Below are 243,793 nucleotides of genomic sequence, written 5' to 3' on the forward strand. Positions count from 1 at the left end.
CGCAGAGATATATAAGAAAAAAATATTGCAATCTTTTCTAGTTTGCTTCTACAATGTTTTTGTTTTTATTTCTTAGCTTCCAAGACACCAATCAGATTCTTATTCATTTTCCAACAAAACAATAATTCTGTGAGCCGATAATAACTGGTAGTTGGACCTTATTGATGGAACAGTTTTTGATTTATTATAATAAACTTACCTGGACTGTAAAAATATAATGATGTATGGACTGTAACGATGAAAAGATACGCAAGGCAGTATTTGGCTGCCACACTGGTGGCTTTTTATGAGGCTGTTTAAAGGGTGTCTTGAGGATAACTAACTAATAATCGAATTACTAACTATTACTACTACCCTGGTTATTGTTTTGGCTACTTTATGTGCATAAAGGAACAGGAAAGGTAAACAACAAATACATACTTTTCTGATGCGGTATTTATTATGTTCTTGTATTCTTTTAAATAAATATTCACTTTAAAAACCAATATCATTGGTAAGTGATGGAAGTCCATCCTTTTACCCTTCATAGTGTGAATTTGAAAATATGTATTCTGGGAAGAATTGTGAGTAAATCCACTGCACTATTTTTATCCCCAACTGTCCCTTTTGTTTTTTCCTATCTCTGTTTTTGTTGTATGAGGTCATTCCCCCTGTCTCCCCTAATCCCTTGTGGTGGTCATCTTTCTGTCCCAGGGTTAATTTCTAATCCACCCATGGTCCTCTGCCGTAGCTGCTAAAACCCTCCATCTGTCCCTGTCCACATATAAAAACAACCCATTGCCCCTCGTTACAAAACTCTCGTAATTCACTGAGGCTCTCTTCTCATTGAAAGCCGATGTGTGCTTGTCTTTCATCCTTATCTACAGTGAATCCATCCTAGCCTCACCATAAGGTAAAAAATTATTTTGTTTCTTTCTTTTTAAACAACTCCATATGAGTAGTTGACATGTCTTGTGGTGACAACCTGCATCTATATTTCATCAAAAAAATATTTTATATAGTACTTTGCTAAAAATGGGGATTAAATTGTGATTAAAAATGGTAAGTATGTATAGGATCTAAGATACATGCTAACCTTTATACATTCATGTAAATGAAACCCTTAAAACTAGATGTTAATAAAACGAAAGTCCATGGATATGTTATTCATCAAGCAGAACTGTTTGTTCTTTCTGGCTTGATAAGCTCTCATTGTTAACTGAGTTGGAAAAAGTACATGACTTCCACTGTATATTCAGTAAATTCAACTCATTAGCTACGATATCTCAAAACTGGAGGTCTACTTGTTATCTTCAGTTCATGTGTGCAGTTATAACAGTGCTATTTGTAAATGTGCATCTGTTAAATGTGATTCAGTTTTGAGTTGGGACCTAATTCTTGTAATTAAATGACTTTGGGCAAAATATTATGCACACCGAATCTATACAATATATGTGCACTGAATCTATTAGAAATGTCTATAGTTTGACAAAGAAGGTCATACCTGAATACTTTTTTCAGGCATACTTGTGTCTCGTTCAATTGCATATTGAATAGAGTGCTAACACTCTCGTTACTATTAATAAAATTCACTCTTAGAGCAAAAAAAATTCGTTGTGACTCATATAATCTCCCCATGCATCCTTAGCTTAAATTAACCCTTCAGAATTACATGGTTAATTCTTCTACAACCTCTCATGACATTACACATCCTCGAAACCCTCTCTTTGCCTGACGCTTTTCCATCCTATTGTCTCAAAATGACTCTTTACTCTGCTCCTTTTATGCACTTGAGGCATCTGGAGAAAGAGCATCCACCGTTTGTAATTTGATCTATTCATTTGTCAATGGTTTCTTGCAGAATTTTGGTAGACTCATGTCCTTTAGATGCTGAGGATCTCATTAGCACAGTAAGAGCAGGGAAAACTGTTGAAAGGACACTGGTTTTATATGGGGAAAGCCTTTGGAGATAGTAAAGTATAAGAAGGGTGGTGACAGCTATCCACCTCATAAAATTTCTTGGGTGATGACATAGCAACCATACAATTTATTTAAATAACAGAGATAGATTTGAATGACACTGATAAGACAGGCTATGGCATGCCAGCATTAGGCACAGGAGGTGAAATCGCTCAGCAAAAGGTTAATGATACCAATGACTATTTTCTCACTCTGTAATCAAACATTGTATGATAGTCATTAACTGCCAGTTCCTAAAATCAAATACTGGATTCCCATTTTAAGAAATCAAGTGCAGGTACTTAACAACACAAGTCATTTGAAACCACCAGTGATTTACACCATCTTTATTTAAAATATCCTTGTTCTTGCTTGTGCATATCGCAGTTATACAGACTCTCTTATTCACTTATCAGTTACATAGTTAAAGTAAGTACCTCTTGATCTTGGATAGACAAAAAATGAGAGAAGACCATGTCTGAAACAATAGAAAATTGCAAGATTAATGGAAGAACGGAACCAAAGCAAGTGTCAGAAATTCTATCTCTCTCTGTGTTTTTTGTCTATGCATTCCCACCTGTTCGCACCCCATCAGTCTTCTTATGAAGCATTCAGAGGGGTGTCAGCAAGCTGTAACAATGGAACAATTTAGATCTGTTGCTACTTGGGTCTTAACTTGTCACTCTCTCCTGCTCTCTCATCCCCACTCTAAACATATTAAAGGGGTAGTTCACCGAAAATGTAACACTCAGTCATAATTTACTCACCATAATGTTGATCCAAACCTGAATATTTTTCTTTCTTTGGAACACAACCGAACAATGATTGGTAGAATGTTAGATGCAGTCATCAGTGTTGGGTGTAACCTGATTACAAAGAATTAAGCTGATTTAATATTACATTTTTCAGTCAAAGGTAGCGTAACACATTAAACACATTAAATCAAATTTGTGTAATTCAATTACACTTACTGCCACTCATTAAAGTTAATTGCTTTAAGACCATTTCTTGGGTTACACATTCAATAATTGTATTTATGTAGAATATATTTAAAACATGATTCATGTTCATATGTTTGTCTGTTTGCGTTTTTGTGGCCGCTGAAGACTCACTAACGAGTTATTATAAGGGAGAAATGCGAGGTGCTGAATGTATGACTCGCATGTGACAACGAACAAGGAGGAAATATAGACATTATTTTTTAATTTGTTGAGTGGAAAAACAAAAACTTTTCTGTGAAAAGTGCTTTAGAAAGTACCTTAAAAGTGTTAAGGCAAATTAGTAATACAATGACTACTTCCATGAAGTAATGAGTGTTATCTGATTACAATTTTGGAGAAGTAATTAGTCAATTGAAGTGGATTACTTTTTTGAGCAATTTACCCAACACTCATTGTCTCTTTTGTCCATACAAAGTGAATGGTGTCTGAGGCTGTCAGTTTCTAATAAAAATGTTCCTAAATATCATCTTTGGTGTTCCACGAAATAAAAGTCACACATTTTTGGAACAACATGAGGATGAGGAAATGATGATGGAATTTGTATTTTTGAGTGAACTCTCACTTTAATAATTGCTATTAAGATAAAGGGTTGTGTTCTTTTATGTTTCTTTGAACTTATAAACATCACTCTCTCTCTCTTTTGTTCTCTTTTCTAGTTTCATCATGTCTGATGTAGAGGAGGAATATGAGTTAGTAACGTATTTTCATTTATTAACATTAACTTTTGAGCTTAAAATATCACATTAAAGGGCACATGCATCACTCCTGTCTGCTCATTGTTTTAGTTTTTTTTCTTCCTTTTGTCTGTCTTAACTGTCTGTTAGGGAACAAGCAGAGGGTGAGTAGACATCCATTTGAATTGTTCTGTGATTTCTGTCACTTACGTGCATATATATATATATATATATTCTTGACTTGTATTTGCCCCAGCCAAAAAAAGCTTCAGCTTTAGTGATTATCAATAAAGCCTTGCCAATTACACCAAAATGACTTTGAATGCACTATATGAATGCTGAGATTTGATTGGTTTTACAGAGCCATGCATGGCCCTGGTTGGGTGCTTTGGCTTACTGTTACCCTGGCTTTTCCTGGGAGGGTTATTATTACATACTGATCTCATGTTTCTATTAGCTTACATCCCTAACAAATGGTGTACACATGCATAATCCTGGGCTCCTTTCCAATTCCTTATAATCCTTTCCAACATTTCATTGTCTCTCTGGCTCATTCAATTTTATATTCTTTTGAAACATGGCATGCAATTTAAAATGGTAAAAGAAAAAAAATGGAAAAGATATCAACTGTATCCTCCCTTATTCCATTATACTGTCATAATTTTTTTGTGCATTTGTGAAAGCAGAGGAGCAAGAGGCAGCAGAGGATGCTGGATCAGGTAAAAAGTCTCACAAGAGGGTTCAAAGTGTAAAATATCATAATGCAGCAATTCATAGCTCATAATTCTTCAAAAACAGCATTAGTCCAATAAACAGGACAAAATATGTACACTACTGAAAGAACTTTAAATAAATACACAAAGGTCTGCATGTGATAAAGCATGATTAATGAGGAGAACTATGGTAAATGCCCAAGTTGTAAAACGCCTTAAACAATCATCTGTAATGGATTGATTTGTTGTTTGAATTGATTTTTTAACTTACAATTATATTGTAATTATCTTCTCCCTCTTCCAATATGATGTTTTCTTGCTGGACCTAAATTACAGAGCAGCAGGAGTATACAGACTATCAAGGTACTTTGTTATAATTTGTTTGTAATACTTGATTTTATTGCATTCCATGTACATCATTCACAGTAGTACCATATTTGTTTTTTGACAAGAATGACAATGAGGCTGTGAGTGATAGACTTACAGTGTCTTCAGTGGGTTGTACTATTGTTTAAAGAGTTTTGGATTGTTCCGCTGACTAAACATTGAGAAAAAAATTAAATGGCACTGCTGTGAACATACAGTAAATGTACGTTCGTCACATTTACAAATGTTTGGCTGTACACTGTATAAGAAAGACTTTGAAAAAAACAAATCATTTCCCTAAAAGATATAAAAGGTCAGTAGTGACTGGGTGGTGTGGCCACACATACATAATGGCCACACCCATTACTCATTTCCCTCTTTTGTTAATGTGTTCCTGTATTCTTTCACTTTCATTATATTCATCAGAGGAGACTCAGGAAGAAGGTGAGGGTAGGCGGAAATACTTTAGATAAAGCATTTCCTTTAAAGAGGCTCTATTATGCTTTTGGGGATTTTAACTTTCATTTAGTGTGTAATATAGCTGTAGCATGTAAAAGGTCTGCAAAGTTACAAAGCACAAAGTCCATGCCAAAGGCAGTTACACACTCCCACAGGAAATACTGCCCGTTAACTGCCTGAAACACCTGTTTGCAGTCCAGCCATTACTTCTGTGACATAGATAGGTCACTATGTAACACATTTGCATAATGCCCACCTAAGGGCTACTTTAAGCTGAAACTCAGTTATGGTAAGGGGCATTACATTTCCAACACACGCTCTAAGCGGTTCACCAATCACAACAGACTGGGCCAGCTGACCAATCAGAGCAGACTTGGATTTTCGGAAAGGGGGGCTTTAAAAAGACAGGAGTTTCAGACAGAGGGTGCTGCAGCAATTTACAGTATGAGAAAAACATTAAATGCTTAAATGTGAACATTAAAGCATGTAAACCTATTCTAGTAGACCCCCAAAATTGAATTATGAACTTGTAAATGAGCATAATATGGGCTCTTTAAATCTTGACCTTGATCCCTGAATTTTGTATACCATTAATTGCACTGTCCCATCCTCTACTCATCACCTGACATACTTGATTTTCTTTGTGAGGCATGGCAAATAGAACTATTGTTGACTAGAGCATTAATTACAGAACTTTGCCACTGTTTTGTGTGAAACAGAAATGTTTTTTGATTACATGTTTTTAACAGGCATGTAATTAACCCTTTAGTGGTGTTTACCCAGACAGCTTTTTTTTTCTTCATTCATATGTGCTATGTTTGTGCTGATTTGTGCCGCAAAAATTAATGTTTGTGCTGGTTTGGTGTTTGAGATATTAAGCATTCTTATTTGGGCTATGTGACGTCACTCTCCACCCCATCTTGCTCAAATCGATCTGGTCGTTTGTGCACGGTTTGTGCCATTCAAACAAGCATTGTAACTATTTCCCTTCCTTAGATATGACAAAAAAAAAATTTGGGAAAGGTGACGCTAGTCATACATTTATCTCATCTCGTCCAATGCACTAATTTTCTGACTTGTTCGATTGTGCTCGCTTGGTGCAGGTTTCTTAACGTTGCTGTCATATTTTTTTTTATTTTTATTGAAAGTTTGATCATTGGAAGTAACGTCAAGCTTCAAATCCAAATCACATATGCCCTGTATAATGTGAGTTCGGTAAAGTTAATTTTATATTTGACATTCGTTTGACATTGATGTCACAAATGATGAGAATGAAACAGTTCTTATTTGTCAGCAAATTAAAAAGCATTATTTATGAATTTGTAGTGTCAGCTACTGTATATGCATTGTAAAGTTCAGATTCTAGGCTTTAAAATAACACCTATTTTGTCTAGATCAAGAAAGTGGTTATTCATTTATTATGCAATTATTATTATTATTTCTGCAGGGAGTGCCCCCCTGTTTAATGGACAATACTTTTGGTAAACATTTAATTAGTTATATGCATTGTCCCTTCAGATTCTGTTTTTGGATGAATACCCAAATTAGCCTTAAGGCCTATTCAAATCAGCTGTTTTTTTGCTATGAAAATATGTTTGTCAAGACATTAAAATAAAACAATAAAGATCTACAATCTCCAGTTCAATACATCATACAACAATAATCCATCTTTTTTTTTTTTGGAAGCTAATTATTTATTTAGTTAAATAATTACTTTTTTGATAAAACACTACTTGCCAAATAAATTCATAAATGGACATTAAACATTGATCTGAACTTTGTGCTGAAATTATTTTATAAGCATGCTTGTAGACATCGCACAGTGATCACAAACATGGCTCGTAATATGCGGATAAGCGGTATGAAATGTGGATGTGCGATTGTTACTCAGAAATATCAGACCACTAGATGGCGCCATTGACCAATCTAAATCAAGTATTCCAGAGAGCCGTGTAATCATTAATTTGAACAATTTATTCAGGAATATGACTTTATTCTTCAAGAGGTGAACATTTTATTTTAAATTGTTGTGGTGTTAGCTGTTCTCCCAGTCTGGTCTGATTTTTGGCACTTGACAGCTTGGCAGGCTAGGAGGCCAGCTGCTTGACCAGCTAAACACCAGCTTGAACAGGCTGGGAGACCAGCTAAAACCAGCAAACCAACATAGGCTGGTTTAAGGAATGTTCCTGGTTCAATACAAGTTAAGCTCAGTTGACAGTTTTTATTAAATAATGTTGATTACCACAAAAAATATTTTAGATTTGTCACACGTATTTTGTATAAATTTTGCAATGTAAAAATTGCGGTTACAGTGAAGCACTTATAACGGAAGTGAACTGGGCCAGAACATAAACGTTAAAAATACACATTGTTTCAAAATGATAGCCACAAGATGAAAATATTATACTTGTTACCATGATTTTAGTGTCATATAGTTGCTTATTAACCTTATCTGTGTAAAGTTGTACCCATTATTACAACTTCGTTGCTGGTAAACCTGTAAATGATTTTTTTTAACACTAAATGTAGAACTGAGATTTTTTTTATGGCTATACTTGTGCAACAATGTTGATTTAAATGTTTAGGGACTGGTCTCATTTAGTTGTATTGTAGCAACTTACTGTAACTCAGATTTTCTTTTAAATAAATGAGGGACGATTCAAAAATATTTTCTGTGGTAATTAACATTATGCCACAAATGCTATTTAAGATTAGATTAGATTAGATTCAACTTAATACAAAATGCAAGAACAGAGCCAATGAAATGCAGTTAGCATCTAACCAGAAGTGCAAAGAGCAATATGTATGTATGTATGTATATATATATATATACTGTATATATATATATATATATATATATATATATATATATATATATATATATATATATATATATATATATATATATATATATGTGAGTATATACAATATGTTTTTTTGAGTGCAAAGTTATGAGGTGGAGAAGCAGAGACCAGCTCAATGTAAATGTCTATGAATACAGTACAAGGTACAAATGAAGAAGAATAAAACTGAAGGTGCATTGTACAGAATAAAGAATAAATATTTAAATATGTAAATATTTTTATATGGCTGGTGACCATAACAGTGCAAGCGGCATCAAGAGGTAGAAGTTATGTGCAAAGAATCATGCAAGGGAATGTGCAAAAAAGTTAAAAAAAATAAATAAGTAGTCCGAGTGGGATGTAGTGTTCTGCTCCTGAGTTTAGAGTTCATTTGGCTGACAGCTGAGGGAAAAAAACTGTTCCTGAGTCTGCTGGTGCAACAGCGAATACTCCTAGACCGTCTCCCAGATGGGAGAGGAGTAAACAGACCGTGGTTGGGGTGAGAGGTGTCTTTGATAATGCTTCACACCCTCCTTAGGCAGCGTTTGTTGTGAATGTCTTTGATGGAGGGTAGCTGAACACCAGTGATGTATCAGGCAGTTTTCACCACCTGCTGGAGTGCCTTCTGATCTGAGACAGTGCAGTTGCCATACCACACTGTGATGCAGTTTGTTAGGATGCTTTCAATAGTGCAGTGGCAAAAGTTCAGCAGGATGTGGGGGGACAGGTGAGCTTTCCTTAGCTTCCTAAGGAAGTAAAGGCGCTGTTGAGCCTTTTTGATCAGAGTGGAGGTGTTTCCTGGTGTAGGTCCAGGAAAGGTCCTCAGAGATATGGACACCCAGGAACTTGAAGCTTGTCACACGCTCCACTTCGTCCCCATCAATGTAGATGGGAGTGTGTTTTTGGCCCTTCCTAGTTCGCCTAGTTTTGTCCAAGTGAGTCAGGGCGGGGTGAAGAGCTGAGGCGTTAGCATCCTCAGTTGAGCTGTTGGGTTTGTAGGCAAACTGATATGGGTCCAATGTTGGGGGCAGGCATGTTTTCAGGTGGGAGAGGACCAGCCTCTCAAAACACTTTGCTATGATGGGAGTAAGAGTAACGGGGCTGAAGTCGTTGAGGGCCACTGCAGCAGCATGTTTTGGTACTGGTACAATGGTGGCTGTTTTAAAGCAGGTGGGGACAATGGCCTGCTCCAAGGAGAGGTTGAAAATATTGGTGAAGACGTCAGCCAGCTGTCCTGCGCAGCAGATTTATGTGTATACACTCTGTTCAGGGTGGAGCACACTTCACTGGAGGGAAATGTGAGTGGCAGATCATCAGGTGGGAGCTCAACTTTTATGGGTGGTTCATGTGTTTCCATGATCAAAGCAAGCATAAAAGGTGTTCAGTTCGTCTGGGAGGGTGGCATTACTGGTTGGAGGGGTGCTGTTTTCTGGTTTGTCAGGGCATGGATGCCTGTCCACATATGTCAGGGGTCATGGTTAAAAGAGCTTAACTTGTCTTGAACGTATTTTTTTCATCAGAGTCCCCTTGTGTCATTTACCTGCATCAGATTTAGTGTAAACAGGCCTTAAATGTTTGCTCAAATCCACCTTTCCCAGCTAACATTGTGCCATTAACCACTGACATGCTTTTTACAGAAGGTTATACCACTAAATAACTACAATAAATAACTAACTTAAATAAAATACTTTGAAATTCCCCCATCATGGCTGAGAGTTATTGAAATGATCTACAATGGTGTCCTTGGTCCCATGCTGCTTCAGAGGGACCGGCCCTATTCAAAAAGCTGATTGTTCTACAAAGAAAGAGGCAGACTGAAATCAAATTATATTTGCCAGATATTGGAGAAATGTGAAAAGATAAAAGTTACCAAAAATACTGCCATATTGTGCATTTGTTTGTGAACTGGATGTGGTGCATGATCATAATTTACAAGTCTCCTTTTTCTCCTTTTCTGTGCTGCTTTTATTACACAGAGGAGGAAAGACCCCGTCCCAAGTAAATATTCAGACACTATTTTTAACTTGCTTACATCTGTTGATCATTAATTCAACAGACACACTCTAGATTCTCATAGTTATCTTCAAGCAATTATTCCCCAAATTCCCTTGCTCCTTGTTTATAATTCTCTCTCACTCAGACCCATGGTTCCACAACTTGCCCCTCCAAAGATCCCAGAGGGTGACCGAGTAGATTTTGATGTAAGTACCAATTATCTTGTTTAATTGTGCAACAAGTTGAGAGTCGAATTATAGAAGCCTGAGTCAGGGTCTAGTACATAAACATGTTGAGCTGTGCCCTTTTACCCAAACACAAAGTCAAATCTGGCTTATGTTGACATTCCATAGGTAGGTAGGTAGACAGACAGACAGATAGATAGATAGATAGATAGATAGATAGATAGATAGATAGATAGATAGATAGATAGATAGATAGATAGATAGATAGATAGATAGATAGATAGATAGATAGATAGATAGATAGATAGATAGATAGATAGATAGATAGATAGATAGATAGATAGATAGATAATCTATATCATGAACATTTTCTCTCTCAGGATATTCACCGCAAAAGGATGGAGAAGGACTTCCTAGAATTACAGACTTTAATTGATGTCCACTTTGAGCAGAGGAAGAAAGAAGAGGAAGAACTGATTGGACTAAAAGAGAGGATTGTAAGCATCTTTTTTGTGTTTTTGACAGCTTAACTCATTCCCAGCCTTGATCTCTTCATTCAATTTCTCCTTTTTTATCACTTCTTTTTTACACACATTTCTCATTGCTATCTGTTAACTTTCTCCACATATCCGTAATTCATACTTTCTCTGTCTTTGTTTCCTCACATACAGGAAAGGCGGCGGGCAGAAAGAGCAGAGCAACAGCGTGTTAGAGCAGAGAAAGAACGGGATAGGCAGACAAGGATTGCGGTAAATTAGGAATTAAACTTTAAACATTAATGCTAGTACATAAATGCTCAGAATACTCTACTGAGTACTGATAAAATCCACCAAGATATGATTTACACAGTTTCATTTTCCGTATTCTATCTCAGGAAGAGCGTCAGAGAAAGGAGGATGAGGAGGCTAAGAAGAGAGCAGAAGATGATGCCAAGAAAAAGAAGGTTTTGTCCAATATGGGGGCCAACTTTGGTGGCTTTTTAGCTAAGGTATGAGCAAGGTATCTGTAAACGTGTTTTTATCATATGTAGACTTACATATTTTTTGGTGTATACTGAATGTGTGTTTGGGTGTGCTTGCGTTATAGGCAGAGCAGAAAAGGGGCAAGCGCTTGACTGGACGAGAAATCAAGAGAAAGACTCTTGCAGAGAGGCGCTCTCCCCTAGGCATCGAAAACATGCGAGAGGATGGATTGAGGTGAACACACACAAACACGTGCATGTTATTATAACAAATATACTATATGGATGTCTGCATCTTTTTCTTCTATAGGCAGATGCTTGTTTTTGTAATAATAAGCTTGCTGATGTAAGATTTGTTTCTTAAATTTCCATAAATAAATCTGTCTATTGATACAGATTGTGCCAAGCTCTTCCCATTTTGCATGAATAGGCATCTGTCCACACTGAATTTTGGCTGTATTGTCCTTTTACTCTCACAAACAGGCAGCGAGCTCAGGAGATGTGGAACTGGGTTTACCAGCTGGAGTCAGATAAATTTGACCTCTTGGATCAAATGAAGAGACAGAAGTATGAGGTGTGATGCGTTGATTCTTTCATAGAAAAAAGAAGTTTGGGGAAAGAAGGCACTGGCAACCAGGGGTGTAAAGTAACGAATTACAAATACCCACATTACTGTAATTAACTACTTTTTCCCAAGAATTATACTTTAAAAATGTCATACTTTTACTTTTACTTGAGTACATTTTAAGTGCTGTAACTGTACTTTTACTGCGCTATATTCCCACCATCTGTGTTCGCTACTTCCCTGTCCTGATTTTATTTTTATCTATCAACATGATTGGCTAGGAGCTAACATCTCTTGACTCCCATCCAATCAAATAAATAACTGCTGCTGCAGATTTGGCACCCTCTGTTATGGATGCCTCAAGCACAGTAGAACATGCTTCACAGTTGCACAGTTGAACATAACCGGCCGCACCTGAAAGGGCTTTTCGCAATGAAAAAGGCCAATTGCTTGATCGTGTCATGTGAGTTTAACTTGCTCAAGCCCGATATCAGCATTAATCCTGCCTCTAATTTGAAGAAACATATTGAGGTAAATTTCATATTTCTGCTTACTAGATTCTGTGTGTCTATAACGTAGCCTGTAATTTAACTAACTATCACTGAGATTATTGGGCTGCTGTGAGAGATTAATGTTACGTTATCAAAAGGGCTGGGCAATAAAATGATCTAGATGTTTATCGGAAAAAAGAGAGAGGTCCTCGATCAAAATCTTTAGTAGTTTTATATATTTAGCTTATGTTTTCAATCTAGAACAGGGGTGTTTATTACATCAATTGCGACAGCACCACTGGTTGGTTGATCTAAATGAAATATAAAAGATTTACTTTTTATTTCCTGATGTCTGTAGCTGTGTACTGTTTGATTGACAGGCGGCTAATGTTTGAGTGCTAACGTGCCTAAATTATCAAATACACTTTATAATTCCACCAATGCCTGTCTTGATGAGGATTTAATGTAAAGGCAGTCGTTTATGTCTAAAGTTAATTTAAACAGTGGGATAAAAAGCATATTTGCATCAAAATGTTGGACTTGACATGTACACGGAACCGAATTGAGCACTGTCTAGTGGGCTATGTCATATAAAGGCTATTAATCAAACAACAATAACAAGGAAACGAGAAAACCACTCACTAGTTTTGGCCGAATAACTTGAGTAGCTTTAACAGTATTAATGTAATAGAATAAAACAGTGATATTTTTAAGAATATATATTTTTTTATATATATAATACTGACCACTGATGTAGAGAGTGTGTTAATTGGTACAATAATTTACCAGGAAAGTAGAGATGATAAAATAATTTATAATTATGCTTAGCTTTTATAAAGATCAACATTTGCAGAGCAATACCTATGCAGAAACTTCCACCAGTCACAAACTTCAGAAAATTGTGCATCATGCATTAGAATGAGAACAACTATTTCTGGGCTTAAAAGATACAAGAACTAAATCAATGTGGAACATTGTATCTTTAAAGGATGACAATGTGGCCCCCCATGTGCTACTTAAAGAAATAATTCACACAATAATGAAAATTCTCTTTATTATTTACTCACCATCATGCCATCTCATGACTCTCTTTCAGCAGAACACAAATTAAGATTTTTAGAAGAATATTTCAGCTCTGTAGGTCCATTCAATGCAAGTGAAGGGGTGCCAACATTTGGACACTCCAAGTGATCCTGCTTATTTAGCATTTTTTTGCATTCCTTGCATTGTTTAAACATGTTTTATGCACAACAATAATGCTCTGTCGGCATTAAGGGAAATTTAGACCCTACACATAAACTGATTTTAATGTAATTGTTTCATACATTATGATTTAAAATGGTGATCAGTGTATGAAATTAACTTTAAACTTTTAATTTCTGTTATCATGTCTCCCTCTTATTTTTTGGAATCAGATTCATGTAGTGTTTATCATAGATAAGTGATGTATTTTAAAAGTTGGCATACAGTGTTCGTTATAATGGGGCATAGGTTTTGCAAGTCGGTCCTCAATACTCACTACTCATGAGTACTTTTAAAAGAGCTACTCTTTTACTCTTACTTGAGTAGTTTTTAGGACAGCTACATTTACTCTACTTAAGCTACATTTTTTGGGAAGTAACAGTACTTCTACTTGAGAATGTTTTTTCTGTACTCTTTCCACCCCTGCTGGCAACAGATGAAAGATACTATGCCAGATACTTTGTCAGTTAACTCAAGCAAGTACTAATCTTTGTGTTAATATGGGCAGGAGAAAGACAGAGAGAGTAAAATAAGTGAAAGTGTGAAAGCAAGAGGGGAAAGAAAATGTCTCAGTTAACTAAACTTTGGTTCTTCTCAACAGATTGTTGTTCTGCTGAACAGGATTTCTCATGCTCAAAAGTTGTAAGTCACTCAAACCCATTCTCAAATTAATATTTCTTGAACCAATATTACTGGGTACAATATTACCCATTATTAAGCATGTTGTCATAAAGTAATTTTTTTTACATTGTGTATTACCTATCCTGATGTTTTATCTCTTACAGTAAAAAAGGCCATGGTAAAGCAAAGTTTGGAGGTCGCTGGAAATAGAAAAAATGGACAAAGGGAAATAGAACAAAAAAGGAACAAGACAGGATCAACTATAATTCAGTTCCACAGGCTCTGGAAAATAATACTGTTGCAAAAGAATAATATTTCTGGATGCATTCATAATAAAGAAAAAATACCCTCTCAGATATGAATCTGAACCTTTACTTATATAGCAATGACACAAGTGGTGTGACTAAACAGATTCACTCACAAACAGAAGAGGAATGTATATAGAGGAAATTATAATGAGAGTTGTGTCCAAGAAACACCTTTTCCTTGATTCATAGTGTTTGGAACAAGGCCAGAGAATTCTGTTTATCCTGCCTCACACATTAAACAACAAGAATCATTTCCTTGTACCCTCCTAAATATTTTTTGGTCTGTGTATTACGACAGTTTTGTTCTCAGGTGTGCTGCAGTAAACAGCTGTGGAATGTTATCCATGTCAATGAGTCAAGTCAAGTCAAGTCTTTATATTTGTATGGTGCTTTTTACAATACACATAATTTCATAGCAGATTTACAGAAGGTTATGCATTAATGTCTTAAACCCCCAGTGAGCAAGCCAAAAGTATGGTGACTATTGCAAGGAAAAAACTCCATAGGTTGTAAGTTAGAGGTGAGTGGAAAAAGACTGAGATAAACTAGACTCCGCTGGTGGAACCTATCCTCTTTTGGCTTTACAATAAATGTACACATGCCAATAGTACAGTGGTGATAAAGGAACACCGTAAGGAAAAAGTGCTTTTTTTTCTGGTTACAAAGTGTAATATTGGTGGAGCAAAATAATTTGTGGGAAAATATATAATAACAGATGGTTGGTTTGATTTTTTTAAGCTGGCCAGGGGGCCTTTTTCACCACTGTTGGGGTAAAAGTCAAACACATTTGAGGTAAACAGCACCCATGATGATTTATAATGATATATTGTGTAGCTATAGGGGCAATAGTTATAGAACCAGATTTGACAATAAATTAGAATACGTTTGAGGCAGTATGATGCTTTTTTGAGTAACAAATTTAGATAATGCTTATTCAAAATAAACACTTCAGAATAGGGTTAAACACTTCCTGTTAATTTCAATCACATTTGGCATTTCCTAGCATCTAAAGTACTCTATTAGCAAATTAACCTCCATTGTGATTGGATCAGTCAATGTGAGTCCACTGAAAATTTTTCATAACAAATCTATTCGCTCCACTTAAGAAAAACAATGTGTTTAATAGGGCCCTTTAGCACCTGCAACAGAGGGCTTTTTACCCCAAATACCATCCTTTCACTTTTTGGACAAATCAAGTCAAGTCATTTTTATTTGTATAGCGCTTTTAACAACACACATTGTTTCACAGCACTTTTACAAAAAATCATGCATTACCAGAAAATTAACCTGTAATATCTATATAGTCTTTTTATTGAGGACAGTTATTGAAAAACTTTTGAGTGAATCACCTTGAACAAAACTGACTTCATGCAATGACCTCGTGGATCAAGAAAATGTTGCTGCATAGTGACAAACAGGTGTTTAGGAAAGTGCTGTGGTTGTTTTTGATGCTATTTTAGTGTTTTGGGAGAAAATCTAATAAAATGTGCTTTTTACCTTGGGGGCCTTTAGCCCTGTTGTACCTTATTATTATAGTGTAACACAAGTCATGTATTGAATAGATTACATGATTTAAAATTTCCATTTAGGACAGTAAGGCAATGTGTACTGTAATAATTAAATTAGATTGGTTAGTTCATTCTTCAGTGAACCGAAAAGTTTAAACTGTCATGTACATTCATTATGAAGCCTTCAGTGCATGGAGTGCAGAAGTGAGAGTAGAAAAGTAAGAACAGGATGTGTGTGGGAGGATTTATCAATCAGTGTTATCTCTTTACCTCTCCCAAGCAAAACGTTATTGTGCAATATAGCCCCAGCAAATGTGTTTCAATAGTCTAATTCTTAAAAAGTGTCAAATATTTTAGACTGAAATTCACCCAGGTGGCTGTCAGCGCATTTCAGCTACTAGTAAGAATTAGTAAGAATGGGTTATGGCATGGTAACACTGCGCCTCCTACTGGTGAATGGTAGAGACTTGATGGCATTCACCCAAAAATAAAAAATATATCTAATTTTCGCACCCTCATACCATCCCAGATGTGTATGACTTTCTTTCATTTGCTGAACACAAACAAAAAGAATATTTCAGCTCTTTAGGTCCATACAATACAAGTGAATGGGTACCCAATTTAGTACATAAAGGCAGTTTAAAATTAATCCACAAGACTCCAGTGATTAAATCCATGACTTGTGATATGATAAGTGTGGGTGAGAAACAGATCAATATTTAAGTCCTTTTTTTTCATAAATGTTCCCCCCTGCCCAGTGGCGATATGCACAAAGAATGTATATCGCCAAAAACAAAAAGAAGAAAAAGAAAAGAGTGTGAAAGTGGAGATTGATCGTATAAAATTACTTAAATATTGATCTGTTTCTCACCCACACTTATCTTATTGCTTCTGAAGACATGTATTTAACCACTGGAGTCATATAGATTTTATACTGACTTAATTTGCTTTTGGAGCTTAACATTTTTAGTACTCATTCACTTGCATTTTATGGACCTGCAAATTTGAAATATTCTTCAAAAAATATTCATTTGTGCTCAGCAGAAGAAATAAAGTCATACACATCTGGGATGGCATGTAATTGAGTAAATGATGGGAGAATTAACATTTTTTTGTGAACTAAATACCTGATTAAACGTTCCTGGTGTGAGAACAATTATGCAAATGTAGTGGTTTTCAAACTTTTTGATGCCTAGGAACACCCAGTGATGATCCCTTTAAGAGGGACCCCCTTCCTAAAATATATAGGCAACATTATATTTTCATGTATAATCCCATTTATACTGTGTGAGAAAAATAGTAAGCATGATATTATAAATACAATATGCTGTTTACAGAATTAAATAAATGGATTTTACTATGTCTTTGGGTAACACTTTAGAAAAAGGTTCCATTTGTTATCATTAGTTAATGCATTAAATGGGATGAATGAATGAACAATATTTTAACATAATTTATTAATCTTGGTCAGTGGTGTAGCCAAAGGTGGCTGGGGTGGAACATTACAGATTATTCTATGACTTCAATTATATATTTATAAAACAGTAAATAAAAAAAATGCCTCAATTCTTATTTCTGAAAGTGTATAATAAATGTTTGAATGTGCTGCCTCTCTGTTGTTGATGGAAAATTTGTTCTATCCATTTTTATTGAGGCCCACCCAGAAGGAATGTCCTGGCTCCGTCGTTGATCTTGGTTAATGTTAATTGATAAAAACAGAACTGTTCTGCGTTAGATCATGTTAGTTATTATTGCATAAACTTTTAATTTAAAATACGAATTATTACATTTTGAAATGAACATTAACCAAGATTAACGTACTTGTAGACTGTAGAAAACAGAATGAAAAAAAGAATTTCAGTCCTGCAAAAAAGTTGCATTTGCATTTTTCTGCATGCTCTAGAATACCCAGTTTAAATATTTCAGATATAGTACTAGCTTCTTGCAGAAGTATTTAGAGTGAGAATCCCAAATTCACTGCCTCATCATAGGGAAATATTCGAGTATATTATCATTGTTGATTACAATAAGAAGAGTCTAATGAAAGAAATCTATATTAAATGTTCCTGATTTGCCAAATTACTATTCTAAAGCCAAATCTTATGACAATATTCTAGAAATACACTCAGCTTTAGTTGCATAAGCACTCACAGAAGTCATTATCAGGCCCGCTGTCAGGGGGAGTCAAAGGCCCAAGGCCCAGGGGGGCCCATGCAAAGGTCTATGGTTGACCCTTAATGGGATCAAGTATAATTACTTACTGACTTATATCACTGAAAATAGAGTGTACAGTGCATCCGGAAAGTATTCCCAACGCTTCACTTTTTCCACATTTAGTTATGTTATAGCCTTATTCCAAAATTGGATTCAATTCATGATTTTCCTCAAAATTCTACAAACAATACCCCATAATGACAACATGAAAGAAGTTTGTTTGAAATCTTTGCAAATAAAAAAATAAAAAAATGAAAATAAAATCACATGTACATAAGTATTCAAAGCCTTTGCTCTATACTTTGTTGAAGCCCCTTTGACACCATTTACAGCCTCAAATCTTTTTGTGTATGATGCTACAAGCTTGGCACACTTAGTTTTGGGCAGTTTCTCCCATTCTTCTTTGCAGGACCTCTCAAGCTCCATCAGGTTGGATGGGGAGCGTCAGTGCACAGCCATTTTCAGATCTCTCCGGAGATGTTCACTCGGGTTCAAGTCTGGGCTGTGGCTGGGCCACTCAAGGACATTCACAGAGTTGTCCCGTAGCCACTCCTTTGTTATCTTGGCTGTGTGCTTAGGGTCGTTTGTCCTGTTGGAAGAGGAACCTTCACCCCAGTCTGAGGTCCAGAGCGCTCTGGAGCAGGTTTTCATCAAGGATGTCTCTGTACATTGCTGCATTCATCTTTCCCTCGATCCTGACTAGTCTCCCAGTTCCTGCCGCTGAAAATCATCCTCACAGCATGATGCTTCAACCACCATGCTTCACTGTAGGGATGGTATTGGCCAGGTGATGAGCGGTGCCTGGTTTCCTCCAGGAATGAAGCTTGCCATTCAGGCCAATTTTTGTTTCTCATGGTCTGAGAGTCCTTCAGGTGCTTTTTGGCAACTCCAGACAGGCTGTCATGTGCTTTTTACAGAGGAGTGGCTTCCGTCTGGCCACTCTTCCATACAGGCCTGATTGGTGGAGTGCTGCAGAGGTGGTTGTTCTTCTGGAAGGTTCTCCTCTCTCCACAGAGAAACGCTGGAGCTATGTCAGAGTGACCATCGGGTTCTTGGTCACCTCCCTGACTAAGGCCCTTCTCCCCCGATCGCACAGTTTGTCCGGGCGGCCAGCTCTAGGAAGAGTCCTGGTGGTTCCAAACTTCATTCCAAACTTCAGGCCACTGTACTCATTGGGACCTTCAGTGCTGCAGACATTTTTCTGTAGGCTACCCTTCCCCAGATCTGTGCCTCGATACAATCCTGTCTCTGAGGTGTACAGACAATTCCTTGGACTTCATGGCTTGGTTTGTGCTCTGACATGCACTGTTAACTGTGGGACCATATATAGACAGAAGTGTGCCTTTACAAATAATGTCCAATCAACTGAATTTACCACAGGTGTACTCCAATCAAGTTGTAGAAACATCTCAAGGATGATCTTTTTTGGTTTTTTATTTTTAATAAATTTGCAAAGATTTCAAACAAACTTCTTTCATGTTGTCATTATGGGGTATTGTTTGTAGAATTTTGAGGAAAATAATGAATTTAATAAATTTTAGAATAAGGCTGTAACATAACAAAATGTGGAAAAAGTGAAGCGCTGTGAATACTTTCCGGATGCATTGTATATGTATTTACATGATAAATACATTAACTGTTATCATTAAAACACATTTCAACCTGTTAACAGATTCTGATACTCGATCCCCCCGCTGTTATTGTGTAAATGGTGCGGTCGAAACACCTGCCCAATCAGATTTTTTTCAGAACTTTTCTAAATTCCTAATCAGTTTCATAAAGACAGAATCTGCTACATTTACACATCATCATACAAACTTGGCTAGATAAAATACATCTTTAAATTGCGCCTTCCTCATGTTGCATCTGACTGTCACTCAATTTTAAAGGCGACATGCAGGTGTCACGAGCGCTGCGCATCACGAGCACATCAGAAGACCAGCACGAGCGCAACATACAGACATATCCGAGCGAGCCTGAACCTTTATTTCCGCTGTCTGGGATTAATCAATGTTGATGGCTACCCAGTCTGTAAAGTTTGCTGCAAACATTATCGGCTCAGGCGGGAAAAACTTCAAACCTTAAGCACAATCTCCGTGAGCACCATCCCTCGGAATTTGCGGAGATGAATGCATGTGGAAATACAGTAGAAAGGATTATGAATTATAGCCCGTTTCATAAAAACACAAGATTCAATGTAGTTTTACATGATTTGTAATGACAAGTTAAGCTAAAGTTATGTTTATGCTTTCTGTCACATTCACAAATGCACTACGGATTTAAAACCTCGTTCAAAATTCGATGTGCCAAGTGCAGCACAACAGCAGGCCAATGTGTTTGATAATATTATAATAATATGTTTTATTTGTAAAACATTGTACTAAATAGGGTCTACAAAACGCATGGCTTTTGCTGTTCAGGAAATTGACATTGACAATATGGATGCAAGAAATTGACAGTGAAACTGTGGCAGAAATGGTCAGTATTGGACAAAATGCCAATAAATAAACTGCATATGAATAATATATTTTCAGTAGGTTTTGTAAAATTGAACTAAATCACAAATGCAACAAATTACTGAATGCATACAAATGCATATCTGAAGTGTTAACCTGGGCAATAATCATTACAAATTATTACAATTCAATTTAATAAATAATAAAATAAAAAATATTTTATTAACTGACTACTGTACATGTTTCTTTTTCTTTTTCTTTACCTTGTCGGATTATGAGAGTGTCCTGATGTTCAAGATCAAAAGTTAAGGATTAAAGTTGAAGAAATCCAAAATAAAGTTTTGAAAATGTAAAGAATTGGTTTTAACTGAAATATTTATCTGTGTTTTATCAGAAATAGCCTATTTTATAACAAAATATTGAACTGCTTTTAATATGATCAATGCACCTAAATATCGTGAAACCGTAATACCGCGTGGTCATTTTTGTGACGTTATCATACTGTTACACCCCTATTAGGCAGCAAAGACGGTGACAGGTCCACCTGCACTTGACCCACATGTGCACAGTTTGATTGACATCAAACACAACCCCTTGATGACAGACTTCCCTGCTTTCTTCACAGCCATTGGATAAAATTATTTTATTGACATTTTAGATTTGTTTCCAGTGAGATATTGAGTTTATATAGTGACTATGCTGTTGTAAACATTTCTGTTGTATAAGTATAAAATAGTATTTATATATATATATATATATATATATATATATATATATATATATATATATATATTTAGCAATTATTTAGTAAAAAAACTGTATCCAGGTTTGCAATGAGCATGTACAAGCACTCCACAGCACTCATGTTATCATTCTCTTTCTCAAATGCTGTCATTTTGGCATACTACTCGTTGTTTTACCCTTTCTTAACAAATTTATTTTACAATCTCAGCAGTTTGTATGTTCTTTCATATTTCCTTCCCCAATCTTTCTCTCTGCATGACTTTGCCTCTGTGTCCTTTCTGGTGTCCTTCATCCCCTCCACACCCCCACCCTTCCCTGGCTTTAATTCCCTGCTCACATGTATGGCTTAGTCTAGCACTGCACTTGGAGCATGGCCACAAACAGCACAAGATTAATCCTGGATTCCCCCCTTGCATCTGAACAACTCTAAATGCTATTGAACTGAACTGGACAGTAGTCATCTTCACTCCCAGAGAATAGTGACTGCTATAATATTGAATCCTTTTCCAATACATTGTAGAGCAATCTTTACCAACAATTTATTTACAGTGTTTACCTAAGGAGAAGAGGTTTACCTAATGCACCTAAATGTATGTTTTATGTACTGTTTATGCCTATTTGTGTGATGTAAATACATCTTAAATCTGTGATAATGTATCCAGTGCAAAGTTATTATCATAAACTAAAACTAAATGTAAAGAAACATTTTCGTAAAATGAAATACAAATAAAAATCAACATAGTTGGAAAAACTGAAATTAAATAAAACTAAAATAGTATGGTTCTGAAAAAAAAAACTTAAAACATATTTAGTTTTCATTTTTGTTGTGATACTTTCTTGTTTAAAACTTTAAACCCACTATCACCTTAACATGAAGATGCCACTAGGCGAGGACAGCACTAGCAGATGGTATATTGCCCTCATTACAGTAGCAAAGACAGAGCGGGACCTCACTACAGTTCACTGGCTGCCTGTTCAAGCTAGAATTTATTTAAAAATGTTATTGTTTGTTTACAAATTATTACACAACCAAGCTCCCAGATACTTGTCTGACTTATTACATCCTTACAATCCACCTAGAAGTCTGAGATCCTGTGATCAATATCTCCTCGATGTCCCACGCATCAAGGCTAAAGTGTAGAGGAGGGAGAGCCTTTTCTGTTGTGGGTCCTATTTTATGGAATAGTTTCCGTATCAGTATCAGATTTTCACCTTCATTATCTGTTTTTAAATCTTCTCTTAAAACTCATCTCTTTTCACTGGCTTTTAATAGTATGTAATGTCCTGGTCTTAAATTGTTGTGTGTTTTTATAATTTTGTATTGTACAGCACTTTGGTCTTTAAATGTGCTATATAAATAAAAGAACTTGAACTTAAACTACATCATGGAGAGAAGCAAAGCAGGTAGAAACCTATGGAGTTAGAATTGTTTCTAATTTAGAGACAAATGGAAAGATATTCACAAATAGAAAGTTGGTTCACAAATAAATGTAAGGAGTTTCACAAAAATTAAATGTTTTTTAACTCAAACACAACTCTGTCCAGCATTCATTTGTGAATTGCATGCATTTATTTGTGGATCATTTGCTGCACAGAACGGGGGCTACACAAATCAAAAGGTGCCATTCACAAATGTCCCATTAAGAGCGCGGAGATTTAAGCAGAGGTGTCTTTACTACAGCACAATCCCCATTGTACCATCCAGCAGCTTTGAGCACTTGCCTCACCTGCTCCAAAACTCAGTGGTTCCAGCTCCAATACAGGACACCTTTTAAAATGTGTAATATGAGATTCTTTGTTTTTCTGTTATGTCAGATTTCTTTTTATTTACAATGTCATGTCTTGAAATGAAAGTGCAATTTAAATAACCCATAACATTGTCTTTGGGTTGACTTACTTAAAAATAAAAATTCTGTAATTTACTCACCCTCACCTTTTCTTTTTTAAACCTGTATTATTTAGTTTCTTCTGTAGATCTCACGAGCCGGTCTCAAACTCTGGTCTCTGGTGAGGGAGTGGTACTGACTATCCACTGAGCCACAGAGCAGGGTAGTTTAGGAAGTGGAATTAATCTGGAAGCTTTGGAAAATCTGTCTATAATGACAAATATGGTGGTATTACCATGGGATGACGGGAGGCCTGCGATGAAGTCCATGGAGAGATGAGACCAGGGGCGTCGAGGGATAGGAAGTGGAAACAGAAGACCCTGAGGGGCACGGTGAGAAGCCTTGCTCTGGTTGCATGTTTTGCAGGCCTTAACAAACATCTCTGTGTAATCTCTAATCATAGGCCATCAGAACCACCTTTGGAGAAACTCGAGGGTGCGACCATAACCCAGGTGACAGGTGAAAGGAGATGCATGAGCCCACTGGAGAACTTGAGAGCAGACAGAGTGGGGAACGAACAGACAGCCAGGAGGGCTATTGCCTGGATCAGATTCTCGGACTTGAGCCTGTCTGACCATATCCACAATCTTCCACCGCACCGGGGCCACAATCCTGTTACTGGGGATGATGGATCTTTCAGAATCTTCTCGGACAGAAGAGGCATAGACTCGAGACAGGGCATCCGGCTTGAGATTCTTTGACACTGGGCGGTAAGTAAGTGTAAACTCAAAGCGGTTAAAAAGAGTGACCACCTGGCCTGATGGGGATTCAGACGCTTAGCTTTTTGTATGTACTCAAGATTCTTGTGGTCCGTAAGAACTTCAAAAGGATGAGTAGAACCCTCGAGCCAATGTCTCCACTCCTCCAGTGCCAGTTTTACTGCCAAGAGTTCCTGGTCCCCCACATCATAATTCATTTCGGCTGATGTAAGGCGATGGGAGAAAAAAGCACATGGGTGAAGCCGCTCATCCTTCCCTCTTTGAGAAAGCACAGCTCCCACTCCTATATCTGAGGCATCCACCTCCACGACGAATGGAACTTCAGGGTCAGGCAGAGAGAGAATGGGTGTTGAAGAGATGCTTGAGCTTGGTGAAGGCGGCCTCGGCTTCTGGGGTCCACTGGAAACGAGTGTGGCTTGCCTAGGTGAGTGCTGAGAGAGGTGACGCCACAGAGCTGAAATTCTTGATGAATTTCCTATAAAAATTGGCAGAGGCTGGGGTGGGCCACTCTGACATAGCCTTAACCTTGTTGGGATCCATGAGCATATGGCCGGGTTCAACTACGAATCCCAAGAATTGCACCTTAGTGGCGTGGAACTCACATTTTTCTGGCTTGACATACAAATGATTCTCTAGGAGGCATTTGAGCACTAGTCGAACATGCTCAATGTGTTCTTGCAGAAAACTTGAGTAGATCAGGATATCATCCAGATAGACAAACACGAAGATGTTGAGCATATCCTGGAGAGCATCATTAATCAAAGCCTGGAACACTGCTGGAGCATTGGTCAGGCCGAAGTGCATCACTTGATATTCATAGTGACCGGTGGGTGTGTTGAATGCCGTCTTCCACTCGTCGCCTTGCCGGATGTGCACGAGATGGTAAGCGTTGGGCAAATCAAGCTTGGTGAAGACGGATGCTCCCTGCAACAACTCGAACGCTGTTCCCAGCAGTGATAAGGGTACCGGTTTCTGATGGTGATGCAGTTTAATCCACGGTAGTCAATACAGGGCCGGAGACCCCCATCCTTCTTCCCCACAAAGAAAAAAACGGCTCCTGCAGGTGATGTGGACTGGATGAAACCAGCAGCAAGGGCATCCTTGATGTACTCATCCATAGCTGCACGCTTGGGAGCTGACAGGGAGAAAATCCAGCCTCTGGGGACAGGTCCCAGGAAACAAGTTAATAGCGCAGTCATATGTGCGGTGAGGTGGCAGTGTTGTGGCTCTATACCTACTAAATACCAGCTTAAGTTGATGTACACACTGGGGACTCGGGAGAGGTCAATGGACTCTGGGAACTCGGGAGGTAAGAAAGGAGAGTCAGAGTGTAAACAGGTGGTTTGACAAGTTGGGCCCCATTGAATAAGGGATCCAGTTGTCCAATCAAACTGTGGATTATGCAGTTGCAGCCAGGGTTAACCAAGAATGAGTGGAAATTCAAGGGACTGGATGAGATGAAAAGTCAAATTCTCTTGGTGATGATCTACTGAGAGAGAAAGAGGCTCTGTGGCCTGGGTGACACCTTCCACGCCTAGGGGTCTTCCATCCAAGGCTGTACCTGCAACGGGCGCAGGTAGGAGTCCAGACGGGATTCCACGTTTGTTGGCCCAAGCGGTATCCATAACATTTCCCGCTGCTCCCGAGTCCACAGTGACTGTGGGAGTTCCACTTGAGGGTAGCGTGTAGAAAAAGACCAGAGTTAAATGATAGGGAGGTGAGTGCATCTCCCATTACAGTCCTCCCTGACCTGCACGGTGTCGCGCGTTTCCCTGTAGATTAGGACAAGTCACTCGGAAGTGGTCGGTTCTGCCGCAGTACAAGCAGCAGTGCTCCCGCATGCGTCGACCTCGTTCTCTTGGGGTGATCCGGGCTCTGCCTACCTGCATAGGCTCAGGGGGTTCTTGGTCAGAGGGCGAGTCAAGGGTAGGGGTTTGATAGATGGGTCTAGCTGACCTGCGGTTGAGTGCCATCTCTCGAAGATGATTATCCAGACGAATGGACAGCTCGATGAGGGTCTCAAGATTCACGGCTGGTTCTCGTGTAGCGAGCTCATCCAAGATCTCATCTGAGAGCCCAGACGAAGAGCTGGCCATCAGAGCCTCCTTGTTCCAGCCACTCTCTGCAGCTATGGTACAGAACTGGATGGCATACTCGCCATACTACGTTGTCCCTGGCACAGAGAGAGAAGACGTCTGGAGGACTCCCGATTGGTGAGGGGGTGATGAATAGTCAGCCAAAACTCATCTTTGAAAGTCTGGAAACTAGCACAGCAGGGGCTCTGCACCTCCCATACAGCAGTGGCCCAGTCCAGGGCAGTACCAGAGAGCAGAGTGATCACATAAGCAATCTTGGAGCAATCAGCGGGGAAACTGGAGGGTTGAAGATCAAAAGTTAAGGAACACTGTGTTAAGAAGCCTCTACATGCACTCGGCTGCCGGACATTGACTGACGGAGGAGGAACAGGGGCAGAAGGAGCAGGCACTGCCAGCCTCTCAAAGACCTGCTTCAGAGCAGGGAGAATCTCAGCCAACAACTCTGAATGTTTGGCCAGCAGTTCCTCTTGATCCAAGATCCGTTTCTCATGTCTCTGCACACTGGCTTCGAGCTGGCTGGAGTACTCGGAAGTGCTGGTTGTCTCTGGATCCATGTTGACTTGGTTTTCCTGTCATGAGCCGGTCTCTGGTAAGGGAGTGGTACTGACTATCCACTGAGCCACAGAGCAGTAGGTTGGGCCCAGAAGGAAGACAAACACAGCACGTAAGATGAGTCCAAAGGTTTAATAATAAAAAGGTAATGTTCCAAAAGAGTCAACTTGGCACAAGGGAAAAAACTTAGAATACAAATCTTCTGAATCCAATGAAGAACAAAACAAAATCCAAAACAAAACTCATTAAGTCCAGCAAGGGAAAAAGCTTAGAACCCACAACTCATAGTTACAGGGCAGTCTAAGAGAGCAACACAAGAATGTCAGTGGTTTGTGATTGGAACAACATGAATATGAGTACAAATGATGACTCATCTCATTTGACAAAATGTTTTTTGTAAGTTAGTTGACAAATCTTTTATTGAGTTCTATCGAGGCATTTTGAGGTAAACAGGTTTTAAAGAATGTCTGGTTTTTTAACACTTTAAAGCAAGTCTGTTGGCTAAAAGGCAGGTTGTCATGCATGTAACCATAAAAAAACAATACATTTGAGTACATGTACACTACCAATCAAAAGTTTTGAAACAACTGATATGTTTCCCATAATCTTAAAAATCTTTTTATCTGAAGGTGTATGCATAAATATTTGAAATTAGTTTTGTAGACTAAAATATAATTGTGCCTGTGACACCCTTGACGTATAGTCACAGGTATATTTATTTTTATGCATGTGAATATTTCATTTTCATTATGCATGTAACTATTTGGTTGTCATGGTATTGCCTACCATTATACACCTGTACTGGACTGATGAGATGTAGTTTGCTAAGTGAACAGTAGGGGCTGTGCTGTGCATTAATTGTGAGATTACTGCGAGCCGCACCGAAAAGACTGTCATTACGAGCGCGGCTCCGGTGATGTTAAGAGCACAACTTTGTCTGTCTTCCATTTCTATCTCATAGGTGGGTGAAACTTCTGTTAACACAATGTCAAAAGCGAGCATAATGTGAAGTGTATTTATCATTTGAGAAAGGGGATGTACATTTTGACACCGAATTAATATGATTTATGATGATGTTTTATTGTTACATCGATGCCTCATGCGGGAACATGTCGTAGAATGCCCGGGTGTTGCATCATATAACTTTAAAGTTTATCTAAAGGCTCCAGAATTCTGTAATCTGACACATGCTATATTTGTTATATTTACAATCCTAAACAGTGATTCCTACTTCAGTAATTTGATAAGATGTGATTTCGGTTTTGCACTAATACCCAAAGTTCTTAAGACTGATTACTTTGTTCTGTGAATATTACTGTAAATGGGTTTAGAATGTGTTCACAATATTCAGTTGGTGACTTTAAGTGTTTACATTGCATTATTTGGTTGCCAGCTCAAAGTATTTAGTTCTATGGACACTATATATTACATTGATACATTTTTCATACAGCATTGAGAGACTGTAATGTAGTACGATGTGAGTTGTTGGAATTTTAGAAATTCTAAATGTGTGAATATATACACTAACATACTTCAACGAAGACGTTATGTGACACATGTGGTTTAGTGACATGACTAAGTATAATGTGTAGACTTAAAGAATGTTTATTGCTGAGAGAAGAAACATTAACAATGTTGAAATGACATAAAATATGAAAATATAAAATGATGAAAATAAAGTAATTACGAGCGCGACTCCGGTGATGTTAACAGCACAACTTTGTCTGTCTTCCATTTCTATCTCATAGAAAACTTTTACTGCAGCACCGCCAGTCAGACGGCAGGCGTGCTACAGATTTTGGGGGCTCGTTCCGGGATCTGGCGACATCTGATGGGCGACAGATCCTTCACAACTGAACCAGGACACCACTGAGTGATGGGCGGATGTCCCGAGGACCACGATAGGCAGCTTAACAGAGACAGTAGATCGAGGCACGACGTCAAAAACGTTTCCTGGCCCTGAAGATAAGCACTGCATTGTGGTACCGGCTGAAAGAGAGTGAATACTTCTCTATCACCAGAACTGTTGGCAGGATGGATCCCAGTGAAAGAAAAGCAACAGTTTGGGAAATCAAGAAGAAGCTCCATCAACTCACCCTTGATGAGTTGACTACCCTGGTGGATCGCCTGGAGCCAGCCGCATGTCCAGGGAAGCACAGGTTGGATATGGATGATGAGGAGCGTTGCTTTGAGTACATTGTTGATTACATGTCGAGTGATTCACTTTTTGAATTAGAAGATGAAGGGTTTTCTCAGCTGTTACTGTTGAAAGATAATGTTGACGAGATGATTCAGAAACGTAATGTAAAACCTGTCTTACAAGACACTGAGTTACCTGCACCACCACAACACACTTTGACACAACCCACACTTACCACTGACACCCAGACACAACAAACAGAATATCATCAGATGGTAGACCATTATGAAGAACTAGGACGTAAATTAGCACAATACAAGGTAAATGCTAATCCAAGTAGATTAGGATCCTCCACAACACGCCATAGTTTACCTCTGAGTGTAGCCGATCAACCCAACAGTGAAAAAGGGGAAAGTATGATCTCCCTTCGTGATCTTCAGTTACTTCCATTCCAATATAGAGAATTCAAGATTCAGGGGGGGGCAGATTAGCGACAGCATATCAGACATAAATTACACAAACCTGACTAGGCAGATAGACGAGGGGCTAGCAGCAAATCATAGTGAGAACGACATCATCAGAGGGGTGTTAAGAGTCATCAAGCCGGGAAACTTCAAAGATATGTTAGTGAATAAAGACGGACTAACAATCCCTGAGTTAAAGAGCTTCCTCCAGTCACACCTGAATGAAAGAAGTAGTACTGAGCTATTTCAAGAGTTGATGTGTGGAAAGCAGAACGACAAGGAAACTCCACAACAGTTGTACAGAAACTCTGTACAGACTGATTGGATTGAAACAAAAGCTCATTTTTCTGTCTAAACAAGCTGTAGCAGACCTAGAGTATGACGAACAGACAATTCAAAATGTATTTTTGAGAACAGTTTACCAAGGCATGGGCCCAAAATTCAACCTGTTACGCACTGAATTAAAACCCCTGCTTACCAACCGGTTGGTGACAGATGAGGCACTCCTGCGCCAAGTAACACAGATAGCTAGTGATGAAAATGAGAGACAACGTCGTTTAGGACAGAGCTCACGTCAAATAGCTCCAAGTGCCCTCAGTGCCCAATGTGAGTCTAGCCGAGACAAGGGAGTAGATCACACTCATCAAAATGACCAGACTGAGACAATTCGTCACCTGAGCGCACAAATTGAAACTCTTACTAAGACTGTTGAAACATTTGCAAGGGTAAAGACAACTGAAAGTCAGTTTAGAGCTAACGATGCTCAGCTGCAGCGGAAGCAACGAAGACGGGTATGCTCTAAATGCAGTAGTACAGGTAACATATCCTGCAGCCATTGTTTCGTATGCAGTGAGGAAGGACATCGTGCTGCAAACTGCTTAAGGAAAGAAAAGACGTCGAGAAACGACCCAAGGCCACTGACGGTGGGGCGGGCGGTAACTGAACAGACACAGTCCCAGTTAAATGAGAAGGTATGTCGGTCTAGTAGATCAGCAGGCTTTTACCCAGAATATCGTCCCTGTGACCGAGTAGCTCAACTCATTGGGAAGAAAGCTGTCCTGAAGTGCCATATTAATGGATTTTCAGTAAATGCTCTGTTGGATACAGGAGCACAAGTTAGCATCATAGATCATCACTGGAAAACCAGATACTTACCAGAACAAACCTTACGACCGCTGTCAGAGATCGTTGGCGGGAGCAATTTCAAGGTCTCAGCTGTCAATGGAGATCCACTACCATTTGAGGGATGGGTAGAACTAACAGTGAACTTACCAGGGAATGACGATCCAAGTTTAACCATCCAAGTGCCTTTCCTTGTAGGGAAAATGCCACTAGAGAGGCCATTACTGGGGTTCAATGTCGTTGAAGAGTTAATAAGGGGCAAGGCAAATCCAGAAAGAGGTTTAGGTGCATTCGTAGATCTTCTAAAGTCATCCCTAGACCTTGAAGATGAACAGGCCGAAGCGATGGTGAGTTTCATCCAAGAAGGGCCCCTTACGTACCATGAGACGATTGTCACAGTTGGTCCGCAAGATGTAATCGTGCCCCCTGGCCAAGTGACTCATGTAAAGTGTAAGGTTCCACAGGTCTTAGACTACTCAGAGCCAGTAGTACTGTTTGAGTCCAGCGATGAGAATGTACCACTGACACAACTAGAGATTGGAGAAGGGCTGATGAGGATTGAAGGGAAAGACTTACCTTATGTGAAAGTTCCTTTGGGTAATCCTACCGCATATGAAGTCACCATACGGAGACGAGAAGATCAGCAGAAAACAGTGAGAGACATGCTTTATGAGGAGTCTAATGCCTTCACCCGTGGAGACGGTGACATAGGGTGTATTCCAAGTCTACAGATGACGATCAGCCTGAAAGACAACATTCTGGTTCAAAGAGCGTACGCATCCATTCCAAAACCATTGTACAAAGAGGTGAAGGAGTACGTTCAGGACTTATTAGCACGGGGATGGGTTGTCAAATCAAAATCCTCATATGCAGGCCCAGTTGTGTGTGTTAGAAAAAAAGACGGCACCCTGAGGTTGTGTATCGACTACAGGTTGTTGAATCAGAAAACGGTCGCAGATCGACACCCACTTCCTCGAATTCAGGATCTATTAGACACTCTGGGTGGCTACAGATGGTTCTCAATCCTAGATCAGGGAAAGGCCTACCACCAGGGATTTATGGCAGAAGGATCACGCCCTATTCAGGACCCTGAATGGAGTCCTGAATAGGGCCCCAGTAGGGGACTCCATAGTGATGCTGGGTGACTTCAATGCACACGTGGGAAATGACAGGGACACCTGGAAAGGCGTGATTGGGAGGAACGGCCTCCCTGATCTGAACTCAAGTGGATGTTTGTTATTAGATTTCTGTGCTAGTCATGGATTATCTATAACAAACACCATGTTCGAACATAAGGATGCTCATAAGTGTACGTGGTACCAGAGCACCCTAGGCCGAAGGTCGATGATCGATTTTGTAATCGTGTCGTCGGATCTGAGGCCATATGTTTTGGACACTCGGGTAAAGAGAGGGGCAGAGCTGTCAACCGATCACCATCTGGTGGTGAGTTGGGTCAGGGGTGGGGAAAGACTCTGGACAGACCTGGGAAGCCCAAGCGAGTAGTGCTGGGTGAACTGGGAACGTTTGGAGGAGGTCCCTGTCCGTGAGATCTTCAACTCACACCTCCGGCGGAGCTTTTCAGGCATCCCTGCGGAGGTTGGGGACATTGAACCGGAGTGGGCAATGTTCAAAGCTTCCATTGCCGAAGCCGCGGTGGAGAGCTGCGGCCTCAAGGTTTTAGGTGCCGCAAGGGGTGGTAACCCTCGAACACCGTGGTGGACACTGGTGGTCAGGGAAGCCGTCCGACTGAAGAAAGAGGCCTTCTGGGATTTGTTGTCCCGGAGGTCTCCGGAGGCAGTTGCAAGGTACCGACAGGCCCGAAGGGCCGTGAGGGAGGCAAAGCAGTGGGTGTGGGAAAAGTTCGGAGAAGCCATGGAGAAGGACTTTCGGTCCGCACCAAAGTGCTTCTGGAAAACCGTCCGCCACCTTAGGAGGGGAAGCGGGGAACCATTCAAGCTGTATACAGCAAAGATGGGACGCTGTTGACCTCAACCGAGGAGGTTATTGGGCGTGGAAGGAACACTTTGAAGAACTCCTAAATCCCAACACGCCCTCTATGGTAGAGGCAGAGCCGGAGGATGATGGGGGATCAGATTCTATTTCCCTGGGGAGGTCACTGAGGTAGTCAAACAACTCCGCAGTGGCAAAGCCCCGAGGATTGATGAGATCCGACCAGAAATGCTGAAAGCTCTGGATGTGGAGGGGTGTCATGGATGACACGCCTCTTCAACATTGCGTGGAAATCTGGGACAGTGCCTAAGGAGTGGCAGAGCGGGGTGGTGGTTCCCCTCTTCAAAAGGGGGATCAGAGAGTGTGTGCCAACTACAGGGGTATCACACTTCTCAGCCTCCCTGGTAAAGTTTACTCCAAGGTGCTGGAGAGGAGGGTTCGGCCGATTGTCGAACCTCAGATTGAAGAGGAACAATGCGGTTTTCGGTCCTGGCCGTGGAGCAGCCGGACCAGATCTTTACTCTGCAAGGATCCTGGAGGGGGCCTGGGAGTATGCCCATCCGGTCTACATGTGTTTTGTGGATCTGGAGAAGGCGTATGACCGGGTCCCCGGGAGAGACTGTGGGAGGTGCTGCTGGAGTACGGGGTGGGGGGTCCTTCTTAGGGCGATCCAATCCCTGTACGTCCAAAGCGAGGGCTGTGTCCGGGTCCTCGGCACAAACTCGAGTTCATTCCATGTGGGGGTTGGTCTCCGCCAAGGCTGCGCTTTGTCACCAATCCTGTTTGTGATATTCATGGACAGGATATCGAGGCGTAGTCGGGGTGGGGAAGGTGTGCTTGGTTCGGTGGGCTGGGGATCTCATCGCTGCTTTTTGCAGATGATGTTGTCTTCATGTCATCATCGGTCCGTGACCTTCAGCTCTCACTGGATAAGCTGGCAGTCGAGTGTGAAGCAGCTGGGATGAGGATTAGCACCTCTAAATCTGAGGCCATGGTTCTCAGCAGGAAACCGATGGAGTGCGTACTCCAGGTAGGGAATGAGGTTTTGCCCCAAGTGAAGGAGTTCAAGTACATCGGGGTCTTGTTCACGAGTGAGGGGACAATGGAGCGGGAGGTTGGCCGGAGAATCGGGGCAGCAGGGGCGGTATTGCACTCAGCTCTATCGCACCGTTGTCACGAAAAGAGAGCTGAGCCGAAGGCAAAGCTCTCGATCTACCGGTCAATTTTTGTTCCTACCCTCACCTATGGTCATGAAGGTTGGGTCATGACCGAAAGAACTAGGTCAGCGAGTACAAGCGGCTGAAATGGGCTTCCTCAGAAGGGTGGCGGGCTTCTCCCTTAGAGATAGGGTGAGGAGCTCAGTCATCCGTGAGGAGCTCGGAGTAGAGCAGCTGCTCCTTTGCGTTGAAAGGAGTCAGTTGAGGTGGTTTGGGCATCTGGTAAGGATGCCCCTGGCCGCCTCCCTAGGGAGGTGTTTCAGGCACGTCCAGCTGGGAGGAGGCCTCGGGAAGACCCAGGACTAGGTGGAGAGATTACATCTCCACACTGGCCTGGGAGCGCTCAGGGTCAGCCCAGTCAGAGCTGGTTAATGTGGCTCGGGATAGGGAAGTTTGGGGCCCCCTGCTGGAGCAGCTGCCCCCGCGACCCGACTTCGGATAAGCGGTTGAAGATGGATGGATGGATGGATGGATGGATCACGCCATCTCACTGCATTCACGACTCCCTGGGGACTGTACGAATGGGTGCGCATACCTTTCGGACTTGCAAACGCACCAGCGGCATTCCAGAGAAGTATGGAGGGAATGCTTGACTCACTAAGAGATGAACTGTGTATTCCTTATCTTGATGACATACTCTGTTATGGTAAAACATTCAGTGACCATGTCCAGGGATTAAGAAGAGTCCTCAGAGCACTGCAAGACCATGGCGTTAAACTGAGGCCAGAGAAATGTGAATTTTTCAAGAAAGAAGTTAGATATGTAGGGAGACTAGTCTCAGAGAATGGTGTTCGCATAGACCCTAAAGATCTGGAGGCAGTCTGGTCTCTGAAAGAGAAGAAACCGAGTACGATTGGAGAGCTGCGACGACTACTGGGATTTCTCAGTTATTACCGCACCTTCATTCAGGACTTTTCACGAATTGCAAAGCCTTTGTATGAACTCCTTCAGTCTAAAGGATTAGTAACTGCTGTGGAACAGACCAAGTCCTGTAAAACTGGGAAAAGGGGAACACAATTACATCACGTGTTAAAGTAGAGTGGACGAGTGTACACCAGGTGGTGTTGGAGAGAATCATTGAAGCCTTAACTAGTCCCCCAGTTCTAGCTTACCCCAACTTTGAACTCCCATTCATACTACATACCGATGCGTCGGAACAAGGACTTGGAGCTGTGCTCTACCAGAAGCAAGAGGGTAGACTTAGAGTAATAGGTTATGGTTCCAGAACATTAACACCTGCTGAGAGGAACTACAGGCTCCACTCTGGAAAACTTGAGTTCTTAGCACTCAAATGGGCTGTCTGTGAGAAGTTTCGTGATTACTTGTTCTACGCAACCTCCTTTACAGTGTTAACTGACAATAACCCATTGACGTATGTCCTAAGTACGGCCAGGCTTAACGCTGTGGGACACAGATGGGTAGGGGAGTTGGCAGACTTCAAGTTCAATATACGCTACAGGCCAGGCAAAGTGAACGCCGATGCAGATGTGCTCTCTCGCTGTCCCTTGAATATTAACAAGTATGTGACAGGATGTACCGAAATACTGACTGAGGAAGTAGTCCGAGCCACATGGGAAGGAAGTCGAGTCAATCAAGAGAATGATGTCGCCTGGGTTGCCACTCTAAATGCCCGTCAATGGATGAGGGACATCAGCTTAAGGAGCCCATAACATTTGATCGCAAAGAGTTGCGAACAGCACAGAGAGAAGATCCAGTCATTGGTGATTTAGTCAAGTTGAAGTAGAGTGATAAGGAGCTGACACCCGAATTGAGAAAAGCTGCTAAAGGGGAGACCAAGAGACTGCTATACGAGTGGGGAAAATTGGACCTCCAAGAAGGGCTGCTCTATCGAAAAACGAATCACAGATGTCAACTTCTCCTTCCTGCCAAATTTAAACGGCAGGAGACAATTGAGACAATTGCACAATGACATGGGCCATGTGGGAACAGAGCGAGTTCTAGACTTAGTAAGAAACAGATTTTATTGGCCATTCATGAAAAAGGAGATCAAGCATTATGTCACTAAACAGTGCCAGTGCATCAAGCAAAAGAAACCAGTAGTGCGTGTCAAGGCACCAATGGGAAATCTCACGTCAAGCTGTCCATTTGATCTTGTGTCAATCGACTACCTGCATCTAGAACGAAGTCGTGGAGGATACGAATACATTCTAGTGCTGGTGGACCACTTCACCAGATTTGCGCAGGCATATCCGACGAGAGACAAGTCTGGAAGAACAGCTGCTGAGAGGATATTTAATGACTACATCCCAAGGTTTGGATACCCTTACAAACTTCATCACGATCAAGGGCGTGAGTTCGAGAATCAGCTTTTTGCAACCCTGCAGCAGTTGACAGGTGTCAGGAACTCAAGAACAACACCATATCACCCTCAAGCAAATCCTGCTGAGCGCTTTAATCGAACACTACTACAAATGTTGAGGACGTTAGAAGATAAGGAAAAGGATAGGTGGAAAGACCATCTCTCGAAAGTGGTGCATGCATATAACTGCACTAAGCACGAGGCAACAGGGTTCTCTCCATTCTTCCTCTTGTATGGACGTCACCCTAGATTGCTGGTTGATTTGTTGTTCGGACTGAAGTCTGGGGATGATCACTACTCACCACGAGATTATGCAGAGAAATGGGCACAACGGATGGCTGCAGCATACAAACTAGCCTCTGACACCAGCAAACAAGTGAGTGAACGGAATAAGAAGTACTACGACCAGTATCTACGAGGTGTTGTACTACAGCCAGGAGACCGTGTTCTGGTACGGAACTTAGGAGAGCGAGGAGGACCAGGCAAGTTAAGATCATACTGGGAAAGAACAGTGCACGTGGTGAAGGAAAGGTTGGGAGATGGTCCAGTTTACAAAGTGTATCCTGAGTCCAGTGAAAGTCAGAATCCAGCAGTGATACGTACCTTGCATCGAAACCTGCTTCACAGAGTCAAAAGAGACCGATAGAGAGCTGGAAGACACAGAACCTGTTGAGGGAGAAAGACATGCGTTTAGTCAAGTGAAAGAATGTTCGGGGACTGGATTTGTGAGAAAATCCAGCAGAGAAAGAAAGCCAACGAAGGTCTTTTCTTACCCCACATTGGGTCAACCCAATTATGAGCGACCCACTGAAATAAGTACTGCTCAGGTGATGCCAATTCAGAGACTGCCGTATTATCCATATGGGGTACAGGGGCCAGTATATTTAACCTGCGCTTATGCCCAACCTACACTGCATTACCAGATGGGGTCTTACCCGACATTGTTACCCTATTCTGCTGGTTATGGATACTAATGAGTTAGTACATTCTAGAGTACACACATATACAGACATTGGAAAAGATAGAGGATATATATACTTACCTTTACATAATGCACATTTACACACAAATCTTGAGACTTGTCAAAATCTGAAGAGGGTAATGGTTAAAGGAGTCAAAGTAACAATTGGGTCGGGAGCCATTTATTTTTGTCGGGGAGAGTGTGACACATTTGACGTATAGTCACAGGTATATTTATTTTTATGCATGTGAATATTTCATTTTCATTATGCATGTAACTATTTGGTTGTCATGGTATTGCCTACCATTATACACCTGTACTGGACTGATGAGATGTAGTTCGCTAAGTGAACAGTAGGGGCTGTGCTGTGCATTAATTGTGAGATTACTGCGAGCCGCACTGAAAAGACTGTCATTACGAGCGCGGCTCCGGTGATGTTAAGAGCACAACTTTGTCTGTCTTCCATTTCTATCTCATAGGTGGGTGAAACTTGTTACTGTTAACACAATGTCAAAAGCGAGCATAATGTGAAGTGTATTTATCATTTGAGAAAGGGGATGTACATTTTGACACCGAATTAATATGATTTATGATGATGATGTTTTATTGTTACATCGATGCCTCATGCGGGAACATGTCGTAGCATGCCCGGGTGTTGCATCATATAACTTTAAAGTTTATCTAAAGGCTCCAGAATTCTGTAATCTGACACATGCTATATTTGTTATATTTAAAATCCTAAACAGTGATTCCTACTTCAGTAATTTGATAAGATGTGATTTCGGTTTTGCACTAATAACCAAAGTTCTTAAGACTGATTACTTTGTTCTGTGAATATTACTGTAAATGGGTTTAGAATGTGTTCACAATATTCAGTTGGTGAATTTAAGTGTTTACATTGAATTATTGGTTGCCAGCTCAAAGTATTTAGTTCTATGGACACTATATATTACATTGATACATTTTTCATACAGCATTGAGAGACTGTAATGTAGTACGATGTGAGTTGTTGGAATTTTAGAAATTCTAAATGTGTGAATATATACACTAACATACTTCAACGAAGACGTTATGTGACACATGTGGTTTAGTGACATGACTAAGTATAATGTGTAGACTTAAAGAATGTTTATTGCTGAGAGAAGAAACATTAACAATGTTGAAATTACATAAAATATGAAAATATAAAATGATGCAAATAAAGTCATTACGAGCGCGGCTCCGGTGATGTTAACAGCACAACTTTGTCTGTCTTCCATTTCTATCTCATAGAAAACTTTTACTGCAGCACCGCCAGTCAAACGGCGGGCGTGCTACATGCCACCATATAAATTTAATTTAATTATAAAACTAAAATTTTATTTAAAAAATTTTTTTTGAAATTGATGACTTGGACCAAATAATAAAGGAAAGCAGCCAATAAATGCCCAATATAGATGGGAACTCCTTCAATACTGTTTAAAAAGCATCCCAGGGTGATACATCAAGAAACTGGTGGAGAAAATGTCAATAGGCAAAGGGTGACTACTTTGAAGATGCTAAAATATAACAGTTTTGATTTATTTTGGATTTAGTTTAGTCACAACATAATTCCCATATTTCCATTTATGTTATCATTTTGACTTTACTATTATTCTAAAATGTGAAGAAAAAAAAATTATAATAAAGAATGAGTAAATGTTTCTAAACTTTTGACCGGTAGTGTATATACATACACAAACACTGGGATTGAACATTACAACTGGAGTGTTTGCATTTTGCTTGAGTTTGTTGTACATGAACATCCTCATTGCCACCGTGCCACATCATTGTGTTGTATCAGTTGTCTGGGATGGATACTCAGGATATGAGCATTCTGCACAAATGATTGAAAAACAACAACAACAAAAAACAGTTACACTTTAAATATAAGTCCATTACTGTATAGAATAGAACATGTTACACAAACAAGATTGAGGCATGGAGCTTTTTGATGTCTTACCACCAGTAATATAAAAGTCCCACAACTGTTTCCATCTTTTTGTGATGTGGAGGAGAGAGCACCAGCTCTCCAGAATCCTTGCAACTTTTTATTATTATTATTATTATATTGCACAGCCCATATACTTCCTGAGTAAATAAGAGAAACACACATTGTTTTACAGGGTTAACATTTTATTTCTTGTTATTAACATTGGACTGGTCTGCCATAACACTAAGTGCTAAAAATATAAATCCTTTAAATATTACTTATTTATACAGTGCATCTGGAAAGTATTCACAGCGCTTCACTTTTTCCACATTTTGTTATGTTACAGCCTTATTCCAAAATGGATTCAATTCATTATTTTCCTCAACATTCTACAAACAATACCCCATAATGACAATGTGAAAGAAGTTTGCTTGAAATCTTTGCAAATTTATAAAAATTAAAAAACGAAGAAAAAAATAAATAAATCACATGTACATAAGTATTCACAGCCTTTGCTCAATACTTTGTTGAAGCACCTTTGGCACCAATTACAGCCTCAAGCCTTTTTGTGTATGATGCTACAAGCTTGGCACAACTATTTTTGGGCAGTTTCTCCCATTCTTCTTTGCAGGACCTCTCAAGCTCCATCAGGTTGGATGGGGAGGGTCGGTGCACAGCCATTTTCAGATCTCTCCGGAGATGTTCACTCGGGTTCAAGTCTGGGCTCTAGGCTGGGCTACTCAAGGACACTCACAGAGTTTTCCAGTAGCCACTCCTTTGTTATCTTGGCTGTGTCCTTAAGGTCATTGTCCTGTTGGAAGATGAACCTTCACCCCAGTCTGAGGTCCAGAGTGCTCTGGAGCAGGTTTTCATCAAGGATGTCTCTGTACATTGCTGCATTCATCTTTCCCTCGATCCTGACTAGTCTCCCAGTTCCTGCCGCTGAAAAACATCCCCACAGCATGATGCTGCCACCACCATGCTTCACTGTAAGGATGATATATATATATATATATATATATATATATATATATATATATATATATATATATATATATATATATATATATATATATATATATATATATATATTAACATAACTTGAAACCAAATTAATGCCATAGCAGATCTTGTACACTCTGTAATATAGGGTATTCATTTATAGTTTGTGCTCCTAAGATAATCGTTTGGTTACGTATGTAACCTCCGTTCCCCGAGGGAGGGACTGTGTCGGAGAAGCCCACTGCACACGGCACCCCACCCGGACCGGGAGGCGTCGGTTGTGACCAGGACGCGTCGGGACACCTGCTGCAGGGGCACTCCTGCCCATAAAAAGCAGAGGTCTGTCCAGGGTCGGAGTGTTTTGAGGCAGGCGGGGGTGATCCTTACCTGATGCGTGCCGTGGTGCCATGCTTGTCTCGGGACTGGAGTCTGGAGCCAGTGCTGGAGTGGTCTCATATGCATCAACCCCAGCGGCGCAACCGCCGCGGAGGACGCCATATGCCCCAGGAGCCTCTGGAAAAGTTTTAGAGGGACCACTGTGCCTGGCTTGAAGGAAGCGAGGCAGTCCAGCACCGACTAAGCACGCTCGCTCGTGAGACGTGCTGTCATTGAGACTGAGTCTAACTCCAACCCGAGAAAAGAGATGCTCTGAACCGGAGTGAGCTTGCTCTTTTCACAGTTGACCTGAAGCCCCAAGCGGCTGAGGTGCCGGAGCACCTGGTCTCTGTGTGTGCATAGTAACTCTCGAGAGTGTGCTAGGATGAGCCAGTCGTCGAGGTAGTTGAGAATGCGGATGCCGGCTACTCGTAGCAGGGCAAGGGCCGCTTCTGCGACTTTCATGAAGACGCGAGGGACAGAGACAGGCGGAAGGGAGGACTTTGTACTGAAATGCCTGGCCGTCGAACGCGAACCGTAAGAAGGGTCGGTGTCGTGGCAGAATTGAGACGTGGAAGTACGCGTCCTTCAGGTCCACCGCTGCGAACCAATCTAGATGCTGAACGCCAGCCAGAATATTTCTCTGCGTAAGCATTTTGAACGGGAGTTTTAACAAGGCCCGATTGAAAACTCGCAAGTCCAGGATTGGTCGTAAGCCGCCTTTCTTGGGTACAATGAAGTAAGGGCTGTAGAAACCCTTCCTCATTTCGGTTGGAGGGACGGGCTCTACCGCGCTCTTGGCTAAGAGGGTCGCGATTTCCATGCGCAGGGAACTGGCGTGCTCGCCGTGTACTGCGGAAAGCCGGACGCTCCTGAAGGGGGCGGAGCCGGGCAAACTGAATTGGCGTGATCGAAGTCGAATGGTCCGTGCAGCCAGCGTGATGCGTTGGGAAGCTGAAAGCCACGCTTCCCAGCTCTGGCGCTTAGGGGCACCAAAGGGACGAAGTATTTTGGACGTACCGGGCGGGCCTCGCGAGCGGGCGGAACAGGTAATGCAGCATCGGGCGGCTTCGCTGCGGCCTGAGGCTGAGGTGCTGAGAATAGACTCAAAGCACTTACCTTGCTCCGCGCACCGCAGGGGCGGGTTCTTGACTGAGGAGGAGGTCTGATGTTGGCGCCCTCTGGACTCGCCTGAACCGGCCGGCCGGGGACAGTCGTGGGCAGGCGGAAGGCGGATCGCCGGCCCGTGTACCGGACTGTTGTGATCTGAAAGCACATTGCCGTGAAAACGGCATTTGCGGCCAGGTGACCCAGAGGAAAAGGAAATAGCTCTTTTATTGAGAATGTGGGTACCACAGCCCCGTCAGGGGTGTGGCAAATGAAAAACAAAGGATTCTCCTCCCGCCCTCCACCGGGGACGGAGCGGTCTTACCACCTCCGAGCTAACGCCTTCGGCTCTGGGTCGGCTGTCTCAGGAACGCTTGGGAGCCTTCCGGTCCTGGAGGGGTTCGTGAGACAGGGGCGGCGCCGCCTGCGGAGTGCTCGACGCTGGGGCTGAGAGCTGGGCCCGGTTGAGGCGGAGCAGGAGCTGGTTTCTCGCAGGGGACGCCCTCGGCGGGCAGACGGGCAGGGCCCATAGCGGCAGGTCTGCGGCGGGGCATGATGTGCTTAAATGGCCTCTGTCTGCTTCTTCACCGCGGAGAACTGTTGGGCGAAGTCCTCGACGGTGTCACCGAAAAGGCCAATCTGGGAGACAGGTGCGCCCAGGAAGCGGTTTTTGTCAGCCTCACGCATCTCGACCAGGTTGAGCCAAAGATGGCGTTCCTGGACCACTAGGGTGGCCATCGCCTGTCCGAAGTGCCTGCGCTGTGGCCTTCGCCGCTCTCAGGGCGAGGTCGGTCGCTGAGCGCAGTTCCTGCAGCACATCAGGATCAGGTCCACCCCGTGCATGTTTCTGAGAGCTTTGGCCTGGTGGACTTGCAGGAGGGCCATCGCATGCAGGGCGGAGGCAGCGCGTCCAGCCGTAGTGTAGGCCTTCGCGTTAAGCGAGGATGTTGTCCTACAGGGCTTGGATGGGAGTACGGGCGACCCCGCCAGGAAGTAGGGCTACCGGGCATAGATGGTGCGCAACTGCCCTATCGACCTGGGGAATCGCATCGTACTCGTGGCGCTCCGCCGTCGAGGGTGGAGAGAGTGGAGCGGGTGGCACCTAGACGAGCGGAGAGCGGGGCTCTCCACGTAGACGCCAGCTCATCATGCACCTCCGGGAAGAAAGGGACCGGGGATGCGAGGCCGCGAACGGCGCTGCCCCCAGGAACCAATCATCCAACCGAGAAGGCTGTGGGGAGGATGGAGGGTTCCAGTCCAACCCCACGCTCAAGGCGGCCCGGCAAGCATGTCGGACATCTGAGCATCGGCCTCAGCCTGGGCCTGCTGGCCCGAGGCGGCAGTCCAGGGAGTCCTCGGCATCAGACACCGCGACTCTCCGATGCAGCGGCGAGCTCATCTGCTTCGGACTCGGGAGGATAGACAGCCAGGCCGTGAGGCGAGCCGCTATCGCCGCGAAGCATGGACGGAGACCAGCGAGCATGTCGGGAACGGGAGGTTCGAGGGGGTTACTGAAACTGCACCCGCTGCCGCCTCAAATCGCCCTCAGCGCCAACCGCACCGCCCTCAATCCCGCCGGAAGAAGGAGCAATGCGGGTGCAGCTGGGGTGGCTTGCTTTCTGTTGAAAGCAAGCCACGACCGCTAACGTGGTCATGGTCATGTTCTCGCAGTGAGAACATGAACCATCCACAAACGCCGCCTCGGTGTGATCGCGCCCAAACACACGAGACAGCGCCTGTGGCCGTCTGAAGCGGAGAGCACTCTACCGCGATCCAGGAACGACACAGGGGCGGAAAGGCATCTTGAAAAGACGCTGCCCTTAAAAGGACGCTCAACGCTGCTGTGTTTGCTCTTTTAGAGAAAATTACTCTTTTAGTAAAAACTCTTTTAATACACAGTGTGTGTGTGTATGTGTCTGCGCTGTCGAGCGCTCAGGGGCAACAATGCACGCCGTGCACTGAGAAGGAGAAAGCCGCTGTTGTGCGCCGTCAAGATCCAACAGCATGCAGATCGTCAGAGGAAAACAGGAACGTTTAAGTGGTGTGTAACTCGCAGCAAACTGCAGACAGACCATCGGCTCCAAAGAAATTTTCTGAATGAACTCCCGTATTTGCCCCGCTTAAATACCCGTATGTCCGGGGGCGGGGTATGCAAATACTGACTGCCAACTCCCATTGGCCCTTTTCAATAGATCAGAGGTGAATATCGGCGCTCAAGAGAGACCCCTAGTGTCGCTTCTCCGACACAACGTGGAGAGAGCGACAGAAGGGGAACTAATATTATAAATTTTTTGTATCTGTACTACTGATCTTTTGTAGTGTCGAGTAGTGTGTCTGTTTGGATCTGCCAAGTAACTTTAAGAGTAAAGGTTATAATGACACACATACATTTCCATTAAGTAGCTAGGAGTTTCGGTCAAAAAACTTTATTAAATTATAATTCATATAAAAACTCATATAATCAGCCAGGTTAGCTATAAAGCTAATGATCAGGACACTCTACAAATGGGCAATTTCCAGCTGTCGACATTTAACAAAGCACATGTTTATAACTGAGAGAAAATTATACAAACCTTAAGTATGTCAGCATTCGGCCAGGGTTTTTCTGGTTTTGGCCACTAGAGGCCCCCACCATGCCTTTTGTCTGATCCAGTTATTATTTGCACCTGTGCCTCGTTTCCCTTGTATGTATTTAAACCCTTATTTTTCCTTAGTTCTTTGCTCTGTGTTTGAATGTTAGCACCCAGCCTCAGTGAAGCTGTGAACGTTTGTGGCTCCAGTTGGATTCTCTTGTGGTACTCTGTTTTGGTACTAATTTATTTTTTGGATTATCTTTTGAGGCCTTTTTTCTGCTGTACCTTCTTACCTTGTAGATTTACCTTTTGACTTGGTGTATTACCTTTTTTCCTGGAATGACTTTTGATGTTGTGAATTTATATTTTTTGCATGAAGATCTTTACTGTTTACATTATTAAAACGACGTCTCCAGTACTGCTGTGTCTGCCTCATCTTCTGGGTTCTGCCGACCACTAGTGGCTCAGTTTGCTAAGTGACTGGTTCTCACACCGGAGACCTGGGTTTGAGACTGGGTCCTGACAGAAACACAGAGCCAAGATGGCAGTCAGTCCCCAGGAGCTTTTTGCCATGCTGTCCCAACACGAGGGGACTATCCAACGTCACGAGGCTGCTCTGGCTCAGCAAGAGGCCTTGATGGTTAGACATTCTCAACTCCTGTCGGAGATGCTGACTTCCATAAAGCAGATATCTGATCGACTTCCACCAGCAACTGCTCCCGCCCCAGTACCTAATATTCAAGTGCCCATAGCAGTTAACCCCCTGGCTGAACCTCGTCTTCCGCCTCCCCAACGGTTTTCAGGTGATCCGGGTGCTTGTAAGGGTTTCCTTACCCAATGTTCTCTCTCCTTCGAGCTGCAACCCTCGTCATTTCCCACCGACCAGTCCAAGATCGCATACATCACCCTGCTGTCGGAAAAGGCCCTGGCCTGGGCCACTGCTGTGTGGGATGCCCAAAGTCCCTGCTGTGCCAGCTACTCTGCCTTTACTGAGGAATTCAAGCGAGTATTCCAAGGTCCTACCAGCGGTCCTGACTCTCCGCCAAGGTCAACGCAGTGTGACGGACTATGCCATCCATTTCCGCACGGTAGCAGCAATGAGTGGCTGGAACGAAGAGGCGCTCAAGATGTGCTTTCTGAAGGGTCTCTCTGACGCCATCCAAGACGAACTGGCCACTCAGGAACCACCAGACGATCTCGAGTCCCTGATCAAGTTGGCCTCACGTATAGACCAGCGCCTGAGAGAAAGAGAACTCAACCGAAGACCTCTCACCCTAGCTCCTATCGGTCCCGGCTCCGAGTCCCCACCTTTATCCCCGCTGGCTCCACTGGAATCCATGCAGATTGGACGCATCTCCCAGGCTGAAAGAGACTGCCGGATGAGGGAGCGACGCTATCTATATTGCGGCAAACCGGGCCATTTCCGCTCCGTGTGTCTCGGGCTCCAGGGAAACGCACTGTCCTGTTGCCACTGTCGTCCTTCATCGTTTGGGTCGAGTATGCGCACAACACCTTGCGCTCCTCCTCCACTGGTTTGTCCCTGCACGAGAGTCAGTTTGGCTATGCCCCCACCCCCATTGTTCCCTGACCAGGAGGTAGAAGTCGGAGTGCCTTCAGCCCTGAAGTTCATCAGACGCTGTCGGCTTACGTGGAGGAAGGCCCGTCGCAATCTTCTACGTTCCTCACAACGGTACCAAGCCACTAGAGGCCCCCATCATGCCTTTTGTCTGATCCAGTTATTATTTGCACCTGTGCCTCGTTTCCCTTGTATGTATTTAAACCCTTATTTTTCCTTAGTTCTTTGCTCTGTGTTTGAATGTTAGCACCCAGCCTCAGTGAAGCTGTGAACGTTTGTGGCTCCAGTTGGATTCTCTTGTGGTACTCTGTTTTGGTACTAATTTATCTTTTGAGGCCTTTTTTCTGCTGTACCTTCTTACCTTGTGGATTTACCTTTTGACTTGGTGTATTACCTTTTTACCTGGAATGACTCCACGTTGTGGATTTATATTTTTTTGCCTGAAGATCTTTACTTTTTACATCATTAAAACAACGTCTCAGTACTGCTGTGTCTGCCTCATTTTCTGGGTTCTGCCAACCACTAGTGGCTCAGTTTGCTAAATGACTGTTTCTCACACCGGAGACCCGGGTTCGAGACCGGGTCCTGACAAAGTATTCCTCTGATGACATCCATTTCTTTAAAGGTTTGTGGCCTTGGAGCTTATCTGTAAGTGCTTGATTCCATGCTCATAAGAGCACTGTGACTCGGTCCTGCCCTGATAGTAAAACAAAGTGTGATTGGTTGAAGACATGCTACGGTTGGTCAGAGTAATGTGGCCATTATCTGATTGGCTTGAGTAGACGATGGGTGGAGCCCACCTATTTGTGGATTGCCAGCAGTTCTGGTGCTTAAAATATATTTGTAAATATTTTTTTTATTTGCAAATCTACTTTTATTTATTTGTGAATTCACTTTATTTTTGTGAAACTCCTAACATATATTTGTAAATCTCATTCTTTTCATTTGTGAATTAATTTCATTTTGGTGAAACTCCTTAAATTTATTTGTGAATCTCTTTCCATTTATATCTGGTTACCATGACAACGACTCACGCTCTCTGTCATCATCCAACGCAAATTAGAAAATAATTAAAAATTAAAAAGACTATTCAAAACTATTTCTTAGATCCACACGAAAATGGAATTGAAATGTTTTTCTGTCATTGTAAAAGTTAACTTTGGCAAACAGGGTTAAATAATAGATTGCAGGTCATATGCATACAGCTGTATTTTAAAAAAAATAGATAAATAGTACAAGCACTTAAATGTGGAATTGTATTTTAACTTTTAAGTTCCAATGTGGCACATTTTGTGTAAAAATGTGCATCTGACAAGAAATTTCAAGTACTGAAAAGTCATATAATTACTATAAGCAATATGACATTATATGGATAGAATATGCTATATGGAATTTGTACATTTTACAAATAGCTAAAATGTGGTTAAAGGGTAACTAAACCCTAAACCAACTTTTTTTAGTTAATGATCTGTAAGCATGGGGCTTTATTAGTACTGGTCATTGATTCAAGTAATTTTTTTGACATTTGTGTATAAAGTGTTTTAATTCTACAATATATGGTGTAAAAACGTCTGAGTGCTGCCCTCTTCAGGTTGAACGGTGGCTACTGCAGTTGAATTTTCCTATTGGCTGTTGCGGTACTTCGTGACGTAGCGGTGACAGCTGACGTAAGCAGGTTCCAGCTCACCACGCCAGATTCATGTACATGTCGCTGCGACGTGTGAGGAATAATAATAACATAGAGTCTGACAGCAGCTGTCAATTAATCCGTCACTACGAGTCTCAGGTGCCCCCGCCCGCCCCGCTCAGCCCCGCACTCGGTTCGTTCCCTCTATCCCGCCGGGGTCTGCCCACTTTTCCTGCATTTTCAAATATTTCTAGTGGGTGGAGTCAGACTCTGAGCAGGTGTTTAGTTACCCTTTAAAATAGTATAAAATATATATATAATAAAATAATATTTCACATACTAAAATATGTTATTTTGAATTTAGCAACATATTTTAATACAATATATATATATATATATCCCCCAGGTTTCCCAATTTGAGACCTTCAAAATCTGATCACCTTATAGAAAACATGCTAACCGTGTCTGGGACTTCAATTATGATACATTTAAAACTTTATTGGAATGACTGTTCATTGTGTTGCCAATGCATGATGTTAAAACAAAGAGAACAGAAAGAATCTAATATCCAGTCATTTATTGTCTTTCTTTCTTTCTTTCTCTCTCTCTCTCTCTCTCTCTCTCACACACACTCTCTCTCTCTCTCTCACTCTCTCACAAATGCCTTTTTTCCCCATTCTAAATGTATCACTTGATATAAAAACTAAAACTAAATTAAAACTAAATGGAATGAAAAACTAAAATTAAACTATCAAATATTTAAAAACTAACACTAAACTAAAATGAACACAAAACTAACAAACAAAATGAAAACAACTAAATTGGAGTGAAAATGTTTAAACTAAATAGAAACAAAAACGTATTTAAATTAGTTTTTAAATTAAAACGAATAGAAATTTAAACTATTATAACATTGATCCAGTGGTTGCATTTATAGTCATCTTGATTCACAGAAAGACAAGGCAAATCAGGACAGTTGTCATGCAATTATAGTCAAATACAAACATCCAATACAAAAAAAAAAAATCATCATCCAGACATTTAAATAAGAAACAAAATCCAGATGAACGTAATATACATAACACATAAAAAAAAGTTATTACTCAGAAACAAAAATTTTAAGAAATGTAATGTCTAAAAATATCTACAAAAAAATAATCCTTAGTGAAACACAGATTAGAGTAAGTGGTAGATTTAAATGGTATGTTGCCAAAAGTGATATTGTAGATGTTCAGTTACAAATGTTGATTTGTGTATGTCTAATTAGAGTGATGCAAATACCATCCAATGAATACAGTTAAATACTGATTGCAGGTATGTTTTAAAATAAGCTACAGATAAGAAATATCTGTATTTTCAAAGCTTTTATTTGAGGGGTGGAGAAGCACAGGTATTTAGCGAATGGGTGCCTTAAGGGCAGCATCTACTTCCTCTTCTGGCTGAAGGGTGTGCCACTGTGCCACAGGACGTCTGGGATTGCCCAGCATGTCTGACCAATGGCGGAGACCCACCCCACTTGCACCAAACCCGATCCAGCACTTCCCAATCGGATCATTGCTCCCCAGTTTGTCGTAATCATAGACAGTGACCAGCACCTGGATCTTCTACAGAGACACAGAGGAACAGAGAAAAATGGGTTAATACACACTTAATCCACTTGTTCTTTCTCATTATACTCTTAAATGATAGACAACCATGACAGTAGATTTATTACAGATTGTGACAGGGTGGAGCCGGGTCGCTCATCAAGCCTCAGAGAGGGATAAAGGCCTGCAGTGGTACAGAGAGAGAGATTTCCGGCACCAGTGTAAAGGTATTAATGGAAAGGAGGCGGCGAGAACCAAATTGACAATATAAATAAGATTTTAATAAGGAAGATAAACAAAAAGACAAACACACAAAGGTGTCGGACAGCTGCCCGAAAATATCTCTCTCTGTCTCACTGCAGTCTCCAGTCGGCCTTTAGCCCTCTCTGAGGATTGATTAGCCTGATTAGGGGCCGGGTGTGTAGCATCATGACCAGGCCCCACCCTCCGCCCTGTCACACAGATGCAAATAGGTAACTCGTCACAGACATGTTTCAAATTGTCATGATATCAGATGTACCTGTATCTGGGCGAAGGGAATTTCAAAGCTGAAGCTCTCATTAAAGTAGGGGTTTAGTGTGTTCTGCTTAACGGTTGTCTTCTTCTTCTTAATACGCTTCCCATTGTGTTGCAACACTATTTTCACAAATGGATCTTAGAGAGAACATCAAAAAAAGGGAAAAGAAAAAGAGAGTAAGAGAAAAATGGCTTTGTTTTATGGATAAAGACAGTAAATGGAGCCACATTTGATATAGCATAACTGGATAGTGATTCACAATATGGCAAAAGGTATGTGAACACCCAAACACCACACCCATATGTACATGTTGAGCTTTTAATTTCAAAACCATTCCCATTAAAAGGGAGTTGGTCCTCCTTGACAGCTTCCATCGGGATTTGCTTCCATTCAGACAAAACAGCACCGGTGAGGTTATGCACGGATGCTGAACGATCATAGACAGCATTCCAATTCATCCCAAAGGTGTCCAACATGATTCAGGTCTGGGTTTTATATAGGCTTCTTTGTAGGATCTCACTTTGTGCACAGGGCATTGTCATGCTGGAATAGAAAATGTACACCCCAAACTGTTGCCACAAAATTTGAAGCTCACAATTCCCTAGAATGTCAATGAGTATTGCAGCATGAACAATTGTTTTCACTGGAATTAAGAGGCTTAACCAAACCTGATATGAATTAGAAGGGGTGTCCTCATACTTCTGGCTACATTGTGTATATTTGATTGCAATATGTAAGTTAGTATTACAGGAGGGAAAAGTCAACATGTAAGACAAGATATTTGACTAATGATAGTCCACACACCTGATAAACCACCTACATCCATCTTTTTGAGGTTCTTGGCTTCCATGATACAGACGGTGAGCTTCCCTGAGGTGGGCACATAGCGCAGGGAGATACAGATGTCACCAAGGTTTTCTTGCTGTTGGGGAGGAAGCGAAGAGTATATTGTTAAAAAAAACATAACAATTCACTATGGTGTTTAACCCTCTGGGCACTGAGGGTGTTTTGGCCCCTGGAGAAGTTTTGACATGCCTTTACATTTGTGCTTTTATACAGTTGCTTTAAAACACATTAATGGCTAAAGTCCGATAACACTGTATTCAGCACAAACTGGGCTACAATAATATCTGAGCAACATGTGTGTACATGTTTATATTTTTGAGAAAATAAAGTTTATGCATGGTTTTTGAAAAAACTAAATATTTAAGTCATTGAAATAAAGCCATATAACACATACTAAACATTTGTCCACAAGACTTTTGAGAACTGGATCTTGTAGCCTAGAGTTTTTGCTACAAAATGATGTGAAAACCACCCTGATCACTCATTCATACAAAACAATATAGTAATTGAACTTTTGTAAGACACTTTTAGTGTTAGAAAGGTCATATGCGAGGAGGCGTGAATTAATCTGAATATTGATGTGATTCACACCTGAGGAGACAAAAGACCCCTCCCCTGGGCCTATCAATGAGGAATGTGACAGAAAGAGAATGAATGTGAGGAGACTTAATGCTCAAAATCAAGTTAAGTTAAAAGAAATAATCTGACTATACATTTTCTTTACATAAAGACTTTACTTAATTTTAGACCTACACTACCGTTTAAATGAAGTCTCTTCTGCTCACCAAGGCTGCATTTATTTGATCCAAAATACAGCAAAAAACATTGATATTGTGAACTATTTGTATAATTTAAAAGAACAGTTTTCTATTTGAATATATTGTAAAATGCAATCTGAATTTTCAGCATCATTACTGCAGTCTTCAGTGTCACATGGTCCTTCAGAAATCATTATAAGATGCTGATTTTCTAATATGGGCATATTTAAAGTGCATTTTACGCATTTAACCTGAACACATATTTGCAAGCACAAGCTTTGTTGATGATAATGAGGCAGCATAAACACTAGTTAAAATATAATCTAAACATTCATATTATTTTTATATCATTTTACATATCATATTTATATTATACAGCATACAATTTAAATACCTGCTTTAGCCGAAACAGCATTTAAATGTTACTAAAACTGGCTTATTAGGACATATTTCAAATTTCAATTCTCTGAATCCTGGCTGGCAAGTCTGAAAACAGTCCCACTCGTAAAATATGTACATGTTTATATAAAATAGCATGTCAACTAATGAAAACTAAATTACTTATTCGTCCGACATTGTATCCTTGGATGGATCAAGTCTCTCTTCAAAATACAAACGTTCATCGGAGTCCCGCTCTTCTTCTGAGGAAAATTTTAACTCTTCATCACTATCCAGGAGTTTTCTCACTTGTGTATCGTGCTCTCTTTCAAATGCGCAGATAAGTGAATGAACTATATGTTTTCAAGGCACAGTCGGGGGTGTTTACCATTTGCATTGATCGTCTCTGCACATTACCGTATGAATATCGCCCTCTGCCGGTGGGTGTGATCACATTAGGTATAATTAGCTGAGCCAGGAGAAATTGTACATCACCTTGTTTCATACAGATTACATTGCAGGAGAATTTTTGTTTTAAATTTGAAGTGTTTTATTTAAAAGTTGACATTTTAAGCTTTTAGACATATGGTTCAAAATACTTTATAAAACAGCCTAATGGAAAGCCTTACCTCCTCTTTCTCTCCCCCAACCAGGTCTCTCCATTCATGTATGGGCTGGCCCAGGTCTACACTGTTCATTGGGATTTTGATCTCTCCAATTACATCATGTTTCCCAAAGCGGTCAAAGTCAAACACCTGCAGGACCAAGGTCTGTCCAGCTAGATCATTAAAGGGGATCTGAAAACCGAGATATCAAACAATATGTTGAACGAAGGCATGCTCAAAAAAATAATAATTGACAAGTACCATTTATGTAAAGCAAACGAAATTGTTTAAGAAAATGCCTTTGGCATATATTCTACAATGAGAGCACACAAGGAAGACAAAAATAAAATGGAATTAAAAAAATTGTGATACCTTAAACATGAACGTCTCATTGAAAACAGGGCAAAGATTTTTGCGCTGGACTTTAGTCTCAAATTTTTTCTTCTTGTCTGGTAGCATATAAACTTTAACATAGGGGTCAGAGGTACCACCTATATCCATGGCAGGAAGGTCTTGGGCTTGCAAGATGCCAACAATGAGCTGAAGAGGAAAAGGATGTATATCAAGTGTTTAAAATAAAGTACTCACAAGTGGAGTGGTTTCTTTATACAGGCACACCGACATAAGACTTCTAGATACTGATTTGTTTAAATTATCTAAAAGGAAGTTCGTCCAAAATGCCAAAAATATATGTTAATGACAGCATTACTAAATATGCACTCACATTTAGTGGGCACATTAATAGCATCCACTCTCAACCACCAGCGAAATGACACACCTGATTTTCAGTGAAGTTATAGTCCACAGTGTACTCCAACTTGCCATAGAACTCTTTTTCGCCCTCGGTTTCTCCATCCTTAGGTTGTTCCTGAGAGGGATGCATATTAAAGTATAAATATCACTAGTATAAAAGTATTTATACCTGTAAGCCATACATTACCAAACAAATTTTCACATTTAAAATGAAATCATAGTAAAGCTTTTCACTAATTTGACAGAACAAGATCTTCCACTTTAGTTTTGCCGTTCTAAATAACTAATCTGTTTGTCCTCCATCTCTATAAACATTTTGCCCTTTACATGCTTTGCACTCCCACATTCTCTTACATCGCCTGCTTCTTCCGCTCCCTCCTTTTTCAACCTTCTGCGTCCACCCTTCCTCTCTCTGACTTTCTTTGCTTTCTTCTTCCCTCCCAAGCACTTCTTATAGATGCAAAAAGCAAAGCAACCAACCAAGGCAAGCATTACCACAATTATGGCTCCAATAGCCCACATGGGCACTGCGCAATGGAGAGAGAGAGAGAGAGATGTAGAAAGTGAGAGAAAGAGAAAAGGATATGGCGAGTGGAAACAGCAAATATTTTACATAATTTCATGGATCTGTTAATAGAAATACATATAAACGTCTTACAATTTATCATGTTTTTAGAAAATTGCCAAAAAGAAAATAACAGACTTTCTGCTAAAGTGTGAAACTGAATGGATGGATGGATGGTGGGCTGACAGAAAAAAAGGCCTAGATTGAACTTACGTTTGATAGTGTGGTCTGAGTGAATTGATGGAATAGGTGAAAACATGAAGGATTGACATGAAGAGTGGAAATGGGAAAAAAAAAAGAGGAATTAATGAATCACATAAATGTACAGTTTGATGGGGTGTGTCCTATATTAATAATTATTAAGAATTATGCATGTTGTGACTTGTCGAGTATGTGTGTGCTACAACATACTTACTTGGTAAGTGGCCAATCTCATTGAAAAACTTGTTTTTCATATCTATGAAATTATGGGAGTGATGAGAGGGAGGAGGTGGGGGAGGGGGGTTAGGCTCCGCTTCAGGCTCCGCTGCCCTCCGTTCACGATGTTGTATACTGACAAATCGCATGGCTGATCAGCTAGGGAAATAAAACAGACACTGTTATTATCCTGAGCTATCTCACATGGTGTTCATCTACAGTCCATCCGGAAAGTATTCACAGCGCTTCACTTTTTCCACATTTTGTTATGTTACAGCCTTATTCCAAAATTTATTAAATTCATTATTTTCCTCAAAATACTACAAACAATACCCCATAATGACAACGTGAAAGAAGTTTGCTTGAAATCTTTGCAAATTTATAAAAATTACAAAAAACGAAGAAAAAAAAAAATCACATGTACAGAAGTATTCACAGCCTTTGCTCAATACTTTGTTGAAGCACCTTTGGCAACAATTACAGCCTCAAGTCTTTTTGTGTATGATGCTACAAGCTTGGCACACTTAGTTTTGGGCAGTTTCTCCCATTCTTCATTGCAGGACCTCTCAAGCTCAATCAGGTTGGATGGGGAGGGTCAGTGCACAGCCATTTTCAGATCTCTCCGGAGATGTTCACTCGGGTTCAAGTCTGGGCTCTGGCTGGGCCACTCAAGGACACTCACAGAGTTGTACAGTAGCCACTCCTTTGTTATCTTGGCTGTGTGCTTAGGGTCGTTGTCATATTGGAAGATGAACCTTCACCCCAGTTTGAGGTCCAGAGCGCTCTGGAGCAGGTTATCATCAAGGATGTCTCTGTACATTGCTGCATTCATCTTTCCCTCGATCCTGACTAGTCTCCCAATTCCTGCCGCTGAAAATCATCCCCACAGCATGATGCTGCCACCACCATGCTTCACTCTAGGGATGGCATTGGCCAGGTGATGAGCGGTGCCTAGTTTCCTCCAGACATAACGCTTGCCATTAAGGCCAAAGAGTTCAATATTTGCTTCATCAGACCAGAGAATTTTATTTCTCATGGTCTGAGAGTCCTTCAGGTGCCTTTTGGCAAACTCCAGGCTGTCATGTGCTTTTTACTGAGGAGTGGCTTCCCTCTGGCCACTCTACCATACAGGCCTGATTGGTGGAGTGCTGCAGAGATGGTTGTTCTTCTGGAAGGTTCTCCTCTCTCCACAGAGAAATGCTGGAGCTCTGTTAGATTGACCATCTGGTTCTTGGTCACCTCCCTGACTAAGGCCCTTCTCCCCTGATCACTCAGTTTGGCCAGGCAGCCAGCTCTAGGAAGAGTCCTGGTGGTTCCAAACTTCTTCCATTTATGGATGATTGAGGCTACTGCACTCATTGGGACCTTCAATGCTGCAGAAGATTTTCCTCAGATCTGTACCTTGACACAATCCTGTCTCGGAGGTCTACAGACAATTGGTTTGTCCTCTGACATGCACTGTTTACTGTGGGACCATATATAGACAGGAGTGTGCCTTTCCAAATCATGTCCAATCAACTGAATTTACCACAGGTGGACTCCAATCAAATTGTTGAAACATCTCAAGGATGATCAGTGGAAACAGGATGCACCTGAGCTCAATTTTGAGTGTCATGGCAAAGGCTATGAATACTTTTGTAAATTTGATTTTTTGCATTTTTTATTTTTAATAAATTTGCAAAGATTTCAAACAAACTTCTTTCACGTTGTCATTATGGGATATTGTTTGTAGAATTTTGAGGAAAAAAAATTATTTAATCCATTTTGGAATAAGGCTGTAACATAACAAAATGTGGAAAAAGTGAAGCGCTGTGAATACTTTCCGGGGTCACTGTAAATGCCCCAAATTCACAATCAAATTTTTGCTCAGTTTAAATGGTCTTTGTCACAAATAAATTGACAAATATTCCATGCAGTCTCTCAATTACTATGAGGTCATACAAGTGCATGCATAAAAAATACAAGAAAAGTAAAATAATAGTAATAGTAGATGATAGTAGTAATAGTAGAAGTATAGTAAAATGCTGTTAACGTTTTTTTAGGTGATGTACAGCATGTCAGGCTGCAGGGCACATCAATTTCCCAACATTAGTTTATGTTAACTTCTACCCATTTTTATTAGATAATTTATCCTGTAGCATCCACTTATTTGGCCTCTTTTTAAAAACATGCTCCTTTCCATCACATTTACCACCCCTCCATCTGTCAAGCCCACAATATCCCTCTCTATCCCTCCCCACCCCACATCTCTTGGTGCCTGACATGAATTTTGATGGACAGTAAACTCTGATTCCATGGCCCTGCATGTGTGTCATTTATCCCTTTGGCATGCTGACATGCAAAATCACAACCATGCACGCATAATGCCCATATGTGCCCTTACATTTATGGGAAAACAACACACATGCTCAAATGCATTTCGTGTCAGATACACTCCAAATGTTGCCTTTACACATTAACAAACAAAGATTATATGTCCGACCCCCTGCTCTGCTGAACTGACCTCCTGTCACTCCCAACAGATTCGTAACCAGATTAATTGTCAAAGCTAATCCAAAAATCCCTGGGTTTCAGCAAATTAGGAACAGAACAACAAATTAGGCCCTCCCCTTGCCGATTTCCTTTCACACTTGAGACTAAACAGCCAAAAACATTCCAGTCTCATCTTGATCCTCATATAAAAGATTTCAGATTGCACTTCCAATACTATTTTCAAATTCATATTCAAATTCAAACAACTTTTATTTCGGTCCTCAAATACAATTTTCCATAATAAATTAAAATATACATAACAACCGAAAAAGGTGTAGGCTGAAGCCTTTGCTTATTGTGCCTACCTTTTTATATATTTATCTGAGCGTCACTTTTCTCAGTGAATTTGATTCATAAAGTCAGTAACATAAGACGTTTTACAAATGTGCATACATAACATTCAGACATTAATACAATAGTTTAAATATTATATGCAAAAATTATTCATATTGAGGTGTATAGTTATTTATCATCCTTTTTTTAAACATTTTCTTAAATTTACAAAGTGATATACACATTTTTAATTCCTTGTCACAATTATTCCATAGGTTTACCCCTTTCATAGATATACATCTATTTTTTATATTCGTTCTTGCCCTTATTTTTTTAAACATGTACATTCCCCTTAGTTTATACTGGCTTTCTCTTATTTCATAATGCAACACATTGATTTTTTGTTGAGCAGCGAACAATTTTTAAAACAGTCATGGTTGTAAGTAGCTGTGATTTTGATTGGGGTCATGAGGTTCTGAGTGACATGCTAATTACAAATTAAATTGATTAATATAAAAACACACATATACATTTATTTTTTTAATAATTACATCTAAAATAGAGAACTTACACAATCAAAAATATTCCATAAATGGTTTAAATATTGTTGGATAACAAACATTCAAGTAATTTAGGTCATAAAGGTTCTGCTTTAAATATGTTGGGAACCAGTTCAGAGAATACAAGCCTGAAGTCCATCATTTTAGATCTTAACCTACCAGAGTCAAGAAAAGATTATCTTGTAATCGTTCCATAAGGAACAGATACCGTAATCTGAGAGTGCAGAAACACATAATTTGTGTCACCTGCAGTACAGACACAACTGCCCTAATCTGGCTAAAGTAGGCCTTTCACCCTGTGTGTCACAGGATATCAGCCTGCATCATTCAGGGTTTTTTTTTTTTCATCTCTACTTTGTGCGCCAGCAGGCAGAACAGCAGTATTTTTGGATACCCAAATCTAATCCAGACATTCTTTTTGGTTGAAGAACATAAACTGATGTTATAGTACACACTTACACACATTTATAAGCATCAATATAGCCGAGAAAAACTCACATGAGATGTTCTTAGTGAGTGTTCGAGAGGCTTGCTCTTATATAAAATGTAAAAACTAAATGGTAAACAGAACAAAAATAATTTAAACAATAAACAAGATTCCCAAGATTGTGAATGTCAACTGCCATTTTGATCGTTTTCACAAAAGTGTTTTGTCAGGTAACTTACAAAAATGTGCTTATTTTGGTAATATCCAAATTTAAAATTTTTAAATCCAACATCCAAATTTTGTATTTTTTTTTAATAAAAAGTATTATTTGTTTTGACTGGATCAACCTGACTAAAACCACCGAGTAGAAATAGAAGTAGAAATAACTCCTTAAGGTATCAACTCATGTCTCCATGTCAACTCATGTCTTCTTTTTTCAGTGTGGCTGATAAAATACATGTCTATAAACTTAACTAATCACCAATTTAGAAAAAAAAGAATTGTTCACCATTTTAATCACATTTAAACTTTTTTCAGTTCTTTTAAATAGTACTGCTGTATGTCTAATTCTAAATGACAAATATTCCATCAATTAAAGAATATATATATAAAAAATGCATGTATAACAAAATTACAACATTAGAAAAAGGTTGTTTCAAGTAGTTTCAAGTTTAGATGGCACTGCTGACATGTTAACTACATGACAACAATCCCAAGCTTTACAGTTGGCTGATATTAACATGAATAACAAGCTCATAATGTAAGTACACCTGGGAAGACAATAAGCAAACAAATAATCAAACTTACCTATTGTCCCAAGTCTCTTTTATAACTGGAGACCTCCACTTTGGTTAGAGAGGACAGTAATGCACCACCACTCTCACACTGTTCTAACACACAGTCATCATCCACCTTATCATCTCTCTCTTCCAAAGCGCATTTGGACAAACCCTCTTTCACTTGGATTAATCGCTCTCTCTCTCTCCTGTTCGTGCTCTAGGGTTTCTCATGTGACAATCTTATTTTCATCCATCTCGTATGCCAATCAGTTAACCAGTTTTCCGATATCCCTTATAATCTCTTGGATGGTGTTTATCCGATTCTAATTTCCAATATATTTTTCGTTCAGTGACCCCTCTGAATCCGATTATTTGCTGGCTCACTGTACAGCTGCTCATAGGCGAGACTGCTGATTGCATAAGGAGACTGACACTGACCCCTCTGACACTGACAAACTCTGCTCATTTTATTTATTTTTTATATATGGACCCTTTTGATATGATTATTGAGATATTGGTGAGTGTAAATCATCTGTTGAACCACAGACCCTCGACTTGGAGTGTTTTAATTGTGGGATTATGCAGATGAAGGAAACAACACCTCCTTGTAATAAAATTAAATATATCCATCTTTAGTGTATTAAGGCCCTGCCCCAAATGGTACACTCCATGTCGACTTGCGGTTTCGTGGCCTTCATTTGCGCGTTCTCTGGAAGTCCACGAGACCATAGTTGGGTGTCCCATTTGACAGCACTTCATGGGGTGCTTGCGAGTCATAGGTGTGAGCTCCACAGCGGACTAATAACCTAAAGTCTCCGCTGCTGATCCTCTCGACCAATCACAGCAGACTAATAACCTAAGGTCCCCGCTGCTGATCCTATCGACCAATCACAGCGGACTAATAACCTAAAGTCCCCGCTGCTGATCATCTCGACCAATCTCAGCGGACTAATAACCTAAAGTCTCCGCTGCTGATCCTCTCGACCAATCACAGCAGACTAATAACCTAAAGTCCCTGCTGCTGATCCTCTCGACCAATCTCAGCGGACTAATAACCTAAAGTCCCCGCTGCTGATCCTCTCGACCAATCTCAGCGGACTAATAACCTAAAGTCCCCGCTGCTGATCCTCTCGACCAATCTCAGCGGACTAATAACCTAAAGTCCCTGCTGCTGATCCTCTCGACCAATCACAGCGGACTAATAACCTAAAGTCCCCGCTGCTGATCATCTCGACCAATCTCAGCAGACTAATAACCTAAAGTCCCTGCTGCTGATCCTCTCGACCAATCACAGCGGACTAATAACCTAAAGTCCCTGCTGCTGATCCTCTCGACCAATCTCAGCGTACTAATAACCTAAAGTCCCCACTGCTGATCCTCTCGACCAATCACAGCGGACTAATAACCTAAAGTCCCTGCTGCTGATCCTCTCGACCAATCTCAGCGGACTAATAACCTAAAGTCCCCGCTGCTGATCCTATCGACCAATCACCGCGGACTAATAACCTAAAGTCCCCGCTGCTGATCATCTCGACCAATCACAGCAGACTAATAACCTAAAGTCCCCGCTGCTGATCCTCTCGACCAATCACAGCAGAGTAATAACCTAAAGTCCCCGCTGCTGATCCTATCGACCAATCACAGCGGACTAATAACCTAAAGTCCCGCTGCTGATCCTCTCGTCCAATCACAGCGGACTAATAACCTAAAGTCCCCGTTGCTGCTAATCTCGACCAATCACAGCGGACTAATAATCTAAAGTCCCCGCTGCTGATCCTCTCGACCAATCACAGCGGACTAATAACCTAAAGTCCCCGCTGCTGATCCTATCGACCAATCACAGCGGACTAATAACCTAAAGTCCCCGCTGCTGATCCTCTCGACCAATCACATCGGACTAATAACCAAAATCCCCGCTGCTGATCCTCTCGTCCAATTACAGCAGACTAATAACCTAAAGTCCCGCTGCTGATCCTCTCGACCAATCACAGCAGACTGGAGTTTCCGAGCTGGAGAAAAAAACAAGGAGGACGATGTGATGTCAAACTCGGATTAAATAATGATTTTAATAATAACTTTTTAGTGACTGCCAATGGCAAAACAGTTGCTTTTCTTGTGTATATAGTGTCATATTTTAGTCCGATGTGTAGTTTTTCTTGGGGAAGTTTTGTGTTCATAAAAGTAAGTAATCTAATACTAAAAATGTGTTAACGTTGTTTCAAAGGGACTCAAAAATATCTAGACAGAAGAGAAAACTTCCCTGCACATAGCTGTAGATCGTACGATTCATTATATTTATATAGTTATGTTCAGTCTAGCGGTTTTACATGGGACGTGGTGACCGCGCGCTCCATCATTTTCAATGAGAGAAAGGCGGCAGTCGAAGCGGCACAGCTTTCCAAACTCACTCACGAGAATCCTGAAACTTTAATGTGCATGTACGACTGCTTGTGGCTCCCACACAGTGCAAAATACTAGAAAAATAGATACAAATATTTGATCTCTTTGAGGTTGCCGCTTGTCATTGACCAATCAGAGGGGATTTTTTTCACAACCAATCAAATGTCATGGAGCTTCTACACTCACCTAAAGGATTATTAGGAACACCTGTTCAATTTCTCATTAATGCAATTATCTAATCAACCAATCACTTGGCAGTTGCTTCAATGCATTTAGGGGTGTGGTCCTGGTCAAGACAATCTCCTGAACTCCAATATGAATGTCAGAATGGGAAAGAAAGGTGATTTAAGCAATTTTGAGCATGGCATGGTTGTTGGTGCCAGACGGGCCGGTCTGAGTATTTCACAATCTGCTCAGTTACTGGGATTTTCACGCACAACCATTTCTAGGGTTTACAAAGAATGGTGTGAAAAGGAAAAACATCCAGTATGCGGCAGTCCTGTGGGCTGAAAATGCCTTGTTGATGCTAGAGGTCAGAGGAGAATGGGCCGACTGATTCAAGCTGATAGAAGAGCAACTTTGCCTGAAATAACCACTCGTTACAACCGAGGTATGCAGCAAAGCATTTGTGAAGCCACAACACGCACAACCTTGAGGCGGATGGGCTACAACAGCAGAAGACCCCACCGGGTACCACTCATCTCCACTACAAATAGGAAAAAGAGGCTACAATTTGCAAGAGCTCACCAAAATTGGACAGTTGAAGACTGGAAAAATGTTGCCTGGTCTGATGAGTCTCGATATCTGTTGAGACATTCAGATGGTAGAGTCAGAATTTGGCGTAAACAGAATGAGAACATGGATCCATCATGCCTTGTTACCACTGTGCAGGCTGGTGGTGGTGGTGTAATGGTGTGGGGGATGTTTTCTTGGTACACTTTAGGCCCCTTATTGCCAATTGGGCATCGTTTAAATGCCACGGCCTACCTGAGCATTGTTTCTGACCATGTCCATCCCTTTATGGCCACCATGTACCCATCCTCTGATGGCTACTTCCAGCAGGATAATGCACCATGTCACAAAGCTTGAATCATTTCAAATTGGTTTCTTGAACATGACCATGAGTTCACTGTACTAAAATGGCCCCCACAGTCACCAGATCTCAACCCAATAGAGCATCTTTGGGATGTGGTGGAACGGGAGCTTCGTGCCCTGGATGTGCATCCCACAAATCTCCATCAACTGCAAGATGCTATCCTATCAATATGGGCCAACATTTCTAAAGAATGCTTTCAGCACCTTGTTGAATCAATGCCACGTAGAATTAAGGCAGTTCTGAAGGCGAAAGGGGGTCAAACACAGTATTAGTATGGTGTTCCTAATAATCCTTTAGGTGAGTGTATATTGTCTAATGATTACTGCTATTTATATGTTATTTAAGGTATTTATATAATGTATACAAATTTGCCAATAAAAATATAAAATACTCACAACACTCACAATACCACTCTCCTGAGACACAGAATACAATATTTACAGTAATCGTCTCAGAGATGTTGCATCATAGCGCTCGCTAGCATTGTTTGAACTGAAACAGTAGAGGGCATCAGTGCGCATCCCCTGTACGCCTGTACACAGCAGAGGCCGCAAGATCGCAAGCAGACCATTTATGCATTTAACCAGAAGGGGTAATTGTGTTATTTTTGCAGTGTTATTAAAGAAGTGTAGTTTCCACCTGCAGGCAAGGCAAGGCAAGGCAAGGCAAGTTTATTTATATAGCAAATTTCATACACAATGGTAATTCAAAGTGCTTTACATAGAAGAGATTAAAATAAGAATTTAGAAAAAAAAATAAGAATAATTGAAACAGTTTAGAATATAAAATAAAATAAAATAAAATACAGTACAAACAGTCAGACATACAGTGGCACAGTGCTCATTCAGTAAATGCACAGCTAAACAGATGTGTTTTGAGTCTGGATTTGAATGTGACTACTGTAGGAGCGCATCTGATCTCTTCTGGAAGCTGGTTCCAGCTGCGGCTGGCATAATAGCTAAAAGCAGACTCTCCTTGCTTAGAGTGAACCCTTGGTATTTCTAGCTGATGTGATCCTAATGATCTGAGTGATCTGTTGGGTTTATATTCAGTGAGCATATCTGCAATATATTGAGGTCCTAGCCCATTGAGTGATTTATATACCAGTAATAATACTTTAAAATCAATCCTAAATGTAACTGGGAGCCAGTGTAAAGACCAGAGGACTGGTGTGATATGTTCAAGTTTTCTGGTTCTGCTCAGAATCCTGGCAGCAGCGTTCTGTATGAGCTGCAACTGTCTTATGGTCTTTTTGGGAAGGCCAGTGAGGAGTCCATTACAATAATCCACCCTGCTGGTGATGAAAGCATGCACAAGTTTCTCCAGGTCTTGACTGGAAACAAAGCATCTAATTCTTGCAATATTTTTCAGATGATAGTATGCTGATTTAGTTATTGCTTTGACATGACTACTAAAGCTAAGGTCTGACTCTAGAGACACACCAAGATTCCTGACTTGATTTTTAGTTGTTTGACCCCTAGCGTCAAGGTAGGCCTGTTACAGTGACAGACCTGTGTCAGTGTAATCGCAATCGTCGATTACCTTCACCGTTTATTCTCCTGTGGGACAAAGGGTGGATGCAGGGCCGGCCCAAACCTTTATGGGGCCCTAAGTAGAATTTGATTTTGGGGGCCGCTCGGTGCCACCAATATGATTGAATATTGTCAATGCTTGATTATTCGCACACTATAAATCTAACACACCCATTATCAATTTTATTAGTTGTAGCTGTTTTGCTTACATTATACAAATGTCTGCCTGGTCTGTTTTTACCCTTCTTCGGTTTTTAGTTGTAACAGTAGAAAACTCAAGAGTGGTCAGGTGTTAATTTGCACTTTAATATTCAAAGTCTTACAGTACTAAGTGGCATACTTAATGTGGTTTAGTGAAACGTAGCAAAATAAACCAGCAGACAATGCATTTACTGTAAAAAATAAAACATTTAAACATGCAAAAGTGCAGAAAAATCAACTACAAATAAAATAACTTAAGATAAACAGTATTAAATTAATAATTATAATTAGAAATATTAATCTCAGGATATTCTACAGTAAACTGAGCAAATACAAATAAGACTGTTGTGCTATTAACTTGCCACATCCACTGAGGTTGAAACAGACATGGAAGGAACAGCAGGATCAGTGGATGCATGGTAAGTGCTCCTCGCCTGCAGAGGATGGACCTGAAGAAAGATGAAAATAATAATAATTATAATAATAATAATAAAAGCTAGCCATGTTAGATGTCATATTAGAAGGTAGGCTAATGCAAACAAACAAAAGGCATGGTTTATCCATATAAATATATTGATCTGGGATTGTTGAAAACTCACCTGCTATAGCATCACCAGCTGTAGCACTGGCACATGGGGCAGGTGGCGTTGGTTGTGCCCCACCTCCAAAATATTTCAACAATGCTCCTTAGGAAATTTAATAAGAGTACATAGTTGATGGAACAGAATGTTATTTTAATAACATAAATTATTATACACAGCAGCAAGACATCTGTACACCTAAAACAACAACTCTTAATCAATAGCTAATTGAGGCATAATGATATTGGAATATAATAGTAAATAGCAATACCCCAAAATGGTAGGCTAATGGAAATAATGTTAAGCTTATATCAGCACCAAGTTTATGGAACAGAAGCTTATTTTTATTACAAAATATATACCCAGGAAAGTAATTTTTACACAGAAGACAAAAACTTGTATCTAAAACTAGCTAAGTAATATGTTGTACTATAATATATTAAGATGTCAAGGCTATTTACGGATGTTTAATCAAAGTGCACTTTCCTAAATCAAGAAGATATGCTACATAGGCTATGTTAAATAACTAGCCAGCTAACATTAGCTCGCAACATAGTCTAGCTACTTCACATACCTTTATCTTGCTGTTTTTCCTCTTCCTCGGTTTTCTTCTTTTTCCTTTTTTCTGAGGTATATGTCCTTTTTTGTGACATTGCTGTTTTGCTGCAATGCAGCTGCCTCGTCAATCAACTAACTGTCTGACTGTGCTTGCATCCTTCAGGCCATTAACATAATATTACATTTAATATTGTGTTTTTATATACTTACCATTGTCCATTGACATAATATATGGGACATTCCAGAATTGGAGGGCATTTTCTGTCCCTTCCATGAAATTTCAAATAATCCATGCACAAAATATAAAAATGTACACTTGTTTTGTAAATTCTGGGACAAAATGTAAAAATTGTTTTAGAAAAAGTGGTTCCAAAATATTATTTAAAATACCAAATAGCTCTCCAGGAGCTCTTGTCCCACCTTCTTGATGACCATCTTTCATGTCAAATATAACTGTTAAAATATGTTTTAAATCTACTTTTTTGGTATAATTTTGTTGATATATGTCTCTTGTAATTGTTTAAACAATTTGTTTAATTGTCAACAAATTTCAAATAATAGTAATTATGCACTGAACTTGTGTCCCAAAACATGTGTGCAACCCTGTTGCCGAAACCCATTTAGCCTGGCACAGGAAGAGATAAAACAGTAAGTCGCATGACACAGAGCAGATTGCATCATCCATCCATTAACAAACTCCATGGATAGACCCAAAGTAAGTCCTCTCCTCTATTGTTCATATTTTTCCAATCTTTTCAGCTTTGTTGCAACACTGTTACTCATATTATCATAATAAGACAAATTAATTTCAAAGTTTTCTTTCTTTATTTATATAACTACGTTTGTCCTCAGCATTGACAGAAACATTACATTCCACAGCTAGCTAGCTAATCCTGAGAAATAGCTAACATTAGCATTGATACTTGCAACACTGTTACCATAATTAGAGTAACAGGGTTGCACTTTTAAATTTACTCAGAAGGAAAAATCTATTATCTATAGTCAAATTAAATGTGTGTTTAATTTAGCATAATCTACATGTTTTAAATATATTATCGTCTTTATATATGCCTTTTTGGTTTCTTTTATTATCGCCTGATAGGCTAAAAATGGTAAGGTCTAAACAATTACTTGGTGGGATTATTAACTCAAAATTAACTCAACTGGGTGTAAATCATGTTCAGAACATTTTCAATAGATTAATACACATTTAATTGTTTTTTAATTGATTTCCATAGAGTTCTTCAAAACCATTGAGCACTGCTGAAAATCAAAGATGCTGATGAACAGAGGAGACAGCAGAACTTGGAAAAAGAGAAAGAGAAGTGAAGGAAAGGAAAGATGTAGAAACAGGCAAGAAGAAAAGGCAAAAAGTCTGTAGTGTGTGAGAGCAGTGTGCCCAGAGGAAAAAATGGAGAATGGCTCATAAGAGGAGTAATGCCAGGAAAAAGATACTTGAAGGATTTAACACCCCTCCAGTCAGCCCTGAATCACTAGTTAGACCAAGAACTCCAGTCAGGCCAGGATCCCCAGTCAGCATAAATGATGACTGGTGGATTCAATGAAGAACCTCCATTTGAAGTTACTGGCTGAGCAGATCAACCTGTCTATCATATTCACTGTTCTGCACACTTCGCCCCTACTGGGTTGTTCATCCAACACTAGCAGATCGTGAAACATACATGTGCAAACAACATGAAAATCTGGGCTTTATTGCCAAAAATCTTCACCAAATGCACATCATAGACACATCCAATTTGGCGAGCCTGATTCAAGCCATCATGTGTGACACCACAAGCATTCAGTGTATGTATGGGGAATGTGAGGAATAATACCTATACACTAACAAGCCACTACAGAGCCACAGATCACGTCTCCAACCTTCAGTGTACCACTGTGGACAAAGAGCACAAAAATTATCCTGGACCAGCCTCAAAGATCACTGTGAAAAAATCATTTGAATGCTCCCAAGTAGAGCTGGTGGAAATGTTTGCCATTTTGCTCCAGAAGTTCAGACGCCATCTCTATAACATCAGGCAGCAATATGCTTTCTCACGGGCCCTGAAGCTAAACCTCCAAGCAAATGAATGTGCAGTCATTTTGATTTCTCAGAGAACTATGGCTGCAAGTACAGCGCAGAAGTGCAAGCTGTCCATTTTGGTGCATCACACCAACAGGCCACTTTGCACACTTGGGTTAACTATGCACGATATCGGCATCCAGACTGAAGAGACCACCTGCCACATGACAACACCTGGAGCCCATTCTGAGGGAAATCAGAGAGAGATGCCCAGATGTAACAACCATCCATTTTTTTAGTGAAGGTTCCTATACACAGTACAAACAGCATGGTCATTTCTACCACTTTTGTACTGAAATTTTCAAGAAGGGGTTTACAAAAGGAATCTGGAACTACTTTGAAGCCAACCACGGCAAAGGTGCCTCAGATGGTGTGGGTGTCACACTGAAGAGGAGGGCTGACAGACTTGTCAGCCAAGGAGTGGATATCCCCATGGCATTGTCCCTGTACCAAGCTCTGAGTGAGGGACAATCAAAGGTGAAATTGTTCTACATTGAGGAGCAAGCTGTGGAGGATGCAGTGAAAGAAATGCCAGCTGACATTCCAGCCGTACCATCCACAATGAGGCTCCACCAGGTGGTCACTCTTTCTCCTGGGAAAATTCTCTACCGCAACGTCAGCTGCATATGCTCTGCAACAGGGAATCTGCAGTGTGACTGCCAAAAAACTGTTTTTCAGCTTTAATCCCAGAGATGACACACAGAAGACCCCATTCACAACACACCAGAGGAAGTGCAGTGGCATAGTCCAGAGGTTGTGGAGAAATGGTTTGCCCTGGTGTACGACCATACCATCTACACAGGGATCATCCAGGAGGTGAATGAGACCCACTGCTAGGTAAAATGTATGCACAGAGTGGGTAAAAATAGTTTTTTCTGGCCGATGAGGATATGCTGACCCTCATTCCTCCCCCAGAGAATGTTACCTCAGGCCACATGGCCATCGCAAGAGAGGTGTGGGATACTCTGGCCATATAATTACAGGTAGGGCTACTAAACATTAGATCTCTTTCTTCCAAAGCACTAATTGTAAATTAAATTATTACAGATCATAGATTGGATGCGCTTTGTTTGACTGAAACCTCGCTTAAACCGGATGAATATATTAGTTTAAATGAATCTACTCCCCAGGTTATTGTTATAAACATAAGTCTCGTCTGAAGGGTTGAGGAGGAGGTGTTGCTACAATTTACAGTGAAGTTTTTGGTTTTACTCAGATGACAGGATATAAATGTAAGTCTTTTGAAAAAATAATGCTTAATGTGACACCGCCAGATATAAATTAAAAACGATGTTGTCTTTTACCCTTGCTACAGTGTATAGATCACCCGGGCACCTCAGAAAACAGTGTCTAATAATTTTCCTCACGTGTAACTTCAATCCTTCTCTGTCATAGGTCATGAAGAGCTAACAAAATTTATCGAAACATCAAAAGCCATGTCAAGTCAAGTCAATTTTATTTGTATAGCGACTTTCACAACACGCAAAGATTCAAAGCAGCTTTACAGAAGATCAGGCATTAACAGACAATAAAACTGTAATGTCTATAATGTCAATGAATCATCATTGTGTAATTAGATAAAATACGATTGTAATCGTGTTTAAAAATAAGTAATTCAATAATAATTGTATTAATAACCCCAGCAAGCTGAAGGCAACTGTGGCAAGGAACACAAAACTCCATAAGAAAAAAGCCATAAGGTCATTTAATAACAATAGGTCTTGAGTAAGCTTTGTTTATTTAAAAATATCTCTCTTGATTTGGAGGGCCATTGGTTTCTCTGCATGCTTATGCTCCTCCTCGCTGTTCCTCTCGAAGAACTTGGCAAAACCCGAAAGTGCCACTTCATCCCGTTTGAAAAAGTAAGCCTCATTGGAGTAAAATCAAAAGATCAGAAAATGACTAAACATTTTCAAGGAATTCACGGTGTCAGACAGCAATATAATCTAAGGTTGTTTACAACAAGGAAGACCCAAGGCCTGTTGAACAAAGCCAGTTTTTGTGGCTCCCCAGGTAAGTTTGAATTTACTTTGAGCAAACTCTGTTTTTCAGTCTCAAAAAGTCTGTTTTTACCAGTGTATATCATCATAGCAATTTACGCTGCATGGCTAACCTACTCCAGAGCAGGTTTTTTCTGGATTAAAGATTGCAAACAGACACTGATCCAACCAACTGTGAGTAAAGTGACATCTTTGATGCAATAAAGTCACTTCCCCAGTATCTCTCACTTTAAATTAATGTGCAATTTACAGAGAAATGTACAATATATGTTTAATTTATTAAAATGTATATATTATGATATAATATCTTAGACCTATTTATTAAGATATTATAAGATGAGAGAGTCGCATGGTGCCATGTGAGGGTCGGACATGTGAACGGCAAGCTCTGCACACTTTGCTAGTATTTGATACTTTTTGAGTCATAAACTGGTTTGATTCTATACCATGTTCCATGACTGTTCTATGAAGACAATATTTCAAAGAAGTAAAAATCCTCAGGCTCTAGAGACATTAAAAGACACTTGTGTGCTCAAGCTGATACCCCAGACAGGGCTGCAGACCAGGGACTCAATTTAGACGGTGCTGAGGGAGACAGACCCCAATTAAATCTGGTCAAATTTCGGAGAGAAAGATCTTGTGTTACGCAAGGTGAGGAGCAAAGGAAGGCTTCTTGGAAGAACCACAGCCTTTTCTTGATCCCAGACTTTGCAAATTCGACAAGAGAAAAACATGATCAATTCAAGGAATGCAAGAAACTCTTACATCAACGGGAGGTTGCTGTTGGACTGATGTTCCCGGCCAAATTGAGAATAGATACTATTACATGCCCACAGCAAGCAATGTCCTTCATAAAGTCAATGGAATAAGTAAGTTATTGTGTGATACTGTCTCTACAGCCGAGTGGATCTGACTCACTGAACATTCACTTGAATGTCTGAGGAAACTGGGCGCCTTCTTTGTTCCTTTTTTTTGTTGGTTCCGCCTTGTGGAGTAACACTCCTTCTGGACAGTTTGTTGATGAATCTGCACGTTGTTTGTGCTTACGCCTCCTATTGGTTGGAGTTTGTTCTGTGGAATATTTCTTGCAAAACATTGGAGTGATTAGGGAATTTTTTTGCACTCATTAAACATCTAATTGGACCTGATTCACTGAACATTTAATTGACTGTCCAAGGAAACTGGGCACCTTTTTTGTTTCTTTTTGTGTTGGTTCCGCCTAGTGGCTGGAGTTTGTTTTATAGATTATTTTCTGTTGTGTAATTCTGTCTCACAAAATTTGTACAGAAGGACTTGACTTGAGCAATTCAATGGCAATTCAAAGTTGTCACGGGGGCTCTTGTAGGCATACATGGACTGTTTGAGTTTAGTTTGATGGATGCCGGTTGGCGCTGTTATGTGCACATTTTTCTTTTTACTGTTTGTTTGGTTTGGGGGGAAAGTTCGGGGTTTGATTGTTGCACTAATGTTGGAATGTGGTCTTTATAATTGTTTTTGACACACAGTCTATTTTTCAAATGTTAATATGAGTGGATTGTCTCTCCACGTGGAATGTGAATGGGTTGGGGCACCCCATAAAAAGAAGTAAGGTTATTTATTTTCTTAAACATAAGAAATATGATATTGTGTTTCTTCGAAAAACACATCTTTCCCAGCAGGAAGCTGAAAAATTTGGGAAGATATGGGGTGGACATGTCTTCTTTAGTGCTGGCTCAAGTAAGAGCAGGGGAGTCATTACATTGATAAGTAAACATCTACAATTGAAATGTCTCAAACAGATTAATGATAAATTAGGAAGAGCCATTATTGTTTTAGGAGAAATTCAGGGGCAAAGGTTGATTTCGGCTAATATTTATGCACCAAACATTGTGGCGACTATACATTTTTTAATCGGTCCAGAAGATTTATTCGAGATTTATTCTATTGTTATTTATTATATCTAGGTCCCTCATTTCATCTGTTTGTGCCTTTTATTTTGCATAAAAGATTATACAGAATCATTGAAGAATGAAAAGCTTCCGCCAACCATGACACAAGCCCAGATCAGTCTGATATTTAGAAAGGGCAAAGATCCAAGCGAGTGTAAGAGTTACCATCCAATTTCCCTGATCCAGCTTGATGTTAAAATATTGTCAAAAATTCTGGCTAACTGATTAAGTAAAGTTATGACATCTATTATACATACATATATATATATATATCCAGTGTGCGACCGCCTTTACGATCGACCAGTCGATCTCAATCGACGTAATGAGCACCCCTGCTGTAGAGTATCTCACCTGATGGTCATGTCTAGAAGGAATCCCTCTTTTTGTCTTATACATGGTGTCTGAAGTCATACAGCAACGATGAGCGATAGTAAAAGATTATTTTAAACTGTCTGTTTTGATAAATAGTCATTCTTGATGACCAATTCAAGCTTTAAAATAAATATTTCACATAATAAATTTGATAACATCACCTCTATGTGTGCTACTGTCTGTCATGAGATATTGTAAGTACATTAATCAGCGTTGGCAATAGGAGTCCGACTGGGTGGTCTAGTGATAACCATTTCGCCTGGTGCATAAGAGGTTAACCATTAGACGACCAGGTGTAAGATCGGTGATTATCCGGTGGTGCATCAGCAAGGCTGGAATCAGGCAGATTCGTCTTTGTAAAGGATGCATGACTCAAGCCACGTACAAGGTTATCCTGGAAGAAAACGTACTTCCTTCTGCTCTGACATTGTCCCCCAACTCTGAGGATTGGTTATCCAGCAGGAAAATGCTCTATGCCACACAGCCAAGTCAACCAAGGTGTGAATGGAGGACCACCAGATCAAGATTCTGTCATGGCCAGCCCAATCTCCAGACCTGAACCCCATTGAAAACCTCTGGAATTTGATCAAGAGGAAGATAGATGGCCACAAGCCATCAAACAAAGCCAAACTGCTTGAATTCGTGTACCAGTCACCCAACAGCAATGTGAAAGACAAGTAGAGACCACACCAAGACGCATGAAAGCTTTGATTGTAAATCAGGGTTATTTACCAAATATTGATTTCTGAACTCTTCCTAAGTTAAAACATTACTATTGTGGATATAAGTGGATCTTGTTTTCTTTGCATTATTTGAGGTCTGAAAACACTGCATCTTTTGTGTTATTTTGACCAGTTGTCATTTTTTACAAATAATTGCTATAAATGACAATATTTTTATTTGGAATTTGGGAGAAATGTCAGTATAGAATAAAACAAAAATGTTAATTTTACTCAAACCATGCCTATATCCAGAGAAATGACAATATTCTGAATGTATAATGTAAACAGTAAAAAATAAATTATACATAAAAACACAATCTATGCTAAAGAGTGGAATACATTAAATGTGCACATCTAATGGAGTCATTGGGGGCGGAGTCCCCTAAGATCGAAATCCTAGAATCGGCCTTGTATACAACCATACCTTAGAATTTTAGTTTGGAAAAATTATGTAAGAAAGAGGTACTTGCCATTGAAATGTAGGTGTAACCGAACAGCTCTACATTTCACCATTTTGTTGATCAAAGCATCGCAGTCGCGGTCGTAGTTCTGGTGAATCTGAAAATCCATTTTGCCGGATTTACAAGGTTTATTATCAAAACGTACAAAATAAATATAAGATGAGTAAAAACCTCCTGATGTCTTCCCAAAGCCGGGTGAGAAATTACAGTGTGTGTGTCTTATATATATCAGTAAAGTAAGAAGTTTACATTAAAGTCATTAAAACTAATTTCTTAACCAATCCACAGATTTCATATTAGCAAACTATAGTTTTGGCAAGTTGTTTAGGACATCTACTTTGTGCATGACACAAATAATTTTTCCAACAATTGTTTACAGACAGATTATTTCACTTTTAATTGACTATAGGATTGCCTTTAGGCAATTAGCCAATTAGCTACTGATAGGCTAATTGACTAATTGGAATCTATTGGAGGTGTACATGTGGATATATTTAAGGCCTTCAAACTCCATGCCTCTTTGCGTGACATCATGGAAAAATCTAAATAAATCAGCCAAGACCTCAGAAAATTTAATTGTGGGCCTCCACAAGTCTAGTTCATCCTTGGGAGCAATTTCCAAATGCCTGAAGGCACCACGTTCATCTGTACAAACAATAGTACACAAGTATAGAAACCACGCAGCCAACATTCCGCTCAGCCAGGAGATGTATTCTGTCTCCTAGAGATGAAAATAGTTTGGTGTGAAGAGTGCAAATCAATCCCAGAACAACAGCAAAGGACCTTGTGAAGATGCTGGAGGAAACAGGTAGACAAGTATCTATATCCACAGTAAAACAATCCTATATCAACATAACCTGAAAGGCTGCTCAGCAAGGAAGAAGCCACTGCTCCAAAACTGCCATAAAAAAGCCACTCTACAGTTAGCAAATGCACATGGGGACAAAGATCTAATGACCATCATTATGGTCCCTAATGACCATCGTTATGTTTGAAGAAAAAAGGATGAAGCTTGCAAGTCGAAGAACACCATCCCAACTGTAAAGTATGGGGGTGGCAGGCAGTATCAAGTTGTGGGGGTGCTTTGCTGTAGGAGGTTCTGTTGCACTTCACAAAATAGATGGCATCTTGAGCAAGTAAAATTATGTGGATATTGAAGCAACATCTCAAGACATCAGCCAGAGAGTTAAAGCTCTGTCGCAAATAGGACTTCCAAATGGACAATGACCCCAAGCATTCCTCCCAAGTTGTAGCAAAATGTCTTAAAGACAACAAAGTCAAGGTATTGGAGTGGCCATTACAAAGCCCTGACCTCAATCCAATAGAACATTTGTGCGCAGAACTAATGCCAAGTTACACCAGTTCTGTCTGGAGGAATGGGTCAAAATTCCAGCAACTTATTGTGAGAAGCTTGTGAAAAGCTACCCAAAACGTTTGACCCAAGTTAAAAAATGTAAAGGCAATGCTGCCAAATACTAACATATTTTATGTAAACATCTGACCCACTGGGAATGTGATGAAAGAAATAAAAGCTGAAATAAATAATTCTCTACTATTATTCTGACATTTCACATTCTTAAAATAAAGTAATGATCCTAACTTACCGAAGACAGGGAATGTTTTCTACGATTAAAGGGTAACTAAACCCTAAACCAACTTTTTTTAGTTAATGATCTGTAAGAATGGGGCTTTATTAGTACTGGTCACTGATTCAAGTAATTTTTTTGACATTTGTGTATAAAGTGTTTTAATTCTACAATAGATGGTGTAAAAACGTCTGAGTGCTGCTCTCTTCAGGTTGAACGGTGGCTACTGCAGTTGAATTTTCCTATTGGCTGTTTGCGGTACTTCGTGACGTAAGCGGTGACAGCTGACGTAAGCAGGTTCCAGCTCACCACGCCCTTGGTACGAGCTACCACGCCCATGGCAGTATAAAAACCATCTCGTTTCGTCAAAACCACTGTAGCGAGTCAGGAGTTGGAATTGCGAGTATTGAAAATGATCAGGATTGAGTATTTTAGCATCTATTTAGCGTAGCATTTATATAGTTATTTAGATTATTTTGTGTAGCCTAGGTAGTTAATTAGCATATTTGTTAGTGTAGTATTGTTAGAAGCATAGTTAGTTAGTAGCATAGTATTGCGTCAGTTAGGATAGCTTCAAGTTAGCGTAGATTATCTGTATTTAGTACAGTGGTCAGGATTGTACATAGGTGTAGTGTTGCTGGTAGCAACAGCACTGCTGGACTGTATTGCTTTCCATATAGACTTGGAAATTAGGCGCCAGTGGTTGCATGTCCTTGGGCTGGAAGACCGCGAGTTCCCGCCTAGAACTGGAGGAGTGAGCAAACTGCATTTTACGCGGGATTGCTTCTCCAACGCAATGGAGGTGGAAATGGGCTTCTCCAAACAGCTCGCGCTGAAAAGCGACGCAGTGCCAAACGCTGCTCTTCCTGCATGGACTCCACCACCGCAGCGGCGTCTTGAGGTGAGTGATCATATATATTTGAATCACAATTTATGGTTAGGCTAAAGTTAATCCTCTGGGGTCGACAAACGCATTTTGCTGGATTTTTTCACATAGCGGCAAAATATGAATATGCCTACAGAGCGCGCGCTATTGACATCAACTCGATAAAACTCATCAGATTCATGTACATGTCGTCTTGCGACCGTGTGAGGAATAATAATAACATAATAGTAATACAATTCACCCTCCTCCACTTCAGGTGAAGGTGGGGGAGAAAAGTCCTCGACTTCAAAAGACCGCTCCGTGGCAAAGCTACTTGTGTCACTCCAGTCACTCTCCATTTTAGAGTCTGACAGCAGCTGTCACTACGGGTCTCAGGTGCACGCCCCCCCGCTCAGCCCTGCACTCGGTTCGTCCCCTCTATCCCCGCTGGGGTCTGCCCACTTTTCCAGCATTTTTCAAATATTGCTAGTGGGTGGAGTCAGACTCTGAGCAGGGGTTTAGTTACCCTTTAAATGTCAGGACTTGTGAAAAACTGAGTTTAAATATTTTTGGCTAAGATGTATGTAAACTTCTGACTTCAACAGTACGCTCAAAATATGATGCATAAGTGGAACAAAAAATTGGCCATTCAAAAAAAAAGAAAAAAAGAAACAGTCCATTGTGTCCATTTATTAAGACAAGATCAGATCAAATTTCATGGATTAGTGCCAGGGCGCAAGTTTTGGCTTGAAAGTTGGCAGGGACATAAGAGCAAGGATAATATAATAAATGCTAGAGAAAGTCAATCTGTTAATATTGGCAAAATAACATTATTACCTCATATAAGAAGTCTCGTTTCTTAATTCTATATCCTACCATATTAAATATTAGCCTTAACAATTTCTAAAGAATAAACAAATTAAGAAGTGACCACGAGGGCTGCACGGTTAGGAGGAAAATTGTGGTATGAAGTAGTGGTTCTAGATTGTATGGCGTCCTGGGCGAAACCCAATGCTCTTATCCACTGTGCAAAATATAAAATTTATTGGCAGTTATACGAGCATCATAAAAACCTGCACCTTTGACACACTCGTTCAAATTTTAAGGTGTCTTCCTCAAGAGGGCGCTTACCGGTCGCAAAAGCAGAACCCTCCAATGGGCTGCATGCAAAACTCAGACATTTTGTACACGAAAAGTATGCTCGTTTAATTCTAATAATTTCAAGGATTTGACGTAAATACCAATGGAAATCCGCCCGCATAATCTCCTGAAAATTATATAAAAAATAAATTCATTCATTTTACAAACCACTGTGATTGGTGCATCATCAACAGCGCAGATAAAAGTAACAGGTGCCACGTAACAACACTGTTTACGCGCCACTTCAGAAGAGGCAGAACAATCATTTACACATTAATCATTATACTAAGGACATTTAACAGTTGTTAAAATGAAATTTGATTTATGTAAAATTATGTTTGTCACCTCTAAGATTGCATTACAATATTCAAGGTGTTCCAGGATGCAACAGAAGTCCTTGTGGTATGGCAAATGTGACAATTTTGTTATTCAGCTGTGGAGCTCCATTTTCAATTGTCTTTATATAGGGGAGATTGTGTGATGTGTCACACTTTTTACAGTTTGTTTTTGCGAGTCAGATTCTGTATAGGCACATAACTTAAAGTCTTGGCTGAAAGCTATCTTAACTTTCCCCTGTCATTGTCCAGAAATGAAAAATGTAATGATTTGAAAACTTGTTGATTTATGTTTTTTGACAACTAGTCACTATAATGGGCATTAAAGAGATAAAGCCCTTGAGAACAATTCCTCATGTGATCACCAGCCCCAGTGAATTAATCAGGTGACAATGACAAAGTATTTTTGTACCAGTACATGAACCCTCAGTCTGATTTACGGAGTGGCCAAAAATATTTTGTGTTTCACAAAGTTTTCTGCTGCAGTTGTTGTGGTGTTTATTAACATTGTTTATAGATTATTGTGCAGAGTGATCAGATGTATTTTAGATAATTGCAAAAAGCTTAATTGGCCAAAATAATTAACTTTATCACAAACACCCAAATTTCACAGTTTTTTGGCCCTGGCACAAAATGACCAGCTGACATAATTTCACTAATCATATCAACAGCACCTGGGAAAGTGTGAATGAGTACTAGTCAGGTGAAATCACTCTATCATCCTGATTGGATTATAAGAGCTGACTGATTGCTATAAAAGGAGAGATGAGGTGCTTCCAATCATTGTGTTCTTGTTAGCAATAGTTACCTCTAAAGAAAGACATGCAGCCATCATCGCGTTGCATAAAAATGGCCTCACATGCAAGGAAATTGCTGCAAAGAATATTGCACCTGAAAGAACTGTTTACCGGATCATCAAGAACTTCAAGGAGAGAGGTTCAACTGCATTGAAGAAGGCTTCAGGACGCCTCAGAGTGTCCAGCAAGCACTAGGACCATCTCCTCATGAGGAGTCAGCTACGGAATCATGTCACCACCAGTACAGATCTTGCTTATTGAGCAGCAGGTTGGTGTAAGTGCATCTGCATGCACAGTGAGACAATTTTGGACAATAGCCTGGTGTCAAGAAGGACAGCAAAGAAGCCACTTCTCTCCAAGAAAAACATCAACGATAGACTGAAAAAGATTGGACAGCAGAAGACTGGTGCAAAGTTATTTTCTCTGATGAAACCCCCTTCCGACTGTTTGGGACATCTGGAAAATTGATAGTTCGGAGAAGAAAAGGTGAACGCTACCATGAGTCCTGTGTCGTGCCAACAGTGAAGCATCCTGAGATCATCCATGTGTGGGGTTGCTTTTCATCCGAGGGAGTGGGCTGTCTCACAATTCTACCCAAAATTACTGCCATGAATAAAGAATGGTATCAAAACATCCTGCAAGAGCAACTTCTCCCAACAATCCAGGAGCAATTTGGTGATGATCCGTGCATTTTCCAGCATGATGGAGCACCATGTCACAAGGCAAGAGTAATAATGAAGTGGCTCGGACATCATTACATTGAAATTTTGGATCTGTGGCCAGGCAACTCCCCGGATCTTAATCCCATAGAGAACCTGTGGTCAATCCTCAAAAGGCGAGTGGACAAGCAGAATCCCACAAATTGTGATCAACTGTGAGCACTAATAAGGCGAGAATGGATCGCCATCAGTCAGGATTTGGCCCAGAATCTGATATCCAGCATGCCAGAGCGAATTGCAGAGGTTATGAAGAACAAGGGTCAACACTGTAAATTGACTATTTGCATATAATTAATGTTTTTGCCAATTAAAGCCAAAAAACTAATGAAATACTTATCATCATTTTACAGTATACCTTAGAAACATGTGAAAAAAATGATCTATAAATACTGAAGGAGCAAACTTTGCAAAACACGAAATGTATTTCAATGCCAATACTTTTGGCCACGGCTGTATAATTACCAGACCCAAAATTGAGTTGCTGTGACTCAGCATTTTCTCATTAATTTCATATGAATATATGAGGGCATTTGTACTTGCAGCTTATTTGCAACATATTGGGGTCTTGGTGTAAAACATTTTAACGTGGCTTTATTTAACCATCAGGGCTGTGTGAAGTAGGGGTGTTGCAGGTTCTACAGCGCCCCCTGGTGTCGAGATGGTTGTTGTTCTTTCTTTTGTATTTTTAATAAACACATTAAAACATTTTGTATATTTTTTCCTAAAAACTGTATGCTTGAGGGATAATTTACAACATTTAATAGTGTCATAATTATTTATAAATCATGAGGGCCTTCACCTCAACCCCTGAACAGCAAGCCCGTTTGGACTGTTTTCACTATTGGAGCATCTAGCCTTGCATGCTAATGCTTTTGGTTTATTATAAGCTGCCATCGAGCAGTTTAATAATAACAGTTGTCGGTACTTCTTAACATCGCATTGATAGGCTATACTGTTGCTGCAAAAATGTGTGCAGTGTAGTTTGGGCTTTTGAACCTAAAATGTGGATATAGTTGCTGTGCGCAATGGTGTAGTTACAAAACTGGCACCCATAGGATTGATATTGTAGCATGTTTAAAGATTATGTGTTAGTGTTCTGAATGCACTGATAATATCATGCACTAATTTCGATTGTGCCTTTGTGTTGGAATGAGAATAGGAATGCCTGTGGGAAAGCCAATGGGTCAAATCATCTTTCCACGGCCCTGTAAACCATATCAGGCTAATCATATAAAATGTATATTTTATCTCCCAAATATTTCCACTTTAAATAAATGTAGTCATAATTCTTTTCACTATATAAAATGTTTGGGTTCACTTTTCTTGAGTAAAGTATGTGCTTACAGAAATGTAGCCCCTAGTGGCTAAAACGGGAAGAGTTTTTGAGCGTAAATGCACGTGTGAGCTCCAGTTTCTGGGTGAAATGGCCACAGAGGGGTGGTAAAAGTGAGTTGTTTAAGGAATAGTTCACCCAAAAATTGTAATTGTCTGATCGTTTACTTATCCTCATGCCATTCCCTGATGTGCATGACTTTCTTTCATCTGTCGAACTCAAATTAAGATTTTAGAATAATATCGCTGCTCTTTTTGTCACAACATTTTAAAGCTCCAAAAATCATATTCAGTGGTTAAATCAATATCTTCAAAAGCAATATGATAGGTGTGGGTGAGAAAAAGATTACTTTCACATTGTTTTTCTTGTGTTTTTGGTGATTCACATTCTTCAGGCATACCACCCCTATTGGGGGAAAAAAGGACTTAAATATTGATCTGTTTCTCAAACACACCTATCATATCACTTCTGAAGATAAGGATTAAACCACTGGAGTCATATGGATTATTTTAATGATGCTTTATGTGGTTTTGTTGAGCATAAAAAAGCTGAAATACAGAGCTGAAATATTCTTCAAAAATCTTTTGTGTTCAGTAGAAGAAAGAAAGTCATGCACATCTGGGATGGACTAAGGGTGAGTAAACGGGTGAATTTTCATTTTTGGGCGAACTATGCCTTTAAGTGTGTTGTTTTTAGCTGTAAATTATGTAATACAGTGAAGAATACATATTTTATGAACTTAAACCCCAAAGCCCAACCCTAAATCTAACCATCAGTGGAGTAAAAATATAAGGTAAGAGGGAAGATGGAATCTTCTAATCATGTTCATCACAGATTATGCAAAAGCGATAACTTCCTGATTTCAAAGCGAGTTGAAAACCTGAGAGTGTGTCTCAACAGAGTGCAAAAGTCTTGTTCAGGAAGTAAAAATCCCATTTAGTTTTTCAATGGATTCATTGATTTTCAACAATAAATTATAAACATTTCAAGACAGACCAACCTTGAGCTCCGAGGTTGTTTATCGATGCTTCTGTTGAAGCCATCAGTCTGCATTATTTGATTGTTTAAATAGCATGTTTGATAGCTGAATTCCTGGTAAACAACTACATAACAAATGGAACAGCAGAGAAGACTTTACCAATCAGAGATCTGCAGCCAATGAAGCTCGTGAAATTTGCCTCGGAGGGACCGCCCACTCCCGTGATGCACTGTGAGTGAAGTAATCAGTGAGTCAGTCTCCCTTTACCCTTAAACTACTTATCTAATTGTACATATTGGAATATTTAGCAATAATCGTAAAATATAAACAACCTTATAATAAACAACCTAAAATCATTAGTTTGATATATTCCCATAGTTTTTTATTCTATTGCATCATTCACACTGCTTCATGGGATTTTAGTTTAGGTGGATACTTAATGGAGGACCAGGATTTAAAGCCCTTGATTTTGCCTTGTACTTGATGATGAGTGCATTTGAATTTTATTTTATTTTATTTATTTTTGAGCATAGCTTCATTTTCCTGAGCTTTTTCAGTGCTAACAGAGCTATTTAATTTGGTCTAAACTAAGTGCTTAGCCATTTAAGGGGTCTGACTTCCTATTGTTCTTCGAAGAAGAGAATTCTGGATCGAATTCAAAGAGACTGTTTTACGCTTTCCACTGGGTCATGCAAGTTTTGTGGTTTACAAGTTGTTCTGTGCTGCACAATCTAGTGGGTTGCACAACTAAATGGGTCTGCTCTATTTCAGTTATACCCGCAAAATAATCTGTACTTTTTACTTTTGTATGGACAGAAACTCTGAACGTTGTACATTGAACACTAAAGCACCTTGTGCTAGTTGAATAATAAAACATAAATAGCCCACAATTTTAAATAAAAGACAAGTCAATCCAGCTCAAAATGTGAATTAATAAAATTTTCCTATAAGTGTGCAGTACATTCTACAGGAAAATGTTACATGTTCATCTGACTTTGGAAGTCTAAACAAAGAGGTTTTGATTTTGCAGTGAAGAAAACATAATTTCCTTGACATGGTGACAACACTAACAAAAATCATCCTGGCCTGGTTTGTTTGAGTTTGGGCCAATGTTGCCCTTAGGCGGGCATTATGCAAATGTGTTACATAGTGATGTAGATACTTCATGGAAGAAATGGCTGGACTACAAACCAGCCGTTTCTTGTATAGTTCTTAAGCAGTGTTTTCTGTGGGAGAGTGTAACTCTCTGTGGCATGGACTTTGTGCTTTGTAACTTCGCAGACCTTTTACATGCACAAAAGAAAGGTAAAATCCCCAAAAGCATAATTGGGCCTCTTTAAAAATCAATGAATATTTAGACGGAATGTTGGTCACTTTTGAGTGCAAAGATTTCAATTGTTAATAAATTTTTTATAACTCCCATTTTTCAAAAAAGGCAACACAGAAATTGGTCCCTGCAGGTTTGGAGGAAAATCTTCAAAACATGAGGGTCGTGCTTCTCAGAGGCAACCTCCAACAGAGCCTGATTGATTTTCTTCTACAACTGCAGAGCGCACTGCATAGCAATCAGTCAATTTCCCCATGCATCACACTCAGGCTTCTGTAAAGAGAGATAAAATGAGTAGTGAGCAAGTAGCCCCTGACATTCAATTTAATAGGCCTTTACAAATAGGCATAAGGTCCCTCCTTAAGAAGAGAATTAGAGTCAGCTTTGTATAAATATTCAAGGTGAGGAGGCTTAGTTCAATGTAATATCAACACACCTTTATGTCCTGAAGAACAATGTGGTCACACCTCTTGTTCTAGAACTCCACGCATTTCTCCACAAACATTTTCAAGGGATGTGATCTATAACCTCAGATCGGTGGCACAAAAACAGGGTATTCAGTTTTCTGTGCATGGCATAGGGGTGCCACACAAATGAGGGTGCCGGATCAACCTCAATGCTGGGAATTTGGATAGCAAAACGTTCAAGGGGGACCCTTGATTGCTTGCCATCACTGCCTGGTATAGGAGCTGCTCCTCCCATGATCACAAAACACTGCAACAGGACAAGTCATCATTATTGTATAGCTCATTACTGTGAGCTACAAAACATTCACAATCTAGATCAGTGGTACTCATTGCGCGGCCCGCGGGGCGCCTGCAGCGATTTTCCTATTTTCCATTCCTTATACAAAACAATGATACAATTTAAATTCAATGTGTTTAATGCAGGCCTGAATCACGTCATTGAAAATACCTATTGTTCCCTGGATGGCCGATAGATGGCAGTATAGCGCAGCTGTTGAACAGAACAGCCGAAGGGTACTACAAATAGAACGCAACTGCTCAGTTATAGCAACCGACACATATCAGTTTGCTAGTTGCAGTTGAAGTTAGAGTTTGAATCCAGATTCAATGATATCGATATCATAGAGTACAAGGAGTTTTTCAATTTCATTGAGAACCCCTTTCATGTGCCAGTGTCATCTCTTACCCCAGTCATCACCGCTTTCTGTCCTGACCGTGCTGGAATAGAGTGTGAGATAGAGCTGCAGGAAATTACACATTGCAAGGTGAACATAGATGTTACCCATTTCTGGAGCCTTGTGTCAGACACAGAGTATCCACTTCTGAAGCAGTGTGTTCAAAAGTTGACACAATTTTTTTGTCAGCACTTATTAAGGTGAAGCAACATTTTCAACAATGAACATTATGAAAACAGAGACACAGACTGAACAATGCACACCTGGATTGCCTCACAATAATAGCAACAACAGGTAAGAAATTTAGAATGAATTCAAGTCAAGGGGCAGAAGGGACATTTTCACTCATCCAACCACTGAGTAACCCTTAATAAGGGTCTTATACATGTGATGTAGCCTATTTGATATGTGTATGTATATACATTTGTGATGTGTTGTACATCAAATCAATTGCATGTGCTCTATTGCTCTGAATTTGCTCTCAATTGATAATATTGGAAGAAAAAGTACATGCATAGTTGTTAGAAAAATTCTGGAGACCAGCTTCAAAGTCAAAAGTAGGTTATATTTATTTTTGCAAAAAGGAGCAGAGAAACACACTATGTAGTTGTCTCACTGAAGAGCTCGAAGTGCACCTCTCTAAGATGGATTATTTATAAAAACAGGAGTGGCTTCAAGCAACAGTTTAAATATATCTTATATTTTACACAACCGGTGGCCCTCTAAATGATTGTCTCAACACAAAGTAGCCCACTTACAAAAAATTGTGAGTAACGCTGATCTAGATATCTACTCAGCTAAGTCTTCAGAAAGATCAGGTATATTAAGCACCCCAGTAACTCTAGTCATAAACTGTTTCTTTTTTAAAAAAAAAAACATTTCCTCCTGTTACTGCTGCCGGATTAAAAAACATTTGATAAACTTGATTACTAGAAAGGTGCCATCACAACTTGTCACTGTGCATCAAAATAACAAAGTAATAAATGTGAATAAGTGGTTCTTGCCATTGAAGTGTAGATGTAGGATTCGTAAAGCTCCAAGTTCATCATTTTTTTGATCAAATCATCGCATTGTGGTCGTAGTTCTGGAAAATCTGAGAAGTCTCAATTTCGGCGGGTTTTATTATAAAAAACAAAGTAGGTATGAAATAAGCAGTAAATTTAAATAGGTTTATAGATCGAAGTTCCATTCAATCACTCTTAAAACAAGAACAAATCTGTGAAATTGTAAACACTCACTACTTGAGTCAGTAGAACAGAAACCAGCCAAAAATTGCTGAATAATGATTGTAAGACAATTCGCTGTACACGTTTCTATTACAACAAAGCTTCATTGATTACTTAATTTTCCTTTTTCATAATTAACCCTCCTAAGCTGTTCTAAAATAGTCAACACCTTGGCTGTTTGCGGTCATTTTTGACTGGATACAAAAAAGGTGTACACCTTTTTTTAATGAAATGTTATAACATTAATTTCCCTGAAGTAGTAACAATAAAATGATGCACTTATTTTGGTATTTTATGTTATTTAGATCTCATTTACATGTACATTTATTAATTTCACCATAGTTTGCATATTCAAACTAGCAAATGTATGAAACTTCACTAGAGTAAACAAGTACACTTTTATAAGGAAAACATTTTTATTTAAAAACAAAAATGAAAATCGGTCAACAATGACTGAACAGCCTAGGAGTGTTAATGAAAAAGTGAATCCAACTGAAACTGATTTGTCACTCACTGATTTGAAATTTTGTGATCAATCAAGTATTGTAGAATAATATAGATTCAAACATACAAGACCTTCTTTAATTTTTGTTATTTGCATTTGTCAAGATTAATGAACAACAAATTTATAAATAACCAAAATATTTTACACTGTTTACCTTTAATAACTGCATGTGAAGGCATAAAGCAAGAATGCTTAAATATTGTTCACAACAAATCTGATTTTAAGTGTCAAATTAGATTTACAATGGCCTGTCAAATAATATATTGTTTTAGTACCCCTATGATGCATTACAGGAATATTGGCCACTGATCAAGGAGCTGTGCAATTGCATTGTGAAGAAATATTTCCATGGTAGATTCTCCCACAGCGTCTCCTGCCTTCTCTCACAGAATTCAGGCAAGCTCTTTAACTTTTCTCAGGTTCAGTTTGCCTTTAATTCGCTTTGCTGTTGTCACAGTCCTATTCGACCCACCCCAAGCAGGATTCGATCCCCTGCATGGAAGCTGGACATGCTAGCAAGGAGGCTATAAAAGCCATGGCCATTAGCCTCGTCGCTAGTGCATCTCTTAAGGCCAGGAGAATGAAGTTTACACACTGCACAGCTATCACGTAGCAGCTGGCTACCGTTGTACTGTGCATGTAACAAAACCAAGGTTCACACTCTTCAAAATATTACTTTGCAGGACATTTTATGTGAACAACACATGCCATAACATGCAAGCAACAACATGCAAGAGGGAGTGCTATATCATGGTCATTGGTTGTGTGCTGCAGCAGACAGTATGCATGCGGTGCCAAGTAGGCCTTCAGCCCAATAATGGTACCAATAATGGCCCAAAAATTATTCCAATTTAATATATTAGTGGGAAAACAAGCCACTTTACTAAATGGAATACTCTGTATTGCTGCTGCTGCTTCTGACATACTTTTAGCCATTACATTATCAGGCTATATTCTTCCCTATATTTACAAGGATATTTTCTCTTTAAGGTTGTGACAGACTTATTATTATCATTATTAAACAAATGACTGTTAAAAGTACAATTCAAATGTCTTTTGAAATATAATTCAGCAATTTGGTAGCTTGGAAAAGACAGATAAATGTATTAGCTTTTCAATACCATATGTTGAATTAAAGCTGCTGTGTGTTATTGCGTGGGACATGCTTCTTAATAAATAAATAAATGCAAAGCATATCACTGCATTTATACTGATCTTCAAAAAAACCTAGGTCTAATTTGAGACCAAAATGTCAGACTGCATACCCCTAGCCTAACTTTTGTGTACATTCTTATGTGTTCATATGTTCTCACAGGGCCATTTCGACACACTATACAATATCCGTTTTGGCACCCCTATGAAAGTGGTTTGGATTGGGTTTATAAAAATGTAATGTGTCTTTTTGTTCCCTGTCCAGACTGAAAAAACTATACTCATTTGAGTCGGATAGGCCAAAAAAATGTATGTTTTGCTGCCAGTCTGAACATTGCCTAGGATACATAATAGGGAGTTAGTTGGATTTGCCAGGACTGGATAATATAACTGGACTTTATAATCTTGTCAGTGGTGTGTTGGCGTGGACTCAGCTGACGTCATCATTCACTGTCGAATTTCTGTTCCAATAATCAAGAACACAAGTACTGAGAATGCATTTAATTAGCATCAGATGGTGACTTGTGGGCAAGAAAACCGTAGCAGAGCAGGGACATTTATCATTGGGTTTTCCCTGCGAGTTTCCCACTCTGGCAGTATTTCTCTCACTGGCTACAAATGTGCTGAAACAATCAATTATACAAGATTGCAGCACATCTCAAAGTTAGCAAAAGTTGCATTCTACTTTAAAGGTGCACTGTTTTTTTTTCTAAAAAAAATTTCACTCATGAAATTGTACATTTGAATCATGTTCAGAATCGTGATCGCTTACATAAGATGAAGACTCTAGTCAAATCAGGAAACTTCTACATGCAGAGGGTCTCCTCATAGAAACGACTGCATTTGAATGATGCTGCACCCCACTAGGGGCCAGTCTAAGACAGATAACAATGCATATAAAATTACCAAGCGCATCTGATAAAAAAAAAAAATTAAAAAAAAAAAAAGTCAGCTAAAACCAGGACAATTAAATATGACAAAATTCTGAACACGGGGGCACACCTTGTGAAGCTGAGATTTTTGCAGGTAAAGAATGTCTGGACCCATAATTTCAACCCCTAATTAAAAGTAGACCTACTTAAGGAATGCTTAGAATAAATTTACATGACATAATCTAGCCATAGATGACAGAATATTCTAGATGTGTTGAGATCACATGACCAGCAAAATACTATGGTTTTATATCCCTAGTCTCCTTAAAGGACAATGAAATAAATGATTGCAAACAGGTCATTTTGACAATGGTATTGGGAACCATAAACCAGCTATTACTTTTGTCACATCTTTTTTGCCAGTGTTAAAGTAAAGATGACTGCAAATACATCCAGTCCAAAATGTTTATTCATCAATTCACAATGTTAAAGCCAATTAGTGTACATTCAACAGGAAAGCAATGGCTTGGTGATTATCACAAGATGACAAATTAAGAACCAGACTGGCTCGCTTAACAATACTGACATTAAAATTGTACTTTGTCAACATTTTAAGATCTCAGACTTTGCAAGGGAACGGTGATAACACATTGCATAATGATTCAAGCGTACAATATAGATGGAAGCTTTGCGGCATGCAGTTGATCAGAGGGCAGCGTTTAGCTGTCTCTGCCCAGGGTGTGCTTGTCAAACAGGTACTCCGCCATCCTGTTGTTGCCAGCGTCCATCTTGGACAGGTTGGTGATGTGGTCACCAAGCTTCTTAATTGCCTCAACCTGCTCATTCAGGTAGTGAGTCTCCAGAAAGTCACAAAGCTGTAGGACAATAAATCAGAAGATTATTAACAATATTTAAATCAAGTAGAATAGAGGAAACTGCAGCAAAGAATATATATATATATATATATATATATATATATATATATATATATATATATATATATGGGAAGGCATGGATTAATAAACACATCAAAACCAATTACCCCAAATAGTATATTAATTTCAAGTAATCACACACTGAATGCTAGCCAGTTCTGAAGGGCACACAATTATGCCCCACTTCTTGCTTCAGAGATTAAATGAGCCACTCACATGGGGGTCAACTCTCTCAGAGGCAACCTTATGCAGATCCAGCAGAGCCTGGTTGACTTTCTTCTCCAGCTGCAGAGCACACTGCATAGCAACCAGCCCATTGTCCCACTCATCACGCTCAGGCTTCTGCAGTGAGAGATGAACATGCAGTGAGAATTCAATTAAACTCGCCCTTACAAAAAGGCACATAACAATAGGCATAGAGTCAACTTTGCTTGCATCATAACAACGTAAAAGAACAAAAGGCTGAGTTCAAAATACTCTAAACACACCTTTAAATCCTGAAGAGCAATGCGTCCACCCCTCTTGTTCTGGAACTCCATGAATTTCTCGGCATGCTCGCGCTCCTCCTCGCTGTTCTCCTTGAAGAACTTGGCAAAACCAGGAAGTGCGACATCATCCCGTTTAAAGTAGTGAGCCTGATGGGAACAAAACGATAATGCGATTAAACATTATCGCGGCATGAGGTCTTTGATCTCGTTGTGTAGCTCAAACTGCAATTAAACACTGGAATAGGAGATGCCGGTTTGAACGGATCACAAACCAGGACACAGAGAAAGGAAAATACTTCTTAAAAAGAGCCATCACATCTTCTGACGTGAAAAGACACGATTAAGAGTAGAAATGTAAAACTAGAGGTACTTGCCATTGAGGTGTAGGTGTAGGAAGCGTACAGCTCCAAATTCACCATCTTGTTGATCAAAGCCTCGCAGTCCCGGTCGTAGTTCTGGCGAATCTGAGAGTCCATTTCGGCGGATTTTTATCTTTTTATTATCAAAAAGTAATAAATAGAAGAATTGTATTCAAAGCGAAATTCCGACGAGATCGAAGTTCCGTTCAATCACTGTTGAAGCAAGAACCTCCTGGTGTCTTCCTGAAGCTGTGAGTGTGAAATCACAGGCGAGTGTGTCTTATATACGCTCAAAACATGATGTGGATGATGTCAGTGGAACAAAACACCGGCCAGTCAGAAACTTGAGCTGAATGAGGAAGTGACAAGAAAGTCAGCTGAGAGTCAGTTTCTCATGACAAGAAAGACACAAATCAGGTTTCATTGATGAGTCTCTTTTGCTTGTCTATAAGTAATGCAAAACTTATTCTAACAGACACTAATGTTGTGAATATCTAAAAGTATTGTGACTATCATTCATTCATAAAAGTATAGGCAGTAACCACAAAAAATACATTGAGGTGAACAAGTGATCAGATATGTCAGATTGCCCAATCATTGATATCCCTGTTGCTGTTCTGCTGCAGTCCACTGTGCATTACCATCTAGTTGTCATTAAGTTGTTGTAGGAATAACATAAAGGTTTAAAAATATATATTTTTAGTATGCTCAGTAGTCAAGGGGACTTTCAGAAAGTGGGGCAGGTATTTGGCAGTTTTGGGAGACTCTAGGGGATGGGATGAGGAGAGAGAAGTTAGTTAATATATATATATATATATATATATATATATATATATATATATATATATATATTAGGGCTGTCCAGTTAACACTGAAAATTAATGAATAATTAATTAGGTATAAATATATATATATATTAGGTATAAATATATATATATATATATATATATATATATATATATATATATATATATATATATATATATATATATATATATATATATATGTATAATTTTTTATTATTTAAAGATAACTATGTATAATTATATATTGATACAAATATGTATAATCATTATATATTGAATTGTTATATGAGGGGCTTTCTCAGCAAATATTCGTATATGCAATTAATTGCGATTAATTAATTGGGATACCATATAGTTAATTTGATTAAAAATGTTAATCGATTGACAGGCCTAATAAATATATATATATATACCCTATGCCTTTGGGCATCATACATTATGTCGCAGCTAACTAGTAATACCAATTGACATTTTTACGTCTTTAATTCATTCAGAATTTTGTACAGCATCTCCTAAGAGACTTTTAATAGAGACCATTTTATTTTGAGTATGTCTTGTCAGGTTTGTGCTAAGCCACCAGTTAAAGGGTTAGTTCACCCAAAAATGAAAAATAACCCTTAATTTCTCACCCTCAAGCAATCCTAGTTGTATATGACTTTCTTTTTTCAGCCAAACACAATCAGAGTTATATTAAAAAATATCCTGGCTCTTCCAAGCTTTATAATAGCAGTGATTTTGAAGCCCAAAAAAGTGCATCCATCCATCAAAAAAGTAATCCATACGGCTCCAGGGGGTGAATCTTCTGAAGTGATGCGTTTTTGTACGAAAAATATCCATATTTATAACTTTATTAAACTATAATCACTGGCTTCTGGTAACGGCCGTCCGCATGTTCACAAGAGAGTCGAGTTCCGGTGTATGACGTAGTGTAAGCTCCGGTGAGAAGTGAATTCAACCTGTGCGACCTTCTGGTGAACTGATACTTTATTTCCCTGGGTGAAATTCCCAGGGTGGCATAGTCCTTGGCATAATTGTGTGCAGTACTATATCACATTTTCCTTCTGATGTCCTTAGGCCACTCGCTACATATGGAAAAGAGCAGCATTCGGATTCTTGAAGAAAAGATTGTTTTAAGATTCTACGGGGGGATATGATTATATTCATCTTTTCTTTGATGCAGCACAAAAAAGAGAGAAAAGATAACTGAAACAGGCTAGCAATGCAGACACAGTGTTTGTCTTGTATTGTGTGAACTTAAAAAAAAACATATCTTTTAAAACCAAAACATTTCTAAGTTTGGTCACATTTAAAAATAAAAAACGTTAACACATTTAAAGCCTTTATTCAGAAAATTATAATTGTATCGCCTTTATTATTTTGAAGGACCAAGTACCATATTATATTTGTGACCTCAACACCCGTGACCCACCCCCAAAATGGTTTGGTCCCCCACAATTCAAGACATGGTTATTGCCTTGCCTGTTAACAAACATTATGAATGGACTGCCTTCCTTTTCTTTGATCATACAAATGCAAAGCTAGCTAAGGTTACCCGCAATACATCACTTAATATATAATTATTACTGACTGCTTCTATCATTACTAGGAGGCACATAATATAGATTTTCCATCATGTATGGGAGCTCTGGACATTATAGCAATAGAAGCTTTTGTGTGGAATGGCAAATATCATTGGATAAACATGCAAAATCATGTTATTCACATATTACGTTTACTCAGTTTTCCACTATGTATCTACCTTTTAGATGTAAATGTCATCATTAAGATGACAATGACAAAGCATACAGAAACAGGTGCAACAAGTCAGGAAAATGTGGAAACTCAAGAGACCTGACATTGAGCAGTGTCACTGTGACTCAGCATTTTCTCATTTATGTCCTACTCGTGACTTCATTTGTAACTTCAAAGGGTCCAGGTGTGTAACCTTTATTTTTACACTTGTCATTAGTCTTTTCTTTGTTGTAACTCTGGATACACAAACAGAATTCAAATTATGTCAAATTCTTTTACTCCTTTAAAAGGTATATCTTTTTATTCCCAAAATATAGTCGCCAACAAACCAACCAACAAGACTGTAACTATTATTAGCATTGGAATAAAGCGCTTTAAATCTTACTGCAGAATCTCTTGAAGACATACATGGAATATTGATATAACAAATCCATCTATGATAATTTAACACAAATTAACTACAGTAAGAGCACAGTGTGTTTAACATATGAGAATAGTTAGGTTTATTCTGATGCTAATAACTGGTTATAAAAACCTATTTATAGTGGGAATGCACTGTATTGCCATGTTGCATTATATATTTGTCCAGTTTTAGAAGAAATACTGACAAATAAACAGGTGAATGTGACATGACAGAAAATACGCTGTCCTGGAAGGATCAAATCCTTCAGGTATCTAGAATCTGGATGGCGCAGAGCTATAATCAGCAATGTTCTGAACATCATAGAGCTGCAAGTGGAGTGTTGAAGAGAAACTGAGGGTTTCAGAAAGCATTGTAGGCGCATGCGGTTTAACAGGAATTACTAAAGCCCAGATGTATAAATCTGTTTTTGACTAGTCATACAAGCTGGTTGTCTTAAGTTTTCATTTAACCCTTGTGTGGTATTGGGGTAAACAAAAAAACACTCATTTTGAAAATTCGCTATTTTGTTTCCTTCGTCTCAGTGGCATGAGATTTAGTGACTTTGCTGACATTACCTATTTGTACACACACACACAAAAACTGGGCTGGATTCTGTTGGTGTGGTGGTGTGAAAAAAGTACCTTTCATGGTGTTTGGAAAAGAATGGGAAAGGTGATAAACAGAGGTTTTTTATTTATTTGTCAAATCAGATATATAAACAAACACACACATGAATGAATAGGTGAGACTGCAACAGAGCATTTGTATAGAATGTGTTATAGAACATTACACATCCACAATTAACACACACAGATCAAAGGCTGATATATATCTTCTTCAGAAGATGACGAAGCTGCAGGCCCCTCCACAGCAGCTCCACCTTACAAAAGGAAAAGGTGTCAGGTGTGTCCCCATAAAAAGGATTTGAAAGGCAGCATGATATGCACAAAGCAAAAAAAACTAAAACAAAAAAACCTTTTCGTGACCTTCTGCCAGATGTGTGTGTGTATTCATGAAAAAATACTATAGTTTCTGATACTTAGTATCATACTCATTGTTCTGTACTGTTCTTGTTTTTTTAATTATTTGTTGTTGCTCTTTATTGCTATTCAGTTCACTGGATGTTCAGAATTTTTATGCCGTTGCAAAATGTTATTCTAGTACTATGTTCACTGTTCACTCCTGCTAATTTCCGTTTATTGCTGTTGGTTTTACTGACGTTTGATTTATTACTTATTATTAATTTTATGAATTATTGAATTGGGATGTTTGAAATAAATAATAGGTGACTAAAATCTTACTCTTAAGATTTGTCTTTGATGTACCGTGGTATGTAATCATTTATGGGGCATCATTGCAAAGACTTACACTTCAAAACACCAAGCAAAAAAGCTAAACTTTAATTATTTTTTCAGTCAGTTGAAAAAAACCTAGGTCTAATTTGAGACCAAAATGTCAGACTGCATACCCCTAGGCTAACTTTTGTGTACATTCTTATGAGTTCATATGTTCTCACAGGGCCATTTCGACACACTATACAAGATCCTTTTTGGCACCCCTATGAAAGTGGTTTGGATTGGGTTTATAAAAATGTAATGTGTCTTTTTGTTCCCTGTCCAGACTAAAAAAACTATACTCATTTGAGTCAGATAGGCCAACAAATATTTTTTTTGCTGCCAGTCTGAACATTGCCTAGGATACATAATAGGGAGTTAGTTGGATTTGCCAGGACTGGATAATATAACTGGACTTTATAATCTTGTCAGTGGTGTGTTGGCGTGGACTCAGCTGACGTCATCATTCACTGTCGAATTTCTGTTCCAATAATCAAGAACACAAGTACTGAGAATGCATTTAATTAGCATCAGATGGTGACTTGTGGGCAAGAAAACCGTAGCAGAGCAGGGACATTTATCATTATTTCCTTCAAGAGTTTCCTGCTGCAAGCTCAAAAGTCTGAAGTCTCATGAGTGTCATTGTACTCAGTCAACATTTGTGGTTTTGCTGTGCATAATTTAAATTTAGTAATAAACACATGGAGGAAAATAGTGTTTACACACTTGTCACTAGTCCTGCAAAACCTGTCTAATGTGATATAATAATGGCAGTATTTCTCTCACTGGCAAGAAATGTGCTGAAAAGATCAATTATACAAGAAGATTGCAGCACATCTCAAAGTTAGCAAAAGTTGCATTCTACTTTAAAGGTGCACTTATTTTTTTTTCTTAAATTGTACTCAAGAAATTAATTGTCATTTTGAATCATGTTCAGAATCGTGATCACTTACATAAGATGAAGACTCCAGTCATATCAGGAAACTTATAAAAAAAAAAGGTTTAATTCTACATGCTGAGGGTCTCCTCAGTGGGGGCTGTTACGTTAGAGTCACATGACCGGCTGAATACTACTCCCTTTATCGCAGTAAACACGGTTTGGTCACTTTCACTCATGGATTAATTTAATCATGGCGGACTCCCTCTCGGGGCCAGTCTAAGACCGATATCATGCATATAAAATTACGGAGCACATCGGATTAAAAAAAAAGCAGCCTATCAGCTAAAACCAGAACAATTAAATATGAGAAAATTCTGAACACAGGGGCACACCTTGTGAAGCTGAGATGTTCACAGGTAAAGAATGTCTGGACCCCATAAATTTCTCTATTTCAACCCCTAAATAAAGTAGGCATATTTTTGAGGAATGCTTAGAAAAATGTGACAATCTAGCCATAGCAGTATATTTTTCTAGATGTGTTGAGATCACATGAACAGCAAAATACTATGGTTTTACATCCCTAGTCTCCTTAAAGGACACGTCGCAATGAAATAAATGATTGCAAACAGGTCATTTTGACAATGGTATTGGGAACCATAAACCAGCTATTACATTTGTCACATCTTTTTTGCCAGTGTAAAGTCAAGATGACTGCCAATTCGGCCAGCACAAACTGAATGCAGCAGTTTAAATAAAAAGACAAATACATCCAGTCCAAAATGTTTATTCATCAAAATTCACAATGTTAAAGCCAATTAGTGTAAATTCAACAGGAAAGCAATGGCTTGGTGACTATCACAAGATGACAAATTAAGAACCAGACTGGCTCGCTTAACAATACTGACATTAAAATTGTACTATGTCAACATTTTAAGATCTCAGACTTTGCAAGGGAACGGTGATAACACATTGCATGATGATTTAAGCGTACAATATAGATGGAAGCTTTGCGGCATGCAGTTGATCAGAGGGCAGCGTTTAGCTGTCTCCGCCCAGGGTGTGCTTGTCAAACAGGTACTCCGCCATCCTGTTGTTGCCAGAGTCCATCTTGGACAGGTTGGTGATGTGGTCACCAAGCTTCTTAATTGCCTCAACCTGCTCATTCAGGTAGTGAGTCTCCAGAAAGTCACAAAGCTGTAGGACAATAAATCAGAAGATTATTAACAATATTTAAATCAAGTAGAATAGAGGAAACTGCAGCAAAGAAATATATATATATATATATATATATGGGAAGGCATGGATTAATAAACACAAACCAATTACCCCAAATAGTATATTAATTTCAAGTAGTCACACACTGAACTCTAGCCAGTTCTGAAGGGCACACAATTATGCCCCACTTCTTGCTTCAGAGATTAAATGAGCCACTCACATGGGGGTCAACTCTCTCAGAGGCAACCTTATGCAGATCCAGCAGAGCCTGGTTGACTTTCTTCTCCAGCTGCAGAGCACACTGCATAGCAACCAGCCCATTGTCCCACTCATCACGCTCAGGCTTCTGCAGTGAGAGATGAACATAGCAGTGAGAATTCAATTAAACTCGCCCTTACAAAAAGGCATAAGGTCATTACATAACAATAGGCGTAGAGTCAACTTTGCTTGCATCATATAACAACGTAAAAGAACAAAAGGCTGAGTTCAAAATACTCTAAACACACCTTTAAATCCTGAAGAGCAATGCGTCCACCCCTCTTGTTCTGGAACTCCATGAATTTCTCGGCATGCTCGCGCTCCTCCTCGCTGTTCTCCTTGAAGAACTTGGCAAAACCAGGAAGTGCGACATCATCCCGTTTAAAGTAGTGAGCCTGATGAGAACAAAACGATAATGCGATTAAACATTATCGCGGCATGAGGTCTTTGATCTCGTTGTGTAGCTCAAACTGCAATTAAACACTGGAATAGGAGATGCCGGTTTGAACGGGTCACAAACCAGGACACAGAGAAAGGAAAATACTTCTTAAAAAGAGCCATCACATCTTCTGACGTGAAAAGACACGATTAAGAGTAGAAATGTAAAACTAGAGGTACTTGCCATTGAGGTGTAGGTGTAGGAAGCGTACAGCTCCAAATTCACCATCTTGTTGATCAAAGCCTCGCAGTCCCGGTCGTAGTTCTGGCGAATCTGAGAGTCCATTTCGGCGGATTTTTATCTTTTATTATCAAAAAGTAATAAATAGAAGAATTGTATTCAAAGCGAAATTCCGACGAGATCGAAGTTCCGTTCAATCACTGTTGAAGCAAGAACCTCCTGGTGTCTTCCTGAAGCTGTGAGTGTGAAATCACAGGCGAGTGTGTCTTATATACGCTCAAAACATGATGTGGATGATGTCAGTGGAACAAAACACCGGCCAATCAGAAACTTGAGCTGAATGAGGAAGTGACAAGAAAGTCAGCTGAGAGTCAGTTTCTCATGACAAGAAAGATCGATTTTTTTTTTTTTGTCGTTTCCCCCTCTAATTAATTGCAAGCTGAATCCAACAAGACACACATGTGCCACATTGTGTTTTCACTACAAACATTTAAGGTTGAACCTTAAAACTGTCTCCTGAAATACCCGTTTTATCCCCACATTTAGCTTTGTTTGTACTTAGGTCAGTGGATCAAAAGGTTAGATACTGGATGATGATAGAATGCAAAGTTCATAATAACATACTGTACAAATGCTTAAAAATTATAATTTTATCACTATGAAGCATGGTCAGAAATTAACTTGTCCATTAAGGGGTCCTAATTTCTGACCCTATTATATAGCTAATCATGTGAAAACAAATAAAATCATAATATTTAGAAGTTAATTTATTTTTGTACATACATTTTCTGGATTTCATATGTAACATATTATAATCTTTTGTCTGGAAAATATCATGGGACAATTCAGCAAAAACGTGCTATTCAGCTATGGAGAATGGCTCTACCTGGTAACTGTGGATACAAAGATTACTGGACAGGTGATAGTGACTAATCATTTATGTACCAAAATTGCACATGATACCTCAGCCTGTGTCAGCCACAATAAGTAAAATTTACAAGAGCTGACGTGAAGAACTGTGTCACTGTGACTCAGCATTTTCACATTTATTTCCTGTTATGTAAGACATGAGTACATTTCAGCCCTTTAGCTTGAAGCTTGAACTTGAAAGGTTGTGGAATCCTCATTTCAACTTAGTTATTGTAAACTGCATTGATGTCAGTACAATTCATATGCTCTAAAATGAAGTTGATATAATAAATGAAGTTATCAGTATTTTTCACAATATAAAATGCTTTGTTTTTTGTGTGGTTCTGAGAATAGATGTCTTTTACAGTATGAAGTGACTATGCTACCTTCCGTTTAATAACACCAAACATATAAGGCTGTATCAATTAACAGAAATAAAGCAATATAATAATTTCATTACAGTTAATCAATTTTAGACCTAAAGTCATTTAAACATTCATATCAATGTTAAAAGAGATACTTTCCACCGATATCCATGAACTGAAATTCCCAGCAATATTTCAACATATAGTGAATTAAACAAATTTATTTTTGATAAATCCTGATTGTTATATTAGGAAAAAATACAAGACCTGGGTAATACTAATTCTTTAATTTGTCAGACTACAACCACATCTAAATCAGTCTCCGTCATGGTGAACATCAAAAGAAACCTCATCTTCCTTATTTTACATGTGACCATGTGAAAGTGAAACAAATGTTACACACTGTCCAAATGTTCCTCCCAGTAATTCGCTATAGGCCTTATGCAAAAGTTTTCCAGAATCTACTACCACCCCCTGGAACACTTGGGAAATTACATCTTTTCTCCCTTAACTGATTAAGTGATTTTATGCAGTGGGTATCCATACAATCTTCCAGACCACAGCCTTTCTCCAAAGCTCTTCTTGAAGAGAGGGATTTGAGCAGGTCCAGTCTCTGCCTCCTTCACTCTCCTCCTCTTCACAGTGAAGCCACAGACGTTTAAGAGGACTGACACAAGAGTATTGAAGGAACTGACAGCCCTGATAGAGAGAAGTGAAAGAACAATGCATTACAGATTATGCTTGCATTAGTGCTGGTCATTATCTCATTTACATTTACATTTATGCATTTGGCAGACGCTTTTATCCAAAGCGACTTACAGTGCAATTATTACAGGGACAATCCACCGAAGCAACCTGGAGTTAAGTGCCTTGCTCAAGGGCACAATGGTGGTGGCCGTGGGGTTCGAACCAATGACCTTCTGATTAACAGCCCTGTGCTTTAGCCACTACGCCGCCACCACCACTCACAAAAAGGCAAAAAATTTGAAAATGCAAAAAGGCATATAGTCATATGCAAAAATAGGCAAAATATCTGTATGCTTATGCTGCTACATAAAACAGTATGTTTTTACTCAGTATCTTTACAAAATTATGTGCTTAGTAGTCCAATTCCTCTCTTTTTCTGACATATTTTTAACAAAACAAAAAAGTGTGGATTAAGAGAACGAGTTTAAGCTTAACATTAATTTACACTGTGTAAAAGTCTTATTGCACCCAAGAAAGCAATAAATTGCACTTCATTTCTTATTGTAATTCCACCTAATTTGCCTATTTTCAGAGAGAACAAAAATTCCTCACCTCCTTACTTCCCCAATACCAAATGCTTTGAATCACACTGTGGTTAGCAAGTGCCTGGGTCAGCTGATCCCTGCCTCCTGTTATTATACTGACCAGACCACCTGGGATATCTGAGGCCTGCAGGACCTTTGAGCAAAAAGGAGCAGAAGTCGAGGTTGTGAGGGTATGTTTCCAACATATTAAGGCAGTGGTTCCCAACTTGTGGGTTATGACCCCAAAAAATGGGTCACAGGTCTATTCTGAACAGGTCACAGACATAAGGGAAAAACAAAGCTAAACGCAAATAATGCAATGGAAATTACCATATAATTGCATATAGTTACAGTAGCAAAATAAATATGCTTATCAACTTTAACATGGCAGAGACATCAAAAGCCTAGTGTCAAATCAAAGTAAACAGTATTTGAGCAAATGTATTACTTGGTAAAGCTTGCCAATTTAGGCAGATACCAACATGGACATGTTGCGTAACATGCCCTGATTCCTTGATATCCTTAAACAAAACAAGGTCAAAGGTAATGTAGGAGCAGTAATTAGTTGTTATTTTTCATTGGTTATTTACGCTCACGTGGGCACAGGTGAACAGTTCCATTTGCTTATTTATGACACGCTTGTTGGTTGTTTGTTGGGAGGGAGTGAGTAGTGGATAAGCTAAATTTTTGTTGACCGTATTTGACCATGTTATGTATTTGTATAGCACGTTTCATAAGCCTCATCACAATAAAATGTAACCCAAGAAAGGCAACAGCTTTGCATTTCGTTGACAAGGAAGAACGGTAAAAAAACCAAAAAAAAACAGAGTAAAAGTACATTTTCTCACTACCTAGCCTCTCAACGGCTACTTGATGCAGTTAATTGGTAAACATATGACAACATAACACACTACATTAAATATGGGTTAAAGGTTTGGTACTGTGTGAGGTCATCAATTTATGGCCAATGTAAAATATGGGTCCTGAAGCAAACCAGTAGAGGACCACTGATATAAGGGATATTTCACTCAGAAAAGAAAATGAATTTACTCTCATTCACTCATATCATTCCAAACCAAACCATAAGACTGTCTTTCCTCTGTGGAACACTAAAGGAGACTGACATCCTCAGTCACCATTCACTTTCAATGCATCTTTTTTCCACTCAGCAGTAAAGGTGACTGAGGCTAACATTCTGCCTAAAATTTCTACAGAGGACAGAAAGTCATACAGATTTGGAACAACATGAGTGTGAGTAAATGATGACAATTTTAATTTTTGGATTAATTGAAATAGAATTTTAGAATTGAATAGTGAAAATTGTTGGCAAAACTGAACAACTTTACGTGAGGCAAAGTGAACATTACATTACTGTGAATTTTCTTCTCTCACCACAAACAAAAACACTCTAAATAAATGTGTTCATTTGAAAAGTAGCAAACCTGAATGAACTCAAGAGATGGAAGAGGGTATTTTTCACTTGGCACCATGACAACAGCATTACCCATGGCAACAGCTGCCCCAAGCAGAGACACCAAAGAGAGGAGCGGTTTGTAGCTGGGGAGAATCACACCCACCACTCCTAAAGCCTCAGGAGTCAACAGGGCAGAGCCAGACTGGGGCAGAAACTTTAAAGAGATAGACACAGAATTAGAAAACAGGCAAATAAAATCAAACATTTAAATGTCTAAACACTAATCAAGTTCTTTATGAACTTACTGGAATTCCTCCGTGCTCTTTATCACAGTGTGCAGCCCAATCAGAGAGCTTTGAGATGCTCAGCTCCACCTCTCTGTCTGCCTCTTCAAATGAGATGCCAGTTTGAGTCTGGATTGATATAGTCATGTCCTGTCTCCTTTTCTCAAGACTGTCAGCAAGTGAGTAAAGGGACTGAGAGCGTGAAGCAGGGCTCTTCTTCATCCACCTGTGAAACAGATGAGAGGATAAAGCACACATCAGTAAGCAGTGTGGATCAGCGGTGCAGAATAGACTAAATAATGGCATTTTTTACAGACAAGTCTGGAATTGAACCTTTACACTATGATCTGTCCTGTGGCAGATGGGTTTGGTTGAACAATAATCAGATTCATAGAAAATGGAGTGTGATGATAATGATGATGATGATGATGATGACATTTGGCTGGAAAATCAAAAAGCTTTTAAGCTGTTTTTTCCTCAGTTTTAGTGTTAGAGTAATTACTGTGTTTTGTCTTTGTAGGGCAGAGTAGTTGGCAATGGCAATCACTATTTAATGTACTGTTAAAACAGGTTAATTACTTTACTGTCAAAATAAATGGTCCATTTGTTTTATTTTTAAACTCACAGGAACTTTTCTATATGAACTTACCCAGGCTGGACCTTAATGGCTGCCTCTACTGCATTACGGACATCCTTCCTGCCTCCATCTGGGCAGTGAGCCAGTACAGCACCCCCAGGAGCCAACACTGACCTACTGCAGCCAGAGTCAGCTGTACGCAACTGACCACCCACTAACTGGGAGTAAAAGCGAGGGACACTGAGAGAGATAGAGAGAGAGAGGGTCATAAAATGCAAGGATCTGTGAAGCCACTGACAGCAATTGTAAATGCCATTTTATGCAAAACTGCTGGAGAACCAAGAAAACTGAGCCAACCCATACAAAAATCAAGAGTTCATGGCAAATTTGCTGCAAGATTTCTGCATTGTTTCCAAAGGTTTGCTGCATGTTCACCACTACTGGTGAAGAGCTGCAAATGTCTGGCAAACAGCAAATCACAAGTTCATTTACATGTGAAAATAATAAGTGGCAAATTTGCAATGAACTCTAGATTTCTGTGAGGGAATATGATTAATTTGGTAGGGAGATAATATTGTGAAGCTGAAATCTAAATGAATGTACTAAAATATATTTGATGTTACTTAGACATTCATACACTCTGACACATGTGTTTAATTTGTGACCTTGTCTACACTGCAAAAACAAATTAAATTTTTTATTTTTATCTTAGATCTACACTTGAATTCTTACTTCTAAAGAAATAAATTGTAATTTTAAAACATTTGTTTAAAATCATGAGCACATACTTCAGATGAAGACTCCAGTCATATCAGTTACATTAAAAAGCTGATTTTTTTCCTACATAAAGGGGAGGTCACCTCATGGAGTCTGCCATGTTTCAATCACATGACAAGCTGAATACTACTCACATAATTATTGAAACTTTTCACTCTTGGGTTAAATTAATCATGGCTGACTGTGAATAGTACATTTCTACAATGGCATCTGTAACTGAAATCTCTGACAAAAAAGAATATATATATATATATAATGCTGCTCCATCCATGCCCTTGGATGTAAATGTAAGGGCAAGATGACACTAAACTATTGCCTGGGAATGTGACATGACAGACAATACACCCACTTGGAAGGATCGTATCCTTCAGGTATCAAGAATTTGGATGCAACAGAGCCAAAATCAGCATAGTTGATAGAGCTGGGAGAAGAGCTTGGGAGGGAGGGTGACAGAGAGGGCCGCAGGAACTGATACAGCCCCTACAGAGGAACAGAAAGCATCGTTGGACAAAGACATCTAGTCAGACATGATGAATTACACACAAACCAAACCATCAACCAATCAGAAAAATAGCATGGAAACCCAAAAAGCAGAAATGGAAGCCTACAAACCACTGAAACCTGTTAGCGTAAGGGTAGTTGGTATGAAATGTTGAGCAGTTTCAGCAGTGTCCTGCAGTGTGACGTGCTAGAATTCATCTAAACTATTTAAACTTTTTTTTTTATATAAAAACAGTTTATGAAAATTTGTAAACTGTACAACTTGAGAAATATTGACCAGTTACATGACCTATCATAAAAGCCTAAACACAGTGTGTGTGACACACACACACACACACACACACACACACACACACACACACACACACACACAGTATTTTGACATGTTAAATGTCAACTACCCATAAACAAGTGACCGGTCAGGCAGTATGTGTTTATATTATACCTCTCTGCCTCCATCAGTGCAGTTCCCACTCTCCCTCCGTCCACAGAGAGGTAGTGCAGGATCCATGACAGAATGACAGTTCACCCACACTGAGCCTACACACAGACTATAAAAAAGAAAAAGGGAGGGTGCAATACAAAGATAAAATAAGAGAGTAAGAGAAGGGACAGAAATGTGTGCAGGTGTAATGACAGTATGGAAAATTACATTCAATCTAGGCATGATCTTTAGATGCAAGCATGCATGTACCTCTTTGCAGACTCCAAAGCCAGAGTCAAGTCTTCAGTCCAGATAGAGGCAGCTTGACCATGAGGGCTGTGGTTTCCTACACATATTCATAGATCACATAAAGAGCAAAACAATATAGTCACCACTATCACTGCTAAACACATACATGTTTGATCAATGAGCCTGCATTTATAGCAGGAATTACACACTCATTTACAACTTTCAGTTAATTCAGTTCTTCTATCTGTTGAGCCTCACCAAGAGTAACTCCTTCAGCAGAACTTCTGAAGGATATGAGGGGCAGCAAAGGGCCAGGAGGAGGTGTAATCACAGAGGCACAGGAGGGAGCCAGACCACATAGTACAGTAGGGGGGTAGAAACCACTGGTAGAGGGAGGTGCACACGACTGGATCAGCTGCAATGCAAGTTAAAAAATAAATGTCCATAATAAAATCTGCATTATTCAGTGCTGAAAGAACAGTTCAATTCTACACAGTCTACTGCATTTGGTGTAAAAGTAAAAACCTTTTCCAACTCACCGTTGCCCCCTGCTGTTGAGCCTCTTGAACTGCAGCATCTATAAGGTTCCTGTCCTTCTCGGTTGCAAGAGATACACAATTCATCCCAGCCACTCTCATCTTCAGCTTGGCTACAACACTGTCCCACACCGATTCCTGTACATACAACACCCACTGAAACTGAAGAGGAGAAAGAGAGAAAGCCACATTATATCTTTTCTGCAAAATTAAATAAATTAGCTGTGGGCCATTCCCCCTTGTGGACTATGGAGGTACTGCAGGATGCATCAATTAAACTTTTAGTGTCTGCAAATATTCAGTAAGTTGGCATATTTAGCAATATATTTAAATCTAGATTAGTACATTTTATATATTTAAATATATTTATTTAAATACATTTTTATCCTGATTATCCAACTTGTGTTAAATTAATATAATTGCAATTTTTAAGAGTTAATGTTTAAAGGAATTGTTCATCCCAAAATAAAATTCAAGTGTATGACTTTCTTACATTTATGCATTTGGCAGACGCTTTTATCCAAAGCGACTTACAGTGCACTTATTACAGGGACAATCCCCCCAGAGCAACCTGGAGTTAAGTGCCTTGCTCAAGGACACAATGGTGGTGGCCATGGGGTTAGAACCTGTGACCTTCTGATTAACAGCCCTGTGCTTTAACCACTACGCCACCACCATTCTTCTGCAGAACAATTCCACACAATTAAAGTGAAAAAAAAAAAAAAAGCACATGAAGGCAGAATAAAAGTAATCCAGTGGTTAAATCCATGTTATGTGATGCAATCTAATTGGTTCTGGGTGAGAACAGACCAAAATGTAAAATAAGTTTCACTGCAAATCTTGACATCAGCAGTCTCCTTGGCGATCATGGTTTAAAGCTTGATAACATGATAACAGCTTGAGCTTTAAATTCAAGCTTTAAATGATCACCAAGGAGACTGCTGATGTCAAGATTTGTAGTGAAAAATTAGTCACATTTTCTGTTCTCACCCTAAACAAAATAGATCACTTCTCAAGACATGGATTAAACCACTGGAGTTTTAGGATTATTTTTATGCTGCCTTTGTGCTTTTTGGAGCTTCAAAGTTTTGGTCACCATTGCATTGTATGGACCAATAGAGCTGAAATACTCTTTTTAGAAGAAAGTTATCACACATCTGGGATGGCATGAGTAAATAATGAGATATATATATATATATATATATATATTACACACACAAACTGGCGGCCAAAAGTTGTACAGGTTTTGCTCTTATGGAAAGAAATTGGTACTTTTATTCACCAAAGTGGCATTCAACTGATCACGATGTATAGTCAAGACATTAATAACATAAAAAATTACTATTACAATTTGAAAACTTCTTAAACTACTTCAAAGCGTTCTCGTCAAACAATCCTCCACAAGCAGTGATGACAGCTTTGCAGATCCTTGGCATTCTAGCTGTCAGTTTGTCAAGATTCTCAGGTGACATTTCACCCCACACTTCCTGTAGCACTTGCCATAGATGTGGCTGTCTTGTCGGGCACTTCTCACACACCTTACAGTCTAACTGATCCCACAAAAGCTCAATGGGGTTCAGATCCATAACACTCAAATCTTCTTTTTCAAAAGTGGCTTTTTCTTTGCAATTCTTCCCATAAGGCCTGCACCCCTGAGTCTTCTCTTTACTGTTGTACGTGAAACTTGTGTTGAGCAGGTACAATTCAATGAAGCTGTCAGCTGAGTACATGTGAGGTGTCCATTTCTCAAACTAGAGACTCTGATGTACTTATCCTCTTGTTTAGTTGTACATCTGGCCTTCCACATCTCTTTCTGTCTTTGTAGTACCTTTGTAAGAAATCTTCATTTGTTTATGGCAATTTCAAGCATTGTATAGCCTTCATTCCTCAAAACAACGATTGACTGAGGAGTTTCTTGAGAAAGCTGCCTTTTTTTGGCCATTTTTGAACTAATGTTGACCTGAAGACATGCCAGTCTATTCCATATTGTGGTAACTCAAAAACAAACACAAAGACAATGTTAAGCTTCATTTAATGAATCAAATAACTTTCAGCTGTGTTTGATGTAATGGTAAGTGATTTTCTAGTAACAAAGGTTACTCAAAGGATTACACAAGGAGAAGGTGTTGGAGTGATGGTGCAGGTTTTTACATCAGTAATGTACTGACTATATTTTGTGATCAGTTGGATGCCACTTTGGTGAATTAAAGTACCAATTTCCTTACAAAACAGCAAAATCTGTACATTATTCCAAACTTTTGGTTGCCAGTGTGTGCATGTATGTGTGTGTGATGTGATTTCCTCACATCTCTCTTTTTTTTGAAGGCCACCTCTATCACTCCATCCACGGCACTGTCGAGGTCTGCCGATTCAAAGATAATAAAAGGGCACACAGAGCTGAGTGAAAGAGAGAAAGACATGGGTACTCCCCAGCCAGCCATTGCTTTAGCCATTGCCTCTCCAGTCGGTTTACATCCACTGTAGGTCAGATAGTTCACATGTGGATTTTGAGCCACTTTGGCACCTAGTGATGCTTCACTGCCCGTCACCACATTCAACACTCCAGCAGGAAATCCTGCCTCCATAAACAGCTGAGCCAACAGAAGGGCAGGAAGAGTGGTTGTCTTGCCAGGTACAACCATAACAGCATTGCCTAGGAAATAAATAGGTATATATAGTGTAAAATTTGGTTGCCTATACAGGCTGGTAGAAATATATTTGTGCCCTCACTTGAAAGGATTAATAAAAACGCTTACTGTTTTGAGAAATTAGCCATGTTATGGCCTATTTTTAAGTGATGTAATATAATACATTTGCATCTAAATTATGAATTAAAAACCAGTTCAAGGTAAAGGGGTTGTACACCGGACGCATCTGGTGGATGACATGGCAGCACCAAGCTATGACTCCAATGGGCTGCTCAAATTTCTGTCACACCTCGGAGCGCAACTTGCATATTTTCCATTAAATTCCACCAAAATCATTATCAAAGGATGCAGATTATTTACTCTAGCCTTGTTCATTCTTAAAGGGAAAAACCTTGGTAACTTTTGGGTGCACCGTCTGCCACCTGAACAACATCGACACGCCCAGTGTTTGATACCTGTGATGTGTCCTGGCCGCGATGCGGTGTGGCACTTCTCGCACGGTGTGCGACCGCCTTAAGTCTATAAAAATATCATAAATTCTAATATGATTGTTTAAAGGGGTCTTGACATGAGCAATCGAAATTTCCTTGATCTTTTGACAAATAAAGTAATTTTACTATAAAAACACACCAAGTTTCAGAACTCAAAACGTCCTTCTCACAGCAAAAAGAGCATTTGTTGAAACAAAGCTGCCAAAACAACTCTTTCTGTGCTTCCTCCACATTGTGATGTCAAACTCGGGCAGACATTTGCATCTAACCACCTCCACAACACATCAAAGCTTACTTTACCTTATCAGAGAAGCTGCACCAAAACAGAATTTCTGTCAGCGGGTCAGAATGAGGGTAGAAAATGTTCATGATTTGTCATGTCATGATCAGCTGTATCACTACTGTATCTAGAAAATGTCTGACACTCAATTCATTCTTTGTTGCTCTGGAGAGCATACAAAACTCTTAATAACTCTGAAATTATTATATTCACAAGATTTTTAAGCTTGACAGAGAAACTCACCCATAGCTATAGCTGGTAAAACCTTTAACAAAAGAGAGTAGACAGAGCAGTCATCTGAAACAGCCACTGCCACAACACCTAGTGGAGAGGACGAAACATAGCGTGAGACTTGCAAAGAATTCCTCTCAAGCCCTGTACACACATGCAGCAACTTTATCAATTGATGTCACTAGTCTCTGTACTGTGAAGTCGCTAGTTGCCATTCCTACTGCTGTTACTGTAATATTATTGGTGGACTGCACGTCTGGTCATGTCTTTTGAAAACATGATCATAGATTAGGCATTTAGCTAGTAAAACTTCGATTTATTTCTAGTCCCAAAAAATACACATTCTGCAGAGGAGAGTGTTCATTACATTACATTAATAAGATGAACAAACTATCAATGTATGAATCAAACTCACTCAGACTGCCGACAATTTCTTTTCCAAACACCATTTTTTATTACATCCATGTATTCGGTTACAGACGAATCAACAGTGAAATCATCCTATTTCCTCTCTGAACATGCCACACAACTGCTTGTTCAGTCACTTGTCATAACTAGACTGGACTACTGTAAAGCTCTCATTGCAGGCCTTCCTGCATGTGCTATTAGACCTCTGCAAATGATCCAGAATGCAGCAGCAGGTCTGGTCTTTAATGAACCAAAGAGAGCGCATGTTACACCACTCCTTTTCTCTCTCCATTGGCTACCTGTTGATGCACGTATCAAATTCAAGGCTCTGATGCTGGCATACAGCACAGTCACTGGGTCAACTCCAGCATTCCTTAAATAATTTCTGCAGAGCTACACACCCACTAGAAGTCTGCGGTCGGCTAAGGAACGTCACCTTGTCGTACCAAAACAAAGAGGCACCAAAACACTTTCTCGGACTTTCATCTTCATCATACCACATTGGTGGAATGTCCTTATCAACTCCATACGTGAAGCTGACTCACTCTCGGTCTTCAAAATACGACTTAAAACGCATCTTTTCCAAGAGCACTTAACTAGTCACTAACAAAAGAATAAATAAATTAAAAAAAATTGCACTTGTATATGTTTTGAATACTATTCTGATGCTTGTGAAACTTTGTAATATGGCACATGTGTACCACTGTCTCCTTAAGACGATTCGCCTATGTTTTCCTCTTTTGTAAGTCGCTTTGGATAAAAGCGTTTAAATTAATAAATGAAATTGCTCACAGAAACGTCTCTTCCTTTACTGCACTCCATTAACTCCATTATCTCAAAGGAGACAGATGACGTGAGCTCCAATGACACAGTCTTCACTCTTATTAGTTCGCTCCTCATTTGCATCAAGTTAAACTTTGTCGTGTCACTTGCCAAACCCCACATCTATTCTGCAGAGGTCGCGGTCACTCATGACGCCAGAAGTTGCCAGCTCTCATTGACAATGAATGAGGTTGCTTTGTTGCTGGAAGTCGCTGCATGTGTTCAGGGCTTTACAAGTAAATAAAATATGTCTGTCTCTCACACTCAAACACAAACAAATCGACACACCTTGTGGAGTCCATTCAGGCATAAGTGATACTCGTAGTTGAGCCCAGCTGGCATAGTACTGGGCCAGTCTAATCAGCCCCGAAGGAGAGGTGGAAGACTGAGAGAGCTCACAAAGCTGAGATACACACTGACTGTGTCTTTGCAGCACACTCGCCAACCTGGAGTACAAACATTTCTGCACATGACTCAATGACTTAACATACAGTACATTTACGCAAACCTGTCACAGGTTGCTTTAAGTAAAGCTCTATTTTTGCTTCATTGCTGATTTAGTACCGGAGTAATACTTTGGCCCGTTTGTAACAGCTCAGTTCACTCCAGGTCTTGAAGCCTCTAGCTGCAGAGGAGGCAGCAGATGCCACATCCTCATCTTTAGCACAAACAATGCTGCAGACCACCTCAGCTGTAAAAAGAGAGGCAGAAATTGCAGAAGTAATTTTATAGCTGCATGGAAGATTGAAAAACAGATAAAAGTTTCAGGAGAAGATAAAACATTGCTTACCTTTGGAATCAGTCACATTCAGTGTCTGCCTATCTGCAGGGCAGGAAAATCTCCCTTCAATGAAGAAGCCAAGAGTGCGGAAATGCTTCTCCAGCCATGACTGAGGAGGGAGAATGACATGTAAGTTTGTGTTTCACTCTAGAGGTCGATCGATGGTGGATTTTGCTGATACAGATAACTTAATGTGGTGGAAGAGTCCAATAAGTGATTAATCGGCCAATGTTTTTTTATCGAAATCTTTCTTTTATTTTTTATTACTGTGATGGGCACAGACGTAATGGCTACAAGAGTACAAAATTAGTAAAACCTCAGATGTGTGTCCACTTGATTGTGTAGCCAATATCCCAATAATAACCAAAACAAATTAAGATTTAGATCATAACGAGGGACTTTTAACAATAAACAAGCACAAAATACACTGGGAACTCTTATTTTGAAGGGAACAAAAGCATACACTCTTGAAATCATCTACAACGTATTGCAATAGAAACATTCTAAAGCATTGTTCCCTGTCATGGGTGAAGGCAACTAGAAGAAACATTACACATGCTACATGACAATAACTTTAAAGGTGCAATCAGTAACTTTTTGTTTGTTTCGTCTTGGACTTACAGTAACACCTAGTGGTGTGGATGCAGCATCATTCAAAATCAATAGTTTTCAGTGACAGATGCCATTGTAGAAAATCACTATTCACAATCAGCCTTGATTAATTTAATCCAAGAGTGAAAGTGTCCAATAACAAGACGGATACTGAGATTCAGCTGGTCATGTTTCTAAATGGCAGCCCTCATGAGGGCACCCCTGCCCCATGCAGAATTAAACAGCTTTAATAAGGTTACTGATATGACTAAAGTCCTCATCTCATGTGAGTTGTCATGATTTTATACATACGTTTCAAAATTACAATTTGTTTCTTTATAAGTAGGCCTAAAACTTTTTTTATGGGAAAAAAATTATGAATACACCTTTAAATTATGACCATGTTTGATTTGTGTAAATATAGGCTGGTTGGTCTGTTTCACCTCTCTGAAAGAACCAATAGAATGATTTTGCAAAGAAAGGGTGAAGGTTGAGGACAGTTGATTATTCACAGAGCATGTCTTACAAAATACATGAACCAGTTAACTGTACCTTGCTACATTTCTAAACTTTGCTCACAGTACTTGCAAGCAACTTATGCATTAATTCGAACTGTCCAGATGTGTTGTTTTGTTACACACAAATTAATTGTAAGACGACCACCAGCATCATATCACATGCTTTTAATAGTCTGTCACATGCAGCCTGTCACATGCGATTCATTTTGATATAAACATCCCTTTGGGCAAAAGGGAGGCTGCATGTTGTGGTTGGAATGACAAAGCCTGAAATGATAAACAGTAGCCTAAAAGATGTATCCAAAGTTTGCATCGTGCCTCCAAAGTGCTAAAGGAGAAAGTGCTTTACCTGTGCAACTGCAGTGCTCGTGCTGGATGCTCCATATTCCATCGTCTGAAAGATCTCGTGCACGTTTTTTTTAGAAATACCTGCCATAACAATTAAAGCTAAAATTATTATAAGAAATCTTAGATCCCAATAATATGCCAATTGTTTAATAATATTCGATTGTTTTCTTAGTAACCGCAATTAAATGTGGAAAAACTTCCCAGTTCTAACAGGACGGATCGGTCCAATAAACTACGGCAATATTAAACAACTACCACTATTTCAAATGAACACTCAACGTGTGATGTCCACGCAGCTATTACTTCCTGCATTGAAACCTACGTCAGTGCGATAAACGCCTCCTCTAAACTCTCCTCTCTCACGATTGGACAAACACAGCCAGTCAGTCAGTCACAGGCATTACGTATATATGTTGTGGTGCTATCAGATCTTCTCCTATTCCTGCATTAGAGGTACAAATTAGAGAATTGCCTCTTGATATTATAAGACTAGAGATAATGTTGATTTACTGGATAACGGTAAAAGGTCACTATGAAACTCATCCAATTAAAAAAGTATTGGTAAAATGCTGGGAATATGAGTCAGCCAAGCTAAGAAGTTTTGGATGGATTGCAGAAGCAGCCCAATCGTGTGGAAAAATAAATATAGAAGTGAGCCCCACAGTAGTAGGTTCACCTGTTTCTCCTTGGCTATTCCCTTTACCATTAGTAGATCTTAATCTGCAAGAAATTATGAATGATGAAAATAGAGTAATGGATGCAATGGTTAAACAGTATCTAGAGCAGAATTACTACTCAATGGTTACACTGATGGCTCTAAAGATCCTGAAACAGGTCAAGCATCAGCAGCTGTATATGCCCCACATTTTCAAGTTAAAATTGGAAAAAGAGTATCTGACCAAGGAGGACTCTATTCAACAGAGATGGTAGTGATATTATTAGCTATCAGGTGGATGGAGGACGCTTGGCCAATGAATGTGGTGATATGATCAGATTCATTCTCTGATTTATCAAGCCTTATTAGTGGGAGATCCTCAAGACAAGATGTTTTAAATTTAATTATTTTTGGTATGTATAGAGTAAATAAGTTAGGAATTAAGATGTGTTTCCTGTGGGTTCCAGCACACATGGGAGTGAATGGAAATTAGGTGGATGATCATTTAGCAAAGCAGGCGCTGAAATTACCACATATAGAAATGAACATCCCCATTAAGTAAAGAAGTTAAAGCCAAAATCAGACTAGCTATAAAAGGGAAATGGCAAGAACTTTGGAATGAGGAAGGAAGAGGAAGACATCTTTATCATATTCCAAATCAAGTAGGAGGTGAAAGAGGGAATTTTGGTAGTAGAAGACACAATCATTACCAGGCTTCACCATGGGTACACAGCTCTAAATTATTCCCTATATAGAATAAACAAACATGAGTCTGGGAATTGTAGATTATGTGGATCAGCAGAAACTCTTGAGCGTATACTAATACATTGTACTGCTTATGAAAATAAAAGAGTATTTCTGTTGGAAGAGAAATGGGGTTAGGAATCTTACTCTTAAAACACTGCTGCTTAATGACTTAAATCATCAATAAACTATCTCATAGTGCATTAATGAGATACTTAAGAAATGTATAACTGTTTAATAGGATTTAGAAGGTTATAGAATTTTTTTTTTCTTCCCCCCATTCCATCAATGGTCCACACTCCAGCTCAGTAGGAATGCACCGATAGGAATGCACTATCGTTTGTTTGCCAACCGACATAAAACGCCAAAAGAAGAAGAAAATATCATTCATAACATTAGTGCATTTCATTGAATTAAGGTATAAACTCAAAAAGTATGAAAAGTGTCAGAATTCTTCTTTTAAACTGGGTGTTATTAGTAATTCATTATGTGACATGTAGGATTTCTAATGTAAAAGACTGAGACGTTGACAGTATGCGCACACTAATCAGCATTGCATCAAGAATGCACATTCAACAGTGCGCCTCATGGCATAGGTATCTGGTGGGAAAATACCAGAGTTTCCGTGAGGAAATGTGTGTGTCTGTCCTGATGATGCACTTCTTCAACCATCAAAACGGAGCGTGGAATGTTGGAACGCACGCGGCTTGCTGTACATCGCGGAAGGATCAGTTATCTGGCTTCGCTACTAATCTGATAATACAATTGTAAATAATAAAGTATGCAGCAGCATAGCCTATATTTGAGGGAGGAGTCCGTAGTCATGGCTGAGTTCGAAATGGCATAAGGCCTAGGCCCTACTAATCATAGGCCTACTACTCTTCCTACTTCTGAAATATACCTCTTAAGAGTATAGTATGCAATTCTGATCTCAGTCGTGCACGTTACTTACTTAGGAAAAAGTTGCTAGCATAGACCATTTCAAGAATGTTAACAAAAACAAACTAGATTAAAAAGTTTGAGTACAAACTTTAAGTTGGCTTGTGAAAGTTTGGACCAGACAGTTTGAAGTAGTTTAAAGTAGTTTGAAGTTTAAATTAGTTTAAATTAGTTTCAAGTAGTTTCTATTTTAAAGTAGTTTATAGTTTAAAGTAGTTTGAAGTTTAAATTAGTTTAAAATAGCTTATAGTTTAAAGTAGTTTGAAGTTTAAAAGTAGTTTATAGTTTAAATTAGTTTAAAAGTTTAAAGTAGTTTGAAGTTTATATTAGTTTAAATTAGTTTAAAGTAGCTTATAGTTTAAAGTAGTTTATAGTTTAAAGTAGTTTGAAGTTTAAATTAGTTTAAAGTAGTTTATAGTTTAAAGTAGTTTATAGTTTAAAGTAGTTTGAAGTTTAAAGAAGTTTGAATTTTATATTAGTTTAAATTAGTTTAAAGTAGTTTAAACCCAAATGAATGACTCTAATGAGCCAGTTCTACAGTGTAGTGTTAAAAAGTTTAACTTAGTTGCTAGATAGATAGATAGATAGATAGATAGATAGACACTCAGATAGATAGATATTTACCCTTAGATATATAGAGAGATAGATATAGATAGATAGATATTTACCATCAGATAGATAGATAGAGAGAGAGAGAGAGAGAGAGATTTTTTATATAATTATGGTCATAAATAAATAAATCCAGAAGTCTGTACGATTTTCTGGTGCAGAAATATTTGATTTGTTACTCGGTTGCTAGGGTAAGCCCATGTGGTTGCTATGCAGTTACCAATGTAATACAATACATGGCTCCTTTCCATCCTGAGTGAAATAAGTCAACCCAGAAGTCTCTACTATTTTCTGGTGCAGAGATATGTGATTTGTTACTCGGTTGCTAGGGTAACCCCATCTGGTTGCTAGGCAGTTACCATAGTGATACTAATGAAGTCTCCTTGCCATCCTGATTGAAATAAGTCAACCCAGAAGTCTGTACTATTTTCTGGTGCAGAGATATGTGATTTGTTACTAGGTTGCTAGGGTAACCCCATCTGGTTGCTAGGCAGTTACCATAGTGATAATAATCAAGTGTCTTTGCCATCCTGAGTGAAACAAATCAACCCAGAAGTCTGTACGATTTTCTGGTGCAGAAATATTTGATTTGTTACTCGGTTGCTAGGGTAAGCCCATGTGGTTGCTATGCAGTTACCAAGGTAATACAATACATGGCTCCTTTCCATCCTGAGTGAAATAAGTCAACCCAGAAATCTCTACTATTTTCTGGTGCAGAGATATGTGATTTGTTACTCGGTTGCTAGGGTAACCCCATCTGGTTGCTAGGCAGTTACCATAGTGATACTAATGAAGTCTCCTTGCCATCCTGATTGAAATAAGTCAACCCAGAAATCTGTACTATTTTCTGGTGCAGAGATATGTGATTTGTTACTCGGTTGCTAGGGTAACCCCATCTGGTTGCTAGGCAGTTACCATAGTGATACTAATCAAGTGTCCTTGCCATCCTGAGTGAAACAAATCAAACCAGAAATCTGTACTATTTTCTGGTGCAGAGATATGTGATTTGTTACTTGGTTGCTAGGGTAACTCCATCTGGTTGCTAGGCAGTTACCATAGTGATACTAATCAAGTGTCCTTGCCATCCTGAGGGAAATAAGTCAACCCAAAAGTCTCTACTATTTTCTGGTGCAGAGTTATGTGATTTGTAACTCGGTTGCTAGGGTAACCCCATCTGGTTGCTAGGCAGTTACCATAGTGATACTAAGCAAGTCTCCTTGCCATCCTGATTGAAATAAGTCAACCCGGAAGTCTCTACTATTTTCTGGGGCAGAGATATGTGATTTGTTACTCGGTTGCTAGGGTAACCCCATCTGGTTGCTAGGCAGTTACCATAGTGATACTAATGAAGTCTCCTTGCCATCCTGATTGAAATAAATCAACCCAGAAGTCTCTCTGATTTTCTGGTGCAGAGATATGTGATTTGTTACTCGGTTGCTAGGGTAACCCCATGTGGTTGCTAGGCAGTTACCATAGTGATACTTATCAAGTCTCCTTGCCATCCTGATTGAAATAAATCAACCCGGAAGTCTCTCTGATTTTCTGGTGCAGAGATATAGTTATTGCTAAACGGTTGCTAGGGTACACTGTTTAGTTGCTAGGGAGTGGCTTGACAGCTGCCAATCATGAAACTCCAAAGGCTGCTTGTCAGTATGAATGATATAAACCAACTCCCATGCCTCTGTGACATTCAGAATGGAAGATATCCCTCTATGGATTTTGGTTGTTAAGGTGCTCGACAATGGTTGCTAGGGAGGGGCTAGGTAGTGTTGAGGTGATTCATGATTGGCTGTTTGCTGCCCCGAGTCAAACGAGACCACCCTTGTGTTTCTATGACACTTCTATCCGGAGATATCCCTTTGATGTCTTTCATTAGAAGTCTATGGGAGTTGTTGCTAAGGTGCTTTAAATTGTTGCTAGGGCGTGGCTTGATAGCTTCACAATGATCCCGAGAGACTGATTGGTCGTCTGAGTAAAATGAGCCCGCCCCCTTGTCTCTATGACACTGTGATCCAGAGCTATGTTCAATACAAAATCCCTATGCAATGAGAGAGAGAGGGAGAGATGCAGGGCTGACAGGCCCTTTTTGTCTGTGTGTGTGAAAATGTCAGTTGGGATTTAAATTTCTGAACATTCCGCAATGTTAAGTCAATGGGAGTTTTTTCCGAGTTTGATCGTCATTTTTAGGAAAACCGTAAGTCCGATCAGTTAGAAAAGATATAGCACACTATTCAGGATTAGTCTGAAGTGTCTGTGCCGAGTTTGGTGCCTGTAGCTTAAAAGCTCTAGGAGGAGTTAGATCTTGGTAATTTTAGTCTCAGAAGAATAATAATAATAAGCTAATAGATAGAAGTACAAGCTTAACTAGAGTCGAGACAAACTTTAAGTTGGCTTGTGAAAGTTTGGACCAGAAAGTTTGAAGAAGTTTAAAGTAGTTTGAAGTTTAAATTAGTTTAAATTAGTTTAAAGTTTAAAGTAGTTTATAGTTTAAATTAGTTTGTAGTTTAAATTAGTTTGAAGTATAAATTAGTTTGTAGTTTAAATTAGTTTGAAGTTTAAATTAGTTTAAAGTAGTTTATAGTTTAAATTAGTTTAGTTTAAATTTGTTTAAAGTAGTTTAAAGTTTAACTTAGTTGCTGAGATAGATAGATAGATAGATAGATAGATAGATAGATAGATAGATAGACAGACACTCAGATAGAGAGATAGATAGATATTTACCCTCAGATAGATAGATAGATAGATCGATAGATAGATAGACATTGACCCTCAGATAGATAGATAGATAGATAGATAGATAGATAGATAGATAGATAGATAGATATTGACCCTCAGATAGATAGATAGATAGATGGATGGATTGATTGATGGATGGATTGATCCTTGCTACCCTGAGTCCCAAGAACAAAGCCAGAAGTCTTTATGTTGTTCAGTTGCAGAGATATGTGATTTGTTACTCGGTTGCTAGGGTAACCCCATATGGTTGCTAGGCAGTTACCATAGTGATACTTATCAAGTCTTCTTGCCATCCTGATTGAAATAAATCAACCCAGAAGTCTCTACGATTTTCTGTTGCAGAGATATGTGATTTGTTACTCGGTTGCTAGGGTAACCCCATCTGGTTGTTAGGCAGTCACCATAGTGATACTTATCAAGTGTTCTTGACATCCTGATTGAAATGAACCAACCCAGAAGTCTCTACGATTTTCTGGTCCAGAGATATGTGAATTGTTACTCGGTTGCTAGGGTAACCCAATATGGTTGCTAGACCGTTACCATAGTGATACATATCAAGTCTCATTGACATCCTGATTGAAATAAATCAACCCAGAAGTCTCTATGATTTTCTGGTGCAGAGATATTTGATTTGTTACTCGGTTGCTAGGGTAACCCCATCTGGTTGCTAGGCAGTTACCTTAGTGATACTAATGAAGTGTCCTTGCCATCCTGATTGAAATAAGTCAATCCGAAGTCTCTACGCTTTTCTGATGCAGAGATATGTGATTTGTTACTCGGTTGCTAAGGTAACCCCATGTGGTTGCTAGGCAGTTACCATAGTGATACTTATCAAGTCTCCTTGCCATCCTGATTGAAATAAATCAACCCAGAAGTCTCTCTGATTTTCTGGTGCAGAGATATGTGATTTGTTACTCGGTTGCTAGGCTAACCCCATCTGGTTGTTAGGCAGTCACCATAGTGATACTTATCAAGTCTTCTTGACATCCTGATTGAAATAAACCAACCCAGAAGTCTCTACGATTTTCTGGTCCAGAGATATGTGATTTGTTACTCGGTTGCTAGGGTAACCCAATGTGGTTGCTAGGCAGTTACCATAGTGATACTTGTCAAGTCTCCTTGACATCCTGATTGAAATAAATCAACCCAGAAGTCTCTACGATTATCTGGTGCAGAGATATGTGATTTGTTACTCGGTTGCTAGGGTAACCCCATCTGGTTGCTAGGCAGTTACCATAGTGATACTTATCAAGTCTCCTTGCCATCCTGATTGAAATAAATCAACCCAGAAATCTCTCTGATTTTCTGGTGCAGAGATATGTGATTTGTTACTCGGTTGCTAGGGTAACCCCATCTGGTTGTTAGGCAGTCACCATAGTGATACTTATCAAGTCTTCTTGACATCCTGATTGAAATAAACCAACCCAGAAGTCTCTACGATTTTCTGGTCCAGAGATATGTGATTTGTTACTCGGTTGCTAGGGTAACCCAATGTGGTTGCTAGGCAGTTACCATAGTGATATTTATCAAGTCTCCTTGACATCCTGATTGAAATAAATCAACCCAGAAGTCTCTACGATTATCTGGTGCAGAGATATGTGATTTGTTACTTGGTTGCTAGGGTAACCACATCTGGTTGCTAGGCAGTTACCATAGTGATACTAATGAAGTCTCTTTGCCATCCTGATTGAAATAAGTCAATCCGAAGTCTCTACGCTTTTCTGATGCAGAGATATGTGATTTGTTACTCGGTTGCTAAGGTAACCCCATGTGGTTGCTAGGCAGTTACCATAGTGATACTTATCAAGTCTCCTTGCCATCCTGATTGAAATAAATCAACCCAGAAGTCTCTCTGATTTTCTGGTGCAGAGATATGTGATTTGTTACTCGGTTGCTAGGCTAACCCCATCTGGTTGTTAGGCAGTCACCATAGTGATACTTATCAAGTCTTCTTGACATCCTGATTGAAATAAACCAACCCAGAAGTCTCTACTGATTTTCTGGTCCAGAGATATGTGATTTGTTACTCGGTTGCTAGGGTAACCCAATGTGGTTGCTAGGCAGTTACCATAGTGATACTTGTCAAGTCTCCTTGACATCCTGATTGAAATAAATCAACCCAGAAGTCTCTACGATTATCTGGTGCAGAGATATGTGATTTGTTACTCGGTTGCTAGGGTAACCCCATCTGGTTGCTAGGCAGTTACCATAGTGATACTTATCAAGTCTCCTTGCCATCCTGATTGAAATAAATCAACCCAGAAATCTCTCTGATTTTCTGGTGCAGAGATATGTGATTTGTTACTCGGTTGCTAGGGTAACCCCATCTGGTTGTTAGGCAGTCACCATAGTGATACTTATCAAGTCTTCTTGACATCCTGATTGAAATAAACCAACCCAGAAGTCTCTACGATTTTCTGGTCCAGAGATATGTGATTTGTTACTCGGTTGCTAGGGTAACCCAATGTGGTTGCTAGGCAGTTACCATAGTGATATTTATCAAGTCTCCTTGACATCCTGATTGAAATAAATCAACCCAGAAGTCTCTACGATTATCTGGTGCAGAGATATGTGATTTGTTACTTGGTTGCTAGGGTAACCACATCTGGTTGCTAGGCAGTTACCATAGTGATACTAATGAAGTCTCTTTGCCATCCTGATTGAAATAAGTCAATCCGAAGTCTCTACGCTTTTCTGATGCAGAGATATGTGATTTGTTACTCGGTTGCTAAGGTAACCCCATGTGGTTGCTAGGCAGTTACCATAGTGATACTTATCAAGTCTCCTTGCCATCCTGATTGAAATAAATCAACCCAGAAGTCTCTCTGATTTTCTGGTGCAGAGATATGTGATTTGTTACTCGGTTGCTAGGGTAACCCCATGTGGTTGCTAGGCAGTTACCATAGTGATACTTATCAAGTCTCCTTGCCATCCTGCTTGAAATAAATGAACCCAGAAGTCTCTCTGATTTTCTGGTGCAGAGATATAGTTATTGCTAAACGGTTGCTAGGGTACTCTGTTTAGTTGCTAGGAGTGGCTTGACAGCTGCCAATTATGAAACTCCAAAGGCTGCTTGTCAGTATGAATGATATAAACCAACTCCCATGCCTCTGTGACATTCAGAATGGAAGATATCCCTCTATGGATTTTGGTTGTTAAGGTGCTCGACAATGGTTGCTAGGGAGGGGCTAGGAAGTGTTGAGGTGATTCATGATTGGCTGTTTGCTGCCCCGAGTCAAACGAGACCACCCTTGTGTTTCTATGACACTTCTATCCGGAGATATCCCTTTGATATCTTTCATTAGAAGTCTATGGGAGTTGTTGCTAAGGTGCTTTAAATTGTTGCTAGGGCGTGGCTTGATAGCTTCACAATGATCCCGAGAGACTGATTGGTCGTCTGAGTAAAATGAGCCCGCCCCTTGTCTCTATGACACTGTGATCCAGAGCTATGTTCAATACAAAATCCCTATGCAATGAGGGAGAGAGAGAGGGAGAGATGCAGGGCTGACAGGCCCTTTTTGTCTGTGTGTGTTCCCAAATTAATGACTCTAATGAGCCGGTTCTTTTGACTCTACAGTGTGAAACATACAGTGTGACCAGTGTAGTCTGATTCCCAAATGAATGACTCTAATGATCCAGTTCTTTTGAATCTACAGTGTGAAACATACAGTGTGACCAGTGTAGTCTGATTCCCAAATGAATGACTCTAATGATCCAGTTCTTTTGAATCTACAGTGTGAAACATACAGTGTGACCAGTGTAGTCTGATTCCCAAATTAATGACTCTAATGAGCCAGTTCTTTTGAATCTACAATGTGAAACATACAGTGTGACCAGTGTAGTCTGATTCCCAAATTAATGACTCTAATGAGCCAGTTCTTTTGAATCTACAATGTGAAACATACAGTGTGACCAGTTTAGTCTGATTCCCAAATGAATGACTCTAATGAGCCAGTTCTACAGTGTAGTGTTAAAACAGTTTAACTTAGTTGCTAGATAGATAGATAGATAGATAGATAGATAGATAGATAGATAGATAGATAGATAGATAGATAGATAGATAGATAGATAGATAGATATTTACCCTTAGATATATAGAGAGATAGATATAGATAGATAGAGAGAGAGAGATAGATATTTACCCTCAGATAGATAGATAGATAGATAGATAGATAGATAGATAGATAGATAGATAGATAGATAGATAGATATTTAGATAGATAGATAGATATTGACCCTCAGATAGATGCTAGCACGCTTTTAGCATGTTTTAGTGTGTGGCTAGGAAGATTTTAGGTCATTACTTTTTGGCTGCTTGATAAAAGAAATCCTCTGAGGGAGAGAGAGAGGGAGAGATGCAGGGCTGACAGGCCCTTTTGTCTGTGTGTGTGAAAATGTCAGTTGGAATTTGAATTTCTGAACATTCCAGCAATGTTAAGTCAATGGGAGTTTTTTCCGAGTTTGATCATCATTTTTAGGAAAACCGTAAGTCCGATCAGTTAGAAAAGATATAGCACACTATTCGGGATTAGTCTGAAGGTCTGTGCCGAGTTTGGTGCCTGTAGCTTAAAAGCTCTAGGAGGAGTTAGTCTTGGTAATTTTAGTCTCAGAAGAATAATAATAATAATAATAATAATAATAAGTTTAAATAGGATTTCAGTAAGTTGGCTCTCACAAGCCAACTTAATAATAATAATAATAATAAGTTTAAATAGGATTTCAGTAAGTTGGCTCTCACAAGCCAACTTAATTAATTAGAACGGTCCAAACGTATTATCGGATCCTTCCAGCAAAGTCTTTTTCATGGTCAGTCCACTTGGCGGCCGTTTTTGGAACGCTCTTTGGCAGTTAGGGCTGGGCAGCTTTTTACTATGTAAACAAGTGTGATGACAGTGCAGCTCCTATCTACTTGAATGGGGAAAGGTCGAAATCTCCAATACGGTTGGTCAAGATTCCGATAAAAGAACATATTTAAAATAAGCAGTAAAATTGTATTGTTCCGAGTCGCGTGTGGCGCCGACTTCACTCGAGCGGCCCGGCCGTGATGCGTGCTCCAATCCCTGTCACATTTAACTCGCACCGGGGGGGGTTCGGTGACACATCTAACTCGCACTGGACCCACCAAGACGCCAGCAGGCAGAGACAAGTCTCAAGAGGAGAGACGCGCTCAGTGTTTAAAGGCAGCGGTGATGATGCTGTATTTTTTCATTGACCGTTCGGCGTTTCAATTTCTTCTATTCATTTTATTAGAAGTGGCCTGTCTCTGTTAAATACTCTCTGTTTTTACAAGCAGGAAATGTTCACGGAACAGCGACGTTACCAACAAATAGTCCTTGAAGTTGAGAGCAGTGTTGCTAACATAGCGATTTTTGACCCCCTTAGCGAGTAAAAGAACCATCTAGCGACTTGTGTATTCTACTTTAGCAACATACTTCCCGACAACTGGCTACACAAAAACATAAACTCTATCATGAATGTTGTCGGTGTTCTAGTGCACCCCAGTGATTCAAGTACTGACCTGCATGCCATCAGGAGTTTGATTTATGTGCATATGGATGATCATGTTCTATAAATCGAATGACTGATGAGCTTGTGTGTTGTTGGTATTTGCTGTGAAAATTCACGTGCATGCTCTTTGTTTAGAAAAGAAAAGTCAGCCAACAGCGATAGAAGAGCATTGAGAAATTATTTAGCATGGTAAGAGGAAAGAGAAAGAATGGATATGACTCCCTGATCTATAATAAAGTGTAGAGATAAGTGATATGAACATGTGGTGGCACTGTCAAAAAGTCATCACAAGTAATACATACTGATGGTTCAGCATCACACAATATATATATATATATATATATATATATATATATATATATATATATATAGAATATATTACATATTATCTCAAAAACAGCTCCAAAACAGGCATTATAATTCATATAGATCCATGTTTAAAAATAAATAATAATTAAAAAAAAAACATCCCCAACACTACACCGCTGCCTAACCCTGGTTGCTATTGCTAAGATAATTTTGGACTTAGTCATTGTTCAATAATGCAGTTTAATTACAAAACAAAAAATAATAAATAAATTGAAATCCTCCACTGTCTGAATGTTTGACAAGTTCGATTAGTGACAACTAAATGATTATTAGTTAAATACTAATAGATAAATCATTAGTTCAATAAAAAAAAAAAAAACATGGTTCTTCCCTTACACGTAATACATGACATCGTCACGTGATTGAGCTACTTTAGCGACATTCCAGGAAGCCTTTGGCAACTTCCTATGAGAAACTTTATCCCGCCTTTGTGACATTGAAAACAAAGTATTATTTGCGTTTAATATGGCTTGCGAAGCATTGCAGGGTAAGTGATCTTTGTAAAAAATCTTCATACGAGGTTTAATCGGTTACTAACGTTTCTCTTTGATCTACAGATGATCAAATTGGAGAGGTTCTCTTAATCGGGTGAGTTTTACTTTTTAGTTTCTTATCTGATAGGTAGTCTACACAATATTAATTTTGTATGCTTATATATGAGCTTCATTAATGCTACAGTATAATGAAAGTGGCACATGAACAGTGCAAAACACATATATGTTCACATAAACTTGTGTGTGTGTGTGTGTGTGTGTGTGTGTGTGTGTGTGTGTGTGTGTGTGTGTGTGTGTGTGTGTGTGTGTGTGTGTGTGTGTGTGTGTGTGTGTGTGTGTGTAGAGAGAGAGAGAATATATTTTGTATGCAACTATAGCAATGCAAAATATATCCATCAGATTTTTGTATCACAGGTGAAACTTAGATATTTAAAAGCTTGCAATCAAACAAAGAAAAGTTCCCAGAAGAAATCAGTGTAAATTTTTTGGAGAGTTAATTTGAGACTTAGAGATGCCTTTAAGGGTTGAACAGTATTTTTGTTACAATGACAGGCATTACTAATAATAACCACAGAGAGGTTAATAAATCAGTCTATAAATTACCTTTTGTCGTCATGAAATACATTGTTAAAAAGTGAAGAATCGCTTGACTTTCTGTTCAACCTGATCTCATGAAAATTCGTACATATTTTATGAGTTGGCTATATCGTATGACTTTGTACGATTTCATTTGCATGAATTCGTACTATTTCATCACATACAAATGCTCGGATGTGTAATGCGGAAGTAAGCGTGAGTTCCGTGCGCAAAGTTTTAAGGTCATGCTTATTAATATTATGCCCTTACCCAAACCCCTTATCTAAACCTATCCGATCCGTGGAGTGTGTAAACATGATAGCAAGCTTTTGTGTGTGACCGAAGCAAGTAATTGTCACTTATTAGATCAAAACGACCATCGACGTCATTGGCTGTAGTGAAGGTCGTACGAATTCATACAAATTGCAGTCGTACGATATCCTATGAATTAGCCAAATTTAGAATAGTCAAACGAATCCTGACTATTTCGCTGTGAGATTGTGTTGTTCTGTTTGTTGGTATCAAATGTAAGATATCCAGGGCAGAATAAAGTGTAAAATAAACAGAGCAAATGCCATTGCAAAGCTGAATGTGGCCTTAATGGAGAAATTCAAATATTTATCGAAAAAGTCCCTTTTTTGTTTAAGCTTTTGAGACCATTTCTATATTTGGCTCGCATAAAATTATAATAAATTAATTTAGCAGTAAACTAATCCACAAGACCATTAGCAGGGTTTCTGCAGGTCTCAAAAAAGTCTTAAATTGCCCTTTCGCAAATTGAGGCCCTAAAAAGGTCTTAAATCAGAGCAACAAGTCTTAAATTCACATGGTCATGGTATTAAATGTTGCATGATGGATTGTTTTTTCCATTGCGTTTGAGTTGTTTTAAAGTGAAGAGTAATTTCTAGTCATGAATATCCACTATAAAAGCCTCTAGGACACACTCTATAGCACCAACATCAGTCAAAAATTCCCAGTCCATTTGCATCTATCTTTTGAAGAATTTGTCCTAGAAACAAAATAATTTTTGCATTTAATTATACTCCTGATGATAAAAATGGACTGCTTAAATTAAAACTCCGGCCACTACAGTGCTCCTAAAGGTTGTTGGTTCGATCCCCACCCCACGAGGACAAGGGATTTAGATTGCAGAATCAAAGGGAGGTTCTTAAACCTACAATGGCATCTGTAACCGAAAACTATTGATTTTGAATGATGCTGCATCCATGCGTAGGACTGTAAGTCCAAGATGACATAAACAAAATGTTACTGAGTGCACCTTTCAATTTCCTTTAGTTTGACTTAAAGGTCTTTAAAAAGTCTTAAATTTAGCTTCATAAAATCTGCAGAAACCCTCATTAGGCACACTTGAATACTTCAAGGGTCGAATATTTCAAGGGTCGTAATTCTTTATAGTAAACTCGGCGGTGAGCGGTGCATAAACCGGGTAACCCTTCAATCCTAAACCCCGCACACATACACAAATGCACCCTGTAATATGGGTTGTATTTGTATGTGTGGACCTGTAATGTTACCTCACAGTCCCAACGTGCCGCAACGACTTGAAGATGTCTACATCTAAAAAGTAACACGTAAAATAAACTTTCTACAACTTATATTTGTCTTCTTGCCAGTACATGCAACAAGACAAACAGGGCATCAGTTTACTGTTGACGCGACACTGCAGCGGACACTTCCAGTGTTTACTGCTTTATTGATTATAATAGGATCTACAGTACACACAACGTGCTGCTCACGTCCTGTAGAATGTGTGTTAGTGAACATAGACCTATATTCAGTCACACTTTTTATGTAGTTTTGAAACTGCAATTGTGAGAACAAAGCTTCTTTGGCATTGCAAACAAAATATGATTGCGCACAGTGCAGGAAAGTTGTCATTTAGTCCATTAATTTGAAGGAAATATTGTCATATGGATTTATCCCTGTAAATCCTTAAGGTTTCAAGACAGCTTGCTCTGTCTATAGCTGGAACATGTCCCGCTGTTCATCGTAGCCTCAGGTAGAGATGCAAGTGTGCATGTAGGAAGGAAATCTTTTCTGATTTACATTTGTTCAATGCGTAACACCTTCTCATCAGAGCTGTAAAGGAGCAGATAGCTGACGCCCAACCCCGAAGGAGAAAATAATATATTTCATTGGTCAGATTTTCTATCATTCTGCTAATTCAAATGAATTACAGAACCCTTCAGAATCTCATGTGAAGGGACACACAGTAAGAAGAGCTACCACTTGGCTGCCACAAACTGCTTGCACTAGGTCAAACAGGAACAATGCGAAGATATATATGGTGTACGTTACATTTAAGTAGGGTTGCAACGGTATGAGATTTTCACGGTATGATAACCGTCTCAGAAAATATGGTATACGGTATTACACAATTACGATTATCAGTGAAAACAGAAGTGTTATTTTATTTATTTATTTATTTTGAGCAAACACTTTATTATAATTGAAACTTGTAACCATTTATTTTATTGAAGTATGTGTAAAAAAAAATTCTCCCTTTTGAAAATAAAATAAATAGAAAAAATAAGCTAACAGAATTGTAATAATAAATCGAATTATGATAACATGATCAAAAATAGCATGCAACTATAACGTTATATACTAAAGCATGTTAGTTTACATGTTAAATGAACTACTAAATGAAAGATAACATCAGCTGAGTGAGCTTTTAAAGTAATGTCCTGTGATTATTAACAGTTTACATATACTGTAAGTGCACGACAGTGAGGCCAGACTGCTCCTGTCTGTCCCTTTAACTCAGCGCTTCTCAACTGGTTTTGCTTCAGGACAGATTTTACATTGGAAATCAAGTGGCGACCTGCCATAGATTAAACATAACCTGTATTTAATGTATCCTGTGTTGCATTTCCTTTTATGTTGTATAGTTTTGTTCACGGTTTTCCAGTACAATACATGCATCAATTGACATTATTTTAATTGTTGATGTCAGGAAGTTTTCTCTCCCCCCTTTTAAAAATGGAAGAACATATTTACTTATATGAGCACATTATTGTCCCGTTTGTTAAATAATATTACATATTTATAAACATATTACACAGAAGGAAAGGCTCCTTTTTACCATGGTCAGTGTGCTAGTCTTAAATAATAGTTACACTCATGCGAAAGTGCAGATGAGAAGCCTTTAGCTCAGGGGTGGGCAACTATTTTGGTAAAGGGGCCACATTGGGCTTTAAGTAGTGCATAGGGATACAATGTTCTGCATTGATTTGGTTTTTGTATCTTTTAAAACCAGAAATAGTTGTATACTCAATTTTCTGAGTTTTTAAATTTTCTGTGACTAGTGAGACTATTCTGCAATTGCCTAAAGTATTGAACTGCTCTACAAAGGGAGATACTTTTCTATCAGGCATTAAAAAACTGAATAAAGGCTGAGCTTATACATTTACACTCACCTAAAGGATTATTAGGAACACCATACTAATACTGTGTTTGACCCCCTTTCGCCTTCAGAACTGCCTTAATTCTACGTGGCATTGATTCAACAAGTTGCTGAAAGCATTCTTTAGAAATGTTGGCCCATATTGATAGGATAGCATCTTGCAGTTGATGGAGATTTGTGGGATGCACATCCAGAGCACGAAGCTCCCGTTCCACCACATCCCAAAGATGCTCTATTGGGTTGAGATCTGGTGACTGTGGGGGCCATTTTAGTACAGTGAACTCATTGTCATGTTCAAGAAACCAATTTGAAATGATTCGAGCTTTGTGACATGGTGCATTATCCTGCTGGAAGTAGCCATCAGAGGATGGGTACATGGTGGCCATAAAGGGATGGACATGGTCAGAAACAATGCTCAGGTAGGCCGTGGCATTTAAACGATGCCCAATTGGCACTAAGGGGCCTAAAGTGTACCAAGAAAACATCCCCCACACCATTACACCACCACCACCAGCCTGCACAGTGGTAACAAGGCATGATGGATCCATGTTCTCATTCTGTTTACGCCAAATTCTGACTCTACCATCTGAATGTCTCAACAGAAATCGAGACTCATCAGACCAGGCAACATTTTTCCAGTCTTCAACTGTCCAATTTTGGTGAGCTCTTGCAAATTGTAGCCTCTTTTTCCTATTTGTAGTGGAGATGAGTGGTACCCGGTGGGGTCTTCTGCTGTTGTAGCCCATCCGCCTCAAGGTTGTGCGTGTTGTGGCTTCACAAATGCTTTGCTGCATACCTCGGTTGTAACGAGTGGTTATTTCAGGCAAAGTTGCTCTTCTATCAGCTTGAATCAGTCGGCCCATTCTCCTCTGACCTCTAGCATCAACAAGGCATTTTCAGCCCACAGGACTGCCGCATACTGGATGTTTTTCCCTTTTCACACCATTCTTTGTAAACCCTAGAAATGGTTGTGCGTGAAAATCCCAGTAACTGAGCAGATTGTGAAATACTCAGACCGGCCCGTCTGGCACCAACAACCATGCCACGCTCAAAATTGCTTAAATCACGTTTCTTTCCCATTCTGACATTCAGTTTGGAGTTCAGGAGATTGTCTTGACCAGGACCACACCCCTAAATGCATTGAAGCAACTGCCATGTGATTAGTTGATTAGATAATTGCATTAATGAGAAATTGAACAGGTGTTCCTAATAATCCTTTAGGTGAGTGTATTTATATATATATGTATTTTCATTTATAAAACTTTTCATGTTTTTTGCAAAGCTGGCGAGTTCTAAAACATTACCAGTTTACATGCTAAAAGGGTCATGATGCGGGTCTCCTCGATGGTTTGACTTTCAGCGCACAACTGAATAACACCGGCTGCATGAATATGATAAATGATTACTGCAAGTCTTACATTAACATACAGGTGTGAAGGGACTTCAACATTTATAAACTGCACAAATAAAACATACATATTCGTCTCTGGCTTGCTTTTGCTCGCATGTCATTGATGCCGAGATCTACTTTTATATTTAATTTAATCACTGAAGGTTTACCTGCAAAATTAGTAGCACCAAACATCACAAGCAGCCTCAAGAATGGACACAGAGTAGCCGTGTAACACTTTTCCTTGAGCAGAATATTGCACTACAGATCGCTAAGTTTGTTCAAAGGGGAAAGCGAGATTGAAATAGCGCACTCGCGTGCATGGTTACCAGATTGCACAAAATAAGTATAATATTAGGCAGAATATTTCCAATTTGCGCAAGTATAAATCTCAAACTGGGGGTGTTGCGTCTCTTATCTGGCAACCCTAAGCTTGTAAATGCTTGTGGAGGCGCGTGACATCCCAATGCAAGTTAACTGAATTATCCAATGAGAAAAAAACGCTTTTACGACAAATGAGCCACGGGTCACATTAAACAATGTGGAGGGCCTGATCCAGCCCGCGGGCCTTAAATTGCCCATGTTTGTTTTAGCTGTTTGCGAGATTATCATTAAATCTGCCTTGGCAGTCCTCAATAGTCTTATCACTTGGGCGGCCGCCGAAATATCTTCAATGGGAGAACCGTGGCATTGTTCTTTCCCTGCTGTCCTTGACACAGTCTGACTAGACCAGTTGAGAAACACTGCTTTAACTCACACAACACACACACTCATGTCAGACCCCCTTGCCTCACTATTCTCTGACATTTTCTCCACTGTTTGTGTGTGTGTGTGTGTGAGAGAGAAAGACACACGCGCAAGTTGACGAGTCTGACAGGCAGACAAGGAGGAAAGGAGATGCGCACGTGCGTGAGATTCTCCGTCCAGTTGCATTTTTTTCTCAATACTGTAGATAAGCACATGTACATGGTATGATAAATGAAACTTTACAGAAGTCATGAAATTTACAGAAGGTGATTATGATAATTCCTCAACATTTGACTCTTTTGCAGTGAAGGGGTCAACACAGTGCATTGTTTAACTAAATTAATCTGTCTTTATTTCAGGGTGGTAAGACAGGAGGTGATGAACGTGGCAGTAGAGGGAAATGCATCCCCTCTGTCCCTTCCCGAAGCTCAGCCAATAAGTAACCGCAAGGACCAGCAACTTGTTGAACAGTTGGCAGAGACCATCAGAGTGATTGGTGACAGGCTTGATCAGGACACAGGATTCAATGAGTTAGTCAGATGTAGATCTTTTTCTTTCTTCACTGAAAATCAGTTTTGTTGTCTATAGTACACCCGTTTTCTCTTTTTCTTCTTCTTATCTCACAGCATGATTGATGGTTTAGTTAAAGTGGCTGATAAAAGCAGTTTCTGGAATCTTGTGGAAAAAGTTTTCAGAGATGACCAGATCAACTGGGGAAGAATTATAGTGCTGTTTTACTCGGTTGGGAAACTGGCCGCAAAGGTATTGGATTATATTGTTATGGTTTGGAGCATGTTTCTGCTGACTTCTTTTGTTTGCAGATGTACTGTCTCACATACAGTATCTGTGGAATTAATCTGAAGTCTCTTAACCCTTTTTGTTTTAATAGATGGTCCTTGCACACTTTCCCAGTGTTGTTTCAGATATTCTGAGCTTAAGTCTGGATTACTTTAAGAGGCATTTGTTGAAATGGATTCGCAGAATGGGAGGATGGGTAAGAAACAAGAAGACACTCCATGCATATTGACTCAAATACTGTAATACAAAGAAACTTACAAAGATTTAGTGAGATATAAAAGATCAAATATGTCATATTGTTCCTTGCAAGCTTCTTGACTGTTGTTTTTTTTATCTTGTAAGGGAGAGATCTACTAGAAGATTGTACATGACTAGTCCAGATTTCTATAACATTGCCTTTTGTTTTACACCCAAATACAGATAACCAGTATGCCTGGATTGGCCTGTTTCACCATAGAGCAATTTTCCAGTTCTTCATGGAGCACTTATTCTTCCTTTTTTAGAGCCATGCTGACCTTCACCGGTGGTGTACTGTTAGGAGGACTGTTCGTCTGGAGATTTAAAAAAAGCAGTTGAGGGAAAGAGAATTGAGCAAACGCAAGTTTACAAGACTATAAGACTATAACAAGGAACTTTATGCAGCATGCCTCTATTTATCATAATATATCTTTATTTTATATGTATTTACTTAAGTTTTCTAAGAAAACATTCAATTTCTTGGACAATTTAATTAAAGAAAGGTACACATTTAATCTTAATCAGGACAGAGTTGTATGGATAAGAACTAAGCCTAAGCTTGTAATAATGTCTTTAACCCGTTGTACTCTTTAAGTGTTGTGCCTTGAATGTGTATATCCAATCATAAAGAATGTGGGATCCACTGATAATATGTTCCTTGAACTCTGAATATTTGTTTCAGGACCCTGCAAGGCCTTCTGGTCGAGTAAACGCTGGCGTGTTCATATGTCGTTGCTCTCCGGGTTCTTGTCAATGTATTTAGATGCTTTTGTTTAGTGGCATTTTGTATGAGCGACCTCAGGAAATTGAGTTTTATGCTTCTCTTTTATGGGCAATCTTATGGACTATTGACTTTTTAGTTTGTTTGAAATCTATGCTACACCTCACTTTCAGACTGGATTGCCTCAATTAACACTGCTGCACTCACCGAAGGTCTTCGCCAGGACTGCTACATGCGGTCTTAAATAGGCTGTTTGATTCCCTGTCCATCGTCGACGTCCAGTGGGGCTGGAGCGTGTGGACTTTTAATTCGAGTCGTGTTGGTGGATTCATTGAGGATGTTTAGCCTTTTGTTGCCCATCTTGGCCTGTTGGAATTTTGATGTTGGCCCTCGCCAGTTTCAGCGGAGTGCTCCCTGTAGTTTGCAAGTTCATGCAATCATCTTTATTCCGATATCGTTTTATTCTACTCATCTCTGGATTTATGGCATTTTAATTCCTCTGCCCGTCTGTCAGATGGAGTTTGTAACTATTTCGCTGCTCTTGGAATTGCGCGTCACCCCGGTATGTCCATCGAGGGTCACGCAGAGACAACCCTGCCGATTACAGACTGATTCTATACAGGTCTTTATTCCGTCGCCCTCCGACTGGTGAAAGTAATGTGAAGCGTAGTGTCAGTTTTATAATCTCAGCTTGCTGAAACAAACATCTTTTATTTCACTGCAAAACACAGATGTCGCCACTATTATGATGGCCCTCATTAATGCATGATCAGTATCAAACATATATTTTATTATGAAAGACTCTTTTATATCATGATTATTGGACCTTTTATTCATCACTGAGACCTGGCTGAATTCTGGCGACAAATGACCCTGGGGGAACTAACACCACCAGGCTGTGACTTTTTAAATTCCCCACAGAATTCAGTGTGAGGAGGTGGTGTTGCCACTGTTTTAGAGGCTCTTGTAAATGCAGAATGCTACCTATTGACATGTATTCCAGTTTTGAGGTCCAATTATTAAAGATTGACATCTTGGGTCCTGCTTTCTGTGCACTTGTGTACAGACCTCCCAGATTTAATAAGGAGTTCATCCAACAATTTTCTGAATTTCTCTCTGGACTGGTGTCTCGTGGTGACAGACTACTTATTCTTGGATATTTTCAAATTCATGTATGCTGTCCATCAAAATTTCTGGTAAATTAATTTATCTCCCTCACTGGGTCTTTACATTTTGTACAACAGGTCACTGGTCCAACTCACAATATGGGTCGTATATGAGAACTGGTGTTATCTTATGGTCTTTCTGTATCCAACTTGGAGGTCTTTGATATTGGCATTTCTGACCATTATTCAATAATGTTTGATTTGGTCTCTTCTTGTCCTCTCCCTAATTTTTCTCAGCCCTTACGTCCCTCCCGGTCCATTCACTCTTCTACTGCCAATCTTTTTTCAGAATTGTATCAAACGCATTTCACAGATTATGTCTTGCCTGCCCTCAAAACTGAATCATTGGTTGAAGCTTTTAATAAATCTTGTACTTTTACACTTGATAATGGCGCTCCACTCAAGCCAAGGAAAATTAAGGGCGTTTCACAGCCTTGGCTAAATGACGTCAACTGCACTCTCAGACAAGACTGCAGAACAGCTGAGTGCAATTGGAAAAGAGACAAGCTTCAGTTGTCTTATGACATTTTAAAGGAGTGTTTAACTAACTATCAGAGAGCTGTAAAGGAAGCAAAAGCTACATTTTTCTCTACATTTATCTCTGATAATGCAAATCGACCAAAACTATTGTTCAAATCAATCTATTCTGTTTTAAACCCAACTAGAAATACTTTTCTGGATGCCACCCTAGAGACCTGTGAAATATTTTTAAACTTATTTACTCACAAAATTGAGCAGATTAGAGGTGCGATTGTACTTTCACAATTTGATCAACCACAAATTTCTTCCCCGTCCAGCTACAGTGGGGAGAACAAGTATTTGATACACTGCTGATTTTGCAGGTTTTCCTACTTACAAAGCATGTAGAGGTCTGTAATTTGTATCATAGGTGCACTTCAACTGTGAGAGACGGAATCTAAAACAAAAATCCAGAAAATCACATTGTATGATTTTTAAATAATTAATTTGCATTTTATTGCATGACATAAGTATTTGATACATCAGAAAAGCAGAACTTAATATTTGGTACAGAAACCTTTGCTTGCAGTTACAGAGATCATACGTTTCCTGTAGTTCTTGACCAGGTTTGCACACACTGCAGCAGGGATTTTGGCCCACTCCTCCATACAGACCGTCTCCAGATCCTTCAGGTTTCGGGGCTGTCGTTGGGCAATACGGACTTTCAGCTCCCTCCAAAGATTTTCTATTGGGTTCAGGTCTGGAGACTGGCTAGGCCACTCCAGGACCTTGAGATGCTTCTTACGGAGCCACTCCTTAGTTGCCCTGGCTGTGTGTTTCGGGTCGTTGTCATGCTGGAAGACCCAGCCACAACCCATCTTCAATGCGCTTACTGAGGGAAGGAGGTTGTTGGACAAGATCTCGCGATACATGGCCCCATCCATCCTCCCCTCAATACGGTGCAGTCGTCCTGTCCCCTTTGCAGAAAAGCATTCCCAAAGAATGATGTTTCCACCTCCATGCTTCATGGTTGGGATGGTGTTCTTGGAGTTGTACTCATCCTTCTTCCTCCAAACACGGCGAGTGGAGTTTAGACCAAAAAGCTCTTTTTGTCTCATCTCAGACCACATGATCTTCTCCCATTCCTCCTCTGGATCATCCAGATGGTCATTGGCAAACTTCAGATGGGCCTGGACATGCGCTGGCTTGAGCAGGGGGACCTTGCGTGCGCTGCAGGATTTTAATCAATGACGGCGTAGTGTGTTACTAATGGTTTTCTTTGAGACTGTGGCCCCAGCTCTCTTCAGGTCGTTGACCAGGTCCTGCCGTGTAGTTCTGGGCTGATCCCTCACCTTCTTCATGATCATTGATGCCCCAAGAGGTGAGATATTGCATGGAGCCCCAGACCGAGGGAGATTGACCCGTCATCTTGAACTTCTTCAATTTTCTAATAATTGCGCCAACAGTTGTTGCCTTCTCACCAAGCTGCTTGCCTATTGTCCTGTAGCCCATCCCAGCCTTTTGCAGGTCTACAATTTTATCCCTGATGTCCTTACACAGCTCTCTGGTCTTGGCCATTGTGGAGAGGTTGGCGTCTGTTTGATTGAATGTGTGGACAGGTGTCTTTTATACAGGTAACAAGTTCAAACAGGTGCAGTTAATACAGGTAATGAGTGGAGAACAGGAGGGCTTCTTAAAGAAAAACTAACAGGTCTGTGAGAGCTGGAATTCTTACTGGTTGGTAGGTGATCAAATATTTATGTCATGCAATAAAATGCAAATTAATTATTTAAAAATCATACAATGTGATTTTCTGGATTTTTGTTTTAGATTCCGTCTCTCACAGTTGAAGTGCACCTATGATACAAATTACAGACCTCTACATGCTTTGTAAGTAGGAAAACCTGCAAAATCAGCAGTGTATCAAATACTTGTTCACCCGACTGTACCTGACTCCCTTTCAACCAGTTTCGTCAGAACAGTTTGCAGATGTAGTCTCTAAGATGAAGTTTTCCAGTTACAAGCTGAATATTCTTTCTCTGCGCCTTCTTAAAGAAATTTCCATGATTTCTCATTAGCAAGTGGAGTTGTTCCAAGTAGTTTTAAACATGCAATTCGACATCCTTTGTTAAAACACAACAATTACAGACCAATCTCCAAACTGCCTTTTATTTCTGAGATTTTGGAGAGAGTTCTACTCTTATCTAGATACATTTCAGTCTGGTTTCAGACCCTTGCACAGCACTGAAAGGGGTCACTCGAGGGTCAATTTTAGGACCCTTATTATGTTCCCTGTAAATGCTTCCTCTGAGCTCTCAGAATTACAGCATATCATATCACTGCTATGCTGATGATTCCCAATTATATTTCCCAGTGAATGTAGTTGAGAAATGCCCTAAATTGCTTAAGAGATATTAAACTTTGGATAGCAAACTTTTTCTTACAATTCAATAAAAGCAAAACTGACATTCTGATTTTAGGTTCTTCCATGTCCTCCTTACCTGTCCTGGTTGCCCAGTTAGGTCCTCTTTCGTCAAATGTACAAGACCATGTGAGGAGTCTTGGAGTGATTTTAGACTCCTTTTACTTAAGCTGATCAGTGCTGTTGTCAAGGGTAGCTTTTTCCACCTGAGATCTATTGCTAAAATAAAACATTTTCTTTCCCATAAAGATTGAAAATTGTGGTCCACTCAATTATCAAGGCTAGACTATTGTAACTCGTACATTGGTCTGCCCCAAACTGCGTTATCCCACCTACAGTTAGTTCAAAACACGGCAGCTAGTCTTTTAACAGCTTCTCTACACTGGCTTCCTGTGATATTCAGGGTTGATTTTAAAAATGTGGATTTATGTCTACAAGACATTATCTGGTCTCGCGCCACAATATATCAATGACCTTCTACACACTTACTCCCCCACCAGAGCACTCCGGTCTTCTGATCAACTTCTAGTGAGAGTTCCTTGCTGCCGCTATAGATCTAAGGGTGACCGTGCCTTTTCTGTGATGGGTCCTAATCTGTGGAATAGATTCCCTTTCCATGTGAGGTCAGCTTCATCATTAGCCATTTTTAAATCTTTTTAAAAACATATTTTTATTCTGTAGCTTTTGAATAGTTTGAAATGGATAAATACACGATGTTGTGTTTTAAATGTTTTTATTTTATTATGTTTTATATTTAACTTTAAATCAATCTGTTTATATACACACATCATTTTGTTTGTTTGATCTGTAAAGCACTTTGGGACTTCTGCTCTATAAATAAAGGTTGACTAGATTTGAAACCCTTCTTATTTCTCTCTATTTAGTCATCCTAAAATATAGGTATTTTCAAGTCGACTGGTACACATATTGGACTTTGTAATGGCTTTACGTTGTCGTCATATGGATGTTATCTACCTCATTTGTGAGGCAGGTGCTGTCCGGTTCTGCCCTATTCTGTAAAAATAAAAAAGCAGCTCATTATATATTAACATCTGCTCTGCAAATGTTTTTTGTAAATGTAGTATTTGTAAAATTAAATTCTTCCCAGTTCTGAAACTTGACCTTAACTTGTCACGTTCCTGTGTTGTCTGGCCTATGTTCTCCGTTTCACCTATCACATTCCATGTCACATTCCATGTCACATTCCATGTCACATTCCTTGTGGTCCGGTCCGTGTTTTCTGTTTCACTCAGCACGTCAAATTCCATGTCACGTTTTCCTTGTTGTCCGCCCCGTGTTTCACTGTCTGTGTATAAAACTACAATTCCCACAACTCCTGGCCTCTTTCACTGCCTGCACTCTTCATTGGTCTCACCTGTGTCTTGTTTAGTCATCATTGTGTTTGTGTATTTAACCCGGTTTGTTTCACCATTCCCCTGTCGGTCTTTGATGTTTGTGGATGCCTGTCTCCGTGCTCCCCCTGATGTTTGTGGATGCCTGTCTCCGTGCTCCCCCTGATGTTTATCCTGCCTGTTCTACCTTTCATGTTTTCTGTTTCCAGGTTTTAGTGTCGTTTTACCCATCGTGGTCATTTCCTTTGTTCCTGTTTGTTTTGTCTCACTTTGATTTACAATAAAGTACACTGCATTTGGATCCAACCCATTGTCTGCCTCCTCCTGCATCGTGACAGAAAGACCGACCCAATAATGGATCCAGCAGCGGTTTTCACCGAACTGGCCCAGGCTGATCTGACCGTTTGCGAGTACTCACGTCTCTTCTCCACGGTCGCCATCTACTCCGGGTTCGACGACGCTTCCCTGAAGACCATCTACTGGATCGGGTTACCATCAGCCCAGTGGTGGGAAGCGCCAGAACCCGGAAACCACACGTGGAGGGAGTACGTGAGTCTCGTCCTAAAGAAAATCGCGCCCGACGAACCACCCCTCAAGATCCCGGTTTTCGAGCCTGAGCCCACGCCTGCCACGGCCAGCGAACCAGAGCCCACGCCTGCCACGGCCAGCGAGCCAGAGCCCTCGCCTGCCCCAGTCTGCGAGCCAGAGCCCTCGTCAGCTACGGCCAGCGAGCCAGAGCCCACGCCTGCCCCGGCCAGCGAGCCAGAGCCCACGCCTGCCCCGGCCAGCGAGCCAGAGCCCACGCCTGCCCCGGCCAGCGAGCCAGAGCCCACGCCTGCCCCGGCCAGCGAGCCAGAGCCTACGCCTGCCCCGGCCAGCGAGCCAGAGCCCATGCTTGCCACGGTCAGCGAACCGTTAGCCCCCGATGTCAGCGAGCCAGCGCCTGTAGCCTCCGACGTCAGCGAGCCAGCGCCTGTAGCCTCCGACGTCAGCGAGCCAGCGCCTGTAGCCTCCGACGTCAGCGAGCCAGCGCCTGTAGCCTCCGACGTCAGCGAGCCAGCGCCTGTAGCCTCGACCGTCCCTGAGCCAGCGCCTGTAGCCTCGACCGTCCCTGAGCCAGCGCCTGTAGCCTCGACCTTTCCAGAGCTCCGCCTTCTGAGCCTCCCGAGCTTTCCAGAGCTCCGCCTTCCGAGCCTCCCGAGCTTTCCAGAGCTCCGCTTCCCGAGCTTTCCAGAGCTCCGCCTCCCAGGCTTCCTAGAGCTCCGCCTCCCGAGCTTTCCAGAGCTCCGCCCTCAGAGCTTTCCAGAGCTCCGCCTTCCGAGCCTCCCGAGCTTCCCAGAGCTCCGCCCTGCGAGCTTTCCAGAGCTCCGCCCTCCGAGCTTTCCAGAGCTCCGCCTCCCGAGCTTTCCAGAGCTCAGTCTCTCGAGCCTTCCAGGGCTCCTTCCCCCGAGCCTCCCAGGGCTCCGTCTCCCAAGTCTCTCGAGCCTCCCAGGGCTCCATCTCCCAAGTCTCTCGAGCCTTCCAGGGCTCCGCCTCTCAAGCTTCCCGAGCCTCCCAGGGCTCCGCCTCTCCAGTCTCGAATCTTCCAGGGCTCCTCCTCCCGAACCTCCCAGGGCTCCGCCTCTCAAGTCTCTCGAGCCTCCCAGGGCTCCTCTCGAGCCTCCCAAGGCTCCGCCCCTCAAGCCTCTCGAGCCTTCCAGGGCTCCGCCTCTCGAGCCTTCTAGGGCTCCGCCCCTCAAGTCTCTCGAGCCTCCCCAGGCTCCACCCCTCAAGTCTCTCAAGTCTTCCAGGGCTCCGCCCCTCGAGCCTCCTACGGCTCTGCCTCCAGAGCCTCCTGAGCCTTCCACGGCTCCGCCTCCCGAGCCTCCTAGGGCTCTTCTCCCTGAGCCTCCTACGGCTCCGCCTCCAGAGCCTCCTATGGCTCTGCTCCCAGAGACTCCAGAACCTTCTAGAGCTCCGCCTCCCGAGCCTCCTACAGCTCTGCCCCAAGAGACTCCAGAGCCTCCCTCAGCTCCGCCTCCTAGGCCTTCCTCGGATCCGCCTCCTACGGCTCTACTCCCCGAGCCTCCTATGGCTCTGCTCCCAGAGACTCCAGAACCTTCTAGAGCTCCGCCTCCCGAGCCTCCTACAGCTCTGCACCCCGAGACTCCAGAGCCTCCCGAGCCTCCCTCGGCTCCGCCTCCTAGGCTTTCCTCGGCTCCGCCTCCTACGGCTCTGCCTCCAGAGCCTCCTGAGCCTTCCACGGCTCCGCCTCCCGAGCCTCCTAGGGCTCTTCTCCCCGAGCCTCCTACGGCTCCGCCTCCAGAGCCTCCTATGGCTCTGCTCCCAGAGACTCCAGAACCTTCTAGAGCTCCGCCTCCCGAGCCTCCTACAGCTCTGCCCCAGAGACTCCTGAGCCTCCCTCGGCTCCGCCTCCTAGGCCTTCCTCGGCTCCGCCTCCTACGGCTCTACTCCCCGAGCCTCCTATGGCTCCGTCTCCAGAGCCTCCTATGGCTCTGCTCCCAGAGACTCCAGAACCTTCTAGAGCTCCACCTCCCGAGCCTCCTACGGCTCCGCCTCCCGAGCCTCCTACAGCTCTGCACCCCGAGACTCCAGAGCCTCCCTCGGCTCCGCCTCCTAGGCCTTCCTCGGCTCCGCCTCCTACGGCTCTACTCCCAGAGACTCCAGAGCCTTCTAGGGCTCTGCCTCCTGAGTCTCCTACGGCTCCGCCTCCCGAGCCTCCTACGGCTCTGCCCCCAGGGACTCCAGAGCCTCCCAGGCCTCCTAGACCTGCCCCTGTCTTGAGGCCGCCTCCCAGGCCTCCTAGACCTGTCCCCGTCTTGAGGCCGCCTCCCAGGCCTCCTAGACCTGTCCCTGTCTTGAGGCCGCCTCCCAGGCCTCCTAGACCTGTCCCTGTCTTATGGCCGCCTCCCAGGCCTCCTGAACCTGTCCCTGTCCTGTGGCCGCCTCCTGGGCCTGGACCTGTCCCTGTCCGATGGCTGCCTCCCAGGCCTCCTAGACCTGTCCCGGTCTTGTGGCCGCCTCCCAGGCCTCCTAGACCTGTCCCTGTCCTGTGGCCACCTCCCAGGCCTCCTGGATCTGTCCCTGCCCCTTGGACTGCCCTCTTGCCCTTGTGCCTCCGTGGACTGCCTAATTGCCCCTTGTGCCCCCTTGGTCTGTCTCCGTGTCCCTTGTGCCTCCTTGGTCTATCTCTGTGTCCCTTGTGCCTCCTTGGTCTGTCTCTGTGTCCCTTGTGCCTCCTTGGTCTGTCTCTGTGTTCCTTTGTGCCTCCTTAGTCTGTCTTTGTGTCCCTTGTGCCCCTCTGGTCTGTCTGTTTTCACCCTTGTCCAGCCCCCCTCTCCTTTAACCTCTGTTTATTTTTCCTATTCTGTTGTTTCTTAGGACCGTCTGGAATCCGGTCCTTTTGACGGGGGGCTATGTCACGTTCCTGTGTTGTCTGGCCTATGTTCTCCGTTTCACCTATCACATTCCATGTCACATTCCATGTCACATTCCATGTCACATTCCTTGTGGTCCGGTCCGTGTTTTCTGTTTCACTCAGCACGTCAAATTCCATGTCACGTTTTCCTTGTTGTCCACCCCGTGTTTCACTGTCTGTGTATAAAACTACAATTCCCACAATTCCTGGCCTCTCTCACTGCCTGCACCCTTCATTGGTCTCACCTGTGTCTCGTTTAGTCGGCATTGTGTTTGTGTATTTAACCCGGTTTGTTTCACCATTCCCCTGTCGGTCTTTGATGTTTGTGGATGCCTGTCTCCGTGCTCCCCCTGATGTTTGTGGATGCCTGTCTTCGTGCTTCCCCTGATGTTTATCCTGCCTGTTCTACCTTTCATGTTTTCCGTGTTTCCAGGTTTTAGTGTCGTTTTACCCATCGTGGTCATTTCCTTTGTTCCTGTTTGTTTTGTCTCACTTTGATTTACAATAAAATACACTGCATTTGGATCCAACCCATTGTCTGCCTCCTCCTGCATCGTGACATAACTAAGTAGTTTAATCAAAAATATGTTCTTTATCGTAGTATCTGAGTGCACTTTATTGCAGCAGTACCTCAAGTTTTGCAGTAAAAACATTGTTAAAATCATAGTGTCATTTTGTTGTGACTAAAGTAGGCCTAATGTTTCTGAACTGTTTTCTTAGGAAAGCACAAAATATAGAACCTATAGCAGAAACTAAATGTATCTTGCATTCAGTCTGTATATATATATATATATATATACACACACACATTTTTGCTTTTTGCTCTGCATTATATAAGGATATTGACAAACACAGGTTAAAAAGAGTTGTTTAGAGGATAAAGAGTCTTCTGACAGATACTGCATACTGTACTTCAGATAAATACATTACATATAAAGTAACACTTCTGTTTAGCCTGAGTTTGCACAGATGTGCATTTATAATGTAGTAGGAGCAAACTAATTAAATATTTCTATAGAGATATGGGCGGTAAAGGCTTCACCTTGGCTCACTCTACTAAACATATTTAATGCTTTTATTTATAACTATCCAACTGCAGCATTATAATTGAATGTGGCACATACAGTAATTGCTGTGTTGTACTTTCATGAAAATCAAAGCCTGATTGTCATTTTTCTCTCTGCAATGAAAAGTTAAGTGAAAAACAAATATGGGTTGACAGTATCATTTGAGCCAAAAGTAAATTTAAATTAGCGTGGTTGTGATTAAATTTGAATTACAGATATGAGGGCAATACCAAACCTGATTTGATTAGTGTGTAAAGAATATGCATAAAAAATGGCCCTGTAACTTAACTACACATTTTGTTAGAGGACATCAGGTTTGAAATTGAATATAATCAATAAGTTCCTCAGTGTTTTAAGCAATAAATGCCAAATGCTTGCATTTAAAATGTAATCTTTCTCCCCTAAATAAATTAAACTACACTATTTTAAAGCTGTACAGAAAATCTTTAGACATTTTCTCAAGTTGCCCGTGAAGGAAACATTGAAAAATACATAATCAAACAAGCAAAAATAAAAATGCCTTGTAAAAACACTATTAACGCATTAACACATTAATAAACAATAAAGATTTATGTAAACACAGTTAGGACTCTTACTAAAGGGTATCCATGACATAAACTGGTGAGAAGAAAAACAATAAACATGAGAAGAATCACACAGGACACATGCTGAAAATTTTGGCATGAGCTTTTAATATTTTTATTTACTTTTTAATAACCTTTTCTTTTTAAATTGGATTTCATTTTTCTAATAGTTTTCATTTTTTTCCTATCTGTAATGAAGATTTGATCATTTAGGTTAGCATTCACGTTCAAACTTTCATACTTTTATTAATATAATGATTTTTTTAAGTCTCTGTTTTCACAAACCCTGTTCAATTTTACAGTTTATTATTTTTTTTCTTTATACATTTAAAAAATATAAAATGTAAATAATAAACATTCCATTGAAATATATTTTATACATTTCTTGATATTTTTCCCTTTCTTCGTGTTATGACAGCAAAATTGTATCCAGCATCAATCTAACATAGAACTCATCCATTGTTTTAGAAACCTTCTCTTTCCCACTGGCCTCTCTTTCTCAGTCTTTCTCTCTGTATTAGGGGGGATTTATGGTTAGGATTGCGCTCAGCAGTAGACACAGCAACTCCATTAGCTGTGATAGTGCAATGAATTCCCCCATTTAAACAAGCTAAAAATAAAGACAATATATATATTGTGTGTGTGTGTGTATATATATATATATATATATATATATATATATATATATATATATATATACTATAATAATAACTAGTGTGCAGACACATTCTAAATGAAATTAATTCCAAATGTTGACATTTAGATAAAATGTGTTCCATCACAACTGCTGCATCTATATTCTTTCAGCTCTGAGTCTGAGGAAGCGCTGAATAGCATTAGCTACAATGGTGGCTACCAAACACTTTCTGTGGATATATCAGACACCAAACTCACAAATAACATGTATATTTAAAAAATATATAAATAATTAAAGACTTAAACTTTAAAGACTGATTTGGAATGGCTAGTATATAGCCATAACTTTTTGGTATGGATAATTTATTTTTAAGAAAAATAGACAAATTAATCCTTTAACAATTGTCCAGCTAGATATATTCTTTCTCTCTAGTACTTTTCTGTCTCAGAGAGATTAGTAGCAGAGCAGAGAGTCCAGGTGAAAGAGATGGTTACTTCATTCTGGCCATTCACAAATTATTCACAAGTTATGTCCTCATTGTATTCCATGCATGTATTATAATTCAACACAAGAACAAGGGATGCAAAAAAGCCTCTTTCTCAAAAATAGAGAAGGAGAGGGAACAGGGATGAGAGGGGGATGCAGACAGGAAATAGAGAGAGTGAAGACTGATTCTGGCTATGTTCTGCTCCTCTCTGATATGTTTCGTATTAGGGTTTCAAGTAAAGGTATGCAAGTGGTGAGCTGTTAGTCATCTCAAGGGGATGTGGTCTCACTCAGCAAGTTCACATTTGAAACACACAAAATCTCATTACACACAAGAACCATTCACAGGCAGAGCTGTCTTGAACTGATGTGGCCGATTTACATACAGAAACATTCAGGGAACAGTTTCAGGCACACTGGATTTATTATTAGGGATGAGATGAACGTGTCCCCTAATTCCTAATGACAACAACACTCAACAATGAGAAAAAGGTGGCGTTCCATCATTATTGCTCCATACTGCTCAGTAATATCTGCATACGTAGCACTTTATAAATGACTAGAGTGATACACGTCGTGAAAACGCTTGTAAGATGAAAGTTTTGGTAACAAATACAGTATATCCTACAGATATGCTCTGAGATTAATATATTCACACATATAGATGGTAATTTTTAACTTGAAAAGTGCATGAGCATTTTCCTGCATTGCGTATTTCTTCCATCCTGAAACAAACAGGAGAGACATTGCCGAAAGAGACATAAAGCTGGCCTGACACTTTAAATAAGTGATATCTTCTATAGGAGAGTGAATTCAGTGCACCACTAAAAGAAAAGAAACATGGCTACTAAAGCTGCACACATCTGTTACACCTTCAAGCTACATGGACAAGCTGCTAACATTTAAAGTGGTTGAAGTAACAGCTTCTCTACACTGCACAGTCACCAGATAATGCTGGCTCTGGACCTAACTGTGATAGAGCTACATTTGTGTAATTATTTATTCTCCCTGGACACAACAGACACAAGCTAGCTGGCCTGAAGACAAAGCATGTGTGTGTGTGTGTAAGCTGCTAAAATCTTGTTTAGGTGTTGCATAGGTAGTTACTAAACTAAGCTTACTTTATATTCTGATACCATAATTACCCAAAAAATATCATATTAAGATGGTTAACAGAACATAGTTTAAAAACGTAACACGGCAAGGGACATAAATCAATGTAAAGATAATGAAACCCCAAAATAGGCTCATTTAAAATAAACATGAATTCCAACTTGAGAGAATCAATCAGCATTTCTTCTCTTGCTGGTAAAACAAATACACAAATAGTCAAGAGTTTTGATCACATGAGTAATCTAAGACATAAAGGTGGTAATGATGGAATCAAGCCGTCTTCCCACCCTGAATTATGCCCATCAGAAACCTGTTGCCGAGTTAACCAGGAAGAGCATTTTGATATATGGAATGCACACTTTTTTTAAATTTTCCAGAAAATAAAATATCTTGTCAAAATCTTCTCAAACACATTCTGCACCACCTAAACAAAAAAGTCAAATAAATGCTTATGACAACATCCTGAACCAAACAGAATGACCTAAGAACTACAAAAACAACTTCTGGATTTAAATGTACCAGCATTTTCTCATGAGCACCTTTGAACTCAAATGGTGGTGCTGCTATTACATTATGGCTTCCTGATTGGACAATAGTGCTTTGCAATGTAAGTGCTCAGAGTCTTAATGCTAAAATGGCATTTCAGATCACATTTTCTGTTCACAAAAAGCTAATATTAATTAGATTAATATTTGGTGGTCTCAGAACTCACTTTGTTGGATAAAGCTTTGATTTACCCACAGAACAGATGTGGGATGAAATTAAGAAAACATATCAACACATGAAAATGATAAAAAAATAAAAAACTTATTCACCCACACCCACAGCCTAAAAATCCCCTTCGGCGAAGCAGTCACCTTGCACTTCAGACCCACAAGCATTCAAAGAAAAGAGCCCTGTAGATGTCGGAGGTCTCCAGAGGAGCTGTTGTGCCACTGCTGGAGGCTGCCATGAAAAGAGTGGATATGCAATGCTCAGCACAGAGAGCAGAGAGCCAGGAGAGTTCAAGTAAAGGGTAAAACTTGAAGCCATGGGAGGAGCAGTAGAAGTTGTAGGAGTTCATCTCATCATTCAGACGTGGTGGAGTTTGATATCTTTTATCCAACAAAACTGTGTAAATCTTGCAATCATATGTATTTTTACATTATTCTTTTTTTATTATTATTTAAAAACAAAATATAGAGCCTCTCTTTTTTAAATAGAATATTTTTTTCTGAATTTAGTAACATTTAGCATAAATGTGTATTGTTTCCATTTGATTTAGTTGTTTAGTGATTCCAAGCCCTCTAATTTGGGGTTCAGGGCTTGCAGAAGTCATGCAGTTTAGTCATGCTGGTAAAAAGTGAGAAAAATGCATTTGTTATTTTCTCTTTCTTTCTTTTTTTGTTCAAAGTCCACACAGTCCACTTAAAAACCCCTCTGTCCTTCAACAGATTTCATGCACTTATGCTGTATTTTCTGTTCCCCGCATGAAGGTGAAAGACATGCATTTTTTAAATCCATGACCCAATCTCTCATTCAACTGATCCAGAGTCACCGTATTTGATTAACCCCATATTGCCATTTTACTGTGCAAACAGACCAGACCAGTCCTGATTATGATTTGCTCTCTTGTTCCTCTCTATTTGATCTCTACCATCCTCCTCAATGATGTTGTTTTTTTGTTTGTTTTTTTCATTTCATTCATGCCATGCAGATCATGTACAGTGGAACAGAAATGATGAAATGTAGAGAGCTGAACAGAGAGAGAGAGAGCGAAAAGAGAGAGGCTGACTTTCGTTTCTTCATAGTCGACAGTCACGTTTCTTCGAGCCCTGAGAAGGACACTCAAAACAAGATTTCCAATTAAATGGATGGGAAACCATTTGTACAATGTAGAAAACATGACGCTGTTGTCTATTTTCATTTAAAGCATGTGCAAGAAGTCCAAAAAGGGTAAGGAGTGAAAAAGGTTTGGCTGAGGGTAAGCTTTTCGATTTAAGCGCTTGATGAACTCAAATGTGTGGTTGAATTGCATAGCGTTGAAGTGCATAATGGGCATTTTTCCACACATTACTTGTTTCTAAGACTGGATACAAATTGATAAGGATCTGAGCGGCTTTCCACTTGTTTTGCAGGATTGCAGGTGCATTTTCCACAATGCTCATCAGGTAGTCTAAAAAAAGTTTTTGAAAGGTCGTGCAAGGACATACTACAGTTTGTAACCCGGCCCTGTTGGAAGAATTAGTAGAGTTCCACACAATCCCAGGATGTGGAATCGTCATCAGTTTATTGCACCAATGTTAGGTTGAAATAGCAGAATTAGTAATGGAGAGAAGAGTGATAGCATGTTTTCTTCAAGTGGGTTTCACACAGCGCTCCGTTCATCTCTCATTTTCTCTCTTTCGCTTCCTCTGAGCCATCTCTAGTCTTGTGGTGACCCTGGGGTTTGCCTCTGGATAGGTTTTGCAGTTGGGGAGCTCTTCTTTTGCAAAAAAAGAGGCAGTTCAGAAGCTCAGCACTGTAAGGAGGACAAGAGAAAAAGATAGAAAGAGGAGAAATAGGAAAACGGGAGACAGATAAATCAGTATTGGTCACTAACTCAATATTGAGTTGCATTAACTCAATATTGACGCATTAAAAGCTACACACTGCTGGAGGCTATCACAGATGACAGTAATTTTTGACTGCACAACTGTGAGAGCCAAAACTGAAATAAAGCCAAACACACAATTCTTTTTTTTTGGATTGATGTCCATAACAATCCTTTGAACACTGTTTTCTTGAAGTCATGTATCCTAAACACTATGTAAAGAAAAAAAAAGTCTGTACTCATAGCAAAGCACGTCGTAACATGCGCTCAAAATGAAACACAGAAATGCAAAACCAAGAACCCTTGCACAAACATTTTGCAACAGAACCACACTCACGTAAAGCTAAATAAAAATTGAGTCACTGAGGGCCACAAAATTGCTTAAAGTGAAGTTTTACGTTCCCCTGGTCAGTTATTGTTCGATTTAAAGAAAATGAATATAATCAATTGATCACCTTTGATTTTGTCAGCCCTCTAGGACTGACCAGAACAAAGCAAAAGCTCAGTGTATATCAGTGAATGCCTTTCAAACTAGAAACACAAAGGATGCGTCCCAAAACGACTCCCTATTCCCTATATAGTGCCCTTATTTTGTCCATTTTCACCAAACATGGAGTGTATTGTGTATAGCATAGGGAATAGAGAGCAAGTGCACCATTTCAGCACAGTGCCAAACATGAGAAGGACAGGAAAACAAAGTATCACACAGCAAAAAAATTAAAACACAAAAAAACACAAAGCACAGTCAGGCACATCACATGGGAACACACCATACTGAACACCATATGCACATTCTTACACTGCGAAGCGTTCAGCTCCCTTCCTCCTCTCTTTTTTTCTTTCTTCCCCAAACTGTCCTCCATTTCCCGATGCCTTTCTTCATTTGTTGAAAATCCTCATAATACTCTCCCACTTGTTTCCCCAAACACACAATCTGTCCTGATTCCATTTACAGTTTTTGTAATCCACTAATGGCAGACCATGTTAGTTTTAACAAATGAGTATTTTTTCTTGATTTCTCATTATGTCATCCAGGCTTTTTGTTTGGTTATTTGGAAGCAGTAGAGTTTGCAGATGAAAATAAATGAAAGTGGCATATGAAATAACAAATACAGATGTGAAAGGAAATACATAGCACAAGGACAATGTGAAAAGGAAGGCTTGTAATGAGTGATAGGGTTAAACAGATTAGGCTATTTCGTATTTACAAATGTGCATGCGTAGACAGGATGCATATAATTCATCAATCTCTTTCTCTCTCTTTGTTTTAAAATGACATCATTTTGGAAGCACTGGTTTAGACAAACAAAAGAGAAATACCTGAGTAGTGACAGGGGAGCATAAGTCTGACCAAGACAGAGAGGAGTCTGGGTAATGTAGTCAAAGCACGTGAACGGACCTGCTCTCCCTATTTGAAATGCCACACTTTTTATAAACACTTAAGTCAAACAATAGTTTCTGTGCTGTTGCCTCAACATGCAATCTGAGTACAAGACTGAGTTTATTTACAGTGTCCTCCCTGATCACATGCAGCCTTTTATCTGTTCACCAAGACGTTCACTTACTAAGCTAACTAGGGACAGGCTTTTCTCATTTGTCTTGTCCCCTCCGACCCTGCTCACCCCGACTCTGCCTCTACAGACTACACACAGGAAAACCACAAGATGCACGAGGATGCAGAATTTTGCTATCTTGAACATGCATTACTGTAGTGAGCACAATTATTTTCATTGTTATCTTTCACTCTCCCCCCATCAGCATTATATGGACTGATTTTACTCACTGCACATGAGAGAACAGGAAATCTGTCACAAGTCCATTCAAACGAATGCCTACAATTATCTTTTTAATCTAATGAATAACAGGTAAAGGGCTAAAGTCTGTATTCTTAGCCTCTAATGTGACCAAACAGCGCTAGTGATCAACATTACTGAATGCTACATCAGTTCATCCCCCGTAAAACCAGCAGAGGGGGTAAGAGCAGAGGTTAACAGAACTCAGATGGGTAACGTAACTACCAATCTCCTCATTAATAATGCTCTGGTCTTCAAAGCTACAAACGAAAGAGTTAAAAAGATGGATAATGTCATGTTTTGGGAATGAGTGATGAGGAGACTGAGCTCAAATGGAATGGACAGGAGTTGATACTGGTTTTGGGAGACAGGGGCCAGGCGTTCATTTGGGAATGTGTTTGTGAAGGAAGAAGTGGATTTTCTGTTCTAGTCTTAGTTCACAGTTACTGCTTCTTTTTGCATATATCTGATAAGCACTGGGCTTTCAGAATAGTTCTCTGTGAAAAGATGAAAAAGAATAAATCATAAAATGACAATTTGCAATGCTTTTGTGCAATGTCTAACAGAGAAAATAAAAGTAAAGATAACAGGTACATAAAGTACATTCAAAATCTCATTCAGTACAAATAATAAATATAAAACAGTTGTTATGGTCTCTGCAATCAAATAGCATCTTAGCATGCAAAACTAAACCCCAACCCCCACAGCAATCAAGTCAAGAATTATATAAAGATTGTTAACAGCAATCAAATCAAATCAAATAAACTTTTGTACATTTGTATCATGCAAATCATTAATATGCATGTGCATATGAATACACACATCCATATGTACACACTCATATGAACATACATGTACATAAAGCTTTTCGTAAAATACATTTTCTTATCAAAACACACCCCGTAATTGTCACGTATAGATTTATAATTTCCTTATTGTTCGGAATAGAAATACATGCATGTGGAAATTACAAAGTCAACTTTCAAAACTGTACATAGCATTAAGACCTGAACTAAACATGCTCATAAAGAGCATAAAAACACTGAATGGCAAAGAGAAATGGAGCAGAGGAGAAGAGGGATGTGAAACAGATAAAAGGTAAGAAAAAAAGTGTGTTGACTGGACCTGAACCATGCAGGGATTTTAGTGACTAACCCCTATGCCAACCTCTTTCTCTCCCTCGAAAAATATCAAGTGATACTGTATGTTTATCTCTACACTTTTGAATTGAAGAAAAATTGCGAATTTACACTTGCATTCTTGTTTTTGCAAGATACCATACCTTTTGATATACACTTTTGAGAGACACCCTTTAAAAAAACAGCAAAAAATTATCTAACAGCAAAAACCTGTAAGGCAATTTGCCCCAAACAATAGTTTCTAACAGATCTAAAGAGATATCTTTTCAGCTCAGCAGCAACAATGTTCATGCTGAGTATTCTCTCATATTGCTGATCACTCTGATCTGAGTCTCCTTGATCTGCAATATACACACCTCCCTTAAAGGGATGGTTCACCCACAAATAAAGATTATGTCATCTTTTACTCACCCTTATGTTGTTCCAAACCAACAAGACTTTCTTTCTTCCCCAAAGATAAAAGGAGATGTTAGGCAGAATAGTATCCTCAGTTGCATCTTTTTTACTATGAAAGTACATGGAGGCTGAGGCTAACATCTCCTTTGAGTGCACAATACTGAGGCCTTAAATACAGCATGTACATATAAACAGTGTAGTGCACATGCAAACGACTGATGATCTATGTTTTTCTCAAAAAAGCACAGTGCCACACAGAGTTTCCGGCCTCCATGCAGATGCTCCATGTAATCAACAACCTCCATTACTTCACACACTGTAAAAATGATTCTTTAGGCAACATTGAGGTTCCTCAGATGTCGCACTGGCGGAACAATCAGGAGAACCTCTAGCCACCCTTTAAAAAAGTCTGAAAAACCCTATTTATGTACTTCAACACATGCATTTTAAGTGTCTCGGAACCTCTCCCATATTATTGGGTTGCTGAAGGATCCATTCACAGTCTTTAGAGTTCTTGCATGAGTTAGGAGTAAGTTTCTCAAGAACTGTCTGAAGGATCTCCAGATGGTTCCATGAATGTGGCAGCTGAGAAACACCAAATGGTGCATCGAGAATCTTTTAATTTTTATAGTGTAGAAGTAGATTTCTTTAAGGAGGACAGGAGAGAGGAAGAGAAAGAGAAGAGGTGAATATGAATGTAGTAGCTAATGTGGCAGTAATACTAAAAACAAATGAAAACATAAAAACTCTAAATGCTAAAATGTTTCCATTGCTTAATTTAGACAAATTGAATTGTTACAGATGAAACGTAATTATTGATTAGATATGGGTATGTCAAATATATCAGTTCCAAGACAATAAAATTCATACAAAGATAAATGCATAATGCTTTGGTTTCTGATGAACTGTTAAATTATTAAAATGAATAAAGTCATTTACACCCCAGATTTTCTGTTGTTTCACATGGAGAGAAAGACAACAAGAAGCTTTGTGAGCTGCCATTGCAGAGATATTTTCACCAGAGGTGTGTAAAGAATCTGTGCATCCAAAGTTGCAACAGATTGACACAATCTGTGAAATATATGGCTCATATATCTGCATTTGAGAGAGTTCATTTTGTCATCTTTTCGGTTTCTTCTCTTACTGACCGCTGTCAATCCAGCATCCATTCAATGTTCCCTCCTTTTTATCGGAACGAAGGTCAGCATCCAAGAGACAGAGCAGGTAAATAAATAAATAAAATAAGAAAAAATGGAAAAAGAAAAGGGGGACCGAAGAGAACAAACAAACGGAGCTGATTTTTTTTTTTTTTACTGTATTCAATGTATAGGAATAACAGTATTCAGAAAATGATCTTTATGAGGAAAGATAATGCCAATGATGATGATGATGATAATGAAGGTCCAAAAAAATCTTGCTCCTTAACAGGGACACCATGAGGTCACTGTCAGGTTCTCCACAGCCCCAGTAAATGCAATATGCAGTAAGGAGTGTAGTTCAGCTTGATGTCTTCATATTTATGAGGAAGTACATAGTACGGAAAGGAGATAATTTAAAGACAGTTCCTCCATCCACTAGAATACATATTGGAAAGGGTCCCATGGAAGTGCAGAAGGTTATAGGCCCTTAATAGAAAGGCTGCTCCTTTTTTGCCAGCGCTCTTTTCATTTTGTGGGTTTTGTGACAAATTTGCAGAAAGGTATGTTATCGGCAAAATACAAAATCAAAAAGTGAATAGTTGATCTCCATGCAACAGCACAATATTCTGTCCTCCTAAAATATCAACGCAAATTTAAACTCAAAGTTGCCCGCACAACTCATATTCCCGATGTCCAAATGCATAGTACAAAAATAGCCTTTTTTGTAATGTTCCGTTTCAGTCTCACTGTTAGTTTGCAACAGTTGGTAAATTTCATAGTTCATAGTAATGCTTGTAGGGTTTATTGGTTAGCTCCTCAGAGGTCTTCATACAAGTTGATATTGCACAAGAATGGCATAAGCATTTTCTTTGTTCTTAGTTAAGTTCTTAATTTAAGACTTCATAGGTTGATAAAGAGCATAACGGTGTCTCCTGCAAATTACATTTTGAAATACTGAATGACAACAAATGATGCTGTTGGAAGTATTTTGAAGGGGTGTGATTAAATGATGGCAACTAAGTGTTCTTATGTTTGTCAACATAATAAAATTATGGCCAGAATTGTATATATATATATATATATATATATATATATATATATATATAATATATATATATATATATATATTCATTAGCTGTCTTATTACAATAATGATTCTGTGCTGCAGGGCTTAGTTGTGTTAAAATCAGTCAATCATTTCCGTGTAGCAGTTAAAGGGAATTGGGGTTTGGTAGTTTAGTTATGTTCTACTTGCCTACCTCAAGTCTTTTCTTGCATGCACTTGAACTATTTGCAAGTTGTCTGTGATCAATGTCCTATACCATTCCAAGCTTTGATATGAAATGAATTCTTCAAGGCCTATTATGGTGTATAAAGGAGATCACAGCCACAGAATATGCCTGCTGGATCACAGTCTCCTTATTTTTTACAGCCTACAATCAGGCAGGAACACATGGGAAAGCCAGCTACTGATATTCAGCTACAAGGGAAGAGATCCTACAGTGCTCATCACTGCCTATGGACCAGTGAGGGTTTTACCATAATAATATTCAATACTTCTTTTTTCTTTGATAATAAGGCATGATTCGCTGAAGTTACAGCATATAATTGTTTTTAGTTGCCTGTCTGAAATATTGCCTGAAGTATATGTAAAGTTACTGAAAATGCTCATTACTTAAAAGCTTTAAATCCCTAAACAAATTCACTGACCCCTTTGAGGCATGACATATTACAAAGAATTTCTCTAACCCACATCCTGTCCAGTCAATGGAGGAGCTGAGGTGTATTTAGCATAAATATAATAATTATTGATACTATTGCGATGTAATGGTGTATCTCTACGTTTTTTTGTATTTTTTTATATTATTGTTGTTCCCTAAGGTGTGCTACAGAATGGAGGGTATGGGGGATCGGCAGCGGCGCAAGGGGCCAGGGGACTCGTAGGGTTCATAGGCCGTGTTATTGATGGGGGTAATGGGGGTCAGGCGCAGAGGGGCACCCATCATCCCCGAGATGTTATTGAGGCTGCGGGACTTCTCGTAACCACCAGCTACAGTGAGTGAAAAAACCCAAGTCAAAAATCCATGGACATTGTTTTGGAGTGGATTGATGGAGGATAGACATATTTAAGAGAGATGAATAAATGGAATTATGGATCAGGTTAGATTTACAAAAGAAAACAGTTGGATTAATTAATGGTAAATGACAAAAATAATATATATATAAAATAGTCAAAAAAATGAAATAAAGGGGGAGGCGGCAAAGAGTAAACATAAATCAAGAGAAAAGTATGACAAAATTAAATGGATGTAAATGACACACATAAGCAGACAGACAGAAACACAGAAAGACAGGGACAGACAGAGACAAAGACAAGGACAAAACAGGAAAATGAGAGTTATGAAATGTCATCAAGTTTTCTTGTCAAATTAGCTTTTATGGCACAGCAGTATTAAAAAGAAAAACTCTGGTCGCAGCCACATACACTTTCAGGGAGAGATAGAGCAGATATGTAAAAGAGCAGGTGGATGAAGCACCTGATGGCTGACTCAGACCAATAGTGAGGCAAAGAGATTAGCATCCAGGTGCTTGACCCAGTCTCAGACGTTCTGATACTAGCGCAGGAGTCCAATAGAGGAGTAGCAGAGGAGCTCCGTCTAGTCAAAGCGCTGAGGCTCACACAGCCTCACTCAGCACTATGGGCCAGGTGAAGCTCAAGCATTTCAGACCAAAATTCTTTCTAATATTAATGCCACATTTATCTTTTCCATATGACTGAGTTAAAATATGTGCTTCTGTAGATTAATAGGGACTTAAAACAGCTTCACGTGACCCTTAAGTGCCTGAAAGCTTTCCTTCCACATCCGTTTCTGGCATTGTTAAACATATGGTTCCTTATGTCGGGCTAAACTTTCAGTTGTTTATCTTTAAGGGTTGATTTGAAGACCAGCAATTTGTCAATTGTTTTAATTAAACTTTACAGTTCTCAGTGTTGATCATTATAATTAAATCATATAGTAGTTTACAATAATTTACTCACCCTCTTGTTGGTCCAAACAAACTTTATGAATTTCTTTCTTCCGTAGAACACAAAAGGTGAATTTGGCCACTATTTTCCATATAATGAAAGTGAATGAGGAAAAGCACCATGCGGCTTGTGCTGTATATTTCAAGTCTTGTTATGTCATACAATATCGATTGTGTGAGGAACAGATCCAAATTTAGGTCATTATTCTCTAATACATTTTCCTTTCAGGGAGAAGTTAACTGCTGTGATTGGATCATTGAATCAGTGAGTAGAACTTGAAAACCGGATCAGTCCAATCAGGGTATGAAATTAAGGGGTGCTTGGGGCAAAAGATGCCACCAAAACTGACAAAACTACCTCTGAAATTCAAAATGTCTTTGTAATAATTTGTAATAAAGAGTGGCCAGGATGTTCTTCAAAAATTCACGATTTGTATTCCAGGGATGAAAGAATGTAATATGGGTTTGGAAAATGAGGTTGAGTTAAAAGTAACAGAGTTTTGGTTGGGTATGGAGTGGGTGTGGTGGGTGAATATCAAGTGACAAGTGCCTTAAATTCAATGTTTAACAACTCAAACTTTTAAGATAATTGGCATGGAAACTGGATCAACATAATAAAAGTTTAAAACAATTACGAAGCTATACAAGTGAGTTGACTTCATCATTAAGACTTACAGTAACATCATGTTAAAATATGCAATACTACAAATACCACCTGTGTTTGTATGGTCACCTGTCTGAAATCTGCAAGTCAGGTCCGATATTTCTAATTTCAAAAAAGCTGATGTGAATGGATATGGAAGGAAGAGCTGGCACAATACATAGTAAACAACCCCCTCCTGACACAGAGGAACTTCCCACACGGACACAAACACAGTGAGTTGGAATTCTGAACAAAACTAAAAAGAGAGAGGAAAGCTCACAAGGAAGGAAAAACATGAGGTGTTAAGAAGGTCCTACTGTCGTATAGTCGGCAATCCTATCTCCAGTCCTTGCTTGATGTAGGTCTCTGTGTGTTTATGCCTGTGAGTTTGTGTGAGTCTGCCTCAGAGGGCTGCTGGGACACTCTGGGTGCTGCACAGCCACTTGCCATTCAAAATACTGTATATACCAAAGCATTGCCTATAGGAGCTGCAAAGGAAAGCAACAGTAGACAGATCTAGGTCACCATGTTCCTCACTCCAGACCACTGGTACAAGCCAGAGAATGACTTTGTGCCATGGTGGATCTGAGGGAGTATACCTATGCAGCTAGTTTATTTGCTCTTTACTGCTAAAAAAATACATTAGAGTGCTAATATACAGAGAGAAAATAAATAATATGTATGTGATTGTGTGCTGCTTTTTTTTCTTTCTTTCTTTTTTCTTTCTTTTAACAGGATTAATTAGGATCAATATAGCTTGGCAGTATGTGTCCAGCAGTAATAAGTACACCTTTGTCATTTGTAATCTGTCTCTAGTTCTTTCTTTTCTCTCTCTCTCTCTCTCTGACCAATTACAATGTGAATGTGATGATGATTAAGAAAACACTACTAGCCCATTCTTAACATAAATAACTGCTTTCTGCCAGTGTAAGAATGTCTAAATTACAGTAATATAACTGTGTTTGGACACAACTAATCCATCACAATGATACCTACATCAACAAATCTCCCAGAATGCAAGGGTTGCTTTAGTGAACAAATCAATGAGAGTGTTTACATGGAAAATCATCAGGCGTAAAGGCTCCATTATGAAACATTATCATCCATTGAACTTTCCTACTGCACAAAAGTTCTTTGTATTGGAAAAAGGTTCTTAAGACAATAAAGTTGGCAATATTTAGTTGTTCACTGGTTGTTTGGTTCCTTTGGCGAACCAAAAACATCAAGGTTACGTATGTCTTAGGAGTCTCTCTTGAGCACCGACTATGCCTCTGATCTATGAAAAAAGGCCAATGAGAATTAGGCAGACAGTATTTGCATACCCCGCCCCTGGATATACGGGTATAAAAGCAGGGAAATACGACTTCATAAATAAGTCCTCAAATAAGGACTTTTCTGAGGAGCCGGAATTTGTCCAGCCACAACAGTGGCTCGGCTCAGCGACGTGGCCGGGAGGACACAACATCTCGTTCCCTCCATCATTGTGCCTGGCCTGACGGTGGCGAGGCATTCCAGCACTGACTGCGCATGCTCGTTGATGAGACGTGCTAACATTGAGACTGAGTCTAACTCCATGCCGAGAAAAGAGATGCTCTGAACCGGGGCGAGCTTGCTCTTTTCCCAGTTGACCTGAAGCCCCAAACGGATGAGGTGCCTGAGCACCTGGTTTCTGTGAGTGCATAGTAACTCTCAGGAGTGGGCCAGAATGAGCCAGTCGTCGAGGTAATTGAGTATGCGGATGCCAGCTTCTCGGAGCAGGGTAAGGGCTACCTCTGCGACTTTCGTGGAGACGCGAGGGTACAGAGACATGCCGAAGGGGAGGACTTTGTACTGGCCATCGAATGCGAACCGTAGGAAGTCCAAGATCGGTCATAAGCTGCCGCCTTTCTTGGGTAAGATGAAGTAAGGGCTGTAGAAACCCTTCTGCATCTCGGTTGGAGGGACAGGCTCTATCGCGTCTTTGAGTAAGAGAGTAGTGATTTCCACGTGCAGGGATTTGGCATGTTCGCCGTGTACTGCTAAAAAGCGGACGCCCGCGAAGTGGGGCGGAGGCCTGGCAAACTGAATTGCGTTACCGAGTCGAATGATCTGGGCCAGCCAGCATGACGGGTTGGGAAGTGAAAGCCACACATCCAAGCTCCGTGCTAGGGGCACCAAGGGGACAATTATTTTTGACGTACCCAGCGGGGCTTCGCAGCGGGGCAGAGCAGGTATTACGGCTACCTCGAGGGGTCCATGAGACGGGGGGCGTCGACTTCCTGTGGGATGCTCGACACATGGACTGAGGCCTGGGTTGAGGTGGAACAAGGCGTTTCTTCGCCGCAGGAAGATGTCCTCGGCGAGCAGACAGGGCATGGCTCATGGCAGCAGGTTTGCGGCGGGGCAGGATATGTGAGATGGCCTCCGTCAGTTACTTCACCGTGGAGAACTGCTGGGTAAAGTCCTCGACGGTGTCGCCAAAGAGTGCATCTCAACCAAGTTCAGCCACAGATGACGTTCCTGGACCACTAGTGTGGTAATCGCCTGCCCGAGTGACTGTGCTGTGACCTTCGTGGCACTGAGGGCGAGGTCGGTCGCTGAGCGCAGTTCCTGCAGCACATCGGGATCAGGGCTACCCACATGCAGATCTTTCAGTGCCTTGGCCTGGTGGACTTGCAGGAAGGCCATGGCATGCAGGGTGGAAGCGGCGTGTCCAGTGGTGCTGTAGGCTTTGGCAGTAAATGAAGACATTGTCCTACAGGCCTTGGAGGGGAGTACAGGGCGACCCCGCCAGGTGGTAGGGTTTTCGGGACACAGGTGGAGTGCAACAGCCCTGTCCACCTGGGGAATCTCCGTGTACCTGTGGGCCAATCTGCCGTTGAGGGTAGCGAGAGCGGATGAGCGAGTGGCTTTAAGACATGTGGAGAGGGGTGCCCTCCATGCAGACGTCAGCTCATTATGCACCTCCGGGAAAAACGGGACCAGGGTGGGGGCGTGGCTGTGAGCGGCGCGTAGCCCCCAAGAACCAGTCACGGACAGGAGTCAACGAGCATGCCGGGGGGGGGCGGGTGGTCAGAGGGGGGCGTACCCGGCAGAGCATGAACTATCCACAAACACTGCCTCGGTGTGATTGCAACCCAGACACACGAGACAACGCCTGTGGCTGTCTGAGGCGGAAAGCACTCTACCGCATCCAGGAACTACAAAGGGGCGGAAAGGCATCTTTATAAAGCCGTGTCCTGAAAAGGACGTTCAGCGCCAGCTGTGTATTTGCTCTTTTAGAGGAAAATACTCTTTTAGAGAAAATCACTCTTTTAAATAAAACGTTTAGTTTTGCGCTGTTGAAGCTCCCAGGGGCAAACAGCACTGCCGTGCAGAGAAGGAGAAAGCCACTGAAGTGCGCCATAGGTCCAACAGCAGGCAAGCGTCAGAGGAACAGGAACGGGTGTGTAACTCGCAGCCGACTGCATACAAAAAATTTCTGAATGAACTTGACGTATTTCCCCACTTTTATACCCGTATGTCTGGGGGCGGAGTATGCAAATACTGTCTACCTAATTCTCATTGGCCTTTTTTCATAGAACAGAGGCATATTCGGTGCTCAAGAGAGACCCCTAGTGTCGCTTCTTCGACACAACGTCGAAGTGAGCGACAGACAGGGAATGGTTCTTCTATGGCATTCTGAAGTAACTGTTAACAAGGTCATGTTAACACCTTAACTAGTTTAAATGGTCTTAAATGGTCTGAGCAAAACATACATTTTTGACCATTACCCTGAATTCACTCAGCATGTAAACACTTTTACGTCAAAACCAGAGAAAAAAATTATTATATTAAATATCATATAAACTTGGATTCCTTTCAAGAAGAACCAGACACTATAGAAGCACCCTTTTTCTTTGAAACCCTATAAAATCATGCCAATTTAACTGGCTTGTGAAGCTTGGCATTCTACCTATGCTGTCACCATTGCAAGCATATAAGCCGGAGCCCAGCATCACACCTTAAGAATTTTCCTTTTTCAGGGCAGTGTAGACATCTCTCGTGCTCTGAAACCCTAAACTAAGCTTTTCTGTTGATCTGTACCAGTCAGCGGTAGGTACATCCCCATATCTAATGGGCACAAGCTCTGTCTTTTATGCTTGGACCGAACTCACACTAAAGCAGTGCTCATGGGGTCTCATTGCTTCGCTCCATCTGTTTCTTTCGAGGGACCACATAAAGGAGGGTCGTGAGGGCTGAATACAGAATATGGAGATTTTGAGGAGGATTTGTCGCCAACACAAGCCTTGCGAACCTCCAATGCTCGGTATATAGCGTTTTCTCCCATATGTGTCACACGTGATGACCTGCACCCTGAGAGTGATGCACATGGTGCAATCACGTTTGGCGGTGCAGGCAAAGGTTTTGTTGGAGGCCTTTGATTCTGAGACCTGGTCATGCTCAGTGGATGAATAGGGTGTCTGTATTTCCCCTTATGTTGGAAAAAAGCACTATATCTGCTTCTGAAACTCAGCTGAACAAGGTTCTCGGCCAAGCAGTCGAGAGTCTTTAGTTCAAAGGTCCATCCATAATGCACCCAAGTGCTCTCAACTGGATGAATGGTCTTACCAAGCAGGTGAAAAAGTGGCTTTGCGACAATGTGTGTTACGACCAAATAAACTTGCCAAACTCGCTGCAGTTGTGAGGCACAAGCCCATTTCAGCCCTAACCATGCCAATTATTCTGAACTACAGAGGGCAGGTGGCACTCAGACCCCACTGGTCACAGACAAACCTCTGTGTCCTTTGACCTGCTTTCTGGACACATGGCGAAGTCTTCCTGGAATTTCCAACAGGGTTCTGAGCCCTAAATGGGAAATGTGCTTCAGTTTAAATAGCGGCCGTCATACATCAATGACAGTCTCTCCTCCACCATACAGGTGTGGGACATTAAAATTGTATACCCAGAGGTACAGATTCACCTCCCTAAAGATGCAATAGTGTGTGTACCGACAGGAGAAGAACAGAAAGATTTCTACAGCCTTTTTTTCTGATCACCAAAAATAAGCCCATACTACACTTGAGACCCTTGAATCAAACACTTTAAGAAGTATTCCTTCAAGATGGTAACTCAGAGACAGATGTTGTGTTATGTCAGCTCTCTGGACTGGTTTGTATCCATCGACCTGAAAGATGCAAACTTTCTTGTGCAGATTGCTCCTTGTCAGAGGCAGATTCGCCTTCAAGGGAACTGCAAACCAGTTCAAGGTCTTACCTTTCAGGTTGTCCCTGGCTCCTCACACATTCACAAAATGTGTCAATGCAGTGCTGGCTCTGCTGAAGCTGAGTGGCATATGCATATTGAATTACTTAGAGAATTGGCTGTTACTGGCTCAATCAGAGGCATATCTTTGCAAGCACAGAGATCGGTTGCTGATGCAACTGGAGTAGTTAAGACTCAGGTTAAACTGGACAAAGAGCATTTATCCTTCCTAGGAATGAAACTCAACTTGGTTGCCATGTTGGCTCATTTGAACAATGAATGCTTTTAGTCCATTCTATTACAAATGAAGAATTTCAAGCTGGGAAAAAACGTGCCATTGCATAATTTTCAGCATAGCGCTGGGTTCGATGGCCTCTGAAGCCGCCGTAACCCCACCAGGCTTACTAAAAATGAGACCTCTCCAGTGCTGGCTCAACTCAAGGGTCCCTCATAATGCCTGGTGTCATGGTCACCACCACCCCCTAGTGATATGTCACTGTTTGTCCATGCTAGCTATTTGGAGGAGGGCCTAATTTTATTGGAAATGTGTGATGCTCACCAAGATAGATGGACACAAATTTGTCACCAAGGCCACAACCAGTGTTAAACACCACACTAGAGGCCAAGGACCCCTCAACGAGGCTGCTGTTTGGATGCAGGACTCACTCCATCCATGATCAAAGTATATTTCCCTGCCATAGCGGCTACTCCTGACCTCATTAAGGGCTTGTCAGTAAATCCAGCATTGCTAGTCACCAGTTTAAGTTGTGTTTTGTGTGCTGGCCCCCAGCATGGCATGCTGATGTGCTAGTGGCCCTACCAGGCTTTTTAATTATCTAAACCAGCTTCACCTGAAAGACCATGCTGGTAAACCAACCAGCCACTAGCTAGACAAGCTACAAATCAGCACTAACCAGCATTAACCAGCTTAGACCAGCATGAGAATTACATTTTTTTAACAGGGATATTCTCACTGAAGACTGCGCTTCTACTCGCTATGGCATCAGAAAAACGTGTTGGGGACCTTCAGGCCCTTTTGGTCAATAACTCTTTATTAGAGTTCGGACCAGGCCTGACAAAAGCTATTCTCAAGCCCAGAGAAGGTTATGTGCCCAAAGTGCTGGCAACCCCCTTTAGGGTTAAGATTGTTAACCTGCAGTTGTTCTCTTCTCCTCACTTCAAGTCGGGCTAGGCTTAGAGAATGCATATTAGGGGTGTGCAGCAAAGCCATTAATTGTATCTGTATCTGTTCATATTGCAAAATTATCTGTATCTGTATTCCGATAGAACCAGGTGTATGTCTAGCATCTTTCCCTTTCATAGTTTGACGTGTGCAGGTATATTCAGAATAGATGTACACTCTATTCATTTAAACCTTTTTTTGGAATTAAGTCTTAACCAGATTTAGTTGCCTTAATCGCTGATGTGGATATAAATGTGGCCAACTTTAAGAGACAGACAGACAAAACCTGTGCAATCATCACTTCAGGTCAGGAGTTTAACATCACGCTCAGTTTGGTTTATAAAAGAATACATGAAAATCATTATTGTGAATCGTGTGATACATTACCATAGACATTTCAAGAAGTAAAAAATTCACATTATGTAGCATCTTAGTTAATGTTACTCTCGACAAGCTCCACGGTCTCGACTCTGTTTACAGTCTCTGCAGTTAACCGATTTGAAATCACACCCTGCACATTTTCATTTATAAGGTTTACACTTTTGTAAAACTGGCTTCAAAGACTCACAAATTAATTGTATTTTTGGATATGTTTATATAAAATTTCACTTTATCCTTGTACTTGGATAATCAGTTAAACTGATATCTTTTTCTATTATTTGGATTAATTGTTATTCATTTTGAAGTCATTATTTGTGCCTTTCCAAAACCAGTATTCGGCTTTGGGCACATCCCTACTGCATACGCTCTGCCTCGTTAGGGCATTGAGCATGTACACTGACTTTTTTGGAGTAAGATTACGTTTGATAATTAGTGCATTGCTGTGCATTTAAAAAAATAAAAATTAATTGAAAATGAAACATTGAGCACAACAGAAGTAAATGTAACTTGTACATCAATCCCCGTCAATCTCAAAGCAAAGTGAAAAGAAAACTGAATATTTATTTAAGAGACAAAGTCTAATAACACTGCCTGAAAACACCGCCCTTTCCCTATGTAATATTCAATATTCAGTATTCAATACAGCATAATTATTCCAGCATATTCATTGATCTGTCAATAAATCTAATTATCTACATCATACACACAAAAAAACAGCTTACACTCACAAGCCTCAAACATGCAACACTGAGATGCTTTGGTGAGATGTTGAGTGTGATGAATTACTACAGCGTTTTGTGCTGGTGCATTTCAAGTCCTTAGCTAGACAGACTATGTGCTCCTGAATTAATTTAGTATCTGTGTTAGAGATGGGGAGTAATGTTGTATGTTGACTTTATAATTAAATGTGGCTTTTAGTTAATCTCTGTAATTTTAAGAGCGGTAGCCTATGCAAGGCTGTGCAGTATGGTAGGCCTCGGACAACTTATCAAAATTGTCAGGGTGATAATCAAGTTCTCAGAATGCATAAAGCGCAGAGCACTGAGCCTTAACATTATAGCTTCATAGCTTAGCATGGTTTTTGATGGCTTCATCATGCTAATAAGCCCACAGAGGGTAAGCCCTTGTCCTGACATGGATGGAAATCCCTTTCTGCTGTGTACGTACCTCATGTCAAACTTTAGTAACACTACGAGGACTGTACAAGTGGCCTAGGGGTGGGATGGAAGGTGAGCATTAGTATGTGGCAAAAATATTAACCACATGATGGTTTCACTTTTGTGAAGTAATTAAACAAACTTTAATATACTGTGTTGAAAGCTTTGGTCAAATTTTGGTCTGACTGCAGTAACTAGCATTGCTTGACTTAAAGGTGAAGTGGGTTTAATTTCAATGTTAAAATACTTTCTTGTATCCCATCTTAATATTAAGAGACAACTACAGAATATATATATATATATATATATATATATATATATATATATATATATATATATATATATATATACATACAGGTGAAACTCGAAAAATTAGAATATTGTGCAAAAGTTCATTAATTTCAGTAATTCAACTTAAAAGGTGAAACTAATATATTATATAGACTCATTACAAGCAAAGTAAGATATTTCAAGCCTTTATTTGATATAATTTTGATGATTATGGCTTACAGCTTATGAAAACCCCAAATTCAGAATCTCAGAAAATTAGAATATTGTGAAAAGGTTCAGTATTGTAGGCTCAAAGTGTCACACTCTAATCAGCTAATCCAAACACCTGCAAAGGGTTCCTGAGCCTTTAAATGGTCTCTCAGTCTGGTTCAGTTGAATTCACAATCATGGGGAAGACTGCTGACCTGACAGTTGTGCAGAAAACCATCATTGACACCCTCCACAAGGAGGGAAAGCCTCAAAAGGTAATTGCAAAAGAAGTTGGATGTTCTCAAAGTGCTGTATCAAAGCACATTAATAGAAAGTTAAGTGGAAGGGAAAAGTGTGGAAGATAAAGGTGCACAAGCAGCAGGGATGACCGTAGCCTGGAGAGGATTGTCAGGAAAAGGCCATTCAAATGTGTGGGGGAGCTTCACAAGGAGTGGACTGAGGCTGGAGTTACTGCATCAAGAGCCACCACACAGAGACGGGTCCTGGACATGAGCTTCAAATGTCAAACGTCTTACCTGGGCTAAAGAAAAAAAGAACTGGTCTGTTGCTCAGTGGTCCAAAGTCCTCTTTTCTGATGAGAGCAAATTTTGCATCTCATTTGGAAACCAAGGTCCCAGAATCTGGAGGAAGAATGGAGAGGCACACAATCCAAGATGCTTGAAGTCCAGTGTGAAGTTTCCACAGTCTGTGTTGGTTTGGGGAGCCATGTCATCGGCTGGTGTTGGTCCACTGTGCTTTATTAAGTCCAGAGTCAACGCAGCCGTCTACCGGGACATTTTAGAGCACTTCATGCTTCCTTCAGCAGACAAGCTTTATGGAGATGCTGACTTCATTTTCCAGCAGGACTTGGCACCTGCCCACACTGCCAAAAGTACCAAAACCTGGTTCAATGACCATGGTATTACTGTGCTTGATTGGCCAGCAAACTCGCCTGACCTGAACCCCATAGAGAATCTATGGGGCATTGCCAAGAGAAAGACGAGAGACATGAGACCAAACAATGCAGAAGAGCTGAAGGCCGCTATTGAAGCATCTTGGTCTTCCATAACACCTCAGCAGTGCCACAGGCTGATAGCATCCATGCCACGCCGCATTGAGGCAGTAATTAATGCAAAAGGGGCCCAAACCAAGTACTGAGTACATATGCATGATTATACGTTTCAGTGGGCCGACATTTCTGTATTTAAAATCCTGTTTTTTATTGATTTCATGTAATATTCTAATTTTCTGAGATTCTAAATTTGGGGTTTTCATAAGCTGTAAGCCATAATCATCAAAATTATATCAAATAAAGGCTTGAAATATCTTACTTTGCTTGTAATGAGTCTATATAATATATTAGTTTCACCTTTTAAGTTGAATTACTGAAATTAATGAACTTTTGCACGATATTCTAATTTTTCGAGTTTCACCTGTATATATGACTATAGCTGTCTGTTTGTTGTAATAATGCCAGAGCAAGTGTGTTTAGGAAACCTGTTTGAAAGTAATATTTTTGTAAAACAGCAGAAATTACACACTTCACCTTTTAAGAGGCTCAGATCCAATTAATATCTAGAAAAAAATGTTTTAGACATATGCATTACAGTCTATAATCTAGCTAATCATCAGTAGTGTGTTTGACTTCATGCACAGTATATCATGACATTTGTATGGTTATATCCAGGTTAATATTTGCAATATCCACCAGTGGATATTTGTTCTTCCATTAGACACACAACACAAACACTGGTAGTCTCATACATACATGTTACATCACATATGCATGTATGATTTAGACACAGCATAACATAAAGACACAGCACAACACAACAAATAACAGTACACAAAAATTACACAATAAAGAAAAACACAACACTAAGAATAAATGACCAAAAATAATACAGGGAACATTGATCAGATATATGTGATGAGGTACTGGAGCTCTGTATGTTACAATTGACAATGTACATTCAGAAAAAAAAAATCACCTTTAAATGCAGCATATAGATGCACAGAATGGTACAGAACATTCAACACTGTAAGGAGTTAATCATATAATCCCATGAACATATAGAACAGTACCCGATGAGGGTGTTTTACATGTCATATTTTTAAAATATGCAGCCAAATACATAACAGACAAAAAGATTGTGTGTGGTTTTGACATTTAGTCTCAGACAGTACAGCACACAACAAAACAACACACGCTGTGAAAGAATATTCAGATCATGTATGATAGTATCATACATGCAGGACACAGTCAGTCATGGTCATAAAGTGACATTCATACACATTCCATTCACTTTGAACAGTTCGATTTAAGAGACAAAAAATTACTTTGCTTCTCAAACACTAGCTGTAGTTTCTTTCCCTCACCTTTCATAGAAAGCAACATTTCAGTAACCTCTAACTAAAAGTAAACCTGATTTACCATACCATAAAATTGAAGTGGAATTACCAAAAATCATGTATTATTGATTCTCAAATAAAAAGCCTCATGCAACTAAAATCTCCATTGTACCTGTGACATCATCAGTAAATTCTGGTCAACCAATCACAGAAGCCATAGCTGGCTCAGACTGGCCCACTACCAAACACTGACCCCCACATAATGCAGCACTTCACAATAGAACCAGGGCTCCTTATAAAGAAATATAACAGAAACATTCAAATGAATTAATTTTTGTAGGGGATGTGTTCTAAATGGGCCAGTGTAAGCACAATACCTCAAGTGAGGTTCCCCCTGAAGGCCAGTGACCTGAACAGAATGAGAGTATTGACCCCTCTAGAAGCATTATCGGCCAGGTCATTCACCTCTCAGCTATATTTCTCTACTCAATTTTTACTGCACTGCAGTCAAAATCTCACACTGATGAAATCTGGAACTCTGACAGTTGGCTTTAACATCTATGGGAACTGCTGAATGACTAGGAAACTGGACTGGATTCGTGATTCAGCAATTATGCCAGTTTGTTTATTAATTTAGGTGATGTTGGAAAGCATTTGGGACTTCTTTTTAGATATACTACAGCATATATTTACAACTAATCTATAATTTAATTCATTTGAGCAGTCATGTTAACATTTAAAGACTAAGTATATCCATATTGTCAGATATTTAAAAGTTTACGCACAGCTCAAACTGTAGCAAGCATCTTTTGAGACAACTTCAAAAATAAACCGGAAAGGACATGGAGCACCGTTTATGTATATGGTGATACATAATATGGTAAACTGCTAATGAATTGTCTAGCTTATAAGGACCCCTGGGGAGAGAATCCTGATGCTTTTGTGTTACAGTGAGAAGTGAGGTTAAATGAAAGTAAAGGGGAAAATCAATCAGTCTGCAGAGAGAGAGAGAGAGAGAGAGAGAGAGAGACAGAGAGAGAGAGGGAAGGAGAGAGAGACAGAGAGAGAGAGAGAGAGGGAAGGAGAGAGAGACAGACAGAGAGAGACAGAGAGAGAGAGAGACAGAGAGAGAGAGTAAAGGGGGTGGGGGGGGACTGCAGCCCTGCAGTGCAGCATTATTTCTATGTTTTAAGACAATGGCTAGAGAGGAAGATGACCACAGTGCCGCCAGTCAACATCCAGTCTGGAGTTCTGCACACATTTAGCTTCACCGCCAGAGTCAGACAATGGCTGGACCAAGGGTGTCTGTCAAACCTCTCAATATGCTGAGGTCCTCTCAGAAGATATAAAACACAAGCAACAGCAACAAAAAAATAAAAAAATAGCACCACTTCAAAAGAGCACTTTATGGGATGGTTTTTCAATGCACAACAGCAATAAAATAATAATTATAATCACCTTAGTGCATCTTGGGAGCAAATGGATATTAAAGTTTAAACAAGGTTAATCAATTTGCACAGTTTTTGGAAGGCCAAATATCTGTGCACGGAATAGCTTGAACAATCTTCAACCCTTTTGTTGTATAGTCATTATGTTTTGCTTAGTCCCAGAATGCTCTCTTCCACTGTTTCCTTAGCAACAGTGGGCAGGAAGGAGTGAGAGGGCAGACAGTAGAAACAGAAAGACAGAGGAAAGAGTGGGGAGAAAAGAGAAAAAGAATGCATGCTGTGGTGATTTAGGGAAGAGAAGGAGAGAAGTAAACTTAAACATGTTTTAAAAGAACACACAGAAAAAGCAATAGCACAAACTTAAACTGAAACAGCGTATACTGTGCATACTGTATATTTTGTATATAAACGTATACACCTCCTGACAACCCTATAAACACAAACTGCAGGTCAATATTATGGAATCTAAAAATAAAAAGTGCAAAAACTTCACTGTGTTCAACCTCTCCAAACTTTTGACCTTTCCTGACCAGTGCTCTATGGCATTGGTCAACAGATTTCAAAGTGTATTTGATGAGAGAGTATAACCACAGTAAAACACAGACTGTGGGCACACAGAAAAAGAGCAAGAGTGAGAGAGAAAAAGACAGAGAAGGAGAATGCTCACATTAATTGTATAGTTCACTCAAACAAGAATATTCTCTCATCATTTACTCACCTTCATGCCATCCCAGATGTGATTGACTTTCTTTCTTCAGCAGAACACAAATAAAGATTTAAAAAATGAATGTTTCAGCTCTGTATGTCCATACAACACAAGTGAATTGTGACCAGAACTTTGAAGGCCCATAAAGCAGTATAAAAGTATTCCATAGAACTCCAGTGTCAATGTCTTCTGAAGCAATATGATATGTGTGGGTGAGAAACCGATCAATATTTAAGTCCCTTTTTAACTGTAAATCTCCACTTTCACTTGCACATTCTGGTGTGGAAGTAAATTTCACTTTCACATTCTGCCTCCTACTGGTTGGGGCTGGTCAAAAGTGGAGATTGATAGTAAAAAAAAGGACTTAAATATTGATCTGTTTCTCACCCACACCTATCATATCGCTTCAGAAGACATGGATTAAACCACTAGAGTTGTATGGATTACTCTCTGGTCACCATTCACTTGCATTGTATGGACCTACAGAGATGAGATATTCTAATAAAAAATAAGAAATACACATTTAGGATGGCATGAGGGTGAGTCTTTAAGGACGAAAGGCCTCACAAGGGGTTATATGGTTATATGTGGCCATTTTGCCCTGATTTTCCATTTGGCTCTAAACCTAGTTTTTAGAAAACTTTGCAGTGTCCAGTGGTAACAACTGCATCAGAGAATATTGTGTCCTATTACCATGGCAACAGCCCAGGTATGTCATTACAGCCCTTCATGAACTTACCTGTATGTATGTATGTATGTGTGTTTTTTTTATCCTAAATATCTGGTCTGTCTGGTCTGTGTACGTCTATCCAGGGGCTGTATTACAGAAAAATCTATTTAATTATCAGTTAATATCTGATAAGTTTTAAATGAAATCCTGACTGAAATTGACATGTAAGAGATAAGATAGGATTCTAGTATTAGGATGTTTCTATTATACAACCCCAGCTGTTTATCTCTTTTTATCTCTGTTTATCAGCCTCTCTCCCATGTTCATGTGTCACTTTCTAGACTATTTGTCAACCGGACTGCGCACCTCAGTATGTGTATTTTGGGTATGTGGGACAGAAGTGTGTCCCTGATCAGTTAGACTACAGGACTGTAGCACACAACCTAACAGCATCATAGGCCACTGTTTCAGCACAGCTCTAGAGAGCAATTCGAATATGTTTTTGCAGGGGGCAGAAGTGGCCCTAAGCTTTGAACTGGATCAGTGTTGAGCCCCACGTTATGAGATACCAGGGTCAGAAATGAACCAAAACTCTAGGTGAAAATGTTAGTGATTGTGACAAAAAAAATTACATATATTAAAAATTGAAGGGAAAAAAAATCTAATTTCTGTAAATTCCTATATATTTTTATCTGCTTTCTAATATTTGATACACTATTTGGCCAAAAGTATGGGGTTACTCCTTCCTAATTAACAGGATTGGCTAGTTCAGTGAAAACAAATCTTAGTGCTACACCATACAGTGAATCTAGAGAATTGTATACTTCCAACTTTGTTGCAACAGTTTGGGCAAGGCCTTTTCTGTTCCAGAATGACCTCTACACTGTGCACATACTCCTATGCACAAATCGAGGTCCATTAAGAAATTGATTATTAAAGGCCCCTGCACACTTCCAATGAAATCGAAGAATGAACAGGTGTGAAGTCATTTAGAGAGGAAAAAAAGGAAAAGGAAAAAAAAAGGTGTTTTTAAGATAGCTTCGGTGGTTTGTAACAGCTCGCAAAGGTGAACTTTCAGGAAATCTTCTTACTGGCTGCTAAACACCTAACTGACATTGGTCCATGTCATCGGCGGGTGTGACCTGGAGCTCCACCTACTTTGAGGCCGACAGCTAATTCCCATTCAGTCAGTTAAGATCATTCAACATGAACACACCGGCATGCAGAGTTATTAGCAAGCTGGTGCAAATGTACCTACATCTGTTTGATCGTTCCCGTAGAGACATTTTCCAAGAACATGTCATGCAATCTTTTTGTTTAATGAGTCTACAAAGGAATTAAATCTACTCAAATACTCTTAAGTGCCCATTTACTCATGTTCCATCTGCATCCGAAAGCCATTCACACATCTGCCCAAAGTAAGATATGCCTAATATTATTCTTTTGCCTGTATTCTGCACATTAACACTCTTTTATGCATCTATATTTGCAGTAGTATTATTATTATATATAATTACTTAAATATAACTATTTATAATTATTTAATCATTATATAATGAACAATTGTTATTTGAGGGCCTTTCTCAGCAAACATTTATATATGCGATTATTTCGATAAATTAATCGACATCTCGTGTAATTCATTTGATTCAAATTATAATTGAATGAGAGCCCAAATTAAAACTCATTAGAGTAAGGACCGTCAAAACCTCATCTGTTTTTCCTCCCACATTTGCTTTTCTTGATGCTATTAATTAGGTTTATGTTTAGGATTTAGGATAGGTTTGTTAATTTAAAACTTGACAAGCATTAACCTTTTCAGGCCTGGGTAGCTCAGCGAGTACAGGCACTGACTAGTACCACCCCTGGAGTCGCAAGTTCAAATCCAGGGTGTGCTGAGTGACTGCAGCCAGGTCTCCTAAGCAACCAAATTGGCCCGGTTGCTAAGGAGGGTAGAGTCACATTGGGTAACCTCCTTGTGGTCACTATAATGTGGTTCTCGCTCTCGGTGGGGCATGTGGTGAGTTGTGCATGGATGCCGCAGAGAATAGCGTGAAGCCTCCACACGCACTATGTCTCTGCGGTAACGCTCGTCACCCGGATTGAGGCGAGTCACTGTGCCACCACGAGGACTTAGAGCACATTGGGAATTGGGCATTCCAAATTGTGGAGGAAAAGGGGGAAAAAAAATATTTTTCTTGGGAGAAATGTAAAATCCCTTTTAGCACCACTCAGTGGCCATTTCACCTGGAGCCACGTAATATTATTTTGGAAAAATGACGCCAGTTGCATAATTTTCATGAGATCAGGCTGCATCAGTGCCAAATATCAGCACAAATGTCCACATATGTTTGGCCTTGTAGTGTATCTTTCAAAATATTCTATCTAGTTATGGAGTAACATGTAGCTGTCAGATATCTGTATTCGGGGAAAAATGCCCTCTGAAAAGCAACTGAATTCTATTGGGAGCAAATATTGAAAAGTTCATTTCTGACGCAGTAATATACAACGATATTCATAGCTGGAACATTGGAGCTCACTGTTTCTAGTGGCTCGTCCATTGGCTGTGATGAAACACTGGTCAGTTGACCCCAGAGAGGAGAGCAGTTCCAGGAGAGAGAAGAAACCAGCTTTATACAAATAAAAAGCAAATAAAACACAACCCCTCTCAGTGACCGTTCACCAAAACCCCTAGGCATGAAGTCAGAGGTGGGAGACGTCAGCATTGCCCTTTTTTTAACCTCTGCCTGGTCAACAGTGTGAGTGTGAAATGTGACAAATCATAGTGAGCACTGAAATCTTGCACAAACTCTGCAAATGAAGACTTGAGGGGCACTTTACTAAGGTGAAAGGTCACTGTTAGGGAGAAAAAGGAGGAAGAAGTCACAGCAACACCAAATGGAATACAGTGCATACACACGACAACACACAAACAAGGGAAGACAGTGTAACAGTGTAGCAACAAGAGCTGACATACAAACGCATGACACGACACAACCTGAGGAAGGAGATAACACAACAACAGCTCATCAGACAGGCGCACCTCAAAACACACATCAGAAAATACAACATCCCCAAACACACACACACATACAAACAAATAACCCTCATGAAAGAAACATATTTAACACATTTTTAATTAATCAAAGGTGTTATTTGTATCATTAGGCTAGGTGTGTGAACTTGAGTGTTATGAACTATTCTGGCCTGAAGGATTCTGATTTAACATTACCATTAACAGTATTAACAAAAGTGGAATCCTTAAAGTCTAGTGCTCAGTCAAGAGAAAAGAGTGAGGAAGTTGATTAAATAGGGAGGAAGAAAATAAGAAACATGGATGAAAGAATCAAAGGTTTGAGCGAAAACAAGCTGAAAAGTCAAATCCGATTAGAATGAAAGAGGTTTACTTGAAAGGGAAGAAAAGACAAAGACATTGAGAGAAAGAGGGTGAGAGAGAAAGTGAGGTGACTTTTATGAGAACTATGAAAAGGTGAGCACTAAAATGAAATCATTCATATAATTTAACATCACTTAATCCTGGAAACATCCAATGGAACTTGTAATGTCAGTCCAAGCAAACAATTATTCACATGTGACTCAAAGAGAAAGTGTGAGTAATGGTGTGTCAATTTAGCCAATGCAAATATTAAATATTCATGGAAGATTAGTTTAAATTTACACATTTCTAAAAAATAAAAATAAAAAGCATACAGTATAATGTAATATGCTACACCTCAAACTACTAACCCCCTTAACAAATAATTAAACATCATGCATTTTTATACAGGTATCAGTGTCTCTTAAAGTTCATAGAAAGATTTGTGTAAGTGTGAACTACAGTTTAGCAATTGTTGGTGCAAGAGTGTGACTATTAATGTTTCATATTTGTTGTTGCTTTAAGTATGAGCATGTTTGCAATATACATACAATGGGTAGTGCGTGTGTATGTGGACTAGTGGGATTTTGTGTTCAAAGACAGCATATTGGTAATAATGTAGAATGCAGTAATAAAACATTGAAAATGTAGATACTGAATTACATTTTGATAATGTGGAATCAACTAGTCCCTATGCTGCATCACATGTGCCATTTTTGAGTGTTACCTCTGTTTCATTATGGTTTGATCCAGGAAGAGGCAGAATTCGCATTGAGGTCCTGCTGAAGCAGTGGGCCTTCTGGTTTGAACCACTCCTCTCCTGGGGGGGAGACTGGGTTGGCGACTGCAGCTTCTAGTGTTTTTGTGGAGGGGTTGTAGGATTTGGTTGTGTAAAGGGGTGTATTTGGGATCAGTGGAGGTTGGTGAAAGGGGCAGCAGCAGGATAGTGTGGTATAGAAAGGAGGACATTAGCAGTAAGTAGAACAAAACATGGACAGATATAAGATGATGTGACATAGAGAGGGTGTGAGGAAAAGAAGATCAGGAGGAAAGAAGAAGGAAGGAATGGAGAGAAAGGGCCGACATGGACAAAAAACAAAGTCAAGGCAGGGTGGAAATCCAGGGAGGGAAAGAGAATGAAATAATAAATGAATGAGAGCAAGAGCAAGCCAGACAGACAGACAGACAGAAAAACAGATAGACAGACAGACAAATAGACAGAGAGACAGAGAAAGAGACAGAGAGAGAGATACTGTAGATAGATAGATAGATAGATAGATAGATAGATAGATAGATAGATAGATAGATAGATAGATAGATAGATAGATAGATAGATAGATAGATAGATAGATAGATAGATAGATAGATAGATAGATAGATAGATAGATGAGCATTTTAAGAGCTTGTTTGCCAGATGCAGTGAATATGTTTGATATATTGATGTAGTGTTAATTATTTAAATTGTGCTATGATGATTTTTGATGAAAAATCCTGACATTGTCAAAGATTATAAGCTATTATCGAGGATATGAATTGAATTATTACTGCGTGTATTAATGATGATGGCCCTTCAGTATGATTAATGTGGTGATTATGAGGAGAAATGCTTAAGGAGAAGGTTGGGAGCTCTGCTATTCTTTACATGATGTGAGTGTGTCTGTTTTAACATATAGTGAGGTGTGCATGTATATACGCTTGTAAAAGTTCAATATCACTACAGTAGTTATTTGTGATGTTTACCAGCTACTTAGTCACTTGAGCTTGAATAACTTACCTTTCTTGATATGGCTCTTTGCAACGAATATTCAAAGTGTGAGTATAATCAGATTTGTTTGTGTGTGGGTGCTGCGTACCTTTCCTGACATTGCTGTCTGTGGTGCGGAACTCTCCAGTACTGAGGAGGAAGCAGGCCCGATCATGGGGGTAACGCTCACGCCCCGTGCCTGTTCCCAAACCACCAGTGGCTGGACTCCTGTCATCTGGCCCCAGCACCTGGTCTATGTTGGGACAGTCCTCATTAGCCAGAGCTGCATTTGCAGCATCACCATTCTGCTTTGAGTCTGACAGAGGAAGGAAGGAAAGAAGAAAGAAAAGAAGAAAAGAAGGAAAGAAGAAAAAAGAAGGAAAGAAAAATTAGAGACACATATATGTCAAATTTGATGATATTAGAGAGTCATCATATCATAAAAAACATTGGGTGGAGGGAAGAGAAATATCTGTATGAAAAGGGATGAATAAAAAGAAGCAGAAATAGAGATGTGCAACAAAAAGGTGGAGGAAAAGAATGAGAGGGGAAGACAGAGAGGGAACAGGACAAAAGAGCATCAGCGTCACTTGATTAAAATGGTGCAGGGGAGCAGGCTCAGAACATTACACACACACATACACACACACACACACAACATCATACACAAAATGAATAAGTGTGTCGGAGAGCGGGAAAAGGATAGTGAGATGCACACATTAAATAAAGAAGCTACAGGGGCACTTGTTCTTATAGCTTTTGACACAGCTATCAAATCTAATCTGACGTGAGTTACTGCTCAACAATTTACAGAAATAAGCCATGGGGCAACGCTGCTAAAGACAAGGAAAGAGATAGAAACATGAGGAGGGAGGAGGGAGGAAGGAAAAAAATGGCATAGAGACCTGTTCTGCAATTGGACCTCATTTGAAGAAATTACACATCTTTATCTGAGAAAGAAGCAGTGTAAATAGCCAGGAAATCTGCTTACACACACACACAAACACACTGGACAGGTGACAAAAGGTGATGAATGGATGTGTAATGTTTGAAACAAAGGTCCATAGCAAAGGTCATGACATAGGGTTCTCTAGAATAGAGATAACACACTTCCCTGACAGCTAAGTTATAAACCTTTACAAACCTCTGCATAAAAACAGCTACAGAATCTGAACACCTCCCCCACCCACCAAATAATACAAACACACTCACACATGCATGGGGACAGGGGACAAAACAAATGACTTCATTTAAAGGTGAAGTGTGGAATTTCTGCGCCATTAGCATCACTAAATGAAATTGCACAAATGCTGATTATTTTCAAACGAGTCTCTTGAACACTCTCATAGGGCCTAAATTTCACACCATTAAAGTGCCACAGAGTTGACACTTTTTAGTATAATATGCCAATGAATGGCTTATTTATAGTTGCCTTGGCATATTAAGATGAGAAATAAGAAAATAAATTAACATTAAAATAACACCTTTATTGTCACCTTTAATTTGTATTCTTTATTTAGTTGTATACTACTTTATAGAGGTATAAAGTTACATGTACATGTCCATTACATGTTGGAGTCTAAGATAGAGGAGGGCAAATGTGCTCGGGATGTTTATGTTGTCTTTTATGTCTTGAGAACTTCTAGCAGTCAGAACTCCAAGAAAGAGCTAATTTAAATAAATAAAAAAGAGGACTTTGAACCACTCAGCTTTTGTCCACTTCAGAATCTGTTACTTTTTATGAAAAATTGTCCAGTTATTTTATTTTATTTTATGCAATGCAATGTCAGATCTAATACAGTCATCTGTATCATTGGTGTTAAAAATGTAGTGTTGTAATCTGTATCTTTATTGTTGAAATTTGAAAATCAGCAGAGAGGCACAGCAGAGAGTAGATGTGAGCAATGTGCTGATGATTTAAAATGTCTAATCCAAAATTTCGTACTGACCATGAAACTGTCTAAGGCTAATATTAATTTTAGCTCTCTTTTTTGTTGTTGTTGTGCATTTTAAAGACCAGCAGAGGTCTCTGTGTCACCTGCAGCATCACATACAAGATAAGCCAGTCATCATCCCTCAGTGAAACTGTGCTGGACACAAAACATGAAGCCATATCACGATTATGTTCCTCATATTTTCATATTGGTGGCTTAATGTAAGGAATATTCCACTTATGTGGAGTTCTCAATGAAAAAAAAAAAATATATATATATATATATATATCCTAAATTTAAAACAAATGTAAGTACTGAGGTTTTAGAAGACGCACAAGTCGTGTCCAATGAAGTAGAAGGTTGATTTTAATAGATTTTTTCACATCCGTGAGGATCAGAATATTGTATTTACAATTCAATTTAAACCATGTATTATGTGCTCATAAAGTTTCCAGTCAAATGGTAACTATATTTTTTAACTCACAAATGGTGGTTGGTAAGTGCTAGATTTGAATCATTTCTAGGCTTTCTGTATAAATCAAATATAGCATATGTTAATCTGAGAGGGTTGTGACTAATCTGCCTCATGTTAATCTTAGCATGGGGTGTGTTTATATCTGTGTTCTGTACAGTAATGACAGAAGGAGCTCTTTCGGCTGTGTGAACTCGCTGGCTGATCTTGACAGGCACTGTCATATGCAGAAAGACACACAGACACACACACACACAAATAGGACTGTGAGCTCCATGTCCATCATCCACTTGCTGTCAGATCTGAGAGCTGGTTGCTGTGTTCATGCTTATATTTATTTTACTTTGGAAGTGTTGATCAGGGCAGGGAAGAGAGGGAGTGGGATTGTCTGGGATGTTTTCTGGGACGTAATCTAAAAAATATGTGCGTGTATAAGCATAATCCTGCTATAAATGTAATAACATTTCTGTCAAGCATGGCCATGACCATAAAATTTGCATCTTAATACTCTCAAATATTTGTCTATATATATATATATATGTGTGTGTGTGTAGATTGACTAATACAAAGAATATATAATACAAACTCATGGAATAATTATTCAAAACGATTTAGGCTCAATTGGAACGCCCGCCATTGTTCAAAAGTTGTCATTATACAGTATAAACAAAGTTGTACACATCACAGCAACACATTGAGTGTGCATTATTCATTATTTTTGAGTAATTTGGTGTAATGTTTATAGTTACTAATAATAGTGTAGTCTCAGCTCTGTTTAAAGGGATAGTTCACCCCAAAATGAAAATTCTCTCACCATTTATTCACCTCATGCCATCCCAGATGTGTGATTTTCTTTTTTCTGCTGAGCACAAACAAAGTTTTTTAGAAGAATAGATCAGCTCTGTAGGTCCGTTCAGTGCACGTGAACTTTGAAGCTCCAAAAAGCACATAAAGGCAACATAAAAGTAATCCATATGACTCCAGTGGTTAAATCCATATCTTCAGAAGAGATATGATATGTGTAAGTGAGAAATAGAACAATATTTAAGTCCTTTGTTACTATAAATTATCCTAATGTGAACCGCCAAAAGCAAAAGAAGACTGCGAAAGTGAAAGTGGAGATTTGGTAAAAAGATTTTTTAAATATGTTTCTGTTTCACACCCACACCTATCATATATGTTCTGAAGACATGGATTTGACCACTGGAGAAATATGGATTACTTTCATAATGCCTTTAAGTGCTTTTTGAGCTTCAAAGTTCTTGTCACCATTCACTTGCATTGTGAGGACCTACAGAGCTGAAATATTCTTCTAAAAATATTCATTTGTGTTCAGCAGAACACATCAGCAGAAAGTCATACACATCTGGGATGGCATGAGGGTGAGTAAATGAAAATTTTTCATTTTGGGGTAAACTATCCCTTTAACAAATGTTACCATGTTTAAGTCCATTCTGGAAAAGTCTGTTTTATTTTATTTATTTATTTTTTCAGATTTCATCTGGGCCTACCTATAAGTGCAATCACTCATACCTTTTTAGCCTTTCAAAGTTCTTATATTATTTTATGATGGGTGATGGACACAAAATCACACTCACTTCTAAGTGCAGGACAAGTGTTGTGCGTCAACAGCAACAACATATAAGATCAACAATATTTTGATTATTCTTGGTGCATAGACGATTCTGCTTGACACACACACAAAGACATGTAAACACATGTGTACATACACACTCACACACACCTGCTCTGTTAATCTCTATGATTTCCTCCTGTGCAAGAGGACAGTCTCCTGCCATGCTTCCAGAGCCCACCATAGTGCCCAGCACATTACCCATGATCCTGTGTGGCGAGGCAGTCGCCATGGCCAGGGCGTCTGGTTTACAGTAGTTGGGCGATCCAGGCTGCGGAGCCCGTGGGATGTGCTTATTCTTTTTCTTGGGCAGCTTCTGCTTGGCCATGGCCAGAGAGTAGTACATGCCGAAGTTGTTAACAATGACGGGGACTGGCATGGCGATGGTCAGCACACCCGCCAAGGCGCAAAGGGCGCCCACTAACATACCAGACCACGTCTCTGGATACATGTCACCATAGCCCAGCGTCGTCATGGTCACCACTGCCCACCAGAAGCCTATGGGGATGTTTTTGAAGGTGGTATGTTTGCTTGCTGTGATGTCGTCTGGGTCTGCGCCGATGCGCTCAGCGTAGTAAATCATAGTTGCGAAGATGAGCACTCCAAGAGCAAGGAAGATGATGAGAAGCAAGAATTCATTGGTACTGGCACGAAGAGTATGGCCCAGCACTCTTAGCCCCACAAAATGGCGCGTGAGCTTGAAGATTCGAAGGATTCGGACGAATCGCACCACGCGCAAAAAGCCCAGCACATCTTTGGCGGCTTTAGAAGAGAGGCCGCTCAGCGCCACCTCCAGGTAAAAGGGTAGGATAGCTACAAAGTCGATGATGTTCAAACTGCTCTTGAAGAACTCAGCCTTGTCTGGGCAGAAGATGACACGGGCGAACACCTCGATGGTGAACCAGATGACGCACATTCCTTCTACATAGGTAAGCCATCTGTCAGTCACTACCTCAAACACAATCTCCTCCCGCGTGACGTTCCCCACTGTCACATTCTCTGTCTTATTGGTGATGGTGTTGAAGGCCTCGTGTGTCTCCAAGCAAAATGTTGAGATGGAGATGAGGATGAACAGGAGCGAGCCGAACGCCGCATACTAAAAACAGAGAGAAGACAGAGAGAAGAGATAGCGAGACAGAAAGAGAGGGAGGGAGGGAGACACAAAGAGAGATGAGAAGATGAGTACATTGACAGTATAAAGTAAAATTGAAGTGAGTAAAATTAGGTGTCCCATTTCATTTTTAAGCCTAAAGGCACAAATCTCATGTTCTTTGAATTGAGAATTAACTATAGGTTAGATTACTATAACTCTTATCGAAATAAAATTAAAGGTGCACTCAGTGATTTTTTTCCCCTTAGAAACTAATTGTAAAATTGAAACATATGTATAAAATCATGACCACTCACATGAGATGAGGACTCTACTCTTATCAGTAACCTTATTAAAGCTGTTTAATTCTGCATGGGGCAGGGGTGCCCTCATGAGGGCTGCCATTTAGACACATGACAAGCTGAATCTCAGTAACCGTCTTGTTATTGGACACTTTCACTCGTGGATTAAATTAATCATGGCTGATTGTGAATAGTGATTTTCTACAATGGCATCTGTCACTGAAAACTATTCATTTTGAATGATACTGCATCCACACCACTAGGTGTCATTGTAAGTCCAAGATGAAACAAACAAGAAGTTACTGAGTGCACCTTTAAGTTAGCAACAAATAATTTAAACATTTGATAACTACAAAACAAAGAGACATGGCTTAATTAAGGCTAAGGCCACGTCCACACCAATAAATGTTTTGTTTGGAAACACGTTGATTTTGCCACGTTTGCACCTCTTATTCACACTGGAACAGCATTGAAAAACACTCTCTAGTACCGCATACTTTGGAAAAAGCTGAAGTTTCAAATAAAACAAATTAGTGTGGACTGCAACCCTATTCTGACCCATTCTACCATTTTTTTTAACATAAATACTATTTATTGATTCTATGTTTGTTTAATGTTTACATCTAGAAACAGTGGAATCACACAAATTAAGGTTTTAAATTGTTCCAACTTTTAGTTACAGTGTTGCAAAAATGGCAAACATCATAAACAATAAAAGAGATTAAAACAGCTCATATAATATTTAGTTTGTCCTCATGAGGTGGAACAATATTTGAAGGTTAAATGACTTAATTTTTTTAAAGAGCTTTAAGCCCTATTTAGTACCCTTTCATGAAAAGTGCCATTCATTATTAAGTGTTGAAACATGGAGTTGTCATACCATTTCTTGAACCTAAGCTCAAGCTAGACTCATCTTTACCTGCCTTTGTGTCGATAAAGACAAATCAAGAGAACAATCAAGCTAATTTTATGATTAACATCATAATGCTATTGGACTTCAGGTATAATAATACAACCCTTGTTAATAAGACACACCAATGTCTCATGTTTTCCTACAGTCTATGTCCCAGAATTACACGTTTGCATCTAAGATTGCTGTGATGCAGTTTGGACCACTGCAGAGGAATCCGAGTGAGACATCATACCACAGACAGGAGGCGCCAAATACAACAAAAACAAGGAGAGAAAAAGAACTAAAATGCTTAAAGCATTGAAAACAGTGGAAATGGTGTGAATGCAGCAGTCTCACTGGCACACAGCACTGAAGTAAGGAAACACCACAAAGGGAGAAGGCAGAAAGGAAAAGCAGAAAAGGAGAAAAGCAGATTTGAAATGAGAAAGAAGAGACGATAAAAGCGGAAAGGAACCCAAGAGATGGCTATCTATATAAACAGCTCTAATAGTAGAAAAAGAAGGAGAGAAATACATTTATATTTAGAAAAAGATACAGAGTATAAGGAAATGGAGGAGGGAGAAAAATAGATGAAGGCAGGAGCCTGTGAGTTATAGCTGGTTGAGCTGTGCGTGGTTACCATTGTGAAAACAGAGATGTCATGTTGCCTCTCGTGCAGATAGATGTACATTGATTGGCTAGTGCAAGCATCTCCCTTGTTAAAGCCCACAGCCTCTTCTCCTATCAGCTGCAATCAATATAATCTGTTTATCTCTGTGCCCATACCATGAATTTTGTTATGTAGCCCGTCATTACAGTCATTTGGCAGTGTGTGTGTGTGTGTGTGTGTGTGTGTGTGTATAAAATGCTGCTGCTGCCAGTCCCCCTCAGCAGCATTCCCCCCCCTCCCATTTCTTTTGCAGTGGAATGTCTCTCCACCTCCATTTCCGCCTACCATCTTCTGATTCTCCTGTACGGGACAGACCTCCATTTCTCTTCCCTTTTTTTTCCTCTATGACTTTCCTTTCTGCAGAAAATACCAGCATAGCTTATGTTGTGTTTTAGGTACTGATGTGCTGGTGTGATCATCAGCATTCTTAACTAGTTTGACCAGCAAATCAAAGACCATGCTGGTTTGATTTGCTGATGAACATCTTGGCTACGATGATCCACCAGCTAGACCAGCACCAATCCACCATAAACCAGACAGGACCAGGAAGAAAATTCATGTAAGATGGTCTTATCAGTATTGTTACAAGCTGCATAGACATCCTACACATTTCATTATGACATGGCTGACATTTTGGTGCACAGCCATACCATGATTAGTTGCTGTAATACAAAAGACACATGAAGACCACAGACATACATGCACTGCACACAATAACAGTTCCTTAATCATTTTAATAAAGACACCTAAAAAAAAAACGTTTTAAGGACATTGCTCAAATATCTGCAGTCAGGTCAATCCTCCCATGACGAACGTGGAGCTATCAAATGAAGGACTAAGGCATCCTGGGAGAATAAACTAATTCCCCAACACGATTAACATGAACTAATTTAACGAGCCCATCTTATCGTGCCCTCAAAATCCTGATGAGGGACCCGTTTGTGTGTCAAGCATGCACGCTACCACTCACGACATCACCAGTGCTCCACACGCTCTGCTCCAGATACAAGAGCGCTTCTATCTCACAACGCTCGACAGACAAGTGAAACTTAAATTTTGCATTTGTGCGTTTGTCATTTTATCGCCGGAGGTTGCCAGGTCCTACTGTTTGGTAGCTAGTAGGCATTCCTACTGTTGGTCATCCTAACATTAGTAATGAGCTGCATCACTAGCAATGGCTTTTGAAAATGTAATCACAAATGAGATGTATTGCTGGTAAAAAAAATTTCATTCTATTTTTAACAAGCTACCAATTATAGTAACATTATGGAGGGGAGACCATTTGTATATAATTTACATCAGTAAATAATGCATCAAACCATGAAGTTGAACAGACTGTGATGATGCATTTCCCACTTTAATTTTGCAAAGTAAATCTAGCAAACTTATTTTATATTTGTAAATTTGTTATTATTGAATTTAAATATTTATTATTTCTACTTTATTACCCTGACATAAATAAATGAATACATACATAAATAAATAAATTAATTAATTAATACTAGTCACCACTTCTGCGATGGGGTTTAAAATATAGCTGCTCAGCATGTAACAGTAAATTTGGCATCTTTTTCCATCTCTCTCGTAAACCATACCATCTCTCTCTCCCAAAAAAACCATATATATATATTTGCTATGGTCTACCATTCACCAGAAGTTTATACCGCTGCAGTTTACTTCTGTATTACAAACCCAGAAATGTTAAAAGGGACCATTATTAATGCATAAATCAAACTCATTTGGAATGCTGAAATTTTCTGACATGGTTTTTCAATGCATCATTTTTAAATTCCTGTTTTACAGACATTTACAATATAATTGTTAAATCGCTCACAGCAACATCAACAGTCTACATCTAGCTGACACTCAACTTCAGGATCTCAGATCTTAGCTCCAATGTTTTCACTCCCATTGGTAGTCGCAGAATCACTGCTTATTTCTCAACTTTGTTGCATCATTGGACATGCCCACATCATATTGCTAATGGCCGCTGTCACTCATATAACTGGACATCACTGACATTTTCATTGAAAATGGATGACATCTGATTGCTTTGTCGCTGCACATCTTCGCGTGTGTGCAAGCCATTTGATTCTTGAAGGACACAAAATCTTAAAGCTTAAGCAGAAAGAACCTTGAGTTTTTCCTGTATCATGGCACTCTGGATCCACAGTTGTGGAATGAACTCTGAGAGCATCGCTTTTTAAAGATTTAGAGGATGAATATGGACTCCAGCAGGAGAGACTCTCATGGAATGAAGTAACTCTTCACCATAATGCCGTAATGCCACTCCTGGGAGTGTGGACACGCTTCTAATGGCTGTTTGCTGCCCACAGTTCTGCTCTCATTCCTGGATCTTATTACAAAATATACCACCACTATGGACATATTCATACCCATCATTATATGAAATATGACCCTTTGAGACTAAAGCAATCACAATAGATACAATCCAACATTTGAAGAACATGTTGGAACATACTAAATTCTGGACCAAAATATCACAAGTTTGTGCAGTAATAGGAACGGTTGATACCACTGATTTTATTTTCGATTCAATAATTTCAAGTCCAATATCACCGATACCGATACTTCTATTACATTGATTGTTCTGCGATTTCTTGTGATAAAATGGGCAATTTATTATATTAATTTTAGTCATAATTCAAGTAAAAAAATGTTTTTTACATTTGTGAGACAGAAAATTATTAGACTTCCGTTTTGTTTACCTTACAAAAATTAACCATGGTTTCACTACAATAACTATAGTTTAACCACACAATTGACCATGGTTACTACTGCAATATTTAACCCTTTATTTATTGAATTACTTATTAACAAAAACACAATTATAAGAAATGTCACCTTTAGAAATGTTGTAATTTTAGCGTGGATTTACTACAGACGTAATGGTGTAGTAATGTCTGAAGAGGTGGGCATACTGTGAATTTAAAAAAAAAAGAACATATGCACCTGATTTCTAAAATTAATTTACATTTATATACAGTACATATGTAAAATGTGTAAGAAATAATTTTTTCCCATTAAAAAAATTACTTGTAATTATTGTCCCACCTGAAATGTTTATCATGGGATGTTTCTTGCTGGCATGGTGTAGAGTACACTGCTAAGAACCATGGTATGGTAACTTGATGTTAAATAAGCATTCATTAATTAAACTAATTGGTGTCATTAATGTTCCTTTTATTAAGCTAATATGAAACTTGTTAATACTTTATTACTAACTAATAATCTTTAGCATTGTAGCTAATTTGAGTTTAATAATGTTCACGTTAAGACGTTATCTTGTATTACAATATCTAGTCTACATAAAAATTAATGGTTATTTGTTTTATTTGTGTATTATTATGTGCTTTTCTGCGTATAGTGAAATTGTTTTCCTACTTAGAAATATAAAATGGAATTTGATATCATGAGAAAAAGGCACCACCGACAGCAGTAAAAGGGGGGAAAATGATAAAAAAACTAGCACGGGTGCAGTGTAGAATTGTGTAAAATTGTCACAAAGTTTAATTGCATAAGTTCAATTTAAATGTATATACATATATTTAGCAGGGAAATAAATGTATAGTGCAAATTGTGGTCACTCCTTGTGCATTAGACGCTGGAAATGTCCCGCCACTTACTGAAACTGAAAATATTATCGGTTAACAAATATCCAATCGTGTCTGAAATGAAGGTTCTGATTTGTGGATCAGATTAGTCTGACTGTCTGTCTAGACATTGCCATCAGTTACGCTCACCAGGTCTGTGCGCATTTAGAGAGATTCATTGTAAATTATTAAACACACACACACACACACACACACACAATTCACTCAATGGTGCTGTGGCATCACGTTATCAGACTGAAAAAGTTCAGGGTAAAAGAAAAATTATTGTTCTGGCAGCCATACGTATCAATTATTTCTGGTGGGCATATGCAAAATCCTAAGAAAAATAGGTGGGCATACACTGTGTGCCCTAGACTACAATACTACAATACAGCCTAATCCTTTTTATTTCACTTTGAAGCTTATTATTATTGTTCATGGCAACCAAATAATAATATCCATAGTTTGAAAAATAGATCGATATGTTTTTGTGAGGATAGATATTCTTGATACGACACCAGTATTGGAAGTCTCAATCCTTCAGGATCGATCCACCCATCACTACGCAGTAATTGACTTGCACAATACAACAAAGAGCAGAAATTTGAGTGTCTGTGCATGAATCTGTGTACTTGTGACGCTGTTATTTAAATTCAGCCTGCTGAGAGTTAATGGAGTGTGAGACGCCAACATCAGAAACATAGGAGAATGAGAGTGGATTTTACAGCATGGAGGGAGTGTATAGGATAACTATATAAAATACAATAAATAATAATAATAATAATATTAATAATAAAAAGCTAAAATGTATTACAGGGGCCATTTTTGCCACAACATTTTGAATTGTATCAATACAATGAAAGTAAATGGTGACAGAGGCAAACCTTCTGCCTTACATCTCCTTTTGTGTTCCATGGCAGAATGAATGTCATACAAGAACAAGAGGGTGTGTACATTTTGACTGAATTTATTTTGGGTGAACTATCACTAGTTTAGAAAACTGTTAGGGACACTAGCATACCAGAATCCAAAGTAGTGTGTGTGCAGGTGACCAGCAATGCTGTTCCTTTCAAATGATATCTCCAGTCTTAATTTTTACACAGATTTTTGTTTTAGTCATTGTTTTAGTCTTTAGACAAAAAAGTCCTTTAAATTCAGTAAATATTTTGTCATGTCATATTCATTAATTTTCAAAATATTCAAACATTTTAACATTTCGATTTTTACTGTAAACATACAGTATATTAAACATATAAAAGATGGTTCTTGTTGTGAAAAACTAAGATCCTGAAAATATTACATCATATTAATCTACAGAGATTTTAAACTTTTCATGTTACTGTATTCTGAAATCTTCATTCTTTAGAGACTGTTATTAATTTACATGTTTTAGCCAATTTAGGGTATACTGCATTGCGTTTAGCACATTAACAGCATGTTCACAATGTAGCTTACACATTCTTACTAGTATGTACATAGTTTGAGTTCACCTGTACATAATTTTTTTTTAAATTTGTATAATATTGCATTTATGATGTCGTTGCTGTGGCTATATTGTTCAATATTAATATTTTGACATTTACGCTATGTAAGTCATTGAAGCCATTTATTATCAGAGATATTATTAATGATAGATTTGTTAATTAATAACATTGCATAGCGAATCCATATTCATTTCAACATACTTTTTTGGTTTTGTCTATTTTATTTTTTGTTGCAAAAATTTTATTTTTTGTGCACGGTACAACCTCTGTGGCCTCTCGCTGGAGCTTGATCTTTGAGTCGGTCAATACACAATCAGCTCAAACAGGGCAATCCGCATAACACTTGATTATTTGAATAAACAACATTATTATTACAACATATTAATGCATCGATAATATCTTGCAATGTTATTTATTTCCAATCATATTTTCGTCAACAGTATACAGTAAATTAACATTTTAAATTATAACAGAAAATCAAAAACCCCTTTGCCAACGAACATTTCCATCAGTAATTTCCTTGATGAGATAAACACTGGGGATGTCTCAGTTAGGATTAGAACTATCATCATCTTTCCACAGAATATTCCAGAAACTGTTCAAGAAAGCTAAAGAGAACCTACGCCATTACTTGGCTGAAGAGTGATAGAGTTAGCAAGCAAACTGAGCTATTCCAAGAGGAGCTTTTAAGTGCTGCTTTTCCCAGAAACACTGTGTCAGCTCCGTGGAACACTCCTGCTAGATTTCTGCAAGAATTGCCTGCAGAGCAAGTCTGAAAAAAACATGCTCTAGCAGCTCTGGTGGCCTGATGAGATCAAAAACCAATGCATCATGTCTTACAAAACAATATTTTTGTTGTATCGTGCAGAACACTGCACAGAACACAGAACTGCACATTCTTTGAAGCAAGAAAGGTCAAAGCTTTGGTCTTAGATCCCTATGGACATTTATCTCAGACCAGTGGTGTGTGTGTGTGTGTGTGTGTGTGTGTGTGTGTGTATGTGTGTGCTGCATAGCAGCGTTTCTCCATCCTGGTTGTGGAGGATCCCTGGAGAACACTGCACAATTTAGATGTATCCCTTATTTTACACAGCCAATTCAGGTCAAGGAGCACTCTACTAATGAGCTAAGTAGAATCAGGTTTGCTAGTTAAGGAACACATCCAAAATCGGGACCAGCTAACACTTTGAGAAACAGTTCACACTTTGAATCAAGGTCAATTTCTTGCAACTCAACTGCACATACAGTAGCTGATACCATTTCTGTAACATGTTGAATAAAAGGGACTTTAAATCTGGTTGAGAAAAGCCCACAGCATTACTTTCAGTCACACAGAGCTCACAGCATCAGTTTACACCTCTGAACACTGCTGCACCACCACACATATCTTGTTATAACAAGCCCTGCTGTGATGCATTCACAAATACTCAAACACACAGGATTTTTTCAAAAACAATGCAGCATTTTGCACCTTCTCTCTGCCAGTGCAACTAGCTCTGATACTGCACCGCAGTTAAGGGACAAAGAGAGAGTCATCATTGAGATGAATGGGGATGGTCCTCTCCATAGTATGCAAAGCTAAAACCACTGCTGAATAAATGATTGCATCATTAATAAGTCATCTACTGATGGTGTTTATGAATATACATAGACTGTGGGCTAAAAATAGAAGTGTAGATTTGTCTGAAGTATTGGAAACAGAAGGCAGAGACTCTAGTAAAGGGAGCAATCTGGCCACAGGCAGACAAGTTTTAAGTGAGCAGATGACAGGAGAGGAGATGGGAAGTGGATGCAGATGTTGTAGTTTATACAAACAGAACTTCATACCATCCCTCACAACCCTCTACAACTTATTTTAATCTGAAAGAAATAGTTAATCTAAAACTGAAAATTATGTAGTTACTTACTCACCCTAATGTCGCTCCAACCCCATATGACTTGCTTACATCTATTGAACATAATGTGAATGTTAAATTTTTTTCACAGGGTTTAATTTGTCGTAATGTCAGTAAATCGTGACTAAAGTCTGTCAAGCTCGAAAATAACAAAAATAAAACTACAGTAAAAGTAATTGATACAAATAATGCACTATATTCCAAGTCTTTTGAAGCAATACGATCACTTTGTATGAACATAATGAATTGTAAGTCCTTATTCACTCCAAATCAAATCATATCATATTAAGTGCATAATTCAAATATATAAATAAAATCAAACCTCATTGGTTCTCATTGTGTCTTCTGACCAAACGCATCATGACACCATGATGCTTTGTGTGATGATATGATTTAAGCAAAAAAAATCCCCTTTTGTGTACCATTGAATAGCTACTTTATTTCGGGATTCTCATTCTCTTCACCCTCCTTCTTCATCTTTCTCCTTTTTTCTTTCATGGAGTGACCTAATTTTCATTAGCACTGTGCAGTATACCATAAATATTACAGTTCAGGCCGTCTTACATGCATCATAGTTCACGGGACTTCCACTGTGCTTTTCCCTTAATCCTGTTGTCATACCTCCTTGTCCTCTTGCCCCGCTTTATTATTTCTCTCCTCTGTTCATTGCTCTGTTCCTTTCTTTTTTCTCTCACATGAATAATAAATACAAATATGTCATATCTGATTAAATACACTTATCATAAGTCAAATACCTGACCTCTTAACCCCTTAAATGTTTTGTAATTGTTCTGGCTCTTAAAAGGGCACATGCAGAAGGGGGGTGGACACATAATGTATCCATGAAGTTATTAACATCAGGATTTTAGGTTAAAATTAAAATAAAGAATAAGGGAGAATGTATTACGTCCTCTAAAGGGTGACCATATATTTTTAGTCCTGTGGTGTGACAAAGGATTTGGTAATACTTTTCAATAAGGTTCAAATTGTTAGCATTAGTTAACATGAACTAACAATGAACAATACTTTAAATTTTTTATGCTTTAATATTATTATAAATGCTGGTTAATGTTTATTTCAACAAATACTAATACATTTTAAAATCAAAAAATGTTTATGTTAACATTAACAAAATGCCATTTGAAAAAGCATGTCACACCATAGGACTTGTCAACTTTCCAAAAGTATATAATGTCAACTAACCAGAAACAAAACTACAATTAATTTGACTTATATTGTCCAAGTGACTTTAGAATGGAGAATTGTTAACAAACATATTGAGTGCTGGTCAGCCAATGATTTGGAACTAAACAAGGATGCAAAACAAACAACAAAAAGCCCATGCATGTAGGAAGAAAGGAGATAAGTATAGTGGAATTAATTGGGAGAGGAATAGTGTTTCCGACAGCAGATTATGAAAGTTGAAGTCAGAAGTTTACATACACTTAGGTTGAAGTCATTAAAACTAATTTTTTAACCACTCCACAGATTTCATATTAGCAAACTATAGTTTTGGCAAGTCATTTAGGACATCTACTTTGTGCATGACAAGAATAATTTTTCCAACAATTGATTACAGACAGATTGTTTCACATTTTATTGACTATTTCACAATTCCAGTGGGTCAGAAGATTACATTCACTAAGTGAACTGCACCTATAAAAAGCTTGGAAATTTCCAGAAAATTATGTCAAGCCTCTCTGGGAACCAGCACCTTATCGTGGTGGAGAGGTTTGTGTGCCCTTATGATCCTGAGGGCTGTGTTGTCTGGAGCCAGTTGCTCCTGGTAGGTTCTCCCAAGGCAAAGTGGTCTCAGGTGAGGGGCCAGACTAAGAATGGTTCACAAAGACTCCATGAAAAAAATGGCAAGACCCGGGCAGCAAAGGCTAGCTCTAGGGACGTGGAACGTCACCTCACTGGGGGGGAAGGAGCCGGAACTGGTGAGGGAGGTGGAGCATTACCAGTTGGATCTGGTGGGGCATACTTCGACGCAGAGTTTTGGCTCTGGATCCGTACTCCTGGATAGGGGATGGACTCTATTCTTCTCTGGAGTTTCCCAGGGTGTGAGGCGACGGGCGGGTGTGGGGACACTCACGAGCCCCCGGCTGAGCACCGCTACGTTGGAGTTTACCCCGGTGGACGAGAGGGTCGCCTCCCTATGCCAATGGGTTGTGGGGGGGAAAACTCTGACTGTTTTCTGTGCATATGCACCGAACAGCAGTTCAGAGTATTCGGCCTTCTTGGAGACCCTGAAGGAGTCCTGAATAGGGCCCCAGTAGGGGACTCCATAGTGATGCTGGGTGACTTCAATGTGCACGTGGGAAAAGACAGGGACATCTGGAAAGGCGTGATTGGGAGGAACGGCCTCCCCGATCTGAAATCGAGTTGATGTTTGCTATTAGACTTCTGTACTAGTCATGGATTATCTATAACAAACACCATGTTCGAACATAAGGATGCTCACAAGTGTAAGTGGTACCAGAGCACCCTAGGCCGATGGTCAATTATCGATTTTGTAATCGTGTCGTCGGATCTGAGACCATATGTTTTGGGCACTCAGTTTAAGAGAGGGGCAGAGCTGTCAACCGATCACCATCTGGTGGTGAGTTGGGTCAGGGGGTGGGGAAAGACTCTGGACAGACCTGGGAAGCCCAAGCGAGTAGTGCGGGTGAACTGGGAACGTTTGGAGGAGGTCCCTGTCCACGAGCTCTTCAACTCAAACCTCCGGCAGAGCTTTTCAGGCATCCCTGCGGAGGTGGGGACATTGAACCGGAGTGGGCAATGTTCAAAGCTTCCACTGCCAAAGCAGCGGTGGAGAGCTGCGGCCTCAAGGTTTTAGGTGCTGCAAGGGGTGGTAACCCTCGAACACCAAGGTGGACACTGGTGGTCAGGGAAGCCGTCAGACTGAAGAAAGAGGCCTTCCGGGATTTGTTGTTCCGGAGGTCTCCGGAGGCAGTTGCAAGTTACCGACAGGCCCGAAGGGCTGCGGCCTCGGCCGTGAGGGAGGCAAAGCAGTGGGTGTGGGAAAAGTTCGGAGAAGCCATGGAGAAGGACTTTCAGTCCACACCAAAGTGCTTCTGGAAAACCGTCTGCCACCTTAGTAGGGGGAAGCAGGGAACCATCCAAGCTGTATACAGCAAAGATGGGACGCTGTTGACCTCAACCGAGGAGGTTATTGGGCTCCTAAATTCCAACACGCCCTCTATGGTAGAGGCAGAGCCGGAGGCTGATGGGGGATCAGATTCTATTTCCCTGGGGGAGGTCACTGAGGTAGTCAAACAACTCCGCAGTGGCAAAGCCCCGGGGATTGATGAGATGAGACCAGAAATGCTGAAAGCTTTGGATGTGGAGGGGGTGTCATGGATGGCACGCTTCTTCAACATTGCGTGGAAATCTGGGACAGTGCCTAAGTAGTGGCAGAACGGGGTGGTGGTTCCCCTCTTCAAAAAGGGGGATCAGAGAGTGTGTGCCAACTACAGGGGTATCACACTTCTCAGCCTCCCTTTTAAAGTTTACTCCAAGGTGCTGGAGAAGAGGGTTCGGCCGATTGTCGAACCTCGGATTGAAGAGGAACAATGCGGTTTCCGTCCTGGCCGTGGAATGACGGACCAGTTCTTTACTCTCGCAAGGATCCTGGAGGGGGCCTGGGAGTATGCCCATCCGGTCTACATGTGTTTAGTGGATCTGGAGAAGGCGTATGACCGGGTCTCCCGGGAGAGATTGTGTGAGGTGCTGCTGGAGTACGGGGTGGGGGGGTCCCTTCTTAGGGCGATCCAATCCCTGTACGTCCAAAGCGAGAGCTGTGTCCGGGTCGAGTTCATTCAATGTGGGGGTTGGTCTCCGCCAGTTTGTGATATTCATGGACAGGATATTGAGGCGTAGTCGGGGTGGGGAAGGTGTGCGGTTCAGTGGGCTGGGGATCTCATTGCTGCTTTTTGCAGATGATGTTGTCTTCATGTCATCATCGGTCCGTGACCTTCAGCTCTCACTGGTTCGCTTGGCAGTCGAGTGTGAAGCGGCTGGGATGAGGATTAGCACCTCTAAATCTGAGGCCATGGTTCTTAGCAGGAAACCAATGGAGTGTGTACTCCAGGTAGGGAAGGAGGTATTGCCCCAAGTGAAGGAGTTCAAGTACCTCGGGGTCTTGTTCACGAGTGAGGGGACAATGGAGCGGGAGGTTGGCCGGAGAATCGGGCAGCGGGGGCGGTATTGCACTCGCTCTATCGCACCGTTGTCACGTAAAGAGAGCTGAGCCGGAAGGCAAAGCTCTCGATCTACCGGTCAATTTTTGTTCCTACCCTCACCTATGGTCATGAAGGTGGGGTCATGACCGAAAGAACTAGGTTGCGAGTACAAGCAGCTGAAATGGGCTTTCTCAGAAGGGTAGCGGGCTTCTCCCTTAGAGATAGGGTGAGGAGCTCAGTCATCCGTGAGGAGCTCGGAGTAGAGCCGCTGCTCCTTTGCATCAGAAGGAGTCAGTTGAGGTGGTTTGGGCATCTGGTAAGGATGCCCCCTGGCCGCCACCCTAAGGAGGTGTTTCAGGCACGTCCAGCTGGGAGGGGGCCTCGGGGAAGACCCAGGATTAGGTGGAGAGATTACATCCCCACACTGGCCTGGGAACGCCTCAGAGCTGGTTAATGTTGCTTGGGATAGGGAAGTTTGGGGCCCCATGCTGGAGCGGCTGCCCCCGCGACCTGACTTCGGATAAGCGGTTGAAGATGGATGGATGGATGATGTCAAGCCTTTAGGAAATTAGCCAATAAGCTACTGATAGGCTAATTGGTGTCAATTGGAGGTGTACCCGTGGATGTATTTTAAGACCTACCTTAAACTCAGTGCCTCTTTGCTTGACATCATGAGAAAATCAAAAGAAATCAGCCAAGAACTGAGAAAAAAAATTATGTACCTCCACAAATCTGGTTCATTCTTGGGAGCAATTTCCAAATGCCTGAAGGTGTCACGTTCATCTGTACAAACAATAGTACGCAAGTATAAATACCATGGGACCACGCGGCCATCATACAGCTCAGGAAGGAGACGTATTCTGTCTCCTAGAGATGAATGTAGTTTGTTGTGAAAAGTGCAAATTAATCCCAGAACAACAGCAAAAAACCTTCTGAAGATGCTGGAGGAAACAGGTAGACAAGTATCTATATCCACAGAAAAATGTGTCCTATACCATCATAACCGGAAAGGCTGTTCAGCAAGGAAGAAGCCACTGCTCCAAAACTGCCATAAAAAAGCCAGACTAGAACTGTTACACTGGTGCTGAAACCCGGAAGAATTGGAGGAAATACGCCAGCATGGAGTCTTCGCAGTGTGCGGAAGTCATCAAGTCCCTCGCCAGTATGCACCGTGCACAACATCGGGTCCTGCATGAGCTACGCCAGGGCAAGTGCAAGAGCACATGGGGACAAAGATCTCACTTTTTGGAGAAATTTCCTCTGGTCTGATGAAACAAAAATGTAACTTTTTTTGGCCATAATGACCATCATTATGTTTGGAGGAAAAGGGTGAGGCTTGCAAGCCAAAGAACACCATCCCTACCATGAAGCATAGGGGTGGCAGCATCATGTTCTAAGAGTGTTTGCTGCAGAAGGGACTGGAGCACTTCACAAAATAGTTAGCATCATGAGGAAGGAAATTTATGTGGATATGTTGGAAGCAAAATCTCTAGATATCAGCCATGAAGTTAAAGCTCAGTCGCAAATGGGTCTTCCAAACGGTCAATGACCCCAAGCATACCTCCAAAGTTGTAGCAAAATAGCTTAAGGACAACAAAGTCAAGGTATTGGATTGGCCATCACAAAGCCCTGACCTCAATCTGATAGAAAATTTGTGGGCAGAACTGAAAAAGAGTGTGCGAGCAAGGAGGCCTACAAACCTGACTCAGTTCCACCAGTTCTGTCTGGAGTAATGGGCCAAAAACAAAGATTATCTAGAGTCAGTTTTCTGCTAACTCATGTACAGCATATGGTAAAGACCATGTGAGTGTGAATGTAATCACAGTGTGTAATGGTGTGTAAGTTCCCTCAGGTCAAAAACAGTTGTTTCTTTCTGCTCCTTTACAGCAGTGGCTGATAAATGTGTTGTGAGTGTCCAGCATTAATGCACATGTTGCTGCAAGCCTCCCCTTTAAAGGAATAATTCCTTGTGTTCTGCAGAAGAAAGAAAGTCATACACATCTAGGATGGCATGAGGGTGAGTAAATAATGAGAGAATTTACACTTAAGAGTGTCTGCTGCGGATCTAAGAAAATTGTGTTACTTTAATTGCAGAGCTATTATGGTAAACAGGGTATCAGAGAGAGAGAGAGAGAGAGAGAGAGAGAGAGATTTGTACTAGGGTTTATCTGGGACAGCGCACTCTGTCTGTCTCCGGTGGTTGTGCAGGTCTCTGAAGGTCTGGCGTGGGAAAACCGAGGCGCTGCTATTCTCCATTTACAGCTCTAACAGTACTGCCTGATTTTGCTCTCTGCACCCCAGGTCTGTTCTTTTCATATCCAGCTCTCTATCTCTCTCTTTGTGTGTGTGTGTGTGTGTGTGTGTGTGTGTGTGTGTGTGTGTGTGTGTGTGTGTGTGTGTGTGTGTGTGTGTGTGTGTGTGTGTGAGAGAGAAAGAGAGAGAGAGAGAAAGAGAGAGAAAACTTGCGCTAATCCAATCTGCTAATGCCATGCAGTGCACTGCAGCATCTGCCTTATGTATGTACCCGGTGCAAGAATGCTGCTTTTAATGTTTGTATTACTGAGCCAAAGACATTTCTATCCCCAAACCTCACACCTACCCTCTTTACCTAACCCTCACAGAAATCTTTTTGAATTTGTACATTTTCATAATTATTTTTGTATGTTTATTAAGTCATTCACTTTATGGGGACCATGAAGGTGATTTCACGATTTACTGTCCATGTGGGGACATTTGGTACTCAAAATTTACTGACACACACACACACACACACGTGAATAGCATTTAGGAATCATTATGGCATATAGAACACAGCGAGAGAGAACACAGAAGAGCAGTCACCAGTGGCTTAGGGGGTCATGTCCGCCATCATGACAACACTCGCAGGACAGCATAAATGTCAAACCTCAAATATGCTATCAGCGTATTTGCATTACACCACCATAATGGAAATCAAAACTGGTCATAATATCTATTTACTGTATATTAATATCCTTAACATTAGGTAACAAAGGTACTGTACTTTTCGAAAATCATTGTTTATCTACGAGCATTATCCATTCAAATACTCCATTAAAAAATATTATGGCTACATCAAGTAATAGCAGGGCCGGATCTATAATCCCTCTACCCCACCAAGCACAAGCAAAGGAATAAATGTTTTATTTTGGCCTGCATAATTTCCTCACATAATTCTGAACCGCAGTTTAAAACGACTGTTATACTACAAAGACAATGCATAAGTGGGTTATGCCTAACTGAATGCATAAGTGAGTTAGTTACTGGTACCTGTTACTGCGGCTATATGGTCCAGAGGCAGAACATTATTTCAGTGTGTCGGAAACCGAGGTTCAATTCTTCATCTGATGCTTGTTTTTGTTTTCATTTTTGATCAGCTAACAAAATGTAAATATGGCAGCAAAATGTTGAAAAAAGAGGTTGTCAAAAACAGAAACAGCAATAAAAATATTCATTGTAAATATCACTCACAAGCACGTAGTCTATCTGCTATATTCTGTCATCTGTTCAGAACCAGAACTAGAGATGTCTGATTCAATTTAAATCTCTCGTTTGAGTCAGTTCATTTCAATTAATTATTCAAACTGGTTAGCAAAATGACCTGAATTGATTCACTCGCTGCTTATTTCAAATAATTCGGAAAGCTGATTAACATGCTATATAATTTTATACGGTTTTAAGTGATGGTGACAAGATGATATGCTACTTTAAAGAACAAAATGAGTGCTGTATGAAGTGGAATATGTACCTCCAAACAACTGAAACCAACACTAAATCTTTTTTTTTTTGCCAGTGAATCTCAAAAAAAGCTTAACTTGTATTGAACTTGGAATATCCTTTTAAAAACATCACAAATAGCATCTGAAATCCTTTACACCATTTTTAAGGAAATCAAATCTGTGTATCAAAGGACCACTAAAAACATTTCAGATTTAACGGACGTGTCTATATCTAAAAAGTTTTAGATAATTGTTCACCTACATAGTCCATTCAAACCCCAACATACAGTACAGTCCATTCAAGTAAAAAGTGGTGAGAGACACCCATCTCAGCATCAGAGTGATCCCTTCGCTCTTCAATAGATGATCATATAGCCTACCTAACCATACTAACATGCCAGAACAACCAAATACACTAAAATTGTATACAAACACAAAAAATGTATACGCTAAACGCAGTACACATTCACACACACACACACCTCTCAGGGGGTAATTGGTACCACTCATTGCTTGCGGCAGATCACTGCACTGAATCAGCACGACAAAAATCAATGATAAACAAATTAAATGAAAAACAAAGAGTGGTGGAGAGGATTTAATTATAAATCAATTGATAAAATCCATTGACTGAAAGCATCTAACTAAATCTATCAAAAAGGAGCAGGATTCTGCTGTATGCATTCTGGAGGATGTGCACTGGAGGAAATATCATATTTGACCACTAATGTAAATCTGCTAAGCAAGCATGCAAGCGAGTGAAAAAGAAAGGGTAAAGGGGGGCGGGGGGGCAGAGGAGGGGAAAAGCACTCTGAAACGCCACATTAATGTTTTGCCTGAAGCCCACTCTCTCTTTCAACCCCTCTCCCTTTTTTGCCTTACTGCACAATAATGTCAAGAACCAACAAAAACACAAGGTGGAAAGCCAATGGAGGAGAGGCAGAGAAAAGAAATGGGTGGGAGAAAATAAGAGAGGGAGAGAGATGTCGTAACAGTTGTTTGGTAAAGAGAATCCCTCCATGCAGTGCAGCATATAAAATTTTAAATGCGAAAAGCAACCTACTATGAGTGTCTGTGGAGAGGTATTAAGGGTTAGGGGGTGTGACGGAAATTGTTAACAAAAGAATAGTGCAATCCTGATGAAAAGACATAAAAAGAATGTAGAGGTAATTAGAGAGGGGATGTGTAAATGCAGAAGGAGGATGTGAAAATGCAGAGGGATGTGAAAATGAAAATGCATAAGAGGGAATGGAGATACGTGAGGAGGGGAAGAAGTGAGAGTTCTTGGTGGCACTGTCTGCTGTGTAAGGAGCAGCACTGTGCTCTCAACAGTGATTGGTTCAGTATTATGTGCAATGGCTGGTGCGGGGCTTTGTGAAAATGACACAGACACATGTCAGATACTCCTCCTACTCTTTCCTGCAGCACACAGCCAAGGCCACAACGCTAGGTTGCCAAGCAGAGATCCCCCATATCATCAGCGAGAAACTATGGTGTAGATGAATCTGGAACAGTAGGGAGCACCATCTCTCACTACAAACACACATACACATCTACACTGCAAAACGATCAAGAATCTGAGAATAAGGGTATAGGGAAATAACTGGCAAGCACAAGGTTATTTTTAAGCCATATCAAGAGTAGAGCTTCAGATGGGGCCTGGGTAGCACAGCGAGTATTGACGCTGACTACCACCCCTGGAGTCGTGAGTTCGAATCCAGGGTGTGCTGAGTGACTCCAGCCAGGTCTCCTAAGCAGGTTGCTAGGGAGGGTAGAGTCACATGGGGTAACCTCCTCGTGGTCACGATCAGTGGTTCTCACTCTCAATGGGGCACGTGGTAAGTTGTGTGGGGATCGCGGTGATTAGCTTGAGCCTCCACATGCAGACTATCCATGGTGTCATGCACAACGAGCTACGTGATAAGATGTGTAGATTGACAAAAGCGGAGGCAACTAAGAAATGTAACCGCGCCACCATGAGGACTTCCAAATTGGGAGAAAAGGGGATAATTTTTTTTTTTATTAATTAAAAAGAGTAGAGCAACTGTACTGTCTGCCGGTAATCACAACTGTGCTAATTTCCAGTACAAAAATTGTATAAACAAGAAGTTCATATCGAGTAATACAATTTTCAGGAAACATTTTGCCAGTTAATTTGTGAAGGCAAAAAAGGATCCCATGGTCCATGCTAACTTAAAACAAACAGGCCATGACCAGGAATAATTGCTGAGCAAACTTAACAAACTTAGGTACTCTCAGCAACTGTTTTAACAATTGTCCTCAGTAACATTGCTTTGTTTAGACAATGTGAATTTGTTTGTTCACAAAATGCAAAAAATATTGTTGAGAGAACTACTAATTGATAGCCAACTATCAATTAGCAATTCGAGAACTTTCAATTTGTCACTATTTCAGTAATTTTTTCATTAAGCTAACTGCAATCTTTGCCTCTGAAGAGAAGTATGTCTTGCAAGGCAAGTGAAAATCAACAAACCTCATTAAATTGCACAGCAAGGAGTAAAAATAAACTGAAAAAAGGATGTCTTATTTCCAATGACTGGAAATGTCACATTTCTTAAAAGCTAGTATTTTGCAATACCTTTGGCTGATTTGACATTCATATTGTTAGTACAGAAGACTGCACAACAGAGAAGCGATGGGATCAGCTGGCTGGCAGGCGGAGAAAGGAGGGTGAGAGTTAGGAATCATTAGCTGCAGATGTGCAGTTTGTAATGGTGTCGACCCCTGTACTAAATTTAAATTAATAATTTTAAGTCAAAATTCGGGTGCCAGACAGGTTTAGGCCCATCAACATGGATACTTTGTCCCAGATAGCTCTATAAGCCACCAATTACATGGAATAAAACAATCCCAAAATAAGAGTGTATCAAATTTCAAAGCATAAGTGTATTAATCAAATATCATAAAGAAAACAGTAAACAAAGGCAAGGAGTCAAAGACTCACAAACAAAATACCAGCAATAATCAAATACATAAATCCCAACAGAACAAAATATCCAACAATAATTATTATATGTGTGTGTGTGTGTGTGTGTGTGTGTGTGTGTGTGTGTGTGTGTGTACATTTATGAGAGAGAGTTAAGGCAGTAAAGTTTGTTGATGGTGCACGCTGGTTCACGGAGAGTTTGCATGTACCTATTTGGTGACTGTGGGCAATGCTGCAGGATGCAGAGCGAGAGTCCAACACAAGGGAATAAAGGTAGGTCAGAAGAATCAAGGAATCACCTGGAGCTTCCACTATAGACCTTTATTTTACCATCACACCTTGAACATGGAGCTCTTCGGAAACTGAAGATCTTCTGAACTCATGCCACTCCACTTTCACTCAAGAAGTGCAATCAACAGCTATGAAAAAATCCAGGCCTCACTCTCTAGTGATAAGTATTTTCAGATTTGTCCCTTTGTGGTTTCTTCCTCTCTTCTCCGATCGCATTCCTAATCTACATCACCGTACACAAAAACAAACTTTCTTTCTCCTTACACAGCTTGGCACACCTCAACTTCACCTCACCCCAGTCTCAAATCTCTCATTACCATGAATGACCTCTTCCCTGTTACCTTTATTGTTGCCTTTATTGTTGACACCTGGTAATCTAACGAGCAGCCATTTTAGTTGTTGGTGGTGGATCCTTAAGGGGGCAGTGTGCAGTTCTTCTCCACCACAAGTTTTACATGAGGAGTGGGAACCCCCAGTGTGAAGGAGCTGCTGAAGAAGACCTGTCCATCCACGCATTTCTGCTGCCCCACATTGATGACACCCTGAATTACACTGCCGGGTCTAGTTGGTTCAGCTCACTTGACCTCCTAAGCGAGTATTGGCAGGTGGAACTGGCCCTGGAGGCAAAGCCCAAGACTGCTTATACCATTAGTCAAGGGCTTTGGCAGTTCTGGATGATGCGTTTGGACTTTGTAACGCCCCTGCCAACTTTGAGCGCTTTATGGAGCAGGTGCAGATGGGTGTCTCTCGTCGCTGCTGTGTGGTATACTTGGATGACCTGCTACTACACGCTCCAGACTTTAGAGGGGCTCTGTTACACCTCAAGGAAGTTTTTGGTGCCAGAAGTGCATTTGCTATGCCAAGAAACAGTTTTTATGGGGCTCGTAACAAGCACAGTGAGAGTAGCCACTGACCCGGCTAAGGTGGCAGCAGTACGTGACTACCGAACTGCGCAGTTTCTTAGGTCTGGCATCTTACTACCGAATTACTGCAGAAAAGCACCACCATCACAAGTCCATTACACCAGGAATTCACAGGTTGCACCCCGGCTGCTCTTATGTTTGGCCGGGAGCCCCGGACACAAATGGACTTGGGTACCAACCCCCTCCTGAGCCAGAAATTCCGGGGGGGGGCAAGTATGGACTACTTGCAGCAACTGCGAGACAGAATATGGGTGGTCCACCAAAAGGCAAGAGATCAGCAGGGGTGTGCGGTGGCCAGACAGAAGTGGGGGTATAATGTCTGCAGCATTGACAACGACTTTGCTACTGGGGACAAAGTTTGGGTTTACTGCCCAGAATGGAAAAAGGGCCACTCTCCAAAACTCTCTCAATAATTTTGAGGTATTGTCTAAAGTTTCTGATGTCGTCTACCGGATTCGGATGGAAGGGCAGAGACAAAGGACAGTGATGCTTCATTGGGACCGACTCGCCCCGTATCAACCTTTGGCAGTGGAACATTCTGGTGAGAGCAGGGAGTGGGACCCTCTGCTGGTGATTGGGGAAGCCGGGGAAACCTTAAGTCTACCAGAAACCTCCCTGCCTGCCACCTAACAGTCTCATGCCGGTGACAGATGTCCTTTGTGGCAGCAGAGGTGTCCAGAAGCCCTCCAGGACTATGTTTGTGATTGCGTTGGTATTGAATTGGTAACCTCAGAGTGAAACTATTTAATGAGTGTTCTTCTGTATGCAATAGGGTTTGTAGAAGCTGGAACGGCTGTGTAGCATCACAGTCTAACTGTTGCCTGTTCTGATTGGCTGCTCATGTAAAAGTGCATTATGGGTACACCCTCTGGCAGAAGTGTAGCACCATTAGTTAGGTGTGCTTGGGTGAGCTGTGTGTTTCCAAGCTTGTTCTGTGTTGTGTGCCAGAATATAAACTCTTGTGTGATTAAACCATCCCATTTGTCTTGAGACATTACAACAGTATCAAAATGTACTCCCAAATTTCTCACCACCAACAAAAAAGTTGGGACCACCTGATTAAGTTCTGACTCAATCTGACTTTTTTTTTTAGAATCATGCCGATTATAACAACCTCTTTTTTATCAGTATTTAACTAAATTAAATTCCATGCCATTCAATTTTTTATATCCACAATACACCATTGGAGAACATTTAAATTAGTCAGATTGTGAGACCCAATGATGGAAAAGCACCTTATGCTGTTTCAGCAAACGTCAAAAGTAAAAGCAAATAGAAAGTATAATACATACACAGATTTAAGGAAAACATTTCTTAGAACATCTCTTATTAGTGTAAAACATGTAGGATTCTTTTTTGGAAACATTGCCTGTCTCTGTGAGGTGTATAGGTGTGATGTCATCCTCTACGGAAGCCATTCTCATTCTTGTACACCTTTCACATTGATTTCTTACTGTCAGCTGAATTGCTGAGTCTACATAAATGTGGTTATGAAAGAGTGTGCATGTGTGAAAGTGTCTGATTAGATGGTTAATATGATTGAATGTGAAAAAACTCTAAATGAGAAAAGATAATCGCAAAAGTGAATAGAGAGAGTGAGTGAGAAAGTACTGCCGCAACAGTAGAGCCATCTGGGAGGAGAGCAGGACAAGCTGTGCTCCACCCTTAACCTATCTATACGTCCCTCTCTTAAGATCTGGCAGAACACCAGTGTGGAGAGGGCCAGAGCCTGAGAACCCCAAGGGACCAGCATCTGGTACCTCCATCAGCCAGAGAACAAGAGAATCAGTAAAGGACAGTGTGTTGAAAATAAGAGAGGGAGAAGGAAGAAAAGGGTCCACAATCAAGCTATGGAGTTTATAATTGCTTTGTCTTTGTCTAAAACAGGTCGGAAACCTATGGCATGTGTGCCAGCCATTGGTAAGGGAAATAAAGAATGGCACTCCATGTCAAAACGGTTGCCAACCCCTGGTCTAAAACAATCCCAGCAAAAAAAATAAAAAATCTTAAAGGAAAAGTTCCCCCCAAAATCAAAATATTCTCATTATTCTCTCACCATCATTTATTTCTTCTGCTGAACACAAACAAATATTTTTAGAAGAGTATTTCAGCTTTGTAGGCCCATACTGAACATACAAGTGAATGGTGACCAGAACTCAGTGGCGGGCCATGCATTAAAAGTCTAGGCCTTCAGTGTGATTCATGCCATTAAGAAAATACAATTTCACAATGAATAAGATACCCTATGCCTTTGGGCATCATACACTATGTCACAGCTAACTAGTAATACCAATTGACATTTTAAAACTTGCATGAAAGCCAGAACTTAAAACGGTCACTTAATGCTCAAACAAGCCTAATTTTAACAGCAGCATGGCTGTTTTGTGAAATGAATGTCTCACGAACAGACATTCAAAAATCATAATTTTTTCATATGAATCTACTAAGGAGGTCTATAATACCTGGAAAATTCTATGTAATAACATTTGTGATTTAAATGTTGCTTGCAATAAATTTTGTTTCGTCAGCTCTGCTGTGTTCCATTCAAGTTGGATGACATTTAAAGAAACAAAACTGCAATGCTCCCATTAGCTTAGCAGAGGTTTTACTCTCATTAGAGATGTATCCTAGCAACCCAACTGATAAACAATGCTGCAGCGCTAGCATTTGTGCTTCAGGTGTACGATTATCAAAAGAGATTATAATGTTTTATACACCTGTTTCTGCAGGCATTTGTTAAACAAGCTTTAATATCATGTAATGTGGAAACAAACTTTATTGATATTACTTAATAAAGTGAATGTTTATCACATACTTTTTATAACTCCATGAGTGTCAAGATGTTTATGTGACATCATGCCCATGCAACACGGCGAATTTCTGCACAAGCCTACAAGTTGTAATTCTGACTTCAAGATGCATTTCATTGCACTTGTCCTAGTAGGATGTTGTAAAATCCGACATTCCGAGTTGAATGGAATACAGCACTTCTTTTCAAAACTGACACTGAATGCTCAAGCAGCCTAATTTACACTTAGAAAACTCCTGATGTTGGTATAACAATGTTATTAATGATACTGTTTAATAAATCACACGGTCATGCAGAACATCTCCGGTTTGTAAATCCATAAGGATCTTTCTCAATGGCGATAGTGGCAGTGATGACAGCCGACTCTTCAAATTAAGTCACTTAAAGCGTGATTGTGTCACTCAAGGCCAGCTAGAAGATGGGTGTGATCTTTAGGGACACATCCTAATGATCACCCACCAAGAACAAATAAATCAATCTGATTGGCTGATGAAATTCTGAAGGCCTGAGGGGGTGGAAATCAAACTCACGTGCAGCTTCGGGCATGTGATTTGTGAAAAACTTTTCTTGTAAGCATCAAGGAATAAATTCTAACTGGATAAACTTTTTGTATTTCTCTATTTCTTTGTAGATTAATTAAGAGTGGAAAGCGATTAAAAAATATGAAAATATTTATTTATTTGGCATGTTTGGCTAGCAGAGAAGGCTTTGCTGGCTCTGAGAATTCTCCACTGCCAGAACTATTCATCTCCAAAAAAATCTCCACTTTCACTTCCAAATTCTTTTTATTTTTCATGCATATCACCACCTACTGGTCAAAGGTGGAGATTTATAGTAAAAAAAAGGACTTAACTATTGATCTGTTTCTCACCTACACCTATCATATCACTTCAGAAGACATGGATTTAACAGCTGGAGTCTTATGGATTACTTTTATGCTGATTCGAGCTTCAAATTTCTGGTCACCATTAACTTGCATTGTATGGACCTACAGAGCTGAAATATTATTTAAAAAATCTTTGTTTGTGTTCTGCAGAAAATAGAAAGTCACACATCTGGGATGGCATGAGGGTGAACTGTCCCTTTAAAATAAGATAGTTTGGTGGTTTTAGCTGGTATAAGATAGTCTAGCTCAGTGGTTCTCAACTGGTTTTGCTTCAGGACATCCTGGGTCACATTTCCTTTTATCTTGCATAGTTTTGTTCACGGTGTTCAAGAATAAGGATATGCATCAATAACATTATTTTTTGTTGTTGACAGAAGCTACAGGAAGTTTTCTTTCCCCCCTTTTAAAATATAAAGAGCATATTTATTTAAATGTATTTATTTATTATGCAGTTTGTTTACTAATTTCAAAAATCGTTCAAACAGAACATACATATTACACAGGAGGAAAGGCTCCTCATTACCATGGTTAGGTCAATGTTGCTAGTCTATAATAATATATAATAATAATAATAATAAACTATAGTATATATGAAAAAAAAAACACTAGCCTAAACACATTGAAACTTTAACTACAACTGCCACTGTTGATATAAAAATGATGCGTAATAGATTGTACCTATAGATTTATTTCATATGAAGCTCTAACATTTTGTAAAAATATATCAGTTACTTTTACTCATGTAAAATCATAAAACTGGTTTGAAAACAGCAACAATAATGTAGCGCATAGCACAGTTTTGTACTGTTTGGCATGTCAGGGCTGCCTACTGTTGAGAGATTCAACTTCTCTTCCTCCGTAATGCTTTAAACTAGAAAAGTCTCACTAGAATTGAAATTGATCTCTAGCTGATCTCTAACCTTGACCAAGCTGGTGTTCAGCTGGTCTCCCAAACTGACTAGATTACAAGTGCCCAAAACCTCTCTAAAATTCAGCAAACTAGACCAACAGACCAGCAAACTAGCTGTTTTGCTTTCAGCAGGGGTGTTATGTACCAAATACATTTTCTATAAATTCTAAAAGAAAAGCTTGTTGTAGAGGTAGCTCAGTGGTAAGCAAACGGGAGACAATTAGCCCCATATAAACCAGTCCAGTATTAGCCAGGATTTCCCATATTTTGGCCAAAATGAAGAAGGATATTTTCTCATCTTTAAGCGACCCCCTGGTCCATTGACATACAGTATAGTCCCGTATTGAAGTCATTATGCTCTGTATTGATGTGGTCAAACGTTCAAGGGGGAGCCACCATTCTATTGTTGAAATGTCCCATTTTGAAGTGATCAAAATGTTCATGCGCCCCGTATTTGCATAGCATAAAGTAGCAACCTTTTGCTGCAGCTTTGATTATGGCCTGTATTGTGTCCCAATCTCATTCCTCCTCACTAATTTCTTGTCCTCTCTCTACAGTCTCTGTCATTAAAAACATGCATAACACTCCAAAAAAAGACTCAAAATCATAATGCACTTGAGTACAAAGAATAATGAACAAAAATTAAACATATGACAAGCCCTCTGAGTAAAATATAGTGGTTGTCCAAAGCTATAGATGTATAATTGCCAGAGGTATCCAGTGTCAGAAACTGAACAGTTGAAGCAAACACTGAGGTCAGGCGGCATCTGCACTGGATCCCCCTTTGGATACGCACCATATGGACACAAATAGGGTTGCAACGGTATACCGGTTTCACGGTATGAAAATTGACGATTATCATACCATGTTCATTTGCTTATCTACGGTTTTGAGAAAAGCAATGCAACTGGACGGAGATTCTTACATGCGCATCTCCTTTCCTCCTCAACTGTCAGTCAGACTTGTCAACTTGCATCACACACACACATGCAGCGGAGAAAATGTCAGAGAGAAGCGAGGTGAGGGGGTCTGACAAAAGTGAGTGTGTGAGTGAGTTAAAGCCGTGCTTCTCAACTGGTGGGTCACAACCCAAAAGCAGGTCGCAGGTCTATTCAGACTGGGTCGTGGACAACAGGGAAAGAACAATGACATGGTTTTATCATTGAAGATATTTCGGCAGCCATCCAAGTTAAATTTTTTATTTAAAAAATTAAATAAAATGATTACACATCATCATTTTTACCAAATTGTTTCACGTTTTTACATGAGTAAAAGTAACTGTTATATTTGAACAAAATCTTATAGTTTCATATGAAATAATCTAAAGGTAAAATCTATTAGACCTCATTTAATATCAACTTATTGACATAGTGGCAGTTGTAGTTAAAGTTTCAAGATGTTGAAATTAGAAAACAAACAGGATAATAATGGGCTCATATAAGTAAATATGCTCTTAAATATTTAAAAGGGGGAGAGAAAAATTCCTGTTGCTTTTATTGTTGACATCAACAACAAAAATAATGCCAATCGATGCATGTCCTTGTACTTGAAAACCAGGAAATATGACCCAGGATACAAGTTGAGAAGCGCTGACATAAGGGGCAGACAGGAGCAGTCTGGTCTCACTGTCGTGCACCTACAGTATATGTAAACTGTTAATAATCACAGGACATTACTTCAAAAGCTCATGTTATTTTTCATTTAGTAGTTCATTTAACATGTAAACTAACATGTTTTATTTATATTACATGTTATAGTTACATCATGTTTATAAATCAGTTTATTATTATAATTCTGTTAGCTTTCTTATTTATTCTATTTGTTTTATTTATTTTCAAAAGGGAGTCTTTTTTTTACACATACTTCCATTAAAAAAATGGTTGTAAATGTGTTTTCTCAACCAAAGAACCCCCGAAAAACTTCAGTTTTCACTCCTTTAAGGGTCATTCTCAGGGACGCCCCAATGAGATAAGCTGCACCCCTGCAACAGTGTTGGAAAGAAACGGTAGCTCCTAACCTTTTTATGCTCAAATGACAGCACTTGTGGCATAATGTTGATAACCACAAAAATGTATTTTGCATTGTCCTTTCATTTAATTTGTTAGTTACAACTTTTGTTCGTTTATTTTGTGTGTGTGCGTGCGTGCGTGCGTGTGGTTCATGTCTGATCTTGCCTAGGCCACCATGTGTTTCAGGACCGCCACTGTGTGTCAGAACACAAATGCAAAGCGCTAGCCCACAGCTCCGACAACAGGCTCGTATACAGACTTTCATATTATACTTCACTATATGATAACAATTTGTTGTAGATTTCTTATATAAAAACACGTTAAATTCTTGTGGTATCAATTAAAGCAAGCTGAAACAAAGTTCAAACTGTTTTCACAGCAAAACTAATTTGCTATTCATCTAACCCAGGAGAAATACTGCTCATCAGTATGTATCACATCAAACATGCCTCGTTCAGCAGAGGCATGGAACAATATTCCATCCAGTCTATGCTATTATGTCTAACACACACACACACAAACAAACACATGCTGGTGCGGCTATCCTTATGAGGACTCTCCATAGACATAATGATGTTTATACTGTACGACTTATAGATTATATCCCCTAAACCTACCCCTCACAAAAAACTTTCTGCATTTTTACATTTTCAAAAAACTTTGTTCAGGATGTTCTTTAAGAGATTTGAATTATGGGGACACTAGAAATGTCCTCATACACCACATTTAAAGCATAATACCCTTGAAATTACCAGTTTGTAACCTAAAAAAAAAATTCCTCGTAAACCACCCGCACACACACACACACACACACACACACACACACACACACACACACACACACACACACACACAGTGGTCAGTTCTGTCGCTGCGGCAGAGCTCACTCTCTCTCTCTCTCTCTCTCTCTCTCTCTCTCTCTCTCACACACACACCTTCAGCTCAGCACTTTAACAGGTTGTCCAGAATGAACCCCTTCAAATCAGCGCATGAGCAAAGCAGCAGACACAACACCTCTTTCAAGCATTTGCAGACATATGCACATAATCAACTTGAATACTTGATTCCTTTGTGTGACTTTTAAGTTGCACTCAGTAATATTTTCTTTCTTTATTAAAGTTTTACACATAAAAAATGCATAGTAGGGTACAACGGGGCACCCCTTAAGGAAATTTTGCTTTTTTCTGATCACAAAATGTATCTAGTTAAAAACATGTATTTATTTATTTGTAATATTGATGGACCAACATAAGGTGTGTAAATAGAAATAATAACAGAAGGTTGTTTTGGGGTAAAAGGCTCCTTCTCTTGAGGTAAAAGGCCCTTAGGGGATTTAAAGTGGTATCATGTAAATACTGGGGCAATAGTTATAGGGCACAATTTGTCAACTAATGCAAATAATTTTGAGACAGTACAATGCTTTTTTGAGTAACAAATTAAGATGATGCTTACTCAAAATAACCACTTCAGAATCTATTTATACTACTTAAAAAAAAAAAGAAAAAAAGAAAAATATGTTTAATAGGGGCATTTAGCCACTGCAATGGGGGCTTTTTACCCCAAATATTATCTTTTCACTTACTGGACAGTTAATGACCTTAAATAAAAACTCCAAAGAAATGTGTTAATTTCAGGGATTTTACTAGCTACATAAATTTAAAAACATTTTGAAAAATATAAAAATCAGCCTTTAGACATTACATGCAAAGATCTCATGGATCAGGTAAATTTGGCAGTGTATATTGGCAAACAGGTGTTTAGGAAAGTTATGTGGTAGTGTCTGACACTATTTAGTGTTTTGGGAGGAAATAAAATCAAAAGAGCCTTTTACCCCATGGGGCCTTTAGATTGTTTTACCCTACTTTAGAAAACTATGTTTGAAATCATATACACTCACTTGAGATTTAGTCATAGTAGCAAAGAAAAGTTATTCTATTTTACATGGAGATTATTTGAACATCTAAATCTGCTCCCTTTATATTGGTAACGCCTCTGTTATTGGACACTTTCGCTTAGCAATAATCATGACTGGTTCAGAATAACATATTTTTTTACAATGGTATCGTTAGCCGTCAACTTCTACTCTTGCTTTATGCTACATCCTCACCACTAGGTGTCAGTATAATTCCAAGATGACTGCCATATTAGCTAGTGCAACATAAACAAAACAAATCACTGGGTGCATCTATAAGCATTCATGCAATATGTGTGTGTGAGAGAGAGTGAGAGTGAGAGAGAGATAGAACAAACCTCTAAGTGTGGATTGGGGTGTTGGGATTGACAGCTAAGGGAGAGAAAAAGATTAACCACATTGCATAACAGAAGTTGATGTAGTATGATTGAGGTAGCTTGGGGATATAGACAAAAAAGAGATCGAAAGAGAGAGAACTTTCATTGTTGATTTTAAGTGTTTTGTTTGTGAATGATACATCAGTTCTCATTGATAAAAACACTGAGTGGGTCTCTGCCTAATAGAAGACCAAAGAGTGACTCAACCTCCCACAGCAGGTTAGTGTTGCTTTGTTGGGCTTATCAGGATGGTCAAAGAAACAGAGCAATGTTTTGGCCCACAGTTTTCACACATTTCAGGGAAATCAACATTCAAATTTGTACTTTATTTATTTATTTATATATATCTTATCATCCTCAATAAGTAAAAGGTACCAAGGCAATTCTGAGAAGATAACTAAACTAAACCAAGTCCCCCTCACACACAGAAGATGGGGTGGAGGTGAATGATACCAAAAGAGAGATGTGTTTACAATGGATCTGGATGTAAATGCTGTTCCAGTTAAACCTGTTAGCAATGTTGAATTAATCAGGAACAAACAATGAACATTTTAAAACTGCTCTTGTGCAGCACATTGGATGTATTGACAAAGTAAACCAGACACCAAACACGCAGAAGCCCTCTATCCCCCTGACATAAACAAAAACACACACTCCAACGAGGTGAAACAGAGGAAATAGGTAGCACAGCATTTTTTTCTGCTTAGTATTCAATCCTAATAACTGCAGAACACTACCTACATTTGTCCTTGCAAATTTCGGTCCCCCTCTCTTCATCATTTTGCTCCTTGTATTAATGCCTTCCTGATCTCGCCCTGTCTTTTTAGTGCTCACTCCTCCTTGCATCTCACTTTGTCTGAGCCATAGCTTGGCAGTGTTCTCCTTCAATCTGTGCACAATGCCATTAGCTGGGATGACAGAATGCCTTTCCTTTTGTCCTTAATCGAAGTGAGAGTCTACTATGAAAAATGCTAAAAGTGGCTAGTGCCAAACATGCTGCTCAGAGATGCACAAATCTAGATGTACTCACATGGCTGTACACTGAAGTGGTAGAACACACACACACACACACACACACACAAACACGCACGCACGCACGCACCCACACACACACAGAGACACATACAGAACTGCGCAAAAGTTTTAGGTAGTTGTAAAATATAAATATTTATAGTGAGGATGTTTTCAAAATGATGTAATTAATAATTGTATGTAAAAACTAATTTTGTACAAAGTGCAGTAAACATAAAAAAAATATATACAATTTAGTGTGACCACCCTATGCCTTTAAAACTGCACCAGTTTGTCCAGTTTTTCAAGGTTGTTTGCAGATAGGATGTTCTAAGCGTCTGTAACGATGCAGGAGGAGGCAGACAAGGGGTTGGATCCAAATGCAGTGATTTATTTAACAACAGTGAAAACTATACGGGAAAAACACAAACAAAGGAAATACCCACGATGGGGAAACAAAACGTAAACATGGAAAACATGAAAGGCAGAACCGGCAGGATGAACACGGGGAAGAGCACGAAGACAGGCGTCCACAAACATCAACGATAGACAAGGGAATGGAGAACAAACAGGGTATATATACACTGGATACAAGATGATGACAAACTACAATCAGGTGAGCACAATGACACACGGCTGGCAGTGATGAGTGCTGGGGATCATGGGAAATGTAGTTTTAACACGAAGACAGTGAAACACGGGTCGGACAACAAGGAAAACGTGACATGGAATGTGAACAGAGACGGGAGAAACAGAAAACACGGGACAGACAACAAGGACAGACAAAAGGACCGGATTCCAGACGGTCCTAGAGGGGAAAAGACCCACAAGAACAACAACCAGAAAAAATTACCAAGGAGTGAGGGGGTAGACCCGGGGGGAAAACAGACAGATAAGGGGGGCACAAGGGACACAGAGACAGACCAAGGAGATACAAGGGACAATTAGACAGACCAAAGGGAGGCAAGACAGGCAATCCAAGGGGGCAACGTGGGGCAGATAGACAGTCCAGGGGGCAACGAGGGGCAGGCAGGAAGTCCAAGGGGGCACAGAGGGCAGGCAGGAAGTCCAATGGGGTACAAAGGGCAGGTAGGAAGTCCAGGGGGGCACAGAGGGCAGGCAGGAAGTCCTGAGGGGCACAAAGGGCAAGGACAGGTTCAGGTGGTCTGGGAGCTGGCCACCGGGCAAGGACAGGTTTTGGGGGCCTGGGAGGAGGCCACCGGACAGGGACAGGGACTGGGTCAGGGGGCCTGGGAAGAGGCAACAGGACTGGGACTGGGTCAGGAGGTCTGGGAAGAGGCCACAGGACAAGGACTGGGTCAAGAGGTCTGGGAAGAGGCCACAGGACGGGAACAGGGTCAGAAGGCCCGGGAGGAGGCCACAGGACAGGGACTGGGTCAGGAGGCCTGGGAGGAGGCCACAGGACAGGGACTGGGTCAGGGGGCCTGGGAAGAGGCCACAGGACTGGGACTGGGTCAGGAGGTCTGGGAAGAGGACACAGGACAAGGACTGGGTCAAGAGGTCTGGGAAGAGGCCACAGGACGGGAACAGGGTCAGAAGGCCCGGGAGGAGGCCACAGGACAGGGACTGGGTCAGGAGGCCTGGGAGGAGGCCACAGGACAGGGACTAGGTCAGGGGTCCGGGGAGAAGGCCACACTAAGGGGACAGGTTTGGGTGGCCCGGGAGCTGGCCCCAAGGCGAAGGCCGGTTCAGGGGACCTGGGAGGTGGCCATCGGACAGGGACAGGCCCAGGAGGCCTGGGAGGCAGCCTCAGGACAGGGCCAGTTCCCGGAGGCAGAGCTGAGAGGGGCTCTGGAGACGAAGCTGTGGGAGGTTCTGGAGGCCCAGGAGGCGGAGCCAAGAGAGGCGGACCCATGGAAAGCTCTGGAGGAGCAGGGGGCAGAGCTGAGGGAGGCTCTGGGAGCTCAGGAGGCAGAGCTGAGGGAGGCTCTGGAGGCTCAGGAGGCGGAGCTGAGAGAGGCTCTGGAGGCTCAGGAGGCGGAGCTGAGGAAGGCTCTGGAGGCTCAGGAGGCGAAGCCATAGGGGGCTCAGGAGATGGAGCTGAGGAAAGCCCAGGAGACGGAGCCGAGTATGGCTCAGGAGGTGGAGCCGAGGGCGGTGGCACCGCAGGAGGCTCCAGAGGCGAAACTCTGGGAGGCTCGGGGAGAAGAGCCGTAGGAGGCTCTGGAGGCAGAGCCGTAGGAGGCTCTGGAAGCAGATCCCTAGAAGGCTCTGGAGTCTCTGGGAGCAGAGCCGTAGGAGGCTCTGGAGGCGGAGCCGTAGGAGGCTCGGGAGGCGGAGCCATAGGAGGCTCGGGAGGCGGAGCCGTAGGAGGCTTGGGAGGCTCTGAGGGCAGAGCCGTTGAAGGCCTGGGTGGCTCGAGAGGCGGAGCCGCAGGAGGCCCGGGAGGCGGAGCCATAGGAGGCTCGGGAGGCTCTGAGGGCAGAGCCGTCGAAGGCTTGGGTAGCGCGAGAGGCGGAGCCGCAGGAGGCCCGGGAGGCGGAGCCGTAGGAGGCCCGGGAGGCTCCGAGGGCGGAGCCGCCGGAGATGGCGCCGTAGGAGGCTCTAGAGGCGGAGGCTTGGAAGGCTCCGGAGGTGGAGCCGAGGGAGGCCCAGGAGGTGGAGCCGAGGAAGGCTCAGGAGGCGGAGCCGAGGAAGGTGGCGCCGTAGGGGCCTTTAGGGGTGGAGCCGCAGGAGGCTCGGGAGGCGGAGCCGTAGGAGGCTCGAGTGACTTGAGGGGCAGAGCCCTGGAAGGCTCAGGAAGCTTGAGGGGTGGAGCCCTAGAAAGTTCTGGAGTCTCTGGGCGCAGAACCGTAGGAAGCGCGGGAGGCGGAGCTCTGGAAAGCTCGGGAGGCTCGGAAGGCGGAGCTCTAGACAGCTCGGGAGGCGGAGCTCTGGAAAGCTCGGGAGGCGGAGCTCTGGAAATCTCGGGAGGCGGAGCTCTGGAAAGCTTGGGAGGCGGAGCTCTGGAAAGCTCGGGAAGTGTTGGGTCTTGGACGGTAGAAGCCACAGGCGCTGGCTCTGGGACGGTAGAGGCTACAGGCGCTGGCTCTGGGACGGTAGAGGCTACAGGCGCTGGCTCTGGGACGGTAGAGGCTACAGGCGCTGGCCCGCTGACCGTGGCAGGCATGGGCTCTGGCTCGCTGACCGTGGCAGGCGTGGGCCCTGGCTCGCTGACCGTGGCAGGCGTGGGCTTTGGCTCGCTGACCGTGGCAGGCGTGGGCTCTGGCTCGCTGACCGTGGAAGGCGTGGGTTGGGAGGCGGAAGCCCTCCTTCTCTTCCTCCTTCGGGGGACGAAGTTGACAGCGCTGGCACGTTGGTCCGGGTAGGTAGGGGCTCAGGTTCGACAGCCGGAATCACGAGGGGTGGTTCCTCGGGCGCGAGTTTCCTCAGCACGAGACTCACGTACTCCCTCCACGGGTGGTCTCCGGGTTTCGGCGCCTCTCTCCGCCGGGATGACGGTAACCTGACCCAGTAGATGGTCCTCAGGGTGTTGTCGTCGAACCCGGTGTGGATGGCGATCGTGGAGAAGAGTCGTGAGTACTCGCGGAGGGTAAGATTTGCCTCGGCCAGTTCAAGGAAAACCACTGCTAGATCCATAGGTGGTCTATCGTTCTGTAACGATGCAGGAGGAGGCAGACAAGGGGTTGGATCCAAATGCAGTGATTTATTTAACAACAGTGAAAACTATACGGGAAAAACACAAACAAAGGAAATACCCACGATGGGGAAACAAAACGTAAACACGGAAAACATGAAAGGCAGAACCGGCAGGATGAACACGGGGAAGAGCACGAAGACAGGCGTCCACAAACATCAACAATAGACAAGGGAATGGAGAACAAACAGGGTATATATACACTGGATACAAGATGATGACAAACTACAATCAGGTGAGCACAATGACACACGACTGGCAGTGATGAGTGCTGGGGATCATGGGAAATGTAGTTTTAACACGAAGACAATGAAACACGGGGCGGACAACAAGGAAAACGTGACATGGAATGTGAACAGAGACGGGAGAAACAGAAAACACGGGACAGACAACCAGGGATCATAACAGCATCTTGGAGAACTTGCCACAGTTCTTCTATGTATTTAGGCAGTCTCAATTGCTTCTCTTCGTGTTATACCAGACTGTCTCAATGATGTTGAGATCCGGGATTGGATTATGGCAGTCAGAAGAAAGAAAATGCCAAATTTACTGTCGCCCTTCATCAGTGGTGACCGATTGTTTTTTTTTTTTGTTGTTTGTTTTATTATTATTAATGCCAGGGTTATATGACCAAAAATTACATTATATATTTACACTTAATAATTAAAAAAAATAGCAAAATATAAAAAGCACAAACCCATCATCACAGTCTATTAGATTCTATGCTAATGATTATTCAAAGCATGTAACTTTATCATTCATTCACTCTGATCATCGCTCCTCGCTCTCTTCAAGTGTTAGCAAGCTGTCTTAAGGCAGATCTTTCAAGCCACTAAGCTGTTAGATCATCAGCCATCTTTACTCTTTCATTGCCAAATAAGCTAATCCATTTTCCTTCTTTTCTATCTTTTCCCTCGATCACTGGTTCTTCCTCTCTGAATCTCCAACGAGAGCTTCTTTTCTCCATTTATTATCACCTTATCTTCGCTCCCATTCACTCCCCTATTGGCCCATGTCTTTGCAGTCTTTCTCCCTCTTTTCTCATTTGCAATTCCACTCTTTTGCTTCTCCATCCAGCATGCTGCAGTATTATCCCCATCAGCATCTTATGAGCACTGCTCTTTCTGTAATCTTTTCCAGCACACGCACACAGACACACGAACATGCAATGCAGCCACATCTATGGGCAAAAGCATATCTGAAACTGGCAGCCAGAAAAAACTTGTTTCATATTAATAGTCTTGTGCAAGACCGTAACAATGTCTTGAACATTGGGGGGGACCGAGCCATTTGGGTGTGGGGGGAGGGGGGTCTGCCTGTTTCAGACACCTTTCTTTCTTTTTTGTGCTGTATCAAAGAAAAGATTAATATAATTTGAATTTCTTTTCATCATTGATATATCTGTAAAATGACATGACTGTGTCAGCTGGCTAGCATAAAGAAAATACACTAAATTATTTACTGCCCTCAAGTTGTCCCTCATTGAGTTTCTTTCCTCCCAGTAGAATCTTAACACAATATTTTCTTCAAGAATCCTAACGCTGCTCTTTTCCATACAAAAACACATAGCCCACTGCTGACAATGTCCAAAGAGGGGAAAAAAATCATTATTAAAATACCATAAAATTAGTCCATAAAACACTAAGCTTTTATATGCCCACAAAAGCTTGGAACATAGTGTACTCAAAATAAAATGGTCTCTTTTAAAAGTAGACACTTAGGATATGCTGTACAAAATTCAGAATTAATTAAAGACAAAGAAATTATTTAGAAAATCATTACCTAATAATATTTGCATTAAGAATATATTACACTGTCCTTGCCAAAACCTAAAAGCACTATAGAAGTCATAAGTTACAGGTCTTTTGCACTGCACTTTATTAATCTATAATCTCACACTGGACGGTCAACATATTCTCCTCAATATACTACTTCATATACATATATATATATATATATATATATATATATATTTCATATACTCCTTACTTATTGTATTGTATATTGTGTATTCTATATTGTGTGTATTGTATATAATTATTGTGCTGTGTAAGTATGTGTACATTTGATATGTAAATTGTGTTGTGTAAGTATGTGTACATTTGATATGTAAATTGTGTTGTGTAAGTATGTTGTTTATTGTAATTGGTATATGTCTCGTCACTGTCATGACTGCTATGTTGCTTGGAACTGCACACAAGAATTTCACCTACTGTTGCACTTGTGTACATGGTAGTGTGACAATAAAGTGATTTGATTCGATTTTATTGATTACCATGTTCTAGTTCTGATCTGGGCAATAACGCTTTCATTTGTGTTTTTATAGATCATTTTCTACAATGTCAAGAGAATTTTCTAAAAAGCTACTTCAAAAGCCTGCCAGTTTACCACATTCATTCGGTTCCTTTACAATATACACATTCGCTCTTTATCTTAAGCCTGATTCGCTGAAAACTGCTCCATTAATGTTTTCACATTCACAATTATGATTGACATACAAATCACGTACTGTACGTGACATATTTTGAATTCAAAACGGTGAATTCGACAAACAATGAATAGTTTGCACCCTTGGAAATTAATGTCGGTCAGTCCAACATTTTAATCATAAAACACTGGTCAAATATTGCAGGTTTAGTTCGATAATTACATCTTACATGACACTAACACTCTTAACCTGAACTGCTTGCTGATGCTCAGCACTGGAATAATCCATGAGGTTTCCGCTCAGCTTCTAAAACTTGAGTCCCACCTTCATCGATTTGATTGGCTATCTCAAATGACACTGACAAGCAGTGCAGCAGAACAGCAACAACGATATCAATCATTGGGGGGCAATCTGGCCATATTTTTGATTCTTGTCCCCCTCAAAGTATATTGTGATTATGGCCCTGGTCTGGTGTGTGTGTGTGTGTGTGTGTGTGTGTGTGTGTGTGTGTGTGTGTGTGTGTGTGTGTGTGTGTATACATATATATATATATATATATATATATATATATATATATATATATATATATATATATCCAGTGAGCAGCAGCTCTGTGGACGGAAATGCCTTGAGAAAGGTCAACAGAGAATAGCCAGACTGGATCGAACTGACAAAGTCTACGGTCACTATATATATATATATATTCTGGCAATCCATAGATTGGCTGATTAGATAATCGCATGGATGATTGTTGGTGACAGATGGGCTGCTTTGAGTATTTCTGTAACTGCTGATCTCCTGGGATTTTCAGGCACAACAGTCTCTAGAATTTACTTATAATGGTGCCAAAAACAAAAAAAAAACATCCAGTTCTGCTTACAGAAATGCCTTGTTGATGAGAGAGGTCGACAGAGAATGGCCAGACTGGTTCAAACAGAAAAAGTCTACGGTAACTCAGATAACCACCCTGTACAATTGTGGTGAGAAGAACAGCATCTCAGAATGCTATTCTGAGATGCTGGTTGGCACTGTTATGGCAGCACGAGGGGAACCTATGCAATATTAGGCAGGTGGTTTTAATGTTGTGGCTGAACGGATAGATTAGGAAAGGGGTGTGAACATTGATGAGACAAAAAGAGAATGCAAACTTACTAATGTTCTCAACTATATATACGGTTTATTAAACCTTAGATTAATGGGTTATCAGCTGTCTTCCTTTTTCTGCTTTCTATCTTGTTTCTGAACAACAATCTAAATCTAGCAATTAGATGATTTGTTGACTAAAAACAGCCATTTGGATCCGTAATGTTTCTGTTAAAGAGCCAATAGCTCCCAAGTCATTTTCTTTGTCTGGAGCCCTGGTTTGGTGTTAAAATGAGGTGTGGGAGTAGATAGAGAAAGATGGGTGAAAGTGAGAATGTATACCTGTGTATCATATATGCCATTTCCTTTAGAGACAACAGAGTCCCATTTGTGACTGTCATGAATTTATTTTCAAGTGTGATTAGCATAGACATCCCAATAGATATTATCATTCTACACAGTAAAAAATTGTAACCGGCAACTGTTACCTTAAAGAGATATTCCTACTTGATCTAACACTTTTAAAATTAGTTTTGTCTAACCTAATCTATTGAGCTTGATTCAGTCGTTAAATAAAATTTTTGACTTAAATAAAACCAGTTTAATTTAGTTACCACGTAAAGCACATTTTTCATTGTATTGGGGGTGCATATAATTTTGATACAGTCAGGATCACTAATGAAAATCAGTGTGCAGTAGTATGACAAAAAGTCTAAAGTTCATTCTTTTAACTTGTTTTGTAAGCGCCATGATTCAAAAATAGGTTCTTTCTCTCTTGTAATATGAGACACAATGAAAGAATTTTTACAGAATACAATAAACTTCGAAATGTGGTGCTAGAAACGCCAAAGTCATGGGTTTGGTTTCCAGGGAACACATATACTGATAAAAAATGTATACCTTAAATACACTGCAAGTCGCTTTGGATAAAAGCATCTGCCAAATGCATACATGTAAATGAAGAAATTTATAAAATTTAAAGGTAAGCTAAACTGAAACAGCCCTCTAAACAGGGTCAGAAATGAAGGGGGTCAAACAATGCCACCAAAAATGACAAAATGCCCCAGAAATTCAAAAATGTGGGTGCAAAAAATGCCCACATAATAAGTTATTTCGTTTTTTATTTTTAACATCTGATGCAGTCCTTTACATTGATATTATAGTCCTATGTATACACATTATAACACAAAATATTAGTTGATGTTGTTTGGAATTTTAGGGTAAGAGGTATAACATTCTCAATCTTGAAAATTTGCATTCATTAATTGATTAACAGATGAGACATGTTTAAGCTTGTTTAAAATACTTAGGAAAAATAGGGTCTCGTAAAGGTAAAAATAAAAATGCCCCAGAAAATCTAATTCAGGAGCAAATATTTGCCTTAATAAAAAAAGTTTATTTCCAACATTTCTTCTTAACACACTTAAAATCATGTCTATGTGTCAGAGGAGTTTAAGTCCCGTTGGGTCCATGCGGACCACTGGGAGGTATGTAATGGAAGGGTAGGGGTGAAACACAAGGCTGTTCTTTTCATAGCAGGCTGTCCCCTTGTGGCCAATGAGTGCTTGAGGGAATGAGGATCTCTGTTTGCCGTAATTGCTGTGCTTTGCAGTCAGTTTCACAACTTAATGGTCCTGGCATCGGCTGGTCTTCCCTGGCCTGTTCAGGGTCAATGCCTATTTAAATTTCAAAGTAAGAATGCAAGACTGCATGTGTGGCCATATATACAGTACAAGCTCACTGGCTGACTTGACCTTTGAGTAGGTGACAAGCTGACTGGGATGTTGATATAGACTAGCTGGTGTTCAGAAAAGACTGAAGCAAACAAAATCTCCTGAGCCTTGTAAAAACAAATACGCTGCAAATTTAACAGACTCATTCACCGGCACCAGTGAGAAAAAAGCACACTGCGACTGTAGATTCAAGCACATCCAGTGCTGTACCTCTCATTTGCAGATGTATTGGTCTTGGTGTGACTGGTTCAATAAGCTTTATGATCCTCCTTTCTGCTGCAATGTGTGCCCTGAAAACATGTGCTGTAGAGAGACTGCATAAAACCAGATGCCTCGGTTAAAGGGATACTTCAACTAAAACATGAAATTCTGTCATTATTTACTAACCCTCATGTTGTTCCAAACTCTGTTATTATTAATAGAGCAATTAATGCATATTAACAGGTGTGCAAAGCGAATGGTGACTGAGGCTGTCATTCGGCTTAAAATCTCCTTTTGTGTTCCACAAAAGAAAAAAAGTTGAATGAGTTTGGAACGACATGGGAGTGAATAAATGATGACAGAAGTTGAATTTTTGGGTGCACTATCCCTTTGAGGTTTTGTGACCAATATTATGTAGATTAAGCGAAAGGTGAATTACCTGTTTAATTAGATACAGGCAGGGTTAGTGGAAGAACGGCTGTATTACATGAGCATCAGAGGAGGCCTGATAGTTACATAGAGGAGGAAGCGAGATCTTGTCCCACATATCTCCTCATTTTCTTTATACTACATTTAGAGCTGTAGGAAGTAGAGGGAGTAAAATGGAGGGGACAGATTGGAGGTGTGTGCATGGGTGCCAAAAGAGGTCAGGTCTCATGTGAAAAGAAGCATTTCCACTGACTGCCAGACAAACTCTGGATACAAATGAACATTATCATTACAGGGAACAGAAAGGTAATTGATACCTGATCCATACACAAGACCATTTTAGGAAAAAACCTAACCTGCGGTTAAAAGGAAAGTATCCAGAAAAAAACAATAAGAGTGAGGCAATGTGTGTAACACAGAATGCTGCCATGGTCTATTCGCATCCCTTGAGGGTGTGCTTCAAATGTGTTTGTAATGAATAAATCAAAAGTTGAGAAGGAAGCAAGAAGTAATATTCTTTTGCAAATGCACGCAAGTGTTGTGAGCGACACACTTTTCAAGTTGTTTCAGAGGTCCCTAGAGTTCTGACATCCAAGGTTATTTTTGGCACCACAATTCACCATTCAGTGTCTCTAACTGCTTACAAATACCTGGTGGGAAGACAGCACAATACAAGTCATTTTCGCTGCTGAGAAATCCAAACGATCCACCAATCAGAGAAACGCAGCTAATAAAATGTGACAAAAGAGCTCTGCAGTGAATTCCCACCACCATGAAACATTCTGAATGCCATTATGGAGTAAGACTCCCTACTCTTTTAAACTACTTTTATATTTGTGCATATCTGAATATTTAGCAAAAAACTTAAAATATATTGATTCTATACTTAAAATCAACTTTAATCAATGATGGTTACACTTTACATCCAGTTTGTTTTTTTTAATATTAGTAAATGCAAAAGGTATCATGAACTACAATGAACAATGTTTTTTACAACATTTCTTAATCTGGGTTAATGTTAATTTATGAAAAAAGTACAGTTGTTCAACGTGAGTTCATAGTGGTTCATAATGTGTTATTAATGTTAATATACAGTACAACTTTTCTACTAAAATATAAAAAAAAATCTATTAACATGTGTTTAAATTATCATTAACCAAGATTAATAAATAATGTAAAAGCATTGCTCATTGATAGTTCATGTGAACTAATGTTGTTAACTCATGGTAATTAATATAAACTTATTGAAAAGTGTTTTTATATATATATATTTTAATTTATACCTCAATATATGTTTCATTGTTTTTAATTAAATAGCGTGAAGAATAGCGTGAAGCCTCCACACGTACTATGTCTCTGCGGTAATGTGCTCAACATGCCACGTGATAAAATGTGAGGATTGATTGTCTCAGATGCGGAGGCAACTGAGTCACTACGCCACCACAAGGACTTAGAGCGCATTGGGAATTGGACATTCCAAATTGGGTTGAAAAAGGGGAAAATAACATTTTTAATCTTATGATTCACCTCGGAGATGGTTGATCTAATTCATGGCTTAGATACCATGTCCATGAAGTGCAAAACAAACAACAAATCTACTGTAAAAACACAGCAGCAAATCTTAAAACAAAATAAAAATTCAGAGACACAACAACAAATCATAAAACACAACAAGCCAGAAAACACAATGACAAGTCAGTCGAAACAGAAAGGGTAGGTACTATGGCCTCTCGACTGATTGGCTGCGTTGATGATACTGTATCCCTTTCTTCATGATTGGTTCACCGATTATTTCAAAATCCATGCCAAAAGCTCACTGACTGAAAAACTGAATAATTTGGAGTGGTTTCTCACTCAGTAAAACAGTAACAGGACACTTTCTACCACAGAGATCAAAAACAGTGAGCGGTATACAATTTGTTTAAGGTATGATATCCTTCTACGGTCTGTAACAGACTGTCTAAAAAGTCCACAAACTGCGTTCAAATGTTGGTGGTGTCCAAGCGTTCATTCAATTGACTTGCACATTCTAATTAGATGTCAGCATGTCTAATTTTACGTATACAGTGCTCAATTATTTTAGAGAATTTTGGTCATTTTTTTATAACTGTAATTCACCAAGATATTATTTTTATATTCTAAAGGTTTTAGTTGTTTGCTAATGGATACAGGCTTAATTACTTTATGTGATATTTCCCAGTATTGTGCAATCAATATTTGTTAAATAACTCACTAAAATTCATAAAATTAGTAATTTAAACCTTTGGAATGTAAAAATAACACAATTTTTGTGATGTTTTTCTAAAATAATCAAATACTGTATCCGTATAATTGGACTAACTGGGAAAGTCTCACCTAATGTAAGTCAATCTATTAATTTACAGCAACCAGAATCTTTTGAATTTTTTTATTAAATTAAGTTTAAATTAAAGTCAGAACACGCAACTCAACTGAATTAACACTTAGAAATCACCAGCGTTTTAGCACAGTTTGTGGATATTTACCATAGGTGAAAATCCTAACTAAAATGAACTTTATCATGCTTGGTCTTTTTGCTCTGTTTTAAACAGTGAGAAACCACTCCAAATGATTCCGTTTTTTCAGTCAGTGAGCTTTTGGCATGGATTTTGAAATAATCTGTGAACCAATAATAAAGAAAGGGATACAGTACGTATCATCCACTCAGTCAATCAGGTGAGAAGCTATGGTACCTACCCTTTCCATTTGGTGTTGTGTTTTAGGATTTGGCATTGTGTTTTCTGATTTGTTCTGTTGCTTTCGGATTTGCTGTTGTGTTTTATGATTTTTTGTTTTGTTCACCATACTTAGAAATGTTTTATGAAATATTTTATGAAATCCCCATTGAAAGCATTAAAGGGAAAAATACTTCCGGAACCAAGACTTGCTGAAAAGTGGGCGAGTTGCGCTTTATTTCCAATAAATCTGTAATTATTTGCATATGGTAACACTTTACAATAAGGTTATTTTTGTTAACATTAGTAAACAACATTAGTTACCATGAACTAACAATGAACAATCATTTTACAGCATTTATCAATCTTAGTTGCAACATCTACTCATAAATTTTTTAAATCAAAGGTTGTATTTGTTAACATTAGTTAATGCACTATGAACTAACATGAACTAATAATGACCATTTGTATTTATATTAATCAACATTAACAAATATTATTAAATGCTGTAAATAAAATATTGTTAATTGTTTGTTCATGACACAATGCATTAACTATGGAGATTGAAACTTATTGTAAAGTGTTACCGTTGAAATTTGCATGTGCTGCACCTAAAAAAGTGATTTAGCTCACATTCTGTAACATTAATATTGGTAAGATGAACTCGTCTCAAGGGCAGTTATTGTAAGGCAACTTACTATAATTAGAAAAGAAGCACTGGCAATGCAGACTGTCAATGCACCTTCCCTTTTATTTATTGCAAAAGCTGTGTTAACCTCCGGGAAATAACACTCTCTTAAGTGGCCGCAATAACCACGTATTATGCCTTTCAGCACTGGACAGCTCCGACATTGCAGCAGTAACATTGCACCTGTCCTGGCAACAACACAACCGTACATTACAGGCGTATGCCACTTTGTGCTTCCCAAAAATGCTATCTAGATAGACTTGAGGCAGATTGGTGATAATAAAACATACAGCATGTAAAATCAGTTATTTAATGACACAAGTTTCAAGACAAACACAAAGCCACATTTTTAAATGGCCTACATTCCGGATTGTCTACTTGAAGCGAGGTGAATTGTGACTTTCATTAAAGGCTTTTTCTGCAAATATATTTAAGCGTGGGAATAAAATACAGAGAGCAGTGCAAAGTGGGATTATTTTGACTACGGGCTGTTGCTAAGAAACACTGCTAGAGCTCCGTAGTTCATTTACTATTTGTTCATCCCTATCGAATGGGATTTTGCACGTGAATGACTATGCACCCGCAGGTTGTTATACATTCGTACATGTGCTCGAGATGCTGAACAACAGTAAAGCCAGTCCGATCATCCTGCATAGCAAGCAATTGCTTGTCACACAACAGTCATTGAAGACATTTTATTTGGAGTTTTCTATTACATTTTAGGATACCACAATGTAACAGTAATGCGTAGAGTGTGAGTTTGTTGTAGCTGTTACAATCCTCTCTCTGTTTAATGAATTAAAGTAGAGACAATTCTCTATTATAAGGATACATGTGATCAATGTTGGTTGTTAAACGTAGATTGACTTTGTGTCGAAGTGTTATCTGTATTCTTTCATTTTGCCAATAAGGAGGCAATTTTTCCATCTTGGATATCTACATAAGGCGTTTAAAGTAGCTACATAGGCTTGTATTTCATATTAAAGTCATTATGTTTACATATTGTAATTATTAGGCTACTAACAACATATCCCTTTTGCTTTTGACAGTATTTCACATAAACCTTAACTTATCAGACAGATTTGTGTAATGCTGCATCAGTCCAACATTGTACAGTATGGAATCATCTGATGCATACCAGAGAATTATCCAGAGATCATAGGGAGACCGATTCAGCTCTCATTCCTGCCTCAATAAATCAAAATAGATACTCAATCATGCTATTTTAATCAGTGCTTTTACCAGTTAGCCTAATCAAGGTACTCAAAATGGAAATTGCATCTAGATTACATCTAGATTATACGGAGCTTGCATATATCTGCAAATTTTCCTGTACCAACACCAAGACGTGCAGGCACAACGTAAATGCACACTTCTTGAGGCACAGTCTCTGTTGCCCAGTTGTTCGGTTGCTCTGCAGCAGAAATGAGCGCGCACTCAGCTAGTATGAGACGCCGCAGTGTTACGCTATAGCACAGCAAGTGAAAGGGACACAGAGGTTGTAAGTGATGATCAGCAATCCGGCACAAGGCCCTGCACCAATACAGCAGCCCACTAATAAAACACTATGCATGTCATGGTTGATAAAAGACCTCCATTCAATGACAACGCAGCAAAACGATGATGGCATCTCTGCCTCCTCTGTGAGGATTATAGCTGGGTAACTTACACTTGCAGACCCTTAAAACACATCATGAGCAGTACTGTACTCAAATACACTCGAGATGCAACACAAAACTGAACAGATAAAAGGAATAGTGGGCAAGCCTGCATCCACTGGTCATTAAGGGATCTAATGACCAATATCTTAAATAAACAGCCTGAAAGGTGAAGTATAACTTTCAATGTGTCCAAGCTGCAACTCCACTTTACACACAAGGTTCACACTTGAAATGAAAAGAGAAAAGTTTGGTGCACTAACTGGGCTGCGGTCTGTGTTAAGTCACCTTAAGTGAAATATTAATGCAGAAATGGAGCTAAGGTAAATGATTTTGGCAGGCTATGTTCTAGAAGTGTGGTACCCAGAGAAAACCTTTCTAAATCATGCTTCAGGTCTGGATGTGAAAGAGAGGTACTGTGCAGTGATTATCAAGTGGTTGTGGTGGCAGTGACATACAGGGCTTGTGCTGAGTAAGCATGAAAGTGATTCAGTTAAAGACAAGACCCTTGGGAAACTCATTCCTGGGATACTGCGGAGATCCTGCACTGGCAAAAAAAAAAAAGGGATACACCAGCGACTTGCTTTTCAATGATAAGCTACTGTATATTATTTTTGAATACATTCCCTGTTAATTGTATATGCATTTCCAAGGGCCAGCAAATAATTTGTGAGCATGACAGCAAATGTTTTAAATGCGGGAAAGGGAATAACATTCACCAATTCACCAAACCATTCAAGATTTGCATTGCAATTAATAGTGTCCTGTCAGGAAGGTTATATGTAGTTCAAACCCTCAATAGTGTACTCCCCTGGGTAAATGCCATGATGACGTACGTAGGGGTCTGCCAGGTAGCTACCGTTCTGCAGTATGGTTAACCGCTATACGGACAAACACAATGCGCATTTGCAATGACTGCCCCGGTATTAAAGTAGCTATCTATACAAGTATAGCTAAGTTCTTTAAAATATGAAAATTTCTGTTCAGAGAAGCTTGCATTCGGCGTACCCTTTTCTGTGGCCAAAATTCCAAATGGTCAGTATAACTGCGTTCTTGCGTTTGCCGCGGCGGCGGAGTGAAAAGAGGGGGAAAATATGGATACGGAGAGGATAACTAGGACTTGAAGAGAGAGGAGAGTACGAGAATGCGTTAACCGAGACTGAATGATGTTAGTGCTTTAAACGACTCGACGAGAGTCAGAGAAATGTTTCAACCAAGCGCGAGAAAGTGCTGAGGAGACTCGAGGCACGCCAAATAATGCGCGAGGGGGTTATTTGGAGGAGAGAGGGACAGTGACACAATACTGCATTTAGGAGAGAGAGAGAGAGAGAGAGAGAGAGAGAGAGAGAGAGAGAGAGAGAGAGAGAGAGACCACATAACAGGACCGGAGTGTTTTTCCCTCAAACTTCCCTGTACTTTTTAACATGTTCCACACTGTAAGTAGCTATTTAGATGAAGACATAGCCTATCACAGGACTACGAGTTCACTTGATTTGACATACATGGACATCTGACACTGAATACAGTTTAATAGGAGACAGATGCCACACTGACTCACCCTGGCGTATTTTGAGGAGTAGGGATCCTCAAACAGCGCCCAGATTCGGGGCCGCCATATACTCCACCAGCTGGCGTTCCGCCCGTCCTCCTGTAGACACAACCTCTTCAAGTCCCCATCCGCACCACCCGTAAGTGCCGGGTCGTCCTCTGGCAGGTCCGGCTCGGGCGTCTCGAAGCTGTCCAGCGCTTCTTCAGCATCCCGATGCTGTCGGTAGTTCATCCAGCAGCAAGCCTCCACGTCCGTCTCATCGATCCCCCAAAAAGCGAGCTCCTCCTCAAAGAGAGGTCCGCAGACATCGTTGGGACAATGCAACTTCCCTGTGCGGTAATAGTTTAGGATGAACGCAAAAGTGTTGGGGTGGCGGTCAAAGAAGAACTCGTCGGATTTGGGGTCATAGTCAAAGTTACTGAACGCATCAGGCTCGGTAAGCCAAGACAAGCGGGTCCCGGGTAGGGTCTTCAGCGTGCTGCGGTAAGTCTCATGCCGAATCCCCCCGCAGTTTATCACTATTTTCTCGCTCTCTGACGGACAAGTCATGTCTGCGCTGTAACATGCTTTGCTGGACGACTTGTTCCCACCCTTGCGCCCTTTGAAAGAGGAGACACACACCGAACTGAGCATTGGTGAGCAGGGGGAGGGAGAGCTGGTCAGAGAACGGAGAGGGGAGGGGGGTAGGAGGAGCCTGAGGTGAGAGAAGAGAGGAGAAGTCTGAAGATATAGTCATTTTCAGATTTTCATACATCAACTAGCTGGTAAAGGTAAGATGCATTCAACTCATCACATTAACTTGCAGACACTAATACGGTTATGTAGGTGGTCTTAAGAAGACTACATGACAGTTTGGCTGCAACTTGAATATTTTCGATACTTTTACTCTTTTGAACTCTATGGTAAAACAATGTGCAAATCTACAAAGTCAGAAGAATGTTGATACAACAATATGGGATAAGCATACATTCACACAAACATGGAGTCAGGTATGTACATCTTTAATGAGGGGCTTCAATGTACATTCAGTGTTACATAATTAAAAGGCTTCCCTTTTCAGCAAAAAAAAAAAAAAAAAAAAAGGCTTCTCCTCCTCTGTAATTCCCACCCATCTTTCATTTTCCTTCTTTTACCATCATTTTGTTCCCATGTCCCAAAATTCACTAAAACACTCTTCTCAATTACAGCAAAGGGGAGATGAAAATGACTGAATGCTTCACAGTCATTCCCTCCCTACATCATGCTCTCAACCTATCCAATGGAGAGAGAGAGAGAGGGTGAAAGGAAGAGAGATAGAGAGAGAGAGAGAGAGAGAGGTGAAAGGAAGAGAGAGAGAGAGAGAGAGAGAGGTATGGTGGGAGGAAGAGCGAGAAAAGCTAAAGGCAGAATGATTATTTGCTGAGCTACACAAAATAGGGAGAAAAGACTGCAGAGCATTAACTCTTACACTTTCTCTCTCTCTCTCTATCTACCTATCTATCTCTGGTCAGTGTTAATATTAGGCAGACCATTCAGTACAATGCATGTACAGTATTATCCTCTGTGTTGCTGGCGTCAAAGAAAGTAAATTCTAATGGTTTGATTGTGTATGTTTGCAACCTTCAAAATAAAAATATTACATTAAGAAGGTTTGTATTCATCTAAACAACCATTTACAAGTAGCACCTTGCATTTTTACCTAAATTATGAACTTGAAAGTGAGTAGTCCTGGAAAAACTGAATGGTACTGTTTAGCTGCAGTGAAACAAATGAGTCAACACTCCTGGTTATACTTTTCCTCCTTCCAATTGAAATGCGTGTTTTGGAAATAAGGAGCTGCACTGTAAAAAATATCCATAATTTTAATGGTAAAAGACTGTAAAAATTCTACAGTAAAAAAACATTAAAAAAACAATAATCGGGTGTTCCCAGAATTCCCTCCGTTACCCATCACATTTCATTATATTTTATAGGAATAGTTGTTTCTTTTTATTTTTAATATCACTTATCTACATTCAGGTGTTCTATGTTTTATATTTGATGTTAGTGTGTTGCATTATTTAAATTCACATGTGTTTCCCTGATGGTGTTTAGTGGTTGTGTGAGTGAGACTGAGCAATGTCTGTACATACACTCACCTAAAGGATTATTAGGAACACCTGTTCAATTTCTCATTAATGCAATTATCTAATCAACCAATCACATGGCAGTTGCTTCAATGCATTTAGGGGCGTGGTCCTGGTCAAGACAATCTCCTGAACTCCAAACTGAATGTCAGAATGGGAAAGAAAGGTGATTTAAGCAATTTTGAGCGTGGCATGGTTGTTGGTGCCAGACGGGCCGGTCTGAGTATTTCACAATCTGCTCAGTTACTGGGATTTTCACGCACAACCATTTCTAGGGTTTACAAAGAATGGTGTGAAAAGGGAAAAACATCCAGTATGCGGCAGTCCTGTGGGCGAAAATGCCTTGTTGATGCTAGAGGTCAGAGGAGAATGGGCCGACTGATTAAAGCTGATAGAAGAGCAACTTTGCCTGAAATAACCACTCGTTACAACCGAGGTATGCAGCAAAGCATTTGTGAAGCCACAACACGCACAACCTTGAGGCGGATGGGCTACAACAGCAGAAGACCCCACCGGGTACCACTCATCTCCACTACAAATAGGAAAAAGAGGCTACAATTTGCAAGAGCTCACCAAAATTGGACAGTTGAAGACTGGAAAAATGTTGCCTGGTCTGATGAGTCTCGATTTCTGTTGAGACATTCAGATGGTAGAGTCAGAATTTGGCGTAAACAGAATGAGAACATGGATCCATCATGCCTTGTTACCACTGTGCAGGCTGGTGGTGTTGGTGTAATGGTGTGGAGGATGTTTTCTTGGCACACTTTAGGCCCCTTAGTGCCAATTGGGCATCATTTAAATGCCACGGCCTACCTGAGCATTGTTTCTGGCCATGTCCATCCCTTTATGGCCACCATGTACCCATCCTCTGATGGCTACTTCCAGCAGGATAATGCACCATGTCACAAAGCTCGAATCATTTCAAATTGGTTTCTTGAACATGACCATGAGTTCACTGTACTAAAATGGCCCCCACAGTCACCAGATCTCAACATAAAAAAGCATCTTTGGGATGTGGTGGAACGGGAGCTTCGTGCCCTGGATGTGCATCCCACAAATCTCCATCAACTGCAAGATGCTATCCTATCAATATGGGCCAACATTTCTAAAGAATGCTTTCAGCACCTTGTTGAATCAATGCCACATAGAATTAAGGCAGTTCTGAAGGCGAAAGGGGGTCAAACACAGTATTAGTATGGTGTTCCTAATAATCCTTTAGGTGAGTGTATATATTGGTCATTGTTCTTAGAAAGGCCACTACTGATGAACTTCATATCATCATGTTCCTTTCTGTACATACTACGGTGAGTAACAATACATTATAAAGTGAAAAGCCGATTTTTACAGTTTCAGAATGTTAAAGTATTAAGTTTACATAATTTAATAATATAAACGGTAATGCACCATAAAATATACAGGCATCAAAATTACATTCCATAAAGCGTGGCTACCTTTTATTTACAGTGAATTTCTGGCAACCACAGCTGCCAGTTTTTTACCGTAAATTTAACAGGATTTTTTTTTTACAGTGTGGGAATGTATAATCTCCCTCTGTCTTTTCTGTTTTGTCCTTTTCTTCCTTGTTCTATCACTCATGGGGTCAGATTTCATTGACAAATCAGCAATACTCCCATGTTCTGCTGTGCTGTCTCTTGCATTTCTTTTCAGGACTCTCACACTGACTCTCCTATATCTTAACTTGCTTACCACACTAACTAAGCCTTGTCTATATGCCTCAGCTCATGCTTTCTTTAGCTTTCCCTTTTGTCCTCCTGTTTATATAATTAACTGTTGAAACAACACGGGAGTGTGAGAACACTAAGACTTCTATCAGCACCATGGACAGTGCACATGTTTCAGCTCATCATTAAAAGCTAAGAACTGACACGTTAAACTTTTTCCATAACCACCAGAAATTTAAGCGAAAAAGATGTCCTGGGGCTAAATTTGCAGGCATTCATGCAAAAGCATTTTATTAAATGCAAAGGTGAAGACAATATTGTATACTGGATGTCATAAAGCAAACATTTTGGGCCTAAAATGGAGATAAACTAAACACAAAATAACCTGACATTTAAGTTACTTATATCGAATCTCATTGTAGCTACATATATATTGTATTACTAAAGCCATTCATGATTTTATTTCTCTGAAAAGTGTCAACATTGTGGCTTTCATGTGCTAAAAAATATTGCCCTATTTGTTTGAACAGCCCAAAATAGCAACACTGGCTCATCCATTGGCATGTGTTCAGATTTTGGTCATGTGTTTAAATACAGCATGACAAGCCTGTTGTGAAATAAATAATATAAGAGCCACAAAAAGGATAAATAAATTATGAATAGGAAAAACTGGAAAAACCAGGAAAATTACGTACAATGTGTGCTGACAAAGCAAAAATGGCTCCCACTAAAAAGGGAAATCACTGTGTGTGCATGTGGAGGGGTACATTAAGTGTGTATGTCCGATGGGATGGGGGTTGTTTGTAAGGACAGAGATGCCTATAAAAGACAACAGCACTATAGACGACAAATGGCAATGAGAAAGGAAAAACGGAATTAACAGGTTACAGCCACTGTGGGGAATGTGACCGAGGATGCAGGAATGACTGCTGTAAAGGTAAATGAAGCACCTACATTTATGAAATATTCAGTTGATAGAAGCAATGTAATAAAGAGTTGCTAAATGCATGCACTATAATCAGGAAGAACTTAAACTGAACCAGTTTTAGAAAGGTATATGTCATTTTTCTCATGCTGTATGCTGTAGTGTGTCTGCATTACACCTTCACTCTATCTCCCTTTCTCTCTGTCTGGTGCAGTGTAGGTGCCTTGGATATTTCTACTCGGTATCCCACTGCAGATGAAGCTCAGTGGTGCTCAAAAGCCACCTAGAGGATTCAAGGTGTAACGGCAAACCACAAAATACTGCAGTACATCCCCCTCTCTCTCTTTTTCTGTCTGAGATATGGATGCCTTGTGCAAACCATCTGTTCTTTAGCTGATATATTGTACATGAGAGTGTGTCCCTTTTTAGGTCTAACTACATTTAAATGAGTTGAAATTACTTCACAAATTCAAATCAGTCACTGATTTGGATGAATTAAAAAGGTATTATCTCAGTCTCAAACAGGGTGCCTGAGCCAGTGATTGGTATGGCTTTTGCAATCCCTCCTTTCTCTCTCTTTTATTTGTGAGCACAAAGCTACACTCAACTGGGCTGCTCATATTGGCTTCTCTTGTGGAATAATAGTAAGCAGAGAGAAAATGAAAGACTGAACAAATTAATGGTGCAAGCACGCTTGCACACAGAAAACATAGACACATTTACATTGGCGCAACAGCACAATTCATTACTTTAAATATGAAATGATTCTGTGCTAGAGACTTCTGCACAAACACAGTTGCACACACACTACATTTTACTCTGAAGGTCATCAATCAGGTTTTGACCTCTGCTTTGAAAGGAATCATAACTTTGACTGTTGCAAACAGAAGCCTATTTCAAAAGGCTAACTCTTTATTTTCAGGTCAAAGAGAGAGAGAGAGAGAGAGAGAGAGAGAGAGAGAGAGAGAGAGAGAGAAATAAAGGGGCTTAAAGGACTCATCTTACAGTGACAGCGCTGAGACGTGCATGAGTTTTTTCCTATATCTAGCACTAACAGTAGTCTTAAGATAGTTATAACCACACTCCCTCCATCCCAGCTTCAGCTATCGTTAAAGCCTAATTAATAAAAGTGCCCTCTCCGGTTAATTACCATCCCTTTATAGTCTCCCATTAAGTACTCAGGGATTGAAGCCAGAGAGAGATGGGATATAATTGTGTTAAGCCAAATCACACATGAACTTGATGGAAACTATTCTAAGCAGTGGGAAAGAATGGAGTAGGTTACAAAAAAAAAGTAATAAATACATAAAAACAGAGGAAGAAAAAAAGAGTGAAAGGGGGATGTCATTTCAGGTGACTGGTTGGCAGGTTTGTATGTTTTGGGGAGGCAAGATCATGTTATCAGTTTTAAGGATGGAGGGAAATCGTAATCATTTCAGCTAGTGCTGATGAGGTGTGAGTGAATGATGGAGGTGGGGAGAAAGGGAGAGATCAGAACACGAGGCAACATGAGAGGAACAAACTAAAAGAGGTTGTGTGTGATGTTAAAATGAGAAAAAAAAATGGGAAAGAAGTAATCATGAGACATGGCACTGAAGAAATGGGAGAAAAAGGAGAGGAAACAACATCTCCGTCTACATTCAACAGCAGTTTACTTTGTAGAGTTTTGTTTGTACTTGATTACAGACAAATGTGGTATGAGGTAGGAAGAGATAATGCAAAAAAAAAAAAAAACATTATAACAAAATACTTATGCAGTGAATGGAATGAGAACACGGAGTCCCTTAAAGGTGCACTCAGTATTTGTATTTATATATATATATATGCATGTATGTGTGTGTGTCATTTTGGACTTACGCTGACACCTAGGGGCCTGGATGTAGCATCATTCAAACAGTAGATTTCAATTACAGATGTCATTGTAGAAATTTACCATTTACAGTTAACAATGATTAATTTAACCAATGAGTTAATGTATAAAATAACAAGGCGATTAAGGAGATTAAACAAGTATGATTTGGCTGGTCATGTGATCCAAACATGGCAGCCCTCATGAGGGGACCCTCTCCATGTAGAATAAAACAGTTGTTATAAGCTTACCAAAATGACTAGAGTCTCCATCTCTTGTTAGTGGTCTTGATTTTAAACATATGTTTTACAATTACAGTTAATTTCTTTGGGAGTAAAACTTTTTAATGATCAGAAAATACTGAGTGCACATTTGAAATACAGAAGAGCTGTCGAACTGGTTCAGAGGAGAAAGAGGGAGTTGTCTAATGGCATAAAGAGGACTAACACACCTATGCCTTTACCCATTAAGTTGAGGTGTGAGTGGGGGATGAGGCATGAAAAGGTCATATATTTTGGTAAACAAAATGGTGTGTTACGGATTACAATTCCACGCCGTGAGGAAATACCTTCAAACACACATTTTGAAGGGGAAGAATATTTACGTGGCAAAAACAAAGTAGACCTGACTAGCTACTTGTTGAGTCCATTGACTGGCAGAGCGTGCAGGCCTGCTTTGCCTCAGCACACCGGACAAATAGACAGAAACATTTTGAATAGAAGTGATATTTTGTCACTTGTACACAAAGTCACGACACAGACACACACACACACACCACAAACACCTATGTTAAATACTTACTCGCTTTGGGTCTGGCTCGGTTCGCGTGCGTGCAGTGTGCGAGTTCTTGAACACACACACATGGACGCACAAACTGCACAAAAATGATACGTGGAATGGAGTATGTTTTGGAGTGATCCTCACAGCGTGTGGCCCGATCGACTGTGCTGAATGCCTAACCCTAAGGTTTTTCTGTAAAAATGGCTAGTTTATGAATAATGTAATATGTCCTTGCTTCCTGCCAGCTCGAGACAGCGCAACTTCACTGTGCTATGATGGTGCGCAGGTCCGCTCCTACAGTGATATAAAAATAGCATCAGAAAAATATATATATTTTATTTATCGCCTATATTCCTCCTCTGCCCTTGACCCGCTAATAAATTATTCACGCTATATACATGAGTGTTACTGTCATCCAAATGTTTTTTGTTTTTTTTTCTTGTATTTGCATGTCTGTGACTTAATAAGGCTTGTGTTAATCAATTACTTTTATTCCCTAAACAAAACAATCTAATCAACCGACACTAGCAGCGGGGAAACACCTCTCTCTCTCTCTCTCTATTTTATCTTCATGCACTCACTCAATTAGCAGTCTATCCCTTTCTTCTCATTTTTAGCATTCTTGCTTCCGTATCTTCACCTGTTCCCGTTGTCCGGTGTTAAAATAAACGTAACCCGGTCTTTAGATGCAGATTGAGATGCCTGAATCAAATTATTAATGCCGAACAAGCACCACGAAATCGAATTCCTTAAACTGTCTCTATTATTTAATCCCTCTCTATTTTCAATCGATGTTCTTGTTTAGGCAAATCAGTATTTCCATGCAATTTAGTCCTTAATGGAATGGTGACATGGGATCCCTCTGTGTTTTTCCCTCCCTTCAGCTCTTTAAAGGGGAAGGTGGCAGCTGGTGCCCCCTCCTCAAACCCCACCCTGTGTCATTTAACCATCTACACGCCAAGGACATTTCGTTATTTATATGCTTGTACGGCATATTAAAACACGTTTTTTGTAGGCCTATATAGTTATTATTTGTATTATAATTCAGAGTTAATAATAATCAAAACATTTGTTATTAGCTAATTAAGGAACATAATTACGTTTGAAATCCTCTGTGTATGTCGGTGTTCGTCTATAACACAACAGTTAGTTTCCGTCCCCGAATCTGAGCAGCGTTCCTCGAGTGCTGATATCCAGATTCTTTCCAAAATTCGGAAATGTTCCACGAATCACAACGTATGACTGTTTTCGTTTTCCAGTCTCAAGTGTTTTCGCTGTCATCGGCGTTTTTAAAGGCTAATGTGATGTTTAGCATGTATTAAATGAATATTCCGGGTTCAATACAAGGTAGGCTCAATCGACAGCATTAGTGACACGATGTTACCACAAAAATTAAAATAAATACTTGCCCCTCCTTTTCTTTTAAAAATAACAACTCTGGGGCACTTACAGGTATACCGTTGAAGTGACAGGGGGCCAATCCATAGGCCTAGGCCTACACGTTAAAATACTACATTTTTCACACGTATAACCACAAGACATAATATGCGTGTAAACAAGACATTTGTGTGAATCACTTACAAACCTCTTCTAAAGTTAAAGCCAATTTTACAACTTCGTTGCTATGACAATGTGTCAACACACATTAAACCACTTTACAGCTAAAATAAAACACGAGTTTTTACAAGAATTAATGTAAGTGTTTTATAAAATGATAAGCTTCACATTTTTGCCTTTAAACCCTCCAAAATTGGTCCCATTTACTTCCATTGTAAGTGCCTCACTGTAACCTTGATATTTGCTGCTTCTTTTTTTTTTTAAGAAAAGGAGGAACGAGTCAAAATAAATTTTTTAGGTAATCAACATTATGCCACAAATGCTGTCGATTGAGCTTAACTTCTATTAAACCCATAATATTCCTTTAAATGACATATATTTAGCATATTAAACAGAATCGGGATGACGTCTATAGACAGTGCCTCATCCAAGCCGGTAGATTGCATGAAGTAGATGGCGTTAGTCATGCTTAAATATAGCTGTAATGACAGGAAACTAGAGACATAAAAAGGGGACCCAAATGTGAAAATTTGTTTCTGTTTTGGTCACAAATTGGGTCACAAGAATTGTTGGAGCATTACCTGAACCACAGCAATGCTCAGTCCAAATTTTATGTTTTTTTGTATAATTAAAAAAAAGAACATTATATAGAAAGTGTCAAAGCTGGCATAACCATATATAGATTGCATCCACTCATAGGGTGAATTTTTACCTTGGTCAGTGGGTGTCATCAGAGGTCATAAATTACCAGTGTAACACTCTGGCCCTGAGCTCTAATCATTCTATACATACATATTTCTCCCTCTTGTGTTCCAAACAAGATGATGCAGTTTTTGTCTGTAAGTGAGAGAGAACCAACAAAGTTACACAAATTTGGACAACCACCAGACCAAACTCAGAATTGTGCAGAAACAGATTAAATATTCAAAGAAGAAACATAAAATAATAATAAAATAGCATCCAGAAGGGAGCCCTTAACATCTGGAAACATCTCAATCAAAATCACAATTTTCAAAAAGAAAAGGAAAATTTTTTTAATAAAAAGATTTCAAAGATTTCTTGCAAGTGGACATTTTGTTTTAAAGTATTTACCTGGCGCTACTTTTCTATCAGACTGTAAATAATCTATCAAAGACAAAAAACTTTCATTAATTAGAATTAACCCTTTTTTCTACTGTTAGTTGAGCTCTTGATGGCTCTCTAATAAACAAATCTGGCCTCCTCCCTTTCATACTCCTTGCCTTCACCTGTTGCTTATTGCTCAATCCACCCAACATCCAAATATGGCTTTAAATCAGTCATCCACTCACTCTCTATCTCTGGCATATTGCCGAAGGCAGAGCTGGGGGAGGAGGGTGAAATGTCGAGAGAGCAAGTGGGTGGAAAAACTGAACAAATTTCAGACTAATCTGCAGTATTCTGCCAAATCTTCTTCGTGTTTTCCACTATTTCCCTCTCTGTTTTCTTTCGGGCTCTCTTCTTTCACAAGTTGCGTACGGTAGAGTTTATGCAAACCCCTTGGGTTGTCTCGTGTGTGCAGCCAACTGGCTCATCAGCGATATTTCTGTCTCACTTTTGCACTGGGCTTCCCTCTTTTTTAGTATGCTCCCTGTAATATTCACATCAGATGCACTCAAGCATTTCATGTTAAGTAATGCACAGTGTGAAAAAACAGGCACACACACAAACATTCCAGATCAATATGTTAATAATATCTCAACCAATCACTCTTAACATGTTTTTGTTCTCTATAACAGTATTACTGACCCTTTGAGTGACAAAGGAAAGAATGACATTCAAAAAAATACTGATTTATTTTTTTAATTATTATTATTATTATAGCAGGCTTTAAAATCAAACAATCCTCATATTTTGTCTATTTTCCTACTCCAAAGACATTTTGTTTCTTCCATATACCATATATTTTGGGCACTCCTAAAATGTCCACCAACACCTCTACCACTCTCCTTTTGTTGTTTCATCCCAATTTGTGCAGAATCAGAGGCAGGACATTTTGGTGCAGGCACGGGTACAGTAAAACTGGCCATATACAGACTTTTTCTACCCCTGTGGGGCAAAGGCAGAGGTAGGCAATGCAACCAAGGTTGACATGATAAAGTGGATGGAGCTTTATGAGCAGGAAGTCGGCTGTGAGCTCCACTCTTGGTAAGGGTTCCATTAAAGCTATTGCATCTGTGACAGAGCAAGGAGTCAAATCTGACCTGAAAAAGAGGAATATCATTGGCAAGAAAGATACTGGGAAAGGAGGCAAATGGGGAATAAAAGCAAAAGAAAAGGCTGCCGGCATGTACTTGTGCTTTGGGGTCCATTATCTTCTTGGCTTATCACTGTGCTAGCCATTCACTTAGCTCACATATTAGCCTACTTTGTCAATAGAAACACATTTAGGAGATTGTGGGTCCTCTGAGAATACAGCTCTTCATTCCTACGCATAGGAAACTTCTTCACTCATGTAATACCATTGCTCTCTCTCTCAATAAAAGAACATCCTCTTACCAGCTATAGCACAGGAAGAACGTTTAAGTGCTCTTAAAACAAATTGTTCTCAAAGATGACACTGTGTTCACCTCAACTATGAAGTTGGCAAAGGCAGTCTTACCTATTAAAACAATATGCACAAAGAGAGACATTCCCTATATGTTATGCACTGCCATACATAAATATGTTATGAAGAGAGTGTGACAAGGAGGAGGGCAATTTAAACTTTACAGCTCAAATAATACACTAGTTTTAACAGAAAAATTATCATCTTCACGTTTCTGCCTCTAAACTTTCCAAAAATTGGCCCCATTCACTTTCATTGCATAGTGTCTCACTGTAACCTCGATATTTGCTTTCTTTAAAAGAAAAATTATTAAAAAAATTATTATGCCACAAATTATGTTGATTGAGCTGAAGTTGAATTGAACCAGGAGTATTCCATTAAATAACTAGCTTTTATATAGTCATTTTACTAAAGCCAAAATAATTTATTAAAATATAATCTAGAAGATATTTACTTTGTTTTAAGTTGATTGTGTGTTTGATTTCAACCCACAGCTGGAGTAATGATATGAGGTATAAACTTAAATTCAATTCTAATGAATTATATTTAGCGCTTTGGATGTGCTCGAATCCGAATATCTTATTCAGAAAGGCACGAATAATGACTTCAAAACGAATAACGGACTCATCCGAATAATATAAAAATATTTGTATGACCGATTATCCAAAAAGCACAAGGATAAAAAGACATTTTAAATAAACATCCAAAATTACAAAGAATGTATGAATTTGTTCTGCCAATATTTCTTAAGTGTAAACCTTATGAATGCACACGTTGTGATTTCAGATCAGATGGCCGTTTGCGATCTCTGTTAATTTTGTGCATCTGGAGTTTGTCAAGTGTAATATTAACTAAGATACGACATCGTATACACTTTCCACTTCTTGAAATGTCTATGTTAATGTATCACACGATTTACATGTGATTCATGTATTTATTTATAGCCTAAATTTACCTGAAGTGATGATTACATGTCCGAGCTCGTCTATCTGTCTGAAAGTTGACATTAACAATTAAGGTTATTAACCAGTTAAGAATTTATTCAGAAAAATATTCAGAAAAAATTGCTGCATAAATGTTTAAATGCTCCATAGATTATTCATCTATTCGCAATATTCCTCCTTATGTAAAAAGAAGAAACTGAAACTCCATCTTTTTTATTCTTCTTCTTTAAACTGTGCAAAATTTTGAACTTTGGTAAGGCGCTATATAAATGTAACATTATTATTATTATTATAACAAAATAATGGTGTCCTATCGTAAAACAAAATATTGATAGACTTTCACCTGTTTGTAGGCTGTATTGATTTTATTTTAATTTGTATTTATTATTCACTCCAAAATGTATGCTTGGCATTTCACATTTTGCTTGGCACCTCCTGCCTTCAGAATAATGTTGTTATACAGGCACAGACAAATGAAAATTCTGTTTCATGCAGATATTAATATCTGAAATACCAGGAGAAACCACAATGTATTCCACAGTTAATGTAGCCTACAAATTTTGCTTCATCAGGTAAGAAAAAAAATAAATAATATATATATATATATATATATACTGTATATATATATATATATATATATATATATATATATATATATATATATATATATATATATATATATTATAATAATAATTGTATAATAACAATGCTTATTATTATCGTTATTATTATTGTTAATAATTGACGCACTTCTGGTTTAAGCCCCGCCCACAACAGGTTCTTTCCGATTACAGAGACAGATAGGGAAAATGTTGTCATATGAACAGATACAGATATAAATACAGATAGCAGCTTTGCTGTACACCCCTAGCTTTCACAATATATTGTTTAATAAAAAAGCATAACAGAGAATATTGTCTTACAAACACCTATAAACAAGCTAAATGTGACAGCGGTAAGGAAAAACTATGGGTGTCATTAGAATAAAACAATATCAATTAATCACATGACTTCCACCCTCATAATTAGAAAGCAGAATAAAACAGTAACATTTCAACACTTTTTGTTTTACCTTTTTTCCTCTCTGAAATTCTCTGCGGAGCCCCTAGGCAACCTCCTCGGTGTACCTAGACCACAGTTTGAAAACCCTGTTTTAGAACATCTGATAATGCACACTCAAGGCCAAAAGTATACTTTGGCTGTCCGCCGGCGCATTGCGGATTGCTCCGCGCACAGTATGCGTGAAGCAAATTTCATCATCAGCACAGTCCGTGAGAGGCCCAGATGTTCTCGCCAGGCTGATGCGGTCCTCCTCTGTGTGCATTTTCTGCACAAGCGCCTGCCATTGACTACATTTAAAGGCCCTATCACAAATGGCACCCAGTGCAAACTTAAAGATCAAACAAATGCAGGATATCTGGTCTGCAGCTATAGGGGTGCACAGTCACAAATGCTGATCAAAGTTAGGAGCTACTCACAGCATTAACAGCAAATTAATCACAATGATTTACATTGCCCCTGAAGTTCTTCCAGTGGATACTTCATTCTAATGGGATCCAGTCAGAGAGCAGATTACCCAAATTAGTGCATAACCCTCGACATATATCTAGAGATTGGATCAAATCTGTAAACCCTTTGACCTCAGTCATACATTTTCAGATGCCATCACTGCTGACTTCAGATCAGTAGTCTAGTCTAAGACTAAAAATGGCACTTGATCCACCCACGCATTTACACTGCCCTCTGGTGGTGTAGAGGTTACCTTCTAAAGTGCTTAATGTCGGTCTTGGTTGTACCATGGACTGGCTGTCGCACAGCGTCTGAGCCACATCCAGGCAGTCTGTATATAGTTCCTGATTAAAATCAAGAGAGGTATGAGTCATTCCATCAGCTCAGAAGCTGCGGTGGAGATGGAGATAAAGCTGCTGTCTGCTGAGAGCTGCTAAACCCTTATGGCTTTGAGAGCTATCCATTTAGAAACTTTGCATGAATTAGCATTTTTTAACATTGATGTTTTAAATTCCCCTCTCCCACCATTTAAAAAAATATATATCTTTTTCCAGCACTCCTTGAACCTTCATGTTCCTCCCTAAGCCCACTTATAGTGTACAGTTGTCCCTTAACATACATTTAGTTTAGTTTTATGTCACTCTATTCTATTTTTTCACTCTTTATTCTAAATTGATGACCCTTTATGTATGTGTGCTTAATACAGTACTGTGCAAAAGTTTTAAGCACTGGTGAAAAATGTTGCAAAGAAAGGATGTCTTCAAAAATAATGCCATAAATAGTTTTCATTTATCAATTAACATCATGCAAAGTCCAGTAAACATTAAAAAGCTAAATCAATATTTGATGTGACTACCTTTGCCTTCAAAATGTGATGAGGCAGGCAAGGAATGAGGATCTACACTCATCTTTATTAAACTGAAAAATAAACAAGCTAACTCAGAATAAATGAAAAGAAAAACACAGGGAACCTAGCACAGAATATAGACAAAACATGCAAAAACTGACAAAGGAAACAGGGAAAACAAGGGCTTAAATACACAAGGGAAAACAAGGAAAACCTGGGGAAACAATCAGCGAATGAGAAACAATCAGGGAGAATCAAGGAATAAAACTACAAGGACTACAAAACTAACACAGGAAACAGGAAACTAAACAAAAATTCCAACATAAAAGCACAAAAACAAAAGACAACAAGGAATATGACACAAAACAGCACCAATTCTCCAAGGCACAGAAAGTTTTTCTTGGTTGTTGGCAGATAGGATGTTTCAAGCTCTTGGAGAATATGCCACAGTTCCTCTATCTGTTTAGGCTGTCTCAATTGCTTCTCTCTCTTCATTTAATCGGTACGCTGCATGAGTGTTTTTTTTTTTTTGTAGCCTGCTTAGGCTGCTTAGCATTGCTTATTCTTATTCTCATACGTTCATAGTAATATCTTTGAAATTTTACAGCATTTTAAGTTTTTCCTCTTTTCTACTGTTTCATCTGCATGTATTTTACCTGTTGCTGCTGGCACCTAGCTAGAGTCTGTGTTTGTAGCCTGCTATTTTTTTTTTTAGCATCGCTTATATATGTATATAAGCGATGCTAAGACTAGACTAGAGTCTAGTGTCTGTAGCTACAGACAGGCACTAAAAGCTGCCAGGTCAGCATATTTTAGCAAACTCATAGATAATAACCACAACAATCCTAGGTGTTTATTCAGTACTGTGGCTAAATTGGTTAGGAATAAAGCCTCAACTGAACCAGATATTATGTCACAGCACAAGAGTAATGACTTCATGAATTTCTTTACAGATAAAATTGAAATAATCAGAAATAAAATTGGAATTATGCAATCATCTGTCATAGCACCTCAGAAAACAGTGTCTAATAATTTTCCTCATGTGCAACTTCAATCCTTCGCTGTCATAGGTCATGAAGAGCTAACAAAACTTGTCGAATCATCAAAAGCCACAACATGTTTGTTAGATCCAATACCAACTAAGCTCTTAAAAGAGGTATCTACTGTAATTTCAGAACCTCTTCTTAATATTATTAACTCCTCACTATGCTTAGGACATGTCCCAAGGAACTTTAAAATGACAGTTATCAAACCGCTTATTAAGAAGTTAATTTGATCCTGGAGAACTGGCTAATTATAGACCGATTTCAAATCTCCCGTTTATGTCAAAAATACTAGAAAAGGTAGTATCCTCCCAAATATGATAATTTCTACAGAGAAATAGTATATACGAAGAATTTAAGTCAGGATTTAGGCCTCATCACAGTACAGAGACAGCAATTATCAGAGTTACAAATGACTTGCTCTTATCATCTGATCGCAGCTGCATTTCTCTTCTAGTGCTTTTAGAGCTTAGTGCTGCATTTGACACGATAGATTACGACATTCTCTTGAATAGGCTAGAGAATTATAATTTCATTTGTGGAGTTGCATTAACATGGTCAAGGTCCTATTTAGCAGACCACAACTACTTTGTCTATGTAAACAAGGAATTGTCAAACCAAACAAAAGTAAAATATGGAGTGCCACAGGGATCAGTTTTAGGGCCTCTGCTTTTCTCCTTGTATATGCTTCCCATGGGAATTATCAGGAATCATGGAATAAGTTTCCACTGCTATGCCGACGATACACAACTTTACATTTCTTCAAAACCTGATGAGATTAAACAATTCTCCAAATTAGCAGAGTGTATCAATGAAATAAAAGATTGGGTGGCCAGAAATGTCCTTCTACTCAATTCTGATAAAACAGAGGTACTAAATATCGGACCAAAGAACTCAAATTATATACTAAAATATAATTTGACTCTTGATGGATGTACCGTTACATCATCTTCAACAGCGAAGAACTTAGGTGTTATATTTGATACCAATCTGTCCTTTTGAAAATCAAATTACCAGTGTTTGTAGAACAACATTCTTCCACCTAAGAAATAATGCAAAATTACGGCACATGTTCTCTGTTGCTGATGCCGAAAAACTAATTAATGCGTTCATGACCTCAAAACTAGATTATTGTATTGCATTACTGGGAGGATGTCCAGCAAGATCATAAAAAAAAAACTTCAATTGGGTTAAAATGCAGCAGCCAGAGTGCTAACGAGAACCAAGAAATATGATCATATTAGCCCCATTTTATCATCGTTACATTGGCTACCTGTTAAATTTCCTATTAATTTTAAAATTGTGTTAACTACGTACAAAGCTTTGAATGGTCTAGCTCTGCAGTACTTAAGTGACCTTCTACCATGCTATATTCCTCAACTCCGGGACTCCTATCCTGAGGTCACAAGAACCGGCTGGATCCAGCTCCATTCCTGCTTGGTGTCAGACTCCACTGCTACGTGTCGGTGTGTGATGATGACTTAATGAAGCCGGTGCCAGCTAAACATCACTTCAGTCTTTTATGATGGACTTCAGAGGATGAACTTACACCAACTCCAACCATAAGACATGGGATACTTCATATGCCATTGTCTGAACCTTGGACCTCACTGAACCTCACCGAAATTACCGGCCAGGTGATGCACCTCACTGATCTTTGACAGCATCCGTCTATTGATGGACTACACTCTTATAATAGAATACATAGACTATCAATTGCCAACAAAAGCCTTCATCGAACAACTGCATCTATGTGAATTTCTGCAGTTAATCCAGGATGGACTTCAAAGACATTGGTCATTAATCTTACAGTTCAAACAAAATCAATGTTTAAACACTGACCCTTAACACTTACTTAGTTTAATCATTTTAAACCATGACTTGAACTATACATAAGTAATATTTACATTATATTAATGATGTTAGCCAGAGGGGAACTGGCCCCCACAGTGAGTCTGGTTTCTCCCAAGGTTATTTTTCTCCATTAATCAACATCTTATGGAGATTTGTGTTCCTTGCACAGTCGCTTTCAGCTTGCTCACTGGGGTTATTAATACAATTATTATTTAATTATTTATTTTTAAACACGATTAACTATTGTATTTTATCTAATTACACAATGATGATTCATCGACATTATATACATTTGTGGCAGGGCGGAGGGCGGGGCCGGGTCGTGATCCTACACACCCGGTCCCGTATTAGGCCCTGTCACAACATTACAGTTTCATCTTCTGTTAATACCTGATCTTCTGTAAAGCTGCTTTGAAACTATGTGTGTTGTGAAAGGCGCTATACAAATAAAAATGACTTGACTTGACTTAATCCCAGACTGACTTCGATGTTAAGTAGGGGGTCTGTGGTGACCATGACATCTGTTGCAGGGCTCCCTGTTCTTCTATTCTAATCTTTTCTATTTTCAAAAGTAATGTTTGGGATTCTAAAATGTATATTTCCTTTTGACACACTAAAGACGAAGATATACATAACTATCTTAAGATAAATGTTTTTGTGAAACATCATAAGTGATTAAGACTTTTGCACAGTGCTGTATATATTTTAAACACAAAAGACCACACTAAATGTGTAGCCCCTTTATCTCACCTGCATCATGCTATAGTGTTCAACCAAAGGTTCTTGTGTTGCTGATTGACCTCTGTAGCGGTCCTGCATTTCGCTGATGGGTTTAGAGACAACCCTATCTGTTAGCTGGTCTCTGTGAGAAACACATGAAAAACTTGAACATCCAGGAGCAAACAAGAAGGCAGATCTATATATTAAAACAGGTCATTCTCCAAAGAAAAACAAAACTCCTACACACACACACACACACACACACACACACACACACACACTCATCTCACCCTGTGGGCCGACTCATTGAGGAAGTGTGTGGTCCAATGCGCAGTGGCTTTAGAGTGGATTTAATTGTACAATGGTCAATTTAGTGGCTTACTGTCATGTTCCGTGTGTGAGGTGATAGAGAAGTGAGCAGAGGCAGGCACTTTGTTCTGATGGCAGAGGACTGGTGGACGAGGGGCACTCTGGGACGGTGACAAGAGGATAGTTGAAGGTATCTGAATATCACTTCCACTTATACTGTTGTGGCAGTGGCAGTGGAAAACACTAACAGATTATTTAAAGGCTTTCTTCACAAAAGCAAGTTAAGCCTTCTCTGTGCCTGCTCAAAAATTCTGTGTTAACACATAATGCCACACAAAAGTCAGATTAAAATGAGCCTGCTCTGACCCACCTAAGCCCCTAGTATCAAAGGCAGCTGCTTCGGTTCTGCGTAAATTAAATGCAGCATCAGAGCAGCCTTAAAATTTGTAATTGTCATAATAGAGCATACGTTTCATAATTTTGTTTCAAATTTAAAAAGATAATTTCTCTGCTCAGTAGGTCCTTAAAATGATTGTTGATGGTGATCAGACCTTTGAAGCTCCAGAAATCACAGACAGTCAGCATAAACATCATCCATTTGACAGTGGTTAAATTAATGTCTTCTAAAGTGACACGATCACTTTTGGTGTGAAAAATATAAATATATAAGTACTTTTTTAACTATAAATCATCGCTTTCTGTCAGCAGCAATATGTGCATTTATGTGACGAGAGGGCTGAGTTCACGCGTCTCTTGTGTGATGTATTCATGATGGCATTTTACGGACATAATCTCACATTTTTCTCTCAGTTGAAACATCCAGGATAAGCACAAAAACACCATTGTGAAAAATGCATAGATACAAATACAGATCGAAGCCAAAACCAATGAAGCTTCAGTACAGGGTTTCTCTTACTCAGTTGTAAACAGTGCTGCTCTTCTGGGTGTCGCATGTGTGTCACTTCTCGCGTGAACATGCCAACGTGATTACGCCATACTGCCGCTGACAGAAAGTGATGATTTATAGTTAAAAAGGACATCAATATTGATAATTTTCACATCAATAGCGATCGAGTCACTGTATAAGACATTAAAATAACCACTGCAGTCATATGGATGACAGTGTCTGCTATATAGAGCTTAAAGGTAAAAATACATTCATTTTGTGGACCTACTGAGTGGAGATATTTTTCTATTTTACTTAATTTGTATTCTACTTAAGACAGAAAGGCACATACACTTGGGATGGCATGAGGGTGAGTAAATTATGAGAGAATTTTCATTTTTGGATGAAATAACCCTTTAAATCCATCTTTAGACGAAAACAGATCAATATTTAAAGCAGCACTATGTAAGATTTTTTTGGCTCACAATTTACAAAAGTTCCTTATTGAGCAAGTACATAAAAAAATCCATGTTCAAAACCCTATCTTTGTCTTACCACGATTCACTACAGTATTCAATAGCGCCACCAACTGGAAGCAGGAAGTATGGCACTTTTAACAGGCTTTGAAATAGTTCTCTTATGTTTACATGGATTGCTTCAATTTTCTTTACAATAATGTCAAGACACTGCTGATGTAAATCTGTAAAAGGATTTGAAATCTTAAATACCATT

General features: G+C 39.8%; 7 protein-coding genes and 1 pseudogene across 10 annotated transcripts; 2 read left to right on the forward strand and 6 right to left on the reverse strand.

Moving 5' to 3' along the window:
* The first annotated feature begins 3,693 nt into the window (after positions 1–3,693).
* LOC127648125 (troponin T, slow skeletal muscle-like) lies at positions 3,694–14,594 on the forward strand. The gene is made up of 14 exons (XM_052132724.1): positions 3,694–3,710; positions 3,764–3,777; positions 4,300–4,332; positions 4,663–4,689; positions 5,119–5,136; positions 9,971–9,992; positions 10,135–10,195; positions 10,555–10,671; positions 10,846–10,923; positions 11,049–11,162; positions 11,261–11,370; positions 11,619–11,709; positions 14,035–14,075; positions 14,219–14,594. Exons 1-14 carry the CDS (start codon positions 3,694–3,696, stop codon positions 14,262–14,264), a joined length of 789 nt encoding a protein of 262 aa, XP_051988684.1. The 3' UTR covers positions 14,265–14,594.
* A 32,801-nt stretch (positions 14,595–47,395) lies between these two features.
* On the reverse strand, positions 47,396–58,062 carry LOC127647175 (synaptotagmin-2-like). Its single transcript, XM_052131276.1, has 9 exons — positions 57,947–58,062; positions 53,346–53,506; positions 52,720–52,892; positions 52,391–52,480; positions 51,985–52,152; positions 51,637–51,804; positions 49,830–49,947; positions 49,029–49,162; positions 47,396–48,526 (listed from the first exon to the last, which is right to left on the reverse strand). The coding sequence occupies exons 2-9, from the start codon at positions 53,494–53,496 to the stop codon at positions 48,317–48,319; spliced, it is 1,212 nt and encodes a 403-aa protein (XP_051987236.1). The 5' UTR covers positions 53,497–53,506; positions 57,947–58,062; the 3' UTR covers positions 47,396–48,316.
* Positions 58,063–86,263: 28,201 nt separating this feature from the next.
* On the reverse strand, positions 86,264–87,871 carry LOC127647405 (ferritin, middle subunit-like). The gene is made up of 4 exons (XM_052131619.1): positions 87,624–87,871; positions 87,250–87,396; positions 86,978–87,103; positions 86,264–86,701 (listed from the first exon to the last, which is right to left on the reverse strand). Exons 1-4 carry the CDS (start codon positions 87,723–87,725, stop codon positions 86,546–86,548), a joined length of 531 nt encoding a protein of 176 aa, XP_051987579.1. The 5' UTR covers positions 87,726–87,871; the 3' UTR covers positions 86,264–86,545.
* Positions 87,872–93,551: 5,680 nt separating this feature from the next.
* Positions 93,552–95,021, reverse strand: LOC127647404 (ferritin, middle subunit-like). Its single transcript, XM_052131617.1, has 4 exons — positions 94,879–95,021; positions 94,505–94,651; positions 94,219–94,344; positions 93,552–93,977 (listed from the first exon to the last, which is right to left on the reverse strand). The coding sequence occupies exons 1-4, from the start codon at positions 94,978–94,980 to the stop codon at positions 93,822–93,824; spliced, it is 531 nt and encodes a 176-aa protein (XP_051987577.1). The 5' UTR covers positions 94,981–95,021; the 3' UTR covers positions 93,552–93,821.
* A 622-nt stretch (positions 95,022–95,643) lies between these two features.
* LOC127648423 (aldehyde dehydrogenase family 16 member A1-like) lies at positions 95,644–109,595 on the reverse strand. The gene is made up of 16 exons (XM_052133097.1): positions 109,302–109,595; positions 107,853–107,952; positions 107,627–107,753; positions 107,351–107,508; positions 105,845–105,922; positions 104,489–104,835; positions 102,186–102,344; positions 101,905–102,061; positions 101,668–101,743; positions 101,419–101,524; positions 100,822–100,952; positions 99,768–99,935; positions 99,140–99,344; positions 98,863–99,048; positions 97,449–97,574; positions 95,644–96,848 (listed from the first exon to the last, which is right to left on the reverse strand). The coding sequence occupies exons 1-16, from the start codon at positions 109,386–109,388 to the stop codon at positions 96,675–96,677; spliced, it is 2,385 nt and encodes a 794-aa protein (XP_051989057.1). The 5' UTR covers positions 109,389–109,595; the 3' UTR covers positions 95,644–96,674.
* An 11,633-nt stretch (positions 109,596–121,228) lies between these two features.
* Positions 121,229–131,255, forward strand: baxb (BCL2 associated X, apoptosis regulator b). Its single transcript, XM_052131864.1, has 6 exons — positions 121,229–121,347; positions 121,418–121,448; positions 127,854–128,024; positions 128,121–128,256; positions 128,384–128,488; positions 128,713–131,255. The coding sequence occupies exons 1-6, from the start codon at positions 121,326–121,328 to the stop codon at positions 128,866–128,868; spliced, it is 621 nt and encodes a 206-aa protein (XP_051987824.1). The 5' UTR covers positions 121,229–121,325; the 3' UTR covers positions 128,869–131,255.
* Positions 131,256–139,820: 8,565 nt separating this feature from the next.
* Positions 139,821–230,983, reverse strand: LOC127647551 (potassium voltage-gated channel subfamily C member 1-like). 4 transcript variants are annotated; one of them, XR_007971072.1, is made up of 6 exons: positions 230,848–230,983; positions 223,495–224,179; positions 175,624–176,518; positions 171,493–171,699; positions 145,326–146,816; positions 139,821–144,454 (listed from the first exon to the last, which is right to left on the reverse strand). XR_007971072.1 is itself a non-coding variant. In XM_052131849.1 (5 exons), the coding sequence occupies exons 1-5, from the start codon at positions 230,907–230,909 to the stop codon at positions 144,441–144,443; spliced, it is 1,953 nt and encodes a 650-aa protein (XP_051987809.1). In that variant the 5' UTR covers positions 230,910–230,983; the 3' UTR covers positions 139,821–144,440. The 4 variants fall into 4 exon arrangements, 2 of the variants coding, with proteins under 2 accessions (XP_051987809.1, XP_051987810.1); XR_007971071.1 differs by having other exon boundaries at positions 175,534–176,518; XM_052131849.1 differs by lacking the exon at positions 145,326–146,816 and having other exon boundaries at positions 175,534–176,518.
* A 3,148-nt stretch (positions 230,984–234,131) lies between these two features.
* On the reverse strand, positions 234,132–243,152 carry LOC127648126 (uncharacterized; annotated as a pseudogene).
* Positions 243,153–243,793: the final 641 nt, after the last annotated feature.

This window comes from Xyrauchen texanus, chromosome 8 (assembly GCF_025860055.1).
Source record: "Xyrauchen texanus isolate HMW12.3.18 chromosome 8, RBS_HiC_50CHRs, whole genome shotgun sequence".
NCBI lineage: Eukaryota > Metazoa > Chordata > Actinopteri > Cypriniformes > Catostomidae > Xyrauchen > Xyrauchen texanus.

Bases quoted from the DNA above. Each gene is read 5' to 3' on its own strand.
- LOC127647404 (XM_052131617.1), bottom strand. From the start codon at position 94,980: ATGGACTCTCAGATTCGCCAGAACTACGACCGGGACTGCGAGGCTTTG. The intron at 94,345-94,504 runs GTGTGTTTAGAG...CTCTCACTGCAG, and splicing joins TTGCTCTTCAGGATTTAAAG to AAGCCTGAGCGTGATGAGTG. The intron at 93,978-94,218 runs GTGAGTGGCTCA...ATTGTCCTACAG, and splicing joins CTGAGAGAGTTGACCCCCAT to CTTTGTGACTTTCTGGAGAC.
- LOC127647405 (XM_052131619.1), bottom strand. From the start codon at position 87,725: ATGGACTCTCAGATTCGCCAGAACTACGACCGGGACTGCGAGGCTTTG. The intron at 87,397-87,623 runs GCAAGTACCTCT...TGTTCCCATCAG, and splicing joins CCTACACCTACACCTCAATG to GCTCACTACTTTAAACGGGA. The intron at 87,104-87,249 runs GTGTGTTTAGAG...CTCTCACTGCAG, and splicing joins TTGCTCTTCAGGATTTAAAG to AAGCCTGAGCGTGATGAGTG.
- LOC127647551 (XM_052131850.1), bottom strand. From the start codon at position 230,909: ATGTGTGTGTGTTCAAGAACTCGCACACTGCACGCACGCGAACCGAGC. The intron at 176,519-223,494 runs GTGAGTCAGTGT...CTCTGTTTTTAG, and splicing joins ACTCCTCAAAATACGCCAGG to TATGCGGCGTTCGGCTCGCT. The intron at 171,700-175,533 runs GTGTGTGTGAGT...TTCCTCTGTCAG, and splicing joins CATAGAGATTAACAGAGCAG to ACTCAAAGCAGAATGGTGAT.
- LOC127648423 (XM_052133097.1), bottom strand. From the start codon at position 109,388: ATGGCAGGTATTTCTAAAAAAAACGTGCACGAGATCTTTCAGACGATG. The intron at 100,953-101,418 runs GTATAATATAAA...GTTCCTCTGTAG, and splicing joins GCACTGATGGAGGCAGAGAG to GGGCTGTATCAGTTCCTGCG. The intron at 99,345-99,767 runs GTAAGTTCATAT...TCTGTTTCACAG, and splicing joins GCCATTAAGGTCCAGCCTGG to GTGGATGAAGAAGAGCCCTG.
- LOC127647175 (XM_052131276.1), bottom strand. From the start codon at position 53,496: ATGCGATTTGTCAGTATACAACATCGTGAACGGAGGGCAGCGGAGCCT. The intron at 52,153-52,390 runs GTGTGTCATTTC...TTTCCTCTTCAG, and splicing joins ATAACTTCACTGAAAATCAG to CTCATTGTTGGCATCTTGCA. The intron at 49,163-49,829 runs GTGTGTGGACTA...GTTCTCTCTAAG, and splicing joins GGATGTAGGTGGTTTATCAG to ATCCATTTGTGAAAATAGTG.
- LOC127648125 (XM_052132724.1), top strand. The intron at 9,993-10,134 runs GTAAATATTCAG...TCTCTCACTCAG, and splicing joins GAGGAAAGACCCCGTCCCAA to ACCCATGGTTCCACAACTTG. The intron at 10,196-10,554 runs GTAAGTACCAAT...TTTCTCTCTCAG, and splicing joins GTGACCGAGTAGATTTTGAT to GATATTCACCGCAAAAGGAT.
- baxb (XM_052131864.1), top strand. From the start codon at position 121,326: ATGGCTTGCGAAGCATTGCAGG. The intron at 121,348-121,417 runs GTAAGTGATCTT...TTTGATCTACAG, and splicing joins GGCTTGCGAAGCATTGCAGG to ATGATCAAATTGGAGAGGTT. The intron at 121,449-127,853 runs GTGAGTTTTACT...TCTTTATTTCAG, and splicing joins GGAGAGGTTCTCTTAATCGG to GGTGGTAAGACAGGAGGTGA.